The sequence below is a fragment of the Pleurodeles waltl genome, chromosome 3_1 (assembly GCF_031143425.1).
Source record: "Pleurodeles waltl isolate 20211129_DDA chromosome 3_1, aPleWal1.hap1.20221129, whole genome shotgun sequence".
Taxonomy (NCBI): Eukaryota; Metazoa; Chordata; class Amphibia; order Caudata; family Salamandridae; genus Pleurodeles; species Pleurodeles waltl.
This window is the reverse complement of record NC_090440.1, coordinates 769,138,709-769,427,066: the sequence shown is the minus strand read 5'-3', so window position 1 is coordinate 769,427,066 and position 288,358 is coordinate 769,138,709. Positions and strand designations below refer to the sequence as shown.

The window sequence follows — 288,358 nt, the reverse complement described above, 5'->3', positions numbered from 1 at the left end:
AGACTCAAAATACATCCAGCAACCCCAATAAATGAATGTACAGCCAGATCTCTGCATGTATGAGAAATGTAGTATTTATATGCAAACACAAATTGAAATACGAAATACACACACACAATATGCAGTTTTTGTACAGCCGGAACTCTAACATTATCCAGGTAAGATCCTAAGTTCCACTTCCCTCTGTAATGGCAACAGTTATTCCCCATTTATAAGATGCAGCATTCAGATCTGGACCCACTAGTCAGTACAATTCACAGAGCTGTAGCGCTATTAGTCAGTGGAAGTTCCCCTAGGGCTTGGTGGTCTGACTAACTGTTGTTTGCATTACGAAAGTCCTGGGAGCGTTCAGCAATCTATTGTCACAGTAGACTGGAGCAGAAATGCGACAATGTAGTCAACTCCTTGCTGCAGGCAAAACAGCTGGGTATCAATGATGCTCCTCTGGTGATAGGGTAAGTTCCTTTGATTCAGACACAGGCCATTGGTGGAAGGTCCCGTTATCTTGGCTGGTAGGTAGATGTTGGTGCTAAAAGCTCCAGGGCAAGAGGTTTTGGTTGATTCCCAAAGGCCGAAGTCTTGCTGTGCTTTTGCATGTTGATGTACAGCCACAATTTGACTGATTGACAGTTGGAAATTTGGCAGACAAAGGCTCCCTTTTTTATAATCCATTTCAAAACAAAGATAGGGCCACCTTTACATTGCTTATTTCTTGTCACGAATGGCCCAATTGGTGGAATCAGGCTGTTTGCAACAAGGAAAAAGCCTTTTTGCGATTCGGTAATCTATTTATCGAATCGCAAAATAGGTTTGCGAGTTGCAATTAGTAAGGGGCATTTCCTTCCTAATCGCGAGTCGCAGTGTTATGTATGATTGTTTTGTGACTGTGCATGCGGACAGAAAACAATCACAGTTAGCACCAATTTCAAATAGGTGCTAACCCATTTGCAAATGTGAATGGTATTTTTTCAGAGCAGGCAGTGGTCCCAGTGGTTTTCATTTTTGTTTTTGAAATGCATCCAGTTTTCCTTTAAGGAAAATGGGCTGCATTAAAAAAAAACAAGCATTTGCAATGCAACTGGTCTCTCATTTGCCCGAGTTAGCGATATTAGCGTTGTAAATTCCTAACCAGACTTTTCTTGCCACCCAAATTAAAATTTTTAAAAAGAGCACAATTGCGCTATGTAAAACACATTGCACTGAAATTTAAAACTAAAAAAAAAAAGAGCACAATCACTCTATATAAAACTCAGCGCGATCATGCTGTGTGGAAAATAAACAGATAAAGTAGTCCGGAAACCATGCTGAAAACATGGAGCCTTGTATGTTTTCAGTAGTTGGCTGGTGCGCTGGAAGAGGGATAAGCACCAGAAAAGTCATGACGTATGCATGCCTTCACTAATGAAATCAAGCGGATTTTAAAAGGCAAGCCCACGAACCAATGAAAGTGACAGGTGTGACTTGGGAGTGGTTAAAAGCCCAAAGAGAGACTACAACAAGGACAGAGTGCTCGACCCTAAAATAGCTACTTTATATAAAAGCAGTCACAGATAATGGTGGTCTGCTGTCTCCAGCAGGCCACCATCCCTGTGAGTGCAGCCATTCCCAATGGGGGTGAAAATTGCGACCTACCCCATGAATATTAAGGAGGTAGTTAATTTGCGACCCCACTGGGAATCGCAAACAGTGTGAAGTACACTGTTGTACATATGGTTTTGCGACTCGCAAATGAGTCGCAAATTGTAAGTTGCGAAACTCTGGGTCATACATCCGGCCCTTAGTGCCTTTGAAGTTTGTATTTGGGTGCCTCCTTTGAAGTGCCCACACCTCTGTCCTTTTTCCAAGAATCAGTATGTCACAGCACTACGGTCTCCAGCTTTGAAAGCCCCTCACTACAGGCCATGACAGTGACTCAACAATCATACCAGGATGTCAGCCTCACTGGCTAACAAAAGATTAGAAAGGCCCCAGCCCTGACCTTTCTAATTCTCTGTATGTTTACTTTTATCAGCCCTATCCTCTTCCTGAGATGTGCCCAGCCCCACTGACTAGCAACCTTTTCAGAATCAATGAGCCTTTTTGAAGTGCACAGGAAAGCCTGGCTCTCCCTTCCTCCAGTCTGTGTCCCACCCAGCTCTCAGGAATGTAGCAATCCACAAATCTGTCTTGGGTAGCTCCTTCTTCTCCACATGCCTTTTCAAGGCCCTGAAATTACAAAATCACAAAATGGGAACCACAGTACTTCATGTATTGTACCACTTGTACATCACAGTATGTACATGCACATACAAACTCATGTGCCCAGCACAGTGCTATATGCTTACATGGCTCAGGACAAGTTAAGCACACAAAAGCAGAACTTTACATGAGTGGGCTGGTAGGCCCCACTCTACTGACGCAGGTAAAAAGGGATGTTCACCCTAACAATCATTTTTATAAAAGAAAGGTATGCTGCCACCACCGCACTCATGCTACTTAACACTTCGTAAGGTCTGTATCCTTTTACCACTGTGAGGGTAGCGCTTTGGGCTCTCCTCTCATGCTAACAAGACTGCAGTCTGTGACATAGGCCTAGGGTATAATGCACACACAAAATATGTGTTTACCCATGACCAAAAATCGGTTCTAAGAACTAGGACATCATTGCAGCTGGGGCACTCGGGTCAGGGTAGTGTACTAGGATAGAAAGGGTGCAGTCTTTGTGTTTGAGCTTATATAAGTGTTCAGTAAGTAAGCTTATGAAAAAATGATGATTCTAGCAGCCTGCCTCACTTCCCTTAAATAGAGGTTTCATCTATCATACATAACTCATGTAGTAGCTTCGGATGGTTGCTAATCTTTATTACTGGTGTCTGGACAATTTACTATACATGGGCTTTCGATTCATACTTCTCACATCTTCCTGTTGATGTTTCCTTTCATGGCTCTGATTGTTTACCATGCCGGTTGTCACCAGAGTTCTAGTTCTGCAATTCTTGACATATCATGCTTTGTGTCGCAAAGTTCAATGTTGCCTTAGTTATTACTTATTTGGAATGGTTGCTCTATATGTGTAGGAAACTGGATTATTATTTGGGGTGGGTGACTACCCACTTCAAGAAAAACTATCAATTCTTCCCAGGGTGAACACTCAAAGTCACTAAATTAATCTGAGTTCAACACCCTGCTAGCAATGACACACAGACTTAATTTAGGGCAATGTGTAAAGTATGCAGTGTTGACACAGTAATACGGTCAGAATGCAAAACAATAAAAACCTCAAACCAAATTAGAAAAAATAGAGTAATTAGAGTAATATTTAATAAATTAAATTAAATTAAGATGACATAAAATCTAATAAAGGTAGCCAGAGATATGAATGTTGGACCTGGCCCTTTTTGAAGGGTCATACCCAATCTTTGCCCCTTCCTCCACATTTTTTTTACCTGTTTTTGTTGGCTTTAGGACTCTGTCCAGGGCCTGTAAATCAAATGCTACTAGTGGGCCTGCAGCACTGATTGTGCCACCCACATGAGTAGCCTTGTAAACATGTCTCAGACCTGCCACAGCAGTGTCTCTGTGTGCAGTTTTAAACTGCCAATTCGACTTGGCCAGTGTACCCACTTGCCAAGCCTAAACCTTCCCTTTTTATATATGTAGGGTACCCCTAAGGTAGGCCCTAGGTAGCCCCATTGGTAGGGTACAGTGTATGTTAAAAGTGAGACACGTACTGATGTGTTTTACATGCCCTAACAGTGAAATACTCCCACATTTGGTTTTCACTGTTGCAAGGCCTATCTCTCACATAGGTTACATAGGGGCTGCCTATAAATATCCTTAAAGTGCAGTTTCCCTTTGAGAACAGATAGAAATAAGGAGTTTGGGGTCTTAAACCCACAATTTAAAAATACATCTTTTAGTGAAGGTGCTTTGTAGATTGTTAGTTTGAAAATGCCACTTTTAGAAAGTGACACAACAGGATGATGGACGGAGTGCTGAACAATGTGAACACTCATTCATAGATCTGGGTTTAATCCATCATCTGTTGTTTTCGGACTTTTAGAAAGTGGGCATTGTCTTGCTTAAGCCATTCTGTGACTCTTCCTGCTTGTGTATTCCATGTCTGGGTCAGACTGACAGGTTGTTAGTGACTCTCCTCTAGACAGTGACACAAAGGGAGCTAAGGTGTAGCTTGCACATCCTGACGAGCCATCTGGGCAAGAGTGGAGGGAAGAGTGATCACTTACACCTGAATGGGCTGTGCCTGCCCTCACACAAGGCAGTCACTGACCCCCTGGTGTGTGTGTGGAGCCAGGTCAGGGCAAGGGAGGATTCTGTAAACAACAGAGACTTATCTTTGAAGTTGGGCAACTTCGAAGGCAGAAAGGGGTATAAGTATTGGACCCAAAACCCCAGACTTTAGATTTATCAAGATCACTTCTGGATTCAAGGGGAATCTCTGCCAAGGAGAAGACCTGAGGGGAAGTGCTGCCCCTGCCTGTGCTTTGTTGGGCTATCCTGCAGTTGCTGCTTCTGCCTGCGAAAGGGGACAAAGACTGGACTTTGTTGTGCATTTCTAATTGAGAAAAATCTCTAAGGGCTTGGATTGAGCTTGCCTCCTGTTTTGAAGTCTCAGGGCTATCAAGGTATTCCTCTGCCAGCACCTGGACTCTCTGCTGAAACTCCTGCCCTGCCAAGAGGTGCCCCACGTATTCCCTGGGCCTTTGAAATGTGAATTTGGCAGAACAAGGACTGAAATCCATGCAAAGAACACCATGCAGGGACATTTTTGACGCACTACCTGCAACGCGACTGAAAAACGAAGTGCCATCCACTTTGCGGCTGAAACCAATGCCCCACCTACATTGCAGCTGGGAAATCGATGCATTGCAGCTGGAGATATCATGCAACACCTGCTTGCACCTGCTGATAACTACGCAAACCCTCTGAAGCATGTTTTTCTAAAACACTGCGACCTGATTTTTCACGCATCGTCACTGGGACGTCAAAATCATAGTGAACCTGCTATGATCCGAGGTGCCCAGGTCTGGAAATCGAGGCATTGCTCTCTTGCAGGGGAGAAACATTATGCATTGCCTCCCTGACCGGAGAAGAAGCGACGCACGGCCTCACTTGAGAGTAAGGAATCGGCGCATTGCTGACTTTTCTGACACACACTCGCCTGTTCGGCTTTATTTTTTATGGAAACCAGGTACTTTGTGTAAAATCAACGTTTCCATTGTTTTCAATGGAGTAAGACTCTTACTCTTTTGAAAGTCCATTTCTTGATTTGTGTATGTTGGATTTTTGTCGCTTTGGTCTTGTTTGATTTAGTTAAATATTAATTATTTTTCTGGTGTTGTGTCCATTTTGTAGTGTTTTCATTGTATTACTGTTTGTGTTGGTAGAAATACTTTACACATTGCCTTTGAGATAAGCCTGACTGCTTGTTCCAAACTACCAAGGGGGTGAGCAGGGGTTATCTTGAGTGTGTGTGAGAAGGTAGCCTCTTTCTAGCCTTGTTACCCCCACTTTTGGCCTGTTTTTGAGTGTATGTCAGGGTGTTTGTCACTGTTTTCACTGTCTCACTGGGATCCTGATAGCCAGGCCTCAGTGCTCATAGTGAAAACACTATGTTTTCAGTATGTTTGTTATGTGTCACTGGGATCCTGCTGGTCAGGACCCCAGTGCTCATAAGTTTGTGGCCTATATGTATGTGTCACTGGGACCCTGTCACACAGGGCCCCAGTGCTCATAGGTGTGCATGTATATGTTCCCTGTGTGGTGCCTAACTGTCTCACTGAGGCTCTGCTAACCAGAACCTCAGTGGTTATGCTCTCTCATTACTTCCAAATTGTCACTAACAGGCTAGTGACCAATTTTACCAATTTACATTGGCTTACTGGAACACCCTTATAAATCCCTAGTATATGGTACTGAGGTACCCAGGGTATTGGGGTTCCAGGAGATCCCTATGGGCTGCAGCATTTCTTTTGCCACCCATAGGGAGCTCTGACAATTCTTACACAGGCCTGCCACTGCAGCCTGAGTGAAATAACGTCCACGTTATTTCACAGCCATTTTACACTGCACTTAAGTAACTTATAAGTCACCTATATGTCTAACCTTTACCTGGTAAAGGTTAGGTGCAAAGTTACTTAGTGTGAGGGCACCCTGGCACTAGCCAAGGTGCCCCCACATTGTTCAGAGCCAATTCACTGAACTTTGTGAGTGCGGGGACACCATTACACGCGTGCACTACATATAGGTCACTACCTATATGTAGCTTCACCATGGTAACTCCGAATATGGCCATGTAACATGTCTACGATCATGGAATTGCCCCCTCTATGCCATCCTGGCATTGTTGGTACAATTCCATGATCCCAGTGGTCTGTAGCACAGACCCTGGTACTGCCAGACTGCCCTTCCTGGGGTTTCACTGCAGCTGCTGCTGCTGCCAACCCCTCAGACAGGCAGCTGCCCTCCTGGGGTCCAGCCAGGCCTGGCCCAGGATGGCAGAACAAAGAACTTCCTCTGAGAGAGGGTGTGACACCCTCTCCCTTTGGAAAATGGTGTGAAGGCAGGGGAGGAGTAGCCTCCCCCAGCCTCTGGAAATGCTTTGTTGGGCACAGATGTGCCCAATTCTGCATAAGCCAGTCTACACCGGTTCAGGGACTCCTTAGCCCCTGCTCTGGCGCGAAACTGGACAAAGGAAAGGGGAGTGACCACTCCCCTGACCTGCACCTCCCCTGGGAGGTGTCCAGAGCTCCTCCAGTGTGCTCCAGACCTCTGCCATCTTGGAAACAGAGGTGCTGCTGGCACACTGGACTGCTCTGAGTGGCCAGTGCCACCAGGTGACGTCAGAGACTCCTGCTGATAGGCTCCTTCAGGTGTTAGTAGCCTTTCCTCTCTCCTAGGTAGCCAAACCCTCTTTTCTGGCTATTTAGGGTCTCTGTCTCTGGGGAAACTTTAGATACCGAATGCATGAGCTCAGCCGAGTTCCTCTGCATCTCCCTCTTCACCTTCTGATAAGGAATCGACCGCTGACCGCGCTGGAAGCCTGCAAACCTGCAACATAGTAGCAAAGACGACTACTGCAACTCTGTAACGCTGATCCTGCCGCCTTCTCGACTGTTTTCCTGCTTGTGCATGCTGTGGGGGTAGTCTGCCTCCTCTCTGCACCAGAAGCTCCGAAGAAATCTCCCGTGGGTCGACGGAATCTTCCCCCTGCAACCGCAGGCACCAAAAAGCTGCATTACCGGTCCCTTGGGTCTCCTCTCAGCACGACGAGCGAGGTCCCTCGAATCCAGCAACACCGTCCAAGTGACCCCCACAGTCCAGTGACTCTTCAGCCCAAGTTTGGTGGAGGTAAGTCCTTGCCTCACCTCGCTGGGCTGCATTGCTGGGAACCGCGACTTTGCAAGCTACTCCGGCCCCTGTGCACTTCCGGCGGAAATCCTTCGTGCACAGCCAAGCCTGGGTCCACGGCACTCTAACCTGCATTGCACGACTTTCTAAGTTGGTCTCCGGCGACGTGGGACTCCTTTGTGCAACTTCGGCGAGCACCGTTTCACGCATCCTCGTAGTGCCTGTTTCTGGCACTTCTCCGGGTGCTACCTGCTTCAGTGAGGACTCTTTTTCTTGCTCGACATCCCCTCTCTCTGCAGGTCCAATTTGCGACCTCCTGGTCCCTCCTGGGCCCCAGCAGCGTCCAAAAACGCCAAACGCACGATTTGCGTGTAGCAAGGCTTGTTGGCGTCCATCCGGCGGGAAAACAGTTCTGCACGACTCTCCAAGGCGTGGGGGATCCATCCTCCAAAGGGGAAGTCTCTAGCCCTTGTCGTTCCTGCAGTATTCACAGTTCTTCAGCCTAGTAAGAGCTTCTTTGCACCAACCTCTGGCATTTCTTGGGCATCTGCCCATCTCCGAGTTGCTTGTGACTTTTGGACTTGGTCCCCTTGTTCCACAGGTACCCTCAGTCAGGAATCCATCGTTGTTGCATTGCTGATTTGTGTTTTCCTTGCATTTTCCCTCTAACACGACTATTTTGTCCTTAGGGGAACTTTAGTGCACTTTGCACTCACTTTTCAGGGTCTTGGGGAGGGTTATTTTTCTAACTCTCACTATTTTCTAATAGTCCCAGCGACCCTCTACAAGGTCACATAGGTTTGGGGTCCATTCGTGGTTCGCATTCCACTTTTGGAGTATATGGTTTGTGTTGCCCCTATCCCTATGTTTCCCCATTGCATCCTATTGTAACTATACATTGTTTGCACTGTTTTCTAAGACTATACTGCATATTTTTGCTATTGTGTATATATATCTTGTGTATATTTCCTATCCTCTCACTGAGGGTACACTCTAAGATACTTTGGCATATTGTCATAAAAATAAAGTACCTTTATTTTTAGTATAACTGTGTATTGTGTTTTCTTATGATATTGTGCATATGACACTAAGTGGTACTGTAGTAGCTTCACACGTCTCCTAGTTCAGCCTAAGCTGCTCTGCTAAGCTACCATTATCTATCAGCCTAAGCTGCTAGACACCCTATACACTAATAAGGGATAACTGGGCCTGGTGCAAGGTGCAAGTACCCCTTGGTACTCACTACAAGCCAGTCCAGCCTCCTACATTGGTTGTGCAGTGGTGGGATAAGTGCTTGAGACTACTTACCACTCTTGTCATTGTACTTTTCATAAGAGAAAAATATACAAAACAAGGTCAGTGTATATACACATAGCCAAAAAGTTTTGCATTTCCTCTTTTCACTCTTTTCTAAGTGCTGAAAAGTACTTCTAAACTTTCAAAAAGTTCTTAAAAGTTTTAAAAGTTTTTTCTGTCTTTCCAAAAAGTTCTGAAAACTTTTTTCTCTTTGTCTATCACTTTAACTCTCTCTAAAAATGTCTGGCACAGGCCAAAATGTTGAACTGTCCAAACTTGCATATGATCACCTTAGCTGGAAAGGAGCAAGGAGTCTCTGCATAGAGAGAGGTTTGAGTGTAGGGAAGAATCCTTCCTTAGAACTGTTAATTAACATGCTTAGAGTACAGGATAAGGCCATAAGTGCCCAATCTGGTGAAAAAGCAGCTAATGGTTCACAATCTGATAAAGGGACTCCCCCAGGAAAAGGTTCAGGAAAGAAACTTCTTAGCCTGCCCATTACTAGACAGTCTAGCATAGTTGGTACAGAGGTTGAATCACACCATACTCATGGTGTGCTCTCACATTATAATGTTAACCAAGCTGTTAGGGTGCCCTCTGTAAGGGACAGGTCTCCTTCTGTTCATTCCCATCATACCTCTGTATCTAGAAATGTCCCTCCCACCCACCCTGATGACAGATTGTTAGAAAGGGAGCTCAATAGATTGAGAGTGGAGCAAACCAGACTGAAGCTCAAGAAGCAACAGCTGGATTTGGATAGACAGTCTTTAGAAATAGAGAGGGAAAGACAGAAGATGGGTTTAGATACCCATGGTGGCAGCAGCAGTATTCCCCATAGTCATCCTGCAAAAGAGCATGATTCCAGGAATCTGCACAAGATAGTTCCCCCTTACAAGGAGGGGGATGACATTAACAAGTGGTTTGCTGCACTTGAGAGGGCCTGTGCTGTACAGGATGTCCCTCAAAAGCAGTGGGCTGCTATCCTATGGCTATCATTTACTGGAAAAGGTAGGGATAGGCTCCTTACTGTAAAAGAAAATGATGCTAACAATTTCCAAGTTCTTAAGAATGCACTCCTGGATGGTTATGGCTTAACCACTGAACAGTACAGGATAAAGTTCAGAGAGACCAAAAAGGAGTCTTCACAAGACTGGGTTGATTTCATTGACCATTCAGTGAAGGCCTTGGAGGGGTGGTTACATGGCAGTAAAGTTACTGATTATGAAAGCCTGTATAACACAATCCTGAGAGAGCATATACTTAATAATTGTGTGTCTGATTTGTTGCACCAGTACCTGGTAGACTCTGATCTGACCTCTCCCCAAGAATTGGGAAAGAAGGCAGACAAATGGGTCAGAACAAGGGTGAACAGAAAAGTTCATACAGGGGGTGACAAAGATGGCAATAAGAAGAAAGATGGTGAAAAATCTCAAGATAAGCATGGGGATAAGGGTAAAACCAAAGATCCCACTTCAAATCTTAAACACTCTTCAGAGGGTGGGGACAAAACAAATTCTTCCTCTTCTTCCCAACCTGCACACATTAAAAAGCCTTGGTGCTTTGTGTGTAAAAACAGAGGCCATAGGCCAGGGGATAAGTCCTGTCCAGGTAAACCCCCTGAGCCTACCACCACTAATACATCAAGCTCTAGTGCCCCTAGCAGTAGTGGTACTAGTGGTGGGACTGCTGGCAACAGTCAAGCAAAGGGTGTAGTTGGGTTCACTTATGGGTCCATAGTGGAAACTGATGTAATCAGTCCCAAGACAGTTTCTGTCACACCTAGTGGCATTGGCCTTGCCACACTGGCTGCTTGCCCCCTTACAATGGATAAGTACAGGCAGACAGTTTCAATAAATGGTGTTGAGGCCTTGGCCTACAAGGACACAGGTGCCAGTTTCACTTTGGTGACTGAAAACCTAGTGCCTCCTGAACAACACATCATTGGACAACAGTATAAGATTATTGATGTCCATAACTCCACTAAGTTTCTTCCCTTAGCTATAATTCAGTTTAGTTGGGGTGGAGTTACTGGCCCTAAACAGGTGGTGGTATCACCTAGCTTACCTGTAGACTGTCTCTTAGGTAATGACCTAGAGGCCTCAGGTTGGGCTGATGTAGAGTTTTATGCCCATGCAGCCATGCTGGGCATCCCTGAGGAATTGTTCCCTCTCATTTCTACTGAAATGAAAAAGCAAAGGAGAGAAGGCCTGAAAACTCAGGATCCCTCTCCATCAACAGGTAAAAAGGGTATCACAGTATCCCCTAACCACCCTACCATTCAGGATACCATTCCTGTGGTGGGAGAAACCTCTCCTGGGGTGGCACCTGTTCCAAGGGAATCATCAGCTGGCATAGCTGGACTCCCTGAGGTAGAAGTACCTCTCTGTGGGATAACTAACATTGGTGACAAAAAGAGCACCATTTTAGTTAACATGGAGCATCCCTCCAACCCTCCCAGAGAAACTTTAGTGCAGAAACCCTGTACTGCCTCACAACACTTAGGACAGCATCCCTGCCCTAGTGTGGAGCTCATAGGACAGCATCCCTGCCCTGCTCCAACTCAAGAGAAACAGCATCCCTGTTCTCTCTTCCAGCCAAATGGACAAAGTTTTTGCCCAGCTATGGCTTTTCTGAGACAGCATCCCTGTCTGGCATTTCCATCACTACAAATAGGTTCAGTGGACAATTCCCACTGCTCTAAACTAAAACTTACTGATAGAAACTCTGAAAATACATCTTCACATTGTTGCTTAGCTAAAAAACTTCAAACAGGGTGGTTTACATCCCCACAGGGAAGTAACCATATAGTGGATGATAAAGGGAGTAACCAGTCTATTGCAGAGCTACTCTCTACTTATCACCACTTAGACAATAAAGTCTCAACTGGCCAAGGTTAGCCTTATTGTCCTTCGTTTGGGGGGGGGGTTGTGTGAGAAGGTAGCCTCTTTCTAGCCTTGTTACCCTAACTTTTGGCCTGTTTTTGAGTGTATGTCAGGGTGTTTGTCACTGTTTTCACTGTCTCACTGGGATCCTGATAGCCAGGCCTCAGTGCTCATAGTGAAAACACTATGTTTTCAGTATGTTTGTTATGTGTCACTGGGATCCTGCTGGTCAGGACCCCAGTGCTCATAAGTTTGTGGCCTATATGTATGTGTCACTGGGACCCTGTCACACAGGGCCCCAGTGCTCATAGGTGTGCATGTATATGTTCCCTGTGTGGTGCCTAACTGTCTCACTGAGGCTCTGCTAACCAGAACCTCAGTGGTTATGCTCTCTCATTACTTCCAAATTGTCACTAACAGGCTAGTGACCAATTTTACCAATTTACATTGGCTTACTGGAACACCCTTATAAATCCCTAGTATATGGTACTGAGGTACCCAGGGTATTGGGGTTCCAGGAGATCCCTATGGGCTGCAGCATTTCTTTTGCCACCCATAGGGAGCTCTGACAATTCTTACACAGGCCTGCCACTGCAGCCTGAGTGAAATAACGTCCACGTTATTTCACAGCCATTTTACACTGCACTTAAGTAACTTATAAGTCACCTATATGTCTAACCTTTACCTGGTAAAGGTTAGGTGCAAAGTTACTTAGTGTGAGGGCACCCTGGCACTAGCCAAGGTGCCCCCACATTGTTCAGAGCCAATTCACTGAACTTTGTGAGTGCGGGGACACCATTACACGCGTGCACTACATATAGGTCACTACCTATATGTAGCTTCACCATGGTAACTCCGAATATGGCCATGTAACATGTCTACGATCATGGAATTGCCCCCTCTATGCCATCCTGGCATTGTTGGTACAATTCCATGATCCCAGTGGTCTGTAGCACAGACCCTGGTACTGCCAGACTGCCCTTCCTGGGGTTTCACTGCAGCTGCTGCTGCTGCCAACCCCTCAGACAGGCAGCTGCCCTCCTGGGGTCCAGCCAGGCCTGGCCCAGGATGGCAGAACAAAGAACTTCCTCTGAGAGAGGGTGTGACACCCTCTCCCTTTGGAAAATGGTGTGAAGGCAGGGGAGGAGTAGCCTGCCCCAGCCTCTGGAAATGCTTTGTTGGGCACAGATGTGCCCAATTCTGCATAAGCCAGTCTACACCGGTTCAGGGACCCCTTAGCCCCTGCTCTGGCGCGAAACTGGACAAAGGAAAGGGGAGTGACCACTCCCCTGACCTGCACCTCCCCTGGGAGGTGTCCAGAGCTCCTCCAGTGTGCTCCAGACCTCTGCCATCTTGGAAACAGAGGTGCTGCTGGCACACTGGACTGCTCTGAGTGGCCAGTGCCACCAGGTGACGTCAGAGACTCCTGCTGATAGGCTCCTTCAGGTGTTAGTAGCCTTTCCTCTCTCCTAGGTAGCCAAACCCTCTTTTCTGGCTATTTAGGGTCTCTGTCTCTGGGGAAACTTTAGATACCGAATGCATGAGCTCAGCCGAGTTCCTCTGCATCTCCCTCTTCACCTTCTGATAAGGAATCGACCGCTGACCGCGCTGGAAGCCTGCAAACCTGCAACATAGTAGCAAAGACGACTACTGCAACTCTGTAACGCTGATCCTGCCGCCTTCTCGACTGTTTTCCTGCTTGTGCATGCTGTGGGGGTAGTCTGCCTCCTCTCTGCACCAGAAGCTCCGAAGAAATCTCCCGTGGGTCGACGGAATCCTCCCCCTGCAACCGCAGGCACCAAAAGGCTGCATTACCGGTCCCTTGGGTCTCCTCTCAGCACAACGAGCGAGGTCCCTTGAATCCAGCGACACCGTCCAAGTGACCCCCACAGTCCAGTGACTCTTCAGCCCAAGTTTGGTGGAGGTAAGTCCTTGCCTCACCTCGCTGGGCTGCATTGCTGGGAACCGCAACTTTGCAAGCTACTCCGGCCCCTGTGCACTTCCGGCGGAAATCCTTCGTGCACATCCAAGCCTGGGTCCACCGCACTCTAACCTGCATTGCACGACTTTCTAAGTTGGTCTCCGGCGACGTGGGACTCCTTTGTGCAACTTCGGCGAGCACCGTTTCACGCATCCTCGTAGTGCCTGTTTCTGGCACTTCTCCGGGTGCTACCTGCTTCAGTGAGGGCTCTTTGTCTTGCTCGATGTCCCCTCTCTCGGCAGGTCCAATTTGCGACCTCCTGGTCCCTCCTGGGCCTCAGCAGCGTCCAAAAACACCAAACGCACGATTTGCGTGTAGCAAGGCTTGTTGGCGTCCATCCGGCGGGAAAACACTTCTGCACGACTCTCCAAGGCGTGGGGGATCCATCCTCCAAAGGGGAAGTCTCTAGCCCTTGTCGTTTCTGCAGTATTCACAGTTCTTCAGCCTAGTAAGAGCTTCTTTGCACCAACCGCTGGCATTTCTTGGGCATCTGCCCATCTCCGAGTTGATTGTGACTTTTGGACTTGGTCCCCTTGTTCCACAGGTACCCTCAGTCAGGAATCCATCGTTGTTGCATTGCTGATTTGTGTTTTCCTTGCATTTTCCCTCTAACACGACTATTTTGTCCTTAGGGGAACTTTAGTGCGCTTTGCACTCACTTTTCAGGGTCTTGGGGAGGGTTATTTTTCTAACTCTCACTATTTTCTAATAGTCCCAGCGACCCTCTACAAGGTCACATAGGTTTGGGGTCCATTCGTGGTTCGCATTCCACTTTTGGAGTATATGGTTTGTGTTGCCCCTATCCCTATGTTTCCCCATTGCATCCTATTGTAACTATACATTGTTTGCACTGTTTTCTAAGACTATACTGCATATTTTTGCTATTGTGTATATATATCTTGTGTATATTTCCTATCCTCTCACTGAGGGTACACTCTAAGATACTTTGGCATATTGTCATAAAAATAAAGTACCTTTATTTTTAGTATAACTGTGTATTGTGTTTTCTTATGATATTGTGCATATGACACTAAGTGGTACTGTAGTAGCTTCACACGTCTCCTAGTTCAGCCTAAGCTGCTCTGCTAAGCTACCATTATCTATCAGCCTAAGCTGCTAGACACCCTATACACTAATAAGGGATAACTGGGCCTGGTGCAAGGTGCAAGTACCCCTTGGTACTCACTACAAGCCAGTCCAGCCTCCTACAGTGTGTAACTTCATCGCCCTGACCAGAGTGAGGGTCCCTGCTTGGACAGAGTGCAAACTGACTGCCAACCAGAGACCCAATTTCTAATAATGAATTTTACTAGTGTTAAGCAGAAAAAGTGCCTAGAAACACTAAGTGCAAATAAAAGTGTATAGTCGAGTAGACCGGGACCTAGGCTCAATTTGAGGCTGTCCGCAATGGAGGGGAAACATCCTTTACAAAAATGTTTGTAACCATGCAGTGCCTTTACAATGCAGCCTTTGCCAAGCATGCAATTTTTTGTGCCTTTACTACACATACCTTTAACATACATGGTAAGCATAGTTAAGGTAAGCATATGTGTGTGTGTGTGTGTGTGTGTGTATTTGAGGGTGCATAACTGTCTGAGTGGGTTTGTGAGTGGATGTGTGAGGGTCTGACTGAGGCTGTGAGTGGGTGCAAGAGGGTCTGAGTGGGTCTGTGAGTGGGGAGGTAAGTGTCTGAGTGGATGTGTGAGTAATTGACTGAAAGAGAGTTAGAGAGAGAGAGAAAAAAGGGAGAGATATAAGATATTTTTCTAGTGGTCTTTACACTGAGCTAAACATTTCTATTTGCAATTTTTTTTCTTAGCCCTTTATGGCCTATCTGGGACCACGGTCCCTCGATATTTATTTATTTATTTTTAAATATATTTAATTAAAATACCCTAACAGGGAATCTGGCAGAGCGGGAGAAACCTCAAGGCTTCCCTCGCAGTGCCATTGCTTCAGCAAGCACTGAGTTGTTTTAACAGCAGCTACCTGCTTGGTGAAGCATTTAATCTCTGTTCCCTGCATGCGTGCAGAGGACAGAGATGAAAGCTTTGGATTTTACAGGTCCCACTGTCAAAACCCGAAATGTTTGCAGTGGCTTGGCTGCAGCCACAGCAAACAGCGATGTCCCTGGGGTGGGAACCCCAGCACATAGCAGGAGCCAGCCTGGGGAGCTGGTTCCCAGGGCCATTAGTGGCTCCATAAGGGGAGTCCATGCAGCCCTGTCCTCCAATACAAATCCTTCCTTTTTTTAAATATTTGCCCAGGGCGGTGGTGGTCCCCGGGGCACAGGAGGGCACACAGCCCCCCACTCATAATTCAGTGTAGGCCCGGGGAGGTGTGGTCCCCGGGACCCCTACTCTTTTGTTAAATGTTTGCTCTAGGCAGGTGGTGATCCCCAGGGAAGCGGGGGGGCACGTGCCCCCTGCACATTATTACTGCAGTGCTCCAGCCCCTCGGCAAATCAATTACATTTTTCCCCAGTGAGGTGGTGGTCCCCAGGGCAGCGGGGGGCATGCAGCCCCCCTCTTATTTAATCAAAGGAACTGGGTAGGTGGTGGTTCCCAGCGCAGCGGGGGGCACGTCGCCCACCTGCACATTATTACCGCAACACCCTGGGGAGGTGGAGGTCCACGCGGCAGCAGGGGGGCACGCACTCCCACGAACATAAATTATAAGCCCTGGAGATATAGTGGGCCCGGGGCGGCAGGAGGAGGCCAGGAGCCGCCCCCCCCCCACATTTGTATGCAAATGCCCCGGGACCTAGCCCATCCGGGTGCTTTATAGTAATGAAGGGCAGGAGACCTCGCCTCATTTTTTATTTTTTTATTTTACGGCAGATCCATGAAACCACTGTGACTTTGTTCATAAAATTTAAAAAAATGTTTTTGGGCCACTGTGGGGGGGGGGGGGGGGTTTGGGGATGGTTTCTTTGGGACCCCACCACCAGAGCGAAAAGGTCAGGGTGTTTGTACCCTGGCTCATCTTCTTTATTCTTCATGTTTTTGGGGGTTTTAACTGAGTCCCATGATGGTTGACAACCCTTCAACAGTTTCTGTTGTTGAAGTGTTATCAGCCAATCAGATCTCGGCACGAAATCGGGAGGGGTTGCGAATCCTTCGCGTCAATAGATATATAAATTTAGATTTTCTTTAATTTCTCTAAAATTACTGAATGGAATTACACCAAAACAGAAAAAAGCCCTCTTTCTGGAGCAAGACCTACCTTCCTGTCAAATTTGGTGTAATTCTGTCAAGTAGTTTTTGCACTAACCCTGTTCAAAATCCCTATGAAAAAATGAATGGGGGAAAACGTGTTTTGGGACCCCACTTTTTCTCAGACCCCTCTGGAGACCGATCACCCTGAAACTTTCCAGACAGCAGATGACAGGACTGGCAATTTTTTAAAAAAAGATTGGTGAAGATTCGGCAAGCAGCGCCAAAGATATAGGCAAGTTAAAAAAGCATTTTATATAGAAACTAGGTCCTAACTATAACTTCCTAGTGGGGGTATTTATATATTTGTAGATATAGCCCCTCATTACAACATTCTGACGGCTGCCAAAATACCATGACCGTGGCGGTATACCGCTACGGGTATTATGACCCACACATAGAAATCAGCCACTATACAGACACACACACATACGTCCGCCAGCCGAAAGGTCAGTGATAAATTGGTGGTACTAAAACCCACACCGTTAAGCCAACAGAAATACGCCCACAGTATCAGGACCCACAAATCACTGCAGTGGTCTTTCAACCACGTTAAACCATTGGCGGTACACACCGCCGCGCTCAAAATACACACACACTAACAAAACTACACCACATTGGACAATTTAAACTACACACACCTGACACACATACACACACACCAGACCAACACCACTATAAAACACCCACCCACATTACCCACAACACTTTCAATGAAAAAAAAGATTGCCAACTGAGAGAGAGACACGCCAGGAGCACCCACTTAATCTGAGGCACAGAACACCATCACCCATACACCATCCACGCACCTCACAGCACACACCCCAACACAGCACCCCACACACCCTCACACATACCACTCACACCACATCCATGGCACCCCAAAGACACCCCAGGTTTTCAGAGGAGGAGCTAAGGGTCATGATGGAGGAAATCATCCGGGTAGAGCCACAGCTATTCAGATCACAGATGCAGCAAACGTCCATTGCCAGGAAGATGGAGCAATGGCGGAGAGTCGTGGACAGGGTCAACGCTGTGGGACAGCACTCAAGAACATGGGATGACATCAGGAAGAGGTGGAATGACCTACGGGGGAAGGTGCTTTCCGTGGTTGCAAGACACCAGGTAGCCGTACAGAGGACTAGCAGTGGACCCCCACTTCCTCCCCCACAACTAACAACATGGGAAGAGCAAGTCTTGGCAATCATGCATCCTGAGGGCCTCGCAGGAGTAGCAGGATGACTTGACTCTGGTAAGTCAAATCTTTACTATTGTATCCCCCACCCTACCTGCATGCCATCACAAACTCCTAACCCTACCCTCACCCCATCACTCCACCACCTCACATATACCCCACTATCACAATCCACCCGTCCGAAAACCAAGCCCTGCATGCCACACCAATGCATGGACACCCATCACAGACCTGCATGGACACCCATCACTAAAGCATGCACATTAGAGAGAATCACCTAGCCCACAAAATCAACACTCACACAAGGCAAAGCTGACAGGGCAATCATAACCATACAGGGAAACACAAGATGCACAAGATGGCACATGCAGATACAATAACACTGCATTTATATCCCCACAGGACCCCCACTCAACGTCACCGGGGAGGAGGTGCCACCAACATCCAGTCCCCCAACAAAAGAGGCCCACAGTGATGACAGCAGCTCTGCACGCCTGAATCACGATGACCAACCTGGCCCATCAGAGACTTCTGGACAGTCGGTCACCCTGTCACAGTCCCAAACCACCATAGAGCCTCCCCCCTCAGGAAACACCACCACAGCACCCACCCAGCGGGCCCATACCTCTGTCCCCAGGACACGTTAATCAGCAGTGTGTCCACCACTACAGGGACCCCAGGCAACCCCACAAACCCAAGACAATCAGGGACCTGGGATCAGTGGCAATGGGCACACGATTCAGGGGACAGAGGCACAGGACAACAGGTAAACTGGGAGGACTGCTGTGCGACAGGGGGAGGACAGGCCCAGGGAACCCACTCTCCACAAGGCACTTGCAGGGATCCTGGGAGCATACCACCATTCCCAGGAGACCTTGGGCCAGATACTGGCCAAGTTGCAGGAGACCCAGCGGCTGCAGGAGGGACAGTACCTGCGGATCAGAGAGGACCTCAAACACATCCACACCATCCTGGCCACTGTTGCAGGGGTTCTGGCTGACATGGTCAAAACCATGAGAGAGGCAGTGGCACACCAACGGGCTCCTGACACTAGCCACACCAAAGAACAGCCCTCCACCTCCGCCGGCGCTAGTGGACAGGAGGCCCCACCACAGGACCAACAGGCCACCAGCACCCCACCCCCTGCAGAAGGAAAACTACCCCGCAAACGGTCCCTGCGATCCAGGCAGAAGCCAGAGAACATTGCCAAGACCCCCGCCAGGAAATAAGACTCCCCTGAACGTCACCCTTTTGTCCCACTCTGTCACCCTGTCCACCTTGAACTGCCATTGCTCCACTTCCTATGCCCTCTTGGAGAATGCACCTGTGATACAAAGAGACTGGACTCTATCTGGACATTCCTCCGCTATCACCTCAGACATTGCACATCCCCCGCCACCTCTTAGCACTTAAATAAACACCCTTGGATCAAATACAACTATGGAGTCTGCCAATTGATTGAAATATGTATTAGTTCAACAAGCTGTAAACATGTCAAATCATAGGTACAGTAATATATACATTGGTATGACCTGTAGTGGGCAGCACTAAACACACCAGGAGCCAGAGTGGGCCACAGAGATTTGAAAATAGAGACGCAAAAGGGTACAGTAAGTGGCCATAGACATAGGGAAATCAGGCTGCCATGTCCAATGTCTAACACAAAACTGCAATAGAAAGTGAAGTTACAGTGTCTTACCTGTGTGTCACTGGAAGTACTGTTGTATGAGTGAGCTTCTGTTGTCCACTTCTTCTTCCTCTGCCTCCTCTTCCTCACTGTCCACAGGCTCCACCGCTGCCACAAGACCATCTCCAGGCTCATCTATCTGCAGAAAAGGCACCTGGCGTCTCAAGGCCAGGTTGTGCAACATGCAACATGCAACAATGATGTGGCACACCTTCTTGGGTGAGTAGTACAGGGATCCACCTGTCAGATGGAGGCACTGGAACCTGGCCTTCAGGAGGCCAAAGGTTCTTTCAATGATCCTCCTTGTTCGCCCATGTGCTTGATGAGAACGTTCCTCTGCCCTTGTCCTGGCATTCCTCACTGGGGTCAGTAGCCATGAGAGGTTGGGGTAACCAGAGTCACCTGCAAATATTTGAGGGATACCTGTTAGACATACACTCACCCTTAGGGACAACCCAACACCCATATACCTACATCAACTGGGTAGGGACCATGGGCTCACCTTTTAGCCACACCCAGTGCCTCTGGAGTTGAGACATCACATATGGAATGCTGCTATTCCTCAAGATAAAGGCATCATGCACAGAGCCAGGATATTTGGCATTCACTTGGGAGATGTACTGGTCCGCCAAACACACCATCTGCACATTCAGAGAGTGATAGCTTTTTCTATTCCTGAACACTTTTCATTCCTCCGGGGGGTGGGAGGGACAAGTGCAACATGTGTACCATCAATGGCACCAATGATGTTGGGGATATGTCCCAGGGCATAGAAGTCAGCCTTCACTGTGGCCAAATCCTCCACCTGGGGGAATACGATGTAGCTGTGCATGTGTTTCAGCAGGGCAGACAACACTCTGGTCAACACATTTGGGAACTTAGGCTGTGACATCCCTGATGCCATGGCCACTGTCGCTTGGAAGGAACCACTTGCCAGGAAATGGAGCACTGACAGGACCTGCACTAGAGGGGGGATACCTGTGGGGTGGCGGATAGCTGAAATCAGGTCGGCTCCAATTGGGCACACAGTTCTTGGATTGTGGCCCTATCAAGTCTGTAGGGCCCTATCAATGTGTCTGTCCTCCATTGTCGCCAGGTCCACCAGGGGTCTGTACACAGGAGGATGTCTCCATCTCATATTCTTCCTCAGCGGTTGAAGTCTAGGGAGAAAAACGGTGAGCAGAGGGACATATTCACACATCTATTGAATTAATGATGCATCTCTTCCTTTACAAAAACAGTAAGTGAATTCAAGGGTCAGTTGATGCGCCAATGTCTGCTGTGACGCAGTTAGATGCCATGCCCTGTGCCCACCTGAAATGGCTGCAGCCTGACCTCTATGGAGAGACAAGTGGAAATGAGATAATTCCGCTGGCGTTGTGCGCCTTAGCGGTCGGCGGTCGACGACCGCCGCGCAAGTTTGCATTGGTTAACGTTGGGCGCTATGGGTACCAGGAGCCAACGGCAATGTACTGGGTCGGTGACGGAGAGGACCTACACTGCAAGTGCTGCTGTGACCTGTCTGGAAGCGACAATGGCTCAAGTGTCCGGGGAAAGGGCCCCTGCCTTCACTTCGGAGGAGTTCAAGAGACTGGTGGATGATGGTGAGTACACTGTGAGCATGATGCGTGGGCCATGAATGTATGGAGTGCTGTGGGTGTCAGCCTCATGTAGGGGGGGGCTGAGGGGTCCTGGGCAGAGTTCTGCATGTATGGTGGTCAATGTATGTGCATAAGGGGATGGGAGGGGTATGGTGGGGCATGAGTATGACAGTCCAGACGGTATGACTAATCCTTTTTCTGCTGTCTTTTCCCTGCAGGTCAGCGCCCATCAGAAAAAGGGTATCTGGCGTGCCATCGCCAAGGAGGTGTGGACCCTGGGAGTATTTCACAGGTGGAGCACCCACTGCCGCAAACGGTGGGAGGACCTGCGCCGCTGAGCAAGGAAGACTGGCAGGCCCAGCTGGGTCTGGCCTCCCAACGAGGAAGGGGTGCCCGTCGTACCCTGACTCCCCTGATGTTCCTCATCTTGGCAGTGGCCTATCTGGAATTGGATGGGCGCTTGAAGGCATCACAGCAGCCACAAGGGGGTGAGTACAGATTCAGATTCCTGACTTTGCACGCGTTAAGGTTTTACTTGGGTGGGAGGTGTGGGCTGTGGGTGCCCCTAGGCCAGGAGCGAACATGGCAGGGTAGTTCCCTTGTTGGGCAGGCTCTGAAGCACTCCAACCCCAATAGTGTTGGTGGCCATCTACTATTGGGCAGGGTCCTGTGGGTTTCAGGTGTGCAGCTAATGGCATTAGGCATTGTACCCCATGGGCTGGTGACTAGCTGTGTAACTGGTAGTGCATGGCCTAGTGCATAGGGCAGCTCCCTGTGTGTTGTGTACTCCAACGGTACTGGTGTTGCTGGCATTGACCAAGTCTATCCTCTGTCTCCCCCCCTTTTTGTTTTGTAACCCTGGTCCTGGTGTGCATTAGCATCATCTGGCAGAGCAGCAAAGGTACGGGCGACGGAGGGAGCTGCATCCCACATGGGCCTGGAGGCCGAATCCACCTATGATGAGGGCACCGGTGGGACGGAGGGCGAGGGGAGCACCACGAGGGACTCAGGAGGGGACACTACAGACAGTGACTCCTCCCATGATGGAAGCTCCCTGGCGGTGGCGGACACCTCTGTGCCCATCCCAACAACAGGTAGAGCCACCACCCCCATACCAGCACCGCCCTCCCAGCAGCCCCTCAGCATGTTTCCCATTCCCGGTCACCCAGGAGGGTGGGCATCTCCTTCGCCCCAGGCACCTCAGGCCCTGCCCCAGTCAGCCCCGCTGCCCTCAATGAGGAAGCTATTGACCTCCTGAGATCCCTCACTGTTGGGCAGTCATCCATACTGAATGCCATCCAGGGTGTCGAGAGGCATTTGCAACAAACAAATGCATACCTAGAGGGCATTCACTCTTGCATGGCGGTCCAACAGAGAGCATTTCAGGCTCTGCCTGAGCACTGATGGCAGCCACTGTCCCTGTCTCCAGCCTCCCCCCTCCAACTTCCTCTACCCAGTCCAAATCCCCTCAACCCCAGCCTATCCCAAGCACACCTTCAGACCAGCAATCACCCAAATCAACACACAGAAGTGGCTCAGGCAAACACAAGCACCACACTTCATCTCACAGGCACTCACACAAGCACCATCCCCATGCAGACACATTAACATCCACTGCCTCCACTGTGTCCCCCTCTCCTCCTCGTTCACCTCCCTCCAAGTAACGTCTCCACTCACACCTTCATGCACTATAAACTCATCCACTACCTCCATCACCATCACGCCTATCACTACACACCCCTCACTGTCAGTCACCACCCGCACATCCATGCACACGTCCCCTGTGTCCTTTCCCACTGTGTCTGTGACCCCTCCTCCCAAAGTACACAAACACAAGCACACACCCACCCAACAGCCATCCATCTCACAACAGCATCCAGCTCATGCACCTGCACCCAAACACAGCAGACTGACACCTCCTACAAGCACTCCCACTTTCTCTACTCCCACACCTTCACCCTCTTCCCGCCCGAATGTCCCAAAGAAGCTTTTCCTAGCCAACATTGACCTGTTCCCTACCCCTCCCCCCTCGTCCTTCACCTCGGGCCAGGGTGGCCAGAACACAGCCTAGCACCTCAGCCACCAAGTCCACGTCCGCAGTGGTTTCTGCAGCCATCAGAGGCTCTAAGGGGGCACACGTCATGCCAGCCAGTGTGCCACCAACCCCTGCCAAGGCCAAGAAGAATGCGCAACCTTGCAAGGTCAAGAAGGGGACAGCATCCAGCAAGGAGAAGGAGCCACGCAGCAAGGCCACGTCGAAGACTACAGCTGGCAGGTCCAAGGTGACACCACCATCTGCCAAGGGCAGGAAGGGGCACAGAACACCAGCCAAGGCACTTCAGCCATCCGAGCCTGCCAGCACAACCGCCAGCACCGCCACCTGCACCGCGATCAGCACCGCCACCTGCACAGCTGCAAGCACTGCCACCTGCACCTCTATCTGAACCGTCGCAAGCACCACTACTGTCAGCAGCAGCAGCCCCAGTGGGCAGCCATCCGAGTCTTCAGGGGAATGGCTGGAGCCTCTCCTCACCACTGGCAGCACCGGCACCTACACCGCGGCCAGCACCACCACCAGCACTGCCGCAGGCACCGCCGCAAGCACCACCACCTGCATCGCCACCTGCACCGCCACCTACACCGCCGCAAGCACCACTACTGTCAGCAGCAGCAGCCCCAGTGGGCAGCCGTCCGAGGTTGCAGGGGAAGGGCTGGAGCCTCCCCCACCACTGGCAGCACCCCCACCAGCAACGACACTACCACCACTGTGCAGCGATAGCCCCCGGCGGATGGACTGTAGTTCTGCCTCCATGGAGTATCATGGATCCTGGCCACTGCAAATCTCGTGGCTCTGACACCCAGGTGAGGGACTGTGACCTGGCACCCCCCAAATGCTGCATCACTGGGCACAAGGCCCCCTCCAGAACCAGTGGAAGAAGGCATCCACTCCCCCTATCCTTGGCAGGATGAAGCACACTGGGCACAAAGCCCCTTCCAGTACCAGTGGAAGAAGGCATACACTCACCATATCCTTGGCAGGATGAAGCACACTGGGCACAAGGCCCCCTCCAGAACCAGTGGAAGAAGGCATCCACTCACTCTATCCTTGGCAGGAACCTCCAGAACCAGTGGAAGCAGACATCCACTCACCCTATCCTTGGCAGGATGAAGCACACTGGGCACAAGGCCCCCTCCAGAACCAGTGTAGGATCCACCCACTTGAGGGACTGTGGCTGTGCACTCCCCAGGACCAAGCAGTGGGCAAAGCACCCACTTGAGAGACTGTGGCTTTGCACTCCCCAGGACCAAGCAGTGGGCAGACCACCCACTTGAGAGACTTGAGAGACTGTGACTTTGAACTCCCCAGGACCAAGCAGTGGGAAAAGTACCCACTTGAGAGACTGTGGCTTTGCACTCCCCAGGACCAAGCAGTAGGCAGACCACCCACTTGAGAGACTGTGGCTTTGCACTTCCCAGGACCAAGCAGTGGGCATGGAGCCCCCTCCAGGAGCAGTGGCGTTTTCCGGCTGAGGTGCCCCCCCTTTACCATCCCCCTGAGTTGCCTGTGTGTTTTCGACCTGATGCCCCTGCAGTGTTCTCTCTGTATTGAGACAGGAGTCAAGTGTGGGCCTGGCCTATGTGTCTTGGGCTAGTGGCCCACGGACATTTTGAGTGGACATTGTCCCGCCTTTTGTAAATATTGTATATTTTGTAAATACTGTTTGAGTTCTAAACGTATTTATAACTATTTCTAATATTACACTTATTTGACTCAATTTCTTTTGTCCTTGCGTTATTCCTGAGGGTTACGGGGTGTATAAGTAATGTTGTTGCATGTGTTTGTGTGTATAGTGTTGGGGGTGGGGGTGGGGGTGTTGCGTGTGTGTGTCACTCTCTATTTCCTCCCCCCTCCCCTGTGTGCTAGGTGCAGTACTCACCGTGGTTATCGTCGCCGGCATTGGTACTCCTGGTATATGAGCAGATACACCAACATGGGAAAGACGTGCAGCTCGGGATCCATGGCGTCCTGGTTCTTCCTTGAGTGTCGAGAGGCGAGTCGTTTACCTTCCGTGTTCTGTTTCCGTCGTGCTTTTGATGACGTTGGTACCACCCCAGAAAAGGTGGCAGATAGGCCTCTTGTAATACAGTGGGCGGAACCTTGTCTTCCGCCTCACTGTTGGCGGTTACAGTTGCAGTGTTTGTTGCTTCCACCGTGGCGGTCGGAGTGTTAAAGTGGCTGTCTGTGTTGGTGGTTTCCGCCGTGGTCATGATTCCATTTGTTTTACCGCTGGCCTGTTGGCGGTGTTACCGCCGCTTTACCACCAACTGCCAGGGTTGTAATGAGGACCATAGTCTTCCAACTGTAAATGAATCTATGCACTCCAGGGAGAAATTTTTTGTGTGAATTTTATTTGCTTCCTTCAGCTTCACAGATGCGTTTTGACCAGACCAGATCTTGTTCACTGTGATGAGTCCTTTCTCACTGTTCCTTTTATAAGATCCACGCATATAAGCCATAATGTGGCATTATGGGAATCGTAGTTTCATCCAGAACTCAATTAAAAAAATTTAGACAAACTATACAAATGTTTCACAATAAATCAAACTAAATCAAGCAAACAAGCAGAAAGATCATAAGCAGTCCTTGACATATCGCATTTCATTGCTTTTTGTTGTTTTGTGAACTATGCACTCATGATACGTGTGACTTTATATTACACACTTTTATAATTTAAAGCTACTACCCCCGCACATGACTTGCTCATACTTGATAATTCACAGTTGTATATCAGTTCAGGCTTATTTGGCCATAGCCTTTAAATTGGGGACAATTCAATCCAGGCATAAGAGGCCTAACAAACTGGGGAAGTTCATGAGCTATCATTGGGCATATATTCTTGCAATACTCTTTGTTTTTGTATTGTCTATTCACTCATACAAACTCTAACTAGCGATCACCTGATATCATTTACTCATACTTATTCACAATTTAGTATAAGGCCGGGACTCAATGATAAAAGATTGTCACTAGGTGTAGTTCAATTTAGACCTTAGTGGCCATTATGTTAGTCCACACACTTATGATTATAACAGTCAGGGTGGCTAGTTTTCATTCAATTGCACAAAATACATGTTACTGATACTGATACAACAATTTTAGGGGTACAAACAATTCTTCATCATAGTTGAGCCCCAAGGGCTGTGTGGTTCTGAAGTCTGATGATGTAGTGTGATTCCAGTCGTCTCAGTTTTTTAACTCTTTTCACTCCTCTTTCATGTTCCATTACCATTTGTATTGCTCACACTTGAAACAATAGGACAAAATGCCAAAGGAACTTAGCACTCTTAATATAAAGTACTGCATTTATTAAGGCACTTCCCAAACATCAAATGAAAGACACAAGTATGCAAGAATAAGTGTATAAATCAAGTGGTCAAGACTTAAGTTATCCCAACATATATCAACAGAACATGTGTACATGAACCAAATAATCAAAACTTAGAATACATCACCAATTGAGTTGCAGACAACATCCTTGCTAGCAACTGGAACATCCTTGCCAGCGACTGGCAAGCCCTCAGCAGTCAGGCAGGGAGTCTCGATAGGGACCACCAAAAGACCCCTGAGCAACGCGTCTGTCCCACAGGCGAGTTCCTCTCTGAGCACCTAGTCTCCCCATCTTGTATACCTTAAACAACTCAAGGAGAGAGTTCTAGAAACCCCCTACCTTTTGTTATGAAATTAATGCTGGCTGTACTCGTCTGTGTCGGAATCACTCACAGGAGTTGGCCAGGCTCCCAGGTTTCCTCCAAGACAAAGCTGTACATTTCTCTGGCAAAAACAAGCTCAACCTTGTGCACGTTATCAAATGTACATGCCTTTTGTCAGAAACCGTCCTGCTCTGTACTTGTGAAGAGAAAAACAACTCTATGAAGGAAAACACCTGTGCCCTGCAACTGCCGCAGGACACAAAATGGAGTCACTCACACAAAATGGAGTCGGTCACCTCCTTGTTCCACACAGCATCACACTCCACCCTTTGACCACTGACTCTCATCACATATGGATAGTAAATTAGGCATGCATTGGTACACAGCAACATAGCGTTATTATGACACAAATTACCATAATTTTTCCACCTAAAACAGAATGACGCTGACCAAAATCAGGTAAACATCCAAATTGCCAGTCCCACCACCCCTTATCTAAATCTTGTTTCACTCCCTTGACTAGCTCATTCAAGGCTCCACTGTGAGGCAGGATTGATTAAAGTGGTCCCAGCAGGTTAAAACAACACATTCCTTCAGATTCTGAACATCGAGGATCAAATTTTAAAAGTAAATAGTCAATTTCTGCCCTATTTTGCAAAGAGGCTCCACTTATTCCCCACATAGCCAACAGTAATCCTGCCAAAACAACAGATGTGTGATTAATACTTTTGACCATTAAACATGATATTTTGTTAATAATTTGAGTATTATAAATGCCTAGTCATGGGACCCCTTTTATAGAAGCACCTCAGCTCATCTATTCTGTCCTGGACAATAAATGGATCTCAGAGTCACAATCTTCACCAATGTGGACTGTTTCCCTCGTGTTCCAGGTATGCAATGCTAGGTCTAATGGAAACAACATAAGCCCCAACCACATGTAGGCACACAATCCTCCTGTTATATTTGCTGGAATATATGTGTATGTAATAGTACCACAAGAAAATAACCATCCAATGGGTAACTTAACATGCGTAATATGGCTAGCAGCAGACACTACATACTTACAGAACGTACTATTATATACATTTTTACACATTGTTATTTCGTTTCTTGCATAGAAAATGTTGTTCCCATGTAGTCTCTTGAGTGGGAACTGTCACTTTGAGTCGCATTTGAGCACATTTGCCAATATAAGCTGCGTCACAAGTTAAATTATAACTTACAATGTCACCGCAGGTGACGTTTGTCATCACCTGAGTTAAATTGTTCCACTTATCATCTGTGGTTTCTTGACAGAACCTACAACTTTCTTCCACCTCCCTGTCTGCATTTTTGACATTGAATATCTGTAGCAAAACCTTAGCAGAAGTAGGTATAACATCTAGTCAGGTGAAAATGACATGGTGTGTTTCATATTTGTCATGCAAAAGACCAACCTGTTGAGGACATTTTGTGCCAGGCCCACGCGTTTTCAGGTTGATTCAGCAGAGGCGTCGCTCTGTGCTGTTGGTCGGTCACTTCAAACTTGGGGGCTCTCAGTTCCTCTCCACCCCATTCGGACATGACCAAGCATACTCCAAGAAGCACACTCACTACACAGACACCTTGCAGTATGATCTTCAAAACAGAAAAGTATGATTATTCTCGTAAGTAACACTTTTCAGCTGACACATTCTCCCACTTCTCTTGTCCTGGTTTCATTACTAACAGAATGTTGTTTTTTCTTGTTGCTATGATTTCTTCCAGTTTTGGGGGAAGCAATTTGGGGATTCTACCCACAGCTTGGCTCCTGGATTCCTATTGGTAAAGCTAAAGCCTCCTTCCCCTCACACGGAGAGAAGAACTGGGGCAGTCCCCTTTCTGACTGTTCCTCCAAACACTGGAATAATCACAATGTCGGCAATTCTGTCTGCAGCCTGTATGACCAAATTTGCATCTCCACTGTTGAATAATATCACTTTTATCTCTCCTTGATAGCCTGCATCAATCACTCCCCCCAAAACTTGAATACCCTTAAGTGCCAGCCCAGTTTGGGGAGCAATCCATCCGAGGTTCTCTGGGGGAATCTGTATCCCAACCCCTAGTTCAGTGAGTAAAGTATGTCTTGGTTTCGGTCTGTACGTGTTCAAAGCATGCAAACCAAGACCTGCAGCTTATCTTGCTGTGCGCCATGCCACATGATAAATAGGTCATCAATATATCTAAACCATAAAATTATTTTGTCTAGGTACTGTTCATTTTGTTGTCCCCAGACAATTTCCTTCCCCACCAGCCCATTGTGAGATTTTCATAACATGGGGAGAAAGAAACGCCCATGACAGTTATACTCTTGTCAATATAGTGTCTAATTGAACAAGAATGCATTATTATTTAAACATAGTTTCATCATTTGCATCAACATTTGAGAGTGTTGAAGTTGTTCACCAATGATTCTTTGTTTTAAGAAATTAGCACATGCCTACTGTGTGTTGAATGGAGATGTACAATAATACCACATCAAATCTTACTAGAAGGTACTCAGGGTTCCAAGTGACAATGGCTAATATTCTCAAGAAGTCACTTGTATCTTTTCTGTAGGAACTTAGGCCCTCATTAGGATATCGGCGGGTTACCCCGCCGAGATCTGCGCTGACGGTCGACAGAAGACCGCAAGGGCGAAGAACCCCCCGCCGGCCACATAATGATGTTCCCACTAGGCCGGCAGGTGGAAACAGTGTTTCCGCCCACCGGCCTAGCTGGAAACAGGGTCTGAATATTGACGCCAGCTCCAAATGGAGCTGGCGGCAATGTGGCAGTACAGCAGGTGCAGCGGCGCCCGTCGCGCATTTCACTGCCCTAATTTGGGCAGTGAAATGCGTGACGGAGCTGTGCATGGAGGCCCCTGCACTGCTCATGCCAAGTGCATGGGCAGTGCAGGGGCCCCCAGGGGGGCACGAGTCACTCATTCCGCCAGCCTTTCCCCGCTTACAGTGCTGCCCTGGCGGATCTGAAACGCCACCACCGCCAGGCTGCCTGGTGGCGGGAGCCTGACGGTGGCGGCATTTCCACCGTGGCGGTTCAGCCACATTTAGAATATGGCAGTCTAGACTGCCATGCCGTTGGCGGCAATGACTGCCACCGTCGGTGTGGCGGTCCAAACCGCCATGTTCTTAACGAGGGCCTTAGTGTTTTTACTATAGGGGATATATTCAGGTCCACATATATTGATACTTGTTCATATAGTGAATTGCATGCATGGGGGCACCTCAATGTCTTGTGGATCTTCTCTAAAAAACAGATTGTTGGTACTGTTGGATGTGTGACCATGAGGTACTTGTATTCATCATCACAGTTTAGATCTTCCTTTAGCCATGTTTTCAAATGGGTTTCCAATTCTGTAATCATTTTCTTCATAGGATTACGTGTCAATTTTGTATAGCTGTTCTCATCATTCAATTGTCTCATGGCTTCTTTGACATAATCTTCTGTAATGAGTATCACCTCATTGTCCCCCCCCCCGCTTATCAGCTGGTTTGATGATTGTCTTATCATTATCCATGTTATTTTTTAGGGCCAGTCTCACTTTTCTACTTAAGTTTTCTAGTTTCCCTGGTTGTCGTTGCCGTTGATTCTTCAGTGACTAGTTTGTGGAATAGATCCATTTTATTGCCTGGGGATAGTACTGGGAAGAAGTTGGATGTGGGTTTCAGTTTACTCTGTTGATGTTTATTTGTATTGATGCCCAGTTCCTTCAAAATGTCCAGTTCTGTCATATCTTGTTCCTTGTTGTCATGCATAGGGTTAGATAAATGCTTCAAGTCCGAAATGTGTTCACTAGTAACGTCTATGGAGTTCTCATCAGGTAACCTTTGTTCATGGTATATACTCCTCTTTTGTTTCTGTTTCTTATGAACTTGTCAGTATGAATCCGGGTTTCCATACAATTGAAATGAGTTTCTGGACAGAATGTCAATCCTCTGTTCAAAACTGTAAGTTCATCTTTTGTAAGTACGCCTGAGGATAGATTTACTATCAGGCTTTTTGAAGTCATATCTACTTTGTCCATTGTCATTTCTGATTTGCAAGGGGATACTCTTTTGTTCCCACCACTCCTTCTGGTTTTTCCCTTTCTTTTGATTGGTCTCTTCGTCTGCCCCTGCCTCGTCCATGACCTCTCTCTTTTGGAATCCTTTGTTCCATGTGGATCATCCTCATGTCCTAAAAAAAAAAGTTGTTTTTCTTGTTGGAATTGATGAAGTGGTGCTTTCCCCTTCACTAAGTTCCAGAACTGATTGACTAGCTGTTTCTTCTATTGAGTGTTTAGTTATTGTTTGTTATAGAATATATTTAATTTTCAGATTATCAAAATGCTTTGCAAAAGTTAAGATTGACACTTCACTATAGTCTTTCTCATCCCTTATAAATTTGTGATGTTTTCATTCTTGAACTTGTTCCTTATGTTTGGCTTCTCGGATTTTGATTTCTTTATGTCCCCTTATATGTTCTTTTTCTTTGAAATTGGTTTCAATGTATTCTTCAATCTCCTTGATTAACTTGTGTATTTTGTTCAAATCAATTTCACATATATAATTAATATTAGCATCTTTCAGCCGTTCACATTGTTGTCTCACCATTCTTGTAACAATTCAGAATGATTTTGCACTATAAAAATCTTACAACCCTTCAGGACTCACTCAAGTTCTATATATTTCTCTAGAGTGATAGTGTTCCAATGCTTGTTGATTTATTTTCTGTATAATCTTTAAAATTGATTAAACATTTACTCAACTGACATTGATGTAGTCCTGGCTTGTTCATTGTTTTAATAGCAGCAAATATGGAGTGGAGAAACACAAACACGCCAAAGTGAGATGACACAACAAGCTGAATCAGCCACGAGTAATCAGGTGTTGCCGATAATCAATCTATCCCACAGAGAATGAATAGATGTGGAAAAATCTGTTTTGGAACAAGGACTGACTTTTTGTCGTAGTCTGGACTTCTATTATGCTCAGACATGCATTGATTTGTTCTTATTTATAAGGAAATTAAGTTGATGAAAGTTTTTAAGTTGCTGGTAAAATGATATGTAAGCCCCAATATTGAGGGTAAGAAATGTGATATTAATATAGGGGATATTGATTGCTATCCTTTGAAAAATTGGTGCAGGAGAAAGATTAATAAAATGTGGTGGTAGAACTGGGTGAAATATTGAACAAATTGGGAATTGATCCCAATATGGCTACTGAAAGTGGGCTTAAACCTAAATCAAGAATGACACCTATCACGCCACATGATAATACTGATCTCTTCTCTGAAAAGCTTTTAACCTATCAGAGATTCAAAAAAAGGCATTAGATATGATGAAATTGGATGACACTTTGATCATTAAGCCTTCTGATAAGTGAGGAAATGTGGCTGTGTTGGATGTTTCCATTTATGAGAATTTGGCATTACGACAGCTTAACTACACAGATGGTTTTGAAATCATCACATTTGATAGTTACAAGGAATAAGTATGGAAATATTATGACCTACTTCTACAGTGGTGAGAGCAAGGCATTTTTACATTTTAATGAATATTAATTTCTGAAAATGATCGTCCAAGGGTACCTTGGTTTCACTTGTTTATTTGTTGCTAGAGTCCACAAAGTATAGTTAATCCTTTAGGGATGTCAACTATTTTCTCTAATGAGGGACCTCTGGAAAATATTGCTACATATATCAATCATTGTCTATTTTCTTCAGAGTTGGCCCTACCATCATATTGTTGGGATAGCATTTATTTTATTTTATTAAAATACAAAATATTGACTAGGCTGAGATATTTGTTATGATCACCATTGTTGTTACCTTACTATATACATGTATTGATCATAAATGTGGTGTACAGGCATGTGAGTACTATTTAAGGACCAGTGCAGTGTGTTTTTATGAACACAACAAGATATTATTGCAGATGATAAGATATTGCTGGAATTAAAATATTTTCAATGGTAAGTATAATAGGCAAAAAAACAGGACTGTGATGGGCACCTGCTTCGCTCCCAGCTTTGCAAATCTTGTGATGGGCTGGTAGGAGAAGGAGGTGGCCTGGTTGGATGAGAGTGAATCATTTATTAACCATATAGTCCTATGTACTAGGTATATTGATGATTTGTTTGTATCATGGGATGGCCCTATGAGAAAAGAAGAGCCATATGTTCAATTGTTGAATGTGAACCCCTACAATCTAAGGTTCACCACTAAGATGATTTTCTGGATGTGAGATAACGGGTGGAAAAGAGGCAGATATGTACAAGCCTACTCTGCAAGGATACAGCAAAAACACTGTTTTGCACTTTACAAGTTATCACCCCAGGACCGTGGTGAACAGTGCATGGATGAGGAATTTCAGAAACAGAAAAAACTGATGACTATGAGGTTTAAGAATAGGGGATATACTAACAGAATTCTGAAATGTAGCACATCATAAGGCTGCTGACCTTATGAGGGACTAATTGCTATTTCTCAATAAAATGTCACAAGATAAGAAGACCATACATCTCATTAGTAGGCATAATGCATCATATCCCAGAATAAGGGCAATTATGGCCAAACATTGGGGTATTTTAAGGATGGATGAGTTTATTGGCTCGAACTTTCCTGTCAGACCATCTATCACATGTGGAAGTGGTAAACCCTTGGGAGACAGCTTTACCCACAGTTGCTATAGAAGACATTCAAAAGGGGAAAGTTGGTGGACTAATTTAAAGGGCTTTTTCAAATGCAGCCATTGTAAAGCATTTAGGCATATCTCTAACACCTATGAATGTAGAATGTCTATAATTCACAAGAGAATTATTAAACAATTTTTGACCTGTTCATCTGATGTTTTTATTTATGCACTGAAATTTCCATGTGATTTAGGGAGTACCACCTTCCCACTCAGAAAACATATTTTGGAGCATCAGAGTCCCATTAGAAATGTAGATGCTACCTATCCTGTGTCAAGACATTTTTTCCACCATGCATGAACGAGATGTATCCAAGTTAACTTTCTTTGGAACAAACAGCAGTACTGAAGAATGCATGGGAGGAAACAGGATTAGACAATAAAGGAAAATTGAATCCAGGTATATCGTGGACCTCCAGACAAAACATTCTCTAGGCCTAAAGAAGGATGAGAAGTTGGAAGTGTACACAGGTTGAGGACATATTTTCAGGTATATTTTAATGCTATGCCTCTATCTGAATGAAAATGGTCATAGAATTGCTCAAATTCCTTTACTTGTCCTATACTTATATAATTGGATTTAATTCATTTTTTCCTTTTCTCTTTTGGATCTTTTGTTTACATATTGAATGTTTTGCGCAATATGACCCGAGTCATGGTTGATCTGAAACACCTATTGGTACCATGTATTCAAGAATGAGTAACGTGCCTGTGTCTATTTGTACATTGTTATCTATTTTTTGGAGGGTGGAGGGGCTTGTCATCTTGATGAAGGCTCATGGGAGTCAAAACACCTTAGAGCAGTTGTTGCTGAAAATAAAGCTGATTGTGGTTACACCTTGGAGAGCCTTTGTATCACTGGATTTCCAAAGTTGTTTCTCACGTTGTTTCATCATGGTGCGCCCAGAAAAATATATATTTATATATCTATATATCCTTGATTCTCACTGCAAACGCCGCTCCATACACTTCACATACATATGCTCTGTGACAGGCCTGAGCCCCCACCACAACTGCTCAGACATGATTCGGATCCCATGAACCTTTGTCAAGGTGGCAAGCCCCACCACCCTCAAAAAATAAATACCAATGAAATAACAGCATCTTACTCAAATCTTGAAGAAACACTAGGGTGGGATGATCTACTCTGATCATGCAGAGGAAAAAAACGTTCTGTTACAGTACCTAGGACATTTTTCAGTCTGTGTCTCTGGTTTAACATAAAATCTCTTAAAAGTAGAATCAGTCTGCCACATTTAAAATATCCTCTTGTCTAGCTTCCAAAGAAAAAGCTTTAGAAGTCATAGCCCCTTTAGCAGAATGTGCATCAAAAAAATGTAGGGCCTCATTTACAATTTGTTAGTGTAGGGCAGCTCTACAAGCCTTCTTGCTGCACTGCCCGGTGTCAAAAGAAAAGGGCAGGAATGGTCTGTAGCTATAAAATATGCCCCATTACTGTCCTCTTCCATAGCGCTGACGCACAATTGCCTGCCATGTGTCTGTATAGTTGGGTTGATGGTTTAAGTGCAGAAGGGACAATGTCCTGCACAAAAACAATCAATGCAGATGATTTCCTCCTACTATGTATGTTGCAGAATACAGCATACATAGAAAGAGGAAAAAAGAGGAGAAATAATGTTTTTTCTCCTTACACCGAGGCGTAGGCTTTGCATGCATTCCCAGGTTTACATCACACTGTAAATCTGGGAATGAATCACATGCCATGAGATTTACATGGGAACACCCACTGTAAAGCCTATGGCACGCCTCCCTATCGCAGTGTGAGGCAATGTAGCGACTTGAGCGGCATTGCCTAAATCCATATTTACAAGGCCATGAAAAGCCATGCAGGGTGACTTTACGTGGCCTTGTAGATATAGTTCCTCAGTGTGTCCTACCGGACCATCATAAGAAGTGACATTCCGGTGGCACACAGGGGCTTAAAAATAGGCCCCTGTAGGTCAATCCTGGCTTCCTGCATAACCCAATGTACCCATCTGGAAATGGTCAGGGAAGAAACTGCCTTGTATGGCTTATGAGGGGAGATTAGTAATTGATTTTCACCTGCTGGGTGGATTTTCTCAGTCATGTTCTCATAATCCTTTAAGAATCATACCACACAAAATTTAGGAACATCTCAGAAAGCAGGGTACGATATCAGTCTAGAATTAGATTTTGTTGTCCTATAAATATTGAAGGTAACCCCATCCGTGGTGAATACTCTACCTGTTATATCAAGGGCTCTTACATTTGAGACCCTCCTAAAAGAAACCAAGCAAAGAAGTGTAACTAGCCTTAAGGAAAACTCTTTCCACACCAAGTACTTGTTGCTTTGCCAGGAGAGGAACACATTTAAGACTCTGATGGCATCCTAAATAAAAGAATATTTAGGTTCTGGAGGAAAGAAAGATGAACACCTCTGAGCACTTTCCTGATTAAAGGATTTCCCCCCACAGGGTTACCATCAATTGGGTCACAGCCCGTTGAGATAGCTCAATAAAAAGTATTTACTGACCTGCAAGCCATTCCTTGATCCATCACGTCCGCAAGAAAACGTTGAATACTTAAAACATCTGACCCCATGGGATCCACACCGCTTTGCATACACCAATGCACCCATATGGACCACGCCGATTTATATCTCTAAACTGTTCCTACTGCCAATTCCCTAGAAAGAAGGGACTGAGCCCATCACGAAAGGCCAGGAACTTTCTATGTTTCCCTGTAATCCTCCAAGCCATCAACTACAACATGTCCTCTATCACAAGGTGGCGAGGCATCCCCAAGGGATCCTGGAGAAAATCTGTGAAAAATAAGAGTCCCAGGAAAGTTCTATCAGAACTGGATACCAAACCTAAGATTTCCAAATGGGAGTCACTACCACTAAGTCCGCCATTAGTCTCGCCAGCACCAATAGGTGAGTTTGCATTGAGAATGGGAGAAAGCATATCCCTGTTCCTTGGAACAATCTTGTAGAAATGCATCTATTGCAATGACGTCCAGATCCCTTGTCAAGCTAAAATATCTGGGAAGCTGATGGTTTAACCTGTAGGAGAAAAAAATCCTAGATGATTGATATAATGAACTGCAGCAACATTATCTATTTTCAGACGCGCTTTGGATTGAATCTTGTCTCTGGTCCAACATTGTACGGCAAAAGAGTGTAAGTAGTTTTAATAAATTGATATGTAAACCTCTTTCTGAGGATGTCATTCTTCCTCCTGTAGTAAAATCTCCACAATGATCTCCGCAGCCCTCCTTGTTTGTGTCCGATTTGATGATGATGATGTTGAAGCTTGACCCGAAGATAGCTCTTCCAGTCCATGTTTCCATATTGGATAACCACCAGGTTATCTCATCCCTTGCTCTTGTGATAGACATATCTTCTGAGATTAAGAGAGGTTTTTACTGAGATTATCCCCTATCAGGCACTGAAGAGCCCTATAATGAAGGGGACCTGGAAATATGGCCTGTATCAAAGAAATCAGGAAACCGACCTGCCTTGCAATTTGTCTCAGTGAAGTCTCTTGCTTTGCAAGCACTTTGCTTAACGGCTGCTTGATTCTCTTCAGTTTCTTGGATGAGAGACTGAGAGTGGCATTTTCAGGGTCTACCAGAAACCCTAGGAATGGGATTCTCCTTGTCGGATTAAGCAAGATTTTGTTTTATTTATAATGAAACTTAAATCTTCCAAAAGGGATAGTGTCCTTTGACGATGTCCTAGTAAATTCCAAGAACACTGATCTAAGAACAGGGTATCATTTAGCTAGACAAGCAAGCTGATCAACAGTCAGTAACCTCCATTCCTTTTTTCTGCTGAAAATAGGTTGTCTAAAAAAGAAAATCTCTAGGATTAAGTGAGGTAGAAATCATAGCAAATTTTGCAAGAAAAACAATGATCTGCTCTTGCATCATAGTCATGTCTTGCTGTGAAAATGTTATCAGCCGTGGTTGTGAAATCTGAACAGGGGTTCCCAAAAACTCGATACTGAAAACATGTACTGTCTGAAGGCCCCAGGCACCTAACATACAAATTGTGCCTGGCTGCTGTCTACTTTTAGTTGGGAAGGAGGGGAAACACTCACCTAAGTTACCTGACCCTGATGATGCTCTTCAGGGAGGCCTATTCCTACCCGGTGTCTCTGGTAATCTCTAATTGGATAGAATCCACCAAATCTTGACATGTCCTGACACTGTCCACTTTTGGCTCCTTGACCTGTGAAAGGGGCTTGGTGGGTGAAATGGCTGGCTGTGCACCCCTGCCACGAATTATCCCTGCAAAAAAATTTGGGGTAACAAATTCTCTTTATTGATGCTTGAGCTTTGTCAAGAGAAGTGAATGTGGCCACCAATGTGCCCAACTACTTAATAAACGGATCACCTAAAATATTTCCCCGTGCCACTGGGCTGACCTCAGAACAGAGAGATGCCATAACTTTGGGACCACTTTATTAAGGAGAGATCGTCAATGCTCAGTAGAAAAGACACAATTTGCGTTGCCTAAAAATATAATCACCCTTTAATCCCAGTCTGAAAGGAGGGCTGGAGGAATCAGAGAATCTGATTCTTTGGCTTCCTCAGCCATAGCCAGGATATTTTTTAATGGACCTGTGATGTCAAAAAGCTTATCTTAGCATGCACGCCAATAAAGATCATTGCCCTTCTTTGGGTCATGAGCATACTTAGCCAGAAAGGTAGCCATGTGTGCACCAATTTCTGGCATGAGAGCCCCTTTTCCATCCAAAGAAACACCAGGAAATTCAGCCCTGAGGCTAACAGTTTCTGTAAGTGGCTTGCAACATACTGTAGACAACTACCTTATCCCCTAGGACCCATTCAAAGGGACAAGGATGAAGGATATCATCTGGGTCTAACATATGAGAAGTAGGGGCTTAGGTATAATTATCCCGATCTCCATTTGTAACAGGATTAACAGGGGAAGGATGCAAAGGCCTTTCATGTTTAGAATCCTCCTCTGAATCCACAGCAGATTCATCCCCATCAAAAGGGCCTGGATTGGATTGGAATGGACAGGTTATTCCCCCCATGGGATCTATCTCACGTTATTCCTCATGTGAGGATGGACCAAAAAATGTTCCTTTAAAGGCTCTTTCTGTGAATGCAGCTCCCAATTTTCCAAAAATTCAAGAACAAACCCTTGTTAATGTTTCCTTTTTGCACTACCTTTTTTGGGGACATTTTCATCTGGTTTCTCCTGAAATGAAGGGTTCATAGATGGTCGGGAAGGATTCCTTTTGGAATATTGGCTCAGACCAATTTCTTCTCTAAAAGGGCCATCACAGTAGCCACTGCCTAATACATTATGGCATGAAAAGCCTCAAAAAAGTTATCATCCAAAGGCATACCATGGAGGTCATCATCATCTCTCTCAGGATTCTAGGAGGCCTCCATCTTAATATAGATGTTAGGGCTAGGCACCAGGTGTACTTTTCATCTATCTAGGCTGAAAGCCTTACCAGGGCAAGCCCCGGACCCAAAATAAAATGCCCTATTCCTTCCATCATCTGTTCTTTTGCATTTGTTGCCCTAAGTGGGAAGGGTATGCCCAGATGTGGGTCCTGTGCTCTCTATGCCACTGGATTCAAGCAAGCCTGGCTGATGAGGGGCAATACCCTGACACCGGTTTCAGAATGCTTGTTTTTAGATCCAAGGAGAACCTGGCCTGACAGTTTGGGCTGGACTGGTCCCATGGGGAGAAGTGTCAAGACTGATCTGCATATGACAGGGTCCAAACTGAAGTTGCAAGTAAAATTAACAATTGATGTAGGCCTAGATCTGTAACTGGAGGTGAATGTTTGACATTGTTCAGCATTCAGTCCATCATCTGTTCTTTTTGCATCTGTAAATTCATAAGGCAGCCACTCCAGGTCAAGGTCCCAAGTGCCCAAATCTACATACCTTGGCAGAGGGTGTGGAAAAACACTAACTAATGAATGGGACTTCTGCCTTCAAGGGGGCATAGAGTATAAAAAAAAAGCCAATCTACACTTGTCATGGTGCTGCTCTGTAGTCAGAGGTTGAGGAGAAAGCCTCGCTGATCACTGCGCAATTAACAGAAGCTGTACATCTCTCACAAGCTTATAAAATAAAGCTCTATCACCCTTATGTGGTCAGATGACAACTATTGCTGGTCACATCCATGCAAAATGCACATAATCGCACTACAAAAGAAACGTCAAAGAGGTGAAAAAAACACATTAAGTTACAATAATGCCTTAAAAAATAAATAATAAAAATAAATCGTGAAAATCATTTCCTTTTCTCCGGTGGTAAACAGGAGGACTTAACTTAATTGCTCCTGGAGTAGTGAAGAAAGAGGTGGCATGAACATTGAAGGAGGACATTTTTGATTGGTTAAATTCTTCTATTTTTTCCCAAAGGTTTTTGGTGAAATGCAGTTTATTGTTATTATAAGTCTATGGCTGTTGAAGAGAACAAATATAGGCCCGGTCGGAAAAATTCATTGCACTCATGAAGTTGGCGGAATTCAGGTAACTTCATGCTAAGTGTGCAACATGAAGTTACGGTGTGATTCTGCCGTCTGGTGTGTTGAGGAATTATTTTTCTGTTGTTGAGCGCAAGGCTTTGTTAGTGCATGCTTGGCTCCATCAACACATGTGAGGCTCCGTTATTGCACACTCGTTAGTGAGAGAAAGATTTCCTCACCTGCTAGCATGGCTTTTGGTCACCATTGAACCTTCCAGCACAGTTCTGTGGCATCAGCGATGGCAACAACTCATGTCTTTGCTTCTGGAGTAGATTTTCAACTTGAGAACGAGGCAAATCAATTCAACAATTCTTTTTGAGTTAAAATTCTGCTCCAATAGACAGTTCAAGTTGTTTTTAGTGCAAAAATACATTGTTCATTTTCCTTTTTTTCCAACAGGAAGGAAGTGCCCCAGAGACTGTGCCCTCGTCTTCCTGTCCAGAAGACTTTTCCAAGGGCTTGGTCCATCTCCTGGTCACTTTTCATTTGAATTTGAAGGTGAAAGGATAACACTCTTTGCTGCATATACTACTGGATTTTAAGGACTTTGTTTTTCTGACATTACAACTAGTTCAAAAACATTTGGATAAGGGTGCTGTTTTGAAGGACGGTGTGCACCAGTATTTTATTTGTACCTTTATTCAATTTTGAAATATGGTTGTGGTGGGTGGCTTGGAGTTGCAGTAGGGGGCTAGTATTTTTTGCATTTAATTTTTTCTCTTTTATAAGGGGAAAAGGTTGCACATTTAAGTAAATTTTCTTCACATTTGTTAAATGTGAACTATTCATTCATTTTACCATGTGGCCTAGTCTGCCCGTGGGCCATCCAGCCTGTACTAGTCATACGTTATATGAAACAACTTTTCTTTTGCTGTAGTACATTCTGTATCAATAATTATTTAGGCCAGGAATGGCATTGGATTAAATACTAATTGTTTTTGTATTTCATGCTTTTTTTTCCGCAAGACGTGTATTTTGGTGGGGTAATATGATATCATCATGACTTAGGGGGATATTTGTTTTCATAGCTCACTTTTGGCATTGCTGATGGTATTGTTTTCTTCATTGTTTACCATGCCTCCTTTGTCTGGCTACTGTGTGTGTATGGGCCTGATTACAACTTTGGAGGAGGTGTTAATCCGTCCCAAATGTGACGGATATACCACGAGTCGTATTACGAGTTCCATAGGATATAATGTACTCGTAATACGGCTGGTGGTATATCCGTCACTTTACCGTCACTTTTGGGACGGATCAACACCTCCTCCAAAGTTGTAATCAGGCCCTATGTGTTTGCCAAAGGCCACCATTTTGACTTTGTTCTCCATGGAATGTGGCAAGCGAGCATTTTGTGTAGTCAGTGTAAATCCATTGGCCTGCATGTGTATTTTGTTCTCCATGCCTCTTTGCTTGTAGTGGTTTGACCATGTGGCCAACGGCCATTTTGTGTAGGCAGTCCGTGTGCTTTCACCATAGGCATGCTTGTGCTCTTTGCTTGCTGTTGTTGTTGGACTATGTGGCGGACAGCCATTTTGTGAAAGCAGTCAGTGTGTTTTTGCCATAGGCCTATATGTGTTCTTTGTACTCCATGTCTCCTTGCTTGTGGTTGTTGGTGTTTGATCGTATGGCCGGTGGCCCCTTTGTGTGAGCAGTCAGTGTGCTTTTGCCATAGGCCTGCATGTGTTCTTTGTTCTCCATGCCTCTTTGCTTGCTGCGGTTGTTGTTGTTTGACCACGTGGCCAGCAGCCATTTTCACCACGCCACCTAGAGTGTTATTAATCCTTTTTTTCTGGTTTCAAAGCAATTTTCTATAGACATTGATAGGAGAGGGTTATCCCATTTTCATTGTTTTACTTTTTTCCCTGATGTCAGTTTAATGTGCTTAATATCCCTGTAGAATATGTGTGAGCATTGCTTATATTATATGCATTTTTTCCACTTTTCCCTGCACCTCCTTGCCTCACAATGGATTTCTCACAGTCCCTAGTGATGCACCAGCAATTACTTTTCTTTATACATGTTCCCTCCACCCCCTGCCTGCCAATGGTCTTCTTGTCTTAGGCCATAGACACACATCAGCATTGATTTTTTAAGGATTATTCAATTTTCCTCCACCCCTGCCTGCCATGGGTGCACACCAGCATTAATTTCTTAAGAACTATTCAATTTTCCCTGCACCCCCGTCTACCACCAGTGTCTCCCTTAGATGCACATGAAGCAAACAGTTACATTTGTATGTTGTTATCCTGATTTGAAATATTATATTACGGTATGGTGTGGATTGGAATTGATAGTCGACACACTATTGTTGTAATCATTTGGGATAATCTCTTAAACTTATATTGGCTGTACTATGAATAATTCAAACTGCAAAAATGCCACATTTCACTGAATGTTTTTCCTGTTTGTTTGCTTTTAGGTGCATAATAGACATCACCTACCACACTACCAGACAGAAGGCCAGCACAACAATCCTGCAACCTAGTACCCAATTGTCTCAGGAAACTAAGCAACGTGGAAACAGGAGCTGCAGCCAGAGCCATCAATAGTTCTTCCTGAAGTAGGTGCAGAACAGGTGGTTGAGATTTCTGCTGAGAAAGGTATACCTCTTCTTGAACCATTGGCTTCCTGATCTCCAGCAAGAAAAAGAAAGGCTACTCCACCATCTTCTTCAAGCCCCTCTTTGATGATCTGGCCCTGGATTGGATCCCAGCTGAGTCTGAGACCTGCCACAAGGGAAAAGGAGATCCTGAAAGCCTTATAATTATGGAAGGAGAGAAGGACGACACGCCAGTCATTGTCATGGAAGCTGGCTCAGACGGCACCAACATTACCCCGCCTATTTAACCTGCTCAGAGGGATGTGGCACTGGTTCCACTACCGCCAACTTCCATATCTGCACAGCCCCACTGAGACCTGCATCCTCCACCACCTCAGTCGAAGTATGCACTTCAGAGAGGTAATAATCGGTACACCCACCTACCTCCACTTCTTCAGGCATTGGCAGTGGCATTCTAAAAAAAGTTTTCCTGCCCAGTTTGGGACTTATATTTAGCAAGCAGGATGAGAACATTGCAATATGCTCCATTTGCAATGCAAGAGTTCATCAAGATAAACCTGGTTCACACTACGGTATTAAAGGACAAATGACCCATATGAAAAAACATCACACAATCTGGTGGAAGGAGCACCTTGCTGCGGGTTGTGGTAGTGACGAGAAAAGGGAAATCAGCTCCAATCATAGTGGGAGGAGATGAGGAAGAAGAGGATGACAGCTTTACATAAAGCAGCCCTGTTGCCAGCAGCATTCCAGTGGCATTACCAACATCAGCAATCTTAAAATGTCACAAGACTCAGATGGAGACGCCACCACATACAGTGACTATTACCCCAAGAAGGACATTGAGTCTACCACCTCCTGGTCCTATCCAGAAGATGCCTGCATCAGTGGTACCAGAAAAGAAAACAATACAAGCTACTATTACATGCATATTTAGGCAGGAGGATCCCAATGACTTGAAACTAATGAAAATATTAGTGCCTAGAACTCATTCCTTTCTTTTCTGGAAGGAGTAGGATTATTAGAATTTGTGGAAGCCATCTGCCCAAAATAGAAGATTCCCAGCAGGACATATTTTGAGTTGCTGTTCCAGGGCTCCATCATTATGTTCCGCAATTGGTTGGACATGCTTTGCAGCAGAGTGCTGTTCACACTATCCACCTGAAAACAAACATATGGACCAGTTGTCAAGCAGCTGATTACATGTACATCACTGCGCACTTTTGTGGGGCTTAGGCAAAGGCTATCTGCAGTTCTCAGCACTGAAGAATCTATTGAGGGCTTTTAAGGGAATTTAGTGGCATACAACAGCAGCGATGTTCGCCATGGTGAAGTCCCATGCGGCTGCAAAAATCTTGGAAGACTTTAACAGCAAGGTGTTTGAATGGCTGTGATCCAGAGGTCTCAGAATTGGATTTGTTGCCACAACAATGGCAGTAAAATAGTCAAAGGCATGGCAGATATTTCAGGGTCCTATGTTTGGAGCATTGCATCAACCTGATTGTGTAGGAATTTCTAAAAAAAGAAGACGCAGTCAAAACATACTGACCAGCTGCAGAAAAATCTGTAGTCATTTCAGTTATCCTTTTAAAGTCAAGAAACAGATGAGAATCATTCAGCGTGCTAATAAAGTACTGGTTAAGCCCTCATACAGGATGTGCCAACATGTTGGAACAAAACTTAAAACATGCTGCAACCTCTGTTTGAGCAGTACAGATCGATCACCTTCTATGCCCTTGAAAGAGGAGGGGATGCAACTGGGAAAAGCACGACCATGGAGTTGGACAAATGGACCCTTGTCCGATGCTTGACACAAATGCTATTCCCTTTTGAGATTTTTGCATGTAAAGTCTGGAAGGAGGACAGTACAATCAGCCAAGCTATCCCATTGTTGCATCTGCTAGAGGACCAGTTAAAAACAGTGTTGCAAAGGTTTGCTGGTGTGCACTGCAAAGGAGAAGGGCATAAGTTGATTGAGAGCTTAATCCTTCACTTGGTTGTTAATCCAAGGCTACAAAGAGATAGGGTCACCTCCAAAGAATACATTTGTGCCTCAATACTTGTTCCATGGTACAAAAAATACTGGCCACTTTCATTCCTTTTTCGGAACGGGATGTTTCACTATACAAGCCGTGGAATCTTGAGCAAGTGAGGGACCTGGAAAAGAATAGCTGAAAGTTAGAGTCCTGGGCAGAAGTTCTGGTGTGCAGCCTTTAGCCTCCAGAGGGCAGTGCTGTTGTCTCACAGCAGCCAACACCAGCAAATGCACTAGCAACAACACCAGCAACATAAGCATCAGATCCAACCTCTACAATGGCTTGGTTTCAAGTGGCAGGGCCTTGTCAAGTGCAGAGGTAAAGGCAACAAAGGCCAAGCAAGTGGCAGCACCAGCATCCATTCAGAGGATGTTCCAAGACTATCTGGATGACCCAAAAGAGGCCTAAGTGGACCAAAGCCCATTGATCTATTGGTAGGAGAAGCTGTGAAAATGGCCAGAGCACAGCAGGCTGACAATAAAGTATCTAGCTTGCCCAGTAGCCAGTGTGGCTTCTGAGTGTGTGTTCAGTACAGCTGGTGCAGTTGTAACAGGTAGAAGGACCAGTCTCTCTCCTCAAAATGTGAAGAGATTGATCATGTTTAAAATAAATCAACACTTCATACCGCACAATTACGCTCTTCCTGAAACACCACAGGAGGAGGAGGAGGAGGGTTATTAGTCAGACTCAAGGATGTTAGCTGACCAACTTCTGGGCAAACCCCTGAGTTTGAGGACAAACTCTATTTCCCTGACTGAGTAGGCCACCATAGAAGATTATCACGCCTAACTGCTTTGCCAAAAAATAAATTAAAATGGATATCGCTAGAGGAATATTATATTTTGTGCTTGACTAATGCAATCCAACCATTTTCACATGTATGCTTGGACTGGAGTTGGACCAATGTGCAGTGAAGAAGCCTCCCCATTCCCTTCAAGGACATTAGAGACAATGCCTTCCTCTGTCCCATGTCTGTCCTTCATTTGTTTCATTCCCTAACAGGGATGTCTAAGTAAAGATCATTAATTTAGAAGACTGACAATGTGTTGCTTCCATGGTAAATGAGGAGATAGAATACAATAATTGTGTACCACTATGCTTGCATTGGAACAGGTAACTTTTACACCATGAGTGATATAATAGTGAGTGAATGATGATTATTCATGGGGTTGCAGACAGTGAGGGTGTTTAGCTAATTTGTAAACTTGAATTCAATCCTTTGCAATGTTTGGGGGATGATAGGGATTGTTTTTGCCTGAAGGCCCATTCACACTTAGATACATTACTTGCAAGGTTTACTCATTGCTGTACTTTTATCTGGTTCTTCTAAGACCAGACCAGTCAGTTTAGTTAACAAAAACAAATCTACACAAAATAAATGCTCAAAATGTTTTCCTCTTCTTGCTCATCGCAACACAACAGGATGATGGGCAGAGTGCTGAAACTTTTAAACCATTCACCCCAGTCACAGATCTGGGTTAAAGCCATTGTTCTTTTGCTCACCATGCCACCGTGGTTTGGACCCAGCCATATGCAAATCAGTCTTGACCCTGTTCCACATGGTCGCAGTCCAGCCCGAACTGCCAGGCCCTCCCGGCACTGGAAACAAGCATCCAGGGAATGGTTCCAGGGTATCACCCTCATCAGCCAGGCTATCTTTAATCCAGTGACTGTGGGCACTCAGAAACAGAACTGCTGGCAGGTAAGTATGGCAGCCCTGGGGGGTTTAGGTTAGTACATGGGTGGCCACAGGTCAGTACTAAACACGCACCTTCAGCGGCAAAGAGGCAGCCGGGTGCAACCACAGGATCAGCCTCCGAATGCTTTTTAACAGGGGGACCCCCAGGGGTCACAAAGATGCTGCAGGCTGGGTCCAGGGGCTCGGTTCTAGGACACCACAGGCCGCACAAGAAGGGGGGGGGCGCCTGCTGAATGTTGCTGGACTGGTGGTCAGATTCCCCAAGGCCAGGGGGCTGCAGGTGCAGGGGTACCTTGAGGCATCGGGTATCTTCATCCGGTTCTCTCGCAGTGAGGGTATCCTCCGGATTAGGTTGCAGGTGTCGTCGTGTTGGCCAGGAGAGGTCAACCCGGGCCATGGGCGTCACATGCAGAGTGGACAGGACTCACAGACCCAGTGTGGTTCTGGAGTCCTACTTGGAGTTTGTTGTGGACAGGGCCGCTGTCCTCAGGAGTTCCTGGCCCTGTGGTGGGCAGGTTGTTCTCTGGGGGTTTGGAGGGGTTGCTGGTCCTGCAGGATGCATCACCTTTTTGTAGCATGGCTTCTGAAGCTGCAGACAGGCTGATAGGGCTGGGGCCAAGTCACTTGTTGTCTGGAGTATTCACTGCTCGGGGGTCAGCTTAGCAGTCCTTCTTCTTGCTTCTTTCTTCTTGTCTTGAGGTCACCAGGAATCTGATGAGCTAGGTTCAGGGGTGTCCCTAAATACTAGATTTAGGGGCAATACAGGGGTCAGAGGGCAGTAGCCAGTGGTTACTCTCCGTGAGGGTGGCTACACCCTTCCTGTACCTACTCCCTTTGGGGAAGGGGAAGGGGTCACATTCCTAACCTTACTGGTCCCTGGTCTCCAAACCAAGATGGAGGATTCTGCAGGGAGGGGAGTCACTTCAGCTCCAGACACCTTATGGGTTCTCCTAGCTGGAGTGGTCACTCCTCCTGTTTTTCTTAATTTTCCCCACCGGACTAGAAGTCAAAAGTGGGGCTTCATCCGAGGAGTGGGCATCTTCACTAGGTGGAGGGCCCTGGGGCACTGTAACAGGAGGCCTAAGCCTTTGAGGCTCAGCGCCATGTGTTACAGTTCCTGCATGGGGGAGGTGTGAAGCACCTTCACCAGAGCAGGCTTGGTTTCTGACTCCAGAGGGCACAAAGGACCTCACCCCGTGGGGTCAGAAACTCGTTTTTTATTGACAGGCTGGCACAGACTGGTCAGCCTTACAATAAAGGGTTGGTCAAAATAAAAGGGGCATCTCTAAGATGCCCTCTGGGTGCATTGTACTATAAATCCAACACTGGCAACAGTGTGGGTTTATTGTGCTGAGACATTTGATACCAAACTTCCCAGTCTTCAGTTAAGCCTTCATGGAACTATGGAGTTTGTAATGACAAATTCCCAACGCCTGTTCTTAATATGGCCGCACTGCACTTGCAATGTCTAAGAATGGTAGTAGACACTGTAGAGGCATATTGCTCATGCAGCTATGCCCTCATCTGTGGAATAATGCACCCCGCCCTAGGGCTGTAAGGCCTGCTAGAGGGATGATGTACCTATGCCACAGGCAGTAGTTGGTAGGCATGGCACCTTGGGAGGGATACCATGTTGAATTTACCTTTTTCTCCCCGCCAGCACACACAATCTGCAATGGCAGTGTGCACGTGCCAGGGAGGGGTCCCTTGGGGTGGCACAATACATTCTTCAGTCCTGAGGGACCCTCCCTGGTCACAGAGCCCTTTTGCACCACTGGTACCTTTTACAAGGGACTTAGCTGTTTGCCAGGAGTGTGCCAATTATGGGAACAATGTTACAGTTTTAGAGAAAGAACACTGGTGCTGGGGGCTCATTAGCAGAATCTCAGCACACTCTCAGTCAAGTCAGCATCAATATCAGGCAAAAAGTGGGGATAACCATGCCAAAAGGGGCACATTCCTACAGCTGTAATAAAATGGCCCCAATGCGAGACAAACATAAACCATTTACCAATGACTAAGTGATTTTTGAAAGGCAAGATCTTGAGGGAATGAAAGTGATGGGCATGAGGTGGGCATGGTTAAAACCCCACAATTCTTACAACAGGTCAAAGCCCTTGCTCGCATGACCTAAAAAGGCAGACAACTTGCATCAGACTGCAGATCACTCCAATCCCCAGCCATCTATCCCATCAGACACAGTTTTTTGATGAAATGCAGAATTAGTGGAATTTACCTTTTTTTCTTGTTTACTGTTATTTGGCATTTGTGTCCCTCATTAGCACAGAGGATGTACTAAAAAATATGATTCTGCCCATTTCACAATTTGCCCCAAAATGTCCACCACAACTCCTACATTGCAAGGATATACACCAAAGTAACCATGGCAAAAGGGACAGAGACAGTAAAATGAAACATATCCAGAGATTCCGATGGAGAACAGTGACCCATGACGACCATCTACCAAAAGTGAGTGAGTACCAGTCAGCTGGAGTGGAAGAAGCTGAAGACATTGAAATGTCACAATAATGTGTAGAGAGAGCACTGATGTGAGGTGATGCTCAAATGACTACTGCCACTGATCTTAGATATCAAGTGGCAGAGAAATTGAGTTCTTTTGATTTATATGTACAAATTTCATCATCAAATTCGATAGAACCTTATTTTATTTGATTTCCGATCCCTTCCCTATATTCTTTACTTGTACTTTTTAGATTTAACATGATTCATTTTAGAGTAGCGTTTCCAACAAAATGCGTGTGGGAAAAAACATTACCGCCATGCCCTTTTGACAATTTTTCGAAACAAAGTACTTGTCACTTTATTTTATTTTGTACATTCTATTCAGCTCCTAGGGAAACCTTTTTATTACCTATTTTGCGTAATTTGCACACCCTTTCTTATAAAGAAGGATTGATTGGCATTCAAAGCCTTTCATCCAAACAAATGTGCAGCTCTATACTAAGTTTTATCAAATCCGCTATCACCATTAGGAATCGATATGAATTAGCAATGTGACTATTTATTAAGGGAATTCAAATACGGTTTTATTGTTGTATACGATTTTATAAGTATTTATTATTATATATAGATTTAGTAGGCTTAAGTGGCACTCTTGGATTTTATAGACTTGCAGATCAAAGAGTCTCGCCTTTTGAATTATGCAATAAGTACTGTATTTATATGATGATTTATATGTATGTATGTGTACTTTTATGGCAATACGCCGAATAAAGTTATTTTGACTGACTGACTGACTACTGCCACTGCGTTACCCACTCCTAATGGAACACCTTCCCCACCCGTGTCACCTAGGACTATTGTGTGACCTGTTATGAGGTTTGTTTTTTTTAGGGGGGGGGGTGCGCAAGCGTAGCAGCCGACATAACTTCCCTGGCTCCCACATTGACTGTAATTAATAAGGTTGTGTTCAGTAACACTATTAATAAAAGGAGCTAGTTAGCTCCGCAGGGTGTTAATTTCTAGCAAGCTGAGTCCTATGACATGCATGCCCCCACGTGGGTTTTATTCCGCTATGTGACCTGCACTCGAGCTTTGGTCAATGCCTGTAGTTTGAACATGCAAACACTGCAACATTCAAGAGATGTTGTATTGTACTGGTATCTATATAACGCTCTCCTTTACTCTTGTGAGGCCTAGAGAACTCTTAGTTGCTCGAATAAGCGCCTACACTGCATGTATCATTTACATGGCACTCCTACCCCGGCCTGGGCACAGAGGCCTCCGACTTTCATGCAGATTTTAAGCAAAAACTAAAAACAGAGAAACTCGGCGTGAAGCAGATAGATTAGTAAATCAGGAGTTTGAGGAACAGCATGCAATCCGGAGACAGAGAATGTGAAAACAGAAGCACATTTGGAACAACAATCGGAGCACTCCTCTTCCACCTGGGATGAATTGATGGAACTACAGGCTCCTGGGGCAGTGAGTGCGTCAGCATGGCCGAGGAGGCCTGGCAGTGTCAGGACGGATTCCGCTTCCAGGTTGCTGCTGCAGTGCACCCAGCTGCAGAGCCAGCTTCCCTGGACTGGAGCCTGCAGGATGGGAGGAGGGAGGGGGAACTGCTTGGAATGCCTGAAATGATTCCGCTTCCGCTGGAAAGGGAGCAGCCCTTTTAACTGAGCAGGGCTCGCAAATCTGACTCTGCGATCATCCCACAGGGCGGAAGATCTCACTACGGTCTTCAACCCACAAAACTACTACCGCCGTGACATGGCAACGTCCCCGCAAAAATCCCCCTCCACACCTAAATCCCCTACCCCTAAATCGCCTCCATCAAGAAAGAAAGATGACTCGTTCCTGGGGAAACTCGGCGGAACTTTGGCAAGGAGGAAGAAAGCCAAAGAAGGTAAGGCGTTCATGTTCACTTTAATCGATACAACAAACTGTACTGCAAAAAGTTCACGCGACCCACACCTTAACTGACCCGATTTTGTCCCCACACGCACCGATCTGAGTCTTTGTTTTGTAAAATATGGATGAAACTGTCCGTTTCCTGTTTGCTGCATGAAAGGACTTGTTTATATTTTCCTGGGTGTGCCCGCTTGTCCCGAACCCGGAATGCCCTGCTCCTCCTCTCCGTGAAACGTCACTGCCTAAAAATGTGCCCCGGAGGAAGATTCCCAAGAGAAGCAACGAAATGACGGACCCCGAAGCAGTTTGTCCGGACAGCTGCAAACTAGCACAATATAGAAGTATGCTTTTCGGCTTGTGAACTGCGGTTGTACTCTGAAATGGCAAACTGATTTAAAACAACGAGATTGAGCTAGAACAGAGTTTTACTATGAAACTATGTCTATAAAGCTGGGAAGTCAAATAATGTTTGTGAAAAGTTGGATCTTTCAAGTCAGACTCCCGAATGGACGTGGAACTTGTTGATACTTTGTTTGGTCATCTTACAGTTAGAATCCATCATTGGAAACTCCGCTAATTACTACTTTGTAACATAATATCATGCATGGCTACTTGGTATCATGCAATGCGACCCCGTGGTTTTTAACCTGACGTTTCGCTGCTTACCACTCTGCAATCCATATTTATCGTAGGTTAAACACACCCCATAGACGTTATAGCCAAGACCAATGTAGTGCGAATTTTGCAGAATTATGGATTTATTACGTTTGCCCCATAATCCGCTGTTTTACTAGAAGCAATGGCTTTTCCACCAGTCACTAAAACAAGCAACCCAAATTTTCTAGGAAGTACTTTGAACATTTTCAGGAATTTAAAAAAGTGCCTTCTTTGTTTAATTTGAAGTGTGATTCCACATTTTCAGCAAAGTAATAACCTCTCCTAGAGACAACATTGAAGTGTAGTTATTAAATTAACCCCACGTTTATCAAACTGCAATGCATTCGTCTGTCAGTATAGAGCCATTGCCATTCACACTTAACTCACCTGGACAGTTCTCCTTAGCCAAGCAAATCATTTTGCATAAACGCCCCTAAAAGGCCACAAATAAATTGACCTTTGTCGGGCATGCAGATCTCACCCTGCTGCTTTTTAGGTCGAGCCTCAAGTGCTCTGGCCTATTGTAATCTCTCTTTGGAATTTTAACCACGCCCATCACTAACACTCGGTAATGGAGTTGCCTTTCAAAAATCCTTTTCTATCATTGGTAAGTGCTTTACCTTTGTCCCTCCTTGGGGCAGTTTTGTTAGCGCCTTGGCCACTGACCCTGTTTCATGTATAATTGCACGTTTGCCGATATGTTTGACTGCGAGCGAACTTCTTTTTCTTTTCGTGTCTCTCCTTTGCGCTCACACTTATGGGGGCCGTAGTGCTTTGAATCGGCTCACTTATGTCAACTGTTTTACTTTTCATTTTCAATTTATGTGGCAAGAAAACTCCAGTTAGGAATTTACAATGCAAGTAGCAGCAAACACAAAACCCATTTCATTGCAAATGCTTTTTTAAACTTGGAGTCCTGAACTTTGCAGTCATATGTTTATTAACATGAATAACATCAAACAAGTACGAGCATTCAAAGTTTTTCCAGGAAGTGGTCACAACTTCCACATCAGGATCCGATTTAAAATGACCATCAATCAGCATAAGTGTCTTAAATATACCAATTGTTGGGGCAGAAAATGTTATTCATTAGTGCCAGAGGATACTGATGTGACTTAACAAATTAAGATAGCTGTTTTGGAACAGTGTGTAACTTATGGCCAAAGTACACAATTTTGGAAAGGCTCAATTAGCATTTCATTGTTCTGTGGTCAATAAACAAGGTACTTGACACAATAAAAAGCACATACAGTGACCCTGATATTCACCACACCAACCACGATACTCAGGACCACCACCACCAAAACCTTCATAAACTGTCAAATGAAGTTTACAAATCACAATATCCCTCGCCCTCTCAACTCAGACTTTCTAAAAAGCTCAGGCTGTATTGAAGACTACCAGGTTACCAAATAGAATCCCTGATCAACGTCCACCAAACCCCTCTGTCACAGACTGCTTTGAATCTTCTTCTACACTCAACATATTGAAGAGTTGGATCAACCTCATGGATAAAGCCACATCGGCAGCTACTCACTCTTACCAGGCCACTCTCCAGGGGTGTAACACAGGCCTCTGCAGTTCCTACAGTGCAGGTGGCCCACCAACTGAGTGCCCCCATTTATTGTAAAGCCTAAGGATGTTTGTGAGATATGGGAATCAATGGGGTACTTCATTGCACTATGCAGGAGGGCTCCATCATGTGTGTTATGACACAGCCACTTTCATCAACGCACCCTCCCCTCGTAACTATTTTCCTCTATTTTTGGACTATTTACCTGTCCATCGCCAGTCTGTCTGTCTTACACACACACCAATCCCTCTATTCACATCTTTTAAACACCACATTGTGGTGATGTAGCACTCTCCTCCTCTGCCCCATGTATGATGGGACATATCTTGCAGTAGTTTGTCTCTTTTTTGAACTTCGTGTCCCTCACTCCATACTGCCTATATTTCCTGGTGACATTAATGTGACCCAAATAATCATCAGTAGGATACATCCTTTATTCAGTTTTTCTCAGGCGTCTTTCAAACACCATGTCCTTCCCCAATCTTTCTCACTGTGCACCCTTGAATCCCATACTCACTTTATCATCACTGTGTAAACATCTCACAGCTGACCCCTTCTTCCCCATGAAACAAACAATAGTCAGAATCTCTTCTCAAACTCCTTTTTCAAATTCCCCTTATCCAAATATATTTATGTAAGCATATCTTTTTTGTGTAGCATGAGACTCAAAGCACGGCCTGGGGACTGCATGCTGCCCTCCAGGCATATATGCAGCCCTCTGGTCCACAGCTGCACTGGGCTGTTTACTCAATGCAGTACAAACATTAAAAAGATGTTCAATAAACAAGTAGAATTTATTTAAAGGATAATTTCCATTAGAGAAAAGAAATAATTAGGGTGCCCGGTTCCACTTAACAATAGGAACATCTTCAGATTTGAAGACATCTGGCAAAAAGATGTAAAAATATAATAAAGTCTCTTCAAAATTAAAAATATTTATTCCAATAACATACAGAACCGTTTCATAATAGTACATCAGATTATAGCAGTGCATTGAGAAGTATTTTTTTTAAGTAATACTTTTCAATCATAAACTTAGAAACATTAATTCTTCCCCCTCACCCTGACAACAATGCCAATGGTGAACTAAGATGTAAGTCAGTTGCTATGTGCACTCTCTGGGTGGCCTGTGTTCCTATTATACGTGAAAAACATGATAGTTTATTAAATCAAACACAGGAGAAGTTTTTGTACAGTGCACACCCTAAAGTTATGCATTTCAAGGTAGCCTTACCTGTGACAATGAAGAGAAAGGAGAAAAAGTGAATTAAAACAATTGTCTAGGATTGCACAATTTGGTAAAGTTGGAAAACTGTGAATAATCCCAGGTTTTCTGGTTTCACATTGCGCAGTTCAGTCACTAGATGTACATGCTTCACTTTCCTTACAACCACCTAACCAACAACCCCACATTTCCTGCCCTAACACCCCCCCCATCCCCACTCTGCCCATCAGCCTGCTGGCATTGATGCAGCCCTCTCTCACATCACAGACCAAACCTTTTGGTCCCTAGGAAAATGTTTACGAGTAACCGTGGTGTAGCATACACCTAGCCAAAAGGCAGTGGAGTACTGTACAGGGTTAAGTAACATCATACAGTCAACAAGTGATAGGAGAAGTAACTGGGGTCTACAAGCAAAAGTGTACTTTTACTGCGTTGTGAAGTAGCATCATTTAAAGAGGTGCGTCTATTACTGTTTCGTAAATTTAGGTAGCATTGGAGTGATCCTGATAGATATAGGGTTGTTATGCCAGATCTTGGGTGCATAGATAGGAAAGGCCTGCTGGCTTCCTTTTCATTGTTTTACACTTCTTAGGCGGCATTCTGATTGTGTCCTAGATGTGGGTGTGCGAAAGCCAGCAGAGATGATGAGCTTATCTACAAGATAAATAGGGGTGCTAGTTATGATGGGTTTGGAGATGGTGCAGTTGTTTTTGAAGGTGGTGTGGGCTGGTAAGGGGATTAAGTTGAGTAATGTGGTCATATTTCTTCAAGCCCTGGAAGTGACATGCTGCAGTGAGTAGGAGTCTGGGAGACAATGGACTAAAGTTCTACCATCATCCAGATGCAAGAGCATATGAGGACTTGAACAATAGTTCTGAAGTCACTTTATATTAGAAACATTGTAGCATAATGTTTGAGGTGTTAGCCCATTACCTCGAGGAGGCACACTACCCTTGCTTGCCTCCGTAAGATTGCCTCATCTGAAAACTCATCTGATATTTTTACTACACACTCTAGCCTCTTCTAAATTTCCACAAACTCCTTACCCCTTCCTCATAGTTTTCTCTTTGCCCCAGAAAACTTATCTATGCAAATTAAGGAATTTCTGTACCCTTAAGCACCAGCAAATCAACAAGGAATCCTTCTACATTCAATTAACAGTATTCCACTTGAATATATTTTCATATTATATGAAACCTATCGCCCTTAAAACAATTCAAATTTGAGTAAAATATATTTACTATGCTGTATTCTGGTTTCTATGCAATGTATTTGTATTGTATAATGCTATAAATGTAAGCTCTAGTATATATTTCAATTATCTGGTTACAGTATATTTTTCTGTTCATTCACCAATGCCCTGTTTCCATGTTTATCATATCAACTGTCTGTAAAGTGCTATTCTTCCCTGCATCAGGTGTTAACAATGCTATAAAAAACAATAAAATAAAAACTTGATCTCCTGACTGTGAACTTACCCTTAATAACTCCCCATCTCCATTTAATGCCGCTGTCCACCTGATTAAGATGTGAAACCTCAGTTTTAGCAATTTTGCTACTTGTTTTTTCCTTCACAGATTAGCATTAGGAGAAACGTTCTTAACATTTTTTACCCACCCCACTCATATCAGCCACTTAGCTCTTTTGAACATGTTCAGTACATATATTTGCCCCTCAATTCTCCCATGTAGCCGATCCATATACTCCCTTTAAGTAATACCAAACAGTGACCTTTCCAACCCATTCTATACACATCACATCATACGACTTGCTTTCTCCTTCAGAGATCAACCCTCTCTCACTCTCTGTTCAACCACAAGGCCCTATTTGGGACTTGCAGCTCAATGTCTACATTCATCACCCTACATCCCAATTCTTCATATTCTTAAAAACCCTGAACCAGCTGAGGTTTACCAGGCTCACAATTGTTCTGTCTGGCTCACAAGTGTTCTGTCTTTCGTTAACCTATTTAATAGTTTCTGACTTTGCAAACTCACTTTTACAAAAAACAGTCCTCTCACTTGAACGCACCGTCCTCATTACAACATGTTGAATTCACTTCCCTTCCATCTCACCCTTTTTGTCATCTCTGTAGAATTCTATGGGATGACTCCCTTAACACTGGTTGTTGCTGTCACCTTCTTATACATTATATGCACAATAGAAGCCCAGTTTGTATCCTATTTTACCAGCTACTCTTTTTCTGTTTCATAGTCATTATGACTCAGTCCGCTCACCTCCCTGCCAGTTGGCATTCACTAGTTTTTAGAAGTGGGCTGTCTCCAATTTTCTTTTTACTCCATCTCTTTTACCAACATACTCTCATTTGGTCTATCTTCTTATCACAATGCTGATTATATGCAGACCTTATGCTTTCCTTTGTCTCACCTCACTTTCAAACAAATCACGGATGGGCTCACCGCCACCATTCACCGGATGACCCCCGTTCCTTATGCACAACTCATTTACACATAATACCTGCTGATTTTTCTGTTCCTACAACTTACCTGATTTTCTCAGCATTCCTTTATACACCCTAAGCCCACCTGCTCAATCAGGATCTTCGGTGTACAGTTTAACCCCACCAAGCACCTTCAGTCTGTTATCTCCTCCACTGCTACAGCTGCCAAGTTACAACTACTAATTGTCAGAAGGTTTCTTTCCCTATCCTCTTCAATACTCGTAAGCTACTGGCCAACACTCTGCTGTTGAGTGATTTGGAACAATGCAAGAGTTTACAAATGAGATTCCAGCAATATTAATTTCCCCTCCACATGAAGAATAATTTATTTGCCCTATGTACCCTGTTTGCAGTTATCCCAGAAAATCACTCAGCTCCCTACATAAATATTAAGCAGGGTGTCTCCTGGGAAAGAACAGCCCATGGACGTCAATTAACCAAAATTTCCAGGGGTAGAGGAAGTGACATCACTCACCCTTTGACCTTAATGACATCACAGGAAGTGACATCATGGGACCTTTGACCCTGAATCTTTCCAGGAGGTGATGTCATGTGACCTTAATCTTGAGGACATCACAATTGACATCACCGATATTCCATAACAATAACTGCATCATTAATATGAGAATACAATACAAACAAATGTCTGTTTTAGATAGCACCTACATTATGGTGCTGACGTGATCTTCAAAAGTGGTGGGTAATAATACTTGCTCTTAATTGTAGCGAGTGAAGCAAATGAGCCAGACTTCCTCTATAGAGTGTGTAGAGGGATTCAAAACCTGCATACTCCTGGTTCAGCATTTCAAGCCATTGCTGGGGCAAAAATCACAGAAGCAGACTGGCTCAGTGCCCTCAGCACAGATCAACATAGCCCTACAGACAACCTTGAAAGGACATCAACAGTTTCAACGAGAACTGTGTGTACTCACTTGCACCCATCATATCAAACCTGCATAGTAGATGAACCAAGCAGGCCAGCTGGTACACAGAAGACCACCAGACCCTAAACAACACAATAAACAGCTAGAAAATACGTGAAAGGGCCAGCCACAACACCACCAACAGAGCTAACTACAAGGCGGCATTCAGATGCTATCACCGGCAAATAAGAGACACCATGAAAAAAGCATTCATGAACTGCTTTGAAGGAGGCTCCAACAGCTACAAATAGATCTTCACAATCATCAAGGACTTCACCTTGCCCTCAGCTAGTGTTGTTGTGTAGGTTCTCATTATCCTAATGAGACTACTGGATTCAGGCGTCCGAATCACCTGTACTGTGGGGGACTGAGTCTGATCCCGCACCATGTGACACCCGTTGGCCTAATCTGGGTTTGTTCCGGCTAACTAGCAGTGCCTCATCTCCACCCAAGAGCAGGGATGATTGGGGCAACCGTGCACATGACACACTTGACTCCTCAGGGGAATCGTGGTAGCTCAGATCTAATCCGTTTCTCTCAGTTACATTAGTCTCACATTTGCAAGGACAATCAGAGGCAGAGTATAGTTCCATAAGGTTTTATTGAAGTAACTGCATTTTAGATAGTAAAGCATATATTGCAATAACTAGGACAATGAAGCACAATAAGAGTAAAATTGTGACAAGGAGAGTAAAACACAAGAATAACGCTACCATACTGTCACTAAGGTTTGTGGGCATGGTTCCTACCTAAGCTATGTTAGAGCACAGCATGTTAAGTTCTAATTCTGCCTTTCAGGTTCCCCCTGGGAAGAAATCATCCCTCATACCTGAGCAAGAGGCCTGGTGTCTACATAAGCATCTGTAGTGAAGCAATCAGCCATCAGCATACAGTTGTGTCATCTGGCTGGAATCTCCCTTTATCGTACATGGGTCAAAGTTGTGTTTTTATAATAAAACAGCTGATGTTCCAAGAAAGGATCCCCACGTAAGAGTGTGTATGTTTCTGTGAACATTGGAGACAAAGCGTACCACTTTTGCCGGCAACCTGTCTTACTGCAGCCTTGAGAAAACCACAAAGTGAAAGAAATATCTTGTTTAAGAATGCAGTGCTGACTTATACGAAGAACAGCTAGATAGAGAAAATAAAACAAGACAGCAAATGTGGCTAATGTTAAAATAATATAGTGAAGCTAAATAAAATATATCTAGGTTAAAGTGCACAGCGGCAGGCCTAGTTTGCTAAAATAATGTGTATAAACTAAAGCTAAAATGGCTACACAACAGTGTCAACAACATCGCTGCCTCCTAACAACTTTGTGACAATCTATCCAACTCCTTCCACAGCAAAATCACAAACCTCTACAGCAACTTTGCACACCAACCCAACCCCAGAGAGCTCATCACTAACCTACCCAGCATCATCCAAGATGGCCACCTGAACAAATGGACAACTCTCATCAGCAACAACACAGTGGCAAACATGCAGACCATCCAATCAGGGATCCCAATGGAGCCATGCCACCACCACATTTACAACCCGGGAACATCACCAATCGACGCCATCCCACCCCACATCATCAACACCTTTATCATGTCTGACACATCTCAACATGAATGGAAACTTGCAGAAATCAAAGCCCTTCTTGGGATGTCCACAACCCACCTGAATTAACTGAGCAACTTCCAACCCACCTCCCTGCTCTCCTCCATCATCCACAAAGAGGCCATACAGAGCGGCACCAACAACACCACCACCACCACCCCATTTGGAACATCTCAACTTCAAGCTCCACATGGATGACAAAACAACCATCCGAGCCACCCTCGCATACTGACCCTCGGGTATGCGCTTGAGCTTCTGCGACACCATCACAGACCAAGTGCACCCCTAGCCTTAGACTCTAAGGACTACATCTTCCTCAGTGACCTAAATTTCCACATCAACGACCCTACCGACAACAACACTGCACACCTCCTCGACAGTAGGAGCATCCTCTGATTGACCTAGATTATCCACAACCCTACACACGCTGCAGGACACACGCTGGACCCTATTTTCAACTCCAGCAGCTGCATCAAATACAGCCATGTCACAGAACTCACATGGATTGATCATTCCATCATCCACTTCAGCATCTCCAGCCCCCACACCTCCACCCCAAGATGACCAGCACTCCCCACTGGAGGTGGAACAAAATCTCAGAGACCAGCTGGGTGGACGTCCTCAATACCTCCAACCCGACTACCAGCACCTGGATCATCAACTGTGCTGACAGCAAACATCTGGAGAGGAGATGGCGTGCCAGCAAGGACGCCTCTGACAGAGTAGCCTTCAAGACCTCTCTCAACCTCCACCATCGCCTGCTGAGGGAAACAAAGAAGATAGCCCTTGCTGCACGCAACATCACACCCTCACAGGAGCCATGGAGCAACTTTGCCCACTTCTTCCAACATAAGATCACAACCACATACCAAAGCTTCAAACCCCGACCCACACCTATGGACTTTCTCAATAGATACGCCACCACCCTAACGAACACAGACCACACTGACCACCTGGAACAGCCTCTCCACCCAGGATATCACCTCCACCATGAAATCCATCCACTCAGGAGCCCGCACCACATCCTCAACCTTGGGAACAAAAGGATCGGCCAGGAACACACCACACTGCTCAACACCTCTATCACCATTGCAGCATTTTCTTACACCTGGAAACACTCCGCCAACTCCAAAGAACCCAAAAACTACTGGCCAATCTCCCTGCTCCCATTCCCAGTGAAGATACTAGACGATCATCAACAAGCAACTCATGACCTACCTGGATCAGAACCAGCTATTCGATGCCTCCCAAACCAGCTTCCACAGCAATCACAACACCAAAACTGCCCTGATCACAGCCACCAACGGTATCCGAACCCTCCTCAACTGAGGAGAAATAGCAGCTTTGATCTTCCTCGACCTCTCAGCAGCCTTCAACACCGTATCCTGTCACATACTGATTGAAAGACTCAACCACATCGGCATCCAAGGGGATGCGCTGAGATGGATCACTTCCTTCCTCACTCGAAGAAGCCAGGGGATCCACCTTTAACCTCTGAACCCAAGAAGATCACCTGCGGTGTCCCCAGGGCTCATCCCCCAGCCCCACGCCCTTCAACGCATATATGACCCAGCTGGCCAACATCATCAGATCCCACTGTCTCAACATAATTTCCTATGCAGGCGACACCCAACTCATCCTCTCACTTACTGACGATCCCTCCACCACCAGAACCAGCTTCTACATATGCATGACAAGCGTCGCTGACTGGATGAAAAACAACTGTCTGAAGCTGAACACAGGCAAGATGGAAGAACTGATATTTGGCAATAGCAGCAACACATGGAACAACTCCTGGTGGCCATCAGACCTAGGACCTGCACCCACTCCCTCCAATCACACCAGAAACCTTGGAATCATCATTGACAACAAGCTCACCATGAAATCACAGATCAATGCTGTACCCTCTGCCTGCTTCCTTACTTTGCGTGTGCTACGCATGATCTTCAGATGGCTACCCCTACAGAAGAGACACACTGTGGCACAGGCTCTCATCATCAGCCGGCTGGACTATGGAAACTCCCTCTACATTGGAATAGCTGCACATCTCCTACAGAGACTTCAGACCATACAGAACACTGCAGCCAGACTCATCCTTGGCCTTCCCTGATGAACACACATCACACTCCACCTCAGGCAAGTCCACTGGCTTCCCATACAGAAGAGATGCCAATTCAAGCTACTGACCCACGCACACAAAGCTCTACACAACCAAGGACCCGTGTACATTAACCACTGCCTGAACTTCCAGAAACCATTAAGATAATTATGCTCTGCCTTCCTTTCTCTTGCCTATACTTCCCCCATCTACCAAAGCAGAAATAGGTGACGCTCATTCTCTCGCATCAGAGCAAAAACCTGGAACAGCCTCCCCATCACCTCCAGACCACCACTTCACTTCCGTAATTCCGAATGGCCCTCAAGATCTGGCTGTTCAAATAAGCTTCTGGGACCTCCAAGCATCTGGATACCCTATCGGGTAATTAGTCGCGCTTTATAAATCCTGATTGATTGATCAATTGATTGCGAAGGCCATCAGAGGGCAACTCAAAACCCACCTCGAATTTCACCACCTTCTAAATAACACACAGTCAGGATTCAGAAAGAACCCAGCTCTGAAACAGCACTCATTGCGGCCATTGACCACATTCTAATCATCCTGGACCAAGGAGAAACAAAGGCCCGCATCCTGCTCCATCTCTCTGCAGCCTTTAACACTATCTCTTATAACACACTTACTCCTACAGACTCCCCAAGGTTGGCAGACATGGATCCACTCTCAAATGGATCTGTTCCTTCCTCACATGAGGAACCCAGAGGGTCAGGTACCACCTTTACATTGGAGACCAAAGAACGGATATGCAGAGTCCCACATAGATCGTCCCTCAGCCCTATCCTTTTCAACATATACTTGTCACTGCTTGCCAACATCATCTGATCATAAAACATCACTGTTACCTCCCCACAACAATGACACCCAATTCATCCTCTCCCTGATTGACAAGACAACTATCACCAGAGCCAACTTCACCAACCGCATTAGCATGGTAGCAGACTGAATGAGAACCAACTGCCTGAAGCTCAAATGACAGAAGTACTGGTCTTCAGCAACAAGATATTATAAAGGGCCACTAGGGCCTCAGAGCTAGGACCACTGTCCACACCCATACACCGTGCAGGAAATCTAGGGATCATCCTAGACGACAAGCTCAACATGATTGCTCAAGTCAATGCAGTGTAAACCTCCTGCTTCCACATCCTATGCATGCTGTGAAAGATCTTCAAATGGTGGCCTCAGAACACCAGACCAACAGTCATGCAAAGCACTTATCACCAGCAGGCTAGACTTTGGCAATACTTGCTACACCGGAACCTACAAACTACTCCTAAACATACTCTGGACCATCCAAAACACTGCCGCAAAACCTCCTATGCCACACAACCATCACACTGTACCTCAGAAAGCTTCGCTGTCTCCCCAGTCACAAGCGCAGAAAACCTCTCAAGCACACATACAAAGCCCTACACAACACAGTACCAGAATACCTGAACAGCATCATATTTTCATCAGCACACCAGACACCTATATTCTGCCTCACTCGTGCACACTCCCCGCATCCACATAAGCAAAACTGGAGGTCGCTCATTCTCCTACATTGCAACCAAGACATGGAACAACCTCCCTCAACACATTAGAGCCTCCCCCTCGCTTCCTGCATTCCAAAACACCTGACTCACCATATAAGCACCTTGGAGACCACACAGCTTCCCAAGCGCCTGGATTAGTGTGCTATGCAAATCAGCATAACACTACTAGAGACATCCAGGAAAGTGTTACCGATCATGGATTTGATACAATTATATTTTTAAAGGTGGCACATATTCCTATTAACCCATGTTTCTTACATTATAATCCAGGTTTAAGTAGATTCTGTCCCATGAGCAAGTAGGATGGATTCATCTGGATAAGTTCAGCAAGATCATCTGGGCAAGGCATCTGAGTCAAAACAGAACATTAGAAGTTCACGAAGCCAACACCCACCTTTCTTCCCCCATGGTGGGACTGACCTTAGGAGTCTAGAGCTGTCTTTGTACTCGCACCTACCCTGGGACAAATGACACAATGGTCCTCAGGGTGTGGAGAGGAAGTTATCCCTAACCAAGAGAGCATTAGCAAGGTGCATTGGACTGAACCCTCTGTGTAATTGTCTCTAGGAAGTCAGCTGTTGAGTAGCCAGTAGGATGTGAGAATCCACCTTGCCGACCCAAACCAACTGACTTGCATCACAAGATAGTTGGGAGCTTTCAGGAGAGATTATATGACTGCGAGACTGAAGAGCCATTGCCATGACATAAACTGATAAAATATTTTGTTTATTGGGAAAGGGTATGGTGAATTGTTGCAAATCTCCAAGGTTTGGTGTGGCTGGTCATCATGTGTGTAGAACCATTTGGACCATCAGTAAATGCCTTACAGTTTTGCAGATACCATGGTTTAGATGCTAGCTCTAAATCCAGTTTTCATGACTACTATTAGGAACTTCTATTGGTTTGGGATGTCACTGTTCCAGCAACTATTGCAACTGTTTGACCATTTTGATTGTGATTGAGGAATTACCAGGAGGAATATGTGGAAGAAATACTAATTTACTGAGTAATTCCGCATTTTGTAGAGGACCCAGCAGCTAAACTGTAATGATCCTGATTTTCAAGACGAGAATATGGTTTTAGTGCTGTTTAGGACCGAAACTGCACACTATTCAGTATCCAAGGGAGGGAAGCTGTTAATTTGAAAAAGTTCCACTCATAATGGCCAAAAACATCCATTTACTAAAAGGTACATAGCTTAATGAATACAGTGCACCAAGAGTGCTTGCACAAACATATACAAACCTGATGAACAGACATGTTCACCCAAAGCTGGCCCTCCAGAGGATTCAAAGCTGAAGGGCCTGGATCTCATCATCAGTTATTTTTATTAATACTTCACACAAAAATGTTTAAGTCAAATTAGAGATCTGCGGCGAAGAGACTGGTAACTGCTAACACTGGCCCCATAAAGGGACAAGTCTGGGATGTCTACTAGGAACCCTAATATATGTCTGCTCTCACAATTACTTGAGAATTGCCACTGGTTACGATTTGAATCTCTAAAGTTCCGGCTTTCAACTAATGAAAATATAAAGGCATGTATTCAAACTACCAGAAATAAAGCAACAGATGAGTACGTTTTTCTATTATGTCTGAATTCACTCCTGGAGAGAACTATGTACTTAACGTTTCCACGCATAAATAATCCTCAGAAATTTTAGTTTCAGCTAGCGAAGCAAGGAACTCGTGAGATGTCTGTTATATGAATTTGTCCCCTTGAAGCAACATTAAGCAAGCTGACTTTTTTTTTTCTTAGCGTTTTTAGTTATTTTAATTTTTGTTTCACACAAGGCATGATGGGATACGAGGATTTGATTCACCACAGTCATGTCTCTGAACTGACGAACAAAGAAATGTTGCACCTCGTAATAATCTGTCTTTGAAAATAGCACATTATCCTATAAACGTGGCCGTGGCACATTATCAAATAAGTGACACACGAATCAAGTTAAAAGTATAGTAAAATAGAAATGGCATCAAGTGGTGTTCAAGTAGAAAGAAGATGACAATGTGAAGATTAGAGACTCCAGTACCTGCTATATCTAAATGTTAGTTTGCGAGTAGATTCGATTCGACCCTGAGTAATTATTTTTTTCACTGCTATGCGAATATTGTGGAAGGAAAAAATGAACTTCTCTTTGGTTCGTAGACGGTCAAACCTCGAGACCACTAAATGCTGCTAATTTGACTAGAGCTGCATACATGTGGCCTGTGTAGCACACGTGAGCAAGGTTGCTGAGGAAACTGACTTGCGTCATGTTTGTACATTGCACAATACAGTGGCACAGATGGTCTGCGTATTGAAAATGTCAATAGAAGGAATGCAGTACAGGGTGCAACGCAAGCCCCTGCGTCACAGGGGTCTCTAGCCCTTGAGGCCTCAAGAGAAATTATTTTCATGACTTTGATGGCTGAAATATGTCCACTGTCGAACGTTAAAAGTGGTGCAGTTTCCTGTGCTTTGTTGTTTCATTAAAATACATAGTTGTGTAACCAGGCTAATAGTTATCTGGTTTGCCCAGGCCTTTTACATTTACTATTCATGAAAGTGCATCTTGTAACACACTTAGGTTTGTCATTTCAAGTATAGCTTTCTTAGTAAAACGGCATGTCAATGTAAATGTAATGGTAATTTCAATTGAAAATGTGCTGTATTTAATGGCAGTGTGCTACCACACCATGACTGCTCCACTCTATGCCACTCCACTCTACTCTGCAAAACTCCACACCACTGCACTCTACTCTGCACTACTCCACGCTACTTCGGTCTGCACCACTCCACTGCACTCTGCGCCACGCTTCATGCTATGCCTCTCTACTCTACCCTGTACCATCCTACTCTATGCCAAAGCTCTCTTCACCACTTTACTCTACACCACTGCAGTCTTCACCACTGCACTCTACACCACTCTGGTATAGGCCACACCAATCTACTCTGCACAACTACATTGTATGCCACTATACTCTATTCCACTCTGCAACAATGCACTCTACTCCATTTCACTGTAAGCCAATACACTCTATGCAAATGCACTTTACTCTGCAACACGAATCCACAGTACTCCACTCTAATCTACTCTGCAACACTGCACTCTACACACTTTACTCTACGCCATTACACTCTGTCATGCTATGCAACTGCAATGTCCCCTGGCTCCCTCCACCCAACATATTTTCACTTTACTCGGAAATAGTCTACTCTGTGCTACTGCACTCTATGCCACTCTTTTCCACTCTGTACCACTTCACTCTGCCACTGCAGTCTATACCACTCTACTCTTAACCACTGCACTCTACACCAATGCACTCTACACCACTGCTCTCTATGCCACTCTACACCTCTGCACTCTGACACTCTACTCTGCAGCACTACATGCTCACTGAGCTATATGCCACTCTACTTTACACTACTCCACTCTATTCTGCTCAACTCAACACCACTTAACTCTGCACCACATTATGCCACTCTACTCAGTGCAACTCTACTCTGTGCCACTCTTCTCGGTGCCACTCTACTCTGCGCTATTCTATGCCACTTTACACCACTCCACTCTGCACTCTACTATGTGCCACTCTAATCTTCCCTGCTGAATTCTACGATGCTGCATTGTACGCAACTAAATTCAATGCCACTGCATTCAATGCCTCTGCAGTCAATACCAAAATATATGCCTTTTTATGCTTTGGCCCAGTAGATATTTAGCACGCCTAATGGACAAGTGTCACAGTTGTAGAGAAAGTGTTTCTTATCCTTGCTTCATTGGTTTGCTTTCATAGTGGTGCATGCATGATAAAGTTGCACACTAGTGTAAATAGCATATAATACTTTGTCATTGTTTAACTAAAGAAAACTCTTCCCCAGCGGTGAAATCGGTATACAGCTATTTTACAAGACTTAGTGGTCCGTTGGAAAATGGTCCTCTCTGAAGGGTCACCCCAAACCTTTTGTGATCCTCCTCCTCTTTTTCCAACCTCCTATTTGTTGGTTTTAGGACTCTAGGCACTTTACCACTGCTAACCAGTGCTAAAGTGCACGTGCTCACTCCCTAAAACATGGTAACGTTCGCTCATACCCAATTGGCATATTTAATTTACCTATAAGTCCCTAGTAAAGTGCACTAGAAGTGTCCAGGGCCTGTAAATTAAATGCTACTAGTGGGCCTGCAGCACTGAGTGTGCCACACATATATGTAGTCCCTTAACCACTGCCACTTCGACTTGACATTTGAAAGTACTTGCCAAGCCTTAAATTCACATTTTCCTACACGTCACCCCTAAGGTAAGCCCTAGGTAACCCATAGGACAGGGTGCTATGTAAGGAAAGGCAGGACATGTATGTAGAAGTTTTACATGTTGTGGTAAGAAAAACTCCCAAAGTCATTTTTCACTAATGTGAAGCCTGCTTCTCTCCTAGGCCAACATCAGGGATTCCCTTATATGCCTTTAAGTTGTAAAGTCTGATCTGAAAAGAATAGACTTGTCATATTTGGTATGGTTGGAATGGTAGTGAGAAATCCTACTTACTGGTGAATCTGGATTTTACATTACTATTTTAGAAATGCCACTTTTAGAAAGTAGCCATTTCTCTGCCCTCACTGCCATCTCTGTCTTACAGCCTGTCTCCAATCCACGTCTTGTCTGTGCTGGTTGACTATTCCCCTAGTGCATTCCACCCAGACAGCCATAAACACAAGACACAGCTGCATTAATCTGTATACAGATGGTTTTGCCTGGGCATGAAGATGTGTAGGGGCTCTCACTTACATTTCAAAGGCCAGTAGCCTGCCCTCACGCAAAGGACTGATAACCCCTCCCACAGGGCTTCTGACAGACCGGGCTGGGTTTAAAGAGGAACTTGTGCACTTCAAAACCACTTTTTGAAGTTTCCTCCACTTCAAAGGCACTTTTGGGTAAATATACTGGGTCTGTGACCTCACCAAATCAGAGACTTCCTTACCTACAACTGGGATCTGTAAGAGTGACTGTCTGCCTACTCAAAATGCTCATCTGGACTGCTTTGTTAGCCTGCATGTTGTCCTGCTGTGTGCTGACTCTGCTGCAAGGACTCTCCTTCCCTGCTCAAGTGCTCTCTAAGGGCTTGAATTCATCTTGCCCCCTGTTCTGAGGTCTCAGGGCTATCAAAGATTTCACTAAAGAAGAGAAAATGCAGCACATCCAAAAATCGATGCAACTGCTGCAAATTTTGACACAACGCCTTGCCGGATTAACACACCGCCTGTTCTGCTGCTGAAAAATCACTGAATCGCTTTCTGGATCAACACAGTGCCTGTTGCCTTTGCTCAATGCTTTCTGGGTTTTCCACGCATCATCCCTCGGTGACAAAATATCCCTGCATCACAGTGAGGAACCAGGGCTGCGCTCCTGGAAATCGACACATCGTTTTGCAGAGTGGAAACAAACAACGCATCGCCTTTGTCACTCTGGAAAAATGAGCACATCACTTTACTTTTCGATGCATCTCCTCCTCTGCGGCCCCTCTGCATGGTTATTTTTGAGTATCCCCAGGACTGTGTGTTTAAAAGGATACAACCACTGATTCTTAAGGATTGAGACTCGTATAAACTTTTAAAAAGTGATATCTTGACTTGTTCATATTTTGTCGTTTTGGTCTTATTTTATTTAGTTAAATATTATCTATTTTCCTAAACTGGTGTGGTGTCTTTACAGTGTTACTGCATGAGTTATCAAACAAACACTTTACACATTGCCTTCTAAGTTAAGCCAACCTGCTCTGGGAGGGTGAGTACAGGATAATTTAGGTTGTGTTGTGACTTACCCTGACTAGGAACGTGGTCCCTACTTGGACAGGGTGCATACCTCTGCCAACTAGAGACCCAATTTCTAACAGGATCAGACTGCATTTGCTAACTGAATGAGGAGGTTGAATAGTTGTTTTCAAAGGTACTATTTAAGTTGATGTAAAGCTTCTCCTGGGATTTTGTCTATAACAGAACGGTCAAGGAGAAGACAGTTGGTAGGGAGCTTTCAGGTAACTAGGGCTTGGTTTCTCACCTCATCATCTCTTACTGCATTAAGGAAAAACTAGAAGCATCTAGAAGAGATTGTTTGTAGAAAGTTAAAGAGCGATCAGATGGCCCTCCAACATTTTGGAAAAGTCAAAGGTAGTATCATCATGTCTAAAACAGGCACCCCTTTGAGCCTGTCAGCAACACATTTTTAGGTCTCATATACAGACAGCTTTTATCCTCTATTGGCAAACTGTCCTATTCTATCCTATTTAAACGTAGAATAGGATTTAGGTTTGCCCATTGCACATGAATTGATGGTTTTTATGTCCATCTCAGTTATTTGCTCCTAATTCTGTGCCTTTCCTCTCTATTCTTGTGGATGGCCATCTGAGGATTATTTTGGTGTCACTGTATTTTGATTGGATCATTGGATCCTTCCAATTCCAATGTCAGACCTGGCACTGCATTGACTGAGAGACTATTTTCTCTTGCTCTCAAGGCTCTCTGTACTCCATTCTCAGCCCCTTGTTTTCACAATTTAAACAAGCATTTGCAATGCAACCAGTCTCACATTTGTGAAAGTTAGAGCTCTTTGCGTTTTACTTTTGTTTAGCTTTAAATGCAAACAGGATATTTTTTGTACTGACTTGCCATAAAATGTATAGGATAATTTGGGGGCAGGAATTTAGGGAGAAATACCACAACAGCAGTGTCCTAGTGAAGAAAAACAAGCAAGAACATACACTTACACTATACTTACCTACACTATACTTCAAAAACTCACCTCTACACCATAAGAGTATCCCATTCCCCACTGAAAAACCAACTAACTCGAAAGAAACTACCTACTGGCAATAATGAGCAGTAACTTGCTGAAAACACTGCCAGATCTTGGCCGTATTCTTGCAGCAAACACTGTGAACAATATAGCTATCTCTAACACTGCAAACCTAAACTGACATTTCATGTTAGCATTGCATCATTTAAAAGCACTACTAGCAAGCTTGAGGTTACACATACTGCTAGTATACGCTGCAATGACTGGAAATCATAGGCTGCTATCTTTGTCAGCCTGTGAAGGCAAACCACTAATAGAGAACATCTATATTGCAGTTAATGAGCAGCACACACTCACGATTGACACCGATAACCATCAACAGTATACAGAATGGAATCATTGCCAGCTTTTTCGGCTGCTAATTTGGAATGTAATAATAATGTACACAAACTGCCAACACTGCCAGGAGCTAAGCAAAAAAAGGACACAGGGAAACTTAAACTACAAATCAAACCAAAGAGATATAAAGTGAATTCACTGAATTTATTTTTGGCCTGATAATTTCTTTGGAATCATTCTTAACTGCACAGCTTATCCAAAGTCCAATGAGCCTTTCTATTGAGATAGAAGAAAGGATGGAGAGGTAAGAAAAGGGAAGTTATAAGAAAGGATGGAACAGTGAGCAAAATAAAATGACAAGGATTGACAGGGAAGCCATGAGAGCGAAGGGAATTGGACCAAGGGTGGAACATGAAAGAAGAAGAGGCAGAGAGAAGAAAGGAGCGATGAGGAATAATGTTGAGGGACGGGAAAGGAGAAAGAGGGCGAGAAAAGGGGTAGGGGACAACAAACAAAAATGATTCAAGAAAAGTAGTAGGGCGCACGGAAGGGTGGAGATACCATCGGGGACAGGTTAGCAAGCCAGGCTATAAAGTGCACAAAGTTGAAAGAAAGGAAACAAGAGGGCACAGAGTGGGTTGAAGTTTAGAAACAGGCTTAAAGTTAAGTGTAGCAGCAAAAATGCTGATGGGGAAATTCAGAGGGGCAGGAGAGAAAGACTGAGACGTGTACAGCCAGGGGGGCAGATGTACAAAGCTAGGAGAGATGAAAAGAGAAAGCGCTTGGAAGGGAAGAAAATAAACCAGACTAAGAGGCAATGAGGGAGAATAGGTATACAAAAGAAGATAATGTGCGAAAGGACAGGTCAGTCTGCAAGTGGTAAGAAACAGAATGCCAGGAAGAGGGAACACAGTGATGATTAAGGGTTAGGAACAATCTGGGTGGAGAGGTTGTAGAAAAAAAGAAAGAGGGTGGGATGATAGCGTTAGTAAGAGGTGCAAGCAAAAAAATCCAAAGATGAACAAAAAGAAAACAAACGACAGCCAGCAAAAAGTAATTATGGAAAAAAAGAGAGAACACGGTGCTGGGGGTCTAGGGGCAGGCATGAGAAGAGGGCATGGCCGGGATTCCTTCCGCTGGGATCCTTCCCTTCTCTCTGGGGTGAGCTGGGAGGAGGGACAGGAGGGTTGGCTGCTGCTCCTGCTGCTGCTGGCTGCGGAGCTCATATTGATGCAGAGAAGGGAGGACAAAAAGGACACACACAAGGAGAGTCAGGGCGAGTTTAAGGGACCCCTTAAAGAGGCAATGCCACTGATAGCCTTGTGGGGCCCGGGAGCTGCCCTTGTTTTGTGTATGTTTTTGTGATGGGTTCTAGTTTTTTACAGTGTGTTTAGTTTGTCTAAATAAACGGTAGGTTGCATTTTCACTGTATTTAAATGCAGGCTTGTGGGATCATGCTCATACAAACCTCACACCTGCAGTCACTAATCAGCAGAGCACTCCCTTGAAGCAGCTCCGGAGCGCAGCAGCTGGTCTTTTCTGGGTATATATTTCTGGATATATAACAAGGAAATTAAAACTCTCATCCCAAGCCACGTGTGGTAGCTAAGATAAACAAGGGTGAGCTGGTCCTGGAAAAGCCCCCCTCTGCTGCAGGGTTTATGTTTGCAGAGGGAGCTGGGGGAGAGGAGGGACTTGCCCAAGGAAGCATGACTGCTCTGGAAAACACAACCGTGGTGTAAGATGAACAGGAAAAAACTAAAAAAGTCCCCTACAGAAGAGATAAACAGGACATTGCAGAATTATACAGTAGTGGGTCCCTGCTCCTAAAGAAACAAAAGCTGGACTAAGAGGCGGAACTGACCACTAGCAAGCAAGGATTTTTAAAGCACACTGCAACCAACAAATTAAATTGCTTTGAATCCACAGTATAAGTATACTTAAAAAGTATACAAGAGGTCGAAAGCTTACTCTCGACCTAAAAATAGACCCCCCCACCATCAACCACTTGTTGTCCTAGCCCCTTTGCACTCTGAGCGTCCCTCTTCTTTATATTGGCAGGAAATATCTTAAAATGGTATTTAGACTATCCCAAGATGGATGTCACTTTTTGTGCTGCAGCCATTTTGGAATGGTTTGCTGTTAAGTAAAACTGGTCTAGGATTGCCTCCACTTTTGCATATGCATGCACAACCCTTGTCTTTGAATGATTTTAATGAAAGTTAAACAAACAACAAACAGTCCAAGGTGGCTTCCATCTTTGTTTTGTGATAATCTTTAAATTATTTTCATAAAACCGTTGTAGGTTGTGTACTACTCCGAAAACAGTTGGAGAGTTACTTCTGCCAATGGCAACAGTAAATCTGTTAGCATGGTAGAACATAGAGGGAGTTCCTGCTAAACTAGCATTTGTGTGGAAGGGAAAACTCATTTCCCTTGTAGTGAAACTACAAATATAGTTAATAAGTACAAATGTATTTACATTTACATGTGTAAAATGTTCACTGCCACATTTTCATGTGTGTAAATTGCTACATATTTGGAAACGCCTCAAACATTTACAAATGAATGCATGTTTTAAGGACTTGTTACAAAATTATTTTTGAATTGGATTAAAGTTAGAATTTTTGTCGAAATATGGGATTAGTCAGAAGGGCATTTTTTTCTTTTTCTATGTTGCCTTTGTGACATCTGAAAAGATTTCCTCAACTGGAAAAAAAAAAAATACGTATTTTGCACAAAAAAACCTGTTGTCAGAGAATGACAAGCTCTCACATCATATCTCACAAAATAACACTACCTCCATGCACGTCTTAATTTTGTTTAATCGCATGTCCTCAGTATTCATCCAATGATGGTGATTTTCTGCAATCAACAAGGCACATCAGACTATTAATTTATATTTTGTTGGTCAAATGAGGATAAAAATGTTTATGGAACATGCTTTAATTTCATCCCGTGCTCTAAATCAAAAGTAAGCTCAGAATCTCATGCTTGTACAATGAACTTAAACTTTGAGCTAAGATAGAGAGAGAAGTGTGGGAATGGAGAGGAGAAACATGAGTGAAGATGATAATGACGTTAGTGTAAGAATGAGTGGGAAGTTGAAGTGAAGAAAAATGTGAGGAGGCAATAGGGTTTGTAAGTAGAGGAGAGATTGAGTAAGAAAACCAGAGTGAAATGGGTAAGTAGATGAATGCAGAAACAATGACTACCAAGAAAGAAAAATAGTTAAGAGAATGGGTGAGAAGGAGAACAAATGTTTAAAGAGGACAGCAGATGGAAGAGTGGTTAAGGAGTGGATTTGCAAGGGGGACATTTATCAAGTGAGGATTACATGGTTTAGGAAAGACCAGTAAGAGAGCAGAAATACCAGAAAAATTGATTTGTAAGGAAAAGAGAGATTGAGTTACATGGAGATGGGAAGTAAAATGCAAGGTTCATCCTGGTTTTCTGGCACTGAGCATTTTCATGTATCTTTGCTCTGCCTCCTTATTTAGCAATCAATACTGCCCAGCCTATGAATTTTCATGTTTTGATCATTTTAATTCTGAGTAGGAAAAGAGGTGTAATGAGATATGGAAGAGTTTGCTTCAGAGACGTGGATGGATGAAGGAAGGAGTTTTCTGTGAGCTGAAAGTAAGTTTTATCTCCCCTCGCTTCCTGGCAGGAAGAGCAGCATTGGTAGACCCCTGGTATCACTATCTGACTTTGCAGACAATAGGAGCGACTGAACCTAGGCTGCTTGGTTAAGGATTGTTTTTGCCAAAGGTGCTTTCTCTAACAGCTAGGATTGCATGTTGACTTACTGTTGGTGAACAGATAGGTGAACTTTTACACCCTTGAAAAGGTGTGGAAATCCATCCAAGACTTGAATGTTTGAGGCCACCTGCCCAACAATTTATACTCCCATTATCTTGAAATTAACCAAATATGGCACAAACATTTTAATTTGAGCAAGCTGTTTTTGAAAATGTTGGTGCGGATGATTGTGGTGGACCATAAAGCATAAATAACAATAAAGTATAAGGTCATCAAAGCCTTCAAGTTACAATGAGTCCTAGACTTAATCCTAATGATGCTCCCTTTTTCTGTAGATGTCCACCCCAGTTTGCATGCTGTATTTCATACAATATATGGTGTATGTTCCGTGCAGCATTGGAGATCCCATTCCAATATTGGTTTGATGTTTAAGAAAACCTCTAGCCTAGTGCTGAATATCAAAGGAAATGAAATAAGGGATTTAAGTAGGGAGTGTAGCATTGACAGGAAATAGAAAATAATCACTTTTCTTACTTTAGATATGTATTATGAGTAATTGCCTAGAAAATTGGAGTTCCACTTATAATTGCTTAGTGGTTGGTGGCACAGCCACAGTATGGAAAACTGACCTTCTACCACCTCCACTGAGGAGATCATTCAATAGGACATTGCAGACTATCCCGTTCAATGAGGCATATGCGCACCAACAGGACCATTTCCTCACATCTCCTCCTCTTTGATGTAGGCACCATGCTTGACTCACAGCACTACCCTCTTCCACTAACTCAAGTAAGAACTTAAGAATTGATAGCACATTTGAACTAACCGCCCATTAAGGCTATTGCAGATGAGTGTTTGACCAGTTCTAATTGTCCAAGTTAAAAATGATGACACGTATCCACCTGGAGCCATACTATGACATACCAACATGAGTCTTCCTTTGTCAATAGCTAGTACAACTGTGTCTAGCTTGAGGACCTGTGTTTTGTTATATATCTGATGTAAAGGGACAGTTACTTCTCCTACTCGCAGTATTTTGTGAACAGTCTCCCAGCACTGCTTTCTGTTCTGTACTTCATTTGTGAGATGGCATTGTTGCCAGCGTCGGACTGTCCTAGCATACGACCTCATGTATACTTTAGTATACATCTCTGCTATTGATTTGTTTGTAATCAGTGCCCTTTACAAATCCTTGCTTGCTAGTGGTCAGTCATGCCTCCTTGTCCCTCCTCATTCCTCCCACGGAGCCGGGACCAAATACTGTATCATTTCGCTTTGTGTTTATCTGGTCTTTGGAGGGGGGGGGGAGATTTTTTAGTGGCTTCCAGTTCCTGTTACTGTTTGCCTGTGTTCAGCTTCAATGTCATTGCTGCTTACATGTTTGTATAGGAGTCCTTCCTCCCACCTGCTCTTAATGCCCCAGTTGTGTTAGTGCTGCGCTTTCTCAGCCCCTTGACCATGGCACGGTGGCAGCCATTCCCTTGTCCATGCCCTTGCTTAGCGCTGCGCATGTTTCATGGCTGTTGTGCTTTCTCTGTTCTCTAGGTCCCTTGCTGAGCCTTCTCACGGCTGTGCTTCCTCTGCTCTCTGGGAATGTAATTACACCAAATGCTCAGACTGCGACTACCAGAATCCTACTACCCATAACAGGGCCACACGGATGGCAAAGGGAGCACTGGTCCTGTGAGGATGCAGATGCACCGGAGTCAAAAAAAGCAGCCATGATAGTTTATTTTGTGTTTTCGGATTTCAATCTAATGTGTGGCTTTCCTCTGACCGTTCCCCATCACCTCTCTTCCTGCTCTATCCCACCACTCTTATGTACTCATTCATTGCTCCCCCAACCCTCATCTGTGCTGCCCTGCTTCATTTTTAGGTCAAGCATAGCAGTGCGCAAGCTCTGCTTTTCCTACGTGTTTGTATGTATCTGGGCTTTTAACTATGCCCACAGCACACCCATCATATCACTTGTTCGTGGGCTTGGCCTTCAAAAATCCTTTGTTTTAGTTGGTAAATGCTTTACGTTTGTCCCTCCTTGAGGCGGTTTTGTTACCACCTTGGACATCGACCCTGTTACATGGTTAATTGCACTTTTGCCAATAACTTTGACTGAGAGCAAACTTCTTTTTCCTTTTGTTTCTCTCCTTGTCGGTCACGCTCATGGCGGTGGTGGCCTTTGAGTCAGCTCACTTATGTCAACTGTTTTACTTTTTATTTTCAGTTTGTGTGGCAAGAAAACTCCAGTTAGGCATTTACAACACTAAGGGCCCTATGTACGAACACATTTTCCCATTGACACAGAATGGGTAAAACCCTTTGCTACATCTGGACCTAAGAGCTCTAACTTGAGCAAGCACGAGACCCATTGCATTGCAAATGCTGTTTTTCTTTGTTGTGTGTAGGGATGGCAGCTACACTTTGCTGCCAGGTCCCTCACTTCTGTACTCATCAGTTGATCCCCGCTACCATCTTATTGCTTGTTTGAAAGAAAAGCTATTGTTTTTGCAAGTGCTATGCAGCTGGACACTGATACGGGGCTGCTTTCATTTTTTAAATGTATTTGGTGGCATATCCCCACATCCTTTCTGTGTTAACCTTGGAGACATACATTAATATTAAAGTATAAAAGAACAATTAGTTTAAAGATGACAAGCATGTATGAATATGCATGCACAGCCACCTTGAAATTAATTACTTCAAAGGTGACCACCTATGCATGCACGTACAGGTAGACACAATGGTGGACATTTTGGACCTTTTTTCAAACTACAAAAATGCATTTCAGTGTGGTCCCCATGCACATGCATGTGTACACATGTACCACAGCCATTTTGCAATGCTTTTTCTTAGAGCACATGAAAATGCATTTAAAAATGGCCACTATGCATTGGAATGCACATCAGTGAGTTCAGAAAAAAGTATTAGCTGAGCCAGTAGTTCTGTATATGCATTTGAAAGAGCTGTTGGCTCTGCAAATCCTTGTCTGTACTGTGCTAACAAAGAATTTGAGTAGTGCCCTTAGAAACATAAGACATTTCCTTGCAGAATGTATCTAAAGGCAACACACAAAACTGCTTCTATATATCACTTTGTTTAGTAAGCCAATCCTACCATCAGCTGCCATCCCCCAAAAAGTGTTGTTGTTTTAATGCATATTCATTTGAAAAGTTGGATATTTCCAAGGCTGTGCCTTTGAAAGGAAAATTGACTTGGAGACCTAATTACTGAAGGACCCTAATGATCCTGTAAATCCAAGAGTGGTTGTAATAGAGGATGATAGACGAAGTTAAAACCAGTAAAGGGAACACCCCTGTAGTTCTGTTCAAGAGTACATGCTTCTTATACAGTGAGATTGACTGAACGTAGGCTTCTACCATAGTTCTCACTTGAATTAGTGAATTCCTTTATATGTTCTGGTAGAAAGTCTTACTGTTATAATCATCATATCTCTTCTTTCGTTATATCCATATTTTTTTATTATATGTTTGTTTACTTAGGTATATGTTTCAAATATATACGTATATTTATTAATTTCATTATTAATGGTAACATGATAAATCATTCTGATTTCACACTTATGATTTTTAAACAATAAGCATGGTTTCACATAATTTAGGTAAGTGAAAGGTTAGATGGGATTTACTACCAATTGTTTTGAAAATGTTCAGTGTTTAGACTAAATACATATATTAGAACCAAGTGTTATTAGGTAAAGAGGAACCTTGTACAAGAGATCGGGACTGAGGTTTATACAGAGTCATTATCACATTCTTATGCTGTAAGGCTACTGAGAACATCTGGTTTTCACTTGGCTTATTGCCAGCTTGCAGATGAGGACAGCTGTGGCTGTTTCTTTGCCGAATATTGGTTCTGTTGTTCATAAGGTTTACTGGTGTGAACTATCTATTAACCTCAAGGTAGGTCTTTTTTTGGTGCTAAGTTTAGTTTGGGAAGCCGAGAGAAAGGTGGGGTTGATTCTTGATATAAAAAAACGTTGTTATACCTTCATAATGTTACACTATTTTCTATTATTCTGCCTCCTCATAAGTGGTATTACTGCTATCCTGTTCATTTTGATAAGTTACTATTCGTATTGTGTGCTCTAGAATAGGATTTTTTTTTTTTTATAAATCTTGAAAATGTATTTGTGGTTTAAGAGGGTTTGGGTTCCACAAACTACCCTGTGAAACCTCACAGGACTGATCATTACCTCGACCATCTCTCATTCAAATAATGATCAGTGAGTTCCAGGGTGGTCACAGTCCAGGGGATGCTCTGTCTCAGTTTGTTGACTAAGCCCTTAGTGTCAGAGGGCATAGCAAGCCTAGTTCTGGAAAGTAATCCAGAAAGTATATCACTACAATAAAGAGGGTGAAGTTAACTCTAAGTGAGAAATCATCTAGCATCGACATATAGAACATTTCAGGGCTTTCAATAATCAAGCAATATCCCACTTTTCACTAGTGTAGATAAGTGCCATGAACACTGATCATGACCTGAAGAGCGGAAAGTAAGGCCCATGATGAAAAGCAGGAAATAGAAAGTCTCCAGGGGAAGCATAAGGTCATTATTATAATTATAATTGAAAGATATGCTGTTTGAACTTATTTTTTACCTCTACCTTGTAAAAATAGTTTATTGTGGTTTTAAAAAATTGAAACATGTCATGTATACATATTGCTAAAGACGTAAAAATGCATAATGTATTTCGGGTAATAAAATCCACTATAGTCAGATTAAACAAGTTTTAAAAGGATTGCAACATAAAAATTGAAAACTGAATAAAAAAGTTTCACTTTAAGCACTATGGCCCTCATTCTGACCCTGGTGGTTCCCTACTGCCAGGGCCAACGGGGGCGGGAGCACCGCCGACAGGCCGGCGGTGCTCCCTTGGTCATTCTGACCGCGGCGCTTTGGCCGCGGTCAGAACGGGAAAACCGGCGGTCTCCCGCCGGTTTTCCACTGACCCTTAGAATTCTCCAAGGCGGCGCAGCTCGCTGCGCCGCCGAGGGGATTCTGACCCCCCCTACCGCCATCCTGTTCATGGCGGGAAAGCCGCCATGAACAGGATGGCGGTAGGGGGGGTCGCGGGGCCCCTGGGGGCCCCTGCCGTGCCCATGCCCATGGCATGGGCACGGCAGGGGCCCCCTAACAGGGCCCAACTAGGCTTTTCAGTGTCTGCGATGCAGACACTGAAAAGCGCGACGGGTGCTGCTGCACCCGTCGCACGCCTTCCACTCCGCCGGCTCGATTCCGAGCCGGCTTCCTTGTGGAAGGCGCTTTCCCGCTGGGCCGCCGGGCGATCTGAATCAGATCGCCCGCCGGCCCAGCGGGAAAGTCAGAATACCCCTCGCGGTCAATTGACCGCGGGGCGGTATTCAGGCGGATTCCGATGGGCGGGCGGCAACCGCCGCCCGCCTAGGTCGGAATGACCACCTATGTGTTTGCTTTTATGTATGAGAAATTTTACATATAGCATGCTGTTTAGACAAAATGTGCTGTCAACATTTCTTTTTCAATTTGTTGAACCTAGAATTAGAGGCAGGCGACGTTATACTGAAAAAAACCCTGTTTTCAGTATTTTTTGGTGAAATTGTCAGAATCTTTATGCTTCTCCTCTCATGCTTATCTTTGTCTTCGTGTCCTTATTATGCAGAATTACACCGTGATTCAATATCCTTTTCCTAGTTTATCAGCCCTGGTTTACAGAGGTGTAGTATCCTCTGAAGAAGCCTGTGTCATGGTTTCCTATCTATTCTTTTAGCCCAATTATTTGGGAAGTGATGTTGGCATGTTGATTATCTTTACTGGTTATTTCACTACAAAATGTATAGATTTTCTAGCTGTGGACAAATCCTCCTACAGCCTTATAAATTGTTGCTTACTTTAAGGAGCAAACTCAATTTCTCCCTTTCTGTGGGCAAACCTTTACTTAGGTCCTGCTTTTGATAGCTCAGCCCATCAATGTCTTCTCATTCTTTTTTAAAGACCAGACTACCAGGATCTAGATGAATGATCCACAGCAATTCCCTGGAGGAATATTAAGTTCTCTGAATAATGTGACATTTTAACATATTACTCCTAAACCAACACAATTTCTACTGAGCTCAAGCTGTACAACAAATGTAGAACTCTGTCCATGTATTTTACATTTTAACGAATGTCACTGTTTTATGTCAAAATGCATGGTCCTCAGTGACTTTAAAAGGGTAAGTAGCCAAAACATATATTCAACAGTAGTTTGTGACAGAAAAAGTGTTTATATCCCATAACTTGAATGGCAAGGTGTAACACTGTTATTTTATGTTAACAGTTATTTATATGGCTCATTACCTTCCATTGGTCTCTAGACGCACATAGTAACAGGCAAAAACAATTGTCACTGTCAGACAGGATTCAGGTGATAAACGTAAAGCTTGTTTAAACAACCAGGTCTTCATTTGGCACATGAACAAGGGGAGAGTGCATTCCAAAATCCAGCGGCACAAATGGAGGATCTGTGTCCACCCATTTTGGCTTTGCCAATGTAGGCAATTTGGGTATGTTTATGCCAGAGGTTCTCATATTGTGGTAGTCTTGCAGTTAGTTTTTTAGGAAACTGGACCACTTCCTGTCCTTTATTTGTGTACAGTACAGAGTGTTTTAATCAGAATCTTGCTGTTCAAACAGAAGCTATTGGAGTTTACATAATAGTGGTCTAGTCTAAGCTAGTCGTGTAATTGCTGTGATCAATTTAATGGCTAAAACTGGAATTCCTATGAGCTTCTGCATGAGGTATTGAGGTAGTGCTACATATAAGTAGGTAGCATAGACCAACCAGGAGCCAGAAATTGACAGAAGTAATAGAAAGTTTCTGAGGATCATAAAATGGTAGACAGATGTGGAGATAGCATCATAATGTTCCCTATAGGTTTTGAACCTTTCAGCTACGATGGTCAGAACAAGTCTCCCACTATCTCAGGCTTTCTCCACAGCTTTCATATCTTGCTCTTTTCTGTGATGCGTTGTAGAACATAATTAAATACATTTGTGCACCAGCTTTAGGCTAAACGTTTGAATATTTGCCTCACTATTTTTGCTTTGAGATACCTCTTTCTTGTTCCTATCGTTGTACTGTAAAACGTGATTTGGGTAGGGGACTCTGCTGGTTCCTTTCTGTTTTTTTAATCATTGAAGTTCTTCCTCGTTAAATTGATTTTTTTTTAAAAATATATAATGTCGATAGTTTGCAGTGGATTGTATTAGTAATGGTACAGTGTCCTGAGCCATCTGGCAAGGTTTACACGTAAATAAAAAACTTAAAACAAATGATACAATATAACAGATGCCATGAAGAGAAGTTATTTTTCTCCGGTGTATTTGCTTTTGTGAGAGAAATATCCAAAAGTAACAGTTTTTGTGAATTCCCACTGTGTGATGGTGTGGCTTGGAACATTCCTGTACCTTTACAGTGTGATTGCTAGATTTTCTAGCAGTTACCCTGTACACATGGCTTGGCAGTGCTTTTAGAGACACAGATCTGTGCTGATGAACACTGTACTCACAGGGTTAAACGCCGTACACTGTGTTTGAAAGAAAGGCGAGTGTTGAGCTTTTACGCCACACACATTGTTTGGATTATTCTGTTGCTTGTGCGGTGTCTCCTTTTCCTTTTATGGAAGAAATGCTAGAAAACCACTGCAGATGAAAGTAAGCAGGAGTGACTGCTGCAGAGACCCATAGCAGGGTTTCAGACATGTCCAATGCCAGGAATAAAGGAAACACTCGACTGAAAAGCATAGTGTGTTCTACTTCTGCGCTCAGCTTCTTCAAACCCAGCTGCTATCAAACTTTACTCACGTGAATCTGGATGTGCATGTGTGTCCCAGATATGCATAACAATGGATAATTGTTTTATAGACTTTTGAAGACTCTATTCTAATAGATTCTAAGGTTAATGTGGCTGTTTAGTGCTATGTTCACGAATGGAAGACACAACCATTTTGCGCTGGAGAGTAAAGCTTCTTCAGGTTTTAGCACATGAATATGACAGGGCACGTTGGGCCTTGAACTACACCATCAAATTACTAATTAGTGCATCAAACTGCACCTTTTACAAGTTTTGTTGTTTGTATTTGCCAAGTTCCCTTGTGAAACCAAGTGAAGTTTTCTGAAAAGGCAACGATTTATCAAAACGTTGCTATTATTTGCTTGAGAATGATGTAGTTACACTAGAGAGCTTGTGTGTGTGGGGGGGGGGGGGGGGTAGGTGAGGCAGAAGTTAGAATGAGTGTGCTAGTGGAAATTATTTCTCCATTTACCACGATAGAATGGATATCCTCTGCTTTTTAGCACCCTTTTCTTAATGCTTCTTCTCTGCTAGCTATTGAACCTACATTTTAGCTACCACCCCGTCTTTAGGACCTTTTCTTCATTTCTTTCTCTCAGTGTTCTTTGATCCCAAGCCAGGAGGTACCATGTCCTCTCCATTGATCCATGTCAGCTCCCATTCCCACCACAAGAACACCACTGTTCTTTTGTTTGGCCACCTCTTCGCAAGAACAGTTTCCACCTCAGCCTTTTCAGTGGCACCTATATTATAGCCGGCTGTTATGGGCTCTACTGGCTACTAAAGACCCACTCCAGCATTAAATGCCTAAGCCAAAGGTGAGGGCTTTTAACAAGGAAGAGGGACTTTAATGCCGGTGCTAGCACGCCTGGTCCTTAGTAAGTAAACTTACGATGAACCTTTTGAATCGCATGGAATATCCTAGTCATGCAGTGACTACTAAATCGATAGCTAACATCAATAATCAAGAAACATTCTATGGAAAACAGTTTAAACCCAACTACTCAAGAATAACCACAACTCGGAAAGGAGTTAACAATTTTTATTTCCCTATTAATTACAACTCTAAATCATCTGTTAGATCAATCTTTATTTAATCAATTTAATTTATTAATTCATTAGTTGGAAACATCAACTTTTGGTGAAGGCATATACGACAATGCAATTTTCATAAGCTAAGAATACCAGCATTAATAGTGAAGTGCAGCAATTAAGTTCATCAGTCATTGTCCTTGTCAACGTCACTATTAACAGCCTACCTAACCAAGATTAGCATCAGCATGTGGGTCTTCATGCAAAAAACAATTTGGAGATAACATAAATTTGGTGAAAAAATCTATTTAAGTAAGAATATCTAGAATCAGCGCAGTTGGTACCTAGAAAAAAAGGCATGAAAATTGTCAGTCACATTTTCATAGCTACCTATCCAGGATGGATCAGCAAAAAGTCAGTCTTTGTCTTCAGGTCATCAATTTGTCAGCTACGGATCAGGCTCACACACCATACAATGAGCCCAATAAGCCCAATGTCAGCACCTCGGACAGCGTCTCCTGACGTCATCAATTCTTCTCCTGCAACTCTGACTTCTTGCCCCTTGTCATGACTTTTTATTAGGGTCTCCCAGTTCATCCCCCTAATTGCTAATTGGTCAGTCAGTCGGCAGATATAACTTTTTAACCTAAAGTGTTTGTTTACCAAATCTACTAATTTTCATATTTATTAGTTCACAAGATGTGGATTGGTTCTTCATGTGATGCCCTCATCATCCAGCTCATCAGGTATCAAAATTGTTGCATATTCTTCTTCAGTCAGTGCTTCTATTATTCAAGTCCTGGGAAAGTACATTTAGCCTGCTCTACACATAATTGTATCAAATTGTCTTCATCATCTCCTGTCCACCGGTAGATTGCAGACAATTCTAGCTAAGTAACTTGAGCTTCGAGTGGGTCAAGGATATAGTGGCTTCCAGTCCTTTGCAAAGCATTCAGTATTTCAGTCTCTCGAGTATGCAAGGCTCAGGGAAACTATGCCTTTAGTCAAGCTAACTTAATACTACAAATTAATGCAAAACATAGGTTATATATCTCATTATGACATATTATTAAACTTTTCTCATATGTTTTCATTATTTCATACAATTTGTCATTTTAGTACACATGATGATCACGCCCCGAGGGCACATTTTCAAACGTGCACATTATTTCTCTATAATTAATTTCTCTATGCAATTTCTCATTAATAATTACATGTAGATCATTAATAATTTTCTTAATTAGAATATCTGCTTCAACAATCCCTCCTCTGATGACTAAATATGTCATCACACCTTCCTTTATCACCATTTTACAATTCTGTCTCTGATGTACTTTTACTTCTCCTTGAGTTTTCTTTATAGATTCTTCTCCTAGGTTTTTTTTTCCCTCCTCTGATTATTTTTAGACCCTTTTAATTTTTTTTATTTTGCCATAATTTGTATGTACCCCATAATCCTAGTATAGAAACAATCACAATCAATATTCCCTGTACAATTTTCCATAATACCCCATTCCAAATTTGACTAAACCAATTGCCTACAGAAGCAAATCCATTTCCAACTTTTTCCCAAACCCCTGGTTCCTTCAATTCCTTCAAATCCTTGCTTGAATTAGTCAAGTTAGTAAGTAAGTCTCTTATCTCCTTATCACTATTAGTAATATATGAACAACAATGCCTAGCGCTAATCATCCTACAGACTCTGCCGTCTTTCGCTAAAAGTATGTCTAAAGCAAGCCTATTTTGAAGCGTCATAGCTCTATCCGCAGCTAATTCAGTATCTAACAAGAGTATTGCCCCTGCAAAATTTGTCAGCATGTTATCCACAATAGTAGACAACTTTTGTATCTTGATTGCATTCAAAGTAACTCCTACAGAAGGAATTTTTGCACCAAAAATATCTCCCACAATTGTAGAAGAGGTTTCCCTCCTCTGTCGCTAATGATGTAATTCAGTCACTTTCGGAAACTTCTTTAAATCGTCTATCTGATAAATGTTAGGGAAAACTATCCCCAAATAGCATGTCCCATACCATCCTCTAGGAAGACAGTAATAAGCATTAAGTCCACAAATATAGGAGATTCCAGAAATTACAGAGCCCTGACCATTTTACATAAAATTCAATTTTCTTTGAAACAAAAACACATGCCTACATTCACTCGTTCCCACAAATAAAGTGTCAGTGCGTGATTTCGGCCTATATGTACAAAGCTTCCCTACATGTAATGCATCTAAGGCTAATTTCCCTTGCATTTTAATAGCAGTGTAAGCATAATCATTCTTATAGGTCCTCTTCTCTAATCCTTTTTCTAACTTTTCCTTCAATGCCTTCCTCCTGTCATCAGTATGCCCTATAAAGCTATTTTCCAATGGGGTGCGTAAGCAGGTTAGATTATTTTTATGAGCATAAGCGGTGCCAAATGTTAGTGTTGGCTCAAAGAAACCTCTAACTAATACTATATCATGCTCTTTAGCTACTCTACTCAAATATCTAATATTGGGAACAAAAGAAAACACTACATCATAGTTAGATTAAAAATACTGAATATACTCTTGGTTATAGAATCTCGTTAGTAGCAAACTACAGTTTATGCCATAACTTAAAGACAGACTATGGTATGTAACCCCTGCTTCCACAGAGGAAGGAATTTGTTTACACACAAGATAATTCCTTGCATCCAGCGTCTCAACATACTCACTCAACAAATGATAGAACACATTAGAAGATAGCTCTCCTTGAGCATTAGTATAGTCATGCAAATATTTTTCTTCTAACTTAAACCTTTCTAAAGCTGTTAGTGTAGTAGTCTCAGGAACAGAGGCAATTGTAGCTTCCTTCAATTCATGAACAGACATTCCTACGATCCTGCTGTGCTTGGTTCTCCTGCTGTATCCGTTGAGTTAGACTCTTGCTCACCCTCCTGTAATTCTTCACTCTCGTCTCTTACAGGGGTGATTGGCCCATCTTCCACAAGCTCAGGAGTAACTTCAGGTTCAGCTTGCTCTTGTTCCGGTTCAGTTATAGCAACTTGTTTTGCTGCTGTGGGTGCTCTCAACAACACTTCTTCATGTTCCTGCAAACTCACCACCCTCTTTGTATGACTTGCATGTATCCAATTCAGCAGTCCTGCACACTTTACAGCTATTGTAGTTGTTAGCACCACCTGGTAGGGACCCTTCCAACGCGGTTCTAAACAAGTCTTTTGAACGTACTTTTTGGTGACGACCCAATCTCCAGCTCTCAGGTTGTGACCTGGGTTCTGGATGGGTGGCAGGGTAACAGCCTGCACCTGCTGAGAGAAAGAGCGAACCACATTAGCCAGACCTTTGCAGTAGTCCAACACCATATTATCTGTAATATTGACAAGTGAATTGGCTGGAATTGCTGGCAACCTTATTGCTCTGCCCATGAGGATCTCATGGGCGACGGTCCTGTCTTTCTGTCAGTTATATTTCTCATTGACTTCAGTACCAAAAGTAAGGCATCTGGCCATTTCAGATTACATCTTGGCAATTATTTATTTCAATGTACCATTAATTTGTTCCACTAGTCCTGATGCTTAAGGGCGATAGCTGCAATGCAACTTCTGCTCAATGTTTAATGCTACACATAAGAGTTTGATCACTTCGTTATTGAAGTGAGTTCCCCTATCTGATTCTAAAGAGATCGGAAACCCGAACCGTGGTATTAACTCTCTCAGCAACAGCTTTGCTGCTGTAAGACTGTCATTTCTTTGTGTGGGATATGCTTCAAATCAATGACTAAAGACACACACAATCACCAACACGTACTTCAAACCACCACACGCAGGCATCTCAATGAAATCCAACTGCATTCTGCTGAATGGTCCTCCTGCTCTTCCAATGTGGCTCAAATTCACCACTGTCCCTTTTCCCACATTTAGTTGCTGACAAATTACACATCAATGACATACTGCCTCTGCTGCCCGTCTGAATTTTAGATTGAACCAATCACCTTTGAACAACCTGACCATGGCATCCCTTCCAATATGTGCCTGGCCAGGATAATAACAGGCCATCTGAGTAAACAAACTATTTGGCAACACCATCTGACCCTCAGAAACCCAAATTTCATCAGATCTTTGAATACACTTTAATCTGATCCAAAGTTGTTTCTCTTCTTTGTCCACATTCTCCAGTAATGTTTTCAATTCATCTAATGTGTCAATCACTTTTAAGGCAAAACTTGTGCAATTATTCTCTTCCTCAGGCATCAATTCCCACTTGTCTTTAAACGATATACAGGTCAATGCGCAAAACCTTGCAACTTGATCGGCATATCCATTTCCCAATGAAATGTAATCCTGTGTTTTTTGATGTGCTCTGCATTTTACCACTGCAATTTGTTCAGGTAACTGTATTGCATACAACAACTCTTTTATTCAGTCACCATTTCTCAAATCCATATTGACTGTCAGTATAGATTGTGACTCTTAATCTTGCAGAAACATAGCATGCTCTAGTAAGAGCTACTAATTCTGCTACTTGTGCAGAATATACACCTGGAAGCCATGAAGCTACTGATGTGCCTGTAATTGTGCATACTGCATATCCTGCTCTCAATGTCCCTGTTCCATCTCTGAGATGCGAACCATCAACATGAACAATTTAGTCATTTTCTTCCAAACGTGTGTCTCTAATATCAGGTCTTGGTTTTATATGCAATTCAGTTACATCAAGACAATCATGCTCGATGTCTTCTTCTTTTTCCATTTCAACAGTATCCTTGGAAGCAGTGTTGCTGGATTCAGCACTGTACACCTCTTTAATGTTACATTTGGAGCACCCAATACGCTCATCTCATATATAGTCAGTCTTGCACCTCTCAAATATTACGTTTTCGTTCTTGTCAGTAAAGTTTCAACAGAGTGTGGTACCATTATCGTCAACGGGTATCCCATGACTACCCTTCACATAGGGAAAGACTTTGACCAACTGCGGCTACTGTATGCAGGCAATCTAGTAAAGCTGCTGCGGCTGGGTCCAAGGTAGCTGAAAAATAAGCTACTTGGCGATAAGCACCTCCATGGACCTGTGTCAAAACAGTTAAAGAACAAGCATCACATTCATGGCAAAACAATGTGAAAGGCTTTGTGTAATCAGGCATTCCCAATGCTGGAGCTCTGCACAAACTCTCTCTCAATTCAGTGAATACTTTCATCTGATCTTCATGTAGGGTAATGGGATCTGTAACTTCCTTATGTATCAACTGCTGCAAGGGTTTAGCAATCTCAGAAAAATTCAGAATCCACTGTCTGCAGTACCCCACCATTCCCAGGAACATCCTGACATCTCTCTGTGAGGTTGGGGGACTTCTCTGCAGAATCATGGTAATTCTCTCGCTAGAGATTCTCTTTAATCCCTTCTCAATCTGGTGTCCCAGGTATTTTACTGATTTTTGGCAATACTCCAATTTCACAGGTGAAACCTTATGTCCAAATTCTTCCATATGATTTAACAGGGAAATCGAGTCATACTTACATGCGTCCCTTGTTCTGGATGCGATCAGCAAATCATCAATTTACTATAGTCAATTGATATGGTAATTCCAATGACTCCACGTTCTTTTTCAAGATCTGATTAAACAGTGATGGTGACTCCGTATACCCTTGTGGAAGCCTGCACCAGCTGTAGACTATCTAGGGATTTGAAACTAAAAAGGAACTGACATTCCTCATGAAGAGGCACAGAAAAGAAAGCTTGTGACAGATCAACCACTGTGAACCACTCTACATCACAAGGAATCTGAAACAGTATCACTGCTGGATTTGGCACCACTGGCAACATTTAACCAGCAAATCATTCACTTTTCACAAGTCCTGCACAACGTGTACTTTCCCACATGGCTTTTTCAGGCCCATTACTGGTGAATTGCATGGGCTGCTCAACACTTCCTTCAAAACTCCTTGTTTTAGAAAGTCTCCAATTATTTGCGCCACCTTCATCAAAACATCTTGCGCCATGTTATACTCTGAAAGCTGTGGAAATACTGCATTGGGCTTTAAAGTGATCTTAATTGGCTCCACTCCCTTAATCAGACCTACTTCTTTACCTGTTCCCTGCACTTCTGCATTCAGTTCCTTCACAGTAAACATTGGGAAAAATGTAATCAACGGGTATTCGCCATGAGCTTTGTTAACCATCATTTCAGTCACCTGTTCTTCGTCATCGCTATTTGTTTGAACTTCTATTCCAGTGTCTGAACAATTAATGGAGCATTTTGCCTTACATAGTAAATCTCTTCCCAGTAGGGATACTGGACTCGAATCACATACTACAAATCTATGTAGCACCTGGTAATTGCCGATTTCAACCTGCACTGGTTCTGTGATTGGGTTGGTCAACTGTCTATTCTCCACTCCTAGAACTTGAACTGTCCTGCCTGAAAGAGGTAAATTCTGGGCTTCTATACTTCTCACTGTAGAGCGCATAGCTCCTGTATCCACTAGGAATGAGACCTTGTATCCCATCACTTTTCCCTTCACAAAAGGTCCTCTCTGATCTACTTCTAGGGATGCTGCAAGCATACACGCTCCTTCATCCGAACTATCACTCATCCATTCTTCGTTTATTTCATCCTCACTGTAAAATGGAAATTGGTGTACTATTATTACTACTGTCTTGTCTCTGACCTTTGACCTGCTGAGTAAGCATCACCTGTTGCTGCTCCATCGGGGCTTGAGGTATCTGCATTTGCTGTCTAGGTACCATGGGAACCTGCTGCTGTATTGGTTGCAACTGTGTTAATTGTGCACGCGGCACTTGCATTTGCTGCACCGGTAGGAAATTCTGTCCTTGATTCTGAACATTAGGAATAAATCCTTACATTCTTGGGACTTCCACAGTTTTAAATGTACTGACATCACCACCTTGCTGAACAACACCATCATGCGCCATCAACGGACACTCCCACTTTCAGTGTCCCACGTTTCTGCACAAATGACACAGCAACATCTTTTTTATCCCCTACATGTCGTTCTGAACCACTACAGTCCCTAACTCCGGACTACGCATCATGTCAACCCCACATCCTCTTCCTCTCATTTGAGGATGAAACAAAACATCTCTCTGCTGCGGCAGCATAGGCGGTACTAAAGCTCCCTGCACTCCTGTTTCAGCTGCCTTTATTTGCATCACCATCGCTTTCTCCTTCAACTTTTTCTGGTTCATTTCAATCTCATCACTACAGTATTTTGCATACTGCAACACCTCGTCAATCGGCTTTGCCTGGCAGAAAAACAAATGACTCTTAATCATCTGCCCTATTTCTGGTCTTAAACCTTCAATGAACCTGAACACAAAATGCAACATGTCTTTTGGCTCATTTGCTTCCTTGCCACTGTATTCCTTGAATGCTTTTAACAATCTTTCAAAGTAAGTATGTATTGACTCTTTAGACTCCTGAACCGTTCTATCAGTTCTCTGCCAATCAATATTTTTGGGAGAAATTGTTGTCTTCAGGAACTCGATCACCTTATAATAATTTTTCATTACCTCAGGTGAAGGTGCACCCGTTAGTTACTTTATCCCTTTCCGGTTCACTTTTTTGCCAATTCACTGCTCTCTTGCATTCAACCCAAAAGTCGTCTGGCACCACTATCTCCAATAGCATGTTTAAGTCTTCCCACAAACATTTAGAAAGCTTTACAAATCTGTTCGTCCGCTGATACCACATGACCGGCTTCTCTCTTAATTTTGGGTAATCATTTGTGAATGACAATATATATACCCTCCTATGCCATGGGACATGAACGAACTGCCCCCCTGGAATCTCTCTCTCATCAGATGCAATATTACCGATTACCTTTCTTTTTGAACATCTTCAGATCCCTCTTGTGAATCCCGCTTTCCCTTGTCTTTTTTCTTTGTCCATCTACCTTCCCACTTCTCTAATGCTCCCCAGATCTGAGCACTCTGCAGCAATGCCCTCAAATGAGCCTTCATTCCCGCAGATCTCATGTGTTCAAAATCCTTTGCCTCAAAATCTAATCTGGAACTGCATTTCAAATGCTTTTTTTTCTCAATCTCAATGCCATGCTTCTCTGCTTACTCTGCCAATTTCTGATGTATTTTACTCACTTCTCATGTAATCTTTGGATACAAATACCTCAGCTCTTCTTCAGTGTAGCACTCCAATCTGTTCACACCCATTGTTCCCTCAACTAATTTGGTTGTTTCTATATTTAACCTCACACAATTTATCTGCTCTTCACCCTTGGATGTATTTTTAGGAGTGTTTAGACTGTCTAACCATTCACTCAATTGCTGGACTGACAATCCCTGTAATGAAATGTTACTCGCATTTGGCACTGGTAGCTGTTGCATCACTGCACCTGGAGTTTGCGGCGTCAAACGTTTCAAACTTTGACTTGCATTCCGGCCATTCACTGCATCTCGAAGCGCTACAAGTGGACTAAGATCCATTAAAGGTCTAGATCCATTGAAAGTCTGACCTACTGATGACACCACCTGCACCGGATCGCTTACTCCCCTTCGCACAAAACTTTGTGACATCTCGTTCTGTTGTGCCACATTAGCTTTCTTCTGTGCGAACAAGGGTACCGCTGGTCCAACAGTAATTGGTAGCGATTTTGCATCTGGAGCTGCCCTAACACTCGCGCCTTGCGGGAATGTTACCTCCAGTGCCTGGTTCATGACTGGTGTAATGTCTGACTGTGTTCCTGTCATTGGTGTAAACTTCGGCAAACCCTGTGGCTGTGCCAGAGGCAATAACATTGGAGTTGGCTCTATCTGAACTAGCATTGGCCTCAGAAGCACTTGCTCCGTTGGCACCATTATGTTCAAAACTGTCTTGAAAACTGGCACATCTGGATAAATTTTCTGCTGTACCGAAGGTGGATGCATCTGCGCTTGGACCACAGTACTAGTCCCTGCATTAGGTATACTCTGTACTACCCCTGGCATCTGTCCACTATCTGTCTGCGCTGCTTCCTCAGTTCCCGGTACTTGTGTTGGAGCAGTTGTAGTGGTGCTAGTACTTGGACCCCCTGAATATGTCGCAAAGGGTGGAGGTCGATCCCTCAATAGCTGCGTAATGAGGTCCTCAACATCAGAATCCTCGTCAATATAGGACTTTCTCTTTTTCTTTTTTCCTGCATTCTCATACCCTTTAGCACTATCTTCCTTCTCTGTCTCTTCTTCCTCTGTAATTGCAGGAAACAATTTACACCCTGTAGCATCTCTGCTCTCCATCTTTTCTGTTCCCAATCCCACCTTGCTACAGCTAAGGATTTCTCTACTCGTTTCATCCTTTTCTTGAACTTCATTTCTTGTTGCTGTCTGGCCACTAACTCCCAAAACGATAAAGCCTCAAACTGTGCTGGTCTCGGTAACGGCTTCATCTCATATAATGCCATTCGCAATTTATCCAAAATTAAATTAAACGTTCCATGCTCCGGAAACATTAAGGACCCTTGCTTCTTTGTTAGCTTACACCACTGCCTCAACTAAAGACATGGTGCTACACCACGCTCCTCCATCACAATATAAGCCGGAGAATTATCTGGTGGGGTTGGCTCCCCCACTGAAGCCTTAATGTAAGCATCACCCTTCATCGCACTTCTGAACGCCTTGAAAAACTTCATTTTGTCTGTTTTGTTTACTTCGATTCAATAATGAAAGGACTTTTATTCCCAAGATTCCCTTCACCTGCTTACTTAACCAATTGCCTCTTACGGATGGCTGCCAATCCGCTTGCGACTCTCTTTACTGACCAACCTATCCCAGCGCGGCACACTCTGACGTCACACTCACACACAGTGGCGGACAAAGTCTTGCGGCTCATTCTCCTACTTCAACTCACACAACTAATGCAAATTATTGCGAGCTCTTTAACCAAATACCAATAACTAAGACAAACCTGCTGGTTTACTACAGGAAGGGACACAATCGCTTCAAGAGACCTTACGGATTTTCAATAATGACTCTTTCGCTCATGTAGCTATTCCTCTTTCTCAGTCTCCCACATTCGCAAGCAAAATTCGACCAGTGAATTTTACTCTCAACTGATCAGTGGGTCTGTCCTGGTGCACATAGAACTCGCCAAATTTCAGTCAAAAAAATTATTTTACTCATCTGTCTCACACACCGTCTTTTTGACCATGCCAGATCAACCTACTAAACCAGACAGATTACAACTTATAACCAAGTGTCTCCTACATTTGTCAATATACTCTGAAGTCTTAGATCAAGCAGGGTCCATACATCACCAACAACTACGTGGATAATGTTTGAGCACAAAGCACCACACACATGTGAAGTTCGACGACTTCCCTACTCTCAGACTGCGGAGTATTCACACTCCTACTAATCCTTAACTAGAGTACGCAGACTCCCTACTTTACCTCACAGTCATCACAATTCACCTGTGGTTTGCTTAAGCATGTGCAAACACAACCTACCACTTTCACACTATCACAAAACACGCCGAGAACATACCCAACTTTACTGGCAGGATCTGGGAAAGTAATTTCTGGGCTTAAGGGGACATCATCTTTGCTACAATTGCCATTTCAGAAAAACAAAATTCAAACCTCATAACAATACACACAACTAACTTAAATTACTACCATAAGTAATAGTTACCACATAACTAGTTCTCCAAGGAAACTAACCATCAAGCTGCTACCAAAAACTGCTTGCGCTCCTGGCCCTTAGTAAGTAAACTTAAAAGGGGATGCGTATAGGTAGATGAACCTTTTGAATCGCACTGAGTATCCTAGTCATGCAGTGACTACTGAATCGATAGCTAACACCAATAATCAAGAAACTTTCTATGGAAAACAGTTTAAACACATCTACTCAAGAATAACCACAACTCCGAAAGGAGTTAACAATTTTTATTTCCCTATTGATTACAACTCTAAATCATCTGTTAGATCAATCTTTATTTAATCAACTTAATTTATTAATTCATTAATTGGCAACATCAACTCTTGGTGAAGGCATATACGAACATTCAATTTTCATAAGCTAAGAATACCAGCATTAATGGTGAAGTTCAGCAATTAAGTTTGTCAGTCATTGTCACTGTCAACGTCACTCTTAACAGCCTACCTAACCAAGATTAGCATCAGCATGTGGGTCTTCATGCAAAAAACAATTTGGAGAAAACATAAATTTGGAGAAAAAAAATCTATCTAAGTAAGAATATCTAGAATCAGCACAGTTGGTACCTAGAAAAAAGGCATAAAAATTGTCAGTCACATTTTCATAGCTACCTATCCAGGATGGATCAGCAACAAGTCAGTCTTCGTCTTCAGGTCATCAATTGGTCAGCCACGGATCAGGCTCACAGACCATGAGCCCAATGTCAGCACCTCAGACAGCATCTCCTGATGTCATCAATTCTTCTCCTGCAACTCTGACTTCTTGCCCCTGTCATGACTTTTTATTATGGTCTCCCAGTCCATCCCCCTAATTGCTAATTGGTCAGTCAGTTGGCAGATATAACTTTAACCTATAGTTTTTGTTTACCAAATCTACTAATTTTCATATTTATTTGTTCACAAGATGTGGATTGGTTCTTCATGCGATGCCTTCATCATCCGGCTCATCAGGTGTCGAAACTGTTGCATATTCCTCTTCAGTCAGTGCTTCTGTTGTTCAAGTCCTGGGAAAGTACAATTAGCCTGCTCTACACATAATTTTATCAAACTGTCTTCATCATCTCCTGTCCGCCAGTACATTGCAGAAAATTCTAGCTAAGTAACTTGAACTTCGAGCGGGTCAAGGCTATAGCGGCTTCCAGTCCTTTGCAAGAAAATTCAGTATTTCAGTCTCTCGAGTATGCAGGGCTCAGGGAAACTAGGCCTTTAGTCCAGCTAAATTAATACTACAAATTAATGCAAAACATAGGTTATACATCTCATTATGACATATTATTACATTTTTCTCATACATTTTCATTATTTCATACAATTTCAGTCATTTTAGTACACATGGTGATCACACCCCGTGGGCACATTTTCAAACGTGCACATTATTTTTCTCTAATTAATTTCTCTACGCAATTTCTCATTATTAATTACATGTAGATCATTAATAATTTTCTTAATTAGCGTATCTGCTTCAACACCGGTATAGCCCCGATACGAAGGGCTATAAAGGCTATTAGAACATTCTACCACTAGCGGGCAGAATGTTCTAATAAATAAAACAAAGGCCTCACAGAGCCCGAGGGGGATTAAAATCCCCTCAAACTCAGTGAGCCCTTTGTTAACACAGCAACATCTGGGAACGAAAACATTGGAATGTTGGAGCTTAGGGCTTCTACCGCCCATTAGTAGCCCGGAGCACTCCATTGTTTTCAATGGAGCACCCAACATTCCAATGCTTTAATGACCATTAGAAGTCTGCTGGATCTTAATTTCTTGTGCCATCAAGCTTCTGGAACATATGGTAGGGATGTTCCTCTTTCCAATGATGTGTTTCATTTTCGAGAGCAGCCAATCTGTGCTGCACTCATGCAACACATTGATTTTCGCTGTAGAATGCTTTCTTTGCTGCTGGCATTCAAAACCAACAGGAACAATCTCTCACTTTGACCTATACAATCTGGTTGGCGTCTTGCTAGGTGCTTAGTATCACTCATTCCCCCAGGCTATCCATGCTCTGTTTTCCAGATCTATCAGTTCTCCTGGCTTTGCTTACTCAGAACCTACAGATCTTCTGAACTGACCTCAATTAATCTTCCTAAATCTACAAAGTTGCCTGTAGGCACTCACACTACTCTATGTCTGCCATCTGCCTCACCTGTTATCTCCCACCTCTCAGTCTTGACTCTGACCTCCGACATCCCACCATTCCCACCAATACTCCCCCATCACATACTCCTCAGGCGATATCCTACAGCAAGCTATTTACCCACATCCTTTTGTTCCTGTTTTAGCTTTCATTAAAAAATTCCATTTATCCTCTGTGGGAGGTCTTTGATCTCACCCATTGAGATTTGACTTTCGCTGCACTATCTTCAGTGGCCTTGCAAATGAAGGGAATGAAGGGAATCACTTTTGACACCTTGACAACATTAAGATTGCTCCTTATCACTGTTCTTTCCTCCAGAGTGTGTTGCCACTGGCCATTTGCCACCTAAATGGTTCTATTCTGCATGTTCCTTGCTTGAACTGTACTGGGTCCTGTCACTTAAGCTTCTGTGGTTGTTTCAATTGCTTGTACATTCATTTCCACGTAGGTTCTTTGCCACCAATTTTGTCAGTACTAGTCTCCATGTCTCCTTAGTGCATGTCCTCATTGCCTCAAAGTTATTTGGGCCTTTTATTGACTTGTATGTTTTTGTCCCGTGAAACTTACCTAGTCTTCTTTCGATTTACACTGGTCTCATTCAGGAGGGTCGCGCAAAATCTTGTAATGTTTTTTTATCATTAAATTCCATACTAATTTAGTGAAATTAAGCACAATGACAAATGTTGTGCAAAATCTCTTTAGTAAAGAAACAGAGGTACTGGAGAGTTTAAAAAAAAAAAAAAAAAAATGGGTAACAATGAAATAATTGTAGTTTGATTGTAATGAAATAATTTTATGGCGAAAGGGGATGTGGGAGCAACACAGAGACCAGAGGGAACATCGAAGGATACAGCATATGAGGGAGAGAGCAAATAAGCAAATGCACTGCTGTACAGTGCTTGAAAAAAAAAAGTTCACTGTATGCGAGCATTGGAAGTACCCAGTAATCCAATGAGAACAAAGTAAAGAAGAAATGCTCCAGAGGTGGGACAAATACGGAATAGGGAGGAAAATCATTAAACAAGAAGCATGGAACTGAGGTATACCAGAAAGCCATCTAATCAAGAGCAAGGGGGCACCCCATAGTAGCTAGATGTATATATTGTTTTTGAGATTATGTTACAAAAAACAAAAATAAATTGCATATATGTCGATTTCGATGTGGTGGAACAAAGGTCAGTGGAATACTTATATTCGAAATGGAAAGGGCAAGATGTATTTTGCAGCTGACTTGTTAACTCAATTTTTGTTTTAGTAGAAATTGTTTGCTTTGGTATACAGCATTTTCATAAGCTGTAAGCAGTGTATTTATCTGCGGTCTTCTAGAGTAAAACGAATTTATAGAGAAACCAAGCTTGTTTCTGTGTGTTTTTTTTATTTTTTATTTGTAATGTTACCTCTTTTTCCCACCTTTCACCAAAAAAGTCACTTGTCCTGAGTACTCGAATAGTACACACTGAACTTCACAATTGTTTCAGCAAAATAAACATAACAGAAAAGCATCAAATTCAAAGTGAATTATGACATTTTCGTTTAAGTGCAATGAACACATTTCTTTTACCCTGTCTGGACCTTTTAGGGTCTTTACATAATTACATCCTGGCTTTTTCTAACAGGTAACTTTACGAGTCTCTATCTGGCAGATTTCGAGCATGGGCTAATCTAATCACTGATGACAGTAACTGCATCGCGCGCACTAATTGAGTTAGCTCTTCTCTGAACCAAAGCCTATTTACCAAGCATTGTCCTGTTATTTCTATATTTATACTTTTTTTTTGCTGTGATGCGTTGTGTGGCTTACATATTTACCCTTTTTCATCACTGATGTCCCTATCATGTTACCTTTGAAATGTTTCCCGTGTTCAAGGACTGGAGTGAGTGAAAATTATTTTGCATTTCTCATTGAGGTTCACTGAATTTAGAAATGTGAACATGTGTGGGTTAGACACACGCCAGCGATTCTGGGAAAGTTTGTTTAATCAATAAGGCACGCAGGATGTGTTTTCAATGCACGTGCTGAGGCTACTTGCAGAAAAATGGGTGAACACAGTATTTGTTGAACGTCTCTTTGCTAGCAACGTGCGTCCTGTAGTGGATATGCTGTAAATTTCTCATGTGACATTTTATTGGCTGGTAAGAAAATTAGCGTTTTTGAAGGATGCCTACCTTTGGCTGGCAATGCCACTTTGAAACTGACTCGGACCCTACGACCTGTTTCTGGTTTTGACTTGCCATAACATTGCTCATGTTCAAGCCTTCTGGAATTACGTTACTTGTGGATTATTTGAATTTAAGGCGAGTTTCAGTATGGTTTTTCTCCTTGTAATCCAACCTTCAATGTCCACCTTGTACAACAGATCCACCTGTAATACTGTTTGCCTCTTTTTGGGGTCCGAGAACTTTATCTTTTTGGCTTATGCAACTCTACAGATGGAGGACACATGACAGCTGGGCGGCCCTGGTGCTTATTAACCCCACTGCACTATTTAACGCTGGAGGTTCTTCTGCAGATACTCATCTCGTGGCCCATGACTATTAAATCCTGTACCACCATGGCCTCAGAGAGTGATTCTGCTGCTCCTTTCACGTTGATCAGTTTCTGGTCCAGTGTCACCACTAAAACAAAAGCATTCAAAAGACCCAGCAAGTTCCTACTGCCACCTAATGCTACAGGTAAATGGATATGGATTTTGAACCATTTGTAGGTAAAAACAAATCTATTTAATTTGCATTATTTGGATTTTTTTCAGCTTCACTTTACGTGGAATCCGTGGCTGTAGCTCCAAATAATCAGGAATGTAGGGGCTGTTCATGTATAGTGGCATGACGATTAAACAATAAGTATCCCTCGAGTCTAAACACTGCTTTTCTTGCTCATTGGGCAGTAGAGAATACTGGATCATGCATGAATGGATGAATAAAACATATATCTCGCAGTTAGGCCAGAAAGCAAAGGGTGTTCGTAGCACAAGAAAGGATGAATCAATTGGGGCCAGATGTATCAAAGGTTTTTACCCATTCAGTGTCTATGGGAAAATGTGTTCGTACATATGGCCCTTGGTTTTTACACTCGTGACATTTTAACTGCATCTCAGTAAAAGATAATTGAGCAGAATAGCTGATTAAAAATGATTTAAAATATATTTTTGTTTAATTAATCAACCCAGCCATAGATTTTCGACAGATAATCCTCATTAATTGGACACAGATAAACCAGCAAGGTGTACAAAATGTGCTTGCAGTAGTGATGTGCAGTGGCGGCCGGTGACCCTCAACAGTAGAGGTTTATTGAGCCAGTGCCAGTCCAGTGGCAGGCACGGTGAAAAAGCTCACAATGCCTTTGGGCTAAGATTCCAAAGCTCTTAATCATGGCTTGTTATTATTACGGGCCGTGACTAAGAGCTCTGGAATTAAAGCTGAAGGAATGCGAGTGTCTCACAGTGCCTTCAGTGGGCCCAAATGAAAAAGAAAAAAAATGTACTTACCCACATGCGATGGCACCTCATGGAGCCTCAGCCAGCTCCCTTCTCCAAATCCCGAGGCTGCCTTCATGCTGCGGGTGAGCAACATAAAAGCAGCACCAAAGTTGGCCGGAGTGGGCTGTCTCGATGCTTCAGCAGGCACAGGGGGGCTGTGCATTCTCTCCGGTGGTGAGATTTAATCTGAACATGAGGGTGGCTGGCTCAAGCAAGCCGGCCAAACTGCCATGCGTAGTGTAAACTGGGGGAGTGAGCACCACTCCCCTGCTGCCAGTCAGCAGCAGCCTGCCCCCAAACACTGCTCTGGCTTGGAGCAGTGAAAAATAAAATAGTAATTATTTTTTATACCGTTTTAGTTTTCACTGGTTTGCTGCACTGGCAGCAAGGGGAGCGATGCTCCACTGCCCTAATGGGGGGCCATCTCTGTTGATGTGAAGTCAGCATACTCTTTACCTACCCAGCCTCTCATCCCCACCTTGCCCTGCCCTGTTTATCTTTCCCATCCTTCTCTTTTTACTTGTCTCCTTTACTAGCAAGTAGGAGCTAGAAACATGCAGTGACATGGTGAGTGCATTTCTGTTCTAAATGCTCAAGAATATTATGATATATTTTCATTTGAAAACAAAACAATAATCTCAATGTGCCTGTAAACTAAGGAGTAAAAGGAAACACTGAATCAATGATCAATGCCACCTTTAATCAAAGGGGATGCAAATGTTAAAATGAAGAAGCTTGGGGTCTGTCATCCCGTATTTATAGTCCAATTGTTGAGAAAAATGGCCAATAAAGACAATTTTTTAATGTAGACTTAATCTGCCATGTGCACTATAGAGAATAGGTTGTAGCTTAATAAATCTAAATTATTTCAAAGAGAAAAACACTGACAAAGAAAACTCCAGAAAAACATAATTTTCTTTATTTGCCATTCAGTTGTATGATTCCTCACCAAGGTTTTAATTTCCAGAAAGATGAAAGTGGGCAGTCTGATGCAATTCATTAGGCGTTTAATGGGAGAAAGCAAGGCACTGGCCAGTTATTGACAAAAGAGGACCTACATTCAGGACCAAAAAAGGTAATCTTTTTCAATAATGGTTACTACTGGTATTTGCAATTGTTATCGCCAGGACACACACTGAGGTTGATGTTGCCCTTTCTAAATGAACTCCGGTAATCTTCAGCTAGCACAAACTGAGCAAGCCTCATCCTCTCTGTGTAATGGTTTTATCACATCATTTATACACAGAATATTTTCCAGAGGCTGTTGGACACACGGAGAGTTTAATTAATAGTTCTCTGCTTTGAACAGAAACATCTGCATAGTCACATATCTGCCATTCAATTTGTTGAGACTTTTCCTCCTCAAATATGTTGCTGATCTAGCTGATGTGGTGCAAATATTTGCAGAGGGTGACCAGCACCTAACTCCACGATTTTCCTTGGAGGCATTTAAAGGCATGTTTCATATACTCTTTCCTTACTCCCCACATCCTGTTAAGAACTCTATGAACCAGCGCAGCAATGCGATTTACAGAAAAATAAAATAAAAACAATTTTGCAGAAGCCTCCAAAAAATGCAAGATTAATTTGTCCAATTTGTAAAATTTCATGATGTGCCATGGGAGCCCTTCAAATGGCAGGAGCAAATTCACTTGGATTCTCCACTTGGGAGAAGGTGCAAATTACTTGTTCAGAGAGATGAACAATGTCCAAGCAAGATACTAGCCATAAGAAAAGGCCACATTTTGAGTTAGGATTTACAGTGAAGATAAAATAAAGTGATCTTTAAATCCCTAAAAATGTGTTTTTCCAATTGTGTTTGTCTGTCTATCTATCTATCTATCATATGTGACTTGAAAAGGGAGTGCTGTAGATATGGCATACTACCATTCCTTTAAATAAATAACATATGTCATTGAGTTAAGCACCATTCTGAACTCTGACAGCTCAGTCTTTCATCCTCCAAATTTTCATAAAATGTGTACTTGAAATTGGGCAACAGGAACAACTACAGCCTACCATGCTACGAAACAGCAACACTAATAAACACTATGAAAAATCAACACAATGAATAATTTATAGGAAACCTTGATTTCCATTTTACCTACTCCATAGGTATTTTCATGAAAAGGCAGCAGCTGGATAACAACTGTGAGAGGAATCCATCCTGTTGCCTGGCTACTAAAACTGACACATTAATTTTGGCTCACAAAAAGGCCATGTAATGGCGCACCCAAAAATGTGAGTATTGAAAGACATCCCCTTTTGCTATCTCGGGCACACATCTTCTTGGACATTCTGGTAGAAAGAGCACTTGGTAACCAGTAAAGAATATTTTGCTGGGATTTTTTTTATTTTAGCTTTGCTATATAGCACACTAAACTAATTGTATAAGCATACTCTCGAAAGAACCAATGAATGGAGGACATTTTACAAGAAACAATTTAAACTAGTTAACAATATCCCAATAAACTTAACTTAGGATATTCTGAAAGAAGATCTATGATACACATCTAGAAAAGTGAGAGGGTGCAGAAATTATAGAGAGAATAGAATTGCAAATGGAGAGAGGTTGGGAAAGAGATCAGCGTATATCTTAGTGAAGAGAGGATAACAAAAGGTGTGGTGGAGTGAGTACATCTCAGTTCAACCTGGAAAGAACTCCATGAGCCTGAGTATGAGGATGGTAAAGCCAAAAGAATGTAAAATCTTACCACAGCCGTAAGGAAATTGCCAATGAATAATCCTGAAAGAGTCTGCCTTCAATTTAATGTGTTCGTGCCTCAGTGGGCTGAGAAAGTTTCTTGCTTGTCGCTAAATTGTTGTGTAGTATCCAGGTAAATGAGCGACAATGAAGAAGGATAACATTTCTTTAGATTTATTGCATATAGCAAGTGTGGTGAAGGAATTAAAAAGCCCAGGAAGCGCAGGCAGGAGCTCCGACCACAGCTGCCATCCAGTAGAGTCATCAAAGCAGAGTCTGAATGAAAGGCAGCTGCAAGCATGACAACAGACCAACACGTAGAATATATTAAACATAAAAAAAGCAAGTTAACGGAATACAATGAAACATAAGTAAATATTATCAACCTAAATACAACACGCAGTCATCCTACAACCCAATTTCTAACAGAAACCCTTTGGCGTAACAGCCTTTTGATATTTTGTTTGGAAATGTCTGTGGATGGGGACCGTCTTTATTGGCTATTATTGGTGCAGCAACGATGGCAGCAAATGGAGCTAAAGACCAAACCCTTCATACCCCTGTGCGTGCTGAGATTTTGTCGTAAATAATTTTGTCTTTACATAATCATACTTCTGTACTAATGTGTGAATTAATTTATGTTTACCAAAATTGTGCTGTGCTTCAAGTGGCCGCCATCAAGTGAAAGGCCTGTATATGTTTCTAATGTTATATTAACATTGTGATGAGAAAAATATTCTGTCCCTTTAAGAGCATGTTCTCTGCTAAAATAGATTCTGAAATAATATGAGTATTTCTAGGCCTCTGCTAGGCTGAAGCCGAGCAAGGCCACTGTGCAATGTTATCTGTATTTAATGTTTCTAGCGTACTCTGTTCCTATGACTTCATGTCCGTTGGCTAATAGACTTCTTTCATTGAACTTGCATAACCGTCAGTGAAAATCCGTAAGGTTCCTGAGACGATTGTAGTACCCTAACTGTAGTAAACAGACAAATTTGTATTATTATTGGTTTTGATTAAGTGCTCGCAAATTAATATTGCATTAGAGTGAGTGTTTTTGAGTTTCGGAGGAGAAGCCGAAAGACTTTGTCAGCCACTGTGTGTAAATGTGATGTCATTTTTGTGCTGCGCTGGGATAGGTTGATTAGTGAGAAGGGTCGTTAATGGATCGGTGGACAACCATGAAGCGCAATTGGTTGAGAAGGGAGACAAAGAGGATTGTGGGATTACAGTCACTTCCTGATTATTGATTTTTTGACATAAATTTGCAGAAAATTACATTTTTCAAATCTTTAAAAAGTGCTCTTAGAGGAGATGAGTATATTATGGCTTGGCAAGGAGAAATTTGTCTGCCAGAAGGTACTCCGTCATATAGTGTAATTGAAGAGAAAGGTACCGGAGCATGTCTATGGTTAAAACATTGGATTAAAATCACAGAGAAGGAAGGGTGTTTAGCGTTTCCTGAAAATGGTATATTCAATTTGAGAATTTTGGAGAATTTGAGACAGGTGATGTATGATCTAAGACCTTCACCAGACCAGCTCAGTTTGAAGCATTAGCGATCTGGGAGCTAGTAGCCAGACAGCAACAAGTGTTAAAATTTGAGAGAAAAATGAAAAGAGCTGAGAAGTCACTAGCAGAAGCTAGTTTGGACAATGACCAGACAAAGTGGAGATTAGATACCTTACAAGGTATGATGCAATGATTGAAGACAGTGAGAAGAGTGCAAAGAAAACTTCAAAGAAATCTAAAAAGAGTTCTTCTTTAATTGCTGAAGAGCAGACATCAAAAGAACCTGAAAGGTCTTTGATTAATGATGAGGAATCGGACAACAATAAGTTTATTATACAGATTTTGAGAAATCGTCCGCCACCCTATGCGTCTCAAAAAGGGTAAAGTACTAGTGGTGCAAACCCTGCTGCACCAATACCAGCTGCAGTGACACAGAGCCCAGTACAAAGTAACCATAATATGACTGAGAGTTCCGTACAAGTTAATTCTAACGTGAACCAGAGCTCAGTACAGACTAGTCCTTTTGTACAAATACCGATGCAGAGCAGCTTCAGTTTGTCAATGGACAATATACAGTTGCTACAACTTAGTGTTCATAGGATATAGCCAGATGTACCGATTGTGAATACAACTATAAATCTAGTAGTGTCCTCAGGACAGACATCACAGGAGCCGAAATTGGTTCAAACATCGACAACTCTGATGTTAAAGCCTCAAAATGCAAAATAGAGGAGTAATGCAATCTCAGAATGTAGAGACCAGATTAAGCCCAGATGCAGTGTTGGTACCTATTACATTTGGTCCAATTATGTCTTTATATGCCCAAGGCAATAAGAGTGCAGATAATCAAGGAGTTCAGAACGAGAATGTGAGGTTAATGTCACTTGTAAAACAAACTCTAAGTAGAACAAGGTTGTTATTAGATTTAACACCTGTTAGAAATTCTGGAATGTCTGGATCTTTTAATGGTCCGAGCTAAAGATGTTAACTCCTCAACATGTGAGCCCAATACAGCAACAGTTACTGAATGTGCAACCTGGTCATATTTCATTACAGGGTTTGACAGCACAACAATTAACAAGGTGGTTGGAAGAATTGAGTGTTTTAGGTGTTCAAGAGAGTCAGTTCAAAGAAAAGGAGTTTATAAACAGGACAAGATTGTCAATGGAAGCAGGTTAGCTTCTTGAAGGGAAAATTGGATAAACTGACCCAAATCTTTCATTGAAGCTGAGTTGAGATATTTGTGTCCATTAATTACAGAGGGAGCAGTTGAAGTGCATCAGTGATTATAAGAGTTAGCAGACAAATATGAAATAGATCTTATGAAATCAAAAAGCCTGAAAAGAAGTTATAGATTACATTTTGAACCTGAAGATTTTGAACACATGAGGTCAGCAGGGATGACAACACATCTTAGAGAGCTACTTGACTGAGTACAGATTTGGAGAGCATTAGAAAAATAGGAAGGCAGATGGGTCAAGAAAAGAGAAAGGCCGAGGAAAGGTTCAGATACTCTTTCTGCAGATGTATCACAAATGAAAGAACCAGTACAAGTTTTACCAATGAGAGAGATTCCAGAAGGGAATTTTGTACAGGTCCCTTGGAGCAGGAATGACATTTGCTCATTAACAATGATTACCCCAGGTTGAGAGAGGAACCAGTAGAATGGTACCAGCAAACAGGTTTGTGAAACTTGGAAAATGTCTGTGGGAGGATTTGAACATTCTTTTGGAGATATTTGTTCCAGCAGATATCCAAGGAGTGTAGATTGACCAACAAGTGAGCCACCAAGAGGTCCATCAACAGGTGCACCATATTCTGTAGTAATAAAGTATTACTATAAGGTCATTGAGTTCCTGAAAACAAGAATTTTGCTGAAAAACATTGATTGGCAGCGCATAGATAGGACAGCTCAGGATCCGAAAGAATCGATTCATGCATACTATGAGAGTGTGTTATAAGCATTTAAACATTACAGTGGTACAGAAACAATTGCGCCGAAGGACATGATTCATTTTCTGTTCAGATTTGTTGAAGGACTCGGACCAGAAACTAGCCAGATGATTAAGAGTCATTTGGTTTGCTGGCAAGCCAAGCTGATTCTTGAGGTGCTGCAGTATGCAAAATACTGTAGTGATGAGATTGAATTGAAACAGAAAAAGTTGAAGGAGAAAGCGATGGTGATGCAGATCAAGGCTGCACAGACAGGGATTGAGGGAAGTTTTTAGCCTCAGCAGCAGCAGTGAAATGGCATGGTTCAGCATCAAGGTACGTTTCAGAATGGAGGTAGAGGTTGTGGTGGTATGGGAAGTGTTAATCGTGGTCCTGATTTGAATTCTGTTATGATGCAAGGAGAACCACAGGAAAAACGAATGTTACCTTGTCATGTTTGCGGACGAATCGGGCATTGGAAAAGGCAGTGTCCAATTTTAAAACAAGGAGGTGTTGTTCAACAAGTGAAAAGTGTCAATGCTTTTCAGAATATGAGAGGACTAAGAATGAGAGGTCAAATTCCAAGTTTCCAGAATAATATAAATCCGATGCAGGGTTTCTAACCCTTACAACCCATGTAGCATGTGCAAAATGTGCAACCGCAGGTACAACAAGTACAATTACCCCAATTACATCAGATGCAGCCACAAGTGCCTATGGTGCCTGCACAACATTTTCAAATGCCTAGACAATTGCAAGTTCTGCAGTCTCCAATGGATCAGCAACAGGTGATGCTTTCTCAGGTGGTCACGGGTCAGAGACTAAACCAGAGTAATAATGCAGTACACCAATTTCCTTTATACAGTGAGAATGGAATAAACAATGTTTGACTGTTGGATAGTTCAGATGAGGGAGAATGTATGATGGCTGCTTCTTTGGAAGTGGATCAGAAAGGTCCTTATGTTAAGGGAAAGGTACATGGCCACAAAGTTTCCTTTCTGGTTGATACTGGTGCTACACGTTTGACAGCGAGATCTGCAGAAGTTCCAGATCTGCCTTTACCAGGGAAAACAATTTAGATTGTGGGAGTTGCAAATCAATATTTGACTAACCCAATTACATAGCAAGCCTTGGTTAAAATTAGTACTTTTAAGGGTTTGCACAAGTTTGTGGTTTGTGATTCAAGTCCTATGTCCTTACTGGGAAGAGATTTATTGTGCAAACAAGATGCTCAATTACCTGTTCAGATGAGGGAACTGAAATTTAGACAACCAGTGATGATGAGGAGGACCCAACACTTACTGTCAGCAATGAGTCGGTGTCTGAAGAATTTCCCTTTGATTAGTTTTGATGAGCCAGTGATAGAAGAAGCTCCTTTGACTAGTTTCTTTCCAGTTTTTGGTGTGAAAGATCTTCCTGTTGATTTACAGAAGACTGTTAAGTAAAGAGTTTGGGATCTTTCAGGAAAATACATTGGGTTGATAAAAGGAGCAGAGCCAGTTTGAGTTGCAGTTAAGCCAAATGCAGTTTTCCCTCAGACTCTACAATATCCAATGATGATTGATGCAATCGAGGGTGTGAAGCCCTTAATAGAGCAGTTTGTGGAGAAAGGAACTTTGAAAGACGTATTGAGTAGACCAAGTAATTCACCAATAATGGGTTTGTAAAAACCATGTGGGAAAATTTGTCTTGTGCAGGGTCTGGGAAAAATAAATGCCATAGTGATTAGATTTTGTCCAGTTGTGCCAAATCCAGCTGTGATAATGTTTCAGATCCCATGCGATGCTGAATGATTACTGTGGTGGACCTATGCCAAGCATTCTTTTCCATGCCTCACTATGGGGACAGCAGATCTCTTTTGTTTTAAATTTCTGAACAAAGTCTACTATTGGTGTAGAATTCCACAAAGGTTTTCAGAGTTACCATCCATTTTCAACCAGATCTTGAAAAATAATTTGGAGTCATTGGTGATGCCTTAACAATCGACATTGGTGCAATACATTGGTGATTTGTTTATCGCGTCCAAGACAAAAGAGACAATGGACATAAAGGGGGTCATTCTGACCGCCGGGGTCGGCAGTAGCACCGCCAACAGGCTGGCGGTGCTCCGCCGGGCATTCTGACTGCGGCGCTACAGCCGCAGCCAGAAACGGAAAGTCGGTGGTGTACCGCCGACTTTCCGCTGCCCATGGGAATCCGCCATGGCGGCGCAGCTTGCTGCGCCGCCATGGGGATTCCGACCCCCTCACCGCCATCCTGTTCCTGGCGGTTCCGCCCGCCAGGAACAGGATGGCGGTGAGGGGTGTCGTGGGGCCCCTGGGGGCCCCTGCAGTGCCGATGCCAATGGCATGGGCACTGCAGGGGCCCCCGTAAGAGGGCCCCACTTTGAATTTCAGTGTCTGCTCTGCAGACACTGAAATTCGCGACGGGTGCTATTGCACCCGTCGCACATCCTCCACTCCGCCGGCTCCATTCGGAGTCGGCATCCTCATGGAGGGCTGTTTCCCACTGGGCTGGCGGGCGGCCTTTTGGCGGTCGCCCGCCAGCCCAGTGGGAAACCCAGAATAACCGCGGCGGTCTTTTGACCGCGCAGCGGTATTCTGGCGGTTCCCTCCAGGCGGGCGGCTCCCGCCGCCCGCCGGGGTCAGAATGACCCCCAAAGTGTCCCCTGCTAAATTGCAGTATTGTCAGGAAGAGGTGAACTAGGAAAATTTCCAGAGAGAGAGTAGCTACAATTTTATAAACGAAAGTACTAAGTACACAAAAAGATGTGAGGATGTTTCTAGAAATGGTTGTCTACTGTCGCCAGTGGATCCCAAATTTTTCGGTTCTTTCAAAGCCTTTAGAGAAGCTGACTCATAAAGATGTTTCTGATCCTATGATACTGGATGAAGCTTTTATGAAAGCATTTACTGATCTGAAAGAATGTTTGTGTCAAGCTCCAGCATTAGATATGCCTGACTACACCAAATCTGTCCTGTTGTTTGTCATGAACGTGATGCATGTTCTTTGCCTGTTTTGACTCAAACTCATGCTGGTATAAATCGCACAGTAGCATATTTTTCAGCTAATTTGGATCTGGTAGCAGCAGCCAATCAAAGACACAATGTCTGACCAATTTGAGACTGACCAGATATAAAACCGCAATTTTAGGGTCTCTGAATGTTACGATTCGGAGATGTACAGTGCTTAATCCTGCAACCTTAATCCCGATTGAAAATACTTTCTCTGACAAATTAGATGATAGAGAACATGATTGTTTGGAATTACAGAGTTATGCACAAAACCCAGAGCTGATATTAGAGATACCTGTCTGGAAGAAACTGATCAAATTATATTTTTTGATGGTTCCTACATAAGAGATAATGTGGGCACATTAAGAGCACGATATGCAGTGTGTACCCTTGTGGGCATACTGGAAGCATCATGGCTTCGAGGAGTATTTTTTGCACAAGTGGCAGAATTAGTAGCTCTCACTAGAGCCTGCCACATTTCAAATCAAATGAAAGTGATGTAGAGAGAGATGCCATGGTCCACTGTTTCAAGCAGCATTAATTCAATCCAAAGTTTAGACAGATTGCCGAAGCAATTTGCCATAAGTGCATTGTTTGTCAACAGATGAATGTTGGCAAAGGGACAGTGTTCAATATGGGACATATTGGCAAGGCTGGAGGACCATGTAGGAAAATGCAGATGGATTTCATTGAGATGCCTGCATGTGCTGGTTTGAAATACGTTTTGTTGATTGTGTGTATTTTCAGTCATTGAATTGAGGCTTATCCTACAAGGAGAAATGATAGTCTAACAGTAGCAAAGTTACTACTTTGAGAGTTAACTCCATATTTTGTTTTTCCGTTCTCTTTGGAATCAGATAGCGGAAGCCACTTCAACAATGAACTGATTAAGTTGCTATGCTCAGCTTTAAACATTGAGCAGAAAGTCCATTGTAGTTACTGCTCAGAAGAGCAGATAAATGGCACTCTGGAATCGAGATTGGCAAAAATGTGTGCATCCACGAATTTGAAATTGCCCGATGATTTGCCATTGGTTCTAATGTCAATGAGAAGCACTCCTGACAAGAAAACAGGACTGTCGCCCATGAAATCCTCATGGGAAGAGCTATGAGATTGGCAGCTGCACCTACGAATGCTCTTGTGAACATTACAGATGATATGGTGTTAGACTACTGCAAAGGTCTAGCCGATGTGGTATGATCTTTCTCTCATCAGGTGAAAGCAACCACACTTCAAGCTCCTCAAGGCCAAGGACATACCTGAAGGCTGGTGTTTGGGTTGTGATCCACAAGCACGTGAGAAAATCTTTTTGGGAGCCTCGGTGGAAGGGACCCTACCAGGTGATATTAATAACGTCTACAGCTGTGAAGTGTGCAGGACTTCTGAACTGGATCTACGCAAATCACACTCGGAAAGCAAATAATCCATCAGAGCAAGAAGTAGAGATTACCTGCACCTAAGCATATTCCAGGTCAAGAAAGAGAGGGAAAAGAGCTGGAGACTACACCTGGAATCGCTCCAGTCAACTTACCCACTCCTGAATCAGACGAAGTGGAAGGTATCCTGGATGATGAGGGTGAATCATCCTCAAGTGAAACAGTAAAAGAACCGGTCCTCGTAAAAGAAGAGAGATTACCAGTCCAGAGAAAACCTGCTCCGAGGAGAGTGTCCTCAGAAGCAGATGGTCTGACAAACCAGACTTAACAAGTGACTGACACCGATTGAAAGGGAGTTCAGACAGATCTAAGCCAGGAGGATTTGACTCCCCCTGAACCAGTTGCAGGAACATCGAAGGAGAACAATTAGAGTTCAGTTCTGAAAAGAGCATTAACGAGAGAACCTCTGAAAGGTGACAACTGGGTGGAGAAAAAAATCAGAAGCAGGGACAATTAATGTGGTGTAACCAATTCAGGAAGAAAACGAGTTGAATAGAGAAGAAGATCTGAGTGAAGGAGAAGCAAACAGTGGTCGATGATTGCAATGGAAAAGAGTTGCCAATCAAAGATACTCTGGTCCTGAAATGGGCATATGCAACTACTAACGAATGGCAAGAAGAAGTTTAGAATTTTTGTTTTGACAGAGACAATCCAGGTCTATATTTTGGCACATGAAGAAAGCTGATGAAGATTTGTTGAAAAAAATTGAAACTTTTGAAAGAAAATTAAGCTAAAAAGACTTTGTTGAAATAAATACCTGAAGAGACTTTGATAACCTAATGTAACAAGCTGCTAAACAAGTTTTGACAACTTCTGTAGAACTTCGACAAAGGGCCTTGATAGTGTGAATGAATTTTTGAAAATAGAAAAAAAGAACCAGATTAGGAGGGATTAAGATTGAAAATTGAAGGCTTAAAATTCTTGTTTTTTTGTTTGTTTTGATTTTTGCTGCATAACCATATTTAGTTTTTGCTTTTACTTTTTGATTCCTTACAGACCATTGGAAACTCCAGTTGGTGATACTCTAGAAACAAATGTTGTAAACTCATAGGTATTGGTTTGGCGATCGTTTGTGCAGTAGTATGTTTGTTATTGATTGGGAGTGTGATTGTCTCAAATGGAGCCAACGATACCATAGCTATACATACAACTACCATATCTTCAAATCGAATTTCTACTCTTTCTGCAATAGATAGGTTTACAATAGATGGAAAATACTTACGTGAAGAGAAAGAGCTTTCTTCTAATGTCTTCTATTGCGTATGTTGATGTAACGGATGCGCAGGATAGTTATTTCTGTACACAGATTCCAGCCTCTGTTGAGGAGGGAATTGCCTATCACAGTCTGCCTCTAACATATGACATAAGCTATAGTCTTTTACTAACATGATTCTATAATCAAGAGTATAGCAAATATATCTGTAGACATTGTGTTTTCTTTTGTGCCTATCATTACGGATCTCAATAAAATAGCTAGCGATTGTAATATAGATAATATAGAGAGAGTAAAGGGTTTATTTGAACCTACATTAACTTTTGGGACTGCTTTTGACCATAGAAATAATCTTACCTGTTTACTTTCACCTGCAGAAAAGAGCTTTCTAGATAACACAGAGAATAGGAGAAGAGCAATTAAAACTAAGATAGATAAGGGATTAATTTCACGAAGTCCTGGAATTGATCATGCTTACTCTGACATCACTAACCAAGGGAGGTTAGCTTTAGATGCACAACATGTAGGTAAGCTTTGTATATATATGCCACAGTCAAGTGTAGATAGAATATTTGTGTGAATGAGTGAATGTAGGCATGTGTTTTTGTTTCAGAATAAATGCACATTTATGTTAAATGGTCAAAATCCCCTAGTGCCTGGAGTCTATTACATCTGTGGGAAAAATGCTTATCACCTTCTTTCTAGAGGATGGTATGGTGTGGCACATGTTATTTGTGAATAGTCTTTCCGAAAATGTACTAACTGAACGACTTGAGTACATTTCCTAAATTTACTGAAATGCAAATGATACACAAGCGGGAATCAGCTTCTAGTATTGTGCGCACTAACTACTGGACGGGATGAATATCCTTTGTTTTGGAACATTACACCTCTTGACTGGACTTGTACAGAGAAGCGCCAGTTTTGGGAATGTTACTAATTCCGCTGTACATTCTTATGGAACGTTTATTGGTCAGGATAGTATAACACAGACCTTTGTCTAAATAATTTTATATTTTTTTCTCTCCTTCAACTATTGGGATCTAAAAGTCATGATTACTTAAGACCAATGCACTTACGGCCTTATTTCTCTCTTTGATGCACAGCAAAGGGATGGTTACGTTTTAACTCATATTCATATAGCTTATTGTTTACATGTACTGCATCTCTCACATAAGTATTTTAATATGTGTATGGGCGACACACACTCCATCTTTATCACTTTCCTCTTTTCTCTTTTTTCTATTACATAATAATTGTTTTCAGGTATCTTCTCTTCCACGCTGGGTGGTGGTTTACTAAATATCATCAAACTTAACTTTACATATAGCTAGTTTCTCATCTATATTGCTTATACTTCTGATGATTTGTATATTTTACAGCCTTGCCAAAGTCACATTTGTGATGAAACACATGTTGGCTCTCCATCTAAACATGTGGAATGAAGAAATGTCTATCATACATGAACTGAAACCTTAATTTGTCTGAATAAAAGCAGACTTAAATACACAAACTGAAAACTAATTTTTCTGAATAAAAGAAGACTTGGCAACATCATTGGGATCGGTCGGAGAGATATATATTTTGGGCTTTTTTCCTCATGTTCTCAACTTATAGTGTGCTATGGTTGTCTTGTTTTTGAATTTGTTATGTATTTTCTAATGCATATTTCTACTTGTTGGTAGCAGGGTAGACAACCATTTAGCACCATAGGTGGACCTGAGAAGTAGAGGTTGCCACTTTTGTACGTTTGGGCACTTATGGAAAGTGCAATTTGTGTTTATACCATTGCTACCATTTTTGTGTTTATGCTTGCATTATATGTTTTATGGTAATTTGCACTCCAGTCCTTTGATTCACTTTGAAAAGTACACAAATATTTATAAATACGGTCCAGCAACATCCTGATAGACAGTACTAGACGGTAGACTTTTTCTTAACAAACATGACCTCTTTTGATGATGATAGAGATGCACTGGCTGCTGAATTATTTTTTCCCACAGCAACACAAACCAAGTTCAGTAGTGGTACACATACACAAGAGGGCCTTTAACAAAAATGTATCAAACTGTAATGTTTGAAGACACAGGAACTGTCTAAATGGTTGAATGCCACCACCTTAAAGCGATATCTAGAACTAAGAAAGGTCCATTTCCATCCTTTGATGACTTAGACCCAGATCTCTTAAAGTAATGGGAACACTTAATTGCCTCATCCTCAGTTGGGATGATCAATATTCTTATTTCACATGCAGAGAGAAGGAGAGAAAAACTTCTATTAGATATAGCAGCTCTGCAACAAGAGATTCAAGACTTAAAATTGCCAGAGCAACAGAGACAAACTACACTATCCTAAAAGAGGTACTTAATGCACATCAACTCACTATTAAAGATAAAAAATTTAAGAAATTAAGGCGAGATGATAATGATTACCTAAATGTTTGAATTTTTACTTTTTCTAGCAAATTTAATGACATTAAAATCAATACTCAGTCCAGGACTGGTGACAGTAACATGTCCGCTTCCAACAGTGTGACGGATGTTTCCAGCATTTCCAATGGAGGTACTGACACACGAGAGGAAGGCACTCGTAGTACGCTTAATACATGTAGGGAGAACAACTCTTCTTCTTCTTTTTTTATTGGAATTAGAGAGATACAAAAAAGGCACACGACAGAGGTACAATTCAAACATAAAACAAGGAGGAGAGAAAACATAAAGGGCACAGAGAAAAGGGAGGGTGTGACCACAAGATCAGCATCACACAGTTCAAGGACCTAAAAATAGGCTCGCAAAATGTTGCTGCAGATACTGTTGAAGGCGCTACTAATCATACTGATACTGTGCAAGTCATCAACTTTTCCGACTTTGAAATGTCAAGTGATTAAATAAATGTTCTAAGCAGAGGTCTAGGCTTTTGTCTTACTATGAGACCGGATTATACCAATATACATATAGATCTTTTCAAATTCATCAGACATTTATATATACGCAAATACTTTATGGATAAACCCAACTTCCAAAAGGTGCCTGAATGTCAGTTTGCCAAGTAATAAAACTATCAAGGACTTACAGGACATTCAAATGGTTTTGTCTTTAGAAAACACGGACACCCCCAGCATACTGAACATTATTGAACATTTGGATATCCAACCCTCTCTTGACACAGATAGTGGTTTGAAACCAAAATCTCGGTTCACCCATTCTTTCCCTCCAGACACTCACATAGATACTTTCTACAAGGCAGTACGTATGGACTTACATCATCTTGAAGACAAAAATATAGGACGCCATGTTAGACACACTGACAATCTTAATGTTGGGTAAAGACTAGCTTTAAAAACACTGATTCAAAATAAGGACATTGTGATTATAGAAGCGGACAAAGTGGGCAACATTGTTATGATGAATAAAAAAGACTATAAGACTAAAATTGATAGACAACTAAAAGATAACAAAGCCTATATACAACTTAAGGGCAATCCATTAATGGAGACTAAACATACAATAGAGAAACAGCTTACACACTGGAGGGATCTTTGTTTGATTACTGCCCTTGAGTACAAATACATGTTCAATATTACACCGCGAGCTCCATGTATTTACATATTACCTAAAGTCCATAAACCGGGCAAATTTCCCCCAGGTTGACCCATCATCTCAGGGACTGGTTCCCCTATGGAACATATTTCCGAATATATTGATACATTTCTACAGCCATTGGTATGCAATTTACCCTCGTATATTCAGGACACTAGAGATTTACTTTGTCAATTGGAGGATGTAGAATGGACAGAGGGATGCAGATTTGTTAGTTCTGATGTTAACTCACTATACACGTACATCCCTTTGGAAAAAGGTTTGGAGGCTATAGCTGACATATTAAATAAGAGGGATGCAACCCTTTATGAACACACAAAGATACTGCTTGATCTTATATGCCTGGTTCTGGAAAACAATGTATTTTTACACAATGGCGAATGGTACAGACTTGCTCAAGGTGTAGCAATTGGGGCCAAATTTTCACCATTGTATGCAAACCTGTATATGGGTCATTTCGGAAGTCAACATCTTTGGACCAACTGTCTGCCAGCTATTCTACAGCACATCTTATTTTGGGGCAGGTATATAGATGATATACTGGTAATTTGGACTGGTACTGATTCGGATTTGGAAATTCTGACCAAACACCTCAGTATTGATTTTCTTGATGTAACGCTATATGTGGTGGCAAATAAGATACTATCCAAAATGTACAGAAAACCAACGGCTTGTAACTCCATTTTACAGGCTTCCAGTGCACACCCTAGCTCCCAAATCAACACAATCCCATATGGGGAAATGTCCAGAATTAGACGTAACTGCAGTGATGATAGGATTTTGAAGCAGGAGTTGGATCTCTTGGAAACAAGTTTCTGAAAAAGTGGATACCCCAAACATGTACTTCCAAAGCTAGGAAACGTGTCATGGCTGTGGAACGTAGGGACCTACTAATTCGAAAAAAGAAACGTACAAATTTAGAAGGGACCAAGTTGACCATGATAACCAGATATAGCACAATGAGCACTGGGATATATCGCATTCTTAGAGGACACTGGCATTTGTTATAAATGGATACCACCCTGAATAAGATCATCAACAGGAAACCCTTGTTAACACATAGCAGAGTCATCACTTTAAGGGACAAGCTTTGTCCCAGTTATGTTGCACCTGAGATACAGAAAACACCACGTTTATTGGTCAGTATAGTATAGTATAATAATACAGGCCTTTGTCTATATAATTTTTATATTTTTTTCTCTCCTTCAACTATCAGGATCTAAAAATCACTATTACTTAAGACCGACACACTTACGGCCTTATTTCTCTCTGTGATGCACAACAAAAGGATGGTTATGTTTTAACTCCTATTCATATATCTTAATGTTTGCGTGTTCTGCATCTCTCACATAAGTATTTTAATACACATATGGGTGACACACACTCCATCTTTATCACTTTCCTCTTTTCTCTTTTTTCTATTATATAATAATTGTTTTCAGTTATCTTCTCCATGCTGGGTGGTGGTTTACTAAATATCATCAACAATTAACTTTACATATATCTAGTTTCTCATCTACTATACATTTATTGCTTATATTTCTTATGATTTGTATATTTTACAGCCTTGACAAAGTCACATTTGTGACGAAACTCATGTTGGCTGTCCATGTAAACATCTGGAATGAAGAAATATATATAATACATGAACTGAACCCTTAATTTGTCTGAATAAAAGAAGACTTAACTACACGAACTGAAAACATATTTTTCTGAATAAAAGAAGACTTGGCATTATCATTGGGATCGGTTGGAGAGACATATATTTTGAACTTTTTTCCTCATGTTCTCGACGTATAGTGTGCGATTGTTATATTGTTTTTGAAAGCATTGTGGGAGACATATTTGAAGCAATAATTCCTTTAGTGGGAGTTGCTCTGAATTCAATGAAAATACAAAGGTTGTCCATGGTTGTGGATAACATGTTAACAGCTTATTTAGGAGCTATTCTTCTCTTAGATACCGCAATGGCAGCAACAAGAGCTATGACTTTTAAGAACCCCCTTGCGTTAGACACACTTTTAGCAAAGGAGGGCAGAGTTTGAAAATTGCTTGGTTCGCATCACTGTTGTTCATACATACCGGACAATAATAAATTAGTTGTTTGATTAATAATATCACAAAATATGAATCAGAATTAAAAGAATTAACTGAAACTAATATTTGGGAAAAGGCAGGCAAGGGAATTGTAGCAATAGGGATTTGGATTGGCAACCTAGGTGAAGGTATTATATTAAAATTAGTAAAATGGATTTCAATTATTGATTTTTGTTTGATTGGGATTTGGGGAGTATACAAATTATTTCAAATGATCAAAAGAAGAAGATTTGAAAAAAATCAGAGGAGGATAGTTGTTCAAATGGAAAAACTTTATGGGGAAATTCCAAGAAGAAAGAAAGTTTTCAAAAATGTCAAAGAAACTAGGTTTTAAATTGTGCATTGAAATAAATACATTTATTTGGGGGTTTTGTGTGTTGACATATATAGTCATCAGAAAAGGGATTGTGTGAGCTGAGATTTTGTTGTAAATAATTTTGTCTTTACATAATCATACTTATGTACTAATGTGTGTTATAAATTTATGTTTATGAAAATTATGCTCTACTTAGTAGCCGCCATCAAGTGAAAGGCCTGTACATATTTCTAATGTTATATTAATATTGTGATGAGAAAAATATGTCTGTGCAACACTGAGCTAATGCTCTGATGGTTTAGTAATCTTATAGTCCGAACTCTAAACCTTCTCCTCTTACCTTGTTCCTGTTCTGATGCTGATGTTGCTGTCCCCCGGATGAAGCTATAATCTGATTGCTGATTACCTTAAGGATAAGCAACATATAGATCTATATACTGTGTATTGTGTTTTTTCTTTTGTTTTTCAGGTACCAACTGTTACTGTCTTAACGCTGCTGCTTATTCTTGATAGCGCCATAGCTAGATGTTTTCTATACTCATGTCATTAAATCTTTTACATGCAGCCCAACATGTTAATGCTAATCAGTGGTTAGTGAGGTGTTACTCTCATACTCATGAATGATCATTGATTCTTTTCTTTTGTTAATTCAATGTATTCAATTTCTCTTGCTCAGATTCTTTTGTTATCGTTTTGTGTATTCTCTATTGAGTTATTAATCCTTACTGCTTTGATTACGTTTAGGTTAATTTGTCGATTCCGTCAGCCATTATTCTTTCTTTACATGTATTGAGTTTGAGAATTATTTTTGTGATTTTAACATTGTTTATATAGGGAAATTAACATTTTTACTTCTTCATAATCTGGTGTGGTTATTATTGGCGCATTGATCATGATGTGTTTTTAATGATATATAGTGAATTGTTTGATGTTTAATTCGATGCCTATGATGTTTTCTTTAAAGCAGATTCGAACAGGTTCATCGACCTAGAGTATGAAATCTGCTATCTAGTCTGTTGTGGCTAAAATATAGGCGAGATTTCTGCTTTAACACCCCTTTTGTCAGTTCCAGACAATGCTTTTAGTACATGTTGTGTGTATCAGAGAGGTGTTGTGTTGTGATTCGACGGGTTGGATGCTAGATTCTAAGGTCCTGGACTTGAATAGCTCTTGTATGCATTAAATGATGTCCGTACAATCGCTTAAATCGCTTTATTTTCTCACATCTACATTGGCGGCACTACCTGAGTACCCCTCTCGCAGTCACAGTAGGCAGCATATGAATCCGTTAGTGGGCAAGTATAATCTACTAATTAGAAATATGCACTAATTACACACTGCCTGGAAGGACTCTCTTGCCTCCCAGAACACGTTTATTAGCCACTCCTGAATGATTTAGCAATGCGGCTGGTACAGTCGCTGTGACTTTGCGTACATGAGATTACAGGAAAGCAGACAGGAACTTGCCAGGAAGCAAATGGCTAGATTTGTTTGTTTTGCAGATGGTCTTGAAGTCTCCAGTGGCTTCATATTAAATTATATAGGCCGTCTGTCACTTGTGCTCTAGTGATGAGGAAAGCTTAGACCTACGTTTAAAAACAGGCTGCAAACATTCCTGCTCCACAGAGCAGCGACAAAGAGGGGTCCTATCAGGAGGAGCCTGGGAACTCTAAAGGTGGTGGTTCGTTGTGGGGAAGATGAGCGCGGCTTGGCATGTGTACAATGGGCTGTGGCGCGCTCTGTCCTAAAGGTAGGAGTTCCTTTGCCTCCAAACAAGGTTTGTTAGTGTAAGACGATTGGCGTCTCTTGGTGTCGTCATGCTGTATTTTAAGAATACATTAGGGGCTATTACCACTCTAGAGAATGATGTAATCTCTAAATTTGTTTCAAGGTCCTTTGCCGTCTTGCATGTGTTTATTGCAATAAAAATGTTTGAAAATGAATGTGAGTAATTTATTTTCGATTAAAAGCTTACGAAAGGTATGTTTACTCATTTTCGTATAGAGTACATGAATCCAGTTGTACAATGAAATGTGCTGAACATTTGTGGTGGAAGTGTTAGCATTTCCTGGTGTAATTTTATTATTTTGAAGTGCCTTGAGTTGCCAAGTTACAAGTAAACATAGGATTTGAATCGTAAGACTTAATGCAAAGCAGACACAAACACACAATGTTTTACAGTGCGCACGAGAATACAGCAGTAGACCATGCTAAATGAAACTTAGTATTGCTTGATGGTGTGAGGGAATGACTGTTCTATTGTGTGTGTGTGTGTGTGTGTATATACATTTATAGATGCTAGTTAGCTGCTTCCTAACACACGTTGTAAAATATATGTGGTTTGCCTGCATCTATGACGGACTGCCTTATAAGCCTGACATCCAGCATTGGTAAAGTCAGTAGTTCTGAGTTGCATTTTCAATTATAACTCCTGTTGGCTTTACTTCGGCGTTAATGTGCTAATCATTAGCGCAGCAGGTGCAGTGGTACTGGGTTCCAGTAGTGCAATCGGAGGTTATGTTTATAGGGTGAGGCACAGTCTGAAACGTTTTACACTTTTCATATTCCTTGCCGTTACGCTTTCTTTTGTCAGTCTTTCAGCACTGTATGCTGGTTAGAGTGGCTGCATTGGGTGGAGATGTCATCTCAATATATGGTGCTGTTATGACAGTCCTTGCGTGAATGTCTCTTTGTACCATGGGAGACCTCTGTCAGCTATTTCAGGGCAGCCATCCATGCTCTGTAGAGCAGTAAGCCGTTTCCTGACCGTTCTCTGAAATGGAGCAGCAAGACCGGGGTTTTAAGAAGGTCACTGACTATATATTATAAGTACGTTTTGCACCACCGTTCAATCATAAGTAATATAATACGAATTACCTGAGAAAAAAATTAATTAAACCGCCTTTCATCATTCAGTATTCATTGTTTAACTGAAGAAGAGGAACTTACATTTCAGCACCACTGGTTCTTCATTTTCCTAAAATGTAGTTTCCATTTGTAAGGCAGGCCCTGATAAAGCCTCCGCATTCACCACCATCAACACGATTGCAGTACAGCTGGTGCTTGAGTCATCTTTTCCCCTTCATCCTAATCTGTTTAATCTATTTATGTGGTAGCCAATATCTACCATAAAAGGCCTGGTGAGGCAACTAACCTGTGACTTTCACATGTTCTCTTGTGAAAACCACAGTGCTTGTGTGAGTGCTGCCAAATGAATTCTAGTTAGACTGCTGACCAGGTGCTTCTGAGCTTCTGTGAGACTGCAGGCTTAGTTTGCCACAGTTCTGGTCAGAGTACTAACGTGTGGCATTCATGTATTTTTGTGAGACAACCGGCTAAGGGCTGCCAAATGAACTTTGAGACTGCGAGGCAAGTGCTTCCATATGACCTCCCATGATTCTGCCATCTTAGGGTTTACATATGAATTTTAGTAGCAATGTCAACTTGTGCTTTGGGGCGACTTGCCAGCTGAATACTTCCATGCGGTGTAAGGTGAAACTGTCAGCCAAGGGCTGCTATTGAAGTCTTTGTGAGACTGCTGACTGAGAACCACCACAAGAGGTCTCATGAGACTGCAGGCTGTGTGCTGGTACATGAGCTCCTATTAGACTGCTAGCTGAACACTTCCAAAGGATCTCAGGTAAAATTGCTAGCCAAGGGCTGCTATAAAAGTCTTTATGAGATTTTTGGCTGAGAGCTACTATAAGAGCTTTCATGAGACTGTAGGCTGTGAGCTGATATATGAGCTTTTATGAAACTGCAAGCTGAACACTTTCGTAGGATCTAAGGAGAGACTGTCAGCCAAGTGCTGTCATGGGAGCTATCTATAATGACACCAGCGGCCAAGAGCTGAAGTGAGACTGCTCGTCAGTCTAGTTGAGGAACGATACATATCTGCAATATAGCACCAAGATACCCAGTAGAATTAATGTGTGCTATAGGTCATAAGTTGTTGCGTCTTACCTCATCTGGTTATTTACGTTAATTAGTAAGGGGACGGGTCCTTAGGCCAATGGACCTTATGACTCATTTAAGATGTTCACACCATTATATTTGTACATCACATGAATATTACCAAATAAACAATACTATTCTTAGAGTCAGTAACCGTACACACCTTGACCCATTTGGCCACGGATAACCACATCTTTTAGTATCAGTTAGAATATTTATTTCCCTAGGTTAACAACTCTAAGATCACGTGAATTAGTCTCAAAACCACATGATAAAGATACAGAAACAGAACTGGTTGACTGAAACGTCTAAAGAGTATTAACTTTACTAACGCATTAATAACAAGACTCTCAATAGCGACAGTACAGATCAATAGCAACAGGAATAGCATATATTTGGATCAGCAATTTGAATGACATCAGTTTGTTGTCAAAACAGATGAATAGAGAAATTTGTCACTAACTCCAGATTAGCATTAGCATGTTGGGCTGCACACAAAAGTTTTAGTAACATAAATTTGGAAAACATCTAACTATGGCTCTATCAAAAGGCAGCGGTTGGTACATAGAAAACAAAAAAGAAATCAACAATAGACATTTCAGCATATACCTGTCCTTAAGGATCAGCAAGCGGTTTTGTCTTCATCAGGTGGACATCAGCATCAGGACAGAGAAGAAGGAAGGGGAAACAGTTCAGAATCAGGGCTCTAAGTTCTTCGAACCATCAAGATAATATCTAAGGCCGGCAGCAAAACGCTACAGGCTCTAAGTATAGAGCGCTAAAGTAAGCACCAGCATCATTGCATGGAGTATAAGAAATAAACTCAAATATTGCAAAGTACCAGAATGTTAATAAACAGGCTGGCAAGTGTCAAAGTGACAAAGTGTCAAGGAATGACAGAATTAGAGAATTACCTAATGGCTTCAAGAGCAGTGTGGTTAAGTCAAATTTGTCCCACGTGGTCATTGGTCAGAATTATCTTGCTAGAAACATTTGTCCAATAACCTTAGTATTCTAAATTAGAAATTTAACTAGACAGTCTTTCACATGTCGATGATTTGTTCTTCTCCAGCTGCGTACATCAGTCGATACAATAAGAATCAATTTGTAGATCCTTCCGTCCTCTATCAGTAGGCCCATTGTTAGTTCCTGAAAGCTTTGCTTTCCCATACTGTTCATGTCAATGGTTGCAATAATGTAAAAACATTCAGGTTTACACACGTTTCCTCTTGAGAAATACATTTTGTTATTACAGGGTTTGGTTTAAGACTTAGACAAAGGATTTGTTATTCAGCAAGCATGAGATCATTTACTAATGTTGCATTTTTCAGCATTTTGCAGACATTCAGTTTCAGCCTATGCCTCTCTAACTTGAGGCTTTAAGTTAACTTAAGTAAATTCATAATGTTTAGCTATAAGTATGACAGATTACTGCATTTCGACAATTATTTAAACTCTTAATGCATGTTAATACTCTATTAATGAAAAACTTTGTATATAATGGTGGCCAAATCAAGTAGGCACATTTTGAGTCACACGTTATTTTCTATGTTAATACATTTTCTATGTTAAATCAAATACAGGAATACATTAAATAATTATTAGTGTTAATTTCAGCGCTCACAATCCCTCCTCTGATGACTAAATATGTGATCACACTTTCATTTTAAATAAATGTATTTATGTTGTTATACAATTTGTCTTCAAACCTTTGTCTCTTTCATGTTTTTCTTTTTTCTTTTTCCCTTTGAATTTTCCCTAAACAATATTTCCAATTTAATTTCCTCCCTCCTCTGATTATTTTTTAGTCTTTTAAATTTAATGACATTGTACAATTTATGTATTCCCCATACTCCAATTAAGCAAATGACAATAATCATAATCCCTTGTATTATCTGCATTAAAATCCCTTTTCTCAAGTTGCCAAGCCAATTCCGCACTGAAGCAATTCCTTTGCCAACTGTTTCCCAGACAGTAGGATCAATTAGTTCTTTCAAATCAGCTTTATATTTGGTTAGATTGTTAATAAAGCCTCTAATTGCTCTGCTGTTATCTGGTATATATGAACAGCAATTTGCGGATTAAGCAATTTACAAACTCTGCCCTCTTTTGCTAAAAGGATGTCTACCGCAAGGAAGTTCTGAAGTGTCATAGCTTGGAAAATGGCTCCTGAATAATCAATCAGCATGTTATCCACAGTAGTACACAACTTCCGAATTTTAATAGAATTCAGAACAACTCCCACTGATGGAATTATTGCTCCAAATATGTCTCCAACAATGCTGAAACTGATTCTCGCTTTTGTCTTTTATGATGTAATTCAGTCATCTTAGGTAATTTTTTCAAGTCTTCAAGTTGGTATATTTTTGGGAAAACTATCCCTAAGTAACATGTGCCATACCGTTCTCTAGGAAGACGGTAATATGCATTTGCCCCACAAATGTAATAGACTACAGGCACTGCCTGATCCTGACCATTCAACATAAATTTCCATTTACTCTGAAACAACACATGCCTACATTCACTCAATCCCACAAATATTCAATCTACATAAGATTTAGGCCTGTATATACAAAGTGTTCCTGTGTGTAGTGAATCTAAAGCTAATTTTCCTTGCTTAGTTATGTCAATATATGCATAGTTATTTCCATGTTTTCATGGAACTAATCCCTTATTTATTTTTGCCTTTATTGCCCTTCTTCTATCTTCTGTGTGATCTGAAAAAATCTTTTGTACGGGTGTGAGTAAGCATATCACATTATATCGGTGCACAAATGCAGTTCTAAAGGTCAATGTAGGTTCAAAGAATCCTCTCACTAATACTATGTTATTATACTTAGCTATTCTACTTAAGTATCTGATTATAGGGACAAAAGAAAACACAAGATCGTGGTTAAAACTGAAATATTTAATGTACTCATGGTTATAAAATCTCGATAGTAAAAGACTACAACATATGCCATAGGTTAGGGGCAGACTATGATAGGTTACTCCTTCCTCGACTGAGGCCGGAATGTGTGTACAAGCATAACACTCTTTCATTTCCATTGTGTCAACATACTCACGCAATAAGTGATAGAAAACATTAGTAGAAAGTTCTTCCTGTACGTTATCTACATGCAGATATTTCTCATCTAACTTGAACCTATTCTCCTTAGTAAGCACAGTAGTTGTCTCTACAGCTGAGGTATGGTTCACCTCATTCTTGTCAAGAACAGTTACACTTACAATCAATATCAGGCACAGTATCACATAAACAATTGCCAAACCAATACCCATGTATTTAAAGCATCTATTTCTATTGCCCTGCTGGCTATTATTATCCATGGTCTGTAAAGAATCAGAAAGTAGAAGCAATAAAATGTTATAGCTATATTGCAAAAAACAAAACAACTTTCTTCAGCAATTATTTACAGCTTTTAGTCTTACTTTCAGGATCCTTTTGTCAAAAATCGATAAAGTTGTCAAAAATCAGTTTAGCAGCTTGTATATCAGGTAGCAGCTTCTCAAATCAGGTTATCAAAGTCTTTTCCAGTTAATTTCAACAGTCTCTTTTTTTGCACTTTCTCAGTTTATAGTTTCCAACAGTTCAGTTCATTGACTTCCTTCAAGTGCCAAAATATTGACCGGGAATGTCTCGATCAAAACAAAATAATTCAAAATTTCTTCTTGTCATTTATTGGTAGTTATATATGACCTGAGTACCTTCGATTTGTGATTCTTTTTTTTCTTCAGTTTTCGATTTCCACTTAGTTCACCCTCACTAAGATCTTCTTTTCTGGTGGTGTCGACTTCTTCTTGAATTGGTGTTATTGAGAGTACTTTCTTTGTCTTTGGCTCTGATTCTGGCCATTTGGCACCTTTCAGTGGTCTTCTTGTCAGTGTTTTTTTCAGTATTGGACACAAGTTTTCTTCTTTTGATGTTCCCGCAGCCGGTCCAGGAGGAGTCAAATCTCTTTGGCTTTGATCTGCCTCAACTCCTTTCCCACTGGGGTTAGTCATTTGCTCTGTCAGTCTATGAGGACCATCTGCTTCTGGGAAAACCCTCCTCTGATCAGGTTCTCCTATTGTTTGAATAGGTCGGTTCATTTCCATTCTCCTGTACTTCTTCCACTTCGTCTCTTACAGCAGTGGGGATGTTGACTGTGGAGTGCTCTTGCACTGTTTTCATTTTGCCTATCTTCTCTCCTGCTTGGTGTGTGTTTGGAAGTTGCTGGTAATCTCAACAACTCTTCTTCCTGCTCTGTAGGATTGGGTACTTTCAGAGTGTGACTGGCATGGATCCAGTTTGGAAGTCCAGCACACTTGACAACTGTGGTAGTGATCAATACCACCGGGTAAGGGCCTTTCCACCGAGGCTCCAAACACGACTTTCTCACATGCTTTTGGATCACAACCCAGTCACCTGCTCTTAGGTTGTGTCCTTGATCTTGAGACGATTGCAGTGTGGTAGCATCCACATGATGAGAGAAAGAGCAAACCACATCCACGAGGCTTTTGCAGTAGTCCAATACCATATCATCTGTAATGTTCAGAAGAGCATTTGCAGGGACAGCTGGCAATCTCATGGCTCTTCCCATGAGAATTTCGTGTGGCGATAGTCCTGTTTTCCTCTCAGGTGTGCTTCTCATTGACATCAGAACTAGCGGTAATGCATCAGGCCATTTCAGATTTGTAGATGCACACATTTTTGCTATTCTTGATTTCAAGGTACCATTTATCTATTCTACAAGTCCTGAGGCTTCAGGTGGTAACTATAGTGTAGTTTCTGCCCAACGTTTAAGGCTGCACATAGCAGTTTGATCACTTCATTGTTGAATTGGCTTCCCCTATCTGATTCTAAAGATTCCGGGAAACCAAAATGTGGAATCAACTCCCTAAGCAGTAATTTTGCTACTGTGAGTGCCATTTCTTCATGTGGGATAAGATTTAATCCAATTACTGCACACAATCACCAACACACAGGCATTTCAATGAAATCCATCTGCATTCTGCTAAATGGCCTTCCAGCTTTCTTAATATGGCCCATATTAACCACTGTTCCTTTTTCAACGTTCATCTGCTGGGAAATCACACACCTGTTGCAAATTGCTTTGGCAACCTGTCTACATTTTGGATTAAACCAGTACTGTTTAAAGGTAATGACCATGGCATCCCTTCCCACATTTGCTTGACCATGATAGTATCTAGCCATTTGCGTCAGCAAGCTATTGGGAAAAAACACTTTCCCTTCTCCTGATACCCAAAGTCATCTTCCCTTTGTAGGCACTTCATCTTTAACCACTTCTTCTGTTCCTCTTTTGACACTTTATCCTGTAAGCTTTTTAACTCTTCCATCGTGTCTATAATATGCATTGCATAGTTTGCATACATTTCTTCATTTTCAGATAACAATTCCCACTTTTCCTTAAATGATATACTGTTCAAGGTGCAAAACCTTGCGACTTGAGCCGCATATCCATTTCCCATTGACAGAAAATCCTGTGATCTCTGATGTGCACTGCCTTTCAACAGAGCAACCTTTTCGGGCAACTGAATCACTTGTTCATGTATTCTCTCACCGTTTCTTACTGTTGAGCCAGAAGAGGTGGGGAAACCTCTCTGTGACCACAATTGGCCAAAATCATGCACTATGCCAAATCCATCTTGACTGTCTGTGTGAATCGTAACTCTTAGCTGGGTTGAGATATGGCATGCTCTAGTAAGAGCCACCAATTCTGCCACTTGCGCAGAAAACACTCCTTGAAGCCATCAAGCTTTCAGTATGCAGGACATGGTACATACAGCGTATCCTGCTCTTAATGTGCCCATATTACCTCTCAGGCAGGAACCATCAACAAAGATAATTTGTTCATTCTCTTCAAAACAAGTATCTCTAATATCAGGTCTTGGTTTTGTACACAATTCAGTTATTTCCAGACAGCCATGTTCAGTATCATCCATTTTATCAATGTCAATATTTTCATTTGGAAGCAAAGTTGCTGGGTTGAGAACTGTAAATCTCTTGATTGTCACATTAGGAGACTGTAGGATAGCAGTCTCATACCTGGTCAGCCTTGCTCTGGTCAGGGATTGAGTTTTAGACGTCATGAGGAAGACTTTGATAGAATGTGGGACCATGAGTGAGTGGATGTCCCATCACAATGCTCTCACTCAACTGCTGCAACGGACTGCAAATAGCCTGGTAAAGCTGCTGCAACTGGGTCCAAAGTGGCTGAAAAATATGCCACTGGGTGGTTGACACCGCCATGTGTCTGAGTCAAAACAGGCAAAGAGCATGCATCACGTTCGTGACAAAACAACAGGAAGGGTTTCGTGTAATCAGGCATACCCAAAGCTGGGGCTTGGCTATAGCTTTCTTTCATATCTATAAATGCTTTCATACAGGCTTGATCTAGCACTAGAGGATTTGAAACTTCCTTGTGAGTCAGTTCCTGCGAGGGCTTTAAAATGACTGACAAATTCAGGATCCACTGGCGGCAGTAGCTCACCATTCCCAAAAACATCCTCACATCCTTCTGGGTAGTTAAGGGCAGGCATCTGTAATATGGTTTAGACCCTCTCTCTAGATATTTTTCTGATTCCCTTTTCAATCAAGTGACCCAAATATTTTACCTCTTTCTGACAGTATTGCAATTTGGTTGGAGACACCTTATGACCATCGTCTCCCAAGTGGTTCAGTAATGCAATTGTGTCATAGTTGCACCCTTTTCTCATTTTGGACGTGATCAGCAGATCGTCAATGTACTGCACCAATGTCGACTGGTATGGCATTGCCAGTGAGACTAAATTCTTTTTCAGGATCTGGTTGAAAATGGAAGGTGACTCTGAGAACCCTTGTGGGATTCTATACCAACAGTGGACCCTATTTAAGATTTTGAATCAGAAGAGAAATCTGCTATCCTTGTGGAGAGGTACAGAAAAGATGTCTTGTGACAGGTCCACCACAGTGAACCATTCAGCATTGTAGGAGATTTGAAACATGATTGCTGTTGGATTTGGTACCACTGGGCAGCATTTAACCACAATGTCATTTATTTTTCTCAAATCTTGAACAATTTGAACAGTCCCACTTGGCTTACACAGTCCCATTATTGGTGAAGTACACGGGCTGCTCAGCACTTCTTTCAAAACTCCTTTGTCTAGGAATTCTGCTATTATTGGTGCTACACTTTCGATTGTCTCTTTTGTCATATGGTATTGCGGAATTAGGGGAAAAACTGCATTAGGCTTAACTGTAACTCTAACTGGCTCAACCCCTTTTATCAAGCCAGTGTATTTTCCTGAAAAATCCCATACCTACGTCACAACAGATCCCTATAAATCAGAAGGAAGATCTCTCACAGTGAAAACTGGAAAGAAACTGATCAGAGAGTATTCCTCATTCACGGTGTCATTGTTCACATCAAGTATTGGGTCATCTTCATCATCACTGTTTGTTTGAATTTCAATGCCATCATTTGAGCAAGTAACGTAGCATTTCGTTTTGCACAGCAAATCCGTTCCCAGCAGGGACACAGGGCTTGAGTCACAGGTGACGAATTTCTGCAATCCCCTAAAATTGTCAATTTTGACCGGACTGGTTCTGTAATTGGGTTCATCAAATATTGGTTTGCAACTCCTACAATCTGGACTGTTCTCCCCGAAAGGGGCAGGCCTGGAACTTCTGCAGTTCTCACTATAGAGCGTGTAGCTCCAATGTGGACCAAAAATGAGACTTTGTTACTATTCACCTTTCATTTAATGTAGGGACATTTCTGATCTACCTCTAGTGATGTTGCCAACACGCATTCTTCCTCATCCGGACTCTTACTTATCCTATCATCGTTTATTACATTCTCACTGTATAAGGGGAATTGGTATACAGTATTATTACTCTGGTTAAGTCTTTGACCTGCGACTGTCTGAGAAAGCATCACCTGCTGCTTTTCCATAAAGGCTTGAGGTATTTGAATTTGTTGTCAAGGTAACATTTGCACCTGGGGTTGCATCTGCTGCATCTGGGGCATTTGTACCTATAATGGCTGTATGGGTTGCATGGGCTGCGTGGGCTGCATGGGTTGAAAACTTTGCATCGGATTCACATTATTTTTAAAATGTGGATTTGGACCTCTCATTTTCGGCCCTTCTCATGTTCTGGAAAGAATTGACATCACTCATTTGCTGAACAACACCTCCCTGATTTACCATCGGGCACTCCCGTTTCAAATGCCCGATGCCCCTGCAAGCGCGACATGGCAACATTCTTCTCATTCCTTGTGCTTCACTCTGTACCACCACTGTATTCAAACAGGACCACGATTTACCCTTCCCATTCCTCCACAGCCTCTACCTCTCCCTTGGCTTTGTAATGGCATGTTTCCCTGCTGCTGAGGCTGAAAATTTCCATGAATCCCTGTCTGTGCAGCCTTAATCTGCATCACCAACACCTTCTCTTTCAACTTTCGCTGTTTTAATTCAATCTCACCACTACCGTATTTCACATATTGCAACACTTCATCAATTGGCTTTGCCTGCCAACAAATCAAATGACTCTTAATTATCTGACTAATTTCAGGTCTCAGTACTTCAACAAATTCAAACACAAAATAAATCATGTCTTTTGGCTCAATTGTCTCTGTATGAATGTAATGCTTAAACACCTGCAAAAATCTGTCATAGTATGCGTGAATTGACTCTTTTGCTCCCTGAGCTGTCCTGTTTATGCACTGCCAATCAATGTTCTTGGATGAAACAAATGTAATTTTCAAAAATTCAATTACCTTATAGTAATATTTTATTACGTCAGGGGACGGTGCACCTGTTGCTGGATCTCTCTGCATCTCTCTTGTTCGCCAATCTATGCCCCTTTTGCATTCAATCCACACGTCTGCTGGAACTACTGTCTCTAAAAGAGTGTTCAAATCCTCCCACATACACTTTGCAAGTTTTACAAACTTGTCTGTCTGCTGTTGCCATTCTACAGGTTTCTCTCTCAATCTGGGATAATCATTTGTGAATGACAAAATGCAACTTCTGCTCCAGCGGAAACATACAAAATTCCCTCCTGGAATCTCTCTGATTGGTAAAATGTTTACCTGATCCTCAGTCTGCTGCATGTTTGCAGGGGAAATGTCAGAATCCCTTTTCCTTTTATCTTGTTTCTTTACCCATCTTCTTTCCCATTTGTCTAATGCTCTCCATGTCTGGATGCTCTGAAGCAATTCTTTAAGATGCGTTTTCATTCCTGCAGTTCTGATATTATCAAAATCTTTTGTGTCAAATTCTAAACAGTAACTTCTCAAATATTTAGTTTTCTCAATGTCTATGTCATATCTCTCTGCTAAGTATGATAACCTTTGATGTACCTCACCTGCTTCCTTTGTAACTTTTGGGCACAAGTATTGCAATTCTGCTTCTGTGTAGGACTTCAGTCGATTTACACCCATAGTTCCCTCAATGAGTTCATCTGCTTCCATCTTAAGCCTAGTATAGTTTAGATAATTCCCGCCACTGGGAGCCTCTTGAGGGCTACCCAACTTTTCTAACCATTCAGTTAAATGTTGAGCTGTCAAACCTTGCAGTGAGATGTTGTCGGCGGACTACTTGGCAACTGTTGTACAGTTAATTTTGGAGGTTGGGGTGTCATTAACTTCAGGTTGGGACTGATGTGTGGCCCTGCTTCAGTATTTGAAGGAACTCTGTAGGGACTTAAGTCTAACAATTATCCTGTTCCCTGAAAGGTCTGTCCCACAGGAGAGACTATTCTGGCATTCTCATTGAGTCCTCCTCCAAACTAAACTCTGACTCCGTATTCCCTGTCCATTTGTGCCGTTATTTCCCTGGGCAAAAAATGGTATGACTGGACCAATGGTGACGGGTACAGATACTGCATCTGGACTTGGTCAAACATTTGAGTTCTGAGATCGCATCATTCCTGTTTTCTGGCTCATCAATACGGACATTTTTGTCTGTGTTCCGGATATAGGAGTATACTTTGGAATCATTTGGGGCTGCATTGGAGGCAGTAAGAGTGGGGTTTGCTCTATCTGAACCAACATTGGTTTTGGGTAAACCTGTTCTGTCGGCACCATTAAATTGGTTGCAGCATCAACAATAGGCACATCTGGGTAAATCCTAGGAATACTCAACTGTGGCATCTGATTTTATGCTGCTGATGTAGTAGGTAGATTAAGACTACTCTGAATTGGTATCTGCGCTAGATGAGGACTAGTCTGTACTGAGCTCTGTGTCAGGTTAGGATTAACTTGCACGGGACTCATGGTCATGTTAGGGTTATTCTGTATTGAACTCTGTGTCATGTGAACTGGTGTCAGTGCAGAGGGGTTTACACTAGTGCTTGGACCGCTCTCTTGTGCTGCATATGGTGGAGGACGTTTTCTCAATAACTGTAAAATAAACTCGTCATCATCTGACTCTTCAGCAGGTGTCAAGGGTCTTCTCATCTCCTTTGATTTCTGCTCTCTACTCTCAGAAGGACTTCTGTCTTTTTAGTAGCTTTTTTCCTTCTTTCTCACTGCCCTGTGCAATTGCAGGAAACATTCTAATTCCCTGTAAAGTGTCTAATCTCCAGGACTTCTGATCATTGTCCCACCTAGCCTCTGCTAGTGTCTTATCTGCCTTTTTCATCTTTCTTTCGAATTACAACTGCTGTTGTTTTCTGGCTACTAGTTCCCAGATTGCTGATGCTTCAAACTGAGCTGGTCTCTGGAGGAGTTTTAGGTCATACATCACCCTCCTCAAATACTCTAAAATTCTCAAATTAAAGGTACCATGAATAGGAAACACAAAACTCCCATCTTTCTCTGTCGCTTTGCACCTCTGCTTTAACCAAAGTCATGGCGTGGCTCCCCACTCCTCAAATACCATATAGGTGGGTGTACCTTCTGGAGGAGCAGCTTCCCTTACTGTGGCTGGAATATATGCTTCTCCTCTCAACATACTCTTTAGAGCTTTGAAAAACTTCACTTTTGCAAATTTGTGTTAAATTTTGATAATCAGGAAGTGACTTTTAATCCCAAAATCCCTTTTGTCTACCTTCTCAACCAATTGCACATCACAGTTGTCCACCAATCCATGCGTGACCCTTCTCACTAACCAACCTATCCCAGCGTGGCTCCAGTGACATCACTCTCACACATATAGCGGCTGACAGAGTCTTACGGCTTGTCCTCTTACCCTTAGATTCACACCAAATAAATGCAACATTATTGTGAGCACTTCAATAAAATCAAAAAACAATTTGCCCATTTACTACAGGTAGGGTAACGCAATCGCTTCACGAACCTTACAGATTTTTCACTGACGGCTCTAGCAGCTATTCTTTTTTTCTCAGTTCTCCTGATTCACAAGCAAAATTTGACTGGCAAATTTTACTCTCAACTGATCAATGGGTCTGTCCTGCACATAGGACTCACCAAATCTCAGTCAAAAAACCTTTCCATCAACTCAGCACACGAGCTCAACTTGCCAACCACACCAGATTGGCCTACTAAACAGACAAATTGCAACAAAAACCAAGTGTCTTATACACTTTTCAATATACTCCGGAGTCTCCGACCTCGCAGGGTCTGGATACCAGCAACCACGTGGACAGTTTTTGAGCATAAAGCGCCACACACATGTGAAGTTCGACTTCCCTACTCTCACACTTTGGAGTATGCAAACTCCTTCTACAACTTCATTTGGTGGAATCAAACTCCCTAAACTGTTGCAAACAACTCAATTCACCTGCGATTTGCAAAAGCTATGTAAACGCATAATCTACTTCATTCACCCTGTCAACAGAATGCCGAGAACGTCTTCAAACAAGCATAGGCAAACTCAAAGGACCTGGGAAAGTCACTTGTGGCATTTAAGGACACATCTTCTCTCTATTTTGTATCATTGAATCTGAAAATCTTAACCAAATCAACCTATGTCTCCTTATCTTAATTACAGGACTCTCTAGTGATTTCTGTAAGGGACAAACCTCAAACGGTATTTAATGATGTGCTCTTAAAGAGACAATCCATCATACTCTGCTATCATGTCTTGTGAGCGTGCCTTACCTTCTCTGGTTATTTATGTTAATTAGTAAGGGGATGCGTCCCTAGGCCGATGGACCTTTTGATTCGTTTAAGATGTTCACATCTTTATATTTGTACATCACATGAAAATCTCCAAATAAACAGTACGATTCTTAGAGCCAGTAACTGTACACACCATGACCCATTTGGCTACAAATAACCCCACCTTTTAGTATCAGTTAGAATATTTTTTCCCTAGATTAACAACTCTAAGATCACGTAAATTAGTCTCAAAACAACATGAAAAAGATACAAAAACAGAACTGGTTGACCAAAACGTCTAAAGAATCTTAACATTACAAAAGCATTAATAACAAGAATCTCAATAGCAACAGTAAAGATCAATAGCAAGAGTAATTGCGCAATGGAAATAGCATACATTTGGATCAGCTAATTGAATGACGTCAGTTCGTTGTCAAAACAGATGACTAGAGAAATTCCTCACTAACTCCAGATTAGCATTAGCACGTTGGGCTGCACGCAAAAGTTTTAGTAACATACATTTGGAAAACATCTAACTATGGCCCTATCAAAAGGCAGCAGTTGGCACCTAGAAAACAAAAGACAAATCAACAATAGACATTTCAGCATATACCTGTCCTTAAGGATCAGCAAGGGGTGTTGTCTTCATCAGGGGGACATCAGCATTAGGACAGAGAAGAAGGAAGAGGAAACGGTTTAGAATCGTTGCTCTAAGTTCTCAGAACCATCAAGATAATATCCAAGGCAGGCACTAAAGTGCTAAAGGGTCTAACCATGGAGTGCTAAAGTAAGCATCAGCATCACTGCATTGAGCATAAGAAATAAACTCAAATATAGCAAAGTACCAGAATATTAGTTGACATTGAGCATAAGAAATAAACTCAAATATAGCAAAGTACCAGAATATTAGTTGACAGGCTGGCAAGTGTCAAAGTGACAAAGTGGGTCATTATGACACCGGCGGTGAGTGGTAATGTGGCGGTAGTACCGCCAACAGTCTGGTGGTACATACTGCCACATTATGAGAATGGCGGTTTGGCTGCAGCAAACCCAGCACTTCTCCACTCAAACCAACATGGCGGTATCAGCCGCTGGGCCGGCGATGTCAATCTTCAGTCCGGCGGCCAGAATAGTACCATTGGTGGCATTTTGAGTCTGTCTACCACAATGGTTTTCATGGCATTAGCAATGCCACAAAAACCATGGCAAAAGGCCCTTCCGGTGACATGGAATTCCTTCCCTGTCACTGTAGGCGGCTCCCCCACCCCCAAACCACATCTGACAGCCCCAGCCCCCCTCCATCCAAACTCCCCCACCCCCTCTGATCCTCTCACTCCCCCCACCCCTCATACATGCACACACACGCAGACACGCACCACGCATACACCCAATCACTCACACTGGCATACATACATTCATAAACACATACTTCCAGACATGCTTGCACACATTTTTACACACAATCACATTGACATGCAGACATGCACTCACTTTACCATTCTTACATGCATTCACTCACACACACACACAGGTGCATTCACACACACAGACGCATTCACACACACACAGTCACACATTCATGCACACAACCAGACACATACACACAAAAGCCCCCCAGCCCCGCTTGTCGGAAGCCTGACTTACCTTGTTCTAGGAGGGAACAGGAAGGGGCGCTGCTACCGCTAGGAGCGCCTGCCAGCAGAAGGTCATAGGTCATGATACGGCTGGCAGCATTCAATTGGCATGGCGGTGCTGGTGGTGGCAGTGCCAGCTTACCACCATCCGCCAGTATGATCACTGCTGAATTTCCACCATTCTTGTAGCGGAAGTCCGGCAGTGATCATAATATGGCGGACGGATGGTAGCCACGGTGACGGTATTTTAGCGGCTGTCACTGCGGCAGTAGGTAGTTTTTACCGCCAATGAAAACATGAGGGCCAAAGCATCAAGGAATGACAGAATGACCTAATGTCTTCAAGAGCAGTGTGGTTAAATTTAAAGTAGTCCCACGTTGTCATTGGTCAGAAGTATCTTGCGAGAAACATTTGTCCAATAACATTAGTATTCTATATCAGAGATATAACAAGACGGTCTTTCACACGTTGATGATTGGTTCTTCTCCATCTGCGTACATCAGTCTATACAATAAATCAATTTGTAGATCCTTCCGTCCTCTACCAGTAGGCCCACTGTTAGTCCCTCAGAGCGTTGCTTTCCCATATGCTTAGTGTCAACGGTTGCAATAATGTAAAAACATTCAGTTTTACACACATTTGCCAGAGAGAAATACATTTTTTTATTACAGGTTTTGGTTAACTTTAAGACTTAGACAAAGGATTTGTTATTCAGCAAGCATTAGATCATTTTACTAACTTTGCATTTTTCAGCGTTTGGCAGACATTCAGTTTCAGCGTAAGCCTCGCTAACTTGAGACTTTCAGTTAGCCCAAGTAAATTCATAATGTTTAGCTATAAGTATGACAGATTAACGCATTTCAACAATTATATAAACTCTTAATACATTTTAATACGCTATTAATAAATAACTTCGTATATGATGGTGGCCATATCAAGTAGGCACATTTTGAGTCACACGTTATTTTCTATGTTAATACATTTTCTATGTTAAATCAAATACAGTAATATTTTAAATAATTATTAGTGTTAATTTCAGCGCTCAGCTTTGTAGAGTTACTGCTTTGTGTTAGCCGGCTATCCTGCTTGTGCTCCCACCAAACTTTAAAAATGCGATTGTGAGCGTCAATGGTAAAACCCGGGGTCAGAAAAAACAAATACTCAACTGAGTAGGTGTGCTCTAGAGCAGACTTCGGATATCTGCAGAGGGACCCTCGGTGCTGTATGTGCCCAAAATGTGTGTCTGTTGTTTCTTATCTTGCAAAGTACAACCGCCCCACCCAGCCTATCACTAAAATCTGCACAATGAAGTTTCATATATTTAATTCTCGGAGCTCTGTGTAACAGTTGTCTGTTTGAGAGCGAAAGTGCACACATCTCTCAAAAAGCTGAAGTTTTTTACTGTGGACATTAGCAGACCTAGTTGGAGGCGATTCCTAGGCCTATATCAGTATTCCTTCTCTTATTAAAACCTTTCTAAATTCAGAATAGAAGATCTTGAGCTCCGTATATGGTCATACTAGAGAGGGACCAGGGTTTTCTCGGGCCAGAGGCAGAAAGGAACAGGACACTGTAGGTGGAAGTGTTACTGTGGTTGGTTAATAGATGCTGTAAGCACAGATCTGAATGACTGACATCTGGAGAGTATTTTCTGCTGAGTTTATCTTTTTAAACATTCACGTGTACTACCAGGTTAAATGCGCAGCAGTAGGTCCAGCTATGTGCCATTATGCTTCTGGTCACCCCTACTATATTTACCAACTACAGCCGCTTGTATTTCAATCTTATTTATCTCACGTGATCAAGCCAGTTTTAGTTGAGGTAGAGTGGAATAAGAGCCAGGCCTGTAGGAAGTGGGACAGAGGATTCATTATGCCCCAGGCCCTGCATGTTTTGAGGGTTGCACACTTGTGCTGCCACATTTATTTATATATTAGAAAGAAGGCCTGTCCTGTTTCTTAGTGCTGAGGTAGCTAATACAGATAATACCCTTCAACTCTCAAAGATCTGCCATGTTTTATCGTTCTCTTGCTGGGCATTTTGTTTTAAACTTTGATACCAAGGTTATGTGACCAGACTGCAGGACAGAAGATGTTCCCTGGTGGTATCAGTGCAGACTTGGGCCTCCTGGCATGGGCACCCAGGAGATGAACTATGGTCACAGGTGTGCTGGCAAATCGAAAGTGAGTGAGGGAATTGTGAGGAGAATCCCTGCAACTAGTGACAGTGCCGTAAGAGTGACACAGGGATGACGTGGCGTCATAGATCCCTATGTGGCCAAGCCACTGGAGAGCTGGGAGTCACACACCATAAGTTGTTGGTGTGGGAAAGAGTTCAACCCATTGCCACACCGGTATGACATTGCATATGGCCAGCCCGTGGTCAAGGGCAGCGCAGAGCAGCATGAAGGGGACTGCCTGGCATCATGAATGTATCAGGTGCTGCCTGGCAGAAGCCAATTCTGGTCACCTTATGACAGATCGAATAAATATTGGCCTAAAAAGTGTACTTCACTCGATCACCAGTTTAAGCTACTACTGGAGAAAATGTGTACACATTAGTGAAACGTCGTGCGTTGATCCAAAATGTGATAGACTTTCCATCAACCTAAATAGGCTAGTTGCTGGAAAGAGCTGTCACAAAACTCACCTCTGCATGTTCCGTGCCTTTTGTGTAGTGCGTGTTATGTTTTGTGTGTGGTGTGTATGGTGATGTTAGGCCTTCTTAGAGAACTAAAGCTGTCTGTGGTGAAACCTAAAAAATGCATTGATCCGTCTAGCACCATTAGCTCACAATTGTGTAGTGTTGCAGAGTTGTGGACTAGCATTCCATTGTTATTCTAAATGTTGTATTCACTTCTCTCTATCTCATCAATGTAATGTGACACTTTTGCTGGTATTCTTGCCATTAAGCTGTTCTCTGTAAGTTGTCTAAGCAGATAGTGACTATGGACTGTCTTGTTGGTGCACTTCGGTTCTAATAACGTCTTCGTAGTTCAATCTGGAGGTGTTTGATTACATGTATATGTAATCGAAGTAAAAGTGCATATTCATCACTAGCAAACCTACACATTGCCCTAATAATATATTTTGTTCAAGTTGTTGACATATTTACGGTGAAAGTATAAAAACAGCACCTAATCTGCAGCCAGTTTAATTTGTGCTGGTGCTCGCCAGTGGTGGGCAGAGTACGTCATTACATTTTGGGGATCAGAGTTTTCATCAGACTGTACCCCTGATTAGGTGAGAGAGAGAGAGAGCAAGACGGAAAAGAGTAGGTAGGGACAGACGGGAAAACATTACCAAAGAGAAAAAATGGATGAACCCACAAGTGTGAGATAAAAAGGAATGCTACGCAGGGTAGAGGAAGAAAGAATCATGATTTGGAATCTTAACTAGCCAGTCTTGGCATTTGACAATCAGGGCATTACACCTCTGCATCAGTGGTGAGCTCCATATAAGCATTGTGGTTCTGCACCTGTTTATGCATTACAACTTAAACACTGAAACCAAAGTTATCTTCATGAGGGCTGTAGTTAAATGGGGGAGGACAAGTTGAGACGAACCCCACATAAACACCTAGGCTCATTCAAAATAACATTCAGGGAGACTGTGGCCATTGTTACATATTTGTTTATGTATTTTTTTGTTTAAACAAAAAATAATTCCTCCTAAGTTATGTCCTTAATGAGAAAGCAAGAAAGTTGGGTCAACATTTACAAGCTCGCAGACTTTCCCTGCTGCCACCTTTACTTTGCTGACAATAAACGCGGCAGTCTTTCTCTCTCTATCCGTGTTCTGTGTAATAATTGCACAGCAATATGGCACGTGGCCTCAGTTGCCCATCTGTCTTTACCTAGTAATGGAGTTGGTGTGATTTTATCAGTATAGCTGCTCCCAAGCGAACTTCAATGGTACTTTTTGAAGTGTTTCCTTGGTATGAGTACCAGGTAGGATACAATCCAGTAGGAAATTGGGTGTTTGGTTGAGGGGATGAGAACCCTGCATAAACAGAAACCAAATTCATGTCAGGGTGAACCACAAAACTTATAAACGTTTCCTATGCTTAACCACGTAGTAGTTTAGCACAAAACCAGTTAGGCTTAACTTATAGGAAATGTGTAAAGTATTTATACAGCACTCAAACAGTAATAAAGGGAAAACACAACACAAGAAAATCCCATATCAATTAAGAAAATAGAGAAAAATGTAATAAATATTTGGACACCACAATGACAAGAATCCAATTAATAGAACCTGAGTTATGAATTTTTAAAGTTTTTAGTAAAAACAAGCACCAACCATGGGCATGTAGTCACATAATATCACGGCAAAGTCAAAATTATGGCTAACTTCAATGGAGGGTGCTTTGGATACAAGAGGTGAATTGGGCCCGGTCTCCACTTACCTTTGGATTTAAAAGAATTTGTCGAAGAAAAATGTCTGATAAGGAAATAGTTCAGCAGGGCCAGTCAGCCGGTGGCCTCCAAGGAGGAGGAGGTGCCTTTTTTGGGGAGCCACTGGACGAAGTCACAGTGAAGATTCCTAGGTTCTGTCTCACTCTGTTTTTTGGAAGCTGAAATTCTCCAGTGCAGCAAGGGAGCAGGCTGCAGCCGACAAAGGCTCCATAAGGCCAGATACCCTTCTAAAGAGGACCTGCTGAACAGGATCTGCTGCTGCAGAAAAGAACTAACAGCAGCAGCTTTGTGAAGTCAAGTAACACATGTTGCTCCTTGGGAGGATCAGCAAGCAAATAGGTCCCAGTATCCTGTCAGTTCTAAGCTACTTTTTGATGGAGAATGTTCTAATTCCAGAGTTTCTGTTTTTAGCTGTTTGGTCATCTTTGATTCCACTTGGAGGGTGGGGCTCACTCCAGGAAGGGTCCGGGTGCAGGGTTCAAGTTGTAGAAACCTTTTGTGTCCATGTAGCTCAGAACAGGCGACACGCCAACTAACCCTTGGACTCTGATAGTCCTGGGATCAAGCAGCAAGGCAGACCTCAGGCAGCAGGGCAGTCTTGTGAGGGTACAAGGCAGGCTTCAAGGAGCAGGGCAGTATTTTGGCAACAGCTAGGCTGTCCTCTGAAGTACAAGGTAGTTCTTTTGGGATCCTTAGCAGGTCCATGAGTGAACTGAAGAGTGGGTCTGAGGGTCCTATTTTTATACCTGGTGCTAGTTTTGATGGTTCTGGAATTTCCTTATTCCCTGCCCAGGTTTCAAGGGGTCTACGGCAGTGGTCGTCAAACATTTTTGAAGACCACTGCCTACTGGGGAAAAAAAATCATTGGGTCCCCCCCTCCAAATTTTTCTAAATTATTATGTTATATAGACAATGCTCAAATATGTCTACATTTATTCAAGCTTTGCAGTTAAGTTATGCTACTGTTTTAAAAATGCAATCAAAGACATGATGCCTGACATACAATTCTGGTCAGCCAGGTCTTACAAACATCTAAAAGTAGCCACAGTGTGATTATTAGACGTGAGGGTAGTTGATTTGAAAAGTATTTGGATTTGCTTCCCTTTTGACGCATACTCCCAGTTTGGATATAAAAGATAAAACATGATAGTCATGGCCCATTACAGAGCGGATTACTGCTACTCATTTTTTCAGTTTAAATCAAATTCCTGTTATTAGCATAATGCTTCTTTTAGCCAGAGCCTGGAGTCTAGGGTGGAAAAAGGCTATTGTGAAGTTCTTTGAGAGTGTGCTGCGGCAGCTCCTTTTAAATTTAAGTGAGGTAGGAAACAGGTCCGCCCCACACATCTTACCAAACACCGGATCCCCCTTTCTCTCACTGTCTGGGAGAAATACCCAAAAGTCGACTGCCATGCTAATTACAGACATGTGACCCAGGACACAGGCTGCAGGCACCAAATATTTAGGCCAAGAACACACCAACTTTCTAAAAGTGGCATTTTCTGAGTTGTAACTTTAAATCTGACTTTACAATTAAAGATAATTTTAAATTACAATTATTTTGATACCAAACATGAAATTTCCACCTATTTCCAATGAAACGGTATCACTTATTAGCTATGATAAGATAACCCAACATTATTCTATGGGAGAGGTAGGCCTCAGTACTGAAACACGAATTTCATAGTTCTTCATTACCAGGACATAAAAAACTTAAAAGTACATGTCCAAATTTTTTTAAATACAATGGACCTGCCTGTTTAGGGCTTACCCTAGGAGTGACATATATATTAAAAATGGAAGTTTAAGTTTTGCAAAGAATGTATTTTGCTAGGTTGAATTGGCTGTTTAAAAATGCACCCAGGCTGCTATGGAAGTCCTGGGACATGCTTTAAGGGGCTACTTAAGTGGGTGGCACTATAAGTGTTGCAGGTCCACTAGTTGTGTTTAATTTACAAGCTCTGGGTCCGCGTTGTACCACTTTACTAGGATTTACAATTAAATTTAATGTATCAGTTGGCTGTTAGTCAATCTTATTGTGTTTAGAGGAATGAGCACAAGCACCCTAGCACTAGCTAGCAGTGGTAATATACACAGAGCCCCAAAGCCAACAGAAATGAATTTCAGAAAACAGGAGGGAAGAAAGCAAAAGCTTGGGGGAAGACCACCCTAAGGACTGTCCAGTCTGGCAACCCCCTTGTGGGAGCTAAGACTGAAGTATTAGGGACAGCCTCACACCCAAAGTTCTAAGATCCATCTGCCCACCTCTGTTCTCTGTGGGTACCTAAAATCTCCTTGTCCATCACACTTCAAAAGACATGGACTGCTACACTATTGGGTTTGCTTTTTATGGGCAGGCTCTAGACCCCTAAAAACAATGGGCCATATAGCAGCCCTCTCATTGAAGGAAATCAGTGGCATAGATTGGTAGAAAGGGGCTGTCCCCCTCACTGCTTTAAACAAGGCCTGTCCCTTTCCTTTGAGATGGTGCATGAAACACCATTACTGAAAGTGACTTCACAGAAGCTACTAGATCGTATGAATACCTTATTGATTATAGAACTAGGGAAGCAACATGAAGGTTCATATTATTCACCTCAAAAGGGGATGATTCTCCCCTTTCTGTCAGTACCTCAGATGCAGATTGTCCTTTCACTCTGCATTCTTACTCTGCATCCATGGCAGGACCCCGTGATGTCCAAAATCACCTGTATACCCGTTTCCTGTCGGGAACTAGAAGTAGTTAGAAAACAACAATATTACTGTTAAAGAATATAGAATTGAGCAAGTGTGAGCGTGGCAGCTCCTCTTCCACCAATGCAGCATCTATGAATCTCACAGCAAGCATTCCCACACTTTTCTTAGTGACCGTGGCACGCTGCATACATGGTTTGCTTAAATCATGGGACAGAAAAGGCCATAACTGCATGTACTGGATCTAAATTCATTACCTTCGATATTATTAAAGGCACAGCAGTAGATAATTGGTATAACACTGAGTCACAAACACACCTCAAACTGCAAAAAAACGCAATGTAATTGTTAGCTAGATCGCATAGAATTCGCAAAAAGCACTTCAATGGACCTTAAGCTTCTCTAGTGTTAGAAATGTGAATAGTCTGGTAGGACAAGCATATACGATTCTGTAATGAATAAAAATACAATGCTTAACACTAGAACTTCTTCTGACCTTGGAGCACATCTTTCATACACATGAATATATAAAACAAATTGTCTGGAAGTACCTTTTTTATAACCATGCGTGGAAAGGTGTGTTATTTATTGGTGAGTTTTAACTTGACTTGCAAAATAGTGATGCTTTCCCTTCTAATGGTTTCTTGCATTCAGAATAGTTTGTCACAAGCAAGACTGATGCTTACATAATGCAAATAAACTCTGGTGGTACTAGATTACAACAAATGGCCAGAAATTGAATTGTTGGCAACATAAGGTGAAAATTCGAGAAAGCAAAATGTTATTTTGCCCGGAGCGCTGATAATTTTTGCACTGTTCTTGGTTACAAGTGTGTCCCCATCAGACAAATGGAGCTCTAAAAGTATTTCCTATGGTGATATCGACAATATCACTATGGATTTGTATGGGCCAAGCTAGGTAGGATGGAATCTATGATGAATGCCAAAAATCTAAAAATGCGTATACCAATAACAAAAGATGTAACATTCAGTGGATGGTTACTTGGAACCGCCAGAACCGCCGCAGCCAAGAGATAAGAATGGGGTATCCGCTGACTCAAAGTGAAGCCATAATAATATGGAGAGATGCCAGTCACTATAATTCACGCCCTCAGATATGCCGTTTTAAGTGAAAATTACAATACGCGGTTGGACGCAATGTTTAACATTCCAATATTTTTTTTTTAAGTGGAGCTACTCCCTCTTTCCAATACATCTGTGATAAAATCTCTGAATTGATTGCACTTAAATACACCTATCGCCTTTCAAAACACCTGCAAAAAAGCAGGATATTTAGTGTTTTATAAGTCATGCTATAAGCAAGGAATCAGACTTGCTCTGCTTTTGAATCACTTTACCTTTTGAACAAAGGTACACACCTAATGTATGAAACTGTCAATATGAGCTTAAAGAGGTGATGCCACGACTTCAATCGCTGACTGTAAATGAGTTCTTTAAGAGTAAGAAATCTCACATATATATAAGATTTCTGACTTTTTAGTGTCTCATTACAGTATATATATCCAAAAGCCACAGTTCACTGTCGAACTCTTCCTAACTGGTGCCTCCTTCGTGCAAGTGGCCTGCAAGCTTTAATTTTTCACACCAATAGCTTCTTACAGGAACACACCGGGCCGCTCACTTGTTAACCAATCTAATTTATTTTAGCCAGCATGACGCGTTTCGACTAAAGTATTTTTCTCAAATGCTAGTGTCAATAAAGCCATTTGCGTGTAAGTCTTTAAATAGTCTTTACCACACTCCCCCTTCAAAGATGAATTGTGGCTAGCAAAGGACTACACTTAGTCCAAAATTAACTCCATTGGTGCATCGCCATCATATTTTCTCAAAATTAGTTGGTCTTTGGTAATTATTGGTCCCAATCACGATAAAAGAGACCCAGTGTCTTTCTTCATTCCAAAGTGGATACCGGATGTTTCAAACTCATTTTATACTGATAGTGCTTCTCTTTGCCCCATTATGTGCTGTCACGTACAATTAAAACAACAATGAAAAATAATGACGTCTTTTTTTAGGATGTATTTGGTTACAATTTTTTTTATCGTACCTTCCATGTGACATAATGACTAAAAATACAATCGGTGTGTGTAAATCCATGGATAGAAACACTCGCAAGCAAATTAATGCAAGTGGTGGTCATTTATGCATACTTTGGGCTGTTCATGGAGATCGTGGGTTCGTTTTCCAGTTTTCCAATGCTGACATTTAATTTAAGCTTTTTAATTTATCGTGTGTAAATTTAAACATTGTGTTAGTGAGTTTCAGTTCCACACAGCGCTTTCCAAAGTATTGCATTACTGAGTTTTAGTGAAGCAAATGCTGTCCACAGGCTGCTTCTGAATGAAAGCGATTTAATTACTGTGTGTAGCATTACTTTGTAACTTGCTTATTTTTAAGGTAAGCCATTACAAAAAATGCACTCTGTAGGTATTTCACTAGTATATTGTCATACAGTAATCCTTAGAGAAAGGGAAATGCACTGACGGGGTAAAATGTGTCGGGGGCACTCATACCCGTATCCTTCTGATCTCACGTGGTCTCCAACTCTGTTCTTTGTAGACAACATCCAGGTCAGAATTTCAGGGTAACCACTCACTATGTCTTTGATCTCCACTAAGGATCTTTTTATCCAAATGTATTTTTGCAAGCATAGCATAGCTTTAGCCCATGCAGAGTACAGATTGCCACCCTGACGTGGGATGGCTACAAAAAGTCTTTGTACACGAGGAACATTTTTAATTGCTGCTTCTTGTCGTCATCGTAGCTCTAGGTTTAGAGGGAGTCCATTTTTGTGTGCCTTTGATATGACTTCCACTTCTCAGCTGGTTATGAGAAGGAACATATGAGTTTCTCTTTGGGGATGCTGGATATGAATAGTTTGCCTATGTATATGGAACCTGGTGCCCAGAGTTCTTTCATGAAGCAGACAGGCTCAGTTGTCCATAATTCCCTGCTCAATGAGCAGCCAATAGTGTGAGAAGGAGCATCTGAATTTTTGTTTGGGGTGGGGTTTAAATAGCTGTCTGAGGTAGATGAAGTTTTTTGCCCAGTTTTCATTAATCTTGCAACACTGTTGCATGATCAATGGGCAGCCGCTATATAATTAGAAAACATAAATTTGAAAGAAAAGGCTTCTGTATGTTATTTTAAGGTCGACTCCCCAACTTTATCATGTTTCGAACCATCAAGTACAGGATGACTGCTCTTGGGTGGAGATCAGTGGAATGTTGATTCCGGTGTTATAATACTTTTATTAATATTTCTTGCAAATTTAAAAGTGATTTTTAGGTGCCTGATGCACTAGGTTTATAAATGTTATATAGTTAAAACCAAAATATAATAGAGGAGGTGTTGTATTTACAACAACTAATTAGTCATAGTCCGTCCAGGAAGTTCACCAACATCTAATGAACCATTAAAACAATGTTGTGAGCATTCTCGCTTGTTTTTGTTTTCTAGTGTCTGAACTGCAGGAAGAAGGGATCAATGCCATCAATTTACCTCTCAGTCCAATTCCATTTGAACTAGATCCTGAGGATACCATGCTAGGTGAGGCTTTGAACAGCCCATGAAATATTTACATAAAAGCAGCAAATACATTTATTAATACTCTGTTCTATTTCTTCAAAGAGGAAAATGAAGTTAGAACAATGATTGTTCCAGTTTCAAGAAATGACCCCAAATTACAAGAACTTATTAAGGTAAGTTAAATTTGCTATGTTACAGAGATAACCCATTCAGACTTTTCTCTTTGTTTGTCTCATTGTCTTTTTCTCACTGTCTCAGATGTGATTGTACATCGCTATAATGTAATGTACTTTTTCGAACGTCACAGTTCTTCTATTTTGTTGTTTCTATATGTTTTTCTGTTTGAAGGTTAAAAGAGCACCTAGAACAATTCAGCCAGAAATACAATTTCGAACTGGGATTTTTTTACACCAAAGTTGTTGTTAATAAATGATACAAATATTTGAAAACAGTTCAGGGGAAATGTATTATTTGCAAGGGAAATTATCAAAAAGCAGGTGACATTTTCTATTGTTATTTATTGGCCATTTTTTACTTTCATTCTTAGTTTGCATGTGGGCTGACCTTTTTCCTTGCTGTAGCTTCATGTTGTATGTTTCAAGTTTTAGCTAATCCATGCAAGTCATTAAAGTAGTATGTTTCCTGTTGCTCGTATCCTCATGCTGTAAATGTTTGGGTTCCTTTCCAGTGTTTTCAGTCTCCCTCTAGCATAGACATCAAAAGTGAAGAGCTCAATTCATTGTTAATCATTGAGAATGTGTATGCATGTCATTAAGTGACAGCAACTTTTACCTTGAATATGCCTTTAGAAAAGACGATCCCTTATAAGAAAGTGGATGAAGGCCCTGTACAAATAGTAAAGTCAAGCCCAAGTACCTTTTTTAAATGAAAGAGAAATAAACACACACCAATATCAACTGTATTGAGCCTCATTGGTGAGGTGCTGGTTGAGTCTCTTTGATCTTGGGACTCAATGTCTACTTATATGACCTAAGTAAAGGAACCTGACTCAGAGAACAACACTTCTTGCTATGGGGGAAGGAAGCAATAAACCACCATGCAAATCCATGAATTTGCTGTATGATGAGTGATGCCATTAGGCTCCCTTTGCCTCCTTGCACACATTCACACTAGAACATGGAGATTGCTTGCAAGCCTGGAGGCTCTTATGATGTCAAGATTCTGGCTTTAAAGAAGCCAATGGCAGATTTGAATATCTAAGCAAAATCGTTGAGAAGATAAATACACTTTATGAAAAATAAGGCCTTGAATTGCTGGTGCCAGATTCTTTTGAATTTACTTACTACAAAACACAAAAGTACTTACTATGGTGGTATTGAGCACCAAGTATAAAACCAATTCTGTACTACTCTAGCGAAAGAAGAAACTTGAAACTCATTAAGAAGATGGCATGAATTAACAATTTCTTGATGTAAGGATCTGGATAGCTGGAAACACCATTCAATATAACCTCAGAGCTGTTCCTAATTAGAAAAGGAGCTTTAAATAGCAGACATTAAGATGCAACTCTGTGGATCAATGTTTTACATAAAAAATGGCTGCATAAAAATGCAAACAACTTAGGATTCCACCAGGATAATCACCAGCTCCTCTGAAGGACAAATTCATTTTGCAAGACAATGCTTCATTCTCATGTTAGCGTTTTACACATGTTAGAAAGAACATATATGAATGGAAGATTCTCCTCTGTACTCACGTGCCTTGAAATCTTCCTTCCGTGTTTCTACAACCATTCATCTAGTAAATAACAATCTATAGCCCAGACTCAGTTGAATAATAAACAAACTGCCTCTATTTTGTGTCATCATGTTTTTGCTTTTCAACAAATGTCACATAATGGATTGCAGTCAGCCTTTTCACTCAAGAGCTCTCACAATGTTTTATTGCACATTTTCTACTCACTTTAGATAGTCACTAGCTCTTTCCTAACACCTCATACATAAAGGAACAGGTGTTTGGATTTTAGGAGAGATTCCCAGCTTCTTCGTAAGCCCTAAAGTTGAGTTAAACTCAACTCCCAGTGTCAAGCCTCCGGAAGCCAGGCCATTAAGTGACATATTATCAGCACAAACTCCAAGGTACAGTCTAATCACTTTCCTGTCTTGACCACCAACTCATAACTGAAGATGCATAGGACAAAGACGCAGCTCATATCCCATACAGGGCATCAATCTTTAGCAGACAAAGGTTTCCATTATAGAGGTGGTGCAGAAGGGCTTCCTGTGCTGGTCAAAGAAACCAAACCTCTTGTGAGAGGGCCTCTTTTTTCTGGGACCCCATTGAGTCAATCACCAAATGTTCCTTGGAACATAGTGGGTGTAAACAAGTGACCTTAGTTAGAGGTTACAACTTGTGGTTGAAATGTCAGCTTCCCTTTACAGCTATACTTGATTAGCTCTGCTGAAAAAACATATTTAACCTTGTAATTGTTTGATGGACATATTTAGTTATTCAGGTTTAAATTATCAACACATTATTGAAATGTTTTACAGGTGTTAATTGACTGGATTAATGATACTCTGGTAGGAGAAAGAATCATTGTGAAGGATCTAGCAGAAGATATGTACGATGGGCAAGTGCTTCAGAAACTGTTTGGTAAGAAAAATTATGCAAATTGTTACTTACAGATGCGATTTCATGCACCTGTACATTCACTTTTTTGCTCACACAGATTAACAAGTACTTTAAAACCACAGTCCTCTAAAAGGTCATGTGCTTAGTGAAAAGGGTATGAGTATGGTTAAGAATATATTGCAAAGGGAGAAGGATGCTGAATGTGAGGTACATTTGTTTCCTTTCTGTTTGTCCATCTGCAATGCAAACCTTTTGATTGTGAATGTAAATGTTTACTTATGTACATCTACCTTAAGGGAATTGGTCTTGAGTGTTATAAATTACTTTGCTTCAGTTCTCCTTATTTCTGTGAGACTAGATAGCCTCTTTTCAGGATTTTCATGAGCTTTCTCAATATTTTCAGGAGAAATGTCATGTCTACTGCTCTACATGCCTCTGAGGATTACAGTATCTGCATGTATTTTGCAGCTTCCTTCATGCCCAAACAAAAGTCTATAATTTTTGCCGGTTATTTTCGTGCAAAGTGATAAAAAAGAGAGAAACATTCTCAAATAGAACCTGCTGTCTACAGCCCTTTGTCTTTCCCTTCTTTTGTAATTGGGTCCCTTTCCTATGTATCTCTATAGTCCAGTCTTTCCTATGGTCATTGACGTCTTCATGGAATGGGCAGAGCTTGTCTGATGCTTTTCCTCCTTCTAACTGTGTGTTATGTAGAGGATGATGGTGCACACACCTTTTTAGGTCTCAGCAACTAGACAGGGCATGCTGGAAGATGTATTGTCAGATTACAGTAGGCTTAGAGTACCCTGTTTGCTTCCCATTGGTTGGCTTTAAAGTCACTCAGATTTGCTTTATTCTTATTTATTAGCTTGTGTGGCTTTCCTTCCTCTTCTTTTGATTGTCCCTCACTCAGAGGATGGGTGTATTACTTGTGTACTTCCACCCCTTATTTTTTAGGAGCTACTTTTCACCTTTTTTTTGAGCTCTCCACAAGAGTGCATGTTTTTTTCATCTGTCTCTCTAGTGTGCTTCTTTCCTGCCTCCACGCTTCATGCTATGCTCTATGTCTTGTCTGTGTGCTCCTGCCTTGCCCACTCCATTGTTCTCTCATCCGTTTACTTTCCTTCCTCCTCCTCTCCCTGATATGCTGTAAACTATGTGTCACAGAGTAGCACAGTGGGCACTACTTGTTCCAGCTCCACAGGTTTCAGATTTGATACCAAGGATTGCACAGTTTTACAGTATCATAAATGTTAGGTCTTTCTTACAAGACATATCAACACTGTGGTACCAACTTATATAGCAATAGTGGCAAGAGCTGAGTACTGACGGTAAAGTGTTTTGCATTTTTTGCAAAGGTTCTTTAATTGTTGTACAACCACATCTTATAGGCTCTGAATAGGTGGGTCTTTAGATGTGCTTTGAATGATGGTAGATTGGTGTTGAATGCTATGTCTTCAAGCAGATCATTCCAAAATCAGGGAGCCAGGTTCTGAATTTTTGCCTTCTTTATTTGCAGGATTTTTAGTCTTATCCTTGTTTTGTTTCTATTTCTTCTGGTGATTGGTAGGAGGGTAATTCAAGGTTTGTCACTTTGCGCGTGGTACAAGCTAACTTGCTGTCATACGCGTGATGGCACTAAGAGGGACAAGTGCAGTTTTTGGAAGTCCAGCCATTATATAATTTCCGACATTGAGTTTGCTCCTGTCTGTGTCCTCTTACACCTTAAAGTCTTTGGCTAGGATGGAGAGTTTCAGTTTTTTATGAAGGTGGACCTGCAATGAGGCTATTTCAGCAAGATTAGTGATGTGAGAGTTCATGCTTAACGATGAATCCGAGGGATTTTGGAGAGGGGACACAGGTGAGAGTGATTTCTAAGTCGGTTAGGCTCAGATGCCAAATTTGTGAATGGAGGAGAGTAAATTCAGTTTTGATGAGGCTAAGTTGAAGGGATAATGTATTCATCAAGTTCAAAAGATTTTCCATGATGTATTTAAGGGATGAGATATACAATAGGTTTGATATTTTAAGAAAGATTTGCATGTTGTCATCATAGTGGTGTATTTGTTAGTCCTTTTGTTTGTAGCATTAGTTCTAGAGGGTTCATATTAAGGACGAATAGTAGAGAAAAGAGGATAGTGCTTTGAGGTAGAACACAAGATGATAGAGAGAGTGTGCTCTGAAACTGTCCATTTTAACAAATTGTGATCTAGAGGTGTTGAGAGATTTGAACCATTTCTAGACAGTTCCTTCTAGTGGCCCCCTTTGGTATCTAATAAAAATACGAATGCATTATATTTTCAAAATCAACCTTGTTACAGTTACACAGCCTTTGCATCGACTAATACTAAATATACAGAAGAGAGAATGGTCAGACGGGCAATACATAAACTAAAGACATAGCGGAGAAACTCTGTAAGAGTGGAGCTGACCCTCTCATTATCAGCACCTCCCACCAGGCCCCATTATGTTTCAGCCAGTGATTCGATGTGGAGTTACCAGGACTGTAGATACAGATTTCTGCTGGTATCTCCATTTCAAACACTGGCCATTATGATTGTATGGACCTTTAGTCTGTGATAATATTTGGGATGGGTTTATTGTGTCCACTTCTGCATGTTTCCCAGTTCTAGGCCTCCTCCATGCACATTGTCCTTATTTCAGCCCCTTGGGATACCACTCCATCTGACTCGCACTGAGGCCCCAACAGGACAAACCACACTGGTCCATTTTGTGCCCACAGCATAGCCTGAAATAAGACTATAGAGCCAGGGACAGCAGGCCTTTCCTCTTGGGCATAGCGACCATCCACATTAAATTCTACAGTATAGCCCACATTAAACCAGAATTTTTACAGAAAAAGTCAATTTCAATATCAAAATTAACTTATGTCATTTATTACATAGGAGTGGACAAAAGTCACCCCAAATACATATTTCTACCCCCAAGCAGGGCCAATAGTGAGAGCCAAAATAGGGAGACAGCAGTGATGTTTTATCTTAATGGGTGTGGAGAGGATAGTGTTGGAGAGAGAGAGATGATGAAGCTGCAGGCATTTGGAGACAGTTGTGGAGTACTTCATGCTTAGCATGGTTTTGGTAGTGAACATGTGAATCCTAAGTCTGCTGCAGAGAGAAGATATTATGCCAATAAGTGAAGACAGTGACCAAAATGTTGGGCCACATTACAAACGATATATGGAGCACCTGTAGATCACTGGACAGCAGAAGATTCGGGTGGGGCAACAAGCGATAAAAGGCAATGTCAGGCCACTAAAACATAAATAGTAAAAGGGATTTTCCCTTTGGGGGTGAATAAACAAGAGCCTGTTTCATATACAGAAACCAACCCAGTTACTGTCCTCTAAATCACAAGACACCTCACACATTAGAGCAGGTATGATTGCACAATTGCAAATAACAGAGGAGAGTACAGAGGTCATGAGGCAGAGTTTTGACAAGCTTGATGAAATTGCCTTGTAATTGGCAGGCAGATTGAGACACACTGTTTATGACTAAGCCGGTGATAAAGGGCCCATGAACCCTACTACTCCATGTTAGGCCAGAGATTAGGAGGCCATTATGAGGGCTTTGCATGTTGGGGATTCATCAATCCATCCAGCCCTGGAAGCAGCCCTAAAGGAGTAGCTAACACTTTATTATATGTAAAACACAAGTTGCTACTGCAGAGAAATAGTTCTCCTGGTCTAATGTAATAGTTCATGGGTTTTCCTTCAGAGTTGCCTACAAAATCTGATGTTTTATCCAATAGTTTTGGAAAATGGTGCTATAAAATTAAGTCATAAGCTCCCACCTTTGTTAAAGAGTTCCTTGGTTACTCTCGAAGAGGTGGGAAAGTCCAACAGGGCCCAGCAATGTTCTTCATTAATGATTCATTAATGCCCCTTGTTGTAAGGGTAAGATCCTCCCATAAGTGGCATGGGTAGATTAATAATACCATAACCCTGCCTTGTGGAGTAATGGATTGTGAGAGGGATGGGTGGAAATACGGCTTAGGAGGCTTACTTAATCTTTTAATTTTCACTATTTTATTGAACACAAAAAAATGAGGGGTCTATTTCTCCAGGTCACTAGGATTGAACATAGACACTTCAAAGAACAAAAGTTAATCCTGGTTCTGGTGGTTCTTTCTGTGATAGGATTGCTTAATGAATTTGTGGTCTCTTATTGTCCCCATCTCAAAAGCGCCTCTCCTCGGATGTAGCCATTGGGACCCTCAAATAAAGGAACAAAAGGAGCAGTAAGTAGCCTGCTCATAAAGGAGGGGGGAGGGTTGCCACCACCAAATCACCCTGGAAGAGTGTGTGAGGATTTTGCTCTGCATGAGAGTGTAGAATGGCTGGGGGAGGGGTCAGCTATCTCTAAGTACTAGGCCTTCTTATCTCACTTTTATATGTGGAGTTTTCCCCTCCAAAGGGGAAAAGAAGGAATGCAAAAACCAATTTAAGCAGAAAAAGAAATGCACCGCCAGAACCCTTTTCTTGCCCTCTTTATTAGGTTGGATGTGGCAAATGTTACGTATATGTAGGTATCTGAACCGATAATACCAAGCGGTCTGTACAACATGGATAATAGTGACAAGCAGAAATAACCAAAACCAAGGAGAGAAAAAAAATACAAAAGAAACTCAAAGAGAGCAATTTGTGGTGCCCGCCTCCTTCCCACTCACCGCACTAGCCATAACTCTCCGGAGTTGTCTCGTTAGTCTCGCCAGGTGGCATCCACCACTCCCCGCACCAGGTCTCAGGGGGCTTCTGTGTTGCTGACCTTGCTCTCTTCTTTTGAGAAATTGGGCCACTCCTGCCAATGTGTTTCCTCACCTTTTCCTTCTCCCTTGCTCCCGGACTAGTGTGTATTTCCTTTCAGCTCCCTCTATCTCCAGCTCCATACACAGTGTTCTTCCTGCTGACAACACACCCACCTCTGGGGATTCCCTTTCGCTTTGTAGGCCTCGGAGTCCTCCTCCTGCGTCCTGTAAGGGAATGTCCGTTTTCAGGTTTTCCATTTTGATGGCCTGCCCCTCAACAGAGTGTCCGTTTCCTGCTGCAGTACTTTCGTTATGCCATTTTTATTGCCCTGAAGATGTGGAGTATGGGCTGAACATTCCAGTAAGGAAAGACATTGGGATGGGCCCCTTTCACATGGATCAAATACTATTTATTTATTGTTTATATATTTGTTTACCTATTCATGTACCATGCCCAGCGGGGCAGCAATAGATCTACATATACATAGGAAGGAAAATTGGATAAATAAACAAATAAGCAAGACATTTTTTTAAAGAGATTGCATGAAAATATAGAATATACAGAATTAAAGGTGAAAGGTAGGAATCGACATCCACTGTTGTAGCCAAATATCTAAACAAGAGATGTGAAGACATCAAAAATTAATATACAATTAGCTTAGAAAACTAAATATAATTTAGAACTACATATACATTCTATAACCATAGGATAACCACATAAGCACAATTTCAAATTTCCTTCAGAATCATTTAAGAATTACAGTTTGTGGGGGCAGTATTTCGACATGTCTCAGGTGAAAGGTAGTTTGGAAAAATAGTTAATTTATGAATATTGATGATTTATGGCTTGCATTTGAGTTAATTCATTGTGTCAAACCAGGATTACATAAGTAAGAAGTAGTGAGGTCCCTGAGGGTCTGTACAAGGTAGGCTGTATGTCCATGGAGGAATGTCTGCAAAAAGATAATAGAACATATTAGAATCCTTCAGGTGAACCTTAAGGAGCTAGATGTATGAGGTTAAAAGCTTCAGGGAATGGATGGAACCTGTACTGGAGAGCTAAACAATTTTTATTGCCGGGAGTGATTCTCGAGGTAAGGAACTTTCCCCTTCCCGCTCAGACCAGTGCCATTAAAACCAATCTGTTTATCGAGAATTCTTAGAAGAGAAACATTGTTGACAGTGTCAAATGATGTTAATATGTCAGGAAGAAAGAAGAGGGTGGATTTACCTTTAAGATGTGCAACACATCATTCAGCATTTGTAGCACTGTTGTTCTGTGCGCTGCATCCCAAGCGTAAGTCCTATTGGGAATCATCGAAGACTTTATTTTCATAAATAAATGTTTATAGGTGCTGCACAGTGCAACTTTTGAGAGCTTTTGCTAGGATGAAAGGAGTTTAAAAAACAAATAACATTTTTCAGATCTTGTTATCCAACCAGTGGTGCTGGAAATAAATATGTTGGAGATGCTATTGGTATCCTGAAGGGAGTTCAAAGGGGGATGGGCATTAACAAGGCATGCTCATTTTCTTCTATTGTTTGCTGACTATTCAATGCCAGACTCAAAAATGTTAGGCAAGTTCATCTAATCAACTGCTGCTGAGTCTTTTAACATGGACATTTTTGTCCAATTTGGCTTTTTCGGATGGCAAAGTGAGACCTTTTTTACTTTTAGCTGAGTGACACAAATCTACAGGATATTAGAAGTAGGCGGCAGCTTGTTAAAGATTTTAACATTCACATGCACATAGAACACATGCTTGCCCTACAAGCTCAATTTTACCAGCATTTCTCAAAATGTCTACCAATATGACAGGATATTCAAATGAGGCATGTTAGGGTCAACTAAACATTGATATCAATTTGAGTGATACATACAAGGTTGAATGTCTCTGGTGCATTGTTTTTTAAATTGGGCCTCATTTCGAAAAGTTACATAACTGTCAAATCAAGTTTATTATCATACTTAATTAAAACCAGTGCCAACTGTAAAATCAATACACATACTTCCAGACTAAGTAAACAAGCAAAACATCCTATGTTGTGCTAACATAAAAGTGCATGAAGGTTATAAAAACAATCCCATCTTATAAATATTATCCCAAGGACATTTTCCTAAAACGTAAACTATAAACGTGTGCGAAGACCTGTAAACAGCACTCTGTTTCAGCTTATAATACGACAAGGTACCTTAAAATGGGCTGTGTTAGGAGCATGCTAAGTCCTTTCCCCACCAGAGGCTGGGCCTTAAGATCGGGCTAAATCAATTAGCTCATTTAAAGTGCCTGTGCAGCATAAAACGTTAAGCTTCATTTAAAGAGCAAATCCATGTAAGGACTACTGGGGGGACTGATTGGCTGAAAGGTTATTTGAAACAAGGGTTTCTCTTGCTAGCTCAGCTGCAAGGGGCTAATTAGACCTTAAGGTCGCTGCATCCTGCATTTTAAAATATCTGTTAATAGCTACCCGCTAGCATACTTTTACTCCAGGGTCTCCTGGCTTATACCTATCCTTACTCCGTCTTTTTAGACATTTCTTTAAAAACGTTATGCCCCTACAAGCCAGACGAATTGAGGTGCCCCCATGAACCTTTTTGGTTGCTGCGCTATTGCTCCTCAATTTCCATCCAATATAAATTACTGATGGAGCCAGCATCTGCAGTTCGAACCCTCAACCAAAGTTTGTTATAAGCACACTTATGCTGGAATTATTGGTTTTTAAACCTAAATTCTAAATGTACCTGTACTGGTGAAGCTGATTTTGGGATCTGGAACAGTGGTTTATGGGTCTTCATTTGAATTTGGTTGAAGGAGGCTATTTCCTTGCCCTGCATGATTTCTGGTCCATAAGTAACTGTTGGCATTAAACGAGCCAACACCAAGATGGCTAAATGAAGGACAAATCAGTTTTTGTTTTAGCAGCTTAAACCCATAGATAAGTGACTGTGCTATTGCTTGAGTGGCAACAAGCTGAGGGTTAAAGGTAATTTTATGATCCACTATAAGTCCCAAGTATTTGTACGAAGGACTATCTCCACCCGTTTTCCTTTAACAAACCATGCAAATGACTTGTATCTCGAATCAACCAGCTGAACCACCTTGGTTTTATTCAAGTTTAATTCAAAAGCTTGCTCATTCATACAACTGGTGGGGGCGTTAATACTGCGCTGCAAGCTGACTGGAGTTTGACTCATTAAGACGATATCATCTGCATATTGTAACCAAGCCATTGCATCAGAGGCCAGAGAGGGTGAGAATGACTGTTTTCCAGTAGAAGGGCACTGGCCAGGTCTGCAAGGTATAGGTTAAGCTAAGAGACATCCTTGTTTGAGAATGTTTGAACTTTGTTCATAATTTGACCGCCCTCTCCAATTTTGACTTGCTCTCAGGTTTCTGCATGTAATTCAGTGATTGCACTCAGTAGGCCACTGGTAAGAACCCAATCTTCCAGTTTTTGCCACAATCGGGCACCAGGAACATGGTTAAAGGCCGACTTGATCAATGAAACACGCAATAGCTGACATTTTCTATGTTTGGGCTTCTCAGCTAGACTAGATAGTGGGCTGTTTATCAGTGTTCCAGTGCCAGCTCTGAATATTGTCTGACTTTGTGGTATGAGCTGTTTATTTTTTATAAAAGTTATTAAATGGTGGAAAAGACAGGAAGTGCAGAGCTTTGCTTTATCGTCAATTAAAGCTCTAAGCCTATAGTTTAGAGGAGAGCTAGGATTACCACTCCTGTAAATCGGATGGAAGATATTTCCATGTGTCTGGCAAAAGCTTTGTGTGGTGAAGGTCATTAAAAAGATGTGCTAAGTATTAGGCCAAATAGCTTACTCCGACTTTGAAAAAATCGTTTGGGATTCTGTTAGGACCTGCAGCCCCCTTCCGATTTTAATTTCTGTATGATTGCTTTCGGCTGTTCTAAATCCACGACAATAGAGGTGTGTTCAAAATTGTTTTGGGGTGTGCAGGTTTCCAACTTCACTTCGAATCCAAAGTTGGCTGGGGCCAGTCATGTTTTACATTTGCACGTAGCCGGTGGGTCTTCGCCCTTATCCTCTTCAGCTAGCGTTGACCAGTGGCATAACTGAAAATCCAGGTATCACTGCATTCTGTGATGTAACAACCAAATGCAAACAACTCTTGGTATGCAATGCAATTTCTTAACCATCTTGCGTACTGTCAGTTGCTTGGAGTGTGTGCATAAAGAATATGTTCTGAATCCTAATTTCCACGTAAACTGCAGTATGTGCACAAATGTACCCCATTGTTATCAGTAAAGCTATGGTGATACATTCAAAGGTAAAATTGTGCGGGGTGGTGGCTTTAATGCTCACCAGGACTGATTTTTACAGTAAATGGCTGATTAAGGCAGTAGACGAGCAGAAATGCTTTTGGAAATTACCTCCCAATTTAGTCCCACATGCCTTACTCTAAATGGGTAAAATTGTGTTTCTTTGATTTTGTGATCTTAAACATTCATATTTGCTTTTGTTATTTTATTTTTAGACTTGTGATATTCATCTTTTACTAGTTAGATATTTCTTACAATGCACTCAGAAGGTGCATTAACCAATTACACTGTTATATTATGCCTTTAAGTGGTATTCAGCTGGTGGCTAAGAGTTGGCTCCTGCTTCTGTCTAGATGACTTGAGTTCTTTTGTTTAATAATAGTGCCAGAAATATAGTTCTTATGATAGAAAACACACCACATACAGTAAGATGCTGAAAAAATAAAGCAAATTAGCACCACCGGTGATATAGTTCTTTTTGGTAAACCGAAGGAATACTTTTTAAATTCATCCTCTGCAATAATTAACACAGTGCTCCAACTTATAGATTGGCTCTCGCATTTTCTGCTCCTATCGTTGGGTGGAATGCACTGGGGCAATGATATGATTGTGTTTCTGTCACAGGCTCTAGCCTGGCAGGGTTTCCTCAGTGACCGCTACGTCCACATTGGCAGTGTTAAGGATAAAGTTATAACCATAAAACCTGTGTTTCTTGTGTAGGGATAACGGTGTACCATACTCAATGGGCACTAGGGAAAGCCTGAATAACTTATGGCTACAGTTGCCATACTGCTTTAAAGTCATTACATAACTGTGTTTTCAGGCCTAGGTTTCCATTTAACAGATATATGCATTCTATAACTCAAAGTCTTCATTATCACTTATTAGACGAGTGCACCTGGTAACAATGATTTTGCAATCTGCTGATGTGACCAAGTTAGGAAGCACGCAATGGCAAATTCCATAAAATTGGGCTTGGTACAATATTGTGTGATTCTTGTCTTGGTTCATAATCTGAGAATGCTGTTGCACATTTTCTCATTGAGGCATGTTAGTCGATTGAAGCGCAGCATTATGTGACCTACTTCTTTTGGTCATGGAGAATGGCTATTGTCCTTATTTTTTTAGCAGAACGCTCCTCCATGTGTTATTTTTTATTTTGCACTAAAATAATATTGTAGACAGCTTTCACTTCTCCTCCTATAGTATGCACAATAGTATTAATTCAACTGTTATCAGATCTGTTTCCTCTTTTTGGGTGGTTGTTTCTGTTCACATGGAGAAGGAGCAAATTGAAGGTCCTCATAAAGTTACTCCTTCATCAGCAGCTTGAAAAAAATATTTTTTTGCCAATATCTAGTTGAAATAGCACGTGACATCCCATACCTTCACACTTCTTTGCAAATTATGCTTAAAAGACCAAGAAACATAAGGATTTCTGTACAAGACAGAGGGAAATAGGGAAATATCTATCTTTGGTTGCTATTCCTAATAATGACAAGCCACAGTAGTGAGGCAAAAAGAAATTTGCAGTGTGAACCTTTCTGGATTCACCATTGTTGTCCATTAATCTGTGGTTGGGTCCAGAATTGTCTCTGTTTCCTTCTCTCTTTATTTTCAGTGGGTGTTGGTGACCATTTGGTGTTGTGTCCCTCCCTGAGTACTTCAGACATACACCCATGAAGCTCCATTGCGTGGTCGTCATCTTCAGATTCTTTCTTCTGCCTTTGGGTCTGGATACAGTGGAGGTAGCTCCCAGACAGAGAGGAGAATAGGGAGGTACGATTAAACACCATTAGGCATCAAAGAACATCGAAGGTGATCACAGGTTTTACACTGAAGATCCTAGGGCTTTCAACCCTAACAGACCACAAGGTCTCTCAAACAGATGGCTGGAAAATGGAGGCAGGGCACAGAACATACACCATTCTGGTTCTGCCCTAATGGATGCTGTGATCAAGTGTGCAACTTTTGTTTATTCAGGAACCTCACATGGGAGAGCTGCAATGCCAAAGTCCACCAAAAACAACAAAGTATGAGAAATGAGAGGCACAGTTGCAAAAAAAAGACCTTAATGGCAGAGGAGCCATACAGCTACAATGATGCAGAATTGGTGAGGCTAGCGTCGGATGCCAAGGCAGTAGATGATGAGGGACAAAAGGCTGCTCGGAGGACTGGCAAGTCAGTGACACTGATTTGCAGGAGGAAGGTGTGGACACATGCTGTTGAGGCACTCGTCCCACCAACATATATGCATATCATGCAGTGGTGAAATGGGCAGCAGACACCTACTGTGTCAAATTTGAAGGGGAACAAGGGGATTCATGCTTCCTACTTGAAAGCCTTCTGCCATCCCAAACAAAGAGCCAGTTTGTCCCAGTGCACCTCAGTGTTCTGGACCAGGGAAGGGAAGCCTACAAGGAGGCAGGCATATCAAAGGCTGCTACCCCATGTGTGGAGAAAAAGTACAGGTATTTCACACAGGACCCCACACACATTAAGGCATCTGTGGCTGCTGATTCCATTGTCTCCATGACACAGAAGTATGCCAACTCACTGACATCAGTGGTTCCACCACATAGAGAAAGCAAGTGTGTGGACATGATGAGCAGGACAATGGAGAGGTCAGCAGTGGTTCAATTGAGAATCTCTAACTCCAGTTCCCTCCTGAACAGAGATGAAGGGTCTCGTATAACATCACCCATTGGAATATGATAGGAGAAGGAAAGTACCTGTCCAAGCAGGTATTTCTGGTTGTCTTCCCCTCCTGTAGTCAGCCCTGGATGAGGTAGACACCACTAGCATGCAACTCTGTACCAGCACTACGGTCAGGAGGTACGTCTGGGTAAAGCTATTTGGGTTCAAACAAGGGGTGCAGGCAGCAGTGGTGAACATGTCCTCCACGTGTAAGTCCCTCTTTGGATCAGCAGTAAACTAGTCCCTTCAGCAGATGAAGATGAACAACATGATAGCCAAGTCCAGGGTTGTCATTCAGTTCAGGGGGCAATACAGGCGAGCAACCGCCAAATGATGGAAGATACGTGCATGAGGGGGTTCACCATCCTCAGCCTCTCATACTTCCTTCACCACATAACAACCTAGCCACAGCACACTTACACAGGTGCACTAAATTGTACAACAGAGGCAGCCCTTATGAGGGAGGGATTGCAGAAGAGGTGCGGGAACGAGAGACACTGGCCACACAAGAAGGTGACTCCTAAGAGCACCCCCTACACTGAATACCAGTAGGGGGCAGAATCAGAGGATACCTCAGGGAATGCACATCACCTCTGACAAATGGATACTCAGCATAATCCAACATAGATTTTGCATAGAAGTCTTAAAACCACCATCCAACATCCAAACACTAGCGAGACCCCAAAGCAAGAAGATCCCAGACCTGCTGTGTAAAAGAGCTTTAGAAAAGGTACCACCATCAGAAATGGGCTAAGCGTGAACTCAGCCTTCTTCTTGGTACTTAAACATGTCCCTAAGTCTCATCCTGGATCTCAGGACTCTGAACATCAAGACACAAAGTTTTCAGATATCAATTCCTCAAGAGGTCACCCTACTCATCATAAAGGATGGGTCTACATGACAACAATAGACCTTAATGATGCATACCTACATGTGGCAACTAATAAAAGACCCAATAAGTTCTGGAAATTAGTTATAGGCAAGGATCACTACCTATTCAAGGTGTTGCCCTTTGGAATAACCAGTACCCAGCACCAATGCATCCACAAAATGTTTGGCCACCATAGCGGCCCACCTGAGGTAAAAGGGGATCCATGTCTTCCACTACCTTAATGACTGGCTCATAAAGGCAAAATAGTACCAGCAGTGCAGAGACAACACAAACCAAGTCATGCAAACACTGCACAAACTCTGCTTCTCCATCAACCTGGAAAAGTCATCCACTGTAATAGAAAGGGAAAAGACCTTCCTAGTAGGGAGGCTATACTTGAAACATGAGAGAGCCTTCCTTTAGAGAGAATGGTCCAGAAAATGGTGCAAGAAGTTCACCTTTACCAGAGGGGGAAGACAGAGGACAGAGGGAAGCTAATGATTGCATCACTATTCCACGCATACCAAACACTATGCTTCACATGAGCCCATCCTGGAATGGATGCAGAGACTCCTGTCACATGCAACAGGGGATTAGGGAAGATAGTGGTCGTAACAGAGAGTGCACAAGGAAATGCAGTGGTGGAACAGCAGGAACATCTCAATAGGCAGACCTTTCGGACAACCAACTGCTGTGGTCACCATTACAACAGATGCATCCCACACCGGTCCAGAGCACACATGAACAGACTGAACATCAAAGACCTGTGGAGCCTGGATGATACAGTGAAACACAAAAACATTCAAGAGCTGGAGACATTGTTCCTAGCCTCCATTGTTATACATTTCCCACAGATAAAGTAGGACTGAGAATTTGGTCAATATAAACCTATGGGTATAGGGACTCAGTGTGCAAATACCATCAGAAAATTTTGACAAAATTCCTAGCTAGCTCACAGTGCCCCATCTGAATCCCTAAACACCACGGTACCAGATGGGCTCTGCAAACTCGAACATGATTACTCAGATTCCCAAGGATATCATGGAAACAGATCTTCCACTTTGTTGTCATTACGAGTACACAAAATAAAACACAAGAAAGAATGCACAAATGGTGTTTAGAGCATTTATTGCAATGGTCTTATTCTTGCATAAAAAAAACATGAGCTGCGATTATTGTGAAGCGAAGAAACAATTGGAGATTAGATTCTCGAAGGAAGTACATTTGTTGATGGCCAGATATAAGTTTTACACCCATCCTGAAGGAAAAAACAAATCCGTAGATGAGTTTCTATCAAGACTTAGATAATTGTTGGTAAAGTACAAGTTCGGAGCTATGACTGATGAGCTGATTAGAGATCAATTGATAATTCAATGCAAAAGTAAGAAAATGCAGGAACATTTGCTGGCGGTAAAAAGTCCCATATATAAGGATGCCCTCAACACTGCCAAAGTTGGTAAACAATTGGAGAATTGCATGAAAAAATAGAGAAAAGAGAAGGGAAAGCAAATAACTCTTACTGAAGGAAAGATTCTGATGTTGCAGCTATACAAAGAACAAGAACCATTGGGAGCAGAAATAAACAATTGGTCAAATCTGGTAATAGATGTGGGAGTAATTTCCACACTGCTGACTCAAAGAAATGATTTGCACTTAACAAGGATTGTTGTAAGTGTGGTCGTAGAGGTCACGGTGCGGTTGTGTGCAAACAAGGGAACAAAACCAGAGCAGCTACAGTGGATGAAGAACACACGGAACAAACTATTTTAGTGTAGAAAATGTAACACAGGAAATTGGAAGGAAATGTAGTCCTAAGGTGAAATTCTTAATTAATCACAAGGAGGTAGAATTTATGGTTGACTCTGGCTCCATGCACACTACTATTCCTAAGGTGTTATTCTATGAGCATTAGCCGTGTATAGAGTTGTTGCACGAAGATATTAACCTTGAGGGGTATCAAGGGGAAAGCATTGATCTTTTGAGGTGTATGCAATCTACTATAAAATTTGGAGTGAGGGAAACAACTGGAAAGGTGTACATGTCTGTGAATGGGTCACCAATTCTAGGCTGGATGCATCAACCTGTTTTTTGCTTGGTCAACCCTAGAGCTACCAATCAAGCGATGGTAGTTGAAGATATATCATTGAGGGACATATTGGATGAAGCCAAGATGGTTTTCAAAGAGGAATTGGGGTGCCTAAAGGGATATGCTCAGAAGATAATGTTAAAACCTAATGCTGTTCCAATACAACATAAAGTTAGATTAATTCTACTGGTAGCCCGAAGGCAGTGAAATAAATGTTACAGGAAATAGTGTTGAGTGGAGTAATTGAGTCAATTGAAACATCAAGGTGGATATCTTGTGTAGTAATTACTGAAAAGGCAGATAGTCGGTATAGATTCTGTGTAGATCTTAGGTCCCTTAATCAAGATTTGGTCACTTAATAAAGATGTAGTCAGCAGAAACAAGACAGCAAACAGCAGCTGGAGAGGAGAAGGTGTGCCAGCAATGATGCCTCCAACAGAGCAGCCTTCAAGTCCTCCCTCATCCTCTACACCACTGCTGAGGGCAACAAACTAGACAGCCCTTGCTGCACACATTGAAACCAGGCCCAAGAACAGCAAGGAACTTTTCAAAATCATTATGGAATTCTCCAAACTGCCTGCCTGCCAGCGAAAAGAACATCGTACCCTCACAGTAGCTGTGCAACAGCCTCGCCCACTTCTCCCATGACAAGATCACAACCAGATACAGAAACTTCGGACCCCAACCCACACCTGCGGACTTCCTCAATAGAGACGCCTCCACCGTAACCAAAACACGAACCACACACTGTCTACCTGGAACATTTCCTCCACCCAGACATTATCTCCCCCATGAAATCCATACACAGACCCATGCCCTCACCACAGTCCTTCTTGCCATGACAGAAACCTCAGAATCATCATTGGCAATAAGCTCACCATGAAATCACAGATCAATGCCATCTTCTCCACCTGCTTCCTCACTTTCTGCATTCTACATAAGATCTTCAAGTGGTTACCTCTACACACGAGACGCACCGTGACACAGGCCCTCATCACCAGCTAACTGGACTACGCAAAGCCCTCTGCATAGGAATCACCACACACCTATTACAGAGAATTTAGACTATGCAGAATGCCACAGCCAGACCCATCTTCTGCCTTCCCCAATAAACCCACATCACACCCAATCTCAGGTAACTCCACTGGCTCCCCATACAGAAGAGTTGCCAATTTAAGCTGCTGACCCAGGCACACAAGGCTCTACACAGCCAAGGACCATGTAATTAACCACCCCCTCAACTTCCACCAACCTGGCTATGCTCTGCCATTTCACTTGCCCATACTGCCCGCATCTATGGAAGCAAAAGTGGAGTATGCTCCTACTCTCACATCGTAGCACAAACCTGGAACAGCCTCCCCATGCACTTCTGGACCATCACCTCACTTTCGGAGTTCCGAATGGCCCTCAAGACCTGGCTGTTCGAATTAGCCTTCAGGACCTGCAAGCACCTTGATACCCTATCAGGTGATTAGCCGCGCTTTATAAATCCTGATTGATCGATTGATTGACAGCATTCATTACAATGGAAGGGAGGAGGTTTCAATTCACATGTATGCCCTTTTGTTTAATGCTCAGCTGTGAGTGTATTTTAAGGGATGATGAATGAAGTGTTCAGGGGAATGAGCATCATCTTGTACTTTAAAGGTTACATTCTGATACCATAGAGCAACACAATGCTGTACTTAGACAGGCATTACACAAATTGAAAGATACAGATCTTACTCTCATGCAAGACAAATGTATATTTTTAGTTATATCAAGTGGAGTACGGAGGATGCAGTATATCAGCCTATTGTAAAAAAACAAAAGAAGATTTGTTGAAAGCTATCAAATTGGGTCTTGCACTCGATGATAAAGAAAATCAAAAATTGTGTATAGGATTAATAGGATATTACGCTAAATTTTTCAGTAATTGTTCTTATAAAACAGCATAATGGAGAAAGGTTTTGAAGAAGTGGGAGGCAATTGAATAGAAAGAAGAACAACAGAAATCCTTTGAAGGCATCAGACAAAATCTGTAATTCAGAGATTTTAACACCATTTGATACAAGATTGAAATCAGTGCTCGGGTGATGCCAATACCACTACTCTTGACTATATTTTCACAAATGCATGGGAATTGTGAGAAACTGGTGGCATTTGCTTCCAGGATACTGACAAAAACAGAAGGCAACTACTCTGTGATAGAACGTGAAGCATTGGTGGCATCATGGGGTGCGGAATACTTTTGGACGTACCTGTGGGGAACAAAGTTTGTGCTATGCATGGATCAGAAACCATTGGTGCAGATTTTGCTTACTGGATGTGCAGGTAAGGGTTCTGCACATCTAGCAAGGATGGCAGCCAGGCTTCAGGAATCTTGTTAAACTTAAGAGTATATTCAGGGTTGGAAAAACTGCCAGGCAGATTGTATGTCAAGACTATTAAGAAACTGGAAAGAAGTTGATGGTCCAACGGTGCAATCTAAGGAAATTGAAGTAGCAGTAGCCTCAGTGGATGTTGTGGTGGAGGCTTGGGGAGTTCAAGGTATCACTGTGGATGAATGGATAGAAGAGATAAATGCTGATAATATACTGAGGGAAGTGAAGGACTTAATTCAGAAGAGTTGCAGGAGAGAAAGCCCTGTAGCACCATCTGTAAGACCATATCTTAAAGTATTAGAGGAATTGTCTGTGAGTGGGGAAGGGGTGGTAATGCAGAGAGAACAATGCATCACACCTCAGAGATTGAAATCTAGACTTAAAAGAGTGGCTCATGAAGGGCACTTAAATCAAACTAAAACAAAGAAAAGGTTAAAGAGTCAGAGGTGGTAGCCAGTGTAGGAAGTTGGCTCTGTATGCACTATTTCACAGTAAGGAATAGTATGCACAGAGTCCAAGGGTTCCCCTTAGAGGTAAGATAGTGGCAAAAAGAGATAATACTAATGCTCTATTTTGTGGTAGTGTGGTCAAGCAGTAGGCTTATCAAAGGAGTAGTGTTAAGCATTTGTTGTACATACACACAGGCAATAAATGAGGAACACACACTCGGAGACAATTCCAGGCCAATAGGTTTTTGTATAGAAAAATATATTTTCTTAGTTTATTTTAAGAACCACAGGTTCAAATTCTACATGTAATACTTTGCATGAAAGGTATTGCAGGTAAGTACTTTAGGAACTTTGAATAATCACAATAGCATATATACTTTTCAAATAAAACACATATAGCTATTTTAAAACTAGACAGTGCAATTTTCACAGTTTCTAGGGGAGGTAAGTAATTGTTAGTTCTTGCAGGTAAGTAAACCACCTACGGGGTTCAAGTTTGGGTCCAAGGTAGCCCACCGTTGGGGGTTCAGAGCAACTCCAAAGTTACCACACCAGCAGCTCAGGGCCGGTCAGGTGCAGAGTTCAAAGTGGTGCCCAAAACGCATAGGCTTCAATGGAGAAGGGGGTGCCCCGGTTCCAGTCTGCCAGCAGGTAAGTACCTGCGTCTTCGGAGGGCAGACCAGGGGGGTTTTGTTGGGCACCGGGGGAACACAAGTTAGCACAGAAAGTACACCCTCAGCAGCATGGGGGCGGCCGGGTGCAGTGTGCAAACACACGTCGGGTTTGTAATAGGTTTCAATGGGAGACCAAGGGGTCTCTTCAGCGATGCAGGCAAGGAGGGGGCTCCTCGGGGTAGCCACCACCTGGGCAAGGGAGAGGGCCTCCCGGGGGTCACTCCTGCACTGGAGTTCCGATCCTTCAGGTCCTGGGGGCTGCAGGTGTAGGGTCTTTTCCAGGCATCGGGATCTGAAAGTCAGGCAGTCGCGGTCAGGGGGAGCCTCGGGATTCCCTCTGCAGGCGTCGCTGTGGGGGCTCAAGGGGGACAACTTTGGTTACTCACAGTCTCGGAGTCGCCGGGGAGTCCTCACTGAAGTGTTGTTTCTCCACAAGTCGAGCCGGGGGCGTCGGGTGCAGAGTTGCAAGTCTCACGCTTCTGGCGGGAAACTCTGTTGTCTTGGAGTTGCGTCTTTGGAAACAAAGTTGCAGTCTTTGGTGAACAGGGCCGCTGTTCTCGGGAGTTTCTTGGTCCTTTTAGAGCAGGGCAGTCCTCTGAGGATTCAGAGGTCGCTGGTCCTGGGGAAAGCGTCGCTGGAGCAGTTTTCTTCCGAAGGGGGGAGACAGGCCGGTAGAGCTGGGGCCAAAGCAGTTAGTGTCTCCGTCTTCTCTGCAGGGTTTTTCAGCTCAGCAGTCCTCTTCTTCTTAGGTTGCAGGAATCTGAGTTCCTAGGTTCTGGGGAGCCCCTAAATACTGAATTTAGGGGTGTTTTTAGGTCTGGGAGGGCAGTAGCCAATGGCTACTGTCCTTGAGGATGGCTACACCCTCTTTGTGCCTCCTCCCTGAGGGGAGGGGGGCACATCCCTAATCCTATTGGGGGAATCCTCCATCTGCAAGATGGAGGATTTCTAAAAGTCAGAGTCACCTCAGCTCAGGACACCTTAGGGGCTGTCCTGACTGGCCAGTGACTCCTCCTTGTTTTTCTCATTATCTCTCCTGGACTTGCCGCCAAAAGTGGGGGCTGGGTCCAGGGGGCTGGCATCTCCACTAGCTGGAGTGCCCTGGGGCATTGTAACACGAAGCTTGAGCCTTTGAAGCTCAGTGCTAGGTGTTACAGTTCCTGGAGGGGGGAGGAGTGAAGCACCTCCACCGAGAGCAGGCTTTGTTTCTGTCCTCAGAGAGCACAAAGGCTCTCACCGAATGGGGTCAGAAACTTGTCTCTCAGCAGCAGGCTGGCACAGACCAGTCAGTCCTGCACTGAACAATTGGGTAAAATACAGGGGGCATCTCTAAGATGCCCTCTGTGTGCATTTTTTAATAAATCCAACACTGGCATCAGTGTGAGTTTATTATTCTGATAAGTTTGATACCAAACTTGCCAGTATTCAGTGTAGCCATTATGGAGCTGTGGAGTTCGTTTTTGACCGACTGCCATCCCATATACTCTTATGGCTACCCTGCACTTACAATGTCTAAGGTTTTGCTTAGACACTGTAGGGGCATAGTGCTCATGCACCTATGTCCTCACCTGTGGTATAGTGCACCCTGCCTTAGGGCTGTAAGGCCTGTTAGAGGGGTGACTTACCTATGCCATAGGCAGTGTGGGGTTGGCATGGCACCCTGAGGGGAGTGCCATGTCGACTTAGTCATTTTCTCCCCACCAGCACACACAAGCTGGTAAGCAGTGTGTCTGTGCTTAGTGAAGGGTCCCTAGGGTGGCATAAGACATACTGCAGCCCTTAGAGACCTTCCCTGGCATCAGGGCCCTTGGTACCAGGGGTACCAGTTACAAGGGACTTACCTAGGTGCCAGGGTTGTGCCAATTGTGGAAACAATGGTACATTTTAGGTGAAAGAACACTGGTGCTGGGGCCTGGTTAGCAGGGTCCCAGCACACTTCTCAGTCAAGTCAGCATCAGTATCAGGCAAAAAGTGGGGGGTAACTGCAACAGGGAGCCATTTCTTTACAACCAGGCATGGATGAACAGGTAGATAAGTGGGTGGAGGAGTGTGATGTGTATAAGAGAGGTAAAAAAAGATTAAGAATAGGAGTACAATTTGATTTGGGTATTATTCCTGATCCGGGTAAGCTTTGGCATACTTTAAACATGGACTTTATTGGGGCCTTGTATCAGATAAAGAATGACCTAAAATTTGCATTATTAATGATAGATTTACATACTAAGTGGTTAGTAATTGCATTCATGAAGGAGATAACTACCACAGCGACAATTACACTGTTGAGGGAGATTTTCAGTGACAAGGTTATTTACCTCTAAAATTATAACAGCTAACAGCACTCAACTAACTTCTAACGAGATGCAGGGCTTCTTGAAGTCATGTGGAGTGCAACACACTCTCACTTTCTTATATAATCCTCAAGCAAATGGTATTGCTGAGAGGGCTAATAGAATGGTCAAAGGTACAATCCAGATGGCATTCGCAAATTAACAGGATGTTAAGACGATGGTAATGGGAATTGTATGGGAGTATCAAACTATTGAACATAAGGTTACTCGGAAGTCAGTTTTTGAAATGATGAGGAACCAAATTGGTGTCATCTTGGATGTCGGAATGACTGAATGATGACACGTTGGACAATGAAAAGGAAAAACAGAGAAGCAGGGTGAGAAGGATGATTTTCACGTGCATATGGGAAGATGACTGGGTGAAAGTAAAGATTGGTCAGATGAAGGGTGGGTTGACAATGTTTAGAGGTTCAAAAAGAGTGAAACAAGTTTTCAGTGATACTGAAAATTTGAGAAAATTGGAACAACAGGAGAGTGGCCCTATACCAGAAAGGCGGTCAATGTGGTGTGGGTAAACAGAAGCCCCGGGATTGCAGTGCCTTTATTGTGATGTCAGATGAGGAGTTGAGCTCATCAACAGGCAGACGGAATAGTGTTAGGAATTGCAGGCCTCCTATGTTCTTATATGGTTATGTTATGTGAACATATATACCATGTGAACATTGAAATAAGAAGAATTTCATTCAGCTTTTGCCATTATTTGAATATTGTATTTAACTCCGTTTTTTAAACATGTATTTGTTGTTCACCTTACCCATGTTCTCCTTTGTTGCACATCTTTGGTGTGACATCCTTATATATATTTTTTTATTTTAATACAGTTTTCGTTAGATTTATAAGGAAAGAAAATATGTTATGATATTCTTTATTGAGGGACGGATAAATGGATGTAATATAGAGAATGTTAAGTTTGTTTCTATAATGATGTAAATAGCGTGGGCAAGTTACAATCCATGATCATCAGTTTATCCTTGGCTGGCTGAGGGATGACTGTGCTTGAGTTGTGTGGCTTAATAAACTCTTTGTAGTTACCTGCTGTGTCGTGGCGTATCAATAAGCAGAAGACAAGGGTAAAATGAAATTAATCCGTATACTCTGGTATTATTTAAATCTCGCTCAAGCCTAGTAAAAGTGCCAGGCAGCTTCACAACATCCTAACTCAACTTGAAATTCCCTGCCAAAGAAGCAGTATGAACTAATTACTCCTTTGCGAAACTACTGATTAGAATGCAGTTGCAGGCTATAGACAAAAATATTGTACACATCATGGAATACCCACTATAAGTGCAACACTAGATATTTTTTAATGTTTTTATATGAATTATAATGAAACCCTCAAATAAGTACTGTCCGCTTGGAATAAGGTCAAAAGCAGACCAGCTGGATTTATGGTAGAAGTTTACTGAAAGACACGCATGACTCCAGTTCTGAAAATCTTCCTGTAGATTACCATTACTGCCATCATTATACCCTTGATCATATTATTGAGAGGAGGGCCCAAACGGGTGAATAGCGGCTTTCCTATCCCTCTATTAAAAAGAATAAGGGCCAGATGTAGCAAATGGTTTTTCCCATTCTGTGTCAATGGGAAAATGTGTTCGTACATATGGCCCTTAGTCTTCAGAAAACAGATTGCTCCTGTTGATCCTGTTCATGACCAGTGTAAACCTGTGGTTCTCATGTGTCCTTTGTTCTATCTATCTATCTATCTATCTATGTATCTATCTATCTATCTATCTATCTATCTATCTATCTATCTATCTATCTATAGATGTATAATATATATATATATATATATATATATATATATACACACAGATATATATATGCAATGTTTATTTTGCATTATTTGACGCTCTGTCAACTTTATGCAGATATCATTGTCATGATTATGTTTATTTTTTAGTGCTTCTTTCGTACTGCTATTTTAAAAAGAGTGAGAAGCAAGGGCTTTATTAGGAGTTTGGCAATTGGGCTACATCATCAAAACATGATTGGTACACCGTTGGCCATGCTACAATTGCCATGGGATTGAATGCAGTTGTAATACGGCAGACAGGACATCTGCCACATTTGTAACAGAGTCTCCTGTCCACCACACTCTAAATAAGGCCCTACGTGATTCCCACCTCTTTGCACCATCTTACTTTTAGGAACCACTAGAACCTCGCGGTCTCCTCTTTGACTAAATGCCTTCCAGTGCAGTATTGTATTCTGCTCAATTTGCTGTATTTTTCAATCCTGCATAGGTTTGACATAGCAAATCTCCCCTGTCCTTTTATTAAACCCCACCCCATTCTTTTAATCACAGTATTTCCACTTACATCTCTGTGGGATGGGTGTGGTGTCATGGAAACTGAAGATAGTCCCAGCCTTTTGTTTTCCAATGCACAGACATAAGACCTGTTGTTTCTGTTTTACTGCTCAGGTCTTGAGCAGTAAAGTATTATAAGTGCAAAAACTGGTGTAAAGAAAGGCAGTGTACTGACTCAAAATATATACTCACAAAAGTAATTGCATTTCACATGTATCATCCTAGAACTGACAACCAAGCTTAAGTAAAATGTACACATGCCCTCCTTCCTCGAGACATAATTGCCAAGCGGTCTTAATTCATGTGAGCACACTGGACTGTTAAAGTTACATACAGCTCTAGCTTTTTTTGCTTTGCCAGCCACTCTTTTGTAAGTTACCTCCCAATAGTGCAATTGTACGAGGGCCCCTTCTCTCTATTGAAAGGCATTAGCCTTGAGGAAACACTTTTAATGTGTCCGTGTGTTTAAGCTTTAATGTAAATCACACAGTTGTACACTACCAAAAATGCTGCATTTTAAATACCTCCTAGTTAGTCAATACCTACCTAGTAGATTCACTGCTGATACCTGAAGTAAGCCTCATTAGAGTTTCAATCAACATAACATTTCACCTCCTTCCAAAAACAGCTCTCTGTGAACATTAAAGAGTTCTAACAACTTAAATACAAAACCAGTGTGTTATCCTGGTTCACAGAACGTACTTCTACTGGGAGATATGTTGCTATAGTTGACAGTTTTAGAATCATTCACTTTCCTTTACAAAAAGGTGAATACATACATGTCTTGAATATAAAATGTTATCTTTCTAGTTGTTGTTCTGTCTCAAAGCTACAGTAGAATCCTGAGGTGTCAACAAGCAGACTGCTTCTGATGTTGGAAGTACGTTTCACTCAGCATAGCAATTTTTTCTGACATGAATATGGACGATATGTGAGAATGTGTAGAACATATGCCCTAATTTTCTTTTCTGGAGAACCTTCCATCTTTTCCATAAAAAAAAATGAGAGAAATTTGTTTTTTCTCAAACATGGTTCATCGAATCCCGGTTCTCGCAGAATAAATTCAACTTAGAACACTACTTAATGTTTTATATTGCTAATATGTTCTGCTATTAGTATTTCTATATGATACATTGTTGTGGCCTTAAATCCCAGCATTCACTACAATAAATTTAAATGGTTGAAAAATGGCAGAACCTTATCCCTAAAAAAGAGAAATGTAACTCGTATGCTTCTTGTAACCTAATTAGTCCCATGAAAAACACACCATCCAACAATGTTGTGGTTTAACCTCAGATTTTAAGACAAAAGCAATATTATCCTAGTGGAAGAGCATTCCCAGGTGTAGCACCTTCCCTAGCCTGGGCACCCACCAATGGCTACACAAAACAAAAAGCTGTAAATCACCTGCCTTGATTCCTCTGCATGAACCTGGGAGCTCCAACATTCTAAAGCAAACTTTTGTTACAATACATCCTAGCATAGTCAATGTGCCATTGAGCATTTGGGCGTCCACTATGCTGTACAAGGATAGAGCCTAATTCGACAGGACTAACGTCAACCATGGGGCTTTGGATTGAAGGATGCCATTTCACTAGCATTTTCAATGGCATGCTTGATTTTCTTGAAAATTTTCTCACATTCTTATGACCATTGAAAATAAACATTTTCTTCGTCAACTGTTGTAGAGAAGCACTAAGATTGGATAAGTCTTGTATATATCTCGACCAGTAACTTGGTATGCCAAGAAAAGAACATACCATTGAAACATCTTGTGGAGAATCAGCATTTGACAGAGCTTGTACTTTTGCAGGATCTGGCATCATACCCCATCAGAAAAGATATGGCCAAAGAATTTCAGTTTTGTTGTGTTGAACTCGCACTTGTCTGCATTCAAAGCCAAACCTGCATCACTGATTAATTGATTTACTTGTGTGAGAGCTCTATCATGCTCCTTCTGTGTAGCTCTGAAAACTAATACATCATCGCTATAGTTGAATGGATCCACAACAGGCTGTATGATATGTCAAATGATGTATTGGAAAAGTTCTGCACGAGATGACACACCAAAACTAAGTCTCTTGTATCTAAGCAAACCAACATGTGTAGAAAAGGTTGTAATGTACCTGCAGCTTTCTTTAAGTTCAAACTGATGATAACCATTATTTAAATCAAGTTGAAAAAAACTGTGGCACCATTCAATTGTGTCATCATGTCAGCAACGTGTGGCCTTGGATGTCATTCTCTTCCAATTGCTTTGTTTGCCTGGCGTATGTCAATGCATATGTGCACAGCTCCTTGACTGTCATTTTCAGGCACTACTATGATGGGAGAAATCCATGGCGTTGGATCAGTGCAACGCTCAATAATGCCATGCTCAAGTAACGATTCAAGTTCTTTTTCAACAGATTCTTGTAAATGAAAAGCAATTAGTCTATGTCTCCGAGCAACAAGATGAACACACTTATTAATGTGCTATTTTACTTTTAGTCTCCAGCTTTCCTAAACTATGAAACAACAAAGGGAATTGAACTTCTGTTTTGTGATGAACATTGATGTTATAATTCACAGGCGTCAGTTTCATATCAGCAGCCGTGTTGAAACTGAGCAAACAGGCACTTATGCTGTACCTTTAAGCACATGAATTGGTGCTTGTACCTTTATTTTCTTATGTTTCACTGTTGCGACAAATGAACCTGCCCTCTTTAATGGCTTTGTTGTAGCCCACGTATACACTTTGGTCTTTGATGGCATATGCTGTATTAAGTCAGACAGTCCATTGTATTTCTCTTCAGGCATTATATTTATCAATGCACCACTGTCGACATGTAATTTTTGGACTATGTTTGGTTGAGTTGGTTGCTCTGGCATGTTGACTTTCCTTTGACTGGCAGTTTTCTTCATATATGACTAGTCCAACGTGTGTACGTTTTTCTGAGGTACACATCAACATGGCACAATTATTTTATTCACTTTCACTTATTATTGAGGCAGAGGAACTGTTTGATGATGATTTAGATCATGATCAACTTAATTTATTATCCATTTGCCTCAAATGATTTTGTAACTTAGCCCTGTGGGCGTGTTTTGAATGGTGGTTCTAGAACGTTCTGAGTGCCATTTGTCTTTGCTCCATGACGCACTTACCTTTTTCTTCTCTTTACACATAGTCAAAAAATGGCTTTCTTTTCCACAGCCTTTGCATATCTGTCCAATGGTGAACACTTTCCTTCATGTGGAAATGCAAATTCAAATCTAAAACACAACTTCTTTTAAGTGTAGACATCACCTTGTGTCCGTCGGTCTTTTGCTTTGGATTACTTTTCACACTCATGACTGACTCACTCTGTCATGTCATCAGCTTGTCTCTCAGCAAGTTCCTCAGCTCTGGAAACCATCAACACTTGCTCGAGATAGAGTTTCTCTCCGCATTCGTCGTCAAAATGAATCGGACAAGAATCCATCAGTAACTCTAGCAGATGCATGGCTTTTTCACTAAATTCATTGAACTTCGTATTTGAGTGCATCGAGTCTTCCCATAAATTCATTGATTGTTTCACCAACTCTTTGATGTTCTTGACTGAAAATGTATCATTTGCAATCAGCATTTGGAACTGGATTGAACTTGATATTCCACACATTCTAATCTGATGGTACATGATTTCTTAGTCAGTTCTCTGCGTTTTGTTTATGACTTCTTTCAGACCATCACCAACAAGAGTTTTTAGATACTTGATTACCTTTCTGTTATTAATCTCTTCAAGTGCATCAATGAAATCTTCAAATTACTCTATTCAAGCAGTCCATTTATCACCAATAATTAGCTTTTTGGCCACATGGAAAGGTGGTGATGGTTTCAGGAAGGAGGCAAAATTGCAACTGTTCATGAGAGTAACTGGTACTAAGGATGGAGCTCTTTCATATGCTATTGATTGTCCCTGGGAATCTGCATTATCGCTGAGGCCCGACAATTGTTTAACCTCAGAGGACAAGCTTTGGAATTTTTACCTTCTTCTTTTTTTCCACTGGAGATGTTCTGAGCTGCCACCTGGCAGCTTTGGTGGTTTGCACTTTCAGGTATTGGACAGCTCAGTAAGCAAAACTCCAGTGCTTCTTATTGGGTCAACCTGCCCAGTGCTGCGGTCGTAGCTCTCCACTTATCAGGACTCTGGTAAGGGTAATAACAGTATGCTTCCTTTTTAATTGTCAGCCAGCGCTATTATTCACAATCATATGTGCTAAGTTATGATTGTCCTTGGCTGCACTTTGTAAGTCTAGTTGTATACGCTGTAAGTGTTAATGCTCCGTTCAAGGTATAACTTTATTTTGTGTGGTAGCGCAGTGTCTTTTAGTAGGGTCTTGGTTGTGGCTTCTTGAACAATGATACATAAACTCCTTAGGGAAGCTTTCTTTCCATTCAACTGCCTCTCATGGGCTGGAGGTGTGCTTTTACTCCACATATGCCAACCGTCGACTCAGCATTTTGACACCACAGCTTGCTTGGGCCACGCAAACTCTAAAGGAGAGCACTTTTTTTTTGGAATACTTACCCTTTATCTCATCATCAGTTGTAGCTTCTTCCCCAGGCTGGTTACCCACCAATGAGTACACCACACAGCTGTAAATCACATGACTTTATTCCTCTGCATGTAACAGCGAACTCCAACATTCTAAGCCAGGAGGGGAGTGCTACCAAAAAATAAAATAAAAATAATAATAAAAAGAATTTACCTATTTCGCTTCGCCGCACCACCTACGAATCACTCCTCATCTGCAGGGACATGCTCAGGCTCCGAACCTGCCCTGCGTCCAATCCTACCACTGCGCTCATGCTGCTGGCATGATGCTGCTTGGACGGAGTGCCCTGGCTGGGCGCTCCGAGGCAGAATGAGAGCCTCTGCCTGGTCTCTCCAATCAGGCACTGCGTTGCCGGGTTCGACAGAGCATACAGCACAAGTATGTTTGGCCAGCAGTTTATTATATTTTTAATGCAAAGGTTTTGCAGCTGCTGCTGCAGGTGTGGGGGGTTCTTGGGTGTATGGCGGAGGAGCCACCCCTGTTCATTCTGGTGATTACATCACCCTGATACAGAGTCTGTTAGGAGCCAGGAAGGTTCCGGCCTAAAACATGCAAGACACTACCCCAGGGAGAAGAGCTTGCAGCTTTGCATCAGACCCTCTAACTCCACCCAGTTAAAAGCTAAGTGAGAGTGCCCCCCTTGAACCCTGAGTTCATATTGCTTACTTAGAACATGGGAATAAAGACAATTGAAGGGCCCAGGATGACTAATTACTTTTATACCCCTTCTCCTCCATCTTTTCAATGTTTGCCTTTCTATTGGTCTGTTTTTAATTTAAAACATTCTATCCCTGGTGGGCATTAAAGATCTTTTGACTCAGGTTACACTTACTGTTAATGGGCCTTACCCTTGTTATAAATCTCCTTCTGTGTCTCCGTCCTATAGATCAGGTTTAGGAGCTCTAGCAACTGCTATAGCCATCGGTAGCGAGGTATAATGCTATATTTTTCACCACTGTGGTAGTCTGTTATAAATTTTGCTCGCTATGACAAAAATAGACATTCATGTGCTTATACTGAAATGTATGCACTATTTTTTTTTTTAAACTACAGTTTTGGGGGATGATTTGACTTGGAAATCATTCCATCTTCATTGTGTTTGGGGGGGGGTCTTTGTATCAATTTTGCATAATTATACAAGGTAATGTTAACTGTACTAAAGTATTGTGGCAGATGGGATCCAACCAATTCGGTGATAAATATATAAATATATATATTTAGGTACATGAACACAGCTTGACCAGCCGATATAAATATAAGGACTTTTGCTACAGCTTCCTCTTCCAATATTCCTGTACATTCTCCAGAAAGCTTCTAATTGATTGTACAGGGGACTTTTCACAAGAATACACAGCATGGAACAATCTAAGGCTTGAACGTTTTATAAACTAAACAATAAGCTGACTTTTCAGGAGACAATGATGGCCTAAAATTAATTCTACACTTTATTTTAATATATATATCAGTTTTCTGATAGCAGACTATTTCCATTTGCAACGTAGTCATTATTTACATTCGTTTTTAAGACATGTTTTTCAAATGTTTAAAAAGAGCATTTACTTTAAAGGGGAAAAATGCTAGCAATAAATACACTTTGATCGAACATTTGTAGGCAATAACATGAAAGAGGTCACAGAGTTCTCGATGTTTTCTTCCCTTTTCTAATGTAGAGAACCTTGAGAATGAGAAATTGAATGTTGCAGAAGTCACACAGTCTGAAATCGCACAAAAACAAAAGCTACAGACCGTGCTGGAAAAGATCAATGAAACTCTTAAGCTTCCGCCAAGAAGCATCAAGTGGAATGTTGACTGTGAGTTTTCCATTTTACAATATTTTTCTTGTTTCTATTTCTGTTGGTGGATGCCTGTTTCTGAGTTCCAGAAAATCTACAAGTAACAAAAAAGCTTTTAAATCTATAAACACAGCTCTTTATAAAATAAATTTAGAAAATAGAGCATTGATATTAGTCCAGCCAGAATGTGGCTCATTTTCACTAATACTCATCGGAGAAGTCTAGATAAAATTTACAACGGAAGCTTAAGTTGTTTTCCTGTAGAGCTAAAGTAGAAGCAACTTTTCAAATATAACTTTAAAAAAAAAATCTTTAGATGTCTCAATCCTTATGCTGGCCAGCGGTCAAAAATAGACTTTCCTTTGATGTCAAGTCTTCATCTTTTATGAATGTTAAAGCACAGCAGTAGAGAGTGTAACACTTGTTTTATTTGTTTTATTTATTAAGAGTCACTCTGGACTTTTCAACATGTCCATGCATTATTTCAGTTTTTGATATCATAAACAACTGTAATACTTTCTTCTCTATTCAGCATATTTTGTGACTTACATCTAAAAAAAAAAGAAGAAAAAACATCGACTGCAAAAACATTGACTTCACGAGTACTGAATACAGAAAATTCACATAGTTTGAGTTTACTGTAACATACTTTAATATGCAATATGTGCATAGCCTTTAGATTAAATTAATTATTTAATTGTCACATCTGGGGCCTAATTTAAGCAGGAACTAAAAGTATAAGTGGAGTTGTATGACTCCTCCTGAACTTTCTTTACCACATCTTTGCCTTTCACAAAGCAGGTGTAATTGAATTCCTGGAGAACAATGTCAGCCACAGGTTTCCAGATATACTAATGCACCTTGCATGTGATTTTCTCTTTTAAGGCTGCCTATTCCCCCTGTGCTGAACTGTTCATAGCTTTCAATTTAGCACAGTGGAAAAGACAGCCAAATGTGTAATAGATCAAATAATATTTTCTTTCTAATGAAAAAAAAATTCCCCTTGTCAAAAGCCCTTCCTCAAAAGCGAAGATGGCTCCTGGAGATCGTGGGAAGCCACACCTCGCTAATCACACTAGGGCTCTGAGAGGTCAAACTAATGGCAGCCTACTTAGTGCGGGGGTGATCACCTGTTGACAGCCAGATGAGCACACAGGTGGGCATCAGAAACAGAGTGACTCCTGAGATGGATGTAGGACGCTGCTGCCGGTGAGTGTGTTCCCCAAGGCCAGTGGTACACATGGTATATATGTATGCCCCCACCACTGGAAGGAAGGGTGCCCTGGCTCAAATCCAGCGTGACCAGGTGGATGGAGCAGCCTTCAAATCTCTATATGCCACCAACTGAGGATGGCCTGGTCAGCTTGCCTGCAAAACTGCACTGTAGTCCCTGAGGTGGAGGCTCTCTGAGACTGGAGGAAAAGGGCGCACACTGTGCAGTGGAGAGGCAGGCACTTGGAACCTCTTGACCTGAAACTACCAGAAAATATAGGTCTATGTTGCAAAGTACCTGGAACAGACTATTGGGAATCCCAGAATGCTTGTGCCCCCCACAGAGGTGTCTGGAGAGTGGCTGGTTCGTGAGCGTTTAGCATGAAGTATGCTCTCTGTGAACTCTAGGCTGTGTCGCTGGCCACAATGAATTGCAGGGGACTGGATTCTGACTGAAAGTTTACAAAATCCTTCTGTCCAGGCTCGACTGCCACCACAGGAAAGTCTGGGGATGCCAAAAAGCCTAAGATCACTTTTGAATTGCAGAAGACAGGGAAACAACAAGACTCTGCTCGCACAGCTGGTGCATCTGGCCTAGGAGACAACGTTGAATCAGAGGATGACCTGGACATGAGGTCGCTCCTTAAGAACATGCAATCAAGCCTCAGATTCATTGAAAAGAAGATAAATGCATTTAACTTTTGCATGGATGTCATGACCACCATGATGGACAAATATAAAGACTGCCTGATGGAAGCAGAGAACAGAATATTGACAAATGAAGCCAACACTCAAAGGGATAGAGAGAAACTTCTAAAAATGCACAAAGTACTCTCCATTATCACAGCTAAAAATGAGGACCTGGAGGCTAGATCCAGGGAGAATAATATTTGCATGCTCGGTACTGCAGAATCAACAGATACTGGTGAAATGGAAACGTTTGTTGAGGAAATTGTGACACCACTCTTTGGTGCTTCTCGAATCAGTTTTTGGTAGAGTGTGCATATCGGTCATTGGCAGCACACCTGCCTCCAAAAGCCCAGACCACACTCCTGAATTTCTGGGATAGAGACTTGGGCCCTCATTCTAACTCGGCCACGCGGGCAAAATACCGCTTCCCGCATTCTGACATTCCCGCTGGGCCGGCGGGCGCTAAGCAAGTTAGCGCCCGCCGGCCCAGCGGGAATGAGGGCCGCAACACAGGAGCCGGCTCCGAATGGAGCCGGTGGTGTTGCGGCGGTGCGACGGGTGCAGTTGTACCCGTCGCGCTTTTCACTGTCTGCTATGCAGACAGTGAAAAGCCGCCCTGGGCCCTGTTAGGGGACCCCTGCACTGCCCATGCCAGTGGCATGGGCAGTGCAGGGGCCCCCAGGGGCCCCAGGACACCCGTTCCCGCCAGCCTCTTCCTGGCGGTGAAAACCGCCAGAAACAGGTTGGCGGGAAGGGGGTCAGAATCCCCAAGGATACGCTGCTTGCAGCGCTGCCCTGGCGGATTCGACCGAGCCGGGGGTAAACCGGCGGGAAACCGCCGGCCCCGGTTTTCTGACCGCGGCTTTACCGCCGCGGTCAGAATGGGCTAGGAAGCACCGCCAGCCTGTTGGTGGTGCTGCAAAGACCGCCAGGGTCGGAATGACCCCCCTGGTTCATTATCTGGCACATGAAATGAAGGACCTCCAATACAGTGATGCTGCCATATCCTTCTACCAAAACTTTACACTCGACATACAGGAGGCCCACCGGGCATTCGCGATGGTAAAGAAAAATCATCTACAGCTTGGGAAAGACCCAAATTCTCCTGGACCCACAGCAGGTCACTACATTTGTCATATTCAGCAACTACAGAGTAAACTAGTGATGAGGGCTGGTGACCATGACAGTGAGACCCCTAAAGAAGGTGGCGGAATGAGCCCTACCAATTAACTGAAACATCTTTGCCCGTTGCAACTTGCAAAAGCTGCACTTTGTAAGTGCTCCCATTGTGGGAGGCACTATCCAGCTGAGATGCAGTGAGATACGTACTGCAGAGTTCAGTGAGACACTTTTCCTGCTATATGCAATACATATTATTTTCTAGTCCTTTGGCTGTTGACAGGCCCACTATCATGGGATGGTTGCTTTTCATCACCGAAATGGCAAGAACCTGTGGGTATATTAATGTTCAGTTGTTAATTGCATTATGAGCTTGTTGTTAGACCAGTGGGAGAGTCACAGGAAAGGGGTGGGAGGGAGTATGACATTTGCCAGCTATGTTGGGGTGCTGGTGTAGGAGGGGGTGGGACAGGTTTTGTTCAAAATGTACCAAGCCAGCCACCAGGCTGATGCAGTGATCTGTCAATGCCATGCTATCACCTCATATATGAAAGATTGTCCTCATGCTGCTGCTTGCTTTGTGAATGCCCCAGACCCAACTAGCTGACTGAATGCTCGGTCATGTCTAAATACTACAACTTCATCACATGGAAGGTACGTGGCCTTCATAACCCCAGAAAGACATGGCAGGTGGTAACCTTTTTATCAGGTAAGCATATAGACATAGCTATGCTTTAAGAAACCCACCTGACCCCCAGGACTGATAAAAATGTATTGTGTAAATGGGCGGGATTATATACAAGAGGGGTAGCAACATGTATATCAAAATGGGCATGCCATGTAGAACATTACACACAATTGCAGAAAAAGCTGAGTGCTACATGATATTACAAGGAACATTAGAGGGTAAATATTTATTGATAATTAATATCTATGACCGTAGAACTTCTTTTATACATTGTGGGGCATTATTATACAACTGCACCTTAAAACAGTCATAAGGGGAAGTAACTTCCTTACCATGCCTGTACTACACATCAACAGGTCAGATTTGCAAACCAACACCCACACTGTGGTGTATAAAGTCATTGTGGTCATTATATCTGAGGGTGATCTTGTTGAAATATGATAGCACAGAAATGCACACTTAAACAAGGGAAGCTTTTACCATGCCATGCATAACATGGTCTTGGTTGGATTACTGTCTAATCACTCAGGACTTAACCCTATAGGACCACTCCTCTGTGCTGCTGCATATCAGAATACCTGATGCAGACAGCTATGATAGATTGTGGCAACTATTCCTGAGAGCCCTTCTAGACACAGTATTCAAAGTCAAAATAGTAACAAAATTAGGCAATTTTTTTTAACTCCGGCACGACAATGTAGCAGAAAAGACCACACTGTAGGAGGCCTTCATGGTTGTTATCAGAAGGCATTGTATTGCCAAATTGCATGGGGTATTGAAAACTCTGAATCATCAGTTTGAGACACTAGAGGCAGGTATTAAACACCTAGAGGCAGAACTGGCTGGAGAGGACAAGGCACAGGTGAGAATGAACTTCAGGGAAACAAATCACAGAATGCAATGGAACAGGGGAAAGGGAAGAGAAATACTTGAAAAATAGACTAAATCCTGAGCATACAGGGAAGAGATAGGATTGGGTAAAAACACTAGTTCTCACAATAAAAAAGTCCTGGGCAACAAACATTATTATTTCTATTGCCTCCAATTCAAGGCAGTTACACCACTACTTAGGAGGCACAGCACTAATGTGGCAAACTGTAGATAACGTTGACCAGGTTATTTGTGGCTACCCAAACGGTACAGCACCTGGCACTGACTGTGTTACCACTGAATTATATAAAACTTACTCTGACCTACTGGCCCTATGCCTCTTAGATGTATTTAAGGAGGCAATAGAGGTGTGCTCCCCCCCTCCCTGTGAGAAGCACTTTTGATTGTACTATTGAAACCCAACACAAACACTGCAAGCTGCCAGTAATATAGACCCCGTGCCTAAATTAATCACGTTGCCAACATATTTTCTAAAATTATTGCCAACAAATTGCTTCTTCTGCTCCCACACATCGTATTTCCAGACCAAGCTGGTTTCATACCCAGAAGGCAAACTATTCATAATCTACAAATCCTCTTTGCCGTGCTCCATCAAATGAAACCTGAGCTTGAGGTGGAGACTATTTTTTTGGTTCCTACCAATATGTTCGACTCACTAGAGTGGTGGTACCTCCAAGACATTTTGACCCCAGTGGGGACTGCTGCATCCTTTCTGAAGCTTTATCCCACCTTGTATGAATCACCTGTGGCTCAGTTATATGTAAATGGATGACTCTCTACTTGAGTCACAAATACAAGGCTGAATCCACCACCAATGCGGACTTTCACCACTACTATTTCTGTTAGCACTTGACCCACTAGCTGTTTAGCTTGGCAACACCACAATCTACATTTCCATAACTGCCTCTCTTGATATTGCTCTACGCTGATGATATCACCCTGTACCTCAGGAAAGCCTTAGCCCCATACTTTGGGAACTCACAATATTCTGAATGAAGTCAGGTCACACTATTATTTGAGCCAAACCTGCTATATTTTCACTTACTACTTACTACAGGGACCCGTCCTATGCATCTAGGTTTCCCACTGGAATGGTGTACTGAACCCTTTGAGCGTGATAAAGAGGAAATGGTTCTGCATAATTATGATTGTGCAGTTAATCACCTCGAACAACAGTTAAATAGATGACTAAAACGTTCATTATTCATGGCGGACAAGCTGGGTTTGATTAAAAAAAAATTGATGTATTATTCAAGTTCCTGTAGTACTTCTTCAGTATTCCCATTATACTCAATAAACACTTATTCTAATTTCTCATCGCTTTGCTCATTCAACTAGTGTGGGCGCACAAAAAAACAGAATTGAAAAATCTTCAATCTGCTGCACAAATGGGGTTTTATGGTCCCCGGTATGGAGCTGTTTTATCTTTGTGCTAAGGTCCCACTATTGAGTAAAGCCACAGCGTTACATGGCACACCTTGCTGTAGAGAAAGACATTGTGAATTCCATCCTGCTCGTGAATTGCCTTTGGTGTAAATTTTTTGTCAAGTAAGATAAGAGAAACACCATTCCACAATCTCAGCTTGGTGCAAGCTTGAAAGCTAAATAAGCAATGCAATAGGTTTTGCATTTGCTCGAGTTAGAGCTATTAGTGTTGTAAACTCCTAACAGGACTTTTCTTGCCACATAAATTGAAAATTAAAAGTACAACAGTTTCACATAAGTGGCCATGAGCGTGAAGGAGACACACAAAAGGAAAAATAAGTTTGCTCACAGTCAAACACATCAGCAATACTGCAATTAGCCATGTAACAGGGTCGATGTCCAAGGCTGTAACCAAACCGCCCAAAGGAGAGACAAACGTAAAGCATTTACCAATGATAACAAAGGATTTCTGAAGGGCAAGCCCATAAACATGCGATAGGGATGGGCGTGGTTAAAAGACCAAATAGATAACAACACGTCAGAAAAGCAGCCCAGCTCTCCATTATTTTCACACCCGCTCTTTCCTATGATGATGTTGAGCAAATAAAAAGCAGTGTCACAACTACAGAAGCTAAAAATAAACACTGTAGAAACTTCTGTTAAGGGGGACACTTTATTCCATTGGACCCACTGAAAACATGTGCAGCACTTACACCACCAGACAGCTTTTAATATAACAGAGTTGGACCACAATGCAAACTAATCCCCGTAAATGTATTTTGTCCCCTAGAAGAAACCATAAACGCAAAATCCCCCAACAAAATTATAACAGTTTCAACTGAGATATACAACACACTCTCCCACACTTGGAAATTCCTGAAAGAGCTGGATGGGATGCAGAGCTAGACACAACCCTCACAAACTGGGCCAGGGAAATTTGCCATACACAGACGAGTGAACTACTGCAGGGCCACTGGAATTAGGCGATTTTGAGACCACAGCGATTTTTGCATAATGATAGGGTTGCCGCTGTTGCCACATAATCCATCATCTGCCGCATAAACTGCAGAGTTTACCAAAAACAATTTTGTTTCTAGCTCAAACGGTTCAAAAGTTTTAAAAAATGCAGTGACTTGTCTTGCTGTGCCATGTAAGGCCCTTTGCATAGCTGGACTTGTCACCTTCCTGTTGCTTATTGTTATATTTTGGTGTTAAACTGGTACAAATGAGGTGCAACCAATGCCCACACAGTGTTTCCAAGCTTAACAAGCATTTGCAATACAATAGGTCTCGCTTTTGCTTGAGTTGTTGTTATTGGCGTTGTAAATTCACAAATGGACTTTTCTTGTCACATAACTTGGTTAACCCTGCCATATAATGTGGTCCTCTCTGCCACATAATTCAAATGGCCCTGCTTATAACTAAAGCACTTCCATTCATCATTTTCCTCTATCTGTAGCAAAAAATGAAAATATTGCCAATTATTTTTTATATTTCCTGCCTTGTGTTTATTTTGTGGGTAGGCATGTTCTACTATGTCCACATGGTAATTGTTTTGTGAGAAAAAAGGTTGCATAGCTTCTACATGTTTTATCTTGGAGGACGAGTACTTGCTTCCTGTGCAACACCTGCTTTTTAAGGTAGGGTGCTGGACGTGTTGAAACTTTGTTTTATACGGGAGACTTAGTGAGTACTGTATTGCTGCTTTCTTCCTGTACTGCATCTGTTAGCTGAAGGTGACTTCCACATCTTCTGCCCATATTTTTCATGTTTTGTGTTATGGAGGTTTGTGTAGCTACTGCTCACTACTGCATCTGTTGTGTGAAGGAGGCAAGCACGACTGGTTCCAATGCAGTACCTCTTTCGAGAGCAATGCTTTTACTTTTTCCGGTGATGTACTGTTTAATGCGATAGCTCCATCCATAATCTTGCACTTGTAGATCCTAACATTCGTGATAAACCCATGTGATGTCATCAGGGTTAAAGGCCATGAGACCCATTGCTTGAAAGATAACGGGGGTCATACGTTATATAACACTTCCTGGGTGTTATTGGGTCGAAGGGTGTCACTTCCACTACTCTTTGCATTAGTGAATGTACCTTGGATTTAGGGAAAACGGGCATATGATATGGTAGGGGAGTTATGACATTAGTAAATGTACCTTGCTTAGTCTTCTAACGTTTGTAAATCAGTAAACGATTATAAATCTCCTCAAATACATCATCTCAGGGCTTCTCATATAAGGACATTTTTGTGCATTTCGTCCTTTGCAAAAAAGGAGTCACAAGGCTACTCCCACTAATGAAAATGCCAGGGTAAAACGTAAGCAATATAACTGCAAATTTACTGTCAAGAACGCCTTATTTTAAAGGCGATGCCTGTTGATCTTCTGAATAACGTTTAGCAGATTTTCCGAAATCATGTAGACATGTCTGCCACTGTGCTTCAGCAAATCATTTGAAAACAACAATTGGCCCCCGTGGGAAATGCTTGGCTGAAAATATTTTTATTTCTTGAGAATCTGAAATTACACAGCTGGAACTCACGTCACCAAGTCATCCAGTGACTGCCAGAATAGCAAACAAACCTTTTGTGCTTTATTTTTTAAACAGAACATATACATCGCAATATTTAAACTCACTACTTCACACTCAGTACATTAAAAATAATCCTCACTAAAAATGAGGAGTCATCCACTCCGAAGAAACCTTGTTGCACCGGAAGAGACCACCCTCTTGTGCCAGAATTACTGCACCAGCTGCAAGTGAGCCATTTCTCCGAGCGTAGCAGGCTGGGTCTGTAGAGGTTGACTGAGTCAGTTCGTTAAGCAGTCTGCAGAAAAGGGCATTCAAGCTTTTCACCTGCTGGAAAAGGTGAAAACTGCACAGGGACCGGCGATGAGCTATATAATAGTGTTACAAAGTGAAAACATTAAACGTGTACTATTGCAATTTGAATGTACTCCGATAGCCACAAAGTCAGTAAGAAAGAAAACTCCACCCACACAATGATAAGGATAGAAGTAGTTTAATAACAGTGGCTATAACAAGAACCCGATGCTGCCTCTGCTCGTCAACGTGTCAAGAGGGGTGAGGTATAGGATGGCACCACCAGGGACAAGGGGGTGTGCGGAGCATGCAGCAACATGGGAGAAGGTGGGAGGGAGGAATGCTATATTAAAATGCAAGCAGCTATAGGCCCCTAAGCTGAACACAGGCAAACAGTAAGAGGAGCAGGAAGAGAAGAAACAAATTGTCGCCTACAGAACAGATAATCATAAAGTAGTTGGTCTCTCCTCCCAAAGAAAAAAAGGAGGGACAAGGAGGCATGACTGATCTCCAGCAAGCAAGGAGTTTTAAATGACACTGAAACAAACAAATGAAATGGCTTTAAGCCCACAGAAGAAGTATACTTAAAAGTATACAAGAGATGGTACGCGTACACTCAACCTAAAATGGATGACATAATGAAGTAATACTATCACAAATTGTTACGCATTATGCTGCATAATTTGTCTTTTCTTACCGCATAATTGGCTGAACTCTGCCACATAATTTGACCCTCTCCTGTCGCATAATTCCAGTGATCCTTACTACTGCAGAGTAAAGGCTGCACCTACTTCATTACAGATTCCTTCACAGAATATACTACCCTCCACTTATACTGCTCAAAAGGTAGTTCAGACTGAATACTTGTTCTGAGTGATGTGGAGATTGTGGTGCAGGATTCCTCCACTTTGCATGGGTGTGTTCTTGCATTTTTAGCTACTGGCAGCAAATTAACAGGAAATAATCAAACTTCTTCAACCAATGCTCCCTTCCACGGCACTGCTGGATTGGATTAAACGCTAAACACGTACCTCATCTGAAACTCAAGTTTACTGCCCTCGCACTCCTGCTGTTCAGACAGTTAGTAGCAAAACATGGGTGATACAGACGCAGTCTCACTACGAAACTGTGGCTGGCCAAAATAACATATTGCTGTTGGCAATATGTAACTCTATGAAGACCTATTACCAGAAGCCTAAGAGACTAAAGGCATTTAGACCTGGTATAGGCATGTTGTTTCCTTTAGATCAGAGCTAAAGGCTATGTCCCATGAAGCATCCTAACCCACACAGTGGGGGATAGGAAAAGAGTTCGACTGGATGTTGTGCATGCAGATTGGTGTGAATAACACAGCCTCTTTCAATGTTTATTTAAGGCAGTGGTCTTCAAACCTTTTAATGCCACGCGCCCACAGAAAAAAAAAAATCATCATCAGTGCCCCCCTGAATTTTTCACAATTATTATATTAAATTGGCAATGTTTAGATATGTCTACACTTATTTAAACATTGCAGTTCATATGTTACTGTTTAAAAAATGCAATCAAATACATGATGCCAAACATACTGTTCTGGTTAGGCAGGTCTTACTAATGTGTTCAAGTATCCACAGTGTGATTAGTAGAAGTGGGGGTGAGTGTTTTGAAGAATACTTTGTGTCCCTTCTGCTTTGACACACACTCCGAGATTGTCTATAAATGACAAAATATGTTAGTGATGGCCCATTACAGAAGGGTTTACTGCTTTTAATTATTTTCATCCTAAAACAAAGTCCTTTTATTCGCATAATGCTTCTTTTGGCCACAGTCTAGTGTCCCTCATGGGATCACTTGAGGTCCCCCTACGGGGGCCCGTCCCTCAGTTTGAAGACCTCTGATTTAAGGTGTTGACATAATGGCACATGTTTTGTATTGTAATCTAATGTGTTTACTTGTGTTTCTTTAACTGAAGGAAAATATCAATAATACAAATTATATAACACTATCCATCAACAAAGAGTTGTTTGAAAAAATGAAAACAATCCATTCTAATGTGCATAATATCTTCTAACATCCTCTGAGTCTATGGTATATGGATCCTGTGTGATCAACACAGACTTCATCCTGTAGCTGCAGTCTGTGTTCATCATGTAGTCCCTATAGACATGGAATGCAGTCTGCCACCAGAAGTCATGTTTGAAGAGCCTCTGCACTAAACATGTACTGAGCATGAACAATGTGCTCTGGGCTTGTTTTAGGAACACAGAGCAGAGCCTATTACCTTGAGCCAATCTTATGAGAACAGATCACAGATGAGCTGCAGTAGTGTTCCATCCTAAATTACATTTTTGGATTTACACAGACCATGACTGTTTCTTCATTTCATGCTTTCAAAATCTGTATTCTGAACATGGGTTACAGCATGTATTCTAGTTTTCTGTGTGGGGGTAGGGTGTGATAATAACAGTATTGGTTCAACATTTGCATGACCTCAGCCTTAAAACACTATCCATATGTTGACACCCTAACAATTGTAGCATTGTAGTATAATAAATATATATTTCACTGAAAAAAACAAAGGTTAAAGTGATTTTAATGTTAGGTATAGTAATATCTAACTTTACATAAAAAAAAAACTAGAAACTCACTGAAAAACAAAGGTTAAAGTGAAAATATCAGGCATTGCACTGAAATTCACCAGTTATGGTTTTCTGAGCTTTTATAACTTGTACCACCAGTTCTGCCCTTTATATGACCTCATATATCACGGGGCAAAGATTGTCTGCAGCACAGGCTTGTCCACTCATGTCTGGCTAATTGCCACATTATTTGGGCTTACCCCAAGTGTTCTGTAAAGGGGTAAGGCTTATGTAGGAGGACCTTATTTCACCTATGGAAGTCCGTGTGTGAAAATCATAATTTGTGGTTTACATGATTTTGCACCTTGTGGTATTTAATTTCATATCAGAAATCCTATACTAACATTATCAGGGCATGGCAGTGCTGCCATTTATAGTTAGTTCTGAAAACTATAACTGATGCATTTCTGAATCTTTTTTTAACATTTAGAATGTGGCGTTACAACTGACATTTTCACCTACCCACTTTAACCTTTGTATTTTTTCACAGATTTTTTGCTTTTTTAATGTAAAGTTAGATATTAATTGTTACCATACCTAAGTATAATGCCATTTTAACCTTTGCTTTTTCAGTCAATTTCATGTTTTTTTTAAATGTAAAAAAAGGTCTATCCTCAACGGTCAGCCAAACCCACGTGGCGCACAGCCTTTGGCTTCCGTGTGCAGCATGGGTTTGGATGTAGGGCCAGCAGCCAAGCCCCCAACTCCAGCTGTACTGCACAGCCTTTGGCTCCAAATCCTTATTTTCCTTTGCATTTCTCTCTGTTTCATTTCTTTTAATCCTCTAACAGCAGTGTCAAGGAACCACATGGGGGACTGGGCTGACTCCTGCTGGACTTTCGTGGGACACTGATGAACCCCCAATTTATTTTTCTAATTTAAAAAAAGTTATTAGCAAAACAAAAAACGCTCTTCGTATGTAAAGTCTACCTAACTATACCTACACAGTGATAAATTAAAGGTAATATTTTTTAATACTGGCATGAATGACTTGACTTGTCCCGGCTCTATTTTTTGTAGATTATACCATTCTGGTCTGACAGATACCTAGGGGCCTCTAGTGCCTACTTGATTAATTTACTGTATACTGTGAGAGAAGGGGATTGGAAATTAACCATAGTAAAACAAAGTGTATGGCTTTAACCCCTATAGGAGCTGTAAGATAAACTTACAAGTCTACGAGTAAAAGCTAGAGATTGTGCCCAATTTATTTATCTGGATATAACTTTAGATTCAATACTGTAATGGCTTTCCCATCTAACTAAAGCAAAAACTGTGCTAATTCATAATGCAAGGGACATTGCAAGGAAACATCAAGGCTCTAAAATTACTCCAACATTAGAGCTATACAAGTACAAGGCCCAGGTTGCCGCACTTTATGAGGCTGAGATATGGGGTATAGATGATTTAATAACTGAAAATAAGTTCTTGAGAAGTTTACTGGGGGTGCCAAAATCTACACCATTAGTACCCATATATATGGATTTGAAAATCAGGCAAATACAGTAGAGTGTTTAGCCTCTCTTAGGAAATAGTTTTACTGGGTGAGGATATGGACAACCCGTGAACTTACTAGTTATAGTGAAGGCCTCGATGAACTTATCGAACTTGACAAGTCCTTAACCTTTCCTTGGCTTCGTTACAATCAGGTCTGGTTTTACAAACTTTGTCTACCTTCTTTTTGGAATGAACCACACACATTGACACTGAGGTCAAAGTTTTTGCTTAAACAAACATTTTGGGAGTATACTCTAAAACCTCTGCATCAGACTTCGAGTCTAGGCTGGTTGTCAGCACAATTTCTCATGGTTAAGCCGTAGCCAGGCTTCGAAGAGTTTCTCGAGTTGATTCAACTGCAGTTAACCAAGACCTTATACTTGAAACTCCTCTATGATATACTCCAAGTAAGATCACTGACTGTAAAGTGGAAACCACATGACAACCCCAGAGAAGCTGCACTTTGTACACTATGCAGTTTAGGTAGTATTGAAAAAATGCTATTTTTTTGCACAGCCTATCACAAGCATAGGAAAAATGGATTCATGCTATCTGTTGGACCTTAGGGATCAGGAAACATCTAGAGGCTTTAAGGATTATGAAGTAAGAAGTAACCCCTTATATAGTATTTGGTGTGAGCAAATCTTTACTTGCAGTATGTTTTATACGTAGAAAGATGGATTTGAAATGTAAATATATTTATATGATTTTATTGTCCCTACTTAATGGCGGCAGCTGCGTGGTAGGCTGAGCAATACCACTGACCTGGTCAGTGCACTGCTCTGCCCTGCCTCCCGTGACTCCACCTTGCAAGTAGAGCCCTTTCCCTGGCTCCTCTGAACTCCTGACCCCTGTCATGAGTTTATGGCCCTCCTCCACCCGCAGGCTTCTGCCTGCGCCTCATCCCTGGTGTCTAGTGGGAGCGCTCTGCTTTCCTACTAGGCTACTTCTGCCTATCTCCTCCTTTCTCTGCTTTTCTCTCTGCTCTGCTTTTCTTCTGTCCCTTTGTGCTCCTTTTCCTTCCTTACTCTCTTCTTCGTTTTTCTCTCCCTCTGCTCTCTCTCTCACTTTTGCTCTCCCCCTCTCTCTCTCCCCCTCGCCACAGCTGCCCACACGGCCTGCCCCCTTTTTGCGTCCCGCCTCCTTTTTCTCACCGTTTTTCACCCCTGCTCCCGCCTCCCAGCTGTCCTCTCTCCCCTCACCTCCCTACTTAATGGCAGCGGCTATGCGGCCGCACCGTTGGCGCGCCAAAGGCAAGCCTGTCTGCACCCATCCACGCCTGGACTGCGCTCAGTGCCAGAATCTCTGGCTCCCGTCCCACCCACCACCTCCACACACCTCTTCACTATGACGTCGTCAACCTCCGCGTCCTCAACACCGGCTGCTCTGCCACCTGCCTTCAAGCCTCCCTGCAGACCACCCGCGGACCCTTCTCCTTCCGGAACTGCACCTTTACCAGCCTCCATGCCAATGACCCACCCACCAAGGCAGGATGCAACCATCTCAGATTTATCCTCCTCAACACCCGCTCTGTCCACAAGCACGCAGTAGAGCTATGAAATCTACTCGACTGCCTCCCCAGCCGTCGCCTGCCTGACCGAGACCAGGATGAAACCCTCCTCAGCCCCTTACATCTCCATAGCCATCCCACACTGCTACAAGATCACCCACAGGGACCGCTCCAACAGATCAGGAGGAGGCATCGCCATCGTCCACAAGAACACCCTTAGGATCAGGACCAACACCGAAGATACCCTCAGCACCGCCGAACACCTGCACTTCCAGAGCCACACTGACCCAAACACCACCCTCTGAGGGACCATCATCTACAGGCCCCCTGGCCCCCGTCAGCAGTTCAGCGACTCCATCAGCACGCACGCACTCGCATCCACTGACTACATACTCCTCGCGGACTTAAGCTTCACCTTGAGAACACCAATGACAACTACACCGCCACCCTGCTCGACAACCTCTTCAGCCTCGGCCTCAAACAGCTTGCCACGACACCTACCCACACCGCAGGACACACACTCAGCCCTATTTTCTCCGTCAGCAATCATGTCTCCTTCAGCCACACCACCGAACTCCACTGGACAGACCACCGCTGCATCCACTTCTCCTTCAAGAAACCTGAAAGACACCACCACCCACAATGCATTTCCAACTGCAGTTGGAACAAGGTCACCCAAGGCCAACTTATTGTGACCCTCTCCCAGAACCCACCCATCGACACCACCGACACTGATGCAGCTGCCAGCAACTTCAGTCAATGGGTCGACACCTGTACCAATATTCTGGCCCCAATCAAGAATCCCTCCAACAGATGCACCGACAGAATGGCCTTCTTGTTTACCGCCGACCTCCACAAATCTAAGCAAACCTGCCAAAGACTCGAAAGAAAGTGACACCAAGATCAGACTCTGTACAACCACACAGCCTTCAAAAACGCCATCCGCAGACACCGCCAACTCATCCGAGCCACCAAGAGAACCGACTTCAAAGACCGAATCAACAACAATGCACACAGCCACAAGGAGCTCTTCAACGTTGTGAAGGGACTCTCCAACCCCAGCTCCAACGCCACCGCCATCCCGCCATCCCAAGACCTCTGGGACTCCCTAGCCTCCTACTTCCACCGCAAGATTGTAAGCATCCACAACAGCTTCAGCACCCAGACCCCCTCCCCTGGCAACCACCAACACCACAGATTCACCTCCGACCAACTTCCTGCTCTCCTGGTCCCCCATCAACGACAACAACACCATCGAAATCATGAACGTCATCCACTCCGGCTCTCCATCTGACACCCTGCCCTCACCACATCCTCAACAAAGCAAGCTCCGTCTTCGCACCCCCAACTACGGAAGATCAGCAACAGCTCCTCCGAGTCCGCCACCTTCCATGAGAGCTGGAAACACGCTGAGATCAACGCCCTCCTCAAAAAACCCAAGGCGGACCCAAAGGACCTAGCTCTCTGCTCCCATTCCCGGCAAAAGTCATTGAGAAGGCTGTCAACAGACAGCTAACCCACTTACTCGAGGAGAACAGCACCCCAGACCCTTCCTAATCCATATTCAGCAGCAACCACAGTACTGAAACCGTCCTCATCGCCGCCACCGACATCAGAACCATACTGGACAAGGGCAAAACCACAGCCCTCATCCTCCTGGACCTCTCGGCTGCATTCAACACCCTCTGCCACCACACCCTAAGCCCACGCCTCAGCAATGCATGAATCCACGACAGAGCCCTGGACTGGGTCACCTCCTATCTCACCGGCAGAACCTCGAGAGTCCGCCTCCCTCCATTCCGCTCAGAGGTCACCAAAATTATCTGCGGCATACACAGGGTTCGACCCTCAGCCCGACCCTCTTCAACGTTTACATGGCCCTGCTCGGTAACATTGCCCTATCCCACAACCTCAACATCATCTCATATGCCAACAACACCCAACTGATCCTCTCCCTCACCAAAGACTCCGCCAAGACCTACCTCCACCTAGGAATGAAAGCCATTGTCGAATGGATCAAGAGCAACTGCCTCAAACTCAGTTCTGACAAGACGAAAGTCCTCATCTTCGGCTCCACCCCCTCTGCATGAGATGACTCCTGGTGGCCTGCCACTCTCGGAGCCGCTCTGACTCCCACCGACCACGCACGCAACCTAGCATTCATCTTGGACTCCTCATTATCCATGAGCCATCAAGTCAGCGCCATCTCCCCCTGCTGCTTCAACACCCTCCGCATGCTCCGAAAGATCTACAAATGGATACCCACCGAAACCAGAAGAACAGTCACCCAAGCCCTTGTAAGCAGCAAACTGGACTACGGTAATGCCCTTTACGCAGGAACCATGGCCAAACTCCAGAAGAGGCTGCAATGCATCCAGAACACCTCCGCATGCCTCATCCTGGACATCCCCCACCACTGCCACATCACAGACTACCTGAGAAACCTGCACTGTCTCCCAGTCAACAAGAGAATCACCTTTAAACTCCTCACCCATGCTCACAAAGAACTGCACAACACCGGACCAGAATACCTCAACTGACGGCTCTCCTTCTACACCCTGACCCGGCATCTCCGCTCCACCGACCTTGCCCTCGCAACTGTCCCACGTGTCTGCAGAACTACAAATGGCGGTAGATCATTCTCACACCTTGCTGCCAAAACGTGGAACACTCTTCCCACCCACCTGTGCCAGACCAAAGACCTCCTTACCTTCAGGAAACTTCTCAAGACCTGGTTGTTCGAGCAGTAACAGAACCCCCTTTCTCCTTCCCCACTCCTCCTCCCCTCCTCAGCGCCTTGAGACCCTCACGGGTGAGTAGTGCGCTTTACAAATTCCTGATTGATTGTTGCATTTTAGGAATTGGTTTAGTGAAACGTTACTATTATTTATTGTTTATTTTTGTAGTGATCTTAGCAGTGAATTGGGATGAAAACAATTTTAAATTTTAACAGTTATTTATTTAAATATATTTTGTGGGTGCTTTAATTGTTTATAACCGACATGAAGTATTGATGGATTCAGACTTGACTTTGATCTTTCTGATGGATGATCAGATGAGCATAATTGTCGTAGTAGCACCTGTGCTTTGAGCAACTAAAGATAATTGAATTAATAATGTTGCCCACAGGCATCCTTATTGATAATGACGAACTTTCAATTCTGTTTGATTATCAATGGCTTAACAACAGCATCCACTCTCAATTTATAGACAAACAACCATGTTTGTAGTGACAACTGCCAACTGACACATTTTATGTAGTGTAGTTTTGCATGCAATTCTATGTTCAATAGCAAATGGCAAATTTAGAAAGATCCTTTATGCCATATGTAGCCTGTAGCTGTCCAATAAGAATGTCACAGGCTTTAAACAATCTTTTAAATAATGCAATTTTCACAACATAGTGCAACATTATCCTTACATTGAGTCCAAGCCAGACTGTAAAAAGATGATCAAGTAGCATACACAAAAAGTGGAATTATTGACTGACCATCCTTCGAAATGAAACCTTATGTTTATCTTATGGACAACTTTCCATTACACAAAAGATAATTTTGTCAACGTAGTTTTCCGGTCCTGCAACAGTTTTCTGACACTGATTGATATGGACAATGCGGCTATGATGATAGTTTTTCAGAAGTGACTGCCAAGTATGAACCATTCATGAACATTGTAAGGAGTTATCTAAAAGCAAAAGTTCTCAAGGGTTCTAGTTGGTCCATAGTCTAGCTCTAATTAGTGCAGCTTTAATGAGGGTACTGTGGAATACATTTTGCTCATCCAGATCTAAACACACAATCCAAAAGGGTAGGTTTTGAAACATTATATTTGTAAGAATATAGCGATTGCAAACAAACCACTCCAGATTGTTCCATAAAGAGCTGCAACTTCAACCTCAGTTCTGAGGCCCTTATAACGAGTGTTGTGGTCTTGAGACCGCCATATTATGACTGTGGCAGAGCCGCCACGGTTGGACCGACGGCACCACCATGTTGCTGCCGGTCGTCAACCTGGCGGTGCCTGCAGTCTTAATTCGAGTCCCCTCTTCGCCACCTTTTGCATGGCGGTTCCACCACCATGCAAAGGCTGGCAGAGATGGGGTGCTGTGGGGGGTCAATGGAGGCCCCTGCAATTGTCATTGGAAGTGCAGAGGCCCCCATGAACAGCCCTGTTGAGCTTGTCACTGCCCGAATTACAGGCAGTTAAAAGCACTACGGGTGCTGTCATACCCGATGCACAACAACATTTCCACCGGCTTACAAGCTGGTGTCAATGTTGTGGCCTGTTTCCCCCTGGGACAGCAGTCGGAAACACTGTTTCCATACGCTGTCCCAGCAGGAAAGTCACATTAGGGCCAGCAAGTGGAAAACAGGAGTAGTGGAGGAGTAGCCTGCGCCGCCCGCCAAACTCTAATAAGGCCCTGGGTGTCTTTAATAGAGCCAGCAAAGGATCTATGCCCATTTTATTTAATAATGCAGATAGCACATTCCAAGTATAAGATTATGATGCTTTTTGTGACTTGTGCAGCTCATGCCCTGTGTCTGATAATTAAAGGTGAACTAGGTAAACTCATCAACTATTCATAATCTATAATTATTTATCATAAACAATATTCTTATGGAAATACCTCTTGGCCACTATCAGCATTTCACATGTGAGGCATTTGGCTCTGTAAAAATTTTTGTTATTGGTTGAATGGGGTGAAAGCCCCAATCAGACAGCAACCACAACTCTTATCAAGGTGAACCACAAAAGTCACTAAATTAACCTGTACTTAACCCTGTGGTACCTTGGCATAAAGAATTCGAGCTTAACGTAGAGGCAAAGTTTGAAGAATTTATGCAGCACACAAACTGTAACAAAGTGAAAACATTACACAAGAAAAACCCAAACCAGTTTAGAAAAATAGAGTACATTTGAGTAAATCATATGATACCAGAATTACAAATCCTAAAAGTAGAACTGGAGATATTCAGTTAAAAGATTTTGGGTGACAATAGTGCCTAAAATAAAAAAAATCCACTTGTGATCATCTGGTCATTCTAGAGAACAGGAAGTTCAGGCTGACCATGACGAAGCCAGGTCAGATACAGGTACCAGGTTATTCCCATGGAAAGAGTTACCTTATCAAAGTCCTGCACAAAGAGTTCCATTTGTGGTGGAGGTGGCTGTGAAGGGAAGGGAGATTGTTGTGGATGGTCATCGCTCGAGCACAAAGAGCTGGTTGATCGTTACTATTGCTTCGCATTGGTGGTCACTGTAGCAGTCATTACTATAGCACGAACTGCAGGTCTTGCATTTCCAGCCATAGTAGTGCGAAGAGCGCAGGTTCTTATCTGAAATTTGTGTTGACGGTTATTGTGGGAAAGCAGAGTGTCAGTTGTGGTCACCAAGAGCACAAAGTTCAGAATTTCACCTTTCTTTCTTGGAGGAACTAAGACTGATGCCGCCCAATGGTCTAGGAAGTGGGGGTACTTGTTTGGGATCAGGAACTCACTCCAGCAGAGGCCAGCAGGGCTCAAGCAGGTCCAGTTGCGGACCCTGCCTGGTCCATTTGCAACAGCACATCTGGGCAGTTGAAGGGAGAAATCTTGAGCCTATTATGTTCCTGTAGCTAAAACAGAAGGTCAGCCACATGGCCCTTGTAGTCACTCAGGTTAGCCTGGGGTGAAGGTAAGCAGGTCCAGTGTGTCTTCTTAGACAGCAAGGCAGTTCTCAAGCAGTGAGGCAGTCTTCTTCCAGGAGTGTTCTGAGGAGTTTGTCTGATTGTCCAATATTTATAGTTGGTGCTAGCTTCTGCGTGTTGGGGACTCCCTTTCCTACCCCCTCATCTGGTTGGGGAAAGTTCTTTCCTTCCAGTGTCAAGGCTCCAAGAAGTCTGAGTTGACAAAAGGCTAGTGTCAAGTTCCTTTGTGTGTGCTGGTGACAAGTCCTTTGAAGTGCATGTGGAGCAGGGCACAGATCTGTCCCATATATCTTGGCATAATGACCCATCCTGTCCACACCCAACCCCTTGTTCGTCACTGTCTGGGAGGAACACACAAACCCCAGCTGCACAGCCATTCAGTCATGTGAACAAGGACACTGGCACAAGGCACAAATGGTTAGGACAGAAAAGTGCCAACTTCTAAAATTGACTTTTTCGGCATTGTGACTTAAATCTGACTTTATCATTAAAGAGGATAAACAACATATCTCTATCTGCTTCCAATCCAATTTAGTACTTCATAAATGTAATAAGGTAACCCAGTGTTAGCCAATGGGGAGAGATAGGCCTGACAGAGTGAAAAAATATATTAGGATTGTTTTCAGTGACAGGACATGCAAAACTTAAATACACATGTCCTACTTTTCAAATATCATGCACCCTGCCCTATGACCTACCTTGAAGGTGACTTATACGTCTAAAAAAGGAAGGTTTAGGCCTGGCAATATTTTGCCAGGTCGAAATGGCAGTTTAAAACTGCACTGCAGGCTATGTCAGGCCTGACATGTTTTAAAGTAGCATTTAAGTGGGTGTCCCACTGAATGCTGCAGGCCTACTAGTAGCATTTAATTTACAGGTCCTTGTTACCTGTAGTTCCATATACTAAGGACTTGCAAGTAAATTAAATGTGCCAATCAGATACAAGCCAGTCTTGCCATCTTTTAGGGAGGGGGCACAAGTACCTTAGTACAGCTTAGCAGTGGTAAAGTCCACAGAGTAATAAAGCCAACAAAAACAAAGACAACAGAGCAGGAAGAGTCAAGGCAAAAGGTTTGGGGGAATACCACGCTAAGCATGTCAGGTGTGGGGCGTGGCCAAGATGGCAACCGGAGTGGACACTAGCAAGTGAGCTCTGCTCTCGGCCTGATAATAATCCTGCAATGTACCCTACCCGGACTTCCCTGGCGCCTGCAAACAGGATCGGAGCGACCCTGCAGTACCAAGAAAGGTGCTGCTTGGATGAGATCTGCTTGCTGCGAATGCTGGCACAGCGGAACCGAGAGGCCTTGTGGATCTGAGCGCCAGCCGTTTGGAAAAGGCGGGGCCCGTCAGTGACCCAGTGTAACACACCAATAGACCATACGCTGGCTACTAATATTGCAAACTCATGAATACTGACAACAATAACATATTAACGTGGAATGTGAGAGGCATGGGCAATTCCACTAAACGCAGCAGGATACATACATACCTCAAACGTCACAGAACCCACATTGCGATACTACAAGAAACGCACTTCACAGCAGTAGAATTGCACACCCTTAACACCAAATAGCAGGGACTAACATACGGTACCACAACATCGACATTCGCCAAAGGGGTATTGTTGTGGGTAGCTCGAGATGTTCTATATGTTGTGGGGCACTGCTATGTAGATACCGATGGCCTTTATGTGCTATTAGAGGGATCACTAGATGGCAAACCATTATCTAAAGCAGAGCTATATGTTCCCAATTCGAAACAGAGTAACTTTCTCATATCGATTACGGCTGTACCTTTCCGGGATCCAACGACCAATATCATATGGGGGGGTGACCTAAACTGCGTATCAAATATAGATATTAATAGGTCTCGTCCACCACTGGAATGTGCTCCCAGCAGGAAAATATCACATGTGCTGGTGATATGGATGTCCGAGAGGGGATTCTGCGATGTGTGGTGCCTTCTCCACCCCCTAGATAGGGAATATTCCTTCTATTCCCTGGTTCATAGATAGCACACTCGCATAGACTTGATGTTCAGCTCTATTCGACTGGCTTGTAACATCACAGAGGCTTCCATGCAATGGGGCAGTAGGCGCGCTCGCATACCCACATGGCACCTGTAACCAGACATGCTGTTGGACCCTCTGTTTTGCCAGGAAATGCCAGAGTACATTTCCAAATATTTCAAATTAAATGGTGGGACGGCCACGTCGCGGGCAGTAGAAAGGGATGCTTACAAAGTAGTGGTGCAAGGCCAATCTCTGTCCGCAGCGGGAGGTGTGTGGCGTATATTGTGCAGCGAGCTGACACTATTAGAAACAGACCTATGCAATGTGGCACGCACAGTTGCACAGGGCATGCTTGGCCCTGACGCCTTTCGCGAACCACGAACAGGAAGAAATGAGGTGGACATGCGCTTGCGGAAATATAATTACTGACATTACATTGCTAGGATACACTCAGAATGTGATTGCTCCGGCAGGTTAATAGCATGGTTAATTTGCGGTGAGCTACTGTGTCCTCCCATAGGAGCCATAAGGCTTGACTCCAGGTTAGTGTAACAGGCAGGCATATATAAATGATGCCTTTAAGCAATACTACAGATTATATGTGGTGTGACCCAACCCCCCAGCGGCACGAGTAGGAGACTTCTTTCACTCACTACCTCTCACTCACCTTTCCCAACTACTACAGATGGAGTTAGAGAAACCCATAGATGCAGAAGAGATCCAATCGGCATTGCATCAGTTGGCTCGCAACAAAGCTCCTGGTAGTGATAGTCTGTCAGTGGAATACTACCACACCTTCACCGCGCAGTTACTTAAACTATATCTAGAGATGCTACATGAAGCACAAATAAAAGGGCAGCTCCCAGACTCTCAGCGCGAACCGTTAATAGAAGTCTTACCCAAACCAGCCCGGGACCCCCTAGATGTCCGGTCATACAGGCCTTTATCGCTGTTGAACCTGGACTGCAAGCTGTTGGGCCAGATTCTTGCGAATGGACTGCTCCCACTGGTGTCGCACTTGGTACACGAGGACCAATCAAGGTTTATACCTGGACGAAACACCTTCCTAAATATTAGACACCTTTTGCGGCTCATGTCAGATGCCCTGAAGTTGGAGCACGACTGGGTTGCGGTATCCCTAGACATCGAGAAGGCTTTTGATAGTCTTTGATGGCCTTTTTAAGAGAAACCCTGCAGAACATGGGATTCGGCCACAAATTCCTGACATGGATTGGTATTCTCTATTCTAACCCCACAGCTCGTGTAAAAATGGGCAAGATTATCTCAGAAAGTTTCCTGATTGGGCGGGGCACTGTACAAGGATGAGCATTATAACCGCTGCTGTTTGCATTAGCGATCGAACTTAGCAGCTCAGCTCAGACAACGGGCACGACAGTGGGGCATACCTGATGGCAGCAGACAACAAATCATCTCTCTTTACACGGATGATGCGCTGATATATTTACACAAATGCACATCATCGCTACCAGACCTTTTACAGCTACTAGATCACTTTGGGGACCTATCTAGCTTACAAGGGAACTGGTCGAAATCTTGCCTATTACCATTGACTCCGGTCCCTGAGGAATTAAGATCTACTCTCACAATGCATAGATTACCATGGTGCTACTCCACATTTAAATATCTAGGTATTATACCTTAACACAACAGATGTGATAGAAGGCAACTTAGGACACATGGTCTGATCGATTAGGGGCTCCCTAACATTCTGGGGCTCGCTACCGCTATCACCTTTGGGTAGAGTAGCAATTGCAAAAATGATAATACTCCCACACTTATTATACTACTTCACAGCCCTTTCAATAGTTATCCCTTGTTCCTTTTTAAAACACTGAATAGTTTGCTTATAGACTTAATATGGGGAAACGGCCGCAGGTGAGTAGCACTAGCTGAAACATACTTGCCGCTTTCACAGGGGGCCTAACCACACCGAAATATCAGCTGTACTATGCAGCATTGCAAATTCAATGGCCTTTTCAATGGTTACAAAACCTCCCCGGTAGAGAGAAAATTTTGGTGCACGATAGCCTGGGTCATACAAACGTACTGCTGTGGCTACAGGACCACACTAGTTCTCCAAGTCATGAGAACATTCTGATGATCGTGGTTCGCAAGTGCTGGCGTCTATATATACTAAAGGGGGGCTCTATTCCACTACTGGTCGTCATAGAGGTGTGGAAATTAAAAGCCCACCACACTTTCGAACCATGGTCAGATCTGGGCATACAAACATTTAGGGAAATATTTAAGGAGGGTCACATTATGTCATATACTGAACTCGTGGATGTGTATGACGTAGGTCCAGTATGGTTCATAACCTACTGTGCACTGCAACAACTCATACGCAGAGTCTGGCAAAATGGAGACAATGAACCCACAACCCACAAACTCACCCCTATTACACAATCTGTTAGTGGGCCTGGGATCTCACCACACTATATCCCAGTTGTATAGTATCCTACTTGAGAACCCTAAGGATGCTCAAATCAGAGTGAGGGCGAGATGGGACGGGGTTCTCCCAAAACCGTTGTCACAGCCAGCATGGAATACTGAGCTCAGCGTGATAAAAGAAGTGTTGCGTAATCCACGATTTCACTATACTCAGTTTAAATACCTACACCAAACTTATTTATCCCCACACCATCTCCAGCGCATGTTCCCCCATACTAGTCGTGAATGCCCGCGGTGCAGAGAACCGGATGCTACCTTTTTACCACATGACATGGGTCTGCCCACCAGCTGAACTGGTAGATCACTTATTATCTCCTATGCCCAAATCCTGTCTGCTCAGGGTCTACACGAGGTCCAAGAGTGGGAAACAGGGGCACAGGTGCATAGACATGGCGTTTGTGCTGCATAAATGCCTCCTGGAAATGGAATGGAAAGTCCCGAATACACCAGAATTACATCGATGGTTGAAATTTGCAAGGGTGGAAGCACAGGTTCTCCACTCACTTCAGGACAGGGGTGTGACAATAAAAGGATTAGGAATATGGGATAAATTCATAACTTCAATTGAGGCCAAGAATGACACTCGTCCTCCCTGAACTCACAAGTGACGGCACCAGGCATGTAGGGCATATACACTAGAGACATCGCCTAGATGGCGACTGGATACAGAATGCACGAGTCGATATCACACCGAGACACAGTGCACCACACATCAGGGACCCCCACAACTATACATCCCAGCATTAGCATAGGAGACCACAATTTCTACTCAGAACCATGGTAGCAGGCCTGAAGTAAAGGGCCTGTGGGGACAAATTGCAATCGTCGTTTCACACACACTACCACTGCCACATATAGCAGATTGGGCGGATATTAGTCACCCACAGACACACCTGGCACACTTAAACATAGAGTGAGTTCAGCTATTGTTAAACGTGTTGAGGTGATACATTGGATTGCCTGCCTCCTATTGTAACTTGACTGAGCTAATGGTAGTTCTACATTGCACGTCAATAGCTATAATGAGATATGAAAACCCCTTTCTCTCCCCCTTCTGCAACAGACCCCTCCCTTCATCTTTCTCTCTACTGTAAGTTGATCTGATTACTATGGACTGAAAGCAGTGACTTGGTTGTCAATTGTATAAGTTGTTGTATCTCACATAATAAAAAGATATTTTTTTAAAAGGATGTCAGGTGTAACAGGCACTAACTTTTTATTTACGTTGCATTAAATCTCATATGCTGACAAGAGCCTATACTAGGGTATTTCTGTCCTTGTCACAGCTTTATCTTGACAGAGGACACTGGAGACTTATCAGAAGGACCGCCCCAGTTAGATATTTTTTAGAAGTGGATCCCTATCCCTAATGAATATATTAAAAAGTATTTGTGCCACACAACACATCCTTATCGGATCCCCTTATCAGCTTTTAAGGTTCAAGTAGGCTTCAGACCAGAACTTTAAAAAACAAAAACGCTTAAGCTGTAATATCTCTGTCAGGCCACTGATGAGCTTAGCCACTGGGAGTGTATCCTTAAAGACTGTTGGCACTATTCAGTACTGCTCTGAGGTAAACGTAGGATAAGAATAGCTTACTTCTCCTCAGAGACACATACCTCTTCACTAGCGTTAAAAAGTGGGACGTTATTTCTATCGTACCCAACCCTATGTACCCAAACCTGTCTCTAAGCCAGCATCTTATTAGCCTTGTGCTCTTTCTTCAGTTTAGTGGTGAGTGTTTTACCCCAACATTTCTATACTCCACCCAAAAGAGCAATAGTGTGATAGGTCAAGGAGCATCTACAGCCACCCATACTATAAATTGGGACTATTGTTGCTGATCTCCAAGGGGAGGGTGCCTCACCAGAGGCAAGCACTATATTAAATAAATGCATCAGTGTAATAACCTTATGATCTACTTGAAAGATTAAAAATTTAAACGGGACCACATCTGGGCTTGAGTTGTCACGACCCATGCGAGCAGAACGTACTTTGTGACACAAAACAAATATTTCAATTCAAACAACAGCTGTCCATTTTTGTCCAATAGTTTTTAGCTGAATTCCAAAATATTCCATGAAGTCTTGTTCCCTTTTGGCTGACCAAAGATGAGTTTTATTATTGGTGATCATCTTCTTTGGTGTACCTTGATATACCATGGGGAGCAAAGGGCTAATCTCAATAGGATTAAGAGTACCCTGCCTAATTTTGTTTGCTTCTCCCCGAGCACTTCTCTTGACTGGTTTCCTTTTATTTCTGAATCATTCCATCAGCACTGCAGCTTTTCCTCCCATGGGAATTTAGCATTTTCTCCGGCCAAATGATTTACCTGTGTATTTCCTCTTCCCTAGTTTAATGACTCCAGTACCTTTGAGTTATGAATTGGATATCTGAATACCTCATCCTTCTCTGCAGTTGGGCACTTCATAGTTTTGGCTGGAAATGTTTTGTCAGTGAAAATATTTATTTTTCTTGTTTACTGGTTAATATTTTCTTTTTCCCCTTTTTTTGCTGCTTGTCTATGCAGCCTCAAAGTGAAATAGCTTTAGTGGTAGAGCTGCATTGAATGTATCTGGGTTTCTTGGCAATACCCTTGTTGCTACTTCTGCATCCCAAATATAACCATAAAATGCCTCTCTGGTATCTTTGCATCATACTCTACAGTTGTCCTCATTCTGTTTGGGAAATAAAGCCTAGTTGGAGAGAACATGCCTGGATGATGTACATATCCCAATAGAAACAATATCATATATTTTCCCTTTGAACTAACCCTATCGTTTTCGTACTTAAGCTGTACCACTCCTAAATTCTTAGGTTTCTTTAAAGCATGTGCAGATATTATATTACCCTTATCTGAACCAATTTTAGGGGTACATTACAATTTAAAGATTATATACCCCTTTACAACTTCATCTTCTAAGAATATACAGCAATGTTTAAGCATGTTCATTTGCAGGCAGGGCCCCTTGTGGCCTGATTTTAAAAAGAAAACTCCTACTCTGGTCTCAACACAATGTTAAGGAGAACAGTGATCTTATCATGTGTTACATCATCTTTCCTCCCCAAACATATGCCCTCAATTTAGAATGAAATGGACAGCATATTTGGTTAGTAAGGCCTCTGGCATGTGAAATTCCATCATAATATTTAACCCTCATAAATCTACTTGCTTGATTTACTCCTTAAATCTTTTGGCAGTTGTAACTTTCCACAGACACAAAGCTGAAAGGATTCATTCAAGGAGCACACAAAACCTATGACTCCTCCTACAAAGGGCCAACTTTCATAACTGAAGACTGTACGAAATTTAGATGACAGGGCCAGGCAAAGTCAATTTCCTGGTCTGTTACAGAGGTATCTAGCTTACAGGTCAATGTTCTACAGATCTTGAATCTAATTGATTGTCTACAGCCAAAAACCATGATTGTGCAGAACATTTCAAAGCTTATTGAATCACAAATAGATCCACAGGAGCTCCTGGAAGTAATGCATTAAGAGCAGGTGAAAATGGAAACCGTAGTTCTTAACAAGCCAGGAAATTTAAAGAGACAGCCAAGCAGAAGTCTGGCTTAGCTATAATGCCCAAAGCACAAGCTGAGCCGGCAAACGGTTTGGCATGTAAATCACAGAGAAAGTATCATCTCAAAAGATGAGAATTTATTACAAATAGGTTATTTTGTTAATGCTTGCATGCCACTTTGGTACATTAGATTACATCACTACATTAACATCTGTTAAAAGTAATAGTCTTTAAATATTAACTTTTTTCCACCGCAATGCCCTAATGATAGTGCCACAAGATAAGTTCATTTTGGTGTTGGTGCTGTATATATGGCAAACTTTGTTATTCTATTTGGAGCAACATTATTGGGCACTATAGCACACATAAGCAATCATTCTATATAGTACACCTTGTGAACTGATTCAAGGTTGTTGACATAAAGAGATAGCTGTACATTTGGCCACCTGTGGTAGCTGGAATTTGACTTAGGTTTCCTGATTACATAATATGTAAGTTAGCCACTGTATGAATATTTTTCTGCTGCCTCCATTTAACCACCAGAGGTCGAGGATTTGTGTTTAATTATTTCTAAATTAGTACACTACGCTTACTAAATACAAGTATACCATGTTAAGTCACTCTGACTCAATATATGTGTGAAATGTCAGATTATCTGCCTTGAAAAGGAACAAAGTTAAGCAGAAGAGAAAAAAGTCAATTTTTATGTTACTATCACTACCTTCCCCTGGCTTACTTAGCAGTTAAAAGGGAGATAATCAGCACCTCAATGACCATAGTTGCATCCATTATCCAAAGAAGGTAAACAATGAGACACCTGTCACCTACAGCCCTGTTTGATGCAGACAAACAAAATACCTTTTAGATATTACACCCTCTGCTGTCCTACATGTAGTAATTGTTATATTTAAAAAAAATAAAGAAGGATTAATGACAGTGTCCTAATTGTGCTTACCTGCTATGGTTTAAGGGACAGGCCAAACTCATTCAGCTCAGCCCTTGCTTGATTTATCCAAGTCTTGCAACCCCAGCAAATTATTAGTAGGTTATTTATATGATAGAGACTTCTACTTGCAGATTCCTCACCCTAGAATTTCCCCCAGGCATCAGTCTGAATCTGGAGATTTTTCTTTCTTGAGCAGTATCCCTGGTTGCCTTAAGGTGGTGTCGTTGACTCTGTGTCCGTCGTTGGCATTATGTTCACCGGATATGACGTTGGTGGTCGTATATAGGTGCAACCCCAGTGCGCTTATGTCAGTTCTTTTCTTTATGTTCCAGGCTACGTGCAGATCTGAAGAAGAGCTACCTTACAGTAAATTTATAACTGGCTTTTTTGACTTGTGTCGAAGCTTTTTTGACCTCCTGGTAAGACCAGTATGTTGTCACGGAAGACCAGCTTTAAGCCCTGTGACTGCTGTCAACAGGTGATGTCCATGACGGATGTGCATCTCATGGTGCTTGGAGCCCTACCATGACCCAAAGTCGTGCTCCGAGTGCTGGGCCATGAACCCAAAGGCTTTCAGGAAGCGGTCCCTAAAGCTTTTTGTGGCCCAGCGCTCAGCTCTGTGCCGCGCCCGGTCTCGTTCAAGAAGGTTACAAGACCACCAACTTTGGGTGGTAGGAAATGTGTCTCGGAGCGGTGATCCCACAAATTTATTTTAGCTAAATGTGAGGTTTGCTGAGGATTCTGGGTAAGAAAACACTGGGGAATCCACGCAAGTCACACCTACCTGGACTCCCTTCACTGTCTAGTTTTCAGAAATGTCTGGGTTTCGTGGGTTTCCCGAGGTGACTGCTGAGCCCAGGACCAAAAGCGCAGGTGCCCCCGCAAAAACAGTTAGTTTTGTATTTGATAATTTTGATGTGTCCATGTAGTGTTTTGGGGCATTCTTGTCGCAGGCACTAGGCCTACCCAGACACATGGAGTACTATTTCTATTAGGAGACCTGGAGGAACGCTGGGTAGAAGGAAATTTGTGGCTCCCCTCAGATTTCAGAACTTTTTTATCACCGAAATGTAAGGAAATGGTGGGTTTTTTTGCCAAATTTTGAGGTTTGCAAAGAGGTCTGGGTAACAGAACCCAGTCAGAGCACCACCAGTTAGCCCATACTGGGTTCCCCTAGGTCTCTCGTTTTCAGAAATGTCCAGGTTTGCTAGGTATTCCTAGGTGCAGGATGAGTTAGAGGCCAAAACCCACAGCAAGGCACTTTGCAAAAAACAGGTCAGTTTTCTTTGGGAAAATTTAATGTGTCAATGTTGTGTTTTGGGGAATTTCCTGTCGCAGGTGCTAGGCCTACCTACACAAGTGAGTTACCATTTATATCGGGAGACTTGGGAGACTTGGAAGGAAATTTGTGACTCCTCTTAGATTCCAGAACTTTCTATCACTGAAATGTGAGAAAAAGATTTTATTTTTTGCTAAATGTTCAGGTTTGCAAAGGATTCTGCGTAACAGAACCTGGTCAGAGAACCACAAGTCCCCCCATCCTTAATTCCCCTATGTGTCTAGTTTTAAAAAATGCACAGGTTTGTTAGGTTTCCTAGGTGCCGGCATAGCTAGAGGCCAAAATTCACTTCATATTTCAAGGTAAAAATGTCATGTGTCCATGTTGTGTTTCCTGTCGCAGGCATTAGGCCGACACACACAAGTGCGGTACCATTCTAATCGGGAGACTCTGGGGAACACAGAATATAAAAACAAGTGTTATTGCCCCTTGTCTTTCTCTACATTTTTCCCTTCCATATGTAAGACAGCGTGTAAAAAATATGTCTATTTGAGAAATGCCCTGTAATTCATATGCTAATATGGGGACCCCGGAATTCAGAGATGTGCAAGTAACCACTGCTTTTCAACACCTTATCTTGTGCCCATTTCAGAAATACAAAGGTTTTCTTTATACCTATTTTTCACTCTTTATATTTCACCAAATGAATTGTTATATACCCAGTATACAATGAAAACCCATTGCAAGGTGCAGCTCATTTACTGTCTCTGGGTACCTAGGGTTCTTGATGAACCTACAAGCCCTATATATCCCCACAACCTGAAGAGTCCAGTAGACGTAACAGTATATTGCTTTAAAAAATCTGCCATGGGTGGAAAAAGTTATAGAAGAAAACATGCACAGAAATGGCTCTTTTTCACCTCAATTTAAATTTTAGCTGTTACTTTCTGTAGGAAAGCCTTGAAGGATCTACACAAATGATCCCTTGCTGAACTCAGAATTTTGTCTACTTTTCATAAACGTTTAGCTGTCTGGATCCAGCATTGTTCTGCACCCATTTCTGTCACTAAATGGAAGGAGACTGAAAGCACAACAAATAGTAAAAAGTGGATATGTCCCAGTAAAATGCCAAAATTGTGCTGAAAAATGTGGTTTTCTGATTCAAGTCTGCCTGTTCCTGAAAGCTGGGAATATGGTGATTTTAGCACCACAACCCCTTTGTTGATGCCATTTTCAGAGAAAAAAAAAAGCACAAGCTTTCTTCTTCTGCAGCCCTTTAAAAAAAAAAAAAAAAAAGGACACAAATTTGGCGTGAGTAGCTTATGTGGACAAAAAGTTATGAGGGCCTAAGCACAAACTTCCCCAAATAGCCAAGAAAAGGCTTGGCACCTGAGGGGGAAAAGGCCTGGCAGCAAAAGAGTTAAAGTAGTTCTATAAATGGAAAACATGAAATAAGTGGGCATCTGTGTAGGAGCAGGACATAAATTGACAAGGCCTTCAATTACAGTAATCCCCTTATCTTAGGTGATACTAGTGTACAAAGGCTGTTATTAAGTGTGGTAAGCAATTCAGTAATGGGGTTGAAACGTAGGATCCCCCCACACCATGTATTAATCCTATCAGTGTTAGCACACACCCAAGATTGGGATATGTACCTGATTAAGCAATCTATTTGTCTAGGCGCTCCCTGATCAAACCTTGGTCTCAAACAAAAGGTTTCCCAGAGAATCAGTCAAGTTCTTATGGAGTTTGGGGAGGGTGTATGAGACTGATTTACATAGAGCCTTCTTGTTCACAGAAATAACTCACACTTTCAAACGTATCTGTCAAATTTAGCTTGATCTGCGATTTTGTGATTTTATTTTGCATTTGTTGGAAGGGATCGCCAGTCTGATTTTTGTTGTTTTCATCATTTAACAACTGTCTGACCATTTCATAGTGGTAAATTACGGTGTCCTGAATCAGTATTTATTCCAGTTATCTTTTGGCTTAATGGCTACGGAATTGTCTTTTTTTAAGCTTTTTGAGGCTTTATTTCCATATAACCTTATGTTTGTCTGACTGGATCCCTGTGATATCCACTTGCACGCCCCTTCTGATTTTGTTCAATGCAAAACTCCCATTGATGTAGACATCATGGAATACTAATTCTTTTAATGTTGCATTTTTACATTCGATGAACAGTAGCATACTACAATTTTTATGTCGTAGCCTACAAGACAGCTGTGCTGTCTGGTTTGCTAAAGACATTTTGGGGACATTCAGAAAACTGACCTAGGAATGCATTCTGGCCATTGATTACAATTGGCTTTGTGATCCGAAAGTCAAATTTTCTGGCTTTCTATTTGCTAGCCTTATTTGCTTAAGGCGGTCCGCTTTGGGGTTGTCCCTCCAGTTGCCCAAACCTTGTCTACTTTATTCTTCCACAAACTTGCTTTCTGTAACCAGGCCTTTAAATCCTGATCTTATCTTGTCACATTTGCTGTGCTTTCAAAGACAGAGGTCAAATGTCAGGCTCTCTCTTCCTAGGAGGTTGGTGTATTTTTTTCTTTCTCTGACTTCAAAGTGAGAGAATTTATGTGCTGATCCTGCTGAGCACCTATGCAAGATGAAATGGTATTTTCTTTTTTTCTAGCACACAACAACAAAAATGGACTGTTGTGACATTTAAGAATATATCAAAATTGGTACAAATGAAGCAAATATTTTGTAATTCTGAAGTCTGAAGTATGATAGAAACACATATTTGAATAGGATCAACACACATCAAGTATGCTAGGTGATGACATTTGCACATATTGTCATTTGTGTGCATTAAAACGTTTTTCTGGTGCAAATGTAATGGTCATTTCAATTGAAATGTTTTTTTTTCTGTTACTCCAGTGCATTACCACATTATGCATACTCCAGACTATGCCACTCCACTCTATGCCCTTCACTTTATGTCACGCCACTCCAATCTATAATACTCTACTGCACCCTACAACATTCCACTCCACTCTATAGCCCTCTACTCTGAAACTCTGCCACAGCCCATTTAACTCGATGTCATTCCAATCTACGCCACTCACTCCATGACACAACATTTCACTCAACTCTACACCCCTCCACTCCACACTACTTAACCCACTCCACTCTAACCTACCTCAATCTACCCCACTCCAATCTATCCCACTCCACCCCAATGTACCCCACCCCACTTCAGTACAATCTACCCCAAGCTACTCTACTCCAATCTATACAACTCCGCTCCACCAAATCTACCCCACTTCTCTCCAATGTACCCCACTCTAATCTACCCACCCAACTGCACCCCATTCCATCTACCCCACTTCAGTCTACCCCTCTCTAACCTAATCTACCACACTCCAACCCAATCTGCCCCTCCAACCCAATCTAACCCATCGACTAGATTACCCCACTCCTCTACAATCTGCCACACTCCAATCTATCCCACTCAACTACAATCTACACCACTCCCCACCAAACTATCTTCACTCCAGTCCAATCTACCCCTCTCCACTCAATCTGACCAAATCAACCCTTCTACTCATTCTACTCTATTCCGCTCCACCCCATCTACTGCACTCCACTCAGATCTAACCACACTCCTCCTATCACCCCAATCTCCCCCACTCCAACCCAATCTACCCTTCTCCAATCTACCCCAATACACCTCACTCCAATCTCCCCAATATAAATCCACTCCACTCCTGTCCACCCCAGCCCACTCCAATCTACTCCACTCCAGTCTACCCAACTCCACTCCAATTTACCACACTCCCCTCCACTCGATGCCACCCCACTCCACTTCACTCCAATCTGGCCCAATGCAGTCTACCGCACTCCACTCAAATCTACTCCACTCCTCTGTAACCCACTCCACCCCAATTCACCCCTACTCCTATCAACTTCACCCCACTCCACCCCAATCTACCATAATCCAATCTACTTTATTCCTATCTACCCCACCCTAATCTATTCCATCCAATCGACCCCACTTCACCCCACTCCACTGCAATCTACTCCATCCTATTCTACCGCATTCCAATCCACCCCACTCCACTCTACCCACAACAAACTACCCCACTCCAATCATCCCTCTTCAATCTACCTTACTCCAATCTACCCCACTACATTCCAATTTACCCTACTCCAGTCCACCTAATCTACCCCACTCTACCCCATCCTGATTTACCCCTCTACACTACAGTACAGTCTATCCCACACTTCCCCAATCTATCTTCCTCCACTCCAGTCTACCACACTCAACTCGAATATGCCCCACTCCTCTCCAATCTACCCCACTCCACCCCAATCCACCCCACATCACCCCAATCTACACCACTCTAGTCTACCCCACCCCAATCCAATCTACCCTACTCTGATCTGTCCAATCTACCCCACTCCACCCTAATCTACTCCACTACACTCCACTGTCCCTAATCTATCTCACTCCACTCCAAACTATCCAACTCCACCCCACTCCACTCTACCAATTCCATTGTACTTTACCCAATCTACCCCACTCCACTTCACTTGATACTACTGCATGCCACTCAAAACTACCCCACTCCATACAATCTATCCCATTTCACCCAAATCCACCAATGCTAATCTACCTTACTCAGCCCCACCCCAAACTAACCTCTTCCAATCTGTCCCACTCCTTTTCACTCCACCCCAATCTACCCACCCGAACCTAATCTACCTCACTCCAATCTACCACACACCACTCTACCACACACCACTCTATCCAGCTCCACTCCAACCTATTCCATTCCAGTCTACCCCACACTATTCCAGTCTAGGGCAATCTACCCCAATCCTATTTCACTCCAATTGACCCCTCTTCACCTTAATCTACCACATTTCACCCTAATTTACCCAACTACAATCTACCCCACTCCACTCTGACCCACTTAAATCTACCCAACTCCAATCGACCCAACTCCATTCTAACCCACTCCAAGCTACCCCACTCCAATCTATTCCACTACAATCTAACCCAACTCCATTCTAACCCACCCCAATCTACCCCACTACAATCTATCCCACTACAATCTACCCCAATCCACAGTGCTCCACTCTTACCCAATCTACCCCACTCCACTCTGATCTACCCCAATGTATCCCTCTCCAATCGACCCCACTCATTCCAATATACCCCACTCCACTGCAGTGTGTGCCTCACTTTATTCTTCCCCAATCTACTCTACTCCAATCTTCCCCACTCTACTCCAATCCTCCCCACTCAACTCCAATCTATCTCAATTCATTTTACTCCACTCTAATCTACCATGCACAATCAATCAATCAATCAGAGTATTTGTAAAGCACACTACTCACCCGTGAGGGTCTCAAGGAGCTGAGGGGGCTGCTACTGCTCAAACAGCCATGTCCTGTGAAGTCTCCTGAAGGTAAGAAGGTCCTGTGTCTGACGCAGGTGGGTGGGAAGAGTGTCCCATGTCTTGGCTGCAGGTGGGAGAACGATCTGCCACTGGCGGTCAGTCTGTCGATGCATGGGACGGTGGCGAGGGCAAGATGGGCAGAGCGAAGCTGTCGGTCAGGGTGTAGAAGGAGAGCAGTCTGTTGAGGTATTCTGTCCTGTGTTGTGCAGTGCCTTGTGAGCGTGGGTGAGGAGTTTAAACATGATTCTGTTGTTGATGGGGAGTCAGTGTAGGTCTCTCAGGTGGGCTGTGATGTGGCAGTGGCGGGGGATGTCCAGGATGAGGCGTGCAGAGGCGTTCTGTATTAGTTGCAGTCTTTTCTGGAGCTTGGCCATGGTTCCTGCAAAGAGGGCATTGCCCTAGTCCACTTTGCTACTTACGAGAGTTTGGGTGACCCTCCTTCTGGTTTCAGTGGGGATCCATTTGTAGATCTTCCCGAAACATGTGGAGGGTGTTGAAGCAGGAGGAGGAGATGGCGTTGACTTGCTGGGTCATTGATAGTAATGATCTACCCAACCACCCCACTCCATTTTACCCCACTCTAGTCTCCTCCAAAATACTCCACTCTACATCCAATCTACCCCCTAATCAAATCTATCCAACTCCAATCTACCTCACACCACCCACTGCCACTAACTGTTAGCCATGCTGAACAGCAGCAACACTGGAGTACAACATGGCTAAAACACAATCTCACAGGTGAAACCTATTGACTTTGCCAATGCTTGTTAAAGTCCTCATGGTGACTCAAAGAATTTCCTGTGTCAAAACCTCATTCGAATTCTCAAACCTCATCTGCATAAATAATTTCCTGTTACTTGCTTTATATATTCAGCTTGAAAAAGAGACCTTATTCTTTATTTATATTTTTTATTGTGTGTGACCACCAGATTGCTAAACATAAAAATTTGACTTATTTACTTTGCATAGTGTTTAGAAAACGTCAAGAGAAACTATACTTGCCTGTATTAATGATAATTATTTTTGGGAGTGCTCCATTTTGTCAAAACTTATTATTTCCATTTTGCTCTCATTCTGTATGATTACTCCTTTTGCCACTGACCGAAACGTATGTCCTCATAATATTGTTTGTTCACTGGTGAATATTAGTAGTTATGTTACCTTCAAGAGAAACATCTCGTGTTATTTTGAAAATCTGAATGTGAAAGATGTCGGGTTGCACCATCTTTTATTCATAGAACAAGTCAGCAGAGGTCAGGCTTACGAAAAGTCCACTTAAAGATCCATTTGTCCACGGTCAATGCAATTGAATAAGTAGAACATTAGTTCAAATTGTGCTTAGACAACGCCGCAGTTGCCTTGATTTTCATTCATTTGCGGGGGAATAGTTTACTGCCACAAAGAAGAGTTCTGCCGAAAGTAAATCGGGAACAGCGGTTGGGAGTCTGAGGTTAAAATACATTCCTTAGCACACTTCCATACTGCTGTAAATTCTTAAACAAATGGGAGTTGCATTGAAATTAAACACAGCGTGAATGAATGGTTTCTTTACACCTTAATCCATCAAGCACTTCATACAGGTGTGTTTAATACAGTATGAAGTATGATAACATGGGATTTTCTTAGTAGGTCTTGCACTGCTACTCGATAAGGGCCAACCTATACTGTTCAGGCAGTCACAGGATGTTGACCTAACCAGACAAAGCCTGCTACACCAAAAGATGCTTCCTGGATTCCAAGTCAGAGTTCTCCTCTTCTCTTTTGAAATAGGAAATCTGATCAGTAATTTATTTTTAGATAATGATGGCAAAATAGTGAATGCACAACACATATACATTAAAATGAAAAATGTTGATTTTGAAGTTTTTGTTATAAGATTGTTTTTCTTTGGTGGTTAGGTCGAAAGATGAGCTATCCAAAAAAAACATAGAAACAATGAATATGAAGATATCCAAACTAAACAATTATGTTTTCAGAAACGTTTGCTATTCTCAAAGCAGCACTGTATAAGAAAATATGATTATTCTAGTGATTATGCTAAGAAATTAGACTCTGTACCTAAATGCACTTTTTTGCGTTCTTTCAGCTATTCATGCAAAAAGTGTGGTAGCCATTCTTCATCTCTTGGTTGCCCTTTCGCAGTATTTTAGGGCGCCAATCAGACTTCCAGATCACGTCTCCATTCATGTCGTAGTTGTTCAGGTAAGTTGCCCACAAACAATGAGTAGTATGATTGAGTAAAGTGGAAGCATGCAGGGATAAATGTACTAGAGGCAAATACAGGTTATGCTAAAAACATGTTTACATAGAGTTAGGCATCTTTGTACATTCATGTGTGTGTTTAAATGCCTTTATCGTGGCACCTTTCTTTAGGTCTACCAGTTACCTTGTGCCCCATCACATTTTTTTCATTTTATTTTTCAGTGCTTTTTACCAGCATTTGAGCATTACCGTCCAATTCATAATGTAGTTCTGAAATTCTCAGTGTGCTTTCAAGCTTGTCTAGCATAGCCCAGATGCATTTTAATACCTCTAAATTTTGTTGATACACCCCTCTCTCCATATACATACCTTAAAAGCCTCTCAACCCTGAATTGTTTTGGAAGTACCCCTTTATCACACCTTCACATTCTTTCATAAAGATGGCATCCAACAATGCCCGAGGCTGGAGACTCCCTGGTCTGCCCCTACGTGGTCCACAAGACATTGCTAATTGGAGCAGTACTTTTGAGTGGTCTGAATATGTTTTGTGTAAGTGTGATATCTCCCTTGCCCAATGACATACATTGGGCAAGGGAGATACCACACTTCAGAGATTGTGTCCAGATAAAGGTCCTGAGCAAGGCATTTTGCCAATGCATTTTGAAAACAAACAGTGGCTCTATACTAGGACTACATACATTATTAGTGTTGCCTCCTAGCATACCCTGAAGAATTCTGTAACACCCCTCCACATCCGATTGTACTTGCAACTATCTAAACAGGACTTCTCTTAACAATTATCATCGCACCCTTCCAATACAGAGTGTGTAATGCAAAGTATATGCACTTCATTTCTTAGCGAACTACCATTGCTTATCTCTGGGAGGTGGGTTTCTTGGAGGTGTGAGATGTCTATCTTGTACCTGTTAAGGTATACAACAATTTACCTAGCCTTTCTAGAGTTACGTATCCTCCTACCATTCCATGTCAAAAGCTGGGTCTCGTTGAATCACCAATTATTTGATCACATTATCTATATGTGTACTCAGGCTAGTATCCTTCATTTCCGCCCTCTCAACCTGCACTGACTCCTAAAATGCCAGTGAGTTCCACCCTTAAGTACATTTGTTCAACATAGCATTCATATAATGTGGAAATAAGCTTGTTTTGTGGGGTTGTCAGGCCAGATGTCAGACTTCTCTTCCTCTCTCATCAGAGCAATATGACCTTGCATAGTCAAGTCTCTTTTTGTTGTTGGGAGTAAGCACCTCAGTAGACACTGTTTCGTCCAGCCAGTACATTGTCAGACCAGACATCAAAATGTATGGTTTAGCTGATGGTGTTTTATTTTCAGCGCTCATTTTCACCTATATTCTTTGCATATTGTCATATAAGTAGGTGAGCCAACAAATTAGCCGAGCTAGAGCCAAGCCCATGGTCTAGCTCGGATCTTTGAGCACGTGCACCAGCACAGCAGTGAAAATGTTTGCTATGTAAATCATAAACATCACGTAAAATATGACAGGCTCTTCAAAATTCAGCAATGTATTTCTTTTAGCACGTGCAAGCTTTAACATTAATATGACTTATTATAGCATTGCACTGAGAAGTACTTATTAACTGTGATAGTTTTTAAACCTGAACCATTAGTGAATGATGAGGTGTGGCAGTTGTCATGTAAACACTGTATGTAGCTCAGATTATAGAGAGCAGTTGTCATGTAAACACTGTATGTAGCTCAGATTATAGAGAGCAGTTGTCATGTAAACACTGTATGTAGCTCAGATTATAGAGAGCAGTTGTCATGTAAACACTGTATGTAGCTCAGATTATAGAGAGCAGTTGTCATGTAAACACTGTATGTAGCTCAGATTATAGAGAGCAGTTGTCATGTAAACACTGTATGTAGCTCAGATTATAGAGAGCAGTTGTCATGTAAACACTGTATGTAGCTCAGATTATAAGGAGCAGTTGTCGCGTAAACACGGTATGTGGCTTAGATAATAGAGAGCAACATTATAGACTATCAGATAAAACACAATAGGTTTTTGTATAACTGGTATTCTGACTTCACATGTTTGAAAGTGCTTTCATTGATGATGAAAAGGAAAAAGAGTTTTGGTAAAATAAGATAACGCAATTTAAGATGGAAGCTGCAATTTATTCAGATTTTCTAGTTTCACTTAGTGCACATCAGCCAGTAACTGGGTATCTATGTGTCTTTCCTTATGTTAAGGCTTTGTTTTTAACTCTTTGTGTATTTTTCTGTGATTTTATAAAGCACAAACTTGACCGAAGGTATTGGAGAGATTTACATGAGTGTCAGTTAAATTACACAAGGGCACCATCCATTGTTTATAGGGATAGGGAGAATAAAAGATTTATCCAGAATCACAGGCTGCTGAGCCAACTTCAAGACTCGAACCTGGTTCCCCATTCCAAAGTCGACAGCTCTGGCCCAAATGCCACATCAAGGGTACGGGAAGGAACGAGGCAGAAGCCACATGAAAGTTTGTCTCGTTGTGGGCTCGAGCTTCCAACAGGATCTCGATGTGAGTGAGAGGCAGGCTACATGCCCAAGCCTAGCTCAAGTTTTGTATGGTTCACCCATTTCTATATTATCATTGTTTATTGTGTGCAAAAAACAGAGTTCAAGAGCAGGGACTAGGTTCTCAAGCATAGGCAGTTTAATGTTTTTTCCCTCCACCAGCTGCCCCGCCCCCAACTCACCCTAGCAATTCTTATTATAACTGCGTATAGCAAGACCAGCAGTATGCGGCGACAGCCACAATATTAGGCCAGGTCATTCATACGTTGCCCACTCTCTCTTCCAGTGCCTGCCTCTGGTGATGACCTATCAGCTTTCTCTCTATCAAGAAAGATCATAGCCTGCTGAGAGTTGTTTAAAATGTGCCTTTTGCTGTCCAAAGTAACTGGTAACAACATTCTCACCTCTTGCAGTGCTTGTGTGAAATTACTGTAATCAAGATACTGTAGGCACTGTAATGTACTTCTTTCTCTTCTCACCCCAGCCTCAATATTCTGTGTATTAGGGTAGTACATCAGTCTTGCTATGAGTCTTTCTATGAGAGGTGAGAGCTGGAGCACCAGGGACTGGCCTGGGCAGCAAGGAGCACTGTACCATGTCCAGGACAAATATTTGTGAAACGTGCAATCTATCAAACAGATCCGGATCATGTTGTCAACACATAATTTACTGCAATCCAAGACAGTTGATTCTGAGCCCAACACTATGCTTATGTTACTTCTTCTCAGTCTGGCCTCCAAGTTTTCATTTTTGTCCTTGATAGGTTCCAACACTTTATCCATTTCAGCTGTTTTTCCTTTCCAAGTGCAACATCTTCTAGTGTGGTTATGAAGCAAGCTGTCACGTCATTGGGATTTCATTGTTTGTCCAATCTTTCCTTCATTGCATCCATTTGGAGGTTGAGTCTGTTTTGCCATCTATGCTTGGTAGGTTTTTCTACACATGAAGAACCAAGGATTTAACATAGATGAACAATTATCTTTGTTTTACTATCTGCCTCATACAAGTTGACTGTGTCTTTGCCCCTTTTAGCTATGTCTTATGGTCTTTTCGGTCATAGCAGAGATTAACTTATCTTGCTAATTTTTCCCAGGGTCACCCACTCTCAATTTCATTCAAATGATGCTGAGCACGACAGAGGGTGGGCTTCCTCACTTTACACGAAATCTCCAACATGTGAGTAGGAATCGCATCAATCGCCAGACTGGTTATGGGTATCCAGTATTCATACAGTCTCTGTGCCAGCCCCCACGCATGCATACAGAGGTTGAGCTAATCTTCCCAACTTCTTTTGCCACTCTTATAGGGTAATTGCTCACCATGCCACAATGGGCACTCTGTTGCCTGTTTCCTGGGTACAGGTGATTGGATATAGGCAAGTCCTCTGCTGTGCAAAATGGAGCGGAAGGCTCAATTTCTGAGGTGTTTCTCACCTAAGGCACTTAGCTTTGGCCCATCATATGTGGTGGGGGGCTTCAATCTACCACCACATTGCCAGCCCTCAACAGACAATTAATTCACAGTCATTATCCAGTTAGTTTATGCTAGCTTTGAATGGTAATCTTATATTGGGTCTGCAATCTGCTCTCCTATATTGGAATCATATTAGACAGTTCTAGCACAAACGTCGGTATTTGATCCAGCTAAGCACAATGCCCATCAAGTGAGTGTTCTTTATCTTCTGTGAGATCACCTACTTGCTTTGATGAGAGGAAGACTCTCCATCATGTGAGTTTGTATCAGTCTGAGACTTGCAGATGCCCATCACCAGACCTTATGTTCTGATGTAAGTGGAGAATCCTATGTCTAATACTAGGCACAGGCTCTCAGTAGGCCATGCGTAGCTGCTCCCCCACACCGTTTCCTTTACTAACTCTTACAACTGATATTTTTTGATGTTGCTTTGTCCAAAAAATGTATACACTTGATATCTGTAGCTATCCTTATCAAGTTGTATTTATTTTGGTATAATATTTTCTCTGTTTTTCTAAATTTTTTGAGATTTTTTTTTCTTGACTAAAATTGTTAGTATTGCTTGATTTTTACACTCAATTTGGTCTGCAGAATTCCTGCTGCATGTGTCATATCTACCATTGGTTGAGCAATGATCATCTTAAGAACTGAAACTTGGCCTGACCAGATTAAGTTTCATAAATTAATGACCTAAATTCTGAGAGTAACCTAATGATGACTTCAGTAATCTCAATCTGGAATGCACACATTCTTATCTAGGAATGGTTCATAGGTTGGCCACTCTGGAATGAGACATTGTTTACCGGCACTGGCCTACAGGAAGCCTGGATTAAGTATATTCTCTTCTATTTTACAAAGTCTTCTCTTTTTGTTAACATGCACCCATAAATTAGGTACATGTGATTGCCAGTTGTAGGAGTGGACTTAGTGACCACTATAGTATCTTTCATACTCATATGGCTGCATTATAAGCACTTCAGTGCATGAAGTGGCATCACTGCATCTAGTAAGTACCAATACTGCAATTTGTGGTATTTTAGCAAGTGCAATAGTAACTCCTGGTTTAAGCTTCAGTACCTCAGAGTGGTGAATATTGTGATAATGCAACATGGTGTTCTCTCATTGCCTGTCTATTGAGACATTTGCCCACACGAAATTTGTGTGGTGGAAAAAGTGTTATGTTGCTGCGTGAGCTGTAATCCTAATTCCTGTGAAAACTCCATTTGTAACCAAATTGGGATTACCAGCACTAACCTCCCCAAGCTATCAGAGGTGCAGAGAACCATCTTAAGTTTAGGAAAATGTTAGAAACATGGGTTATCTAATTCTAGTCTTGTTTCTGGTTTCTTTTGTCCATCAGATTTTTAGCGCCATGAGAACACTTTTGAGTTCTTTTGGGGTGCTTCATAAATAACCATGTAGCTAGATAGATAGTCCTTCCACCTGCTTTCTTTTGAGTTACTGACACCTATCATTCATCTTCTCTTGGTACTAAACAAAGACGTCATTGTGGCCAGCATCAGCTCTGGGAACTGAATGTCTTTTAAAGAAGACATGGAATACAAGGATGAATGCGAGCACCCCACACATTCAAGATCCATTTTTAAATCCCACAAGTATTCAGGAACTGTTACTACGACATGGCAATGAAAGAGAGCCAGTGCTGGTTAAACAATCCATTTTAGTACTCCTTCGGGTACATAATTATCTAGTGTAGTCATGATGTTAAAAATATTGCCTCAAGTTTCTTATATCAGTATTTCAGATTACAATATTTGAACAGTTTTGCTAGAACGCCAAGCAGCAGGGTTATACATATTTAAGCATGAACTCTTTTGGAGTTGAACCATTTCTGCATCCGTTTTTGAAGACCAGTATAAAATGTAAATATTTGGCAACTAGTGAATAATGAAAATAATTAGTGCTTTTAGCTTTGGCCCTCTTTATTGCTCTTGTCACGAATGATGTACGTTTTAGTGTCAGTTTAGCATTCTCTCCATGAAACGAGTCTATTTCAAGTTTGGTTAGTTAATTAAAATAACAATTGTACCATGGAAACACACATTTTATTGTGAATATCCTTTGTCGCTAGGAAATTGAAATACAATTAGGATTTACACATTAATAAAAAGACAATGCACAAGATTTACTCGCTATGCGGTATTACTAGTACAAAAATGTATTTTAGGTATGACAGGATATCCGAATATATGTTTTTTCATTTATTTTCCAATTACATAGGCTGTTTTGACATGTCTTGTTAAAATGCACATGATAATCAAATCGAAAACTAAAATCACAAGACCAGCTAACAGTGTTTTAAGTGGGTATGGTTATTAATTTAATTTATGTCTTAGGTTTGACTGTTTTGAAATTAGAATACAAATGTTTCCCTAATCAAAACAACTTACTATGAACGAACATTAGTTAATAAAAAGCGAAAATATAACACAAATACTAATTATAAGACATTTGTTTCCATTGCTAATTTGTTACCAACAAAATATTGAACTGTAATTTCGTCCTCTTTTTTTGCAGAAGAGAGAAGGAATGCTTCACCATCGACAAATCCAAGAGGAGATCACCGGGAACACAGAGTATGTCAACATTGTGCTTCCTGCAGGCTCTTAACGGGACACAGATGTTTTTCTAAAATTCAGCCATTTGATGATATTTAGTTTTCATTATCCAGGTTCCTGTGGGGATCACGCGTCAAGCAGTGATTGCTGCTTAGCCTTTATGTCAGATGAAAACATACATCACAGAAATTATGAAAGAAAAGAGACACTGCTGGGTGAAAAGTGGGGCACTCGGAATTTATTTCGGTAGAATCCTTTAATAATTTCTAATTGTGTGGTGTTTTTTTTTTATTTCTAATTTCCCAACAAGGAATTGCTATAGACATATTTAATTTAATGTAAACCTTAGGATTTTTCAGACCATTTTTGTATTGCTTCTCGAGCACTTTGATGAAGAGCCACCTTTGTATTAACTATGGGCTTCCACCTGAGCACATTTAAAGCATTATAGAAATTGTAGGATGACCACATGGATGGAATTTTCAAGGTTATTTACCTTTTTTAGGTCGAAGCCTAAAATATAGCAAAGCTGTCTGGTTGTGAAAAGACTCAGTTTGGGAATTCTGAAAGCTTCTCAGGGAATGCATTCCACTCATTGCTTACCATTGGTGTGTAACTCACATTTGTTGGCTTTCTGTTTGCTGGATTTATTTGTTTTAGGTTGTTCCGCATGACTTTGTCCCTCCCGTGCAGCAAGTCCTGGTCACCATCGCTCCTTGTATTCTTCCACCAGTGCTCCCTTTCTGCAAAACGACCTTTACATTTTGTTCTTATCTTGTAACATTTGCTGTGCGTTCAAAGATAGAGGTCAAATGTCAGACTCTGTCTTCCAAGGGAGCTTGATGTTTACTTTTCTTTCTCTGATTTCATAGTGAGAGCATTTATGTGACAGTCTTGCTTGGTACTGAGGAAAAAATATGTTTTTTTTCTAGCATACAACAACATTTAAATGTCTGTGAATGAACTGTGCAAATTCAGAATATATCAGAATTGAGGCACAAATTAAGCACATTTTCTGAAATTCTTAAGTGTGTTGGAAGCAAATAATTTAATATGATCAAAACAAATTAGCACACTAGGTGATACCATTTCCACACATCATCATTTGTGCACTGTATAGTTTTATAAGTAAAACTGTGTGTGCAAACATAATGGTCATTTCAATTGAAAATATGTTGCCTATACTGTAGTTGCAGTTTGCTAAAACACCATGCATACTCCACTCTAATCCAGGCCACTCTAAGACACTCCACTTCACCATAGTCCACTCTACATGACTTTACTCTAGGCCACTCTATGCCACTCCACTCTGCAACAACTCCACTCTACAACACTCCACAATACTCTATGACCCGCTACTCCACTCTGACACTCCATTTACCCCCTCTATGCCACTCTGCTTTCATCCACTCTGTGCCTCTTTACTCTATACTCTATTCTACTCCACGTCACTCTACACCACAGGTCTGCCTCATTCCATGACTCTGGTCCACTCAAACTCTGCTGCACTTAGACTCTACTCTACAACTCTGCTCTACTCTATGCCACTCCACAACACTGTACCCTATGCCACTCTACCTTAGGCCACTCGTCACCGCTCCACTCTATGCCACTCTGACACTGTACTTTATTAAACTTTACTCCACTCTACGCCCCCTCACTGTACACCCCCTAACTCTATGTCACAGCACTCCATGACACTCCATTCCATGCCACTCCACTCTTTGCCACTTCTCTCTATGACACTCTCCTTCATGCTACTGTCCTTTATGCCACTAACTTTTAGCCATGCTGAGCAGCAGCAATGCAGTGCTTTTAATGTGATGTTCTATTTCTAGACACCCCCAGGCCCCGAGAAACCAAGACAAGATCATTGAGATCTTTCTGAAGGTTAAACATGAATGTGGTGGAGGGGGGTATACTTCCAGCACAGGAGGGAATTAAATTCTGAAACAAGGTACTTGAATGTAAAATATCACAACTTCCTTGTTTTTCACATATGGATCACTACCTTTCACATTTAAATCTGGGTGTCTTCCCATTTGTGCTGCTTTTATCAGTGCAAGGTGCGTTTGGACTTGACTTTTAGGGAGGTTTCTAATAAGGCCTATCTACAGAAGAAAACATTTATCAAAAGCATACCATCATGTTTCAAAGGTACTGACTGGCGCAAAATAGAGGATCATAAAGAAATACATTAAATCTCTGTTTAGTTATTTCGGTAGACAATACAGACAAGTAAAAATGTGACAGAAGATCATTCCTATTGCATGAGGGTTATGGTTCAGAAAAGCAGAACAACCTATACATCTATGTAACTAAACTACACAGGCCAGTGGATTTGTCCAAACTAGTTATCTATAAATTAAGGATGATTGGGGGTACTTTTCTACACTGCACAATAGGAGGTATGCTGCCACAAAGCAGACTTTCTTTGAGGCTTACGCTTTGCCAGCGATCTGTGACATATTTTGTTACAAGTATTATTACACAAATAGATGACCATCTATTTGCTTTAGATTAATTGAAAGCTATGGTACAAAGATTCACTTCAGGAGGGTTTTTCAAGGTTAACGTCTTCACACCAGTTTAGGAAAAGAAGGATGTTGCAGGAAATATTACGATATAGCAAAGTCCCTGTATTAATGGAAGGAAGAGATGCTATTGAATTCAAGGAGAACACTTATACCTCGTAACAGGATTGCATGCAATGCTTTGTAAATCTATCTCTTTTTCTTAGCACACATCTTCTTTCTGCAACCCTTGTTAAGAAAAAATGGTCCAAGTTTGCAGCTGAACGAAATTCTACAATACCTGAAACAAATTATGGTTCTAGAATGTACACTATTACAGGTGGTTAAGTAACAATATATGGTGTCGAGCCTCAAAGGCTACCTCTGATCTTATTGCTAGTTTCATAGAAAAAATGCCTCTTCATTCACAGTAGTTATTCTTCACTGTAGCCAAAAAGAGATAACCATGATTAGTTGTGCATTAATGCATCACTGAATTTAAGAAAAATACATTTATTTAATTTAAATACCTTACTCCAGTTTCTATTTTTTTTTCATTACAGGGCATTATCTGGAAGACATGGTAAGTATCACATGAGCTTAAATGTGTACGATTGTTTTAGGGGAACCATAAACTAATTTAATAGCATGTGAGACGTTTGTGCAGGGGATTTTAGCATGGTGCAGTGGTGCTTTTGACTGGTATGAGACAATAAATATGAATTGAGGACTCTGTCTATCTACAGTTCAGATACACGTCACAGTAGTGCTAGTGACCACGTGCTGCTAAAGTCAGCTGCTTGAAATTTCCACATCCATAGATCTATTGCTCCGTCTACTAGAACCCTGATTTAATCTGAAGTTCAGTGTCAGGTTCAAGTATTTATGATGTCCTATATAACGTAATGCTATTACCCTCCACTGTTCTGTAATCTATGTCATATTTGATGTTCCAGGGGTTGGTCATCAGTGCCCACTGGAGATGCTTTCAGTGAGTAGCTAGTATTGCCTAACCAGAAGCCTTCAATCTGTAGGACTTTTCCAATGAGACAAGTGGCAGTGAACTTCTTTTAATTGTGCTGTTGTATATCTTCTTCAGTTGGCTCCCGGTTATCTTATATAGACTGTTCCCTTCACTTTCTGTATTTCACCTGGTATTTATGCAGAGTTCGTTGTGTTTTCTGAATCCTACAGGGGTTTAGTTTTGTTACTTCTCCGAGGTAAAGTTATTTGCTGTCCTATTGCATTAGGCTGGAACAGAAGACGTGGCCTGTGTAGTTCAGTTGCAGCATTTAAATAATATGTGGGGAGCTCAAATGCTGTTCATAAATTATGAATGATTTCAGTACACGTGAGAGAGCTGAACATTGTCAAACTGCCACTAAGGGGTGTCGTTTTTGAGTTGTTTTCGTGTTATTCTGGCTTTAATAATTGTGCATTTCAAATAGTATCTAAGTTACTCATGTTGAAGTACAAAAAATGATTTCTAGATGTTCCTCTTCTCGGTTATTCACCACATACTCATGCATACTATAATGCACAGGTCAAAGAATGGGTTGAAGTGGGGTTGGGTTATTCATTTCTAACGTACTGTATTCTCCTGTGGAAAGCTGCAGGGGGGTGTTCTTATAAGCAGTAACCAAAACATGGTTTTCAATTTCAAGATGATGGTAGCATACACAGTAAATATGAAAATTACACTAGGTTTGTATTTACCAAAGGAAGGGGGAGGACTGCTGCTGGGAACATGCAACTTGTCGACATTTTATAGGTAGGTTTCGTGACTCCACCCCTAAAAGGTTTGCCAAAGTCACCTGGTCAAGTGATCTTGCTTTTGAAACTCACGTCCCCGAAGGTGCGTGATGCCTTCACAGGAGGTCTATTGTGGAAACCTCATTTGTTGTTTCTTACTCAGATAAAAGGACTCCGAGGGCCCATACCTTAATGGCTAAAATTGTACAAGCACTTGATATTAGTGATCGGGCAGCATGTAGATGTCTGTTGTGCAGTACCGCACTTTGGACCTTTTGGTCTTTATTCCCATCTGTTCATGCCCCTGGCATTTCTGAACGCAGCACATTTAACATCTGTGTGTTGGGTGGTGGTAGATTTATTTGAGCATTTATGGTGTTATAAGGTATCTCTCAGTAATTTTGAATCTACTACTGGCGGTAGAACCGATGGCAAATAAGGTACTAACTATTACCATACAGGTAAACGGCATTATCTCCTTTCCAAGTTTAGTTGAAATTGATTTGGGTGGAAATATAACTTTTCACCCGATAAATATTACAAGTAATGTACTCATATTACATGTATTACTGGACCAGATGTTTGAATGACATCTCTCTACGTCAAATCTGATAGAAGATGTTCTGGTGATATGGTCTATACTATGAGAACTGCCTGCTAAAATCGGTTCAGAATAATACGTTTACTTCATAGACTCTCTCTTAGTGGAAGTCTCAAAATGCCAAGCTAATTTTACATCTCAGAATTCCTGATTATCATTGAATCATAGTTTCTGGTGCAAATTACTGCATTAGAATCCCTGTTGCATTCAGACTGAGGGTCACATGTTTTTTTCTTCAATAAAATGGACAGATACACTAATTCTTTTCATCTCGTGTGACAGCGTAATCTTTAAAGTAAACAAAAATCCACAGCTTTTAATTTGAAATGTTTAGGGTTGTAAAATGTTTAACGTTTTGCCGTTCGGTAGTAATTATTGTTAATAAAAATAGGATATTACAATTTATCACATGCACTTTTTGCACAGCCTCCGTCGGTTTTTAACCGTAGTAAATTATAGATACAGTGGTATCTGCATATAACTCTCATACTCTCATACAGTGGTATCTGCATACCACTCTCATATTCCCAATCAGTCAGCACATCAGGTTATTTTACATGATGTAAACTCTTTACTTTAAATGATACCTTCAGTATTAAAGTCGGTATGCACAGTCTGTCTATGACTACACCTTCACTACTCTACAGTCCTGCCTCTAGAATCCCTCAATCATGCAAATTATATGTGTATTCTGGTAAACACCAGGTTAATTAATACTGCTAATATTTAAAAGCGGAAAATACCTGGTAAATACCAGGACAGAGAGATTTTTGTGCAGTTTGCTAGTGGTTAGTGTAATCATTCCAAGATGGCTTCCATATGTGCACCTAAGAAAACGTGCAGAAGCCTTTGTGGAATGGTTCTTCATGAGCTGAAAGAAAAATCATTCCAATATGGCCACTCCATTTGTGCACATAAATCCACAGTGGCAGTGTTAAATTATTTTCTTAACACAAAAGTAAAATCCTTAAAAAATGAAATGAAAAATCATTCCATGATGTTCACCATGTGTACACAACTCCCATTTTGGAATTATTTTTGTCTGCAATGCCACTTAGTAGCAAAGGTTGTTCTTTTGTTTTAAAAGAAATCATTCTAAAATAGCCAGCACACACGTGTGCAGATGCACAGCAGTGATGTAGTGAAAAAACAAGCACTGGCAAAGTGAGTACGAATGTCCCCAGGGTCAAGGGCAAGATCTATTAGCTTTGTCATTCATTGTATATACAGTGGTAGGATAGCTGATAAACCAGTACTTTGTTATTAAACACTCTCCTTCTATTAATATATATGTTGTCTCAATATCCTGTATTGATGCCTTGACACTTAAGGCCTCATTACGACCCTGGCGGTCTAAAACTTCAGTAAACCAACAGTTATTTCTGATACCAATGTATAGCAAGAGTACCTGACTGATGCTCTTGACCTGTGGTCTCCTGAATGTTAGGACATTCATATTTCTGAGGGTCACAACATAGATCCTTGATACTTCTCAAAAGTGACTAAGTTGCCTACTCGTTTTTTTTTTTTTTTTGCTGCTTTCTTCTGAATAGTACCTATCCACAATGCTCTGTTTTATTAGGAACACAGTCTACCCACCTCAGGTCACCATGGGACATGCAGACTGTAAATGACAGCGAACAGAATATGCTCACTGGAACTAGGAAAGAGATGTGTTAGAACTTGAAAGCACAGACAGCAGTCTAGACATTGTAGAGCCAATGAGCATCAAGTTGAAAGTGAGACTCTGAAGCAGCTAACTTATCATGGAACAGTACAGAGCAAAATTTGGCCTTTGGACAAAAACACAGCATAACAGAGTTGCAATAGGAAAGCTAGTGATCTGGAGCAAGAAAGGAGAAGGGTTGTACCAGAGCCAGAGTCAAAAAAATTAAGACTACCAGAGGATGCAGGGTAGCCTAGGAACAGAAAACACTAGAAAATCATAACAAGAGGAACCTGCATCAATACACGTTTGTAAATAGAGAACTGGAATGTCAGCTGTGTGGGCTAGCAATATTGAAAGGGCCTGGCCTTGTCACAGACCATCGACAAATGGGTTTACCGTGCATGTCACCATCCCTCATATGCAAGTCCAAATGGCTTACATAGGTGCTCTTGAGGATGCAACCAAGGAAAAAGACATCAATGGGGTGTTGAGGTTAAAGTGGTGGTAAGGCTTCGGACACTTATCTCTATGAATTCCCATGACCCCTGGAGAAAGAGGAAAGGGAATTTATTAGTTCAACCACACTGTCTTTCTTGCATTTTTCCTACGTTGTGTGGGATGGCTCATGTTGAAACATTTTAAAGGAGCCCCACTCCTTCTTCTCCTTCTTGCAAGGTAAAAAGAGAAATGGACTCATGTTAGAACACATTTTTATTTTTTTTATTTTTTTTCCAGATTTTGAGAGTGTGCATTTTTTAAAACAAAGTCCTTCTGCTTTTTCGTGCAGTGTTCGGTCCTGACCTGGGCATGTTTGTGTGCAAGTGGACTCTGCCTGGTTAAGGGTAGTGCCATTATTGTTTCCCATGGCGTAGGAGAGATAGAAACGGAGATCACCGGGGTCTGCCAGCTGATTCAGACCCAACCAGGGGTGCAAGCCCTGAGGCTCCAGACCCTTCAGGGGACGTAGTAGGCACCCCAATTCAGTCCAAGGACAAAGATTATCTGTGAGCGCTCGTGGCAAGCAGAAGGAATGGGCGACACGTGAGGGAGGGTGTGGGAGGTGGGGGAATTAAAATTAAATTAAAACTAATTTAAAATAAAACACTTATCTTAAGGCCACACACCACTCTACTCTTAAGCCTCCTTGTTGCAGACAGGCTTCCAGCCTGCCCTGCGGTCAATCCATTGGCGGCTGGAACGCCCAGCCAGGTTGCTCCCAGGCAGACTGGGAGCCTGTGCAGGCTCTGTGCAGGCTGTCTGCAGCACGGCAACTGTGTTGCTGGGCTGGAGAGAGCCTACTGCGCATGTGTCTTTGGCCAGCCCGAGACGGCCGGCCAAACACACATGCCCCTCACTGCTCACCTCCCCCTTACCACCCTACCATTTTACCAAACAATGATAATGAACACAGTTTATTATCGTTGTTTACTAAAAGGTTTGCAGCTGTTGCTGCTGGTGGTGGGGGAATACGTGACTCCGCCCTAATGGAGGAGCTGACCCTGGAGATATGGGAGGCCCCTCTTCGCAATCTGTAGGGTGGCCCCATCATTTTGTTTTATGCTACTGGACCCAACTAAACAAAAGAGTGGAGTCCCCAGCGGAATATGAGCAACACCGTGTGACACTCCCATAAATGCATGTAAGAGATTAATTTAAATAAAGTTTGAGTTTTTCTAAGGTTTTTCAATGGTTTCAATGTCAAGAGTGTGAGTTTACACATCTAGAGGCAGGGTGGCACAGCTTAAGAGGGGCTTAATATCACTGGTGCTCAATTTCTTTTTGTGACAGTCTGAGCAAATGAACACCAAGTCAGTATTGTTCTCCTACAACACAAGAAAAAGTCCCTACATCTCAGGGGTTTGATCACTGTTTTCTTCAAACTGGGCAGACCTCTGGTAGGGTCAGGCCATTGAGTCTTGGTATGTACATTTGCTCCTCTACTAAACAATTGGCGAGGAAGGAACATCACTCCCACAGTAGTATCGTAAAATACCAGCTTTGTTCTACTTATATCATAGTATGTTCATGCAACATACTATCGTTAAGGAGGAACTGTGTGGGTTGATAACTTTTGCAATGACGACGTACACATTTCTTTTATGCGATGCACAGGTGTGTTTTCATAATTATCGATTTTGGGTAATCGAAAACAATTTAAGCTGATTCAATTTGGTGACTGAATATTAATCCGCTTTGGAAGAATGAAACTAATACAAACAATTTATCTTTGATGCAGAGCGGGATGCTTTCGATACTCTTTTCGATCACGCCCCAGACAAGCTGAACGTTGTGAAAAAGGTTAGCATTTCTTTTGCTTGAAAATGTAAGTGTGGCGTGAATTAGGACTTTTTATTCTGTTTAATTTTTAAAAATGTAATCCATTTTACGTTCTATTTTTAGAATATTCATATTTTTGTTTTCAAAACACATTTGGAATTGCACCTAGTTCAAGTTATATGCCAACTTGCTTGCTAGTTTGGCGTTATCTTTTTAACAGGTGTCTTACAGTTCACATTTCACGCTTCATTCTTATATTAATGTCTCAAGGAACAGATCTCAAAACATTGCTAATATTTCCGCTTCAAAATTAATTACTGCGTTAGGCATTTTGTCACGATCTTGTAAATGTTTCCCAAAACGTCACATAATATGCAGCGCACTGTTACTTCCCAGCTAGGGTCGCACATACATATTTCCTAATGGGTTGTTCACATTTGAAACACCTGATTTTCAAATAAATCTACTATGAGCTGTATCCACATTTAGTAGGTTTTATTTACTGCCCTTGCTAGGGCAATTAATTCACAGATCGAAGCTTAATGATGTTCCATTCTTCTATTGCCATCGAAGTCCCGACCTTTTAGGTTTCACATTTCCGTTTCCATTGGTCAGTTGGGCAAAGCATGGCCACCGAATAAATATCGTTTCCCTTCCTCGGACTCCTAAAACCAGATCAGAACCTTGGTTTCAACAAACATGCAACACTTCTTTTCTTAATGTATGCAATTATGTGTCATTGTGGACATCCGGACAACCTGACCGAAGTGAACTCTTTGGTGAGCTGACGCTCCTTGGCCTGCTACGTCTTTCACCTCAACTGCTCTATCCTTGATTGAGGGGGTTTCCTTGGATTCCGTTAATGGAACTGACAATAACCGTTCTGTATAAAGGCTATCTGCTGACATACAGCCACTGTCCAATTCTGAATTAAGTGCTTAATGCACGCAAAGCATGAAAAGAACCACAAATTGGTTTCTGACTTGAGTGCCTCTTCAGTACTTCATGATTTTTACCATTCCAAGCTCACCAGGGGCCAATATATCAGGCTTGGAGTTAGACAAAATAAATGAATTCACCATTGATGTGTTCGGCCAGCACAATCTCCCTCCTTCAGTGCGGTACTGTGTAACTGTCCTGCGTTAAGAATATTCACAATTTGTGCCGTTATTTATGCTTTGGTGAATGTCAACGGATCACCAGGGACAGAAGCTTACTTTAGAAAGCAGACATTTGTCCTTGCTGTTTGTACCATAATGTGTCAATTATCTCTCCCATTGAGGAAAAAACTCACAGTGTAGGTGAGGCAGAATAACTATCCCCCATGGAAATGAGGAACTTGGTCCCAAGACAGTGCTCAACTGCCCCACCCATTTATCACAACACATCCCCACATTTTTATTCAGAAATGGTGGCACTTATCCTGTGTTGATAACAGCCGAGTGAAAAGTCACAATCATGAGCTAAATATCATAGATAACACACTGCATGTTTAACAGACCCCAAAGTATTTCAATTTCTTTTTGCGGGGTATGAATGCATATTTTACTTTGATTGTTTTTTGGGGGCGGGTTTGGATTGAGGACGTCCTTGGGACTTGTGTATGCATTTGTGATTGTTGGAGTCAACCACAGTAATAGTTGCCTTTGTAGAACATGCGCTGACTGAATATTTCCAAAATATACTTATGTATAATAATCAAGTACTATGTATACTGAAAAATATAGTGGACTCTTGTGAAAATGGTGGTCTATGCACGTGATCTACGGGTGTTTAATTCCTTTCTAGAGCTGCTGTGTTCTTCTGTACGTGTGCGTAGGTCCTGGAAGTTAAGAACATTTCTTCTACCTAACTATAAGATTAAGGGAGTCAAGACAATAACATTCTTTAATATATCTGGCAACATTTTTCCCATGCATAGCATTTAACACCTCACTTGTATTACAAATGAATAAAAGCATAAGACAAACTATGCTTTAAACTCAGTGATTGTAGATGGTTTACCAGAGTGAGAATCATCCAATGTGCTAAGGATATTGCACCCACATGTTATTAAAAATAAGAAAACTTACTTCATTGCATAATGAACAAATATAATAGATTTACAGCTATGTTTACAGTAAATGCATGATATATTTTTTTTTCAGACATTAATTACCTTTGTGAACAAGCATCTAAATAAACTGAATTTGGAAGTCACAGAATTGGAAACCCAGGTAAGTTATGGAAAATGACGTAACACAGTGACTTTAACAACATACGGCCATTACGATAATTCAGAAAAGCATTGAACAATGGAGGAACATTGGCAGCTAGATAAGGTTGGCACATCTATCTGTGGGATGTACTTTGTTTCCAAGGTTCACAAGGAGGGTATTTAAATACAGGAGACTGCCTTAAGATTTTGCGAATAAAAGGGTATCACCATTCAATAGCGTGACATAAATATTGAGGCAGCAAAACATGTGGTCTTAATAATATTGTGATGACAATGAAAAATGCATTGCTGATGATCAGGCCCTTTTTCTATAAAATACTATTTGCTCAATCCACTTCTGCACCTATAGATGTATGTCTACATGCAGGTGCAGATTTACTACTTTTTGCTATTTACAACTTTCCCAGCAGTATTCCTGGAAAGCTGCACCAACCATAGGTTTTAAGGTCTATGTCTCAGAATGTTCGGTGACTAACCTCAGGGACTCCTATTCTCCTTGTATTGCATCCTCCATACAAAAAAAAGTCCTCACAGGGACAATTAATCCCCTGTGCAAATGTATTCTTTTTGTATCCATGGGGTACAATTTGGCAGTCTGGAGAAAGCTTTTCCCCTATGTCACCAAACATTTGTAAGGTGATCCATTCTCCTTACCGCTCCCTGGAAGGGGAGTTATTATTAACCCTTGGCTGGAAAAAATCTCTTACCATATCAAGGGTGGAAAGCAGTCAAAATGCACATATATATCCATGTTTGTGGGAGTTCCCAAACTTCGAAGGCAAACCACACACTGGGGCACTCCCTATTTCCTGTTGAGTGGGATTTATAAGTGTGGATTTCACTGCATTCATGGCAAGGAAATTCAGGCATGTAAGTTGATAAGGCTCACCATCAATCCCGTTTTAGATTCCTGGCAAGTATAAAATAAATGTGAATTTGGTCATACCCTATGTCTAAGACTAAATGTATCATTGAGATAGGACCCTATATCATCAGCCTTTAAGATTCCTAAATTAATCTTTGACAATATATTTGAATGACCTAAAGAATCATCAACAGACATTCTTCCAATTCTTAGAAACTGGGACTTGTTAATTATGCAAACATCTCAGAGGAGGGTTTGTGTTTCATTATATTTTCCAAGTATAATTTAGGCTGAAAGACCGTTCTTATTTTTTCATCTTGCTGATTGGCATGGTCTTCTTTTTAGTTTTGCCTAATGTAAACCAGATTCTAGATGAGATTCAAAATAAGTGGTACATAATGTTAATTTCATTCTTTCAGGTATGGTTGTTTCTGTACTGTTTTCTCTCTGCCTTTCTAAAATGCTCCTGCTCACATTTTTTTTATTGTATACTCTCAACTAACTACAGTCCTTACCAAAAGGCTGGGGGTCTGTGACTGCCCAGGCTCACACAACAGGGCAATCATATGGGTTTCACCTATCTCATATTGTAATGAATGGAACTAACCAATAACATACTCTTGTAACACCTAAGTGAAATTTCTGGGATAAAAATGTCATATGCATTTTCAAATAATAGTTCCCTATTTACAGAATCTGGTGCAGATAATTTTGATTTTCTGGTCTATTCTAAAGTGTAAAATCTGTTAAGGACACAGAGGTAAATATAATGCTTTCTCTTTTCTTTTCTACTGTATAGCTTCATCAATAGATTTAGACAATATTATTGACTATGTATAGCTCCGAACAGGGTCAGCCGCATCTCACTATGCTGAGCACACTTTCCTGACCACTAGAACAAACATGGACTTCAATACCCACAAACAGAGTTGCATGTGACAAAAAGGCCTTTTAATATCCACACCTTCTTGCATCATTGATGGTCATAATCATCGAATATTACTGCTGCTTTGGCTAACAGGGCTTCATTGCTCCTCCTCTAGTATCCTGGTTAAGTCTTCCCTGGCCTCTAATTGCCTTCCCAGTCCCACACGACTGGCCCCTGGCTTTTGCTGCACATTTTGGAATCTAAGGCTGTTCCGATGAGTTCTGTCTCTTAAGTCATCTACTGGGGAGCTATTATGCTTCTCATTGGCTACTAATATGGTCTCAGGCTTGAGTCCAGATGATCCTGGAATTTGTTGAGATTTAAACGCTGTAGACTGATTATACCACCTACCCACTTTCGAATATATGATTTGGTATGACAGACTGTGTTGTTCTTGTTATTTTGGCATACGAGATGATCATGTTTAGCACATGCTTGTGTCACTTATAAAGGATCATCAAGCATGTCTTTCTGCACTGGTACTCACTGCCCCATTTTGTGGCTTTAATTGTTTAATGAATTAAAATTGACATTTAATTTCTACATATGTCTTCAACTAATGACCTCTATTCTTTGTTCTACCCTCTGTGTCTTTATTCTGTCACATCTAATGCTCGAACATTGCTAATTTCCTTGACGGTTCTTTCATGGGTAACAAATCATTATCTGGCCAGTTCATGGACATCAGAAATACTCTGTTCAGATCCTGCAGGGATGACTATCCATGCGGAGGTGGATCCTGCTGGCACATTCCTATCAGCAACTTGTAACTCAAGGGATGTTCTCCTAAGGATTACCATCTACATAACTGGGTCCAACTGAAATAACTGATCATTAGTTTTTTGCATTTGGTATGCCTTTTGTTCTCCTACCAATTTCCAATAAAACTGAACACGTACTATAGATGCTAATGTGGTATCTAAATACCCTTCTAGACACCAGATTTGTTATTTTGCCCATTTGGGTTCACAGCATTTACTAGTTTCTAGTGCACAAGTCTCCCTATGGAATTTGAGAGTTGCTTCCCAAAGGCCTTTGCTACCCCGCTTATCACTGATGTTTTAGGCCATTAACTGCAACAGGGTGTCTCACAGTAATGGATGAACCTTCCTCTCTGCATTTAGGTTTAGATTTTGAAGTAGTGTTACTACCAAGTGGACTTGTTATGACCCTGAATCCTTAAAGAGGTGATATGATATATATATATATATTATTTGATGAAAACTGAGAAAAACGTTGGAATTGACCCATTTAGTTTTCATTCTCCATCTAATGTTTCATGTTATATGGGGCTACTGTACCACCTCCATCATCCATAGATCCATCACCACTTCTCACGCTTGGCAGGACTACCTTGATCAAAGCATTAGACAATGTGCAGTGTGCACTATAACACAAGCAATTACTTTCACACACAGCACGTTTATTCTGAACCTCTAATCAATCACCAAAGAGCACAAAAAATTGGTAGAAAATGCTACCATTTATATATTTGTAGGAAGCAGCTAAGAAAAGTGATGTTATAGACTGTGTTGGTAATTGTTTATGGGATATTCTTTGTCTACACCTATGAGGTGGGAAGTTGTGCATAATGTTGACTACATTTGGTATTGCTGCCATGAAGTAGCAAAGCAACATGACAGCAAAATAGGAGTTTAAGTATCTTGACATAGAATTCTTCACTTACTCTGACAGATTTATCAGGTGTGCCATTTGTAGCGACTGCTCCCCGATATATAATCTCTTGCCGTCCTTTCAATCTAAAAAACAAGCATGAATGTGCACCAATATGCTCCTGCCATTTAACCTTACTTTCTGTGTTTTTTTTTTAGTTTTGGGGTTCCCCTCACCCAAGGTGGATGACCGTGTTCTCGATGTTTGACTTTGTCAGATCAGCATTCCCAACCTCAGGATGTGATCCTGCTGCAACCAGTAGAGATCAGTTGATCTTAGTCCATCTCTAGCCTGATCTTGCATTTATTGTGCTTTTCTCTGCCTCACACCAAGTTAGAGAGCTGTTCTGTTCTCTCCCATTGGTAAATCTCATTGGCTCCATGTTTCTACAGGTATTCTAATGTCAACCTGTCTATAAGAGATCAACATTAGGATTGGTCCTCTCTGGGTGTGGCTGCATGGATATTCTTTTCATGTGTGTTAAATAGTGGCCATTCAGCTTAGCTAAATGTGGGATGTATTTCACAAAGATTATAATTAGGAGTGCTATACTCAGCTGTCAGACCTTGATGATAGTTCTCTCATTGTATCTTGATGTTCTTATAGCACAGGTGCAATAACCACTTTACAACAAGTGCATATATGTTGCCACCACCTGTTTTATCTGTTAAAAATATGTTTCAGTTGTAGGCTGAGAAACTGATTGATAAAGGTAATCTTCACTTTCAAAAATATAACACATTTGGCATGCTGTTTAACGTAAGAAGAGTATTTGTAATTCTTGTGGTAGTGTATGCTTACTGCTCATGCATATATTTTGAAGTATTAATTCACAATCCACACATCAATTTGATACCTTCTAATACAAATTGATCTAATTTTACTTTATGGTGCATCTTTACCGCCACTTATAAGAGGCTGATACAAGCATCAATATTTTCTCATTCTTGGCAATTTTATTTTTTTACCACATTTTGCTTGTTGATTGGTTATTTCACCAATCATGATACATAGATATGAGGGTGTAGTCTTTTTCTTGACTACTCTCAATACTTTAATTTAGCTCACTTATAGAGTCCTTGCATACGTTACAGTGAGATTTTCAAATGTCATATTTTTCAAACTGTTCAGATGAAATTACTTCTCTACGTAAAATGTTTGAAAGAATCAGTATGATATAGTGAAAATGTGTGTGGAATATGATTCTGTATAGATTGTGCCACTTTTCAATGCAATTATCTGCTAAATTTATTAATGTTTTACACAAATACCTTAGTTTGCAGATGGCGTGTACTTGGTGTTACTCATGGGTCTACTGGAAGGCTATTTTGTCCCACTATACAATTTTTTCTTGACACCTGATAGTTTTGAACAAAAGGTAAGTCATTTCTTTATTTATACCATGCTAACATCCCTCTACATATTCATATTTTTTTTTCTATAGAGATAAAAACATGGTCGTGCTAGAGTTCCTATCTTTTCTGAGTGATATGCTGATATTCTTTGGAACAGAAAGGGAACATGGGTGGGCGAGCTTGAAATTAAATTGAATGTGGAGAGGCAAAACATGTGAAAACTGTTATCAATTTTCAAATAACAGCATATCCATTCAGTAAGCAATGATTGTAAGTTTACACAAACAAAATTCACATTTTGGGATTTTTTCATGCATGTTTTGTTACTTTACAAAGTTTGCCAAGCCTCGTAAAAATCGAATGGAGTGTGTTAGGCAATCTCACTCACCCATATTGCCCTTTTTATGGTAGTCTCTAAGTTTCACATACAAATTGTGAGTTTGTGCACCTTGTTTCTTCCTTTGCAAACTTTTATGGAATATTTTCACATTCTTGTTGATACAAGATTACTGCGTTTCTATCCTTAGACTTTCCAATCTTGATTGTGAAAATTCCCTATTTAGGGCCACTTAATAAAATAACAGCCCAGCTCTGGGTGATGCAGACTGTGTATGCTCTCCAGATAGGATCCACACAATTTTTACTTTGTAGCTCTCATTATGACTTCTCTGCACTGGCTGCCCATATACCAAAGGATTAATTTCAGTGCCATTTTTCATTGTTCACTGAACTGCTTATGGCATTTTACTACCGTAAGGAAGAAGGTGTCCCTGTACCCCTCTCATCGTTTGTGCTTGACTTCTATTGTAAGCTGGATGTCCTTGGAAGGCAGGCTAACAAAAGATGCCCCTCCTCAGTATTTCTGCCCCCTGTTGAAAATGTGTCTCCTCATCTTACTAACAGGTTTCCCAAGTATTTGAAAATGTTGATAATTTACTTAATCCCTGCTTCTAAGCATCTGTCTTATTTAGAAAAGATTTTTGCCACTATGCCTTTAGCTCTAGCACCAGATAGTGTCAAGATTATATTTAGTGAATGCCAGCACTTTAAGAATAATACAACATATTTTCAAGCCCAAGCGTATGCGAGTTGATTGCAGAGGATTGAAGATCCATGTAGTTTCATTAGCTACTACCTTAGCAAGGACAAACAATAGGCTTAGGGCCTCATTAGGAGTTTAGCAGTCCTAAGACCGCCAAACACGCAGTGGTGGTTGGACCACCTCACTCCTGGAGGTCTGACTGCCAGATTACAGCCCAGGCTATTGGTCTACCAGGACACTGCCACAACCACCAGGATCATGGATCTCGACGGGGTGGCTGCGGTATGAGTCGTTGTCAGCTACTGCAGTGCTGAGCTCAGCACCGCCGTGCTCATCACATGTCCACTTTCTGCCAGCCTTTTCATGGCAGGGTCCCCACCATGAAAAGGCTGGCAGAAAGCCAATGCTGGGGGCTACAGAGGGGTCATAAATCATGGGCAGTGCAGGGGCTTTCTGGCCAATCCTTTGGAATGCGCATTGTCTGCTACAGCAGACAGTGCACATATTGAAGTTTCCACCATGGGAGGTTTCTGCCAGTCAGCCCTGCGGAAACATTGTAATTGGGCTGGGCCGGGAGAAAGACCTCCAGCTCCATGGCGGTCTCCTCCCCGTGTGTCTGGTTGGCAAACAGTCAGCCCACCAAACTCGTAATGTGGCCCTTAGTATGACATGTCCTTCAACAGACAACCTGATAGTAAGCAGGGATCATCAGCTTTGGAAATTGTTATCGTGCACTTGTTGATAGTGTAATGAAATGGTATGAAATATGTAAAAGTTGGTTATACCTTAAAAAAAAGCTACATATATTATACAGTGACAGTGAGCACTATCCAAAGCTTGTACATGACATGCATTTTACTGTAACTGTGCACTTCAGTTTTTTTTTTTGCTATGTTAAAACCACCATACTGGTGTTCCCTTAGGTCCTTAACGTGTCATTTTCATTTGAACTGATGCAAGATGGAGGGCTGGAGAAACCGAAACCCAGGCCAGAAGGTACTTTTATGCTTGCGCAATACTCATTGGGCTCTTAGCTTCCTTTGAGTGCCACCAGTGTTTCAGATATTCTCATTAGCTGGCCATGTTTGCCAAGAAAACGTCTGCATTAGTTGCCATGAGTTTCAACTTTTCGTAACTGTTATGCTGGTACTTTGTCTTTCAGAGATATGTTTTTTTAATGTATTTGTCCAGTTTGAAGTTTGTACATAACGTGGAGCTAAGCATTGCAGTTTAACTTGTTTTTCTATAGTAGAGTTAAGATTATGCAAATCCCCTCTGTCCCCGCTTCGATGCAGGGATTTTCAAGAGTGCTTAATTTAGATGCTCCATGGATCACATTTAATTAAATGCACCACACTTCTCACAGGCTGTCCTGATTTTCAAGAAGTAAAATGTTTTCTATCAGGTCAACATAGAAATAAACCAAGCTCTACAGTTTTGTTTTGGTTACCTAATAATTCTCTAAATGTATACAACCACTAAGTTCCTTTTTTAAAGTTAATTAGCCCATCTCACTGGCCGCCTACCCCGCCATAGTTTTTATAATTTGTTTCAAGTCCATATTCCTTAACATGGAAATCCATTTTGGATTTTGCCCTGCCTTGTGGAAAGCATAGATCGTGGATCTATCCCAGGTTGATTATGTGTTTCCTTCTTCACATCAATACTGAAAGAGATTGTTCACCATTCCATTTAAAAGATGAAACATGACTTCACATGGACGCCACCAGGGCCAGCTGCCTTTGTATGCTTTAGTCCACATATAGTCTGATTTACTTCACCACTTTTGAGCTTTACTGTCTAGCTGGTCTTTAGTACCTGTATGAGATATGGGAAATCAAAACTTTCAGGATAAAACATTTTAACTCCACAGAGCACCTAGAATTTTATTAGTAAACATTTCAAAAGAAAGCTGCAAAGTTTACTAAGCTAGTTAGAGTATCAGTTTTTGCCTTCCCCCTTTTGGGAGACTTTGGGCCTGATATATATGTTGGCGATAAGCATACTCCGTTGTAATGGTGATGAATATGCTTACTGCCAACATAATGATCTTCTCCCCCATATTTAGATGTGGGTGGACCTTCTGTTTAATCGCAATGGAGACTACTCCATATCCCTGTGATTACATCTCTCCAGTAGCCCTCTGGAGTAAGGGCAGTCAGAGATAGAGCTCTAATTCTGCCAACCTAATTTAGATGGGTGGAATTACAGGTTTTTTTCACTGCTCGTCTCCGCCAGGAGAACCCTGCTGGTAAGCTGCAGTGAAAATTGTTACATGCTCCCCTCACCATGGGAGAGGAATCCAATGGTGAGGGAAGCCTGTTCTTTTATTTTCAAAAAGAAAATTTCACTTTGGGATATTCTTTTTGAAAAGAAAAAAGAAAACAGTTTGGTGAAGGGCTCCATATTGTTGGTGTAGCCCTGCACCAAACTGCATAAAGCAATATTAGGAACTGCCATGACAGAAGTTCCAGGCAATGCTTTGAGAAATACACACTTGCTAGCTATCATTTCTAAATCTGGCGAACAGTACCTCCATCAGAGTGATGGACTAATTTACTCCGTCGTCCTGGTGGAGAAACAGGCTGTCCGCCGGATTATAAATCTGGCAATTTCTTTCTATGACAGTACCAACTCACCTTTTGAACTGGGTAGGCATTTCAGCTATAAGCAGGAGCTCATGCTGTTTATTTATTGTTTGTTCTGTTTTAAGGTTTGAGGGAATGTGATCTTAGCAAAAGGTGTGGCAAGTAATTTTTTGGTTTGTTGTGAATGAAAGAGTGGCTTTAATAGTTTTTGGAACAATGTGCCATAATGATGACCGTAGACATTATCTTATTAAACACTGACAGGCAATATATTTGTGTAAAATGCTATCTATGCATTCTCTCATTGGAAGCTGCAGTATGATGTTAGATTTCACATTTTTGACTACCTAAATTTTCTAATTCACATACATTTGAAGGTCAAAACAGAGGGAGTTTTTGTATTTTAGATGTGAAGATATCAGTTCATTAACAAATGCTTTTCTGGAGTGAGGAGGGATCAAAGGAAAGATGGTCTCTATATTTGGAAAAAGGCAGGACAGAAGCCCATTGTCATTTTAATCTGTGGAACTAAAATCAGTCAGTAGTCTTAAAAACCCAGATTATGTGACCCTAAAATTGGGAAAGGCAAGAAGTTTTTATTGCTTGAACAGGATTTACCATTCTAAGAAGATGAATTGATCCACTTGGATCAGGACTCTCATCTAAACACTGTTGAAAATAAGGAAATTGTTTGCCATCCTGCTGCAAGTGTCAAGTAGTCAGTCTGTTATATTTAGCTATTTTAGAAAATTATGTTATTCAACCCTAAAACCCTACCTGTAGCGGACATTGTTTGTACCATAACAAGCAAGTACATTTCAACCAGGTCTTCTGTGTTCCATCGTTCAAATCCATATTCATTGATGTTTTTCTTCTACATCAAAAATAAAATAAGAGTCTGTGGATTGAGTCAACCCCAATACCACCCTTCACCATTTCTCTCACTACTGTGTAAACAAACAAAGGTCAGACTATGGGCCTGATTTAGAAGTCATGGAGAGCAATACTCCATCACAAACGTGACAGATATCCCGTCTACCGTATGACGATCCCATTCTATGCTATGGAGATTGTAATACAGCATACTGGATATCCGTCGCATTTGTAATGGAGTATTCCCTCCCCCGACATCTAAATCAGGCCAAATGTCCTGTTTCTGACAAAAATTGAGAATGTTCAGCAGATAGTAAAATAAAGTTAATATTGAAATAGAATTTGTTTATCATATGATTTCTGTCTCACTAACAGAGCCATCATTTATAAGTTCTGTAATGAAGTTGCGAAAACTAATGACTTACATATCTGCAAATTTCTTTCAATTTGGTGATAGCTGCACAAAGTGAGTAGTTACCTATGGATTAGTAAAACCAAATTTAGGGGGCAACCTCAGCAGCACTTTGTCACAGAATGGTTGCTCATGTTAAGAGAAGGGACTAGTGCCCCTCTACCTCCACTCATGGGGTACCCTGGTCTGTGCGGTCCCCACAAAAGTGTTGCCCAGCCAGCCATCACACTTCATGGCCTGGCTTGCCCAGTTCTGACTGCTTTCCTAATATGCACTAGAGTTTGCAAGAGCCAGACACTGGTTGATAAAGGGGATGCTGTTTTGTTTTCACTAATGACTGAGCTGACAAAAATCTTTGGAATGCACTTCTTAGTTTAAAGAAGACATTTATTATTACTTCACCATGAGGTTCCTGAGAGAGGAAATTAGTAGTTTGGAGGCACACGTTTAAAAATAGTAACAGCAATAAAAGTAAAATATATCAAAGTGATTCTCAACTGCAATGTACACAGCAAATATATGTTATTATATTATAGCATAACTGTCAAGCAGAGAATAAAAGTCAAAATTCATCACCGTAGGGCCTATCACTGCTCGTCATCTCTCTCATGCCAGCAAGTTGATGACCCCTGTTCAACTGCGAGAAAGAGATTTTCCCCCCTCACGGGACAGGTCAGGCAGTTGACGTCCACTCCTGACTGAAGTCTCGGAAAATTCCCTTCACTGCTGCCCAGCGACACCTTTTATAACATTCAAAATATGCTGGCTACTGTAGGTCAGAGTTGGAAGAAACAAGCGTTGAAAGTTGGCCAAGTTTTCAAGGCTGTCTCTCCCAAAGCCGAGTCCTTCCCTGCACTAGAGAAAAAGACAAAATATGCGCTTCCTTATCATACTATTGTGTTCGGTAAGAGAAAATACGAAAAACTTAGTTTACCATATGGAAAAACACAGCTCATCTGCAATGTCTCAACTGCAATGTCTAGCGCCACGATAAAGGCAATAGGCAGCTAAACTGAATACAAAATGTTATGTGCTACTGGTGAACATTGAACAACTAATATGCACAGTGGTGAAACACAAAGTCAGTGGTCAAACATAATTATTTTCATTACAGATACATATACCTTTTAACAATATACAGAACCATTGTGGGAGAGTTATAAGATTCTACTTATTGTCCTAATTTCCACATTTCCCACAATTATTTTTTCATTGTTTAAATGTGCACAGTGTCACACTCCTTATGGCTGTTTAATTAGGAAAACAACATAATTTTAGCAATATGTTTTAAAAGAGAATTTTATCTTCTACTTGAAAAATTGATTTCTCTCAATAATTAGAACCATGGATGTACCCCTTACCCCCTCTCCACACACCTAGAATGACTATGGAAGAGGGAGACTATGGGGGTTATTCTAACTTTGGAGGAGTGTTAATCCGTCCCAAAAGTGACGGTAAAGTGACGGATATACCACCAGCCGTATTACGAGTTCGATAGGATATAATGGACTCGTAATACGGCTGGTGGTAAATCCGTCACTTTTCCGTCACTTTTGGGACGGATTAACACCTCCTCCAAAGTTAGAATAACCCCCTATGTGTTCCTCCTAAGTCTTGTAAGCACTTGTTTCTCATCTTGATTTGGTGCATAGACCTTTCCAACAGAGATGCCCCTTACTGCCCTTACTTTATCAACTTACTAATGAGAATCATGATCCCTCTAATGTGTGCATTGCTAAGGAATGTGTAGACTTGCTCCACCCGTGGAACTATATGTACATTACATTCTTCAGTAAGCAAACAGGTGAAAGCTGTTAATACTCCTGTATGTTTCAAGTAGGTATGAATCATATCATTTTTTTAATTGAATTTGTAGGTAATTCAAATTTTAGCTAACCGGAAAATGCTCCTAGCATTTATCTCTATTATAAGAAAGAACTATGAAGTGAGCATTTCACTGCAATGTTGCCTTACTGTCAACTCCTACCTCCATGCCTATTACCTCCCTGGTGAGCTCCATCACCAAGGCTTTGTCTATCGCCAACTAGCTTCTGAAACTGCCACCTTGTGAAGTTTGCCTATCTCTGACTGTGGCATCTGTACAGAGTCCAAAGAGTGCACATTTGATAATTGGACAGAGCTGACAACACAGGAACGAATGTACTTGAATGTCAACAGACTTCCTGAAGATAAACTGTTCAGGTAGATCTTAACTAATGTTATGGCCAAGGAGCAGCACTGAAGGAAAATTGGATAGGAGTTGTCTTCTTATTAAGTTGGACTCTAACTTCAATTGATCTACACTGTTCTCATTTTTTTCTGTACCCTTAAGTGTTCAGAATTAGGCATTATCAATATGCCATGCTTTACAGCTCAATGAGATGCAGTAATAAGTGAACCGTCCATTCAGTATCTTGAGGTTTCCCCAGTAGCGGCTGCTGGCAACCGAAAGTGATGGGGCAGTGTAGGGGAGGAAGGGGGGATTAATAATTTTTAAAAAAACACCTGCCGCTGCTGCTGCCGCAGCCAACCACCTCAGTACTTCTCTGCTCCCGGCGGCCACACAGCACAGGTCCCAGACTCCCCAACCAATTCATACGGTGATCTCATGCTATTACCCAGGATAAGAGCAGCGCTGGTATTGGCCTGAGCGTGCTAGTTTAATGCTCCACCAGGGACAGGGAGCCTGCAAAGCATTAAGAAGAGATGCCAAACCGAAATGCGCATTTAAAGTGCCCACCACTCCTCCTCTCTGTCATGGCCCCACCCCATCCTACACTCACATGGCTCATTCAGGGAATGACAAATAAAATGATAATAACATTTTTTAATATAATTTTATTTTGTATTTGCTGGTGCTGAGCAGTGGGGTGATGCTCCTCCGCCATTACAGAGGAGCTGCCGCTGGCTGTACTAGGCATGGTTTAGTTCAGTATCCTTTTATAAGCATAACTTTATCCCAGTGTCCAAACTGTCTTTTTGTACTTGTTGTAGAGAGTAAGATTGGTAGCCATTTCCACACATATTCAATATATGAAAATGTGGAACAATCTGATAAATCCTCTGCTCACTATTTGTCCATATATAGATTGACTGACTACCCAGGAGAGAAATGTGCAAATACCACCATTTCTGCAACCCCATTTTTTTATATTATCTTTCATATGGGGACAGAGTAATCCAGCTGGTTTTAACTCTGCAGATGGAACAAGAAAAGTCACATAGGAAGAGAAGAAGGAATAATAGTGTGAAAAGATGCCAGGACATATTTGTTTTATAGTTGGAATGCAGATTCCGCTTATTTTTATTCATGAGGTGATATGAAAGATGTGTCTGGTACTAGAAACTAATCATTTGTCCTCACTGTTGCTACTTCAGTGTGGCCTGTGCTAGACTACAGACTATTAACAACCAAAAGACCAGCATATTAACTAAAATTGATTCTGTCCAGGCATCCTTGAGGAATGTCAAAACTGTGTGATAGAAAAAGATCTCAAGAATTGCTGTCTATATGATGGTTGTGTTCCTTTATACTAGACACTCCCCTGACCTTTAATTATGTAATGCTGATAATATGCATATCAATTTATTCTACCCTAAACTTTACTAAAACACTGAAAGAGGACTGGACAAGAGGCACTTAGAAACAGGAAAGAACGGAACAATGGTAATGAAATGAAGAATGAGCCTTATAAATGAAGTGGTCTTCTCCAAATTGCTACTATTTCATCCAGCCCAGCAACAATGCATTGTGAGCAGCTAACTTGAGAAACTTAGTAGTTTAAATTATATTGTCTCTGGTTGCAAATATTTGGATACATAATTAGTGAAACACTGTAGTAGAGTTTTGGAGTCTCAATGTGTACTCTTCTATTAAGTAGCTTTAAAAAGAAAGAACAACATTCTTAACAAATTTATAATATTATTTTTGAAGATAGTATCAAAACCTCTGAAGCTAAAATTCTCTATTACCGTTGAATTTTGCAACATAATAATTCTAAATTAAATGAGCTCTTTAGTGTTTTTAAAATACATGTCAAATAATAAATAATGTTTGCAAATAAATTTTAGGCATGTTGAGATTATTTTTCCAGTGCGTCATTTCATCATTTGCACTTGATGCAAGTTCCAAACAAATCATCCTATAAATCATGGACATCTAATGAGGGCATACTCATAGGGTAGATCTACATGTAAAAGGAGCATGAAGATCACGATAATCGTGATAATCATGATAAACAAATTAACTGCCTGCTTCTATATTATGCATGAGTCTAACTGTTTTTTTTTTTTTCAATTCTAGATATTGTGAATTGTGACTTAAAGTCAACGCTACGAGTTCTGTACAATTTATTTACCAAATATAGGAGTGTGGAGTAAAGAACTCCTGAAGCATACCAGGAAGAATTTCCATCATGAAGGAACCAAAAACCTGCCATTGTATATTTGTTACTAAAATATTTTTTTACATCAGTGCTGGCTAAAAGAGACCTTACTAAAGTTTTGCCTTCCTAGTAAGCCATCATTGCTGCGATGTTAGGCAATTTCCAAATTACTTTTGTTACAAATTACTTTTGTTACAAATTACTTTTGTGGTTAAGGTGCAGGGGAGAAACTTGTCATTCACCTCACGCCTATATACAAGTTACCTTATCCCAGTGCCAGATCATTAAAAAGGAAGGTATTCATTGAAATGTCTTAAAAAATAAAGGGATCAAAATTGTGGTGTGTTGAAACGTATCAGTGTATGTATAGATCTGTTTCTGCAACAGAAGAGCATGACATTCACTAGTGATAGAAACAGTATTTTGCAACTGCTGTGATGTAATGTATTGCAACTGCATTCCACTGTAGTCTTAATTTAATTGTTCTGTCATATGTATGACTAATATCTACAGGATCCAAATGTTAAGCCCCAGAGGGCCGTTTATGGCCTTATGCTATTCATTCGCTCAACAGGAACTTAACCACAGGTCTCATTTCATCATGGCAATCAATAGAAAAAGGATTTGTAGCACCTCAAGGAAAGAATATTTGTGTGACATTTGTGTGATGTTTCATTTTGGCAATCCACTGAAAATATCTCTGCCTCAGAAATTGGATTGATCATTTATTCCTTGTGAGGTTCAGTGCATAGGTTAAAATATTTACTATTTTGGGATGTGTGAGATCGCATAGCCGAACCGGAGGACCAGTGTGGAATGCTAATAAATTTCAGTGACATCACAAGGCTGTCATCCTATGTGATTTGGAGGTACACCAGCAGTTTGAGATTAGATTTTGTATACTAGGTGTCATAAATGTTATATTAAGAAAGTATGTGTAATCTCTCAAATTTGACAGAAGGTGTTGTTTGACTAAGATCAAATTAGATAAGTTCAGTAAAGTCTTTCTATTGTACCACTTTCACTTTATAATACATTCCAGAGTTACAAAAAACTTGTGAGTAGGAGTGAGCAATTTTGTTTTCAGAACGAAAAACAAGCACATTTTGGATGTTTGTTTTCTAATTTTTTTGGAAATGGGCACTGCGTTGTGAAGTCCTTTACAACAGGTTAAAAAACAACCAATAATAGTACTTGTTATTTAAAAAAAAACAATTCACAGAAGCAACTTTTTGCTCTCATCTGATGAAAAACAAAAATGGCATGCCTTATTCTGGACATGATCTTTTCATCACCCTTCTTGCTGGTCTGTGAAATATGTAAGCTGCATTATGTTTTTAAAATGTGTGCATCCAGGGAAGAAAGAAAGGAGAAAGCAGGACCAAACTAAGAGAAAGGATTCAAATCAAAGAAGCCAAGAATTTAATATGTAAATATTATTTGTGATGAATATAACATTTTCCTCATGGCTTGAAAATAGTTGCAATGGTGCATGATACATTGTTACAACTATATATCTCTAGAGACCTTCATTTCTGCCTCTGACATTTCTAAGGGCCTGATTAGGAGTCTGGTAGTCCAAGGACCGCCAGACACACAGTGATGGTTGGACCTCTGCAACTGTGGCAGCCTGACTGCCACATTACGATCCTGGTGGGCGGACCCACCAGGGGACCGCCATCCTCACCAGGAATTTGGTTCCCAACGTGGTGACGGTGGTCGGAGTTGTAACCAGCCAGGGCTGCGCTGAACTCAGCACCACCTGGCTGATTACAACCCCACTTTCTGCCAGTATTTTCATGGCGGGAATCTCGCTATGAAAAGGCTGGCCGAAAGCTAGTGCAGGTGGCCATGGGGGCCCCTGCATGGCCCCCTGCCCAGGACTGTCAGAATGTTCACTGTCTTTTGTACAGACAGTGAGCATTTTGATGGTGCTGGAGTGCTAGGATATTTCCCTTGACTCCCTTATAGGTCAGCTTAGTGGTAACGCGCATTGCAATGTTCTCGCTGGAACTTTGTAAGACCCTCGTGGGGTTGTGACTGCCATGGCGGTGGTGCCACCACTGTGGCTTTGGCGGTCATGTAGTGGAACCGCCAAAGTCATAATAATGCCCTAAGTGTTATTACCTGCAAAATGTAGTTGCCGTTGGCATTGAATGGGATTGCATAGGAAATAATGTGCCTACTCCATCTGATTGCTTAATTAGCAGTGTTGTTTCAGTCATAATGACTCTTGTCAGTATCCTAGTATTTTTGAGATCTAAAAGAAGAAAACTCACTGATCTGAATGTAGTTCACAATAGGCTTCAGGTGCCCTATACTTGGTTTAATACCTAAATCATTTAGGACTTTCTGACTTGATTACTTTTGGAACTAGAAGAGCGAATCTTACATGTTTTTCAGCAACATTAACTTTGAACCTCATAATTAAACTGTAGAGCAATTTCAGGTGCGAAAGCAATGGCAGCTTGATAGGCATGTGGCGTGTGGAAAAAAATAAGCCAAATATCTCTCTCATGAAAAATATTTTTAGGGCATCATAAACAAACAGAATGGTACTATATTCTTCTATTTTATTGAATTATTGGCCAAACTGTTCCTTTTCATGCCCTTGAGATGTCCATGCCAACCTTTAGACCTAGAACAATTTGAGTAGGATCATGTTTATGCAACCGTGTATACAGAGTTCTGATAGTTTTCATAATGCCCTAAAAAAGTACTTTTGAAGTGAGTGCCTTTGATTTTCACTGTTGCCACACATATGATTTATGTGGTGTGCCCACCGCAAACATTGACTTCCATTACCCTCATCACTAACTATGTTACCCTAAATTCAAAGTGAAAAATATAGCAGAAGCACTGGAGAGGTTGATGCCAGATCAGAGCTGTGGGGCTTTGAGTCAACAGAGGTAAATACCACTTAAGGTGCCTCTTGGACAATGTAAATCAACAAACAAATACATGCAAACATACATAAGTGACTATGCATTGATTGATATGCTGTATATAATGTTTTTACAAAGAAGAGTTGATTACTATTGTTGAAACTTTCTGTAGGAGAATCTTACTGGACACTGACTTCTTTTTAAATATACATTGTACAGCATTTGTTGTGTAACTGGGTTTAGGATCCTATAATGATATATGGAAAATTAATTAATGAATCTTATTTAATGTTTCATATAATGAATCCCCCCTGTTTTGAGAAGGTCACTTAAATATTGGATTTCATTTTGGCAACAGATGTTGTATAGTTTTTTGGTATCTCTGGGTTAGTTTTGGTAAGATTCATTGCCTTTACTTCGCTAAGGGAGATTGTGGTGAGAGGAAGAGCAGCAGGAAGAGACATTTAACCTCTCATGCAGGAGGGAGGGACACAACATTATTACTTGGCAGATGTGATTGGCTGTATTTCAGAAAACATGATGTCCCCCCACTGTAGTTCCAGCTATTTTCTGTATGATTCAGTAAATGCCACTGAAAGCAGTCATTAAATTGTGTTCTTTTAATCATTGATAGCAGTGAGATGCAATGTGAAATCATTATACATTTGCCCGCACACTAAACTGACCTAATCACTAAAAGGGGTCAGATTCCCAAGATAAATGCTGCCTCCCAGCAGTTCAGCTCCATTACAATACAAAAGTACTTTCTCTCAGAACTGAGAATTCCCAGATATTTCACATTCATGCAACTATTATGGGTGAAATGATAGTACTAGACGTTGCAAAGAAGATGGATGATTACCTTAGCATTTAGAAACATATAGGCCCTCATTCTGACCTTGGCGGGCGGCGGAGGCCGCCCGCCAAAGTCCCGCCGTCAGGTTACCGTTCCGCGGTCGAAAGACCGCGGCGGTAATTCTGACTTTCCCGCTGGGCTGGCGGGCGGTCTCGTTCAGACCGCCAGCCAGCCCAGCGGGAAAGAGGCTTCCACGATGAAGCCGGCTCGGAATCGAGCCGGCGGAGTGGAAGCTGTGCGACGGGTGCAGTTGCACCCGTCGCGTATTTCACTGTCTGCGCAGCAGACAGTGAAATACATGTAGGGGCCCTCTTACGGGGGCCCCTGCAATGCCCATGCCAGTGGCATGGGCACTGCAGGGGCCCCCAGGGGCCCCGCGACCCCCCCTACCGCCATCCGGATCTCGGCGGTCCGACCGCCGGGATCTGGATGGCGGTAGGGGGGGTCAGAATCCCCGCGGCGGTGCAGCAAGCTGCGCCGCCGCGGAGGATTCAATGGGGCCGCGGTACACTGGCGGGACCCCGCCAGTGGTGCCGGTCCGACCGCGGCTTTACCGCCGCGGTCGGAATCCCCATTGAAGCACCGCCGGCTTGTCGGCGGTGCTCCCGCGGTCCTCCGCCCTGGCGGTCAAAGACCGCCAGGGTCAGAATGAGGGCCATAGTGCCAGGATCATTAAGGATTATGACGTGTCCCTGGTTCAACAATTAGAAATTGTGCAAATTAAGAACATCTGATCCAGCATATGAGTGAGCAAATGGCTGAAGTACAATGTACCTTCACAGGTCCAAGGGATGAATACAGTACCTCATCCCAAATAAGTTCTGTCTTTGTGTCAAATCAGGTACGTCCAGACATCATCCAGTCTAACTCCGTCAGAAAATTAAATGGATAAGAACCAATTATTCACAAATTATGTCAGTTGACAGCTAATGCCCCATCTGTCAGTAATCAATAGCAAGGGCACAATAATCTGCAAACTGATTGTATGATTCAGATCACACTTTTTCCTGGAAGCACATTTTTCGCACTGGCAACTTATGAATCTGTACCTCCCTGTTGGCATCAAGCTTACTGGATAATTTGCAGTGATGGGATTTAAAAAAAAAAGATTGACTACTCACTACTGTCCTAATTTGCCAATTTGCCGAGGTCTATCACCTCCCTATTATCCAGTGCCACATAACATTTGGCAAAATCATCTATCACATCCAGCTCTTGGTGGCTCTTTTCAGACTCAACAGAGTCTGGGCAGTCTTCTCAAATGTTAATTTGACACCCACCAACCTTAGTACACCTGTTTGGATCACTTAGTATTCACAAAAGCTGTCGGAAATCGAGAGTGAAGCACCTACAGCAGATACGTATTACTTCCCATTAGTCAGTAGTATTCCATGAGATAGCCACTTACAAGAGGTTTAAATTGAAATTATGGTCAATTATTGAAGGAAATCATTTCTCAAAGTGAAAAATAGACTTTCAGAATATGGATTTATGCCAGCATACAGTAAATCTAAAAAAATACACTTCTAAAAAATATAAATTTTTTCAGATTGTTGAATCATTTGAAACATTCACTTTAACAAAAGATTATTCCAATTAGTACTTTGTGTGAGCTGTTCAAATATTTACATAATTTTCATGGATTCAAGCATAACTCTAAATCTCGAACCTCTCAGTCCCTGCCTCTCCATTTCACCCACATACCCTTTCAAATCCCTCGTCTCTGTCTCTTTATCTCAGAAGTACTAATGGTCCATCAATCAATCAATCAATATTTGTAAAACGCAGCTACTCACCTGTGAGGGTCTCAAGGCGGGTCTCCATGCGGAGAAAGAAAGTTCAGCAGTTGTAATCAGTTGGAGGAACATGTGAAAGTCATTTATGTTTAACATTGGCTTCCACATATTTCCAAATTCATAATCAGAATCTTATTCAGGTCAGCATGTTCTCTACTTCTGGTTAGCCACTTCTCTTCTTTAGAGATAGACTGCTAGTGCTGAACATTTACAACCCATAGTTCTACATTGAAATAAAGGCTGGAATGGGTTTGTGCAGGTTAAAGAACCCCATCAGTCTACAATCTAAATAAAATGAATACTTTTATGTGATTCTTTTTATATGTAAATGATCTGTTGGGCTTGTCACTTATTTCCTTAGATGTGTTTTGTTTAGCTTTATGGGAAAATATATGTACAATGTCCATAACATTTCCTTCTTTGTTCTTTTATTGCACTTTATTTCTATTTAGAACACACTTCCTCTAACACAGATCAGCATTGCTCTTTTATTCTTTATTCCTAGATGTTTTCAGACATTGTTAAATTTGTTTTTTACTACATGGCCTGAGAAGCACACATACACAATAAAGGAGTGATATTCGTTTACATCAACATTATGCATAAATTCACTATGATACGGCTAGGATGATTAGCTCTCTACGTACTTGGAAATTGCATCAAATAAGATATAGTTTATTGTTCCTAGCTAGCCATAGCTAGAAAAACCCTAAAACTACTACATTAGTCCTTTATTTGTTTAGTGTCGAACTTATATTTTGCAACAAAAGTGTAAAAGATGCACTTTACTGTACTCTTTTATTTTGTAAAGGTTGATGCTATATATTCTGAAGATTTCTGAAACATTTGCTTGCTAAGCCGTTCTACACTACTTTCCAAAATATTTTATATAAAATTACACTTTCTAAAGGACTTCCTGGGATTTCAATAAAATAGGGATTCTTTTAGATGGATAGTGATACTTTGAGAAGAATGAGCAACACAAGGTCCAAATAAATGGATTTTTGTACTTTCCAAAATCTTCTATTCAAACCTGTATTTATTTTCATAAGCTGTCAAATTAAAATTTTAGTAATTTTGCTACACTGAAAACTAGGAACAAAACTTAAAGAACATTTTATATATACCTACAGCTTATTTTCTGCCTTTTTTCATCCTCTTGCAATGACACTGCTGCATTGTGGCATGGCTTGCACAGTGATCGAAGCAAATGCCACACACATTATGCTGCTCATTAATTGGTTTCTAGGAGACACAACTGTAAAGCACTAAAATGCCTCTTATGTTTTTCTACACAGTCACGGTACAAGTAATTCATAGGAAATGCAATTATTTTCTTTGTTGGTTAAATACTATTTCTAAGCCTTGTCTATCTTTTTCTCTCTTTATGTATGACCACTGTTAAAGCGTGTTCCCTTTGCTCACATCAAAGCTTTGCGTCAACCTAGAGATATGTAGTTCAGTGCCTTTGTGAACAGCCAACACTTCTGTTAGCAAAAACATAATTAATTTGGCTAATTTCCTTTCATTTTCAGTTTGAAATTACAACACTTTACTTTGAGGAAATAAATGCAAGAAAACATATTTTATGTTTCTTTAAAATTGTTAATCTATACAAAGTTTTTTTAAAAATCTTTTTTAATTCATATAGACATTTATTAAGGGTACTTTATATTAAGGGCTTCATCTATCTGCTTAGAATCATCTGATGGAAGCATATGTGTATTAACCAGGACTATGTGTCAAAAACAGCCTACTGTTTCTCAGCTGCTCTGTACGGCTTTGGGTTTTCACTTTCTGAGAGTAATATGCATCAGGCCATGGAGTAGCATGAACAGTAATGTGGAAGCAGTTGTTTGAAGTATATGTGCGTACCTTGCTTATTGGAGTCAACTCCTGCACTGGAGCTCAGCTGAAGAAAGTGTGAAATGTATGTATATCCATTTGATTATATATGTGGGTGCATGAAAATGGTTTAGATGCTTCACAATAAACTTAGGGAAATATCAATTTTAGAAATGGTTCTCCCATCTATTTTAAAGACATCACATTATACACCTGGTCACTTTTGTATGATGATATTAAAGTCTAAGACTTAAACAAGAAACAATTAAACCATAGTCGGTTTACATGTGTGAATTATGTCCTTTTTCTGCAGTGGAAACCTGTAGTATTTCCATTCATCTTGAAAATATATTATTAATTTCTCTTTGTATGTCAAACACCATCCTCAAACAACGTAGCAAGTCTATTGTTGTGAATACATTTGTTTTACATACATGCTTCTGGTTCTCTATTTAAGGGGTTTTGTTTATTTCTATAAATGTATATGTTTGTGTTAAACATGACATTTTAGATTTTACATTTTTGAGTAGTTTTATCATTCTACAGAGTAATGGGTCAGAACCACATCATAAGTGAGATTTGTGTATTTATTACATTGGTTTGTAACTTAAATTATATATCTTAGTCAATGTATAAACTGCACTTGTAATGCAAAGTACTTAGATGGGTGTATACTAGCTACAAAACCCAAAATATTTGAAGTTACAACAGTTAAGTAAAAGTCCTATGCATCCCATGCACACTTGCATTTTTTGCTCAAATGTGCTTTCTTCTTTATATATAAAATCACTCTAAAGCATCAGTCTCACAGAACTGAATGCCAAAGATGGTTCAGGGCAGGTGCAGTAAAGCCATTTCATAGGATGATGTAAATTCTGTGATGTTTTCAATGTAGTCTTCATTGTTGTTGTTGTACTTTTACTATTCACTATATGCATGTTCAAATTTCACATTATCATCAAGTAGTAGTAGTTCCTGAAAAGTGGTTCTAAAGGTCATATGTTTGTCTGTTCCAGTGTATTGTTGAACATTCCAGAAAATGTAGTTGCACTGCATGCCACCAAAGTGCACCCCATGATTGGTCATGTTTACCTGACACAAAGTGTTTTGTTTACCTCACCAACCTCCTTTCAACATTGTTATGCTTTGCATAGCTTTTAGTTGATTCACATATGTTTTTCTCTGACTCTGAAACCATCACACATTGTGCAATATTGAATATTAACACACACATAAAACTTTACAGAGTGGGATAAAGTCCCATTACATAATGTTGCACAAGTATGGAATCATTTGAATATGACTATATTTTTAAAACATAATAGGTTTAAAGGAAGCTAGAAACAGTATTTTGAGATCTTCATTCAGGTAATAGACTCTGGAATTTAGGATTGTGATAATGTATGTCTGCATAGTCAACATATGATATGCATGTGTAGCATGGTACATGTGACATGGCACATGAATGACTTGATAGTTAACATGTTTGTCATTATAGTATAAAGTATATATCTTTGTGGGTAGCGGTACAAATTGACTGTAATAAGAGAATAGCAGTATATTCTGTGCATCATCTATTAACTATACATTGTAATGATTCAGTAGTATGAAAGTGAAGTCAGCTGCATTTCATATAGACCTTAAGCATGGCCACTGGAACTATGCGATGCCATAGCATTTTCACATAACTATAAAAATGTAGCATTGTGTGTTGCCATGCAGTAGAAGTTTTTCACAAAGGTTGACCTTTCAGGTGCTTATTGCTCTATTTATTAACTGGATAAAACCATTAACCAGACAGTATTAACATGTAAAAATGACAAACTAATGTAGTAATAATATCACAAAATGTGCCGCTTACACAATATAATTCACCTTTTCTAGCTGCGTAAGATAGTCAACCCTGCTGCATAATTTGGTCCTGCAGCATAATTCCAGTGGCCCTGACATTATTTTGTTTGATAACATGTCTTAATAAAATGTGCTTCCTTGAGCAGTTTCTTTGAGAGCCTCATATTATTCAACACCTGTCTTTCTTCAATAGAAGTGTGATTTAACTACGAAAAACTAGTTGTTTTTCAGTAGGCACTGCCATTCATTAATCAACTGACTATTTGTTTTCTACTTTTGTAAATGTTTTGCTTTTTAATCCAACACAATAAATCAAATAACAAGTGGCATAAATGTGCAAAGCAATGTTTTCATCTATGATTGTTGCAATCCTTTGATTTTGCATGTTGAATCTAACTATATACTTAAAGGTAAATGAAATGACAGGACACTTTATTAAAGAGCTTTTTAAGGATTTTGTATATTATTCTCTAAGAGTCAGAAATGTCTGATTTGTATGCATGAGTGTCCATTTTATATCAATCAAACTAGTAAAACTATTAATGTTATCCTATTAATGGAAGAACATAATGGGAATAAGATTCAAGTACAGACATTGAAAAGTAAAAATCTAGGATTTTAGGCCTTAAGAGAGGTTCTTGGCAAGGGTGATAGATTCTTTGTTTATATCCGAGCCTCTTAGGTACAGCATCTTCGGTATTGGTCTGGTCAGGTGTTCTTACTCTCACCAACTATAACTCTGACCACACCAACATCAACATTATATGACATAATTTGCGCTCCAATTCCAGTCAGCGACTCCCTAACACAGACACACACTGAATGCAGACACACAATTTCCTAGAACAAAAAAAACTAATTAATACTGAATCTGCTACACTCAAGAATGAGTGGCACACAGTGTGGAATAAGACAATAACTCAACAATCACTCATGCACAAACATGTCTCTGACAATCACCTGTATTACTGCCAGGTGCCCACAAAGGCACAAAAGAAAGACCCATTCAGAGCAAGAGACACCCAAACTTCATCACAAATAAAAATCACAAGACAACAAAATTGTGAATCTCTAAGTGTGGTGCAATCATATTACAGATGTCGCTGAAATACGATGTATGGGTGCACTTGAAAGGCCATTTCTTTTAACATGTCTTTATTAGTAAATTTCAAATATACAAAAAGAATATCACCCACAGTCACTGTAAAACGTAGCACACACTATTGAGGTCCACAAACCATATTTAGATGGCAGTCATCTAAATATGAGTGGGCCCCAGTTCCACTAAGTTACCGGCCCTTTGCCTAAGCAGCAAAGAAAGAAAAGGGGTGCAGCTTGAGGTGTTTGAATGTGGAAAAGGATGGAGTGAAGGGTGTGAGAAAGGGTGAGAAGTATCTTTTAACAGACAAGTTTGTGGAAAACATATTGCATACTCACTTTTCATGTGAGTTGGGGAAAGGGCTTCTTTTTGTGTGGGGCACCCCATATTTTAGACTGATGCTGCTAGTTTTTGAACTTTGCACACATGGACTCTGCTGCCCCGTCTGCAGTGTTTGTGCTCTGACCCCCCAGAACATGATAAAATTAGCTGAGCCCTAATGAGCATATTTAACTTCTCAGTAAAGCCATGGTATATGGCAGAGGAAATACAGCAATGGTTTGGATAAGATAAACATCACCTGTGGATTGCAGCACATGTTGTGCCATCCACTAGGCTGTCAAAGAAAAAATGCTTTCATATCTACTTGTATAGCCTGACTCATGCTGCTTTTAAACCTGCAGACAAACCTTTCACAAGAACCCTTTTTGACAGAAAAGAACCTTATTTTTAAATGTTAAATACGTTTCCACACAGGCCCTTTAGCACTCAATGCAAGGTTCCTAGTATTTCAAATTGGTACATGCAAGAATTAAATGTTGCCATTTACCTACAGTGACGAGCCCTAAAAAGCTATTTTTACCTTAAAGGGCTATAGCTATCCTAGGAGAAAAACAAGAATTCAGAACATAATTGTAACCTGCTATGCCTAATTTCGAACAAGCTACTGGAATAATTTAAATTATAGATAAATGTTTATTAAAAATCAAATAAAATGTTAAAATTGTATTTTTAATCAATATTTAGGCAATGTAACTTAAAAAAAAAAAGCAGTTTACTTGCCTGAGCCTTAGCAGTAGCTTAGTGGCAGATGGCTGTGCCAATAATGCCTATTAATGAGAAATGAAAAGTTCTCCTAGAGCTTGAATAATGGTTTAGGCCTTTTCATTAGAAGACCAGTATGTGGGGTATTTAACAGATGTCAGCTCAGGAAGGACAGCTGGGATGGTCCAGGATCCATTACCATACAAAACACCAGGGTAAAGCTGGTCCATTCATTAAGTATAGTGGGAGACCTGGGGAAGGGACCTTTTTGTTCTGTAAGCCCTCTGTAGCGAGCTTGCCACCAGCACAGTGGCAAATGCACAAAACGTATTTGGTGCAGTTTAAGAGACGAGGACTGCTCATTTCTCTAAACACTATCCTGGCTGGCCCACAAGCTGCCGTCAGAGACAGAAGGATTCTTCTATGTTGGATTTACCTTAAAGTGGTGAACTGTGGATAGTTTGAGGTGTAAGGCAAACAGAATGACACACCCGCAGCTCATCAGAATACTTTCTCAATGTGCAGAAGAATAGAACAGAACTAGACCTGCTGTTTGAGATCTGGGTGGAGCCCTGGAAGTCTGGACCTGCTCCCATTTGACGCACTAAGAAGTCTGCTCCAGGGAGCAGTTGGCTTGCCACCTGTTTGGCTACATGGACACAGCACGCTGCAGAAAGCCTTTTTCCTGAAGTTCACACCTGACTAGTGGTGACTGGAACTGGACTGGACACTGATGGTGGTTTCTGCTGCAGTGGGTTCTGGACCGTAAGTCACTGAGTTCCTGGGAACCTTAGAAGTGATTAAAAGGAGCTGTTCAAAAAAATGAAAAGTTGCAACTTGGCATATTTTGACTTCTAAGTCTCCGGAGTGTCTGCAGGACTTCACACCAAGATGTCAAATTTTGTGTGACTTTGTCACATTCAGTCCCAGTGTTTCCCCAGTGATGAATTTTGAATGCCATGAAAAAGACTTGTGGCAAAGATATCTTGAGTGGGTAAAGGAACAAAAAAATCCATCCAAAGGATTTAGTCAGCCACAAAAGTTTAATTTCCCTTTCTTGCAGTCTTTCCTGCCAAAATCAACAGCTTCAGCAGGACATTGTCATGGTGGCTCTCATGCTTTGCAAGTTCTTTGGCAGATAAAGCTTGCAGCCTTTCCCGGCAAAAGGATTTCAATTTCCATTTCAAAGACTATCGGAAGGTAAAATATTTGACCGGGCTAAACCTACTTGGTGCATCAGACCTGCACTCCATTATGGTCAGCCTGAAATCACCCTCAACTCCCAGTCACATTCAATCTCAGGATTGCTCCGGTGATGAATTTTGAATGCCATAAAAAAGACTTGTGGCAAAGATATCTTGAGTGGGTAAAGGTACAAAAAAATCCATCCAAAGGATTTAGTCAGCCACAAAAGTTTAATTTCCCTTTCTTGCAATCTTTCCTGCCAAAATCAATAGCTTCAGCAGGACATTGTCATGGTGGCTCTCATGCTTTGCAAGTTCTTTGGCAGATAAAGCTTGCAGCCTTTCCCGGCAAGAGGATTTCAATTTCCTTTTCAGAGACTATTGGAAGGTAAAATATTTGACCGGGCTGAACCTAGTTGGTGCATCAGACCTGCACTCCATTATGGTCAGCATTAAATCACCCTCAACTCCCAGTCACATTCAATCCCAGGATTGCTCCGGTGATGAATTTTGAATGCCATAAAAAAAGACTTGTGGCAAAGATATCTTGAGTGGGTGAAGGTACAAAAAATATCTATCCAACGTATCCAATGCGGGGATTTAGTCAGCAATAAAAGTTTAATTTCCCTTTCTTGCGATCTCTCCTACCAAAATCAACAGCTTCAGCAAGACATTGTTATGGTGGCTCTCAGGCTTTGCAAGTTCTTTGGCAGATAAAGCTTGCAACCTTTCCCGGCAAGAGGACTTCAATTTCCATTTCAAAGACTATTGGAAGGTAAAATCTTTGACCGGGATGAACCTGCTTGGTGCATCGAACCTGCACTTCATTGTGGCCAGCCTGAATTCCCCCTCAGCTCCCAGTTACTCATGCACTGATTGTTGCATTACTTTCCTTAGCACGTTTTGCTTTAAATCTTTAACAATTCATAAGATTCCTCTTATTATATCTTTGTCATTTTATTCATTAGATTCTGCACTATTTTTCTAAATTAGTTGTGTGATTTCTTTATTGTGTTATGTCATGAGATACAGTTCTGCAAGTCGTTCTTCTTGAGTCGGCAGACTAGAAGATTTGTACTGTCTCATGATACAAAACTTTGTCACCATTACTACAGTGAAGATCCACCTGTAGGATTGTCATGCAAGATTATTCGTTTTTCAGAAAGCGTGAGAAACAACTGTACTCAGTTATAGCATTCTTAATTCCATCCCAGTAATGTTGTAATAGAGAACAGCTCCATATAATATGTATCCGATTACAATTACTTTAACTACATCTCTGGCATTTTGACTCCTGGAGAAGCTTTACCTCAAAGTGCATTTTTTGAGTATCTTCTTATGACAGTTTTTGTAATGGTTCAGAATGTTTCAGAGGGCAAGACACTATGCAGACCAAATAAAATCCTTCTGCATATACCACCAGTTGTGAGATAGGATAGATTCAAGTGTATAGGGAGGGCCCCTTGGTGCCTTCTTGTGGAATGATTTTGTAAGTCAAGGATATGGTATATTTCAGTTGTTCATTGTGGGACTACATAGGCCAGTGCATTTTTGGCTACTTATTTAAAACTTAACACTATTCCAAAGGGGTGTAAATGGATGCAGTATAGTTCCTGTTATGAGTTTTTCACTAGCATACCTCAAAATTATACAGGTTGTAGGGTATGGTTTGCAGTCTGTGATGCAATTCGCATAGGATTGTATCATAGAGTGAATCCATGTAAATCTAAGAACAATTTATTTGTATTTTTAGCCCTATGATAGGATGATATGAATTAGAGTGCTATGTAATATGGGCGCATATGGGTTGAGAGTAAACCTCAAGATGGTATATTAGCATGTCACTTGTGCTGTTTTACTCAATATCATTTACCAGCCCTTACAAATAAGTTAATAAATGTGCATAAGCAGCTACTGATGAGCTAGTGAGAGAATTATTCTAAAGAAGTAATGATCACATTAAGTTATCACCATTTTAACAATCTAGCCACAGAGAAGCAATTGGAGGTTGGATCACCAGGAAACAACATTGATCAAGCAATAATATCACGCGGAGATGAATCTAGGTATGTCAGTGTAAGCAGAAACAAATCCACACACAGAAGCACCTTCGATCCCCATTTGATTGTGATCATAGAATGTCTGTGGGCAAAGGGTCCAGAGCTAATGGAAACAACAGACAAACTAACCTTGTTGAGTTATGCTTTATACTGGTAGTGGTGTAGACAGTGACCTTTTGCAGTTGACCTGGCAGCTGGGGAAGCATATGCCCACCATTCCTTAGACGTAAAATTCCATTGAAACCTACTCTTTTATCCATAAAATGGGGCCTTGTACAACATGGTGGGAAGCTTGTTTTCTGCTTCTAGTAATGAGGCAAACATAGATGCTCATGGAAAACCGGCAAGCAAGTGCTTTCTTAAGCGGTTTCTTGAAAATCTTCTTGATAGGAATTCAACTTTGGAGTTATGAGCTAAGATCAAACTCACTCTTCAGAAACTGTTTGATAGGATCTTGGCAGGATCTCAACTTCTTTGACTGGCATCATTTACAAAGCTATCATGACCAGCACCCCCACTCATCTTGAAGACAGGATCACCATCTCTTCTGGCTCTCTTCTGCACACCTGCTGCCAGACAGCCATTAAACTGGACTATGAAGTGTAGAAAAAAAAGTGAAAAAATCAAGCCAGCAGACCTTTTCTAGCTATGTTCCCAGGATATAGAACAATATCCTTAAACATATAAGGAGTGCCCCAACACTGCATAAATTTAGGGAAAGGTTTGAGACACACCCCTTTACAAAACACCACATCACAGTGCAGTAACATTCCAGTAACCAGCTACCTGTCCTATCACTAGTTGACTTGTATGGCTACAGTTTTGATGAATACCACATACAGACATGCATGTAAACAATATGGGGCGATTGTGGTGGGGCCCATAGTGTCATATTTTTTTTGCCTCTTTTATGCAGCATAGATCATCGATGAAAGTCTGGGTTCAGTGGTTTTGTGTAACTCCTCTGGGAAGCCATTTTCCTCTCAGGATTTTGCATGTAAATAGGGGCCAGATGTATCAAAGGGTTTTACCCATTCTGTGTCTATGGGAAAATGTGTTCGTACATATGGCCCTAGGTCCACTATTTTCATCAGTATTTCTTCCTCAGAAATTTCCCCCACAGAAGTCTATTTTTTCAGGGATCTGGAGGGAAACCAGGAACAATTCTTGGGAGAAGAAATATCATGATACTCCAAACTGTAAGGCCTTTGAAAAAGATGGAAAATGTTGCAGTAATGTCTTTGGGGAATGAATGGTGCATCAACCCAACTTGAGAAAGTCTGTGATGTTTGCGCTCTTCTCTGTTTCACATGTACTGTTAATTGGTTCTGCTTTCTCCCCATGTGAGTAGTGTGTAGGTTTCTATTTTGTTATTGTATATTCCATTTTAGAAACAAATTAAGGACAAATTTCTCTTCTAGATTTTACCTGTCAGGTCTTGATTATACTGGCATGTTAGGTGCTTTCTAATAGCTTTTGTATGTCAATTCAATAGCAGAATCCTGTATTCTCCAATTTCTCATTATTGTCTTTCCAAATGGCTGTAATACTTTGGCCTAAAATAGAATGCCTTAATTCCCTTCACAGTAATTGTGTTCTATGATTCCCTAAGAGTTTTTTTGTCTTTGGAAAATGTATATCTCTATCATCATTTTTTTTTAGTTGGTGGAGGGTGTACAGCCAGAATCCAGTCCTTATTTAATCAGGAAGTGCTCCGAGATTACACCCTGCACAATTTTGCACTGGAAGAATAGTGTGCTGATTGACAAGAAGCCATCTATCCTTGAAATATTCTGGTGTACTCATGAGATAATTTTTAAGTTTTTTCTACTGGGATTGATTAATCACCTAATATCATGTAGATCATTGCCTTCTACAAAATCTGCGAGAATTGGCCCTCCATTGTCTGATTCACTTGATTTATCTAGTATCAGATCAGTTCAGAGCTCAGTCACTTCGAACAACATTTTCCATTGCTCTGAATTCTGCCAATCCCCTGAATAGCTTGAAGAAAACTTAGCTTGATTTGGTCTGTACATTGAACCAATAGTTAAAGTTAAATATGACTTGTTTCTTGAAATAGATGTATCTCCCTTTCGGCTCAGTTCATGTTTTGATTTTTTGAGGGGTAGTGTCTATTTGAAAAATATATCCACTATACATTTTTTGTACTGATAGATTTGTAACTTGTGAACCTGGAGTGCCCAGTGTATGGCTACTATTGATTACTTTGCCTGCCAGTCACACCACAACTTTGCAGATTTAAATGCAGATAGATAAGCCTATTGTTATAGTGTTATGGGATCACTGGCCTAAGTAGATAGGTATTGAGGAAGTGAGATGGACAATTAAAGGAGGTACTAGTTTTACCTTTTTCTTATGAGCACAGGTACACACTTATAGATGGGCACATGCAATCTGACACCCCAGCAAGCTGTTCTTATAGAGGGTGGTGTAGAGTAAGCTTACTGGACTACATGCTGATTAACACTGAGGAATGGTGCAGAGTGATCGATTTGAAGATAACCAGCAGAACAGAAAGTGATTATGACCCCCTACTTACAGATATAACAGTACAAGGCATAAAGAAGACACCTATACATATCAAGGACTTACTCTAGCTGATGGTTGTGAAAACAACTACTAATGTAAGGTCGGTAAGGTGGTAAAACTGCAAAAGTAACAACCCACTGGACTAGTATGATATAGAATGCTACTTTTACAAAAATAATTCTCCCTAGCATTGATGTGTGAAACATCACCTGCGTAAGAAGCGCACTTCTTGGACTTAAGGTGAACGTAAAAAAACTGCCCACGCAAAAAAGCAGAGGGTCAGGCCAAAGCACGGAGCATCTTGTTGGTCACAGTAAGAGCAAATGACTCCAAGCAGTTCTGGAAGTGGTTTCACTGGGGTGTAGTAAGCGTGGTGAAAAGGCTGAACATTACATTGGGGCTAGGAGGTGGGTGGCCATTTTCACAAAGCTGTACAGACAAGTCCTTTACTGTTGGGTGCACGTCATAAATCCCTGATGTTAATATTACTGGCAGTTTGCACCTTCTTTGCCCTGAGGTAGTGAGAGGCGAAAGGCACCAAAAGTCTAATAAAGATACTGACCCTGATATGGTCCCTGTGGATGTTTCATAGCAGACCCTAAATTCTGGGTTGACATCTTGGTCAAAGTTTATATTGCCTAGCTTTAGTCAGACACCATCCCATAGTTTGATTTTAGTCCAGCAAGGGAATGCAGCCCCACTTCCCCATCTCCTCTGGAGTTCAGCAAGGCTGTGTAATAGCCCCTTTCCTATATAAATTGTTTATAAATCATGTTAATACCACTCTGGAGAAGGCTTGCATGGATTGCCCCAACTTAGGAGATGAGAAGGTACTAATTTTGGTATATGTGCATGACACAGTACAGCTGTGTTTAACTGAAACCCCCATGCATGCTCTGTTCGATAAAGTTATTGGTTTTGTAAAGAAAAACATCTACATTTTAATGGCAAGAAAATTAAGGTCATGGTTATGAAAAGAGGTTTGCACTTAAGGAAGTAATTTAATATAGATGGGGAACCATTAGGAAAGGTTGATCAGTTTTACTATCCAGGTTTGTGTTTTCATCGCTCACTTATGTGGCAGCCCCATCTGGAGAAATCCACAGTCAAGTTAAGAGCATGCTTTAATGTGGTTCTTAGATTTGCCAAAATGATAGGCAGCCAGCTGCTACATTTTACCTTGAAGGTCTACAAGGAGAAAGCTATTGCATCAGCTCTCTATAGTGTAGAGCTATGGGGTTATAACAAAGCCAGGGGCCTGCAACTAGTGGAAAATAATTTCCAACGTACTTTGTTAACAATGGGTCCTGGATCCACTTTCCTTTCCCTGAATGCAGAACTGGGTATGCAACCTGCCTTAAGACCGGTTCTATATTGGATCTATTGAAAGAGAAATGACTTGGCATGTGTGTACCTGCAGTCTGCTATGGAAGTACTAGGCATAGAAAGTACAACGGGACATAGTTGTGGAGAACATACAAGCAAAATACTTAATCAAATAGGCCTGGACTATCTCTGGTGAGACCCCAGTCAAACAAATGGTAAGAGCACTGCAGCTGTCAAGGAGGCATACTAGCAGTTGAAATGTATTGCTGCTAGTAACAACACAAACATTATAGAGTTAGTCAAACTGTATATCTAGATCTGTTATGCCCAGAACAGAAATGCATGTTAGCGTAACTTTCAACTAGGAAATGCCATTTCAAATGGGTGGCACACTTGTCCCAAGATTGTACATGCACTTTAGGGGGAAGGATACAATATTAATTTTTTTGGGTGGGGTGGGGGGGGGTGCACATAAACTGCCAGCCAAAGGTGCAATTGGCTTTGCCCTATGTTTCCTAAGTTTGTGATAAGGTCTTATCATGATGCTTTATCATTGAACTCAGGGGCATAGCTGGTTCAGTAACACTGGGTGGGGGGAGGCCTTCAGATTTCCCAACAAACACACTGGCATATCTTATATATTATCAGAAGCAGGATATGAGGGGGCCTTGGCTTAAGAGGCAGTGGAAAGAGAACAGTGCAGATTGTTTGGGGTACTTAAAACACAACAGTTTTCAAACTAACACATTTTTAAGGCAGAGATGAGAGAGAGAGAGAAAGTGTGTGTATGTGTTTTGGCAGTGTGCCATATAGAAATCTACGGTAAAATCTGAAAGACACCTCACCATACCCGACTGAAAGCACCTGTACCCAACTATTTACCACATAATACATTCTTCAGGGAGGTGTAACACTCCAAATACCACCTGCCAAGCTATGCCTCTGATTGTACTATAGGACAGATGATATTGATCTATTTTGCACTGTCACTTCTTATTTATGGTCTGCCTGCCTTTTCTTGAGAAATGAAAAAAACAAATGGTTGATATGCGGTACCTGTCTGGTAGGCTGATTGTATTCATATTCTTACAGACCCAAGCACACATTCAAGTATATATGCAGTCTTAATATTTTCTTCAGTCATTGAATTTTCAGCCTTAGAAGTTCATGTAGATTTATTGTTTTGAGTCTTCCAGCTTTATCCAACACATGTTTCATCCCACTCACAACTTCATCAGGGCTAAAACCTTAAGCAAGCTAAACAACCTCTACATTACAGAAGCCATATAAAATGTATAATACGTAGAAACAACACCCTGTGACATCAACTGTAAATGAGCAGTGAGGCAATTGTGGAAACCCATGCACCATTCTACTGCAACCATAAAATTCTTATAATTCAATGTCTTATGAGCCACTCCATAGTCATTCCTCCGAATATATTAAGATAGACATATATTTGCTTCACATTTATATACATTCTGTGTATATATCTTTGTGTCATGTGCAGATTCACCCTGTCACAAAGTGTCCCGCTTAGATTTGTAGTTATCTAGTCAAAGAGATAGAACTTGTGATACCAGACTACAGTATGCAAAACCAACTAAACACCCAACTATTCAGGTGACCATTCCCTTTTGGTTTTATAAGAGGATGTTGGTTGGTTGGTTGGACATCCTCCCCTTTTAAGCAGCACAATACTGAGTGATTTGGATATGCTGTCTACTATGAAGTGAGTGTCTTAAAGCCTCATTTCACCATTTTCAAGTAAGTGATTATATATATAACTGATTTGGAACTGTTTAAGTATCTTACGAATATAATTACCTTTTTATGTGATTGTTTAGTTCTTATTGTGATTTTAACATACATGTATTTGGTGTTATCGCTGAACTTTTACTTGCATGCTGCAAATAGTTGTCCCTTTTTATGTCCGGCTCTAATTCAGTGATTGTATGTTTTGACTATCAGCTGAAACATTCACAATAAAGTATACAGACTATATTTTATGTCTTGTAAGGAGTTCATGTTCTATTATTCCCCTCCCTAGTGTAGGTCTTTGTTTATGTGTACAAGATATGATTACATGTAATGCCAAATTTTCATTATTTGTCAAATGAAAGATATCTTTGTGATACTTATAAAGTAATAAAAGCTTGAATGTCAAAAAATATGTCCATGTTTCAAATGGACATTTCTTCTTGGGCAAACATATTGACATTTAAGCAGGTCATTTGACATTGTAAATGTAAAAACAATCTTTCATTTTCTGCTATTTTAAATTTTCATAGCTACAAAAGTGTGGTTTAGACTTGTAACCCAACTAAAACCAAATTATCAAATCTAGGTTATACGTCATGCTTTCCAGTGGCCATTCATAAGAAGTCTGTACTATATTTATTCTTTAATTCCATATACACAAGTGTTCATATTGCTGTACACCGATGTATTTGAAAAAGAAATCTGCAGTTGCACCCCACTATTTAGTACATGTTGAGGTAACAATTATGATTGTTCTCAAAGTGAAACAGAGGTTTTTTTGCAGCAGAACTGATGATTTGGTGTTTTCTACCTGCATCCACCATGAGTTTTCCCTAATATTTATTGTTCAAAAATTGTTAGAACACATCTCTGGATACCAATCTCACACTGAAGTAAAATAATACTAAGAAATAAAGACAGCCTAGTACCATTTCTTTCTATGAAAGAAAGTAAAACCATTCCTCCTAGAGACCAACTTCAGAACTGCTGAAGTTCTTTTACATCTGTATTGTGGCAATGCCATCCTCCACAATGGCGTCAATTAAAGGCATTCTCCAAGCCACAGCCTGGCAGAAGATGGAAGAAACTGAGGGGCATACTTATACTCTGTTTGTGCCTAATTTGCGTCAAAATGTTTTACACAAATTCAGCGCAAACCTAACACCGTATTTATACTTTGACGTCGACCCTGCAAGCGTCAAAATTGAGCAATGTGCATCATTTTCTGGATGCGTGAAACCGCCTTGCATTAATGACATGCAAGTTAGGGGTTCCTGTCCAAAAAATGACTTTAAGGCCTGTGCGCCTTATTATACTGACGCACAGGTGGGGGCGGGCCTTAAAAAATGGCGCCCAGCCTGATTTGCGCCGTTTTTTAACGCCTGGGTGAGGGCAGGAGTTAAGGGACCTGTGGGCTAATTTCCATAGTCGTAGACCATGGAAGCAGTCCACAAGTGCCTTTCCCTGCCCTCAGGCACACCCCTGCCACCCTCGCCCACCCCTGGAGGACACCCATGGATGGGGGGACCCATCCCAGGTATGTACAGGTAAGTAGGGGAAAGTATTTATTTTATGTGGCATAGGGGGGGGGCCTAACTTGGGCCCCCCTACATGTCACTGTGCCCAATGGCCATGCACAGGGGACATAAGTCCCCTGGCATGGCCATTGGGCAGGGGGGCATGACTCCTGTCTTTGCTAAGGCGCAGGTCCAGATAGAGCCATGATTTTTTACTCTAACCTGACTTGCACCATTTTTTGATGCACAACCCCCATTCTTCCCTACACCTGCGCTGCCCGGTTAGTAATTTTTTTTTTACTTTAACCAGCCCGCAGCGCCGGCTACCGTCAATCAATAAATAAGGCGCCCAGCTGGTGCATTGGAATGCCGTTAGCCGGCAGTAATTTTTTTACGCAAACCAGCGCTGGTGCTGGTTTGCATCAAAAAGTATAAATATGGCCATTGGGCAGGGGGGCATGACTCCTGTCTTTGCTAATACAGGAGTCATTTCAATGGGGGTTGTGCGTCAAAAAATGGCGCAGGTCCAGTTAGAGCCATGATTTTTTACTCTAACCTGACTTGCACCATTTTTTGATGCACAACCCCCATTCTTCCCTACACCTGCGCTGCCCGGTTAGTAATTTTTTTTTTACTTTAACCAGCACGCAGCGCCGGCTACCGTCAATCAATAAATAAGGCGCCCACCTGGTGCATTGGAATGCCGTTAGCCGGCAGTAATTAATTTTACGCAAACCAGCGCTGGTGCTGGTTTGCGTCAAAAAGTATAAATATGGCCCTGAATACCTGCAAGAAGCCCTTAGATAGAGTGCTTCCCTGACTGTTAATGCTTGTACACATTTTGCTTTTTCCTTCAACTGTATTTCTCTGTATCTCCATCTAACCCACAACCCCCACACCTGAGGGAAAAATGAAGCTAAGAAGGTGAACCTAAACGATATTAGGGAATTCAAGAACTTTGATATGCCTCCAGAGACTCCTAGCCTAGTCCTAAGTCTTCAAGTTTCAAGAACAAATCCTGAGCTTGATGACTACTTGTACAAAAGCACCAGGTAATCTCCCTCACTGCCCTTCTACAGATTTACTCCCACCAAGAAATCTGCCCAAAAGCAGTTTTTGAGAAATTCTTCCTACGGCCCTTTGAATAAAATTACTTTAGATTTGTTCAGTGGCCTCCATAAGGCCTCCTGGCAGATCAGCCTCAGCTGCTGCTCATCTTCATCTCTTCTCTTTCCTCTTCCTAGTAAGGGCAGATTTAGATGAGGGAAAGAAAAGGTTTCTGACAGGACATTTGTCAGACTCCAACAATGTGATTCAATAAGGATCAGTGCTGACCTAGCTGCCCCACAGCACAAATTTCAGGTCCCGGAGTGCAATCAAGGTGGATGTGGATTCTAACCTGCAGGGCCTTATTCCATCAGTCAATCTGTGTACTCGGAAATCCCAGCACAAGCTGTTTGATGTTTCAGCACCTTGGTAATGTCACAACTGGATATACATGTGGTGGAGTTTTTACTATGGGCTCTCATGATTGTTCACCAATCCTTCACTAGTAAAGATTCATCAGCAGGGAGCAAAACAAAAACCTGTACCAACTCATTGTCATTGGGGAAAGTTTGGGCTAAGAAAGTAAAAGAAGAAATAACTCATGTCTTGAATTTGAGTTACAAATATTCAGGATGGCTCACACCATTCAAATAGCAAGCAGCAGTAGCAATGCTTACACAGTAATGCCATCATGCTGGACTAATGATACAAATACACAAAGTAATTATAGATGTTTGTGCATTTCAATCAGTATAGTAACTCAGTTAGGTGTCAACGAATATGGTCTCACCCAATGCTCCGAATGGGTATGCTGGAGACAAAATCAAGACATACCTGGAGACCTTCTCTGCGCTTGATAGAATCAGTAGACAGTACCCATCGAAATGCAGCAGTCACTTGTTGAAGCCTAGAATAGAAAGTCTGGTGCTGACACAGGAGCAGCTATCAAAGGTACATTCCATCCAAAGGATATAAAATGCAAAAAAAGAGGATGAATGAAACAAAAGTGCAAGCCTCAAAACAGTCAATGGACTAGTCAACGAGGGAACCACATAACCAAGTAGTTGTGAGGCAGCTTGTCTCCACTGCCTCTTAAATTGTCCGGGAACCACATTTCCCATTGCCCTGACTAGTCCATACCTTTTGCCTAACATGAAAGATCTGTCCTCTGTGCCTCAGTCCCAGCTGCCACTGCTCTTTCCTCCACAACCTCCAGTTACTGTTGGGTACACTACTGCCTTACTAAATACACCAGCAAAATTTGATGGGCCAATTGCTAATTTTCCTTGCTACCACTTACTCTTTACCTGGAGCCTCAGTATAGATCTTTATCTGAGAGTGGCTGTGAGAAATTTTATAATCTGCAAACAATCAAAGTACAGTTGTCTAACGGATCAGTACTGCAGAGTCAATAAAGAGAGTTTTTGTAGTTTAAAATATTTCTTAAGTAATATAGTTTTCAAAGTCAAAAGGTCACTATAACATGCATGAAGTGTGTCCTGAATCTGTGCCTACTTTCATTTCTGTCATACAGAATGTAATAAAGTTGAAATAATACTGTCTTCTAGTTGGGGAAAGTTAGAAAAGAACATTTCAGTCTGGTCCTATAACTCTAATTCCCATGTCTATCTGTCTAATGTGCTTACGGCTAGCATACTGTTTTGAAACAATTTATTGACTCTCTCAGCCTCATACAATATGTGCAGCGGAATGAATAACCCTGTTGTACCCAATAGATATGAAGCCGGATGGCTCTCATGAAGTTCTCTACACTTAAACCTGCTCTCCCTAGCTAGTACAGTCAGCTCACTGCAGCCACTCAGAATACGGTCTCAGTCATTCTATAGCTTAGTTGCAGTATAACGCTCTCTGGTGATGTGTAGCTCTCAGCTCTGACAGCAGCGGCAGAAGGAGTAGTGGGGCAAAGCAGAAGCCAAGGTGGTCATCCCTGTCTCCCCCTGCTCTTTCCCTAGCACACCTTTTATAATTACTTTGCTTTTATAATTACTTTGCTACATTTATTAACAAAAGTACACCTTTCTTGAGATGTTGCAGAGTTAAAAATTGTTTCCCTTGACAAACAGCAGGGATTGGATACTCGTACTTCCTTTCACAAGCATTCCTTCTCTTCTTCTAGAACAATTTTACATACACAAGTGTAATACCAACTCAATTCCCATTATTCACATAAAGTTAAGTTTTCTATCATACCAGCGGATTGTTTTTTCTAAATACATGTCAGTGCATACCAAAGCAGTTTAGTAGGTGGGAAAGGATGTAGTCAATACTGGTTTTATTGTCTCAAGACAGGTTTGTAGCATCTTTCAAGTCATGAAGAAGTTATAGAAGAAACATCTAATAGAAATATGTGCCAGCATAGCGAGTTCTGCTAATCATGCAGCACGGGTTATATAAAGTTTAGAGCATGCTTTTGAACATTAAAGCAATTACAGTTTCTGGGACTAGAAATCCACTCTCATGTTAGTAATTCTTATTTGGATTTTTATTTTTCCACTGGGTCCTTATCAATCCCCCGTAATGTTTTGGAACCATCATAAAACTACTACAGTGATTTATTCTTCAATTACTTCATATTCTTGACTTTTTTTTAATTTTTATTCACTCACTTTCACTAATTTCAAAATCCTTTTACATTCTTCTTTTTAATTTGTTTTCTCGGTGTGTCTTCATTAGTGCCCCTATTATTGTGCAAAAGCTATAAAGAGATGTGATACATATTATCACTACTATAATAGGGATTAGTAGATAGCTAAGGATTTCACCTCCTTTTCCTTTTAACCATGTTCCTACCATTGAAAGCCCTTTAGAGACACTTTCAGCTTCAGTTGGAGTCTCCAAAGGTTCTAAATCTAATTTCAGGTCAGTAATGTTATGTACTTATGCCTCTATCTTTTTGCTTTCATCCTGAATATAAATGTAGACATTTTCAATTCTTAACATTTTACAGACTCCGCCCTTCTCAACAAAAGGAATGTCTAAAGCTGAACAATTTTGCAAAACCATTGGTCTAACTGCAATAAGCTCATTAGTTTTCTAGCAATACAGCTCCAGATGTACCTTTAGTTATTCTATTTACTATAGTGGATACTTTTTCTTTTAATTCAGTACTACTCCCACAGCTCGAATGATTGCCTGAAAAATGTCTTCCACCATCCATGTCTCTTCAATTAACACTTATCATATATCTTCTAGTTGCTGGTGTCATTGTCAGCACATCTAAAGAATCTAAATGATACATTTTTAGAAAGAATAATCCTAAATAACATATTCCCTCCCAAAATGCAGGTAATTTGAAATAAGCATTCTTTTCACAAATAAAATACGCTCCTGGTATGGTTGGATCAAGTCTTGCAAAATTTGCTATTCACTTCCTGATAATTCAAATGTATGTTCACACTTGCTGTTTCCTACTAATATTTTTCTCCCTGGTATTCGTCATTTATACACACATATCTTTCCAGTCAATCTTTCTTCTAACCTTAGTTTAGGTGCAGTTATAATTTTCCTGAATTCATCTTCCTCTCTCTTCCATACATTCTTTTGCACATCATTCTTATTGTTCTCAGCCCTTGTAAGTCTTTCATTTCTTTCTTCTAACATCTGTATAAAAACTTTCTCTTGTTTACTCATTTTCCATGTTAAATATCTGGTATGAGCTTTAACTGTATTTACAGGAAAGTAGGGAATAAAGTAGTACCAGGCTGTCTCCATTTCTTTAGCTTTTGGATGTAAGTTCATGTCTTTCATTAGTGGTACTTTAGAAAGCACCATTTCATAACTTGAAAAATAATATTCAAAATAGTACATGCTAAGCTAAGCAATATACTGCAAGAAGTACCATAAGTGAGTGGTATGTGATGATATGAGACTTGTTCATCTGCTGAAGAAGGCATATGGGCACTGACAAAACAACCTTTAACGCCTAAAGCTCTAGTGTATTTTTGCACTAATTAGAATAAACATTCATTGCATAATCATCTTTCATAAAGTCTACAAAGAACGTTTTCAGTTTGTCTTTGTCTATTGTGGAATGATGTACTGCATTCTGTGATAAATATATCATCTTCTCTGTTTAAGGGGTGAGATAAATCACTAGAACAATTGCTATAGTTATTAATAATACCAATACAAGGAAGGTTCCTAGGAATATCTTAACTCTAGTTCTAGTTACAGGACACATGTTTATTTACAATCAGATCTATTATCAATAAATCTGTTAATAGCAGCATTTATATAATTGTAAGTCTGCCATCTAGTGTTGGGCTCGGAGTGCTACAAGTTGTTTTTCTTCGAAGAAGACTTTTTTAAGTCACGAGATCGAATGACTCCTCCTCTTGGTGATAGTGTGCTTGGGCATATTTGTTAGATTGTTTTCTTTCCACTGTCAAGTTTGGACATGTTTTATCTCGCTCTGGTAGATCTCGGTTTGTACTATCTGAACTCCTCTCTTCGTTCTTTAAAAGTTGGTATTGTTTTTGATCACGTTTTCTCACTTACATTCGATCCGATTGCAATCGCCGGGATCGATTAAACACTCTTTTAGGGTGATTGCGCCCTTCTGTGGCCTACTTCGACTTGTGGTTGTCGAATTATGTCAGGCTGATGGAACGGACTCCGTTTCACTTTTGCCCTAGGTGTCACGCCAAGTTCCAATACACCGACCAATAATCGGTGTGCAACTTCTGTCTTTCTCCGGATCACAGGGAGGAAGGCTGTAAAGCGTGTTGATCCTTCCGTTCTAAGAAAACTTTGAGGGATCGATGAGCACATCTGTTGGAGATGGCGTCCAAGTCGTCAGAACAAACGCCCCCCAACATTTTCAGAGAAGAACAAGCTCAGACTGCAGTTTTCATTGCAGACTCTGCTTCAGCCCGAGACTGAGATGTGGACAATTAATCGATTCCAGCAGCGCAGTACGTGAGTACATCAGCCTCTTCCCATCAACTAAAGGCAACCAAAAAGACATCAGCACTGGTCTTGGGTCCACCACTGCTGGCCGGCCATGGTCGGACCCGAAAAATACATACCAATGACCAACCCACGGGTTCAGCACCGAAAAAGATCAAAGTACATTCAGCGCCTACCGAACAGCGTTCCACACCTGTTTATGGATCGAAGAGCGGAGACTTCCACCTCGAGCTGAAAACCCTACCATCCATTTCGAAGCCCAAAAAACTATCATCCACTACTTTGGAGCCGACATTCTCGGCCCGACTAAAACATTCAGGGGGTCTTTACAACCTCAGCGTTCTTTTAACAAGACCGCCGAGGGACCGCCGTGTGGAAGACCGCCAATAGTGGCGGTTTGCCGCTCGGCGTATTATGACTGTTGGCTACTCTCTGTCCTTTTTAGGGCGGAGAGCTGCCAACAGCCATACTGGCGGGCGGCGGGCAAGTGGAGGTTACTCCACTGCCACGTCAACAGAACACCGCCCCCCGAATCACGTCCTGTGATTCGGCACGGCGGTGTTCTGTTGGCAGTGTGGTGTCGGCGGAGCAGCCCCCATGGCTCCCGTCCCCTCCCGGAGGATCGACGGAACAGGTAAGTCGATTGTCCGTTAGGGGAGGGAGGGTGGGGGGGTGTTGTGTGGGTGCATGGGAGTGTGCGTCTGTGTATGTAGAGGGGGTGTGTGAGTGCGTGTATGCTTGTGGGGGTGTTGCGTGTTTTGGGAATGAGTGCGTGTATGTCTGTATGTATGTCTGTATGGATGTGTGCATGTATGTCTGTACATGGGTGTGCGTGTCTGACTGTGTGTGTGGATGTAGGCATGTATGTCGGTGTGTGTGCGTGTAAGTGTGTAGGTGGTGCCTGCGTGCATGTCGTGGGGTATGAGTGAAGTGATGTTGGGAGTCGGGGTGGGGAGGGGGGCCCTGCCACCTTTGGGGGGTGGCAGGGGTGGTGGGGGGGGAAGGGGAGGGAGTCGGGGTGGGTGTGGGGGATGGGGGAGACCCCTATCAGTGCCAGGGAAGGAATTCCCTGGCACTTATAGTGCTTTCCGCCATGGATTTCATGGCGGTTCCTACCGCTGGAAATCCACGGTGGTAAGCCGGGTCAAAATACCGGAGGCGGTATTGTGACGGCCGCCGGGCTGGAGACCCAGGTCTCCAGCCCAGCGGTCGTCTCCACCCTGGCGGGCGGAACGGAGAAGCGGCGGATGACCATGGTTGTAACCGCCATGGTCATAATACTGAAAAAAAGACCGCCAGCCTGTTGGCGGTCTTACCACCGCTTTAACACTGTCCGCCAGGGTTGTAATGACCCCCTCAGTCTCCAAACTTTCGGAGCAAAGACCTGTGGGTGGAAAATATGCTCCAGATACAGAGGAGTCTTCAGAAATAAGGCTCATACTTGAAGTGATGGATGCTAAGCAGTGCAGAATCCAAATCCATAAAGGCACTGGAAGGATTATTGCTTCTCCTCCTTCTATAACTAAAAGGAAGTTAACTGTCCAAGAGACTTTAGAAGCTGGGCCTCTACCTGCTAAGATATTTATAAATGAGGAGAAACCAAAGGCAGTACATCAGCCTTCACCACCACATTCTCCTTTGCTTCCTACTTCTCCATCACCAGATATTCCACCACCACCACCTTCACCTACACAATTGTTTCCTCCACAATCCCCTATCTCTACACATGGGGATGATTTGGGTGACACTCATTACAATATAGACCCATGGGATTTATATGATCCCGACCCTATTTCATCCAATGATCCTGATTGCACCTGAAGGCCTACTGCCTGCATATCACAACGTGCAGTTGCATTTAGATCCCATAGGGGATTACTTTTTATTCAATACACTATCAACCACTCATAAGGAGTATCAATGCCTACCAATGCTCCTAGGCATGCTTAAACATGCAGATGACATTTTTAAGGAGCAGTGAAGGCTAGGATTATTACACCAAGGGTGGACAAAAAGTACAAGCCTGCACCTTCAGATCCACTTTTTATCACACAATTGCCACCTGACTCTACTGTTGTTAGTGCAGCGAGGAAAAGGGCAAATAGCCAGTCCACGGGAGATACTCCTCCCCCAGATGAGGAGCGTCGCAAGTTTGATGTAGCAGGGAAGAGAGTAGCAACCCAAGCTGCCAATCACTGGAGAATTGTGAACTCTCAAGCTCTATTAGCAAGATATGATTGAGCTCATTGGGATCAGATGGAGGAGTTCTTACAGTACCTTCCACCAGAACATCAAAAAAGGGCACAGAAGATAGGTATAGAGGGCTAGGCTATCTCTGAAAATCAAATTAGATCTGCCTTAGATGCAGCAGACACGGCAGCAGGAGGTATTAACACCAGTGTGGCTATCAGAAGGCTCATATGGCTAAGAACTTCAGGGTAAGAACCTGAGATACAACAGGCAGTACTCAATATGCCTTTTGATAAACCACACTTATTTGGCCCAGCTGTTGATATCAACATAGAGAAATTAAAGAAAGACTCTGACACACCTAAGGCTATGGGTGCCCTTTATACTATACCTGCTCGGGGAACTTTTTGTAGGCCCTAGTTCAGAGGTGGTTTTAAACCATCAACCTCAGAGCCATCCACATCCCAACAAAAGCAAGGAAAACTGTTTTACACCAGACATTCTTTCTGAGGATCTTACAAAGGAAACAAGTTTAGAGGTAGAGGTAAATCCACCACCTCAAATAAACAGTGACTTTCTGCACATCCCCACACAGTATATATCTCCTGTGGGAGGGAGCCTGGAACATTTCTACCAACAATAGCACATTGCAACAGATCAATGGGTGTTGTCAATTATCCAAAATATCTATTGCCTAGAACTCACCTCAAGTCCACCAAACATTCCCCCTCACTCACACAGGCTTTCTCTGGAACACCTAAATGTGTTCAAAAACAAGAAGTACAATCACTTCTACTCAAAGGTGCAATGGAAATGTTACCTATACTTCAACAAGGGGCAGGAGTATATTCTCTATACTTCATTATACCAAAAAAAGATGGTACTCTCAGACCAATTCTGGATCTCAGACCCCTCAATCAGTACATCCTCTCAGAGCATTTCCACAGGATGTCACTCCCCTACTGCAAAAACAAGACTACATGACAGCATTAGATCTAAAAGATTCTTACTTCCACATTCCCATACATCCAGCACATCGCAAATACCTAAGATTTGTGATAGCAGACAAACACTACCAGTTCAAAGTGCTACCCTTTGGAGTAACAACAGCACCAAGAGTATTCACCAAATGCCTCGCAGTAGGTGCAGCGTACCTCAGAAGCCAACATATACATGTCTTTCCCTATCTGGGCGACTGGCTCATAAAAACCAGCACCATTCAAACCTGTCAAAGGCACACACAATTCACAGTTGATACCCTACACAGTCTATGGTTCACAATCAATTACCAGAAATCTCTTCTGCAACCAGAGCAAATACAACCGTATCTGGGAGCAATTCTGAACACTCAGTCAACATTAGCATACCCAAACCCACAGAGAATTCAAGCTTTCCACAATCCCATATCTCAGCTACAATACACTCACACTTACACAGTAAGGTTTATCATGAAACTCATAAAAGCCAGCACCATTCAAACCTGTCAACTATCACACACAGTACACAGTCAATCCCCTACACAGTCTATGGTTCACAATCAATTACCAGAAATCTCGTCTACAACCATATCTGGGAGCAATTCTGAACACTCATTCAGATTAGCATACCCAAACCCACAGTGTCAACTTCATGATCTAGTGTTGTTGGACCGCTAAACTTACAACTCTCTGCAATGGTGGAATCACACCAACGTATCAAAAAGTGCGACCATTTCAGCACCCTGTGCCATAGACCATAATCACCACTGATGCATCAATTATAGGTTGGGGAGCCCATCTCAACAACCTTACTGTACAAGGGGAGTAGGACTCAATTCAACGCACTTATCACATAAATCAATTGGAATTGCTAGCAGTGTTCCTAGCACTCAAAGCATTTCAGCCACAGATCACTCACAAAACAGTGTTGATAAGGACAAACAACATGACCACAATGTATTATCTGAAACAACAGGGACACAAACACTCATGTCAATTGTCTCTTCTAGCACAGGCAATTTGGAAATGGGCAATTCACAATCACATTCAACTACTAGCAGAATATATCCCAGGAATACACAACCAACGGACCTCTTAAGCAGGGCACAACAACAAATACACGAATGCGAGATTCACCACAAGTGATTCAAAAGTACTTCCACATGTGGGGAACCCCAGTCATAGACCTCTTCGCAATAAGCGAAAACACAAAATGCCAAAACTTTGCATCCAATGCTCTATGGATCAGTTGGTCAGGGATATTTGCTTATGCTTTTCCTCCTCTCCCACTAATTCCATTTCTGCCCAACATGATCCGTCACACCTCTCTCACTATGATACTCATAGCTCCCAAGTGGGCTTGTCCACACTGGAACACAACACTGCTGAATTTGTCTGTAGTACCACATCACAAGCTTCAAAACAGACCAGACTTATTTGCTCAAAACAAAGGTAAAATCAGGCATCCCAATCCCCGTATGCTCAACCTGGCGATTTGGCTCCCGAGGTCATAGAGTTTGGGTATCTACAGCTTCCAACAGAATGTATGGACATTCTAAAAGAAGCACTCAAAACTACAACCAGACAGTTGATGCAGCTAAATGGAAATGTTTTGTATATTACTGTCAACCCAAAAACATTAATCCACTCAAAGCGTCAGTACAGGATATATTCTGTTATTTGCTTCATTTACAAAAATCAAATCTTGCATACTTATCTAATAAAATTCATTTAACAGCAATCGCTGCTTACCTACAAAACAGACATCATACTTCTCTCTTTAGGATTCCTGTCATACAAGCTTTTATGGAAGGCCTTCAAATAATTATTCCACCTAGAGCTTCACCGGCTCCTGGCTGGAATTTTAACATCATGGTCACAATGCTTATGGGTCCACCATTTGAACCCATGCATCCTTGCACTTTGCAGTTTCTCTCATGGAAGGTTGCTTTCCTAGTACTTCTCCTTAAGGAGATTTAGTGAAATTCAGGCATTTACTTTAGAACAACCTTTTTTTCAAATTCACAAACATAAAATAGTACTTAGGAATAACCCAAAATTCTTACCTAAAATAGTTCCTTCATTTCACATCAGTCAGTCCGTAGAATTAACAGTCTTTTTTCCACAGCCAGATTCAGTTGCTGAAAGAGCTCTTCACACTCTTGATTTAAAAAGAGCTCTCATGTATTATGTGGGTAGAACCAAAGATTTCAGGAAATCTAAATACCTTTTTGTAGCTTTCCAACAACCTCATAAACGTAATGCTATTTCAAAACAGGGATTCACCAGATGGATAGTCAAGCGCAATTAAACCTGCTATCTTAAAGCTAAAAGACAGCTATTAGTAACTCCTAAAGCACATTCTACTAGAAAGAAATGAGCTTCTTTGGCATTCTTAGGAAATATACCAATGCCAGATATACGCAAGCAGTTACGTGGTCCACACCACATACATTTACTAAACACTACAGTGTGGATGTGTTATCCCACCAACAAGCAAATGTTGGTCAAGTGGTGCTTAAAACATTATTTCAAACTACTCCAACTCCTACAGGCTAGCCACCGCTTAGTTTGGTAGGGGACTGTTTTTCAGTCTATGCAAAGCATGTGTATCTGCAGCTGTACATGCCATCGAACAGAAAATGTTACTTACCCAGTAGACATCTGTTCATGGCATGTAGTGCTGCAGATTCACATGCTCCCTCTCTCCTCCCCGGAAACCTGTAGCCGTTGTAGTACTTTCTTTATGTAAATATGTATATACACTGCAATGACATCTTCTTTTCTTACTATATATATATATATGTGTGTACATATACATTTCCTCACTCCGTGCTTCACCATCCTGCGGGAAAACAATCTAATAAAGACTTGATGCCCATGCGCACTATCACCAAGAGGAGGAGTCACTCAATCTTGTGACTCGAAAAAGCTTCTTCAAAGAAAAACAACTTGTAACACTCTGAGCCCAACACTAAGTGGCAGACTTATGCAAAGCATGTGAATCTGCAGCACTACGTGCCATGAACAGATGTCTACTGGGTAAGTAACATATTCTATATAAAATATATATTTTTTTCAAATCTTCTTTCTTTCAAAACTTCTTTCTTGCTTCAGTTAGTCAGTAAAGTTAATGTTAATGAGATCTTCGTTGGACAATTCCTAAACCTACTCCGTGTTCTTAATTGTTATCCCTAAGTATGTTCGTCTTAATCTTGACTCTAGGTAAGTTTCTTGTTACTCCTATTCATATTTTATGCTGTTCATGCAATATCTTATACAATTTAAAATTTCTTGTTTTGTCTTTCTCGTCTTCTTTCAGGGAGGTTTTGGCAGGTCTTTCCTCCAGTTGAGGATGTCAGACATGAGTATGTTCAGTAAATGTGCCAGGTAGTATGTCCACTCAGGTGATTAATATCTTCAACAAGGTCTTTGTGCTCTTTTTGTGCTTGATGTTTTTTCTGTTTCACTAGCACCACTTGAAATTCCCTTTTTCTTGATTGTTTTCAATGGTGGTAGATCATTATTCATGCTCAATCCATGTTTCTTTTTGACACTTCTCTGCCAAATTCCAGTTACTGTTTTTTCATTGTCATAGTTGGTTCCAGAAATTGTACCCTCTCCTGGGTCTTCAGGTTCTGTTGATACTTTTGTGTTTTCTTCTCAATCTTGGTCTCCCACAATTACAGTTCACACCACATAGTTGTCACTATTCTGTGAGATGTCTGGCAAATGACCACTTCACCTCTTAGAGCTTCTTAACCCCAATTTTCTTTTGTGTCTTTATGATCACCGACTTCTTCTTGGGCAACGTTCGAAGGCATGTACACCAGAGCCCTAGGCTCTATTTCATCTTCTGGATTTCTCGTATAATGGGTATGAGAAGCATGAATCCAGGTAGTATTTCTGGCACATTTTACTGCAGTGTTTCTGATCAGATTACCTGAAAGGGGCATTTCAAAGGGGACTTTACACAAGACTTTATCACGTGCTTCTTAATGTAAATCCATTCTCCAGCATTTTGATTATGACACTGTTCTTGGCTTAGGTTCTCAATTACAGCTTCAACCTGTCGAGGCATTGAATGCACAACATCAGCCAGGCTTTTGCAGTAGCACCATGTCATCAGTTATACTTACACGAACATTTGCTGGGACTGCAGGTAACCTCATGACTCTCCCCATCAACACTTCATCGAGGAACAACCCAGTTCTCTGATCTGGTGTGTTTCACAGGCTCATTAGGGCCAAGGGTAAAGCATCTAGCCATTTTAATCATGTTGATGCACAGATGTTGGTCAATCTTGATTTAATAGTACCATTCATTTGCTCTACTATTCCACAATCTTCTGGGCGGTAGTTGCAATAAAGTTTCTGATCAGTTTTTTAGTGCTGCACATTACATTTTGATAATGTCACTATTAAAGTTAGTTATATTATTAGTAATTACATGACTGTCAATTCTTCTTGTTAGATATCCCTTCACCCAGCAGGAAAATATGCAGACAATCACCAAGATGTTCCTTAACCCATTGCAAAGTGGCATTTCAATGAAATCCATCTGCATCCAGTTGAAGGGTCCTCCTGATCTACCTACATGACTCAGTGTAACATGTTCTTGTTCCCACATTCATATACTGACATTAAACACAACTGTTGCAAAGATCTTCTGCCTGTGCCCTGAACCTTGAATTGTACCAATACTGTTTGAATGCTCGAATCATGGCATTCCTACCCAAATGTGCCTGTCCATGCAGATGTTGTGTCATTGGGATAAGTAGGCTGTTGAGTAATATTGGTTGCCCTTCCAATGAAATCCAAACATTATTATAAGCAATCCCACGTCCTGCCTTGATCCAACCTTGTTTTTCCTCAGTTAGTGCATTTTCTTGCATGCATCTCAATTCATCTCAATTGACTGCATTTTACAGAATAATTGCAAGAAGGCTTCCCTTCTGACTCAGTCATGTATGATTAATTGTATGTACATGACATAGTTGCACAATAAAGTGCTACTTCATCAGTATACCTGTTGCTAATTGTAATATAGCTACAGTCGCTCCTATGCGCCACATATTTTACTACAGTTTATCTATAGATTCTTGTAAAGCCTCCAATAGATTTTTCACCTCTTGCTCATTTCTGATAGACATTCCAGCAGAGGTCATTAAAGTCCACTGTGGCCAAAATTGCCTATAGGCATGGACAACTCCAAATCCATATTAACTGTCTGTAAAAATTGTTACTCTTACTCCATTGGTTCATATGCAGGCTCTATTTAGAGCAATCAGTTCTGAAACTTGAGTCGATGTAATTCCTTGCAGCCATGACGCTTCAACTATTTCTTGAATAGTGCAGACCACATATGCTGCTCTCAAGAATCCCTCATTTGTTGTACACTTGAGCCATCTATAAAAAGCACATAATCTGAATTGATTAAAGGTTCATCTTTTATATCTGGTCTGAAATTGGTGCACAAATCCGTGACATCAAGGCAAACATGTTCCTAATGACAAGGTCATTTTCTTCAGGTAATGGCAACAGAGTGGTGGGATTTAAAACATGACATCTGTTTAGCACCACAGTGTTTCAAGACAATATCTGGTTCTCATATTTTGTGAGTCACAATTTCGTCAAGTGCTGAATTTTAGTTTTGGTTAGTAATGCCTCAACCAAATGCAAGGCCATAACAGTCAAAGGAAATCCCATCCCAATATTTTCACACTTCCCAAGACTGGTGGTTACCACAGCCACCGCTTCCAAACACCCAGCCAAAGCAGCCATCTTAGGCTCAAGAGTCACAGAGAAGTATGCAATTGGTCTTTTGTAACCTCCATGAATTTGGGTTAGCACTGGGAGATCACACCCTTCTCTCTTACTGCAGAACAGAATAAGTTCTTTAGTATCTATCTGGTATTTGAAATGCAGGTGCACGGCAGAGACTTCCTCTCAATTCCAGGAATGCTCTTATGCATTTGTTGTCCCATGTAATAGGATCAGTGATGTCTTTATGAGTCATCTTCAGTAATGTGATTAATTTTTGGGATCATTTCAATCCTATCTTTGGACATCTTCCTTATTCCTTTTTCAGTTAAGTGTCCTAAGAATTGTACTTCCTTCTGAAAGTATTTCAATTTCTGAGGTGATACTTTGTGCCCATTCTCAGCAAAATGGTTTAGCAATGCTATAGAATCATCCTGAGATTTTTCTTTAGTACTTGATGTGATCAGTAGATCATCAATTTACAGGATCAAACTGAATCTCCTGGCTTTTCAAAGGTTCTAGATTTTTCTTCAGAAATGTGATAGACTCTCCTTATATCCCTGTGTGGCACAACTCCATGTGATTACCTTCACTTGGAATACGAAGGAAAATAAGAGCTGACTATCTTCATGCAAAGGTATGGAGAAAAATGCATGGCAGAGGTCAGTCAATGAACCTCTTAGTTGTACAAGGTATCTGATAAAAGATGACGGCTGGATTTGGTATCACAGTACAGCATGGGAATACAATTTCATTGATTTTCTGAATTTGCCATTTGGTTCATATTGTCCAATGATTGGCGAGCTGCATGGACTCCCAGTCAGTTAACATTCCTATCTCTAACATTTAATTTATCAGGGGTGTAAATCCTGCTATTGTTCCTGGTGTCATTGAGTAAGAGGGTGTTCTTGGAAAAAAACTCATCTGGTTATACTTTTATGTGTACTGGTTCAACTCCTTTAATGAACCAAATGTCTGTTCCTGTAACGTCCCAGATATTTGCCTTTACCTTTTCAATTAATTCTTTGGGCTAATGATTTAATATCAACACTGGAAAAAGTTCTGCAGTTTCTCTCATGCCTGTTCTGATACTTTTATCTTCATCATCAGGAATCTGAACAATAGCTCTGTCCAGAGTACAACTGATAGTGCAACTTAACTTGCACAATAAATTCCTTCCCAACAAGTTGACAGGGCTTGAATCACAAACCACAAACTGATGTTTGTCTCTGAAAGATCCTATCCGTACCAGAACATCTTCTGAAATTGAATTAGTAACTTGTTCATTTGCAACGCCTATTACTTGTATTATTTTTCCTGAGAGTTATAGGTCTCGTATCTCCGCTATTCTCACAGCACAGCAGGTAGCCCCAGTGTCTATTAAAAACACTACTGAGTGATCATTTACAATTCTATATAAATATGGTCCACTCTGGTTTAACGCTAAGATTGCACCCAGCATGCAATCTGCCTCCTCTCTCAGGCACTGTCATTGTGACATGCAAAATTAAATGCCTTACCTTCATCAAACACCGGAAGTTGTGATAATAACTCTGGATTCTGAATCACATTCCGGGTCGTCCTGGGCAATTTATTTTGATTAAATCAGACTCCATTTACAACAGGTTGAATTGAAGGTGGTTGCGGCATGGGTATTATTTGATTCTGTATAGGTGCTTGCATATGTCTCATGGGACCATTTAATAGCGGAACCTAATTCATCTCTTGCATTTGATTACTTTGACTCTTAGGATTAAATCCAATATTCCTGCTTCCAATGCCCCACCTTATTACAACCGTGACAAGCAGTTTTTTTCTTTAACCTTGCAATATCAACACCTGTAATTGAATCGATAGGGACCCCTCTTCCTCTTACTGGTAAAGCTTGAATCCCCGTCTGCACCCCAGTCAGCATCACTCCTCTCAGCCCCTAAATAGCTGCTGCATTGTCAACACACGTAGGGTTTTGAAAACCTTGGGCCAGATGTAGGAAACTTTTGTGAGTTGCAAATGGCCCGAATCGCAATTTGCGACCCCGCAAAATGCGACGCGAGCCATTACCGACTCGCAAAAATAGCGACCCCATTTTGCGACCCGCTAATAGGAAGTCGCAATTTGCGAGTCGCAACCCAAATGCAATAGCCACTCGTAAATTGCGACTAGTCGCAAAAAGCCCATTTTGCACTTCCAATTTACCACTAACTCAGAGCAGGTGGTAACCAGAACCAAAGTATAAAAGGAGACCCAGAAGGCACCTGGGTTACTCAAGATGGTGGAGATATATGTGATAGGAATGAGGAGGAGAGCCCACGCCGCCCAGCAGAGGAGGAGGAGCCAGAGACAGGAGAAGATATACAGAACCAGGCAGACACTTTTCCAACAAACTGAGGAGGAGATTTATGAGAAATATAGACTCAGCAGTGCAGCAATACTAGATTTAATAGAATTACTCAATCCACAGCTACAACGCCAGACTGTGCGCGGCTGCGCCATCCCTACGCATGTGCAAGTGCTTTGCTCACTGCACCTCTTGGCCTCGGGTAGCTATCAGGGGGTCATTGCCGTGGCAGGTGGGGTCTCCCAAAGTTCACTCTCACGGTTCTTCAGGGCATTCCTAGATGCCTTACTCACACACATGTCCAGATACATATACCTACCCAGGAATGAGGCAGAAATCAACAGCACCAAGTTGGAATTCTACAGGATTGCCAACTTCCCCCATGTCATAGGGTGTGTAGACGGGACACATATACAAATATACCCTCCTGCAAACCTTGAATATCTGTTCTGCAATAGGAAGTGTACGCACTCACTGAACATCCAGGTGGTATGTGACGCCCATTATGTTATCACTGACATGGTTGCCAAATGTCCAGGGAGTACACATGACTCCTACATTTTCAGGCACAGTGGGATACACCAACGCCTAGAACGTGGGGAGTTTGGAGACGGATAACTCCTAGGTATCGCTGAATACACCTTGCAGACACACACACAGGTCAATGTGGAACCCATCTATGCCCAGCTAACATTGTACATTTTGTGCCACACAGGTGACAGTGCATATGCACTTCGACCATGGATACTTACCCCGTACTTAACACCCAGCAATGAGACAGAGAGGCGATACAACAGTGCACATAGGAGGACCAGGAATATCATAGAATGGACCTTTGGACTGCTGAAAGCAAGATTCAGATGCCTCCACAGAAGTGGAGGTGCCCTCCAGTATACCCCACTAACAGCTTTCAAGATCGTTGTCGCATGCGCTATACTGCACAACATTGCCACCAAGCGTGGGCTACCTCTCACCCCTGAAGACCCTGATTCGGAGGATGAAGAGCAAGAGCTACCACATCGCCATCATGGGGATAGAAGCATCGCAAATCAAGGCAGACTGAGACGGGAACACATTGCAAACCAATACTTTGGAAGGTACGTGCTAACTGTCACCACACTCACTAATGTCACACACAAAGAGTCCAGATGTGAAGTGGAACTAACAAGTGATTTAATTTGTGCAACCAAAAAAACTATATACATTGAAAACAGTTTAGGGGCTGTAACGGTCCACCTGGCATGAGGACACATTGACCTCATGTGCCCCAACCCCAGGACAGTGTGGAGCTCATATCCTACGCCGGCCTCGGCCAGCATGGCTGGTACCAGGGGTGTCAGCAGTGCCCTGCCTTGCGCTTCCACTGCGCAACACCCTGGTGTCACTGGCAGAGACACTGCTGATGGTGGAGACCTCCTCGCTGTCTTGCGGCGTGTCTGCCTCGCCCCTGGCCACCTGCTGTGCCTCCATTATATCAACAGCGTGGCTGAGATGGCCCTGTCCACGTGCCACATCACTGGCAAAGTGGCCCATGTCAACTTGGAGGCTGACCGTGCGCCTAGAAAGGCCAGTAGTGTTCACAGCCAGCCTGACTATGGAGGCAGACATGCGGTCCAGCCGGTTAAGTAGCTGCCTGTCACGACGCCTTGCACCCTCTCTCTCAGTTATGAGTTCGGCCACAAGTTGTCTCATGGAGAGTGCAAGGTCGCCCACATGTGTGTTCAGTTGTTGCAACTCCATGTGTACAAGCTGCATACTACTGCTTTGGTTTCGCTCCATGCGCCGCATTGCCCCTGAAATTCTCCTAATCTCCTGTGTTTGCAGGCGCTGACCCCGTAGGAGTGCGGGCTCAGCTGGCGACATGGAGGCGTCCCCTGACTCTGCCTGCGGCTCTGGTGGTACATTTACACGTCACCTGCGACGCAGTGGAGGCTCCGTGTCTTCTACAGTGGCACTGTGGCTGGGACCAGGTGCTGGATCACACACCAGTATGGCAACTGGTGTATCATGAGGGGACTGAGTGTTGGTGGTGCAGGTCTCAGTAGCGGCTGGTCCTGATTCATCTGTTGGCTGGTGGCTGACCAGTGGCCCCTGGATGCTTTGGCTGGTGGGGGTGTCTTGTGGGAGACCTGTGGGACATAGGGAACACACTGTCAGTATCTACTATCTGTTATCAACTTCCTAATAAACTGTTGCCTATCAACTGCCTACTTGACTACATTGCCCATAATGCACCATGCAGGTGGTTGCTACTCTGAAATGGAGCTGTTTTGGTTGTGCATGCTACTGTGTACAAGGTGGGTGGGGGTATGGCATAATTGAGGGTACATGCATGTCTCATGGTACTCACCGGTTGATGGTCCTGGCTCTGATGTATCCAGCTCTCCCATCCTGCACACTGCCTCTGGCTCAAGGGTCTCCTCTACTCTTTCCTCCAGTGGTGTGGGTGGTGGTATTGTGGACGGTCCCCCTCCAGTGCCCCTCATCTCCCGGAGCCGCTCTGCCACCCTCTCCTTGGTCCGGGAGCGCAGGTCATACCACCGTTTTTTTAACTCATCGATGCTCCGGTGGCTGACACCCAGGGAGTTCACTTTGTCTTGGATGTCCGTCCAGATTCTTCTCTTCTCCACCTCTGGTACGGTGAGCGCTGCCCTCCCAAAAAGTTGGTCATGGTGCTGGCAGCGTCTCCAGCTCTTTCTCTGCAAATTTAAGTTTGTGCTTCCTTGGTGTCTCAGCCATGGTAGC

General features: G+C 41.9%; 1 protein-coding gene across 1 annotated transcript; it reads left to right on the top strand.

The window, feature by feature from the left end:
* The first annotated feature begins 50,426 nt into the window (after window positions 1–50,426).
* On the top strand, window positions 50,427–246,933 carry PARVA (parvin alpha). Its single transcript, XM_069223585.1, has 13 exons — window positions 50,427–50,788; window positions 144,931–145,020; window positions 145,102–145,172; window positions 147,513–147,615; window positions 176,710–176,850; window positions 214,726–214,841; window positions 221,401–221,459; window positions 224,518–224,537; window positions 230,213–230,274; window positions 232,401–232,469; window positions 237,215–237,316; window positions 239,259–239,331; window positions 246,512–246,933. Exons 1-13 carry the CDS (start codon window positions 50,653–50,655, stop codon window positions 246,586–246,588), a joined length of 1,119 nt encoding a protein of 372 aa, XP_069079686.1. The 5' UTR covers window positions 50,427–50,652; the 3' UTR covers window positions 246,589–246,933.
* Window positions 246,934–288,358: the final 41,425 nt, after the last annotated feature.

What these genes read in the sequence shown, in the direction of transcription:
- PARVA (XM_069223585.1), top strand. Translation starts at nt 50,653, where the DNA reads ATGGCAACGTCCCCGCAAAAATCCCCCTCCACACCTAAATCCCCTACC. An exon ending in TTCATGTCGTAGTTGTTCAG is followed by an intron (nt 214,842 to 221,400) that starts GTAAGTTGCCCA and finishes CTTTTTTTGCAG; the next exon opens with AAGAGAGAAGGAATGCTTCA. An exon ending in AGCTGAACGTTGTGAAAAAG is followed by an intron (nt 230,275 to 232,400) that starts GTTAGCATTTCT and finishes TTTTTTTTTCAG; the next exon opens with ACATTAATTACCTTTGTGAA.